The 257,880-nt window shown below is 42.1% G+C and overlaps 3 protein-coding genes across 4 annotated transcripts; 1 reads left to right on the plus strand and 2 right to left on the minus strand.

The window, feature by feature from the left end:
* Positions 1–4,181: 4,181 nt before the first annotated feature.
* Positions 4,182–146,378, plus strand: wwox (WW domain containing oxidoreductase). The gene is made up of 9 exons (XM_004553346.3): positions 4,182–4,410; positions 7,371–7,435; positions 7,708–7,765; positions 7,867–8,036; positions 16,616–16,722; positions 49,476–49,564; positions 53,505–53,690; positions 55,920–56,184; positions 145,561–146,378. Exons 1-9 carry the CDS (start codon positions 4,304–4,306, stop codon positions 145,750–145,752), a joined length of 1,239 nt encoding a protein of 412 aa, XP_004553403.1. The 5' UTR covers positions 4,182–4,303; the 3' UTR covers positions 145,753–146,378.
* Positions 141,009–193,983, minus strand: mafb (MAF bZIP transcription factor b). 2 transcript variants are annotated; one of them, XM_004553348.3, is made up of 3 exons: positions 192,593–193,983; positions 185,707–185,777; positions 141,009–146,870 (listed from the first exon to the last, which is right to left on the minus strand). In XM_004553348.3, the coding sequence occupies exons 1-2, from the start codon at positions 193,567–193,569 to the stop codon at positions 185,750–185,752; spliced, it is 1,005 nt and encodes a 334-aa protein (XP_004553405.1). In that variant the 5' UTR covers positions 193,570–193,983; the 3' UTR covers positions 141,009–146,870; positions 185,707–185,749. The 2 variants fall into 2 exon arrangements, with proteins under 2 accessions (XP_004553405.1, XP_004553404.1); XM_004553347.3 differs by lacking the exons at positions 141,009–146,870; positions 185,707–185,777 and adding an exon at positions 191,154–192,272.
* Positions 193,984–243,603: 49,620 nt separating this feature from the next.
* On the minus strand, positions 243,604–255,122 carry si:dkey-234i14.6 (uncharacterized). The gene is made up of 5 exons (XM_004553344.3): positions 254,462–255,122; positions 251,371–251,547; positions 247,220–247,429; positions 245,540–245,753; positions 243,604–245,053 (listed from the first exon to the last, which is right to left on the minus strand). The coding sequence occupies exons 1-5, from the start codon at positions 254,945–254,947 to the stop codon at positions 244,875–244,877; spliced, it is 1,266 nt and encodes a 421-aa protein (XP_004553401.2). The 5' UTR covers positions 254,948–255,122; the 3' UTR covers positions 243,604–244,874.
* Positions 255,123–257,880: the final 2,758 nt, after the last annotated feature.

Below are 257,880 nucleotides of genomic sequence, written 5' to 3' on the forward strand. Positions count from 1 at the left end.
GGTTTTTTATGTTGTTTATAACAAATTGAAAAATATGCAAAATTTTATTTCTTATTTATGTATAACTATTAAAGGTGGGAATCACCAGATACCCCGTGATTCCATATTATCACAATACTTGATTCTCAGTATGATATTATTGATATTTTTTAACATTCTGTGATGTCCCGAGTGTTGTAATAATACATGTTGCAGTTTATCACCTCTCAAGCATATCAAGCATACTAACACTGTAAGATGAAGACAGGTCAGTCTGACTCTATTTTACAAAGGCTCATTCAGACTGATGGCAACATGTTGGCACGTCTGTCTGTTTTTATCGATTAGATAGTAATTATTTGACAATCTCTAAGAAAGTGATTGCAGTCATTGCTCGTCAGACTGAGACTGTTTGCACAAAGGTTGCCTCCTTGCAATCATAAGGGGTTGTGAGCACCCTTGAGCTTTGGGCAACCATCTAGTCACAAGAAGTTGCAAGAAGTCACAGAATGTAAAATAATTCAATACATAACCAGTCAGCCACTGTTTTTTCATTTTTCATGTTTATGGATAGATTTTTTTGTAGATGCAGTAAGGTTGCATCATATCAATATCAATATTTACTGTCTCTGTATTGATACTGTATCACCAAGCAAAGTATCACAATATTGATTTTACAATACAGTAACATTTATTTTGTGAAGCTCAATAGTCAAAATCAATATTGATATTGCCTCCCCCAATCCTAACAAAATACTGTTGAAAAAGCTAAAAAATATTATTATTAACAGTACTTCATTATAAAAGCTAGCTCAAACAGACTAAAAACTAGGTCATTATAAGGAATATACCTTTTTCTTGCATCATGCAACATTTGTTCAATATCTGAAGTAAAGCATCCAAAGCAATGAACAGCACACAAGCATGGTGAGCATAAGGCAGCAAGCACGATGACGTCAGTGAAGATGAGTGTCAGGAGTGATTTGTGACAGAAAATCGTAGTAAGACTGAAAGGGACAGTTTACAAGATGGTAGTGAGACCTACCATGGTGTATGGTTAGGAGACAGTGGCACTGACAAAAAGATACAAGCCTGAGCTGGAGGTGACAGAGCTTAAGATGTTAAGGTCTTCACTGACTAGAATGGACATAATTAGAAATGAGTACATCAGAGGGACAGCTCAGGTGGAGCAGTTTGGAGACAAAGCTAGAGAATCAAGGCTGACGTGGTTTGGGATGCACAGAGGAGGGATGGGGGCTATGTTGGAGTAGGCAAGGCAGGAGGAAAACCAGAAAACCACAAAGATTCACGAATCTAGTGAAGGAGGACATGCAAGAGGTTAACAGATAGAGGAGAGTGAAAGAGGAGGATGCCAAGGCTAGGGTTAGATGGAGGCAGACAATATGCTGTGGTGACCTTCAAATGAAGCAATCGAAAGAAGACTAAATAACTTTTAATAGTTTCAATGGTTTGAATGGAGAGCACAAAATCTGTTCAAGAGAAAGGTTTCATAAAATTTTTTATTTTTATTTTTATTTTAAGGAGGAGAATGTAATGGAGTAGGTGCGAGAGGGAGTAGGAGTTCTGTCAGGTTTGTATAGTGGATTGTCATTTATGCTTAGAAATATCTACTCATATATGCTTAGAGTTTAATAATCAATGTCATGTTGGTAGAGGTTTGATCCTTAGTAGTCTGTGGAAACTCTGTGTGCCTCCCAGAGCACTCTGGCATGCACACACAACTTAAGGTCAGGAGAGAGGTTATATCTGCTCTTACTGATATATGGTATAGCAAACACACGTATATCTGTCTATGTCTAAGTGCCTTTTGTTTAGATGAACTGCTGGACTTCCAGACCAGCAGGTTCAGGGAAGTCGTTTATGGGGTCACACACTGACACCCCCCCCCCCCCCCCCCCCCCACACACACACACACATACTTACACAACGCACAGGCAAAGGTACTCTTTGTGTGTATGAAGACGTCATATGTTAAAGATCCTATTTATATTTATGTAACCTCAATAAAAGAGCAGTGTTACGGGGGAGCGGACGAGAGCAACTGGGGTCAAGTGAAGGGACGGCGTTTGTCCAGTTCTCTCCCGTGCACGAGAAACATAAAGAACTTTGCCTACTCGTGTCTTGCTTTTGCTGTGTAATTAAATTGTCTTCAACGTTCCAGCGAATAAGTTTAAGCTACAAACCTATCAAGTTCTCTGGGAGGTGGAAGGCGGAAAGCAATGGGGAGTGAATAACCAAGTGGCTGAGTGGAGCAGAGAGTATACAGATAGGAGTGTGGCTGTGTGGATTTATCGGACAAACGATTTTGAATATAGAGCTGCCACGCAGGGGGAAACACATTAGTGAATGATGCTGAAGATGGCAATGACTGGCTGGCAACTAAGATAAGTTGGCCATGGTCGCTACCCCTTCCACTGAGTAGTGGCTGTGGCAGTGCACATCCGACATTGGACAGTGAAGGCAAATTATGAAACAATCAGGTGGAAGGATTTGGAAACAGGGAACAGTGCACTACATGATCTATGTTTTAACTGGGAAACACTGAAAGATGGGTGATGGTCTCTTAAAATGGTCCTGGGAAGTTTCATCTAGATATTATCAGAGAAGTGTGCCTGCACATGTGATGTGACAATAAAAGTGATTTGATTTGATTTGATTTGAGAACAACCACATTTTCTGACCTGAATCTTTGTTAGAGGCAGGCTGCCTGGAACTGTTTTCAAGACATTCTTTGGGTGGTGCAGTCTGGGCTAGGGCAACACAGGCCTCCTTCCAAACTGCAGCGTTTCATGCAATGAGCATACAAAATCTCTCTTTCCCTGCCAATAGCTCCTTATAAATCCTAATTGTTGCTCTTGGTGCTGTTGTTGGAGTGGCACCAGAGCTTGACCAAAACATATTGAAACTTGAAACAGGAATTAAACACCTTGTTCTGAGTCTATATGGCCTAATCCCTATCTCCATATCCACAGACTTTGAGGCACAGTCCCGCTAAATCCTTTAGGGATCAAGTGTTTTAGTGTTTCCTTTTCTTTATCTCCTTTTGTATAAGATGTACTGGATCATCCTTTATGAAATTAGATTACGTCATCCCACAGTTCAGTACATCACTGTGATTATTGTGCTGTTTTACATTTTTATTATCAGTTCAACAGTGCGCTATTCCACAGAAATTTCGCAGCCATTCTATGGAAAACACAGACTCTGCAGATGGACAAGACACATGTAACAAGTGCACAAACTGGTTAACAGACACAACAGGCAGGTCAAGTGGCAGGAATAAGAGAAGCAAGAGACGGCCACAGATTTTGCATACAAAAGAGCTACTGAGCTGATGGGAACAGCTGTACTGGTTAGGTCACATTGGCAGTTGTCGAATTTCAAGGCATGGAAAAAAAACACAGAACACAACTAATTTATTTTAATTTAACTATATCTGAAACCTGTTTATATCTCATTTATTGTTTTTATTTAAACATGTGAACATTTAGAGGCGGAATAGCTCTAACTAATTCGCTTTTGTTAGTTGTTACGTGTCATTCCACTGTGTTGACTAGTTAATGAGGTGGTTTAATGCTACCTTTGTCCCCAATAGGTTTAGGGCTGTCATCTGTTCAGATTTCCTCTGGCCCTCTTGAATAGTCTGTAGGCTACTTTTCTATTACAATAGACAGGAAAGGTAAAACTGGTAAAACATGCCCAACTGCATGGTGACCTCTTTGGTTGATAGATGTCTGAAAAGTGTACAGAAGCGTAGTTATGACAGGAAAGGTGATTAATTAGTGTAGAATAAAAGGATTTGGAGGAGATTAAAAAAAAAATCAGAAAACTTTAGCTGTGTAGATAACTCAGTGGGCCTGAGTTATCTGATTACATAAATCAGCAGCTCTATCTGCCCACTTCCAACATCTCCCAACATTATTCTCCTACTAGCTTTAAAATTTATATACCCAGATCAAAGGCTGAGAGAAAACCCAGCCAGTGTTCTCTAACATAAAGCCTTTAAGCTTATGAAAAAAACAAACCCCAACGATATTAAACTTGAGACAGTAACTCGAAATTTCGACTTAGTTCTGGCTTCTGGCTGCCATCTTTTTTTCGGAAACATTTGAATCACAAAAAGCCGGATCCTTCAGCATATGGTCTACCGCCTCAATGTCCCAAAATGCAGTTCGGCAGTCGTCATCGTGTTGTTGCGGAAGTGCTGGAAGATCGCCGTGTCCGTGTTTCTGCGCTCTCTGACATCTGCATTCATTCTCCAGAGCAGATATTTCTCTCTGATTTTCGTCATTCACTGGAAGCCATGGCAGCTCTGAAGTACGCCGGTATGGACGATACAGATAGTGAGGATGAGTTACCACCTGGATGGGAGGAGAGGTCTACTAAAGATGGTTGGGTCTACTATGCAAAGTAAGTGAGATCTCACCATTAACGCTATCAGCAAGCATGTCTGTGTATGAGTATAAGTATAAGTCCTAACACTTACTGACATCAGGGCCATGCCATTTCTATTAGCACCTGGCTAACACAGCCTGCTAGCTACACTGTAAAGTCTGTGTTATAAAGTGTGCCGTCCTTATTTCACTGTAGGATTTGTGCTAATTGTTGTTAGTCTTTGATAAGTCTGTGAGTTTGTCATCTCGAATTATCCTGCTGTAGTGTCACTATCCACTAGCTGCCATGCTGTAAACTTACGCTGAAATATAAAATCACAACCCTCCTCAGTAATGGGATAATGCATTAGAAATGTACATTTTGGATGTGCAGCTGAAAAATCTATAGCAACTGTCTGATGCTGTGATGCTATCATGACAATATCGACCAGAATCTCCACTCATCTTGGACATAAGGAGTCATGGAGTCAATGTGGGGCTTTTGCTGATTTCTTTGAACTGTTTGAATTTATTTAGGATTTTCTCAAATCCACACAAGGTCAAAAATCTACTTCCTGGTTCAAATATGTTCATTATATAAAACTTAGCAAGTAACAGCTCAATGACATACTTTTGGTAGCTGTCAACAAGATCCTGTCTGGATACTTGACCACTCTTCTTGGCAGAATTGGTAGAGTTCATTTAAATTGGTTAGCTTCCTTGCACAGACCTGGCTTTTAAACATAGTCTACAAATTTTAAGTAGATTAGTGGTCAGGCTTTGGGAATGTCATTCTAGAGCCTTAGTGTTAGCCTGGTTTATCTCTTAAAAAAACACGTTTTGATGTGTTTGGGAGCAATGGCTGGTTTGACATGAAGTTGAAAAATTTGGATTTAGTATTTCTTCATTATTCAGTCCACTTTGTGGTGTGTAAAATAGAATAGAACAATCCTTTAATTGTCCCAAAAGGGGAAATTTTGTTGTAACAGCAGCAAGAAAAACACATATAGGCCCTACACATTTTTTTTTTACATATTTACATCAAGGACAATAGTTGACCAAAAACAGAGTACTGTACAGTTGTTAAAATTAAATTAATGTAATTAATTTAATTACAGATGAGAGGCAAACCCAGGTTGTAGTGTGAATCGGTTGATAAAATAGTGCAAGTTACAGCGCTGATGTAAACTTCTATGTTTGTTGGGAGCAGTTTTGATTGTACAATCTGACAGCTGTAGGGAGGGAGGACCTGCAGAAATGCTCCTTCATGCATCTAGGATGCAGCAGTAGGGCTGTGCGATATGACCAAAATCTCATATCCCGATATAAGAATTCTATAAAAAAATAACGATATAAATCACACAAATGTAACATTTTCTGTAAATTCTGTGAATCTCGGGCAGCTCGTCTTGCGGGAAGTGTTTCCAGCTGCGCGTCATGTAGCTGGAGTCGAGTGTTTTAACCAATGCATGAAACTATACATTTTTAGACATAAGTTGTAACGGCCGCCGTTTTCTTTGTGAGTATTTATTACACGGCGTGCTGCGGGGAAAAGCCTGTTCTAACGTTTTATTCTAAGGTTTATTTTTTAGCACCTGGCGGCTCTTTTTTTAATTCTCATCCGTAAACAATCTGCTCTTTCACGTGATTCAGGTTATTTTGAAAAGTCTCAACAGGATCTTGAGCTTTATTGTGAAAGGTTTATGTGGAACATAAACAAGCGGACGCGCGATGCTGTTACCATGGTTGTTGCTAACGACAACGCATAAAAGCAGGCGCTTGTCCGTCTGAAGTGTGGTTATATAAAATATAAGAGAAAGAGAGAACTTTAAGAAATTAATATAGCCACTACAGTGACCATCAAAACGATGAAAAAATATGTAAACAGTGTATTTTGCGACACCACGAAACAAACGATAGCGTAAAATGAAACATAGATGTTTTTATGCAGCAGTCTGTCACTGAAGGAGCTCTGCAGTTCAGCAACATTTACATGCATGGGGTGGGAGACGCTGACCATCAGAGATGTTATTTTGGCCAGACTCCTTCTGTCTCCCACCACCTGCACTGGGTCCAGGGGACATCGCAGAACCTTCCTGATGAGTTTATCCAACCTCTGTACCAGCACCATTGGCAAAAAAACTGCCCCAGAACATGATACTACCACTACCATGCGTGACAGCTGGTACAGTGCTCTCAGGTTTAAAAGCACCACATTTACTGCTCAAAATATACCTCTGGTCATTGTGATCAAAACGCTCAATCTTTGTCTCTTTTATCCAGAAGGCAATTGGCTTATCGATTCTGGAGCAGTGGCTTCTTTCTTGGTTGGCACCCTCTTGGGCCACGGTGATGTAAAACTCACTTCACTGTGGACAGTGATGCTGGTGTACCAGCAGGTTCCAGTACATGGCATGCTTTAGTCTTTGTGTTTGCATGTGTATACACGTATACATGTATTTTATGTTCACGTATGTGTGCTTGTGTGTGAATGTGTACATTTTTGTATATGTATGTGCATATTTGCATGTACACATATTTTTTACAAACATATATGGATGTCTCACAAGGTTTCTATAATATTTTCATCTTATCTATTTTAATTCTTTTTATTATATTATCCCTCTGTTCAGCACTTTGGCCGACACTTGATGTCTTTTAAATGTGCTATATAAATAAAGATGACTTGACTTGACTTGGTGGTTCCTGGGTTGGTCCTGATTATTCTAACAAATTTTATCTCATTGAGGGTAACAGTTTGGGTCTATTTCCAGACTTTGGCAAAGGATATACATCCTGTATATAAAAAGGCATTAAAGATGCATACTGTATAATTAGTCCACCCTGGAAAAAAAATAGTTCAAAGAAATAATTAAAATCCCTAAATTTCCATGACATTCATGCCCATGATGAGTGTAAATACACTATTGACCACAGCTGTATATTGTAAAGAAAATTATTTTTTTTCATTCACTCTTAATCTGTTTGTGCCAACAGTCATGATGAGATGAAGACACAGTGGGAACACCCCAAGACAGGAAAGAAGAAACGTTGTGCTGGAGGTTTGCTTTACTCACTTGTGTTTTCCCTGGAGAATTGTTCACATGTATGCAAAGCTGAGATTATTTGATATTTCTCTAACTTGGACTTGGTTATTTGGAGTATTGTCAACCACACAACTTTTATGCAGTGGCCAGTAGCTAAGCAGTCAGTTAAAAAATTAATGAAACAGGACATAGAATTCAGTTTTGGCTTGAAATGTATATACACTTTTTTTTTTTTTTTTACAAACTTTTTCTATTAAAGAATAATAAATCTCTGTCTTTTTCTACAGACTTACCATATGGTTGGGAGCAGGAAACTGATGAAAAAGGACAGATAATTTACATTGAGTAAGAAGACTTATGATCAAACCCCTTATATTTGTGGAAATGTTTGACTGCAATAAAACTACGTTGCTGCTTTCATTCCTGCTTTCCTCTGTCATTTTCAGTCACATTAACAAGCGGAGCACATATTTTGATCCACGTCATGCATTTACAGTAGAGGATGTGGTGGTGAAGCCGAAGCGGTACGATGGAAACACTGCTGCTCTCGAGATCCTGCAGGGTCGTGACCTCTCTGACAAGGTTGTCCTCATTACCGGAGGCAATGTGGGCATTGGTGAGCTTAATGTTTATTTATCTTTTTCTTTTGTCTGACAAACGTTCTGAAAAGTTGGAACCATCAATCTGCAGTAATGTGTGTTTCTGTGATGACACCACTAGGTGGTGATATGGTATTATGCTATAACAGAAGGGTGCTTGCCAAGACTGTCTCTACTCCTTGCATGTCCCCATCTCTTCACAACGGGGCATTCATCAACATTAGCCTCCAAAATGATACACTTAGACTCAACAAATCACTCCTTAATACCGAACATGACTGTATTGAAGTTCATTAGCAGGGCTGAATTGGATGTCATTGTTAACTGTAATGAATGGTGTCCATTTGTACCCAGCAAATGCATGGCTCACTATATAATGGTCTGGAAACAAATTTATTTCCTCTTTCCTTTAGTTTAAATTAGCACAAGTCCTGGCCATTTGTTCAGACTCGCTTCTTTGTTCGAGATAGATAATGACAGCATGAGGAAAATCAAATAAACATAAAATCGTTAATTGTCTTTATATTCAAATTCTTTGTCCCAACGAAAGTCCCTGCAATGTAATTGCACTGTGTGTGGGAGTGTGTGACTCTGTGTATCTGTGTATGTGTGTGATATGAGATGTAGCAAGGCAGCACTGTATTACATAGATTTACAGCAGCCTGGGGACCTTCACTGAGGGAAGAAGCTTGTGAACTTAAATGCCTGCCTGACCCTGATGTTCTTCTGTCTTTTATCTTTACACACATTAAGAGAACACAGTTTTTAAAAAGTAACACAAATGAAAATGATTTATTGTTTAGTTTCCTGGGACTGTGCGTCCTCATGTGGACACTGCACTTTATACTTAAAAAGTGTTTTATACGTTTTTTTAAACAATGGTGACTTTATTGTGTTTCTCTGTAATATAAACCCATTGCACCCGTATGAGGGCATACAGTTTTTTTCTTAATTAAAAGAGTTTCTGTTCAAAGATGATGCTTAGTTTTTATACTTACTGGGTCCAGCTAATGCCCCAAATTTAGGGGAAATTAAAAATAGCTCAGGTCTCAAGAGGTTCAGATTCTTGCCACACACAATAGACACTCGTTAGCTGATCAATAGGCAGTTTCAGCACTTAATAATAATAATAATAATAATAATAATTGGCTTGTATCAAATGACCTCTGATGACTGTATTTCCATTAAACCTGTGACCGTCACTAAACCAAGATCTGTTCAACCTATTTTTCTTTTTCTTTGTCTCTGAATTAAAAGACTCACAACAAACATCAATTAAAAATATAACTGACATCCATCAAAACATTATTAGCAAGAAATTATTATTTTTAAATGTTTTGGGTTAGGATTACTTCTACATATAGTTAAAAAAGTAATAATTTTACTATGAAATCTGTCAAAGGAAAATGCACATGAACATGTGAAATGCAGAAAATCTGTACCCAGAACAAGTGTAATGAACTGAAAAACGCCAACATTAAAATGGGAATGCCTATGATTACCAGAACAAAGTGTAGTGTGAGTCAGATACTAAAGGATAATTATCAAAATAAAGAAAACGTGAAGATGTATGGCTGCAGAACGACTGTAGGCATCAGAGGTTAAAAGTGCATAAGCCTCTCATTCCAAATGTATTGCTTTCACTAGACGCGGATAGAGGATTAGTTCTAAAATACATCCGATATTTGGCCTGAGCGATAATTGTATAGGATGAATGGAGAAAATTACTAATAGCTTTCTCCACAAGAGGGCACAGGAGGTCTGTGATGTGCATGCTATTGATATTAAAAAATGTTATCATATTAGCTGTTTTACATGTACTTATTTTTTCCTTAATTAAAAAAAAAAACACTATATAATGAAAAAGATAATCCTCATTCAACATTTGTTGTGATATATTTAATAAAAAAAAATGCTGGAAAAAATGCAGTTTTTCACAAAAGACTGCATCAAGTAGTGGTAATACACTGACACTATATAGTGCATGAACACTTATTAGAACCCATATTAACATAACCTTTGTTTTGCTCATATTAAATATGCAGCAGCTATAATTAACAGTATTCTAATAGTAATTGCTACTTCTCATGTACTCCTTTGACATTCCTTTAGTGAAATGTGGTTATGCCAATTGGTTGGACCCACTTAGCATTTTAATGGCATCAGTAGTGTTTTAATCCAAGTGTCAAGGCTATTTCCAATTCCTGTAGTGCTTAATTCCTCCACAGGAAATGTGACATTTTTATTAGTAATGGTAGGATATTAATTAATTCCAAAAATTTACATTAAAATATTTTAATTTAGTTTCAAATGCACATAAACATGAAAACCACATATATAACATTATTTATGCATGAAATATTACCGCCTCCTGTTTTTGTGACCAGTCTTCAAGCTCCACTGCAATAGTGCTGGGAGGCGAGACAGTGATGCAGTTTGTCTTGCCAGTGTGATCACTGCGCTCGCTTTACAACATTAGTCTTCCTCTCTCTGCTTTCTTTTGTAAATTAAAAACCAGTACCAACCCGAATGGCAATTTTTAATTGTGATAATGGAAATGAATGATTGTAGTTTGTTTCCCCCCCCTCCGCTCGTCTCCGTCTCCCTCCCTCCTCCTTCTTTTTAAAGGTTTTCTTACTCGTATAGACCTGTGGTTGTACACCTGTACCTCTGCATTGATTCCTAAGCGGCTTTGACCCAAGCCTGAGCCTCCTATCCATCCCCATTACACAGTACTGCTCTGGCTCTAATTCGCCCCTATCAACTAACTCTCAGGTTATTTACTGGCCAGGGGTCCATGGAACAGTTGTCCTTAAAGGGCCATTGTCCTGATGTCTCTAGCCCCCACTGGGTTCAGAATGAGGATACTTGCTTTTTAAATATAAAACTGCACAACATTGCACAAAAATGTATTTCTATTTTCCCTCTCAGGACACGTGGTCTTATTTACCCAGTGACAGCTCCTTTGGGAACTGTTTTTATGGACATTTATGTGTCCAAATACCTGGGGAGGGTCATCAGTCTCTCAGGTGACTTGTTGACATATGTTTAATAGTGGTCAGAAATAACATATCCGCCTCCTGTCTTACTCAACTCAAATGGTCCTGCTTTTTTTTAAATTAGTCCAGCTCAGCATGTGTGGTGCACAAAAGAAAGAAAACACTTATTCAAGTGTGGTTTTTACTTATGCAGATCTCTTTATTTTTCAAAAAGTTCTCACAGATTATAATTTTTTATTCAGTAAGTGAAATTATGAGTTTGAAATTAAGTTTTTATTTATTCTGCTTTTCAGTGTTGACGTGTTTCATATCTGAACTTTTTGCACCTTCTGTGGAGAGTCTTGCTGTTGAGCAGTGCATACAGTTGCAAAGCTTTACTCAGTCTAAATGCATGCACTAAATTCCGCGTGGTCTTCTTGTTAAGGCGCAGGGTCAATGTAGGAATAAGAAGCAGAAAAGACTTAGGATGTCCAGACGGGGAATAGCATGGATTTAAAAAAGGAGCGCTTCGTAATGTTTTAGTCTCTCTATGCATTGTCTCTGCAGTGTTTTAGGACTTTCAATGTTATTCTTATTCATGAAAGACTAACAATGTTCCATAGTTGTGTTGATCCCAGTGTTGTGTTGTGAGGATTAAGTGTCAGGCTGGTGCTCTCCTCTCTCTGGATGGAGAGATCCCTAAGCATATTCAGTGAGTCGCAGAGCTGCGGGAGCCTCTGTGTGCAGATTAAACCCATAGCCTAGCTTTGTGGCTGATCATTAGATTGAGGCAGATTTGTTAAGCATAACTGCCATTAAATTGGTTGCAAAGCTCTGGTATTTACTGCACTACTGTTTATGAATAAGGACCTCCTTAAAGACCCGTGCAGCGATGCGTTAAACCCAAGCCTCAGTAAGGAGGGAAATGCATTATTCATAGTGGGAGGAATTAGATGGATAAAAAGATGTTCCTGGTGAGGATGGTGTGTGGCGTCTGTGTGTGTGTGTGTGTGTGTGTGTGTTTTTGTCTCTGAGCATCTCTCAGTGACTACGTGTGGTTTAGATGACATCCAGAGTGCATCTGTGTTTATATTAAGTCTTCATTGTGTGTGTGTGTGTGTGTCCACCGGGTGAATGGCCGGCCAGTGTCCTGCGCTGCCTTCTCCGTATCAACTTGTGAACTGAACCGCCGAGGAAATCAAAGGGAAGTTTTATTTATTTTTTTCATCGGGCATTTCATGTTCTCACTGATGAATGTGTTTATTGGCTACGTAATAAGAAGCAGTTCCGGTTGGTTAGTCAAATTATTCAACTTTATTAACCTTAGATGAAATTTGCTATGCAGACCCAAACTGGTGTAACGTGCAGAGAGTATAATGCTGGAGGCTAGCAGGGTTCAATAATGATTACAGCTCTAATATAATGGAACTGAAGTGGTTAGAGAAAGAGAGGATGGAATACATATATGTGCTTAAAGGCTGTAGGTAAAATAAAATGAAGGGGCATTGGGTTATTGTGTGTAGTCAAGTAGTTTATAGACCTATCGAGTTTACAGTCTGCACATGATGAGGGGGATGAAAGTTACATGACGGGGGAATGCGGGGGGGATTTTGATGACAGTGATGAAAATAGCCCTAATGCTCAGCAGCTATGTGTGCATGAGCAGGCCTCTGGGGTTTGTGTTTATCATTGTACACGTTTGTGATTTGGTGCGCTATGTGTTTATCAGCTGTACTGTCCTCCTTCCTCGCTCTGTGAGGCTGACTGCTGGAGGACCAGGGGTGTCCAGTGTGTTGTGAGGCCATGATGAAAGATTGTGTTGGGAGTTGGAGGTTGACACAGAGGGTCAGAGAAAGAAAAGGGGGGTTGGTGGCTGGGTGGGTGGGTAGGCGGGTGCTAGATAGGGCTGCATGGCTGGTGAGGTGGTAGTGGGGGTGGTGGGGGAGCCAGGAGGGGATAGGGAGGGGTAATAGAACCACTCCAGTGCTCTCACCTGGAACAGCTCAACCTTGGGCTGTAATTACTAACCATACATTCCACTTTTGGGGTGACATCTCCCTCCTCTTGGACTAATGGAGGGGAATTAGAGGGGATCTTAAAAGTCAGAAAGAGCGGGGGAGTTGTCCCCTTCTTCACTTCTTGGGCAAGAAATACACGGTAACCGCAGGAACAGGTGCACTCATCACATCAGAGATGGTCAGGAGTTTGAAGATGTCTCTCAAATCCGGCCACTCTTTGCTTTCTTAGATACACATGCATATATTAACCTCCTAAGACCCGAACTGTTTCACGGCATGCATTTTTAATTTTTCTTTGATATTTGGGCTGATTGAGACCCGATGAATGTAAAAACAAAGAATTACCAGATTTTTTTTTTTCTTTTTACCTAATTTTTGTGTCTGAGAAAAATGAGAGCCACATATGAGGATATTCATTTACAATTTTGATAGAACAAAAGCAGTATAATGTCCTCGTAAGTGGATATCAGGCCCTTGTAGAGCAAAATTGAGTATTTTGGTCTAAATAACCCAAAATGTGATGTCCACGTATGTGGACGCCAGGTTCTAGGAGGTTAAAGATTTGTTTTGGACTAATATTTGGACTAGAGCTCAAATAATTAGTTGACAGTCAAATAATTTTTCTGTTGTTTATCAAATACTACTTTTTCTTTTTTTTTAACTAAGGAATTCACCTCACTGTGAAAAATAGAATAAAATGTGTGAAATATAGAATATGAATATCTGTTTATGTATATCACAGTTATGTTGAAAAGTGAAATAGATGGCGCTTATTAACTTATTGTTTTTAGAAACATACTGCATGTGTTATATAATATCTATAGTAACTGGGATGAGATGGGCACGTGGGATAAAGCCGTGTAACAGTGCAGTGTCGGGTCACATGAAGGTGATTGTGGCAAGTTGTTACAAAATCTACAAATTTCTAAACGCTTTACCAACTAAAATAAATCAAACAGAAGACAGAAATAAACAGCAATAAACATAATAATAAAAACCATACTTATTATGTTTATTAATTGCCTCATAAATAGCCCAAATGCAATTTCAGTTAAAAACACCTTGTAACTCAATGATGAGTTTGGGCGATATGTACTCTGTTCATAATCATGTTTTTTCTCTCTCATGGTCTTTCGAGCAGCTCTGGAAAAGGGGATTGTGGGAACCCGACATGTTTACCCACAGGTCTTGTAATGATCTGAACCGACTTCTGTTTGCCCAATTGTACTGCAGAGCTTATTTTAGTTAAATGCCTCTTTGGATGCAGATCAAGAGAGGGAAGGAGCAGGCGGCTCCGTTTGCCAAATAAACACGTTTACTGACGAGGCTGGTAATGATCTCATTACATTGAGCCAATACACCTGTGTACGAGGGGGATCCAGAGAGGGGCAGTGGGCCAGGGAGGACAAACAAAGCGTGAAATCACTAAATCACACTCATTATTGGGGGATATCAGTAGGGCCAGGATCCTAATGTACCATGAAGAGCATTCACAGCTTAATGGACATTTTACACATTTTTATGCATTTTATACATTACAGTAAAACACATTTTCAACAACAGCTGAGCCATGTAGTGCATTCTTGCTACTTTATAAAGCTTGAGATTGAACATAAACATATTCAAAGAAACTTCCCCCCCCCCATCTACAGACTCTTCTCTGTAAACCTCTGCAGCTACTACATCTGTTTAGACAGAAAAATCTGGGTGAGCATCACATCCAAGCGGGCCTGCCGCGCGCTGTAAAACAGCTTATGGCGTTTGTCGATCCACCAGCGCAAAAGAAACCCCTGTCTGACCTCTTGTCATGTTCTACCATCAGCGTACAATGCTGAAACAGGCTCCCTTTGTTGTACACCTGACCAGGAACTAATTTCGTCGCGGCCCTCTCCACCGGTAACACGGGCAAGAGGGCGGGGAGTCTCTGTTACAGCAACGCCACACTCGTTATTTCACAATTAATGTCAAGCCCTTGTTATTTGTCATTGCAAATACATGGCTTCGGCGCTGCTGCTGTTGTCGCTGCCATATTCTAATTTGTTCCCCATTATGGAAAACACTGGTGTCGATTAATTTCACTTTCATGCTTTGTACACACAACCAGTCGGTGTGAGGTGTTGTTGTTTACCAGAAGCCAGTAGTCTTGTCCAATTTATAAAGACCGGAAAAAATGCCTTTAAATGAAGCTGCGTTTGTGGGGAAAAAAAATCTAAAAATCATTTCGCACACATCCGTATGATTTTTATCAATTTTAAAAGCAGTGTTCAGATTATGCCGAAGTGAAAACGCAGACACTTTGCGTGACACTCAGAAGTTACGCTAACATTTATTTTCTAAAGCCCGCCGCCGCTCATTTGGATTCAAAGCCTATTTTTACCCCACCAGTCACTCTGCTTGTTTTTTCTGTCATGCTGTTTTTATTTTCATTTCCATTTCCTGTGAGTGAAATGATCTCCGCTCACAGTCACAGTCCCCTCCATTACACCTAATAAGGTGTCATATAATTTCATTCCATGCTTCACTTGTCAGAAAGGGCTTCCAATCCCACTCCAATTTTGAGTTTTAATAGATATTAGTCCTTAATGCTCTCCTCACAATTAGGCCTCCCAGTTTTGCTCTTAATGAAAATCAGATTAAGACATATAATCTAATTACAGTCCATATTAATCCACCACCCGATACACTCTGCCTACTGCTCTGCCACTCAGACCCTCTTGCCACAATCAGTTATTGAGCCTTTCACTTTGTCAGTCAGGACTCTCATACTGCATGTGGATAAGTGCTTGTGTGTGTGTGTGTGTGTGTGTGTATATGTATATACATACACACAGGTTTGTATATAGAAGTAGGATTAAAAATATGACATGACTCTGTGCTCTTGAACTTTTCTGTGACACATGAAGGGTAGTAAATGTCAAAGGAAATAAAAATACGGTGAAGGAAAGAAAGTTAATCTCATAAATTAATTCAACCTACGGGATGAAATGACCCATTTAGACTTGTAATTTAGAAATGAACTTCTCTCCCTCTATCTTCAGTTTTTGTCAGTTTTATCGTGACTACATGATTTGGATGGAGCCATGAAGTAGTCTTGGACTGATAAATTCTGCGCATATCGGCGGACCTCGTTTCATGGGAGAAATGTCCTTATCAGAGGCCCTTTGATGTGCCTGAAATATCACGCCAAGGTTCAGTGTGAATGTCATGTCTGTTCGATTGCTCATTTAGTTCAGTTACGACCCGTGTTTTCATAATTACTGCCGTAATTTTTAACGTAATTAACAACAGCCTCCGTTTTTCTGACTCTATGCGAGCGGCGATACCTCATTGAGAGTTGGCGGTCAGATCCAAAACTTTATCTAAGACGAGAGGAAGAAGTCGCGAACCACAATAATTCAATCAGTTTCATCACTTCAGAGAGAAATGATTAACTCCACTAGACTGGGTTACTCAATGAAATAAATTATATGAAAAAATTGATGGGGATCTGAAGTTATCTTTAGAAAAAAAAAACCCTCATCTTTGAGGCATTGCTTGCCTGTAGACTTTTTCTCATGTCTATATCTCCCTGTCTTCCTGTCCGTCTGTCTCCCATCTCAGGCTTTGAGACAGCCAGGTCTTTTGCTCTTCATGGCGCCCATGTGATCCTGGCTTGTCGAAACCTGACCCGTGCCAACAAGGCGGTGAGCCTCATTCAGGAAGAGTGGGTAAGTGACAGTCTAAGTAATCCCCTGTTTTCTTGGAGCTCTAAAAGCTGGAAAGTGTGGTTAAGTTACAACAGCTTTCTCAAACAAAAACAAATCCTATAAAAAGACGCCAACAATAAACCGACTTATAGTAACTTCCTTATTGAGGTTTAGACAGAATAAGCTGTTAAACATCAGTGAGCCACACTCGTGTATTAGTGAGCATACATGGACTGGGATTTCTGTAGTGCTTTTCTGGCCTTACCAATCACTTAAAGCACTTTTTTACCAAATTTAAACCAAATTCTCACCCATTCACACACAAATCGCAGTTGCACTCCCTCCGCAATGGATACAACTTCAGCTTCAGTATCTTGGCCATGTACACTTGATATTTCAGGCTTCCCGGGATGGGGATCAAAACAGTCCGAAGCACACCAAAAAGGGCTTGTCCGTGGAAAAAAAATGGTCCCAAACCAAAAAACCTATTGTTGTTACACCGACACTACATTTTCAGACTGAGCTTAATTTTTATAAAACATTTGATGTGATATAAGCAAAGCAATTTTTTTGGGTCTCGGTATATGCAGAATATGACTAAACAGTAGATAAAACAGTAGAAATAACTAGAACAAATACTAAAATTATTTTTTTTTAAAGTACTAAGATATAGTAAAATATAAATAACTTAATAAATGTACAATTTTGCACAATGTGTGGCAGGGAGCAGCAGGATGATGTTCAATAATACATGTTGTCATTTTCTGTGGAGTTCATACAATAATAACACTGAAACATATTTAAAGAAAATAAAACATTGAAATTTTTCGTTGACTATAAAACTTATTTTGGCTCTTCCCTTATTCTTAAGAGATTGCCTCAGTGGCTGGACCCACATGTTTGATTTGGCACAAATTTTTACCTCTGATGTCCTTCCTGACACAGCCCCACGTATCCCGCGGATATGAGCCGCCTCCCGGTCTTGAACCATGGGTTACTTTTTGCTGTGGTTTGTGGAATGTACTGTTTTTGTGACATAATAGTTTAAAGAGTGTTTGTGTTAACTGGATGTTTTAGATTATAAAGCTCAAACAAATACGGGACAAGCATAACATTTATAATTTAGATTACTGCATAACCTACCTGTTTAGGGCTCTGCTACAAATAGAGGCCTTTTATTTTATAAGAGTGTGCTTTAAAGCAGCGGTCCCCAACCCCCGGGCCTCGGACCGGTACCGGTCCGTGAGTCGTTTGGTACCGGGCCGCGAGAGTTGAGGCTCAGGTGTGAAATGTATGGTTTTCAGGGTTTTTATCGGTTTTCAGCGTTATTTTGTTATTGTTTTTATCGTTAACTCGGTTTTCCTGGGTTTTTTCACGTGTTATGAATAAATCTTCTTTTTTTCGGTACCGGTAATAGTTTTATTTTGTTGTATTTATCCGCGACACCTTAAAGGCCGGTCCGTGAAAATAATGTCGGGCATAAACCGGTCCGTGGCGCAAAAAAGGTTGGGGACCGCTGCTTTAAAGCTTCAAACCCCGCTTCCACATTTCACAGGAGCAGTCAAATAAACTTCTGAATGAGTCTCTCTTTAAAGCAGTAGAGAGAGTGTTAAATGGAGAGAGGGAGAGGGAGAAAAAGTGAGAGGGCATCTGATAATTACCTGAGATTATTGCTCTAATATCGCTGCGCTTGTGACATGTCCCCAGATTTACGAGTGTGGGAAAATAAACAAGTGAAATGTGGGTGCTGGAGCAGAAAGAATAAGCCATTAGCACTGAGTTGATTACAGAGAGCAGGACTTGAAGAAGACGGAGAGTGGGTGCTCAGCGTAGATATGAAGAGAGAAGGAGGAAACGAGGGAGAGAGAGGAAAAGCGAGGGGGAGGGAGACAAATGCCTTTGAGTGGGAGTAGATCTGCAGTGTTTAAACTCACCAAAGTCTCTAATTGAAGTATGCCCCTGGGGCTGTCAGTGCTGCTCCACTCTGTGAAATCCAGTACTTTGACTAAATGAGTGAGGAAAAGCTCTGATCCAAGCACCAGATTTTGTTGTCAAATTGATTTTTTTTTAAAGCTTCACACCTGCCACAGAGTTATCCATGTTAGTAAATTAACAAATGGACGCTGCCCAGGATTGCTTTTAAAGAATAAACAGCTGTGACCTATGTGCCATAAATGCTAATCTTCCTTCTTTTTTGGTTGTACATTGGCATGTAGCATATGCAGATTGTCAGCAAAATTAATGACTGAGTTAATAGGGGTTGGTATAGTTCAAATAGAGCTGGAATGGAGAATTAGCATTCCCTAAGCCCACTCTATATTTCCTTTTCAAGGAATCCCCCTTGTTATAGGCTAATGAATAAAAGTCACAATATCAGAATAAATCTTTGCTGCAAATTCCCCCCTCTGGCGACATTATTAATAGATTCAGGAGAAGAATAGAGAGGAGGATTAATCTTTAAGATGATGGATGGGCTGTGCTTACCTTCCCATGCTCCTATGTTAAGGTCATTTTGATAAGAGGGTATATTTTGGGGTCCTCTGTACAAAAGGTCATCATATCTACTTCCAGGTCCCTCTCAGAGTTCCGCTCTGGCTGCCAGGAGTGGAACTGCTGTCCCGATTGCGCAGCACCTCTGACCTCTAACTACCTGCTTACTATTACGCTGTACTTTCTCTTTCTCTGCGTGTGGGCTCGCGTTGCTGTTCAGGGGTGAGAGTGATGGCTCGCTCGCAGCGCAGGGTGGTGTGGTTCAGCGTGGCGCCGTGTACCGACAGTAGGTATAATAGTGGGGTCGCTGATGGATAATGGGGCAGGTCAGAACAGGCAGGAAGAGCAGGGTCGGAGGGCTCATCCTTCCCAGCCAATCATAATGTATTCTCCCAAGAGTGGCTCCTGAACTTCTGCTTCATATTTAACTCTTCAGTCATTAATGCTTTATGTTGTAGAGCTTGTTTGGCACTTTAGTGATTATATTGCTTGTTTTTTTCCTACTTTCTTTTTATTAGTTTTCTTTCTTTCGTTTCTTTTTTTTTTTAAAACTTTGTTATTGCTCGTTACTGTTTTCCCGATTAGACTTTAGCGGCGTCTCCTATGCAGTCCTAATCCGAGTTGAATGTGCTGTTTTCTCTGCCTCTATTTGAGCTGTGAGGTGAAACCCCTCCAGCAGGCTCATTAGGGGAGTTTAGAGTGGCAGAGAGGGGATAAACATTTACCTTATGATTGTGTTTTACAATAAGCCTGATGCTGGTTGCCTTTATAGGGTTCAAAGGGGGCTGTCTTTACTGTGATGAAGCCACAGTAAAACCAAGGGAATAAGCAGCAGATGGGAGCTGGAGGTAGAACAGAAGGACATGGGAAGGCAGAAGGAGAAAATGCACAAGAGTTAAGCATGATAATAAAGATATGCATCAACAGTTATATTTGTGGTGCCAAAATCGTTTGAGTCATGCACACTAGTGCATGTAGACACTATGATGCCACCCACCCATTCAAACTACTCTTTTGGAGCTTTGAGTCTGGAATCTTGTTGTTGTTGTTGCTGCTTTTAAAACTGGATTTGACATTGTTGCTATAGTGAGCATACGTAATTGACAGTAATATTAAATAGGATGGTAAGTCTGATTAAAAACAAGTTTAAAAAGAATATATTTACAGAATAGACTAAACATCAATCGTCCCTCTAATTTTTAATGTGTCTGAGCGAACACACAAACTCCCTGAGCGATCCCTTGGACCACTGTGAGCAACATCAGACGTGTGCACTGTGGTCACGCCACCATCTAATCCATCCAAGTTACATGGTTTATTAAAATAATCAAATTACAGCATTTACATTTATGTTTATGTTAGACTACTTTTAATTAACTGCTTTAGCCCACTTACAATGAAAATGTAAAAAAATCTAGTCATTGACTTGTGTAGTATGTTAACACTATCCATCCATCCATCTTCATCCGCTTTATCCGAGGCTGGGTCGCGGGGGCAGCAGCCTAAGCAAAGAGGCCCAGACCTCCCTCTCCCCAGCCACCTCCTCCAGCTTATCCGGGGGAATACCAAGGCGTTCCCAGGCCAGCCGAGAGATATAATCTCTCCAGCGTGTCCTGGGTCTGCCCCAGGGCCTCCTCCCGGTGGGACATGCCTGGAACACCTCACCCAGGAGGCGCCCAGGGGGCATCCTTGTCAGATGCCCGAACCACCTCAGCTGGCTCCTTTCGATGTGGAGCAGCAGCGGCTCTACTCTGAGCCCCTCCTGGATGGCCAAACTTCTCACCCTATCTCTAAGGGAGAGGCCAGCCACCCTTCGGAGGAAGCTCATTTCTGCCGCTTGTATCCGCGATCTCGTTCTTTCGGTCACTACCCACAGCTCGTGGCCATAGGTGAGGGTAGGGACGTAGATCGACTGGTAAATTGAGAGCTTCGCTTTTACACTCAGCTCCCTCTTCACCACGACGGACCGGTGCAGCGTCTGCATTACTGCAGCTGCAGCCCCAATCCGTCTGTCGATCTCTGGCTCCCTTCTCCCATCACTCGCGAACAAGACCCCGAGATACTTGAACTCCTCCACTTGGGGCAGGAACTCATCCCCGACCCGGAGTGGGCACTCCACCCTTTTCCGGCTGAGAACCATGGCCTCAGATTTGGAGGTGCTGATTCTCATTCCCGCTGCTTCACACTCGGCTGCGAACCGTTCCAGTGCGAGCTGGAGGCCCTCATCCGATGAAGCCAACAGAACCACATCATCTGCAAAAATCAGAGATGAGATTCTGAAGCCACCAAAGCGAAAGCCCTCCGCCACTTGGCTGCGCCTAGAAATCCTGTCCATAAAAATTATGAACAGAACCGGAGACAAAGGGCAGCCCTGGCGGAGCCCATCACCCACCGGGAACGAGTCCGACTTATTGCCGGCAATGCGAACCAAGCTCTTGCAACGGTTGTATAGGGATCGAATGGCCCGTAGTAATGGGCCAGACACCCCATACTCCCGCAACACCTCCCACAGGACACCCCGAGGGACACGGTCGAATGCCTTCTCCAAGTCCACAAAACACATGTAGACTGGTTGGGCAAACTCCCATGCACCCTCAAGTATCTTTGAGAGGATAAAGAGCTGGTCCAGTGTTCCGCAACCAGGACGAAAACCGCATTGTTCCTCCTGTGTTAACACTATTGGAAGTAAAAATAACTTGAACTTTTTGTCAAGGCTCGGCTGTGTGGCAGGCAGGAGTAGGACCCAAAATGCAGGACTCACAGGCACGAGGGAATAAACTCAAAAGGCAGCTTTATTGCGTAACAGAAGATGATAGGCGATACAAAACTAGACTGGGAAAAACTAACATAAAGCTCACCAGGAAACACGGGGGAATCACACACAGCATGAGGGACGACGTCACGCTGAACAGAGGGAGACGCAGACAGAAATACACAGAGGGTTAACGAGGGAAGTGGGAGCACACGGGGAACACAGGTGACACTGATAATCATAACGAGACAGGGCAGGGTGAACTGAACACTGACGGGAGAGGTGAAACAGGAAGTACAGAGGTTCAGACAGGAGGAGAGAGAGCACGAGTAGGACACCAACGTAACAGGCAGGGGAGACACGGAATAAACACGAAAGGGGACGAGGGCTCGTAAATACATAGAGGGCACACAGGGGGAAGAGAGAGCACGGGGAGAACTTAGACATAATGGGCAGGGGAAGCATGGAATAAAACATAAGGAGAGACGAGGGCTCACAGATACACAGAGGGGCACACAGGGGGTAAGAGCCATGAAGGGAGAACACTTAGGGAACAACACAACAGGGCAACTCAGAAAACATGGCCTAAGCAAGGAACAAAATACAAACATACGAGGAAACTAAGAACACTGGGCCAACATGGCCCAGGACCATGACAGTACCCCCCCCTCAAGGGCTGGCTCCAGACAGCCCAAACACAGAAAAACAAAACCAAACAGAAAACAACCCAGGGCGGGCGGCGGGGGCCCAGGACGGAGGGCCCGGAACAGAAAACAAAAGAAGAGCACAGCAAACACCGGAGCCCAAGAAAATAACCCAAACACAGAGCAGTTCAGGGGGCCGACCATGCGGAAGGCAACGGCGGCGACGTGGAAACAGTTCAGGAGGCCGGCCGTGCGCAAGGCAACGGCGGCGACGTGGAAACAGTTCAGGAGGCCGGCCGTGCGCAAGGCAACGGCGGCGGCGAAGGAGACGACGGAGCAGTTCAGGAGGCCAACCGCGCGGGAGGCGGCGGCGACGATGACAGCGCTGGTCCGGGGGCCGACCGTGCGGAAGGCGACGGCGGCCACCCAGGAGAAGAGGGTCCGGGGGCCGGCCGTGCGGAAGGCGACGGCGGCCACTCAGGCGAAGGCGGTCCGGGGGCCGGCCGTGCGGAAGGCGACGGCGGCCACTCAGGCGATGACGGTCCGGGGGCCGGCCGCGCGGAAGGCAGCGGCGGCGGCTCTCCAGTGTCAGGCGTACTGGCCGAGGCCCGGTGGGCACAGGACCAGTCGAGGCGGGACCAGGCGAAGCACAGGCTGAGGCTGCGGCAGACGAAGGCTCTGAGGAGGCTGCAGCAGACGAAGGCTCTGAGGAGGCTGCAGCAGACGCAGACGAAGGCTCTGAGGCCGGGCCAGGCGAGGACGAAGGCTCTGAGGAGGCTGCAGCAGACGCAGACGAAGGCTCTGAGGCCGGGCCAGACGAGGACGAAGGCTCTGAGGCCGGGCCAGGCGAGGACGCAGAGGCTGAGGCCGGGCCAGGCGAGGACGCAGAGGCTGAGGCCGGGCCAGGCGAGGACGCAGAGGCTGAGGCCGGGCCAGGCGAGGACGCAGAGGCTGAGGCCGGGCCAGGCGAGGACGCAGAGGCTGAGGCCGGGCCAGGCGGAGCTGCAGAGGCTGAGGCCGGGCCAGGCGGAGCTGCAGAGGCTGGCCCAGGCGTAGCAGAAGCACAGGCAGATGTAGCCGGGCCAGGCGATGACGAGGCGGTCGCAGATGGCGGCTGAACAGGCTCCTCGGGCCCTCCAGCTGATGCGGCGTGAGGCTGAACGGGCCCCTCGGACCCTCCAGCGGAGACAGGAGGCTGAACGGGCCCCTCGGACCCTCCAGCGGAGACAGGAGGCTGAACGGGCCCCTCGGACCCTCCAGCGGAGACGGGAGGCTGAACGGGCCCCTCGGACCCTCCAGCGGAGGCCAAAACAACGCCAACAGGCATGAAGTCCTTCGGCCGACATGAGGACAACTGGCGCTGCACTGAGCACTGACTCTGCCCAGGCAATGCGAACATGGTGCAGTTCTTAGGGGGCTGCTTAAACTTCAGGGGTCCAGAATCAGCTGGTGACTGAGACCTAGCCTCTGGGGAAGCCCTGGAGTGGCAAACTGTGCCCACGGCGGCTAAACCATGGAAAGTACCCTGAGTAGAAATCCAGTTACCTCTCTGCATGGAGTGAATGAGCAAAACTGGCAACACAGGAGACTGAGCGGAGAGTGGCTGCTGGGCAGCTAACTGAGTTACTGGAGACACGGGTGAGAGCGGGAGCTGAGCTGCTGGAGACACGGGTGAGAGTGGGAGCTGAGCTACTGACGGTGGTGAAGTAGATAACTGCACGGGAGACTGAACTGAGGGCGTCTGCACTGGCACAGGGGACTGAACTGATGTCTGTTGTAACGGTGGTGGTGAGAGTGGAGTAGGTGGTGACGGTTGTGGTGCTGGTGGTTGAGTGGGTGACTGTGCTAAGGGATGCTGCACTGGGGACACTGGAGACTGCACTGGGGACACTGGAGACTGCACTGGGGACACTGGAGACTGCACTGGGGACTGCAGTGATGGTTGTAGTGGAGGTGCAACGGGTGGAGGAGCGGCTGAAGTGGCTGTGGGTCGGGCGGCTAGTGGCTCAGCTACAGAGTATAGTAACGGCAGGGCTATGGGTTGAATGTCTGACTGAGTAGCAGCCTGAATGGCTGGGTGTAGTGATGGTTGGGGTGGAAGGGAAACAGGTGGTAGTGTGGATGACGGAACTAAGGGCGACTGAGTGGCAGACCGAACTGATGACTGAAGCGATGGTAGAGGTGAAAATGGAGCGTGTGGTGGAGTTAATGGCTGAGCTAGCGGGGACACAGGAGACTGAACTGAGGGGGACACTGGAGACTGAACTGAGGGGGACACTGGAGACTGAACTGAGGGGGACACTGGAGACTGAACTGAGGGGGACACTGGAGACTGAACTGAGGGGGACACTGGAGACTGAACTGAGGGGGACACTGGAGACTGAGCTGAGGGTGGCTGCGAGGGAGCTAACTGAGCTGAGGGTGGCTGCGAGGGAGCTAACTGAGCTGAGGGTGGCTGCGAGGGAGCTAACTGAGCTGAGGGTGGCTGCGAGGGAGCTAACTGAGCTGAGGGTGGCTGCGAGGGAGCTAACGGAGCTGTGAAGGGCTGCGAGGGAGCTAACGGAGCTGTGAAGGGCTGCGAGGGAGCTGACTGAGCTGTGAAGGGCTGTGAGGGAACTGACCGAGCTGGAAGTAGCAGCGAGGGAGCCGACGGAGCTTCTGGTAGCACAGCAGGTGAATTAGAAGGCCGAATGTCCGGCTGTGGGGTGGCGCGTCGGCGGCGTGAATGCCGTTTCTTTTTTGATGATGGCTCTGACGGGCCGAGCGGCTCCACATCCGGCCCTTCAGGCAGGTGGGTAGTAGCAGCTGGGGGATGAAGGTGGAGCTCGTTGCGGATTAAATCCTGTTCGAGTGGGTGGAGCGTACTGAGTAGCCAGGGAAGACCAGAGATTAAACGCTGTAGTTTGGTTTCCACAGCACGGCGAAATTCCTTTCCCTCATGTTCGAGCCACAGATGCAGGAGTCTTTCCACGGAGTAGATAATGTCCAGACGCAGTTCTTCTGGTGGGTTGAGTGCTGCTGGGTCCATATCTGTTGACGTCGTACTGTCAAGGTTCGGCTGTGTGGCAGGCAGGAGTAGGACCCAAAATGCAGGACTCACAGGCACGAGGGAATAAACTCAAAAGGCAGCTTTATTGCGTAACAGAAGATGATAGGCGATACAAAACTAGACTGGGAAAAACTAACATAAAGCTCACCAGGAAACACGGGGGAATCACACACAGCATGAGGGACGACGTCACGCTGAACAGAGGGAGACGCAGACAGAAATACACAGAGGGTTAACGAGGGAAGTGGGAGCACACGGGGAACACAGGTGACACTGATAATCATAACGAGACAGGGCAGGGTGAACTGAACACTGACGGGAGAGGTGAAACAGGAAGTACAGAGGTTCAGACAGGAGGAGAGAGAGCACGAGTAGGACACCAACGTAACAGGCAGGGGAGACACGGAATAAACACGAAAGGGGACGAGGGCTCGTAAATACATAGAGGGCACACAGGGGGAAGAGAGAGCACGGGGAGAACTTAGACATAATGGGCAGGGGAAGCATGGAATAAAACATAAGGAGAGACGAGGGCTCACAGATACACAGAGGGGCACACAGGGGGTAAGAGCCATGAAGGGAGAACACTTAGGGAACAACACAACAGGGCAACTCAGAAAACATGGCCTAAGCAAGGAACAAAATACAAACATACGAGGAAACTAAGAACACTGGGCCAACATGGCCCAGGACCATGACACTTTTTAACTTTATATATATATATATATTAGGGGTGCAACGATACACAAAATTCACGGTTCGGTTCGGTTCGATACTTTGGTGTCACGGTTCGATATTTTTTCGATACAAAAAAATGTTCATGCCTTTTTAATTTGTCATTTATTAAAATTATAAATATATGTTTTAACTCAAAAGTACAGTTTTTAAATTTAACCCTAACCCTTGTGCGTGTTTTTTATTTTGACAGCGAATGCGCACCTGCGGACCACTTATGTGCAGCCCTGGTTATATAGCTCGTCATATTGCAGCCACAGAAATTCTTTTGTCCATGAAACCATAAAGCTGCACTTTCTTTTTGCCTTATAGTCTGATTTGTCATAACTTCTCCGTTTTGTGGTAAGCTTTTCTTTGGCTGTCACTTCTTCACCCTGACCTGTCTTATTTGGCTCAGCAGAACTAAGATATATATCTGTCTGTGAAGGTCATCGTAGTCAAATATATATCCTGCTGCTTTTACACACGCACTCACATAAGCTCGGCGATTCTCTGCGCGATCAACCTCTCACATGTTTAAGCTTGCTGCGGGAGATTTCACTTGTCATGTTTGCATAGTAAGCTACCAATTAATAAGACGATGTCAGAGGAATTGGTGCACAAATTATCATCACTCACAGATCAGTGCTGTCATTGCAAAGTGAAAGCAAAAAAACAAGCGCAAATTCAAACGCGACTTCAATATGTCACATATTAACAGTGGCTCACCGTTGCCAATGACATAATTACCCAGCTACATTTCTGAAAGAATGCAAAAGCATTGACATATATTTTTCCTTCCTACAATAGCCCGACGGGCAGGGCAGAGATAGATTTTGGTAGCCCGACTGAAAAGATCGCTAGCCCCGGGACGTCGGGCTAGCGATATTGCAAGCCCTGTATCTGATTGAGGAATCACTCATCTTTGGAAAAGAGAGTTTATTACAGAGAAATGTCTCTTTCCAAAATAAAAGCTATACTATCCACTTCTTCTGGGCTATATTCTCAGCAGCATATTAAACAGCTGTCTAAATGACTCGGCTAAAGTTAGTAGCATGCTTGCTTGTTTTTTTTCTGCTTCCACTTGTCTTTGCACTAGGATGATGTCGGCGTAAATGTGCAGTCATATTCGTTGTGTTCCCACTAGTGCTTTCAGGTTAATCTCGTTGAAATGACCTTAACGCCACAGCACGGCAAATCTCCGTTAACGAGCTACCGCCGATCGCCCCGTGCATGGGGCTAGACGGCCAACACGTTAACGAGCTAACTGCGCTAACACACTAGCTCCCACCCATGTAATTGAGCATTGCATGGCACATCCAACATACTGTTTTACTTTAGTGCATGACTCGCTTACCTTCAGGGTCATACGTCACATGAAAACCAAAATAATTCCAAACGCCAGATCTGAATGAGGGTGGGGGAGGTCCATGTTGTAAGGAGAGCTTAACTTCTGTCTCGCTAGCTTGCCCTGCGCTCTTCCTTCTGACGATGCTGTCTGTGTTGAGCGCTCAGTGAATCTGCGTTCGACTACTCCGCCTAGGCTGCACTGTCGAGCCTAGGCGGAGTAGTCGAACGCAGATTCACTGAGCGCTCAACACAGACAGCATCGTCAGAAGGAAAGTTGATAAAATAAATTAAAAATGTTGTATTGTTCGATACATATGCGTACTGAACCGAAAGCACTGTATCGAACGGTTCAATATCGATACGAATATCGTTGCACCCCTAATATATATATATATACATATATATATATATATATATATATATATATATATATATATATATATATATATATATATATATATGCATGCTCTGACTTGTAGTATGAGTATGAGTATGTGGTCTTGTAGCTGCAAAGTTTTTTTTAAATGCAGCCAATGCGCTTTTCAACAAACATTTCAAACTATTTACAGAACAATCAGCTGTTCTGCATTAAATTTGATGCCACACAAATTATTTGTGCCACTCGAAAAAATAATTTCTGTCCACTATGAGATAAAGGAGAACAACACAAGCCTGATACCTGCAGGCTTGACAACAGGAGATGTATCACTCCTGTAAAACCTGTAACATTCAGCAGTCGCCTCATTGTTCTGACACACACAAAAAAACTTTTGACTACACTACACACTCACTTCACAAGATTTGCGCTAAACGTCTCAAATCTCTCACATCTCAAAACACCGCCGTCACTCCTAAAACTTTCCCCCGTTTCTTAACAACTAGATGCCACGTTGCCATATCATTGTTTGATTGGTCGACATGGTACTTTTTTCGATCAATAGGAAAGGGTGGGGTTTTTGGTTTCGTTTTTGCTTGCAGGTGGAGAGCGCTTTCAAGTGTTTTCCTTATAAAACGCCGTTTCTACCATTTCTTCCCGCAGTAAACATAAACAACGATAGTATTCAGGAAGAAAACCAAACATTGCATATTTTTTTTATCATAACTCTGGTTTTACGTGGCCTATCAACACAAAATCCAAACTGGTATAAAGTCCGTCAGTTGTTCCGTCTGTCCTGCTCACATCTCCAATGGTTGTACACGTTGTCATTAACGTGGCTTCACTCCACATCAGCTACGCCGCTTTGCTAGCTAAAACACCGGTGTCGGCACATAAGGACGCTGTCGTAGCCTGTCAAGACGTTGATTAGTTGCGAATGTGAATCGCATTATTGGCTGGACAATGGCTAATTACTGGCTAACACTGCAATACAGATTTGTTAAAGTATTAATTTTAATTTCAATTCAGGTTTTTTTTTTTTTTTGTGCGCAATGCAGATTTTGTGTGCGCAGAGACCGTGCCAGCAGTGCGCAATTGCGCACGTGCACAGCTTAGAGGGAACATTGCTAAACATCCACCTACTTAGAGTGTCTTTTACTATAACTGAAGGCTAAGATAACCGTCCATACTTGTCTTTCCAAGCAGAATCTCTCCTAATAATGCCTGGATGTCTGGAATAGAATATAAAATCATAAACTGAATAAACAACAAACCCAACAAAAAAAAACTATAATGTTATCACTATGGAGGAAAATGGCTTCAAACACTGACACACACACACACACACACACACACACACACACATATATATATATATATATATATATATATATATATATATATATATATATATATATATATATATATATATATATATATATATATATATATATATTGTGCCAGGGTTTAAATATGTTTCTTCAGGTGTAAAATTTGAGATTTAATCACTGGGAATTTATTTTCTTTTGCAATTTTTGGCACATCCACATTAATTTCCTAGTATTGTCATCTAAGTTTCTCCAGGGAGCCTCGTTCAAATTTTTAAGCACTGCAGCTCTTGGCCTTTGCCTGACGCTTTAACTATATGCATTCTTTTCAATAGCCTTTTACCTACCCATCTCCTATTCCCCTCACAGTGTAAAGCAGGTTAAGTTGCTGGTTAACAACCAAAGTGTTGTCTGCATACCAGAGATGTATTTTTCCTGATTGCCTTTAAATTTATGCTTATCTTTGATTCCAGCGTCTCCCTCAGAGAGCTGTAATGGACTCCCCTGAGATGTAGACCACTGCTTGGTGGGCCAACCAAGGCCCTCGGCCCCTGAGTAGAATATAACATACACACACGTGCGCCTAGGTCCTTTTTTGTAACTTCTTTCCTTTTTTTTTTAAATCTAAAATGCTCATTTCCCCCATTGCCCCTCTCTACAAAACATGCTAATGAGATGCTTTGTAAGGGCGTTAATTAGCGAGTTAGTCACTGATTGCTGTGCTTGTTTTTGTTGTGTGTGCGCGTCAGGATGGGAGGGGTTGGGGTGGTGGGGTGTTAATATGGCTGTGTGCCGCTGAGGAGAGGTTCTGTCAGGGTCTGCTCTGGAACCAATTAGGCTAAAGCCTAGTGTCCACTGAGGCTGCTGGGAGAAAAAAAAGCCTGCTGCTTGCAATGTCAAACAGCAACATTAACACAGGCCAGAGAGGAAGAGCAAGACAGGCAGAGAGCTGATAAGCAGCGGTCATTTATACAGACAGGCAGACAGCCTAAAACACAGACAGTCCTTCACTGAATATGAAAATCAGGCAGAGAATGCACTCGTACCCCTCTACCCTCTACCATGGAGTGCTATCTTTGCCATTGTTATCAGTCCTTAAGATCTATAGATATATATGTATATATGCCTTTTTTTTTTGCGGGCTGCTGTAGGATAAATTAAGATCCGAATCAATGGCACAGAATGTTCCTTTCCAAGCACCAGCTATTTCAGGTGGAGTAACTGAATTTTTTGTTTTTTTAACAAAGTGGAAATGGAAAATGTTTTAAAAGGCAGACAGGAAGAAGGCAGTCCAACCTTGATGTGAGTACATAATGCTGTGTTCCCATGACTTCCCGATGCACCATCTTACCGAGGCACACTGGCTTCTTCCTGCTGGTGGCTTATGATTTATAAGATAATGCCACATGTTTATGCGTCATGGCCTACATACGGCAGTATGAGGTGGCAAAGTTCTACACGAGTCCCACGTTTGTTCTAGAAATCTTCCCTGCATGACTCTGTGTGTTGGGATACATGCAGGGTTTTCAAACCCTTTGCCGTCACCCCCACTCTACCTTTAACCTGAATCACACCGGTTTGGAAATTTGTGTGCGTGCCTCCGTGTGTCCATTTGCTCAGTGCATAACCTCCTGTGTCAGTCTGACAGGCCCTGTGCCCCGCTGGCCACCATGACATGCCACGCTATAGCCCGGCTTCTCTCTTTGGGCCAACATGAACTGACACTTGTGAAATGCTGACCTGGTCCGTCGCAGACCCTCCAGCGCCTTAGGATGCTGCTCTTTTAGTCAGTGTTCCTCACTTCTCCCCTCACTTCATCATTCCTTTATTTTCCCTTCTTTTAGAAGGGTCTCAAAAGTCCCTTCTCACTCACCTTTCAGACCCCTACCAGTTTTTCCTCCTCTTTTATCTTCCTAAATGATTAAGGAAATTGGAGCCCATTTCCCAGGTCAGTGAGCAGGGCTGGAGCACTCTCTTCTGCTCCCAGAGTAACCAGTATATCATAATTAATCATTTTCAAATCCTCTATCTTGCAGATGCAAGTTCACACTGGTACACTGGTATCCCCACATCAACCTCTTCGGGGAGGATGCCGATTAAAGATGAACATATCAAGCAAAAATACTGCTCATATATATTTTCTTTTTTTTCTGGGGAGCTACAACATGTATAGATGTGTGCACTTTGCTAGTTTTACCTAATTTTGCCAAGTGGACTTTATTTTATTTTATTTTATTTTTTTTACTGAAGGAGTTCTGTGCACCTGTAGTGGTCTTCGCATTTGAAAGTTTATTCAATTTGTAAAAAGCATGAAATCTCACCGCACAACACACGTTTTACTGGTTAGATTGTTAGCAGGGTTATTATTATACTTAGTTTAAGTTAAACTAGATATGAAAAACAAATAAAAAAAACAAACTACAACTTAAAAAAAGATGGAAACTAACTGAAACTAAACTGAATTAAAAATAAAAATTAAATAATATTAATAAGAAATACAAATTTATAACTGTGGTTGTTAACAACACGTCCTTCTACTTTTTTTGTTATTCAAAGGTTAGCTTATAGGTTGTAAAGCAATATGACCACATGTTGATTTAAAAAAAGTAATGCAAAATATTTGAGGAAAAGAAGTATTTGCAAAATATGTTTAAAAAAAAAAAAATTAAAGACAGAAATAGACAATCATGACCTTCCCAACCAGTGCCAGCAGCTGGGAGACCTAATTCCTCCAGCTTGTCCTGTCTGTCCTGGCTCTCCTCCTGCTTTTAGATGCCCAAAAGACCTCACCTGGGAAGCCCTTATGACAGATGCCCCCTCAGCTGGCTCCCTTTGATGTATAAGGCTTTACTCTGAGCTTCTCCTGAAATGCTGAGATCCTCACCGTATCTCTCAGGGTGAGCTCAGACACCTTTGGAGGAAGCTCATATCCACCACTTATTCTATCAGTCTGTATCCACAGCTCATAGCTATTCGTGATGGTAGAAATGTAGATGGACCAGGAAATGAACTTTTCACCACAATCCACAGCATCTGCATCCCTGGAGATGCTGCACCAATCTGTCTGTCATCTCCTGCCCCATTCTTTCAATATGTGTGTGTAACACTGGGAGATACTCATTTTCTTTCTCATCTAGAAATGAGGCAATTTCTTCAGTGTGGGGTTTTGCTTACATATCACTGTTGGAGCTCAGATAAATCCAACGGAGATTGTTGCTGGTGATGTCAAGACTTGTACTTAAATAGCCCCTTAGGTTGTCTCCGGACCACAGCAACATTACACCTGCACCTCCCTCTGCTCATCCAATCGTCTCCTCAGGTGCATCCACTAAATCACCGAGGTAGAGGTGGTTCTCTTTTATTTCTAGGATTGTACAAATCGTTCTGTTTCTTTGCATATTAGCAGCATGAATCTGCCTCTCCAGGGAGAACTTCTCATCTCTCTTTATTTGCTTATTTGCTTGTTTTCTACTTGAGCGCTGCCTGCGAATTAGGATCCCCAGTTCCCTGCCTTTAACTACTTTCTACTCTAGCTTAAGAGCAGAAGGGATGGATTGAATGAAGGTGCACCCATGATATGTAAATTTGATGAGGAGACCCCCCCCCCCCCCCCCCCCCCCCTTTTAACTCAAATGTATTCCCCAGCAAGTGACCACACAGGGCTAAGGAACAGCAATAAGAGTTACTGTAATATACCACTGAGGATTTCTTTGCATTACACAGGTGACGGTTCTAGTTTAGCTTGTGGGAATACTAAAGGAGGCTTTGTGTAGTAGAGACTATTAGTACAACAACCTTAAGAGTTGAATATCTTGAAGTTTTACAGTAGACCAGTGTGTGATTGTGCATCTTTGCAATACGCTCCTCAGGTTCAGTATGTATGTGCCCTCACATGAACAGTGCACACACACACATTTGCATGGTGTGTATTTAAATGCTTAATTATGCATTTTGCATAGCTTTGGGACATGCATCACTCTTCCCAGACTGCTAATAAAGTGACCAGGGAGATGGGGAACCTAAATGAATCCTAAAGTGCCTGGCTTGCATTCCTCACTCTCTCCCTCTCTCTCCCTCAGCGCTCTGCTTAGTTATTCCAGCCCACCGTGAAAAGCTGTGTGCCGCTCAGCTCTGTTCCTCCTTATGTCTGTCTGCCGTAGCCAGGTGCTCTGTCTCCTGAAGAGGTGTGGCCTGCTCCTAATTGCCTGGACCACAGTGAACTATGGGCAAATGCTTTGTGTGAGGGAGCACCATGGAGGAATAATTTTGAATAAATCACGTAGTTAGCCGGTTGATATTTTCTGCTAAATAAGCACTTCAGCGGGCGTCTCACAAGGAGGTGTGAGCGTTAGAATGATGGGTCACTTGCCATAGGTCATGTTGGGGAGGATTTAAATGATTTAAATGATGTCACTGCCACTGAAGGGGACGGGTTCAGGAAGGATGTGTAAGGCAGCACCTCTTTGTTGTTTGAACCTGACAGATTTTCATCCTTCTCTCTTTCACTTTTCCCTCTGAAGGAGGACCCATTGCCCTGGGATGAGGGCTTCTTATGATGAGAGAGGTGAGAGGTTGCCTGGATCTCTTTCCCTCTTTCTCTCTCTCTCTTTTTCTGTCTGCCAGCAGAGAATGTTATTATTGAAGTCTGAGAAGTGCTGACCACAGAGAGACACGTCCAGCACACACTCTGTTTTAAATCAAGAGATGAGCCAATTGTAATAGACTGCAGTCAAATAGACCGAGGCTTAGTTGACGTCTGCCAAACAAGCAAGCATAGTAATGTCGAGTGCAGGAGCCATCTGGCAACGGCCTGTAACATTTATCTGCCATTACCCTGAGCTTTTTTAGCATTTTAGCACAGTTTGAAATTAGCATAGGCTCTCAGATCCCGAGATAAAGTTCATAGGCGATGCAGTAGGCTAATTACATGTAATTCTGTGTTTGATGTCTCTGTGAGATTGAAATTGTCGGATGCTGTCTCTTGTCATCATGAGATGGGAACCTAATGAGTGTATTCTGTGCCCTACAATGTCTGGTTGCATTTCGCATATGAGACAGAGGAGGGGGTGAAAACGGAGAAGAAGGAGATTGTAAATGTTAGTAGCGTGTGTCGGTTGAGAAGGACATTGGGATTTGTTCACTAATGAACAGACAAGTGTGTCATAACACGTCAACTGCTGGGATATCCGACTGTTCTGACGCTGTAAGTTACAAATTTCAAAGTCAGGCTGGTCGTCCATCTCCACTTTCCACAAAGCACTCCGAAATAAAAGGATGACGTTATTACAGCTGGATGAGACTGGAACCTTTTAAAGATGTGCCTTTAAAAAGCAATACATACCTGCAGCTCTGTTATTTAATTTCTCCACAGTCAATATATGCAGTTGGATTTTGATGCTGAACTCTGCGTGTCATCTTTTTTGACTGTGCAAAGTGTTTTCTGCTTATATGGCTGTGTCTCCGAGCCTTTGACTTGTGTTTATAGGGTATATTCTGCAGTCTGGTCTCATGGAATGATACCAGTGAACTGCTTCAGGCATCCGAATAATCCTGCCCCAGGCACAGCTATCATTATTTTCTGGGAAGTTGTTTGTGTGCATGTGTGCATGTGCACATGTAAGTATGTATGTCTGCGTGTTTGTATGTGCTGTGACACGGAGTTAACACTGGTTTACAGCTTAATCAGTCTGTGTAACTGGATGCATATTTATCAGAGAGAAAATTCATGCTCAAAGAATTAGACCTTAGCCCATACATCATTATCAAACACACACCCACCCACACATGCATGCCCTTCAACACATACACAGACACACACACAGATCCACATTTCATTAGAGAGGCAGATTCAGGCAGCAGTAGATTAAAAACAACGTGTGTTTTTACAGGTCCATAAATCAAGCGCGGGACGAGGGGGATTCATTTAGAGAACACCAGAGTTGTGGCGTAGTTGCCCTCACGTGACTAATGCTCAGCTGCGATACTTTGATACACTGCCTTTTTATTAGTTTCATTCTCTCTTGCCCCATATCAACGATTATCTCTCAGCTCACATCTGACTCGTGGTCTACGTTATATGTTGAGTTCATTTTGGTGAGGAAAGAGCCAACATTGTGACGCACGATTATGCCTACATACGTGCGTGTGATTAGGCCTACACTACAGCTTTACCAGATTAATTGTATGGCATTGTTTGTGTGCTGTTCACTGGAAAAAGTCAGGTTATGTCCTTTGCTCTCTGCATCCAATGGGAATGTTAGATGATTAGCATCTAACATTTGGACTGCTCAGACTTACCTCTGTTTAAAAAAAAAAGTTATTAGTGATGCTCTGCAATAAAGGTAACACCCACACATTCACCACCGCTTCATCTGTCATACAGCTATTGTCTCAGCCACGCTGAGGCTTAGCTGTTTGGTCATGTGTGTCTGTGTTTGTGGGTGTGTAGCCCTGATTTTCAGCATGAGTCTGACACACGGGGAGCTAGTGTAATTTCCCCCTGCACTAAAACCCCCAACAAGTGGCACCAGGGGAGAGAGGAGCATATTACAAGTTCAAGCGGCTATGCTTTCCTTTACCTCAGAGAACTACAAGCGCTCCTGACCTGTGACCAGGCATAGCCTGTGTGTGTGTTTGTCTGTCTGTGTGTGTGTGTGTGTGTGTGTGCGTTTGTACGTTGAGGGAGGCTCAAAGGTGTCTGAGCTACCTTGCTGTTCTTTCAAAGTGTAAAGCATTTATTAGGGTCCAGACCTGTTTGGGGGGCCGCAGGGCAATATTATTTCATGTGTTCCAATTGAGGTGTGTGTGTGTGTGAGAAAGAGAGAGTGTGTTTTCTGTGCAACTTTTTAGATAACCAGCTCTATATAGGAGGAGGCTAGAAGGTGAACAGGTTTGGTAAATATATCAAATAACTCTGTAATAAAAACCCGCTGTAAACCAGTGAACACAGTTTGACCTTTGAACTCCAGCTCCCTCGGTCACAGTGCTATATGTAGACCACATGAAGCTCTGCTGATTAATTCTGCTGTGGACCATGAGGAGGAAGTATGTGTCTCAGACTTTGGCTTGAAACTTTTCTGTTCCATCTAATAAAGTGTATTAAGGAAACTGTGAAACCTTTCTCTCAAATAGTGGTGATCCATTTATAACTCAGAGACTACAGTAAAATTAACCACTATGTGTCACGGTAGGTTAATTTAAGTAAATTGAAGAAGACTCAATGAGAATGGCGACCATCTAAAAAGTGGAAATCGGGACATTCCTCTTCTCAAGTCTTTAAACCAGAAGTTTGTCTATGCATGAGTTATGATACAAAAAGAACCCATGAGATTCAGGTTACTGTAGTCTCTAGTGATTGAGGGTGGTGACATATAACCAGAGTCTCCTGACTGAGACTTTTGTGTTTTATTTCAGCCTCTAAAACAAAAACCAGCTCTAAATCTGCTTTGCCGATCTGTAGGGCTGCTGGCACCAGCCACCACTCCAAACCTCCCGAGGAACTTTTTGTTGTTGTTGTTGTTTTATGATGCAGACTTGGTATATTAACAGATTACCTGACAGCACAGCATAATGTGCTCTTAAGTCATTTAACATATTTCTGTGAGATCAGGCTGGTTGGAAAACTAGAAATGTGAAAGTCTGCTTTTGTCTCGCTTCATCTGATGTAACTTTGTGTTAAATCTTTCTTTAGGGTCATTGTGAGCTGCACGTGAGCTGTGCTAGAACAGCTGTAACTTCTGTCTAATTTAGCTTCTCATCTTCTGCTACAGGACATAATGATATGACAGCCCTTTGTCATTCCTACAGGTCTGTTTGTGGGAGCGAACGGTGAGTAGAGATAATTGCTGCCTCTCGTTTATCCTGTGAAGGGCACTTCTACATTTTAACCCAATTGCAACTCAATGGATATATAACTCAAGTGTGAGTGTAGGGGCCATGTGTACTTGGATATTTCCTTGGATCAGTTTGCTCCATTAATTTTTTGGAAACCAAATCTCTATTAGGGCTTGAATGAATGATCAACAAGAGCCAACTAGGGCAGTGTAGAAGACTGGACTTATGTGCAAAGGGAGGGAAAAAGTCATGAAAGTAAAGGGAAGAGAGGAAGATGGGGTGAAGAAAGGGAAGCATGGAGGAGTGAGGTGTGGTTACGTGGGGGTAGGGTGCAAGGATGCTCATCTATTACATCGCACAGGAGCCCAGGGGTCAGCTTCAGCAAGACGGATTCAGAGCTATTGGGTTTGGACTCCATCTCCCATAAATCCTGGCACGTGATGCTGATGGATGTGGGCCATAAAGCCTCCCGCGCTGACATGTGGAGAGCAACATGGGAGAACCATGGGAAAAAGTGAGTGCTCCAGGTTAATGTCAGCGAAGCCTGGGAGTGAAGAGGGGATGATGGAGAGAAAGAAAGACCTGGGCAGCGAGAGATCAGAGGTGTAGAGAGGGAGATTGAGAAGAATGAGCAGAAAAAGCCGAGCGTTTGTGGGAACACTGTAACAGAATTTGCTGTGGCATTTGCAGTAATTCAGCTGTCATCATACGGGTTTAAAGCCACGTTGCTTGGAGTGCAGTGGATCGCTCGACAGTGTTTGTATGAGAGAGGAAAAAACATTCACTACTGTGTGACTATAACAGCATTTAGCAGAAGTAGATTTGTATTATGTGCATTTATTGTTATTATTTGCTTTTATGGTGTCTGACGCTTTACCAAGATGAATATAACTCATTAAAAAAAGCAATAGAATTATAATAGACTCAACTACAGGAACTGCCGACCTGGCTAGACAGGAAATGGAGACATGTATACTTCCTCATTAACAGAACCCCGTTTGGGCCATAAACCACCATCCCAATGTGCTCGAGGAAAATGCCCTGATTAGGCGGGTGGAGGGGCATTGCTGCCCTAATGAAGGCTTCCCCCACAGTCATTTATGATATTGGTATGGGTAGTATGGTGACTAGGCCTATGGGATGAGCTGACTTACAAGAGATATGGATGTAAGTGAGCGGATGCAGTATTTTTGTATGGATGGGAGAGTTGGGCCGGGGGAATGCATATTCACAACTCATTTGGGGGAGTCAGTTTTACTAGGTTGCGGCTAATGGAGATGAGCTTGTGTTAAGAGCCGGGGGAGACGGTAATTTTACATAAAACCAAAAGAGGTTTGAAATGGGTGTGTGTGTGGTCAGGTTGTGTTTACTTTGTTCTGCCATCTTTTTTCGTTATTTGCTTTATCTACTCAGCTGAAAAAGAAGAAGATGTGATTGAGAATGACATTACTTATCATTATCATTTTTCTCTTTTAATTTACATTTTAATGAATTGATTTATGATAAAGAAAAAAAAAACACATCGTATTTGGTTTAATCTTGCGGAGAAAGACTTCAGTGTAGATGTATTGAGATTGAGTTTTGAGGTTAATCTGCATTTTTGTGCCTCACTTGTTAAGAGGGCAAACTTTAATTCCTGCTCTCTGACAAATGCAGGCAAATTACAAAAAAGTTTTCGGCCTTTTTTTCCAAAGGATTTTATGAGCACCACTATAAATTTTTGGGAGAGTTGGAAAACGTTAATAGACACAATGTTTTATTTGCACAGTCTTGTGTAAAAAAGCTATTATGCGGGCTGGATAATAGGATTTACATCGTGTTTATGAGGCTTTATTTTTTGACCAGTGGTATTGTGCGTGCCTTACACTCATTACGATGCTTTGCAAATAGAGTTGCATTCTAATTTAGTCATTTTGGTGATGCTGTTGGTACCGTTTGCCTTATAAACTTTCAGTAAATGCAGTGGGATTTTTCAGATTTTTAAACTAGGTTGTGTTCATTAGGAAAAATAAGTCTTTGAAGGAAAACGAGACACATAAATATAGATTTCAAGGTCTTACAAATGCCTTGAACAAATGTTACAATAAGCTAATCCCTCACCACCATTGTTTCCTCTCCGCTTCCTAATTTCTCGCTTTTTCTTGACTCACCCCTCGTCGCTCCCCCCCCACCATCGCCACAGGAGCTACCTGAGGCCCTTGTGTCCACCTCATTCATCACCAAGGTTTGATTCCTCTGCTTTGAGAGAGATTGGGGGGGAAAAAAGAGTTTAGAAGGAAGAGTAAAGAGTCATAACAAACCCTCCTCTGTTCTCTCCCCTTCTTTTCTACCTCCCTTCCTTCAGCGTGTGAGGGAGAGATGAATGCAGCTAGTGGAATTAATTGCACTCCGTTACTGAAGATCAGCAAGTTTGCACTGTTGGCGTGCTGATCTGCCATATGGCTGCCCACTAGGTGAACACTTTGATTAATGTTGCCCACTCCCCATTTTTTCCCCACTAATATTTGATTCTGATAACTGAAACTCAGCTCCTCATTCTTAGTCTTTCCATCTTCACTCCTTGCACCCCTCCTGTTTGCCTTTTGTTTCCCTCTTTTTTTATTTATTTTTTGCCATGGTCATCCGAGCCATCTGTATTTGCAGATAAAGTTCGGTCTCGCCCCTCTTCGTTATATTTTTGTTTTGCTTACAAAGAGTTTGTGTGATGTGGCATCGGTATCTGTGAGCATCCGTGAGATTAGAGTGAGAAAGAAAGGCCAGAGTGTTTGTTTAAGAGAGAGCTTTGGAGCTGTGGGTATGTGTCCTTCGCACTTGATTAGGCCCCTGGTGTGTTCAGTGGTTCTCTATTAGCCTCCTCAGCCTCTCGTCTTCTACTGTGCAAAGTGACTACTCTCATGCCCAGAGGTCTAAGATGCACACACACACACACAAACCATGCACACAGTCAGATAGGACAGTGTGCTGGGGTCCATGCAGTAACAAGGAGGTGAACAGATGCTGGAGTCACAATATCAATAGGGCTGACTGTAGGTAATAATGCCTTAGCAGGGTCCAGCCATGAGACAGTGCTAACTAGAGAGGCAAGTCTCAAGTGGAGCATTCACTATCTGCAAATCGCACCATGTGGCTGTGTGCGTGTGTGCTTGTTTGTGGGTGCGCATACTCCCATTACACGTTAGAAAGAGCCTGATGTTGCTGCAGGGGTGCAGCGCGGCGATGTCAGTGTCATCATCAGCTCGGAGACAAAATGTTCTCACCTGAGGTCACAAGTTCACATTTGTTTTCTTTTTTTTTTTTCTTTACCCCCCTGCTATAATGAGGCAGCAATTCAGAGCACTATGCAGACATCTATGCGGGAAGATGTATTACGATCACATGGGTGCTTTGTTTTCCTTCTTTTTTTATGGCCTGTTCTTGCTGCTCGTCTATTTTGGTCTTCCTCAGTCTTGTTAAGTGCTGCCATTCTCCGGTGTTTGGATGTGGCCCAGAGGGCCCTTAGCGAAACCAGGGGCTGGGAATGAGCAGCGAGCCCCAGCCAGGGGGTGCCCATGGTAGACTGCCAGTCCCACTAAATCTCGCTGATTACCTGGGGTGGCTGTGGTGTGATGGGGGTGTTACCAAGGTGCTAGGCTCTCCAAAGAGGCTGATTGAGATGCAAATGGAGGCCATAACTCAGAGGTAATGCAGATCTGAGCACCCTTTGCCTTGTCCGTTCTTGCTTACCTCACTCTCTCATCGCTCCCCATTTACCCCAGCATAGGAGGAGGCACTGTTATCGTCTCGGGATAAAGTTAGATATTTATCATAGAAGGAGAGAAATACTTGGCTAGGGCTGAGTATGGGAATTGATCGTGGTTTTGACTCGACAAAAGCTCCACAAACTACCAAGTTAGCTCACACATCCCTGCATTTAGCTACATCAACACAAGTGCAGATGCACCTGAAGAGACCAGAATGTTCTCCTGTTTCTTACACAGAACAGATGGACACTATAAAGTGTGAGGGACTCTAGGCTTGCCGGTATAGAGAGGTGGAATGAACAGGGGAGGAGGAGAGGAGGAGTAATTGCATAGTCCTTTGCCGAATTGTTCTGTGGATGCAAATTTAAATCCCTCCTATTATTTTAATAATCTGCCTTTTACTGCTTGTGCTCGGATCATTTGTTTGCAAACCAGGTTATTTGGAGAGGGAGGCTCGGGGGTAATTTCATGCTTTGGAGCATTTATATCTATAACTTAATGAGGAGAGGGCCTGTTGTTTCCTGGTAATACACTGCTAGAGGGGAGCAAACTTTTTATTCTCCGTTTAGGGTACTGTTAGAGGGCAATAATGTGGGATTACTCTGATGGAATTAAGGAGCAAACTGAGGAGAGAGCTAATGTAGCTTTGGGTGATAGACGAAAGTAATACTGATGGTTTAGACGGGGTTTTTTAGGTTCATGGGTTGTACCATAGGAGGATGGGCTTTCCTGTTTGCCAATCACAATAAGCAGATTTCTTCAGATTTTAGTTCTCCTTTTTTCCATCGCATCCACATCTAAAAGAAGAAACCTCTTCATCAACATGCTCTGGGTGCACCAGTTTATAAAATTCAGATATTGTCACTCATTTAGCGCCAGGGCAGAAAGTCAACCCAGTGGTCCCAGCTCGAACTTAATTTGACACAACCTTAATACATTTAGCTGAGAGACAAAAGGAAGACGCGCCGTCTACAGAAAGCAGCACGCAGTCTTGCGAGATGATCGGGACTCTTAATGCAGTTACTTTTCTTCAGTGGAGCCAAAGACATCGTGGGATGGAGTGATGGAGTGATGGAGGGGAAGGTGTGCGTCCACGTCGTCCTCTTCTTTCCTTCTTGCTCGCTGTCACTCCTTCACTCCTCCGTTCCCCTGTGTAGGATCGCTCCTCCTGCAAATTGAATCAGACTGCATGAATTAAAGCAATAATTCAATTTGTTTACAAGGCATCATTTATTCTCTGTCACGCCAGTGTTCTGTTGACGATCCGTGGCTCGCTGACCCTCGACCTCTGCTGAGGTCACATGACGCACTTATTATATTTTTCAACCAGAGTCTTTTAGGCTATTATCAGGCGACAAGGGGCTAAAGATACATGATGAGAATCCTATTATTCAAATCTGCCAAGCATTTTCACTGAATGCAAAACTACCCTTATCAGCAGACAGGACAGATCATGTAAATCGTGCTTCAGCACCTGCATTTGCGGGTTGCTGATGAACGTGCTCCTGACTTTGGAAATTGAAGTAATGTTAATAGTAAAAACAAACACTCTGATGTCAGATGGTGCCTCCCTTTTATCCCTTTGCTAAAAGGTCACTCTTACATTCCCCGTTTGTTGCACTCGTGGTGATAACAGAGTATCTCTACCGTGTGATTTCATACGAGAAAGGGCAAGATTTTCTATCCCAGAGAGAAAGAGCAAAAGGCACCATCTCCTGTCTTTCCAGACTAAACTATTGTGACAGTGGAAAATGGTAAGCAGTTTAGAATATTGCCGAACAAAAGAGCTTTTAATCAAAGTGCATACCAGACCCTGCGGAGTATAAAACATTCCCTCATCAAAAGGCCTATTATACACTTACTCACATCAAAGGCCTACACGTTCCTTAATTGCAAGATTCTTTTCTTATTCAATTATGTTATGCTTATGTTTTTATAACGCTGATACAAAAAAGGAGGCTCGGATAACCAAATCAAAGGGGCTTAATTTATTATCTCTGAACAGCCGATGTGTGTTCACTACAACAGTATACATTTGTGTAAATGGTTTTGGTGCTTTACCAGGCCTCTGGATACTGAGATGGCACAAAGCACGAGCGTTTCAGGAGAAATTAAACAGAGTAAAACTAGCAGGTTTAGATAAAGCAATCACATTACTGTCGCACTTGAAAAGAACGCATTATTTTGTACTTGAGCGAACGGAGCTTTATTGCTGACACGCCCAAACAGAAAGTTGTATATACAATATAAATGCACAGGGCCTAGGAGTTTTTCTCCATCTCTTTTGTTATCTAACCACAACATAATCAGCAGCTAAGTCTGCGTGCGCTGTTCAGCCAGACACTAAAGTCCCTGTGCAGAATTGCAAAATAAGTTGGGTGTAAATATGTAATTGCCAGTGCTTATTCTGAGATCTGAAATATTAGGGAGCAATATGGAACGCATTAAAATCCTGGTTGTTAGGGGTATCGGTTACATTGAAGACATGCAGGAAAATGTGCACTGTCTGCGAATCTGGCGGAGATAGAGGGGGTAAGATGAGGGGGGGAGATAGGAGCAGGAGAGGGTGAGGAAATGGAGAAGAAGAGACAGAAGAAGAGAAGAGTAAGATGAAAATCTCTTGATGTCTTTCTGAGAACATAGACACATTATTTAAATCTCCATCACTTTTTAATGTAAATCTGATCAGGCTGTGCCCTGGATGAAGGAGGGGAGAAGGGAAGTAGAGGCAGAAATGGAGACACGCACACTGACACAGAAAGCTTTATGATAAAACACCGTTAGGATTGAAAGCTGGATGTTGCTATCTGACTTCACACTTGATTCTTTATGAAACATAAACAAAAACCAAAACGATTTTATATTAACCGTCTTTTTTTTCTTCTTAATGAAACAACACTTCCACTGTGGTGAAATATTTTTAATGTGCATGTTTGTATATATGGGTGCACGTGTCAGCTTGTACGTGCGTGCTTTATGTGTGTGTTTGTGTGCAATCCGATATCTGCCTCAGGCCCCATGGCCCTGGTCTGTCTGCATCCGAAAAGCAAACTCTGCAATTATGATGACCGCCCTGTCCTTTTCATTTCCCATCGCTGTCTCTCTCTCCCTCTCTCGTTGTCTGCTCTTATGCCTTCCCCTCTCTCTGTCTTTATTTTTCCTCTTGTCTGACCTGTCTGTCTCTTTGGAAAGGTAGCCAAAGTCTCAATAGCTATAAAATAACGCCAAGCTCGATCACCTCAAGTTTCAATGCAAAATCATCTCGCTCTTTTTCTGTGTGTGCAGTCCGTTCACCTCACAGATAGCCTCCAAAAAGTTGCTCATCTGTATATTTACATGGCCATTGTTCATGTTTACTAGCAGTAACCCCCCCAAAAAGCCAAACCCCAATAATTCCCTGCATAATTTCTTATATATTGTTGTGTGAATTTGGTTTTATCTGGTTGCACGTTAATTTAGATTTTTGGAATCACTTTCTAAAAATGACAGCATATTCTAAGACAGTTTTTGCTGAATTATATTATGCTGTATTATAATGCATTGTATGCATTACAGAAGCTGTTCTATACTCCCGCTTTACTACATTAGAGGGAAATATTGCACTTTTTACTTCACTAAATTTATTTGACAGTTAAAGTTAAAGATTTTGAAAACCTGTAATGAGCGTATAAAATGTAACGCCTCACTATTCAGTAAAATTAAATTACACCAGCATATAAAGTACTTAAAACTGCTTCACCTCTACCAGCTATACCATTAAAATTCTGCTTACACATTAGTTAATAGGTGTTATAAAAAGTAATTATGTAACGTTGCCTCTGTAATGACTACTTTTGGTTTATTTAAATTACACATTGCTGCTAAAAAAGATTGAATTTAATTATTCGTATATTTTTGTACTGCTGCTTTTACCCATTAAAGTAACTAAATACCTTTTGTTTTACTGTTCATCTTTAAGTTCTTTTAAAGTCATTTTCTGCTCAGCGCGCTTTTCTCCAGCTTTCCGCCTCCATGTGACTTCCTGACAGGTTTGAATGAATGATTAGCTCATTGAAGTGCTTACTAATTCACGCATTTAATTAATTACAGTTATTAGAGCCGCGCTTACTAACATGGCACGGCCGTCGCTGACCAGAAATGTCAACTGAGTACTTAACCGAGGCCTGGCCTTTTTGCTCCCCGCGCGCGTGTCAGGTGCCCCTGATGCCCACGTTACGAGCAGCGGCACGTGGGCGCCTCATTCTTCATGTTTCTCATCTGGAAAATCATCCCATGTCCTTCCTTCACCTTTCCCATATCTGCCCCTGCAATTGCTTGATTTGTAACTTGATTTCAGGAAAGGGAAAACCTGTAGATTATCCAGCTTTCATTAGAGGGGAAAAACCCAGTCCGTGTCAGAGAAAGAAGAAATCAATTTAATACAGACTTAACTGGAGGAAATTGCATATTCTGCCTGTATGTGCTGAACAGGCACTTTCTCTTCCTCACCAGAGACCTGCCTCCCTATTAATTGCAGTGTGCGTGCATGCCAGTGAGTAAGTGGATGTGTGTGCGCGCGCGTGCGGGCGTGCATTTTGTTTGTTTGTGTGTGTTTAGTGTTTGTAATGTGCAGAACGCGTGCTTTCATTTGTGCGTTAGGTGCTCGAATGCATGTCGTTACCTGAGTGTGTATTCAGTCTTTTTGTCTGTGTGTGGAGGTCAGTTCTCAGACCCGTGGTAGGGCACCCAGCCAGATGTGTCCTTTTCTTTATTTGCGATGTGCATGTGCGTTCTCCACACGTGGGGTGTGTGTGTGTGTGTGTGTGCGTCTAATTTCTTTGTCGGTGTATAGCGCATGCATAGGCACAAGTGCATGTGACTTAGCCAGGTGGAGAGGAGATTGGTTGGTATTTATGAACAAACGTCATAATTGTGACAGGATGATATATGACCTGCACATTCCACAGTCCCCCCCCCCCTCCTTCCTTCTCTCTTTTTCTTTTTGCTAAAAATATATATCTATGATATGAGTCTTAAAAGCTGATGGCCAATTTAGTATGGTGTGTTGCGGCCAAGGTCATAGAGATCTGAGTTCCTTGGTGTTCCTCCCTCCGAGGCCTGTTCTAATCTACAGAGCAAGAAGAGGGGCTCAAAGTCATTTCTCTAATTGCTTTTATAAGGTGCCCTTTTCACATGGTGTCTTCCCTGCTCATTCACTTTCATCGCCATTACAACACCTTACCTCTGCACCTGCTGGTTAGGATATGTCCATATTATACTGCTGTTGTTTTATATTAATATTACGAATCTCATATTCAGGAGTGATACTTCAAACCACAGGAATTCGACACTGCGTTGTCTTCCTTTACTCGCTTCTTCTCCTCGTCTGAAGCGTTAACCGGGGTCTGCGGGCTAAGTGTTTTGTGTGTGTATATATAGGGGTTTTTCTGATTCCTTAAGTGTTGCCTCTGCATTGGTGATCTATAAGAGGCGCTGAGGTGGTGAGCAGCACAAGGTGAGGGAAGATGGAAGCAGGGGTTAAAGTATGAGAGTGAAGGCTGAGAAGGATAAGGGGAGAGGGGGATGAGATTGAGTCTAGTGCATTAAGACAGTGTATTATTTGGTGGTTCCACTTGCTTGCGTCCATTAGGGGTGGCTTCTGTGCTATTAAAGGGGTCAGCGAAGTGTGTGCACCTGTGTGTGCCCACACGTGTGTGTGTGTTTTAAGAGTTAGTAAAGTGGTCCAGTATCTTATTGAACAGGATGGGACTCCCCTGCTCTAATACTTCTTCATTTTATTGGATTGGATGGCCCCGGTTATAATTGTATTAGAGCGCTTCCCCATCTATCCTCTCCTCCTTCTCCATCTTTCTTTCAGCAGTGATCACATGTCATTCCTGGGTACGCCGCGGAAAAGAGCAGGATAGAGAAGGAGAACCTCTGCAGTTGCCAACTTTCTGTATTCACCGAGGAAAAGTTTAACTGTTTGCCTCCATCCTTGCTCTTAGTCCTTCCTTCTCTCCTTCCTTATGGTGAAAGTCCTAAAGGTCATTGTCTTGTTACAGATAGCTCGTCTTCTGGGTTTGATGGCAGGTGACAGGTGAGAGGTGTTGGCAGCAGCGGTAGTCTGAGGCATCAGGTGATGTTATCTTCACGGTGACCTTGCCGATTTCTGTCCTGAACACGTGCCTGTTTTGCGAACGCGTAGACACGAGGACGCTCACTTTGCAGCGGTTTCTCATTTTTGGAGCTTATTTACCGCGTTTCTCTCAGAATTAGCCTTTCTGTTTTAGTTGTAGCGATAGGTTGTGTGTAGCTGGGGGGCGGTAAGCACTGTCACCCTGAGCCGAGCTCTGTGGTGTTGCCTACTCAGCGATTGCTCCAGAGTTAACCAGAGAGGCTTCGCTGCCTCTCACTTTTCCTTCGCCCTTGAAGAGACCAGGAGTTGTCAGGGTCCTCATAAAAACCCTGAACGATTGCGTCTATGCGTTCTCCGTCTTTTTCTACTCCTTTTTTTCTTCTTCTCCTTCCAAAACCTGGCCATCTGTCTAATTGTTCACCTCCATCGCTTTAATGCTTTTTACATGCTTTTCCCCCCTCTTTCCAGGCAATAAACTTTATTTTCTTCGCAAGACTTCAATCTGCAGGGGGAGGGTAGGCGGGCGGGCAGGCAGGCTGCTCACCTTCTCCCTGCTGGATTTGCTCCAGTGGCCCCTCTTCAACCCCCCCCTCTATCCTCCCTCTGGTCTCCCATTACTCCATCTCTCCTTTCCTTTCCCTCCATGTCTCTAGAGAAGAGGATATGTGTTCGTCAAGCTGACACCTGCTCTCATCTTCTCTGCTGGTCATACACACATAGAGAGCTATCCTGTTGAGGAGGCCTTATAGTGACCTGTTAATTATCACACTGCTGTCTCTTCTGACCTTGTTCGGAGGTAATGCCTCATTTTTCTCACAGTAAAATGAACAACTGAAGATGATTTCTTTTAAACATATGTGTTACAAATGAGGTTTTCCTACTATATTGTTACTTTGGTGACCAAATATTACTTTTCAATCCACCTGCATTTATGTGCATGTATACCTTGTGAAAGTGGCAAAGAGTATAAATGCACACTGCACATATAAGCAATTAAATCAGACAGTTGTCTCCTCTCACCTGTGATTACTGCTGTGTACAGATCATATAAGCAGGTACCCTATAATCATATCTATAATAGCCATAATCAGCCCTTTAATGCTCTGTAATAGCATCCATATAATGGCATAGAGTGGCATCAAGAGAATAATTCAGGCATAGATAATGGTGTGATAGCGTGGTTTTACCCTTGAGTCACAACATTGAATTTGTTGTGTGCGTGTGCGGGTGTGCGTGTGCCTCTGTATGCATGTATAAACACACCCTGGGGCAGTTAAGGTGTCTGTAAAATGCCTGAAGAATCACATTTCCATCAGAAGATGCTCTTAACCCTTTATTGTTTTCTTTGTGCTCACTGCTCCATGGAGCGTCCTTGCTGTGAGTGTCATGTGTACTTAGCTGTGCTGAGACAGACACGCTGAGGAAAGACGTTCCCATATGACACCCAGAGACAGGAGATCAGATCAGAGGGGATGCAGGGGAGCAACACCAGTGGTGGCGGATGGCGAGCTGAACGCCTTTCCGGGTGTAATCTGAGCTGACAGTGTTCCTCTGGGATGGCGGGTGAGAGGAAGGAGGAATACCTGGTGCTACTGTGCCCAGAGACCAGAGCATGAGGGATGCTCTGGAGTCTGGAATCTACATGCTCCATCTCAATTCATGCGGCACGCACTCGTGCTAACATATGCCAGAGTCCCATGTGAGCTCATATGGGCAGGTAGACCGAATCTGGCTTTTTTGGTCGAGGGCCTCAGCAGATAAAGGGAAGAGTGGGGAGAGACAGAAAGGCATGGAAAGACTGTGAGTTGACAGACTTGATGAACCCCGTTGTATGATTTTATTAAACAGATATGGTCCTTGCATGCATTTTTGCTGAGGCCTTTGCCCTGCAGCACAATGCTACAGTAGGATGGAGGGGATGATGAATATTTAGCCTGTCTTCAGCAGTGTGTAAATGCAGCTATGCATTCACTTCTCAAGTCATTTATCTTTTTCTTCTTCTCTGCTATCTGTCTGCCAACATATGGTGTGAGATGAGCCACACCCAAACATGCAGGGAGAGGACACTGTCACTACTTATGAGTTTCTTAAGAGTCTTTAGACAGGACGGTAACTGGAAACCTGGATTCTCATCAAAGTAAAAGTGGGGAAAACATGGGGACTACAAGCAAAGAGCGATCACTCTTCCAGGACTTGAATCACTGCATTGTCCTGTGAAATAAAACAGAATGCAAACATTCAGCCTCTACTTGTGATCACTATTTCCTTTGACAACAACGATTAAAATGGGCAAAAAACTAAAAAAAAGTCTTTGAAATGTCTTTTAATTTGCTGTTACGTCTGTATTTTTCTGATCATATTGTTTTCTCTTTCTCAACAGCACAAAGCGAGAGTTGAAGCAATGATGTGCAACCTGGCTTCTCTGCGCAGCGTCAGGGAATTTGCTGAATCTTTCAAAGCAATGAAGCTGTAAGTATTAAACACAATGTTGTTCATTTTCATCCCTTCCTTGTTTTGGAAATGCAGGTTGTGTGTTTTTTTAGGATCAAGCAGGCGTGGTGTAATAGATGCCGTTTATAAATTTTGTCTCCTCTTACTCTTGCCTTTGAGCTGGTCACAACTGAATTCAGCTGGCATTGGTCCCACAAAACCACACAGTAAATGGTGATGCTCATGCAGGTGCCCTGCATATGGAAAATTGCCCTGCGTGATGTTGGACCTGGACAATCAAACAACATGGAGAATCTCCAGTGTGGAAAACACAGGAGAAGAGTTTAAAAATGATTTATTAATTAAAGTTATGGCAGAGTGCCCAACTAAAAAAAATCATGGCATTTCCTATTAGTTGCTCAGACTTATTTTTAGTCTAAAAGCAGGAATAAATAAACAGTTAAGTTTAAAACTGTGGGGACTAAATAGCGTCTTTTATTTAGGACTAGCAACTATTTATCTCTTTTATTATGCCATACTGAAAGGACATCTAAAATGTTACTGATGGACACCATATGGGGAAGGCCCCAGGAGTGAGTGTGTCTATTTGTGTCGATTTGCTTGACATTGGTCGAACACACTTTATGGCACTTATTTTGTGGTGGTCAGCTTTTATAGCATGTGTCTTGCGTCCCGTGGCCGCTCGTACGGTTGCTATTTTGGGGTCATAATTTCTATCATCCATACGGCTCATCCACCCGCAGGTCTCTAGGCAGGGGAGTGTGTTTTTGTGTGTGCGCAGGGGGTGTTGGTGTCAAGGGAGCCCCTTGGGGAGAGGCCGGGCAGTCATCGCCCGTAGCAGCCCTGGGGCAGGTTATGGCCATCCAGGACACGTGTCTTGGGTCACAGCCAAACCTCACGGTGGCTTCCCTCACTCTGTGTCCTATAGTTCCCTCCCTGCGCTTACATATATCCCTCCCACCCACACTCAAGTTATGCTGGCCTCCTTTCAACTCCTCAGTCCTCTCACACTTTAGTTTTTTTGCATATCACTGTTTACAAATGTTTTATCTGCCTTAGTTTCTCTTTCTTTCCCGTTCTCTCGTGTCGTCTCTACGTCTGTGTCGTTCTCTCTCCACCTCAGTATTTTGGCAAGGTTGTATTTCTTCATTAGCCGTGCTGTTGGGGGGGGAGTGCGGGACTCCCAGGGGACATCAGAGTACATTAATTCTCATCAGAAGGCGAACAGAGCAGAGTGGAGGCTGGGAGCTCTGAGCTGTGAATGGCACTGGGCAGCTGTCTGAGTCTACCACCACTCTATTACTGCACGTATGTCTTCAGGCATAACATGCACAGGAGCGGCAAACACAGCACGCACAAATATGTGCATACAGACATACGGGGGCACACACACACACACACACACACACTTGTAAACACACAGAGACAAACAGACACAAACACACACACATGCTCATACGCACATGCACAATAATGCTCCTGCAGCATGTCATTGACAGGTGAAATGTAATCAGAGTCTTTTTCTTTTCCTTCTCTCGTTTCTCACTCTCTTGCTTTTAAGTGCTTTAGTCAGTGGCTTTCACGCTGCTTTGTGTTCCATTGACCCCGATTCTGCTTTAATTGCCTGTCCATTGAAATGAAATTACCTGGATATTGATATTGTTGAATGTGGCGCAGTTTCATTGGGATGTAATTGATGGAGGACTGCACTGACAGAAGGCCCTAATATAATTTCTACTGAACGGTCCGTAATTAACACGTGGAATTTGTTTTCACCTCTGATTTGTTTTTACTGAGTTCAGTTTTAATTTCAAGCATTTAAAATGTAATAGGGGATTTTTAAAAACTAAACAAACAAATGAATATAACTAAAAATTATATACAAACCAGACAACCTTCGTCCACAATTCTTCCATTCATTTATACTCTTGTAAGGGTTGGATTATTTTCTTGCTCCCTTATTATGTTGCTTCTGTAGTGCGAGTTTAAATGTGGGTCAAAATGAGTGGCGCTCTCATATCCACTGTATATGTGTTTGGAGCAAAGTGCATCGTTAACGACCAGCAGTACGAGCCAAGCTCACACAGGCAATCTCTTCCTGCTGGCCTACATTATCATAGAGGTCAGGGGTCATACCCAGGGGGGTTATTTAAAGTAAATATATAAACTGATGTCTCCCCGTTCGGTAGTTAACACCCTCGTTTGACCAGCGCTGAGATTGCACGGTGCACACAGTGTTGTGTGAGGTCTTAATGTGGACAGAGGGAATGTGGTGTGCAGCAGTAGGCCTATTAAAGACATTCATTAGACCTGCGCTTATGAGAGAGGGACTAACTGGTGGGCAGTCGAATTAACAGGCCTTTTACATTACAAGCAGACTCACCAGAGGCCCATCTGAGCTGCATGGGAGAAATCGCTGCACTGACCAGAGGAAAGTTGTTTATTTGTGGAGTTTTTTGATCACCAATTTGTGATGCTTTGTTTTTCTTTTGCCTTTACAGGTCATAACATGCAATGCTAAAGAGGTGTAAGTGCCGTAAGCGTTAGTTTAAATCAACAGCTGCAGTGAAAGGTTGAGGAGGTCGGGCTTTGTGTCTGTGATATTACTGCCCCTAGCCACTAAATTAGGGATGGAGCCAAGAGGTTTGCACACTGTTACTGTACTTCACACTCTATTAGACATGTGAACACTGGGGCAAAAACAACCAGTCTTTTTTTTTTTTTTGCCTACTTTTAAGCTTAGAGCGATTTCTGAGCAAATTTCTGAGCATTACAGCAACTTTTACTCTCCTATCTCGTGTTATCAGGATTAAACTCAGGTCGCAGAGGTTGTTTATTTACAAATGTTCTTTTAATTAAGTGAGTCTTCCTCAATTGTTTTATTTTGGGCGAAAATTTAAATATCTCACATTCCTAGTGTGTGCGTTGCCGATAAAGCGCTGAGGTCGGCGTTCTTTAAGTTGACTTGTGCCTAGGTTGGTGCTCTTTAATGAACCTTGTGTGTTCAGAGGCCTGAAGGTGATCGTACAGTACACTACTATGTAATAGCATGGGATGGCTCATTATAGCAAGGCATAACAATTCACACATTAATTTTCCAGCATCCAGTTTTTAATTAATCCAGTAGGCAGTCTTAAACACAGGGTACACAAATTGCCTTCGGCCTCATAATTAATTCTAATGGAAGAAATTAAAAATTGGTGGGGTGTGTTTGGATTGTTCGACTGTGTTACTGTGGTTTTGAGCTCGCTGGAGCGACGCTGTCACCGACAAGGATCTCTCGCTGCCCTGACCAATCCAGCAATCTCCTTCCCTTTCCGTGTGAGCGGGAAGCGTTGCTCAGTCGCCCACACGGATTCTGCAAGAATAAAAATGCTTTGCATGTCTCCGTCTCCTAAAACATATGCTTTCTCACTGGACCTTTTTAATAATGCCAGCTCCTTTTTTATTCCATGACTTAGCGCGTGGTTTTTCTTTGATCTGTTTTCTTCTGCTTGGCCTTTCTGAGTCGATGTGTTGGTAGGTTTGGTTACTCAAAGTGCTTCCACAGAGCCAGTATCAACATCCATTACTTTCACCACCCCTGTGTGTTGAAACTGTTTGAGATTGCTTTTCATTGTGGTGTTGCTCTTGGATCCCAGCCAGCTGTATTCGGTATCTACAGTAGCTGTGTATCCATAGGGAGTTGCACTGGAAACCTCTGTATCATATCAGCATTACTGATGCTCTGTCTCTGGAGACCTCTAAAGTCTACCGCACTTTGGAATAAGAAACCCAGTTTCCTCTCTCTGCTTTCATTTTTCTCTAATTCTCCTCTTTTAAAAAAAAAATCCTCCCTCTGTCTCTCATTACATCTTCTTCATCCTGATATGGTAGGAAATCTTTTTCCTTGGCCGTTTTGTTTTCACTTCACAATCAGTCAAACTTGTTTTGTTTTTCTGTTTTCTTCCTCCCATAGGCCGCTGCACATTCTGGTGTGTAACGCAGCAGTGTGCACTCAGCCCTATATGCTGACTGAAGACAACCTGGAGTCCACCTTCCAGATCTGCCATCTGGGTCACTTCCTGCTAGTGCAATGTCTACAAGACGTGCTGCGTCGTTCAGCCCCAGCACGTGTCGTGGTGGTTTCCTCTGAGTCACATAGGTAAAGAAAAGGAAGATTGACTAGTTTTGTGTTAGTGAGTATAAATATGTTTGATTGTTTGTCGAGAGGTTGCTGTCTGTATCAGTGAGGTCTTTCCATATTAAAGTCACGTTGATAATTGCCCAGAACTAGCCTGTCTAGTCTTCAGGAGTTCATCGCCAGTTGTGCACTTAAAGCCGCTGCACTGGCTAGTTTTCCCGACGAGTTGACAGATAAGACTTTATGCGTATTGTCAAACATGACAGCCTCACTCACTCAAACTCATTCCTTTCCGCATGCTGTCACTGTGAATTAAACGTATCATCAGCATGATGGATGGCCTTATCAGCTAAAATCTACTTTGATCAAGTATCTGCTCTTTTATGTCTGACCCCCCTGACTCAGCCCTTTCCTCCATTTTTTTTTCTCAAGGAACTCCAAAGGCTCAAGTTTTTCTGTTATGCAGCAGACAAGCGCAGAGTCTTGCAGTAATCTGTAAGCCCAGACCCCGAGCCATGTATTTTAGAGCCAGTCCCTGTCTGTGTGCAGCATTGATCGTGGCTTCAGTCAGTCAGACGGCCAAGCAGTGATTGATTGGAGCTCGGCAGAGTGACCTGAGACAACGCGAACATACGCAGAGTTATTCTAGCAGATCAAACAGCAGCACTATTACAGGGGCCCTCATATGAGTTATGTTATACAGGCTGCCATGCATGATTGGGCAGGAGCAGCAGAGGGGATGGTTTGACACTCAGATTCACTTGGGGTCACTTTGCTATTACAAGCTGTAGGAAAAGTCGGAGGAAGACGGAGTAGGAAAAGCTCATGGAAGGAAAGGTTGCCGTGAAGGGAATATTGACATGTGATTGACACAAAACTTGCTAAAGCAGTAAGAAAAGTGGGTACAGGCAAGTTTTGATTGTGTAAAAACTGTCGGGTTAGAATAAGGAAGATGTGTACTATTTTTATGTATTTGCAGTGGTAAGAATGCACAGGTATTCTCCTTACTCTTCACCCTACAGTTTGCTCTCCTTTTCTGCCTCACAAACACTGCCTCTCTCCTTCTGTCCTCAACAATCAGCAGTGGCTTTAACCCCTTCAAAGCAGGCTAAAGCAGAACCAGAGAGAGTCAGTTACACACTAACACAGACTAGAGAGAAGGAATAAAGGAGCAAAAGTAGACAATATCTCATATTGCATCTTCCATTCTGTCCACCTCATTCCAGACCTATTACATCCACTGAAGTCCCTCCCTTTTTTGCTTGTGTTATTTTCACTTTCCGCTGATTTCATGTTTACTTACTTAGCCTCCCCTCACAGGCAGTGGGTGACCCATGACCTGGCAGTATATTGTATTCCCTAAGCCCCTTGTCCGCTTGGTAAAGCAGTGACCTGTAAGGGACAGGAATGGAAAAGATGGACGCAGGAGTAATGGCTGGACACTTTATCAGTTTCCACCACAAGGGGCTTACTGTGGAATTGACCCAATACAGGTTTACTTTACTCTAGTACTACATCAGATCTGGTCAAACGAGAGATCATATCCTTAATGAAATTACCTCTGAAATATCTAAGCTGCAGCTCAGAGACAGTAAACGACATGTTTGAAAACCAAAATCTCGACATTAATATCACTGCGAGACCTCATTCAATTGTAACGAGGCACAGCTTCGGCTTGTCGTGCAAACAAATTTTGATTTACAAAAAAAAAAAAAGGCTTTAGCGTCGAGGCAATTGATTTATTAACCTCTACTTGCTGAAGTAGTTACGAAGTTGCAGCACATGAAATGAAAAGCCTGCAGATGTTGTAATTTAACCAAGCAAGGATGTTGCGGAAGGCGACAGTAAACAAGAGGCAGCGAGCTTGTAAAATCACAACAAGGAAACCAGGTGACATTTTGATTGGTTGTTTTCTAATGACTGGATTAATATGTAGGATGTGTTCCGCTGGTTTGGAGCCTCATCCCGCGCCTCTCACACATACGTACACACACAGACGCATAAATACACAGTGTAGTTTTCGTGTATTGAGATTTTTGTGTGAGCGTGTAATAACACAACGAGTAGTGTAATGTTTAAGGGGCCTTGTCAAACATCTGGATTTTAACAGCTCTGTCGCAGGCAATTAAAGAACATCATGTCACGTCTTTGATTTGTATGCAGAAAGCGCCACACATCTGCCGGCGGAAAGCCTACGCGCAGGCCGAGGCAGACTCACACTAACTACTCTTAATGCAAACTATCTTTCAGGTTCACAGACCTCCTAGACTCATGTGGCAAAGTGGACCTTGTGCTGCTGTCCCCCTCAAAGAAGGACTATTGGTCCATGCTGGCTTACAACCGCGCCAAACTCTGCAACATCCTCTTCAGCAACGAGCTCCACCGGCGGCTTTCGCCTTACGGTGTCACCTCCAACGCATTGCATCCTGGGAACATGATGTACACCTCCATACACCGGAGCTGGTGGCTGATGACCTTTCTCTTCACACTGGCCAGACCTTTCACAAAGTCTATGGTAAGCGAGAAAAGAAGCTTGGAGAAAGTGTTATATTACCTCACGAGTGCGCAGGCTGTAGCTCAGCCTGCCTGAAGGCTCGCTGAAACGCTCGACTGGTTAACATTTGACATTACTTTTCATTGCGCCGGAGTAATTCTGCAGCTAGTTATATTTTTCTAAATGCAAAGCCAGTCTGTGAATTTGTGACTCTCATATAGCGCTTACAGAGCCGGCGTATTTGTCTTGGCACATTTCTGGGAGAGAGGACAGGAACAGGATGGAGAGGGGTAGATCTGCTGAAGGCTCAGGGAAAGAGTCTGGGTTTAATAGATAGAGAGATATTTGTGGTTTGTTTTCCTCTTCTGCATGGCACTGTTTGTTTAACCCTGAAAGACAGTTTTCTATCCTCTCAGTACTCTATTCCAGAGAACCGCGACTATTATAGGCTGCTGTTAATGCCTAATCCCAGCCCTAGCTCCTATGCAGTTAAGTACTAAAATAAAAAAAGTTCTGTGCCTAATACATTTTTACTGAATGTGGCAGCTCTTTGTTGTTGCAGTGATTTAAGTTTCCCCGACCAATCAGTATATTTTGGATGGGTATAGTTTTGTGTGGGGTGCCATTGCAAGGCCACTGCTGTTTTACAGACAGAAGCGCACAGTATAGGAGAACCTCTAGCATCTGTACCTGAGTTGTGGCTGATCTGAGAACTCCTACCCAGTTTTGGAAGGATGGCATTAAGGAAGGATTTTGAGTTTGGCTCAGCACTTTTGTGATACAGTGTCTTTTTTGGGGATTACAGTAATGAAGCTGCCCAGCACTACTTCAGCTATACACACATGCATACAGCATCCGCTGTGGCATCTGGTTGGATCATAAGATATCGGACAACTTACAGCTAAACTCCCGTGAAGGGTTTAACCTTTACAGTGTGGCTCAGACACCAACTGTTGTGAATGTGTAAGCATCTGCATGATTTGTATGTGTGGGAACGTTTTAATAGCACATATGTGTGTGCGCACGAGATGATATAAGGTGCCTGAGGTTAACGTCCTCACACGCTTTAGATATGAACGATAAAATCCAGCACCGTGATTTATTTCAGTCCATATTGTGTCCTGTGCTCTCTAAGACTTTTCAATGGATAGCAGCACTCTACCCTTTAGGCTCCATAGCCTCCTAATATATGCTTTAGTTTGACTATTACATCTTTCCATTAGCTGTTCTTCATACTTTATCAATTTAGTGTTTGCACTGAAGTGAAAATGTGATGTTGAAAGGCAGCGTGGTGGAGTTTTAGTGAAGCGTTGTTCTGATCCATCATGTTTGACAGACGCAAGGCCTCGGGCCGTCATTTGTCTCTCCGCCATTTGACATAGGATGAGAGATGAGAGGAACGGCTCCTCAGCACCTTTTTGCAAAATGCCAGGCTGAATATTTCCTCAGTTTGACTTTTTCTGTCACAAAGCACTCTTTTGCGTCCAGTCTCTTTATTTTAGAATTAATTTTTTAATCACTTCGTCCCGTGTTTCATTCGTAAAAGCCAAAGTTTGTCCAGCATTCCTTCTAATCACATTATTTGGAATGCTACCCTAGTCTGGATGATACTTCTGTGTATTTTTTCATGTATCTTAAGGAATGGGTGCTAACATTTTAGGAGCAAGCACACATAACCAATTAGCAGAGGGTTTTCTTTTTCTTTTTTTAAATTTTATATGTCATTAATTTAATGAAGTGTAGATGTTAGTAAATATTAAAGGACAAAGGTAGAGCTAGTAATTAAATTCTGGTGTGCTGACACAGCGATTAGCTAAAGCTAATGTCTGATAAAGGCCACACGCAGACACACAGCCTTACGCACAGACTCACACAGATACACAGACGCACCCCTAAGCTGAGCATTTGCTCTTATTTAAATCTGGGCTTGATAAGGCCCCTGAAAGTGTATCCTCTTTAAAATCCCACTCCTCACTCCTTCTGCCCCCACATTAAGGGCTTAATAAAACAGTGATATTATTTCAGTTATTGGTTGCAGGGATATGAAGATGCTATCGCTTTAATTGCTTGCGTACGCTTGCGGGATCCATGGAGATTGTTCTGGGATGCAAACATAAGCAGAATGTTGACTCCAAAAAACAATCACAAAGCCCCCATGTGTGTTCTTGCGCAAATAACCAGCCCCTCATTTAAAGCACAGGTTTGATTTATATGAGCACAGGTGGGGTAAAATAGAGCTTTTCAACACGAACAGACACACATGGACAAGCACACGCATGAATTCGCAACACAGAGACGGCTGGAACACCTGGAGCTACATGTGATCCCAAGTCATTAATTGACTGCTATTGTAAAGGTGATCAAATGTCATGTAGGGCTATATGTGCCGTGGTCGGTCATTTAATCACACCCATGTTTTCGCCCCTTATTAATTGTTTCCTGCTCTTTTATGTTATCTTTGAACTTGCACGCTTTTTTTGTCTCTTTTCTTGTTGCCGTACTTTGGTCACGTCTAATCAAAACATGTGTGACTTCCTCGCTTTTGCATTCCTTGTGTTGTGGTTTGAACTTAAGAGAAAGAAACTTCTCTATTAGCAGGGAGCCCCAGCCCACTCTGCTATTGATGCACAGAACTGATTCAATTTTGCTGAGTTGAGAAAGACATCTATAAAGAGCCATGACATTTTAATCAGCCAAACTATCTCTCACTAACATCATGTTCCCCTCCCTGTGCCTTGATCTACTTATCAGAGATTGTGCAACCAGGCCTGTAACTCCTGTTTCTTTAATTCAGCGTGTTTAGTGTGGGAGTTTTGCCTGTGTCCTTTGGTGTGATTATCAGCACCAAATGATCTGGCCTGAAGTTGTGTGTGTGTCTGTGTGTGTATGTGTGTGTGTGACAGAGAGAGAGACCTAAGAGAGAGCGAGAGAGGCAAAAAAACATCTGCTATCAAGTGATTTAGTTAGAGCAATTTAATGCAGAAAAGTTTGATTGATGCAGATCTTGGTCGATTTATTTGATCAAACATTGTAGGATTTGTGGGTCTTTCTAGATTGTAGATGGTTTCCTTTGAATCTGAACTCTGGGCACACTTTTAAACAGCACATAATGAATTTCAGTGACTGTTGCAGTTATTAATTTGGCTGTAACCTTTGTGAAGTTGTCACCGTCCTGTCATGCTGGATCGCTGACCCTGTGACATTTTGTTGACTGACTGATTGCTCCCTCAAGATCGGTATACCCTCAGGCTCTGAGCAGCTGGGCTCAGCCTATACCCATCAAGTATATACCTTAACTATAGGCAGAGACAGTGCTGAGCTGAATGGAGACCAGTGTGTGGGCAGTGGCTCCAGTACATCATCCACTATAATGGGTAAAGAGAGGGGAGGGGTGCTGTGGGCACAGGCCTAAGAGGCTCTACTGGTCCAATCAGACGCCTCGATTCTCCCAGAGGCCGGTTTCATCAGCGCTCACGCCTAGTCCCATGCTTCTTAGCGTTTTTGCATGATTATTTTACCCAAGATCCTGCCTCGGGCACCCAGCCACCTTTTTACATATGCACAAGCTGAACTTTTGACCAGGCACCAGCAGTCAGTGGTTCAGGCACGAGATGTGGGACTGGCGTTGCCTCCTTCTCAGCTGAGCCTTGCCTAATGTGACCAGGAGCTCAATCCTGCAGCTTGGGGGTTAACCCAAGAGACAAATCCTGCAAGAGAGACATCAGCATTACCATTTAGCAGACACACCGTAGAATGGCTGGTTGGTGCTATGTGTGAGTACAGCAGGCACTGTTACTTCGGTATCGGTTTCTCTCCTGCAGCCAGACATAAGGTCAGATGCTCCATCTCCTATCTGGTGTAGCCCAAAGAGGCGGGCAGCTTTGCTGTACACCTAGGAAGCCTGTGTGTATGTGTGTGTGCTGCTCAACCATGTGGAAAGAAAGAGGAGCAGAGGTCCCAATCTCCTCGCCCGCCCCCCCCCCCACCCTTCTTCACTGTGAGGTTAGATGAGCTGCCAGGCCGTTGTAATAGAGTCCTCTTGGATGATTAGGGGCTACACAGGAGGGGGTCAGCTCCAGCCTGACTGGAAACACTGTGTAGGTTTCTCTTTAGTGGGGTAGAAAGAATATTACATATTATGCCAACTGGCATGAGGTTCACACGCTGTCATGATTCAGATTTCCTTTAGAGGCCATGTTTTAGACCATTTTTGAAGAACTAGATATAATCAATGTGATATTCCTGCGAGACGTATCCTGCCGTGCTGCTGCACTACGTTGAGAGAGACATCAGCAGGCAGTGAGAAACAAGATGTGTTGGTGTGGCATGATAAAAGCATACAATCCTATTTGCCTGTATTGACATGTGTGTTCTGCCCAATCCTGTTACTGGGATTATTGGCCATGGAGATACCATTTCATTAAAGAAAACACACAAATGCTCAGGCACACACACACACACACACACAGGCACACACAGGCACACGCACACACACACACACGCACGCCCAGTTGGTGCACAGAGATGGCCTGAGGCCTGGTTATGTGCTCCATTGCACAGGGAAACTGTGTAAATGGTTTATTGTGGATGAGTTGATGTGATGGAAAGCGTGTCTGGATCAATAAAGAACCAATCAAATGCTGACAGTCTGCTGCTGTATGCAGTCAGTCATTCACCCCTCATGCCTGCGTACAGTTATACAACATGAGTGTGAAGGAAGGATGAACAATATCCCTGTTGAAAACAGAAGAAGTTTAAGAAGAAAAGAAGTAATTTTTCAACAATGAAACAAACAAAAAAAAGCTTAAGTCTGCAAAAGATTGTCACTTTTTTTTTTTTTTTGCGTGCATGAGTTCTGCATGTACCTCTTTCTAAGACGTGTTTCTGTGACTGGCTAAGATTTGTTTGTGAAGAAACATCATTTAAAGAATCAACCACATCCTCTGCTCCTCCAGCTCCAGACACCTCAGGGAGACCATTAGGACGGCTCCCCAGCTGGGGTTGTCTGAGTCGGGGCTGAGTCTGAGTTGGGGCTGGGCTAAATTACCCAAGAGCTACAGGTCAGAACCAGCTAGACCCTAACTGCCAAGGGACACTCTCTCTAATAGAAGGGATCAGAACAGGCCAAAGAGCCAGAAAGTGACCTGGCCAGAGAGACATCCTTACTCACTTACCCTCTACTCTTCCACATCGCCTCCTTCACCCTTGGTCTCTCATAGCTTTAGAGCTTCAGAGCTTTTCTCCTGTAACCCTCAGAGAGGAGAGATGTAACCTATCACCTCTTTTTCACTCATCCACTGGTACCGTTTTCCTGTTGCTGACCCTCACAACTTGACACACGCACACACACATGCACGCACCACTCCCTCCCTTCTTTGTTGTCACACAGAGCTGATGGACTATTTTTCAAATTGATTTCAAAAATGTACATAAGCAGCCGATCCCCTAGCCCAGATTACCTATTGATTTTTAATATGAAAAGCTCATTATATAAGCAGGAACTGCAACACAAAAAGCTAGCCAACCTTTGCATAAATCCTTTAATTGAATTTCCAGAGCCCGTGGTTCTACATTTTTTAATTAAATCCATTTCTTTTTTTAAGGGTTGCTGTGTAATTTGCATGCTGTGAAGTGGGTGCTGTCCCAGATAAAGTGCCATTGATCCTTATTAAGGCTCACCTCTGGGCTCGCTGAAAACCAACCGCAGAAATTAAATGTGCTCATGGTGCATACACTTATTGCCCGCATGATAGGATTAGAGGCGGAGAGAGAGAGAGAGAGAAGGAGTGATGGGGCAAGAGGTGGTGCAGGAGGAGGGGGTGGGGGGCGTTATTATTAATAGTTGTTCATATTAATGTAATATTTCACCTGTCCTTCTGTGGGATGAGATTGTGAGGATGCTGTTTGTACTGTAAATACAGCTCTGTTTAGGTTTCATTCTGGTTTCTTTTCAAACGTACTCGGGCCCGGCGGTCTCTGCCTGGGGTCGCTGTGAGTTCACCTGCTCTCCAGATTAAAGCAAAAAAAAAAAAATCTGCTTCTCTTTGTCTAACAAATACACGCATTGCAAACATGCATATTTTGTTTTTATTTATTTTGTTTAAAACAATGAAACGAGGATGTGAGCATGTTTTAATTGAATCAATGATCATATTGCTCATTGATGCTTATTTAGAAGTAGAGGGCGTTCGACTAACTTTATAGGGATTAAATGATGCTTAATTTTCTTGTCTTTACCCCACTTAACATGTGTGCAGAGGTGCAGGTGTGAGATGTTTTTTTTTTTTTGTTTTAAATACTGCATTTGTTCTGTGTGGTAGCTGGTAAGGCAGGCCTCCCCTTTCTTGTCTTCCCGTGCTGCAGACGGTGGAGTAAATCAATAGGGATTAACCTGTGACCTCAGTCACATACTTATAGCCCAGTCCTCGCTGCTCACACATCTCTCATCAGTTTCACTTAAACACTGCACCTCACTCAATAAGGCACCACACGCTAATTCATTTCAAAGATGGAGAGACCTCTCTTTTGTGATAATCGCACACACACACACACACACACACACGCACTCACACTCAAACACATATGCACATACTAAAAAGCTAAAGCACATGACCGAATAAACAAAAAAAAAACAAAAGCTAATCTAACAGGATGCAGCAAAGAAGAGTTTTGGATGACTAATACATCACATTAAAATATATTTTTTGATGTTTTCTATATGTATGCTGCATGTGCAATGAGGTAAAGGCTTCAGTTCATTATTATTTCTTTCATTATTGGGGAATCTGATGATTATCCCTAAATCAACCGCATAGTCATACGGTCTATGAAATGGAAAAATGTAAATAAATAAAAGACTGAGATAAATCTGATGTCTTCAAATGTTTTGTGTTCTCCAGTCATCCGGAAAAAAAAATTGCTATCTGGGAAGAAAGCCATGAAATATTCACGCTGAAGATTGAGCGACTGCTTGCTGTTAACTTAACTGATTTAGATATTTTCTAATTAGTTTTCTGCTATTTTGATTGATCAGCTGGTAAATATTATTTGAAAAAAATCAAAACATGATGTAAAAAAAAAATGGAAAAGGAAAAAAGTTAAGTTCAACTTGATTTGTATTAAAATTTTAAGTTAGAAGCACAACAAGGAATGTGCCTGGAAACAGCTGAGAATTTAAATGAAACTGTTTTATTCAATTTTTGGGTGAACTGACCCTTTAAATACTGGGTCTGCTGTTTTTCCTTAATATATAGACAGCTGTAAGAAAGCTGGACGGGGCTCACAGTGACTTAGTTCACTCTGTTAAATGTCCTTGAACGCAGTGGATATCCGGCATGTCTGACTTTGTTTTTTGTACAGCTACATACCTTCACACTCTTCTTTTCTCCGTCTTCCTCTTGAAACATTGACACCGGCTGACTGATTGGTCTGATGTCTGTCTGTCTGTGACAATGTGCGTGTTTGTGTGGCATGCATGTGTGCGCGTGTTGAGTGGTGCAGTGTCAGCAGTATGTGGTGCGAGTATTGACCCAGACCTGTCCTCTGCTCTGACTGGCTCTTGTCCCTAAGTTGTCATCTCTCTCTCTCTCTCTTGCATTCTCTTTCTTCCTGTCTGCCTTTTTGTTCTTTTCATAGTGGATCCCTTCATGGTTGATCTCCTCATGCATTGATCAGTGTTTTGTCACCTTTTTAGTCACTGCATTCAGTGTACCGACTAGTGTCAAGCAGGCTAATATGCTATAAATGAGAAGTGTGGAAGATTGGGTAAAACACAGAAGGGAGGAGCCTTTCTTCCGTGTCAGTCTTTTAGTTATTTTTTCACTGTTTCTAGTGTGGTCTCATTTTTTTGCCCTCTTTTTCTCTGCAGAGTAGAAACAAACAGTATCTACTCACTCAGGTGTGTGAGGTGCTGGCCAAAAACAGGAGCTCTGATTTCCCCCAGATCATATCATGATCCACTCAGTCAGACTAACACAGCTCGGTTCCTTTTTTGTCCAAAAGGAACCAACCAACCATACATATTTACGCTCGCACACGTATAGAGCACATCCTAAATGCCTGTGGTTGGACGCCCTCCTCTCCCACTGTCGCCACCACCACACACTGAGGTTAGACCACTCTATATGCTATTGATTGCGCTGCTGTTGCATGTTGTGCTCAATCACGAGTTCCATGCGTCTACCGTTGTCCTCTCCCACCTGGCCCATTAGATTAGGCTAATGCATTCAACCATTGATTAATCATTACACTCAGACCTGATCAGCCAATCGCCTACCTGGTTTGACTCTACTTGACCCGTGGACCCTGGCTCTCGTGTCATGTGGCCAGCTCTAACGTGTTAAAAGCACATGCAGCTCACAGCTCCATCTGATATGTATTATGTTAGGGTTATGGGAGGCGCGATTCAGATGGGTTCACTACCTGTATCATATTCAATACTGCCCATTTCCATGCATTTCCTAATCACATGCAACAGAGAGCTATAGATTGTATCATCGAGCACATTACTGTTGGAACACTGATCTCAAAAGTTAACATGAATGAGCTTGAAACAGTGCAAGCAAGTGTGAAAACACTCTTCAGTCCCTCCTTGCACTGGTGATATCATGCTGTTGCTGAGGGAATCACAAGCAGGCTTCCGTAGATTGGGCTTTTCCAGCGCATTGCACAGTGGTGCTGTTGGTTTGGGACCTGGAGAGTTTGGAGGCAGGGTCAATGCCTTGGGCTCTTTGTCGTTTTCCTCGAGCCCTTCCTCAACAGCTTTTGCAGGGCAGGTGTTGTGTTTGGGGAGGCTGCTGCTGTAGTAAGGGAGCACTGCTGCCTCGGGGGGAGGGGGGAAGTGGGGTTGTCGGGTCTGCTATGATGTGTAGTTTGCTGCACTGTGTCAAAGTAAAATCCATATGAATGCTAGAGTCCCGGGATTTCTCATCAAGAACTAGAGGGACAGGTTTACTTGCCGTCACTCGTCAGTGGGTTTAATGTTGTAGCTGCTCAGTATACTCCTCCTTAACCACTGAACATGTGTACTCTTTAGTTCGGTCTTATATTTTACTGTCTGTGGCATGCTGTTTTATACAGCTCTGACAGCTACTAGAGAAGCAAGTTATGCTGAAAATTAAGCTTTTTACACACAAAACAAATGATTAGTAAATAAAATGTGATAAATTGCCAGGATTAAATTGCTCAGCAGCATTCAGGTGGTTAAAGAGTACCCCGCTGATTTAGCATTGTACCTCTACAATATTTAAAGACCCACAGTAAAGACTCCCTTGGTGCCTATATTACCCAAAAAGAGTTTGCTCAGTTATACGGATGTTTTTACTCTCTTTGCTAATGTGGCCATGGGTTGCTAGGTTTAAACACAGATGAAGAGTGTTAGTATCTTTACAAAGCCTACACTTCATTCCCAACTGTTGAAACATCCACTAATATAAAATATAAAATCATAACCCTGACAGGGAAACTTCTGCTGCACGTTGAGCACTTTTGAGACAGTATCGTGAGTAAATCTTTAAATACTTTATTTTCAGTGTTTCAACTCTTACCTTATTTTGTGCACACTTCTCCCACCTCGTTTAGGTGTGACCAAGCCACACTTTGCAAATGCATACACAGTAAACTAAAGTGAGAAATTCTTTCTGTTGGCTCTATGCAGCCATCAGTTATTATTCTTTCACCTTGGCAAGTTGTTTGTAAGTAATCATACACTAAGTCCTCCTCTTTTTTCCACTCCCTTCCTCCTGTTTTGTGCTGTTTTCCTTCTTCCACACCCCTGTCTACAGTATTGAGTCAGTCAGTGAGGAATAGCTGTTTTAGGGACAGCCCTATTGATGTGTGCGTGCGTGCGTGCGTGTCTGTGCGTGTGGGATGTGAAGCACCGGGCTGAGTGATCGGGGATAGATGTCCTTATTGGATATGAGCTGGCTACTCCGTGGTTCTGCATTAAATTTGTATTGAATAGGAAATTAATGAATGGATAACTTTATTGATGTTTTGGTATTGAACATATAAACAAAATGTTCTTTTGAAGCATTGTGTGAGCGCTGCACCCCAGGGGGGAGGGAGTGGTCCCAGTTGTGCTTAAGAAAGAATAAGTCCATGTTAAGTCCATAGTGCATTGGAAAAGAGAGCAGATAGATCAATGGGAGCTTGCTGCTTGAGACACACTTTAATTGTGTTGTTTTCTTTCAGATTTCTGTCCTCCTACATCCATCTCAGTGCAGCGGTGACAGATTTGATATGTATTGCAGTCAGTGTCATGAAGACAGGTATGAATTTATTGAACATTTTCAAAAAGGGATTTGTTCAGCTTTTATTTGTAAACCCATATGGACTAAAAGGGGGATGTAGTTATAGTGGAGTGTTTGACAAACGGACTGTTTCTTTATGTTTTCTGTAACTTTTTTTCTTTTTTGGTAAGTGCTCCGATGCTTTTTGGTGTAGCTTGAATCAATGCTGTGCTGCCGCAATCAAACACGTACAACTTCCTCAAAGTGGAGTCGGACTGATTCTTTTCCAGCGAGTTGGATGGGAACAGATCAAAGAGATGAGAGATGGCGAGTGGAGGAAACTTGTTTAATTAAAATGAAGTGATGAAGGGGGGCGGGGGATAGAGGGATGTTCTTTGATGCGTGCTCTGGATGCACCGTATACGTTATTCAGTTATATTACTCACGATTTTTGTTTAAGAGGTTCCAGCTGAGGGTGGGACGGTAGGAGGTGTTGCAGACGCAGGGAAAGAGGGAAGGAAGGGGCGAGCTTGATGAAGTTTCTGATTATCCAGCCTCCTCTGGCACAGGGAAGAATTACTGAATGCCATTTGGGTCAGTGCTCTTTATGGAACTACATTTATGAAATACATCTCTCCCCCTCTTTCTTTCACTCTTTCCACCTCTCCCTTTTTGTAACTCTCCCTTCCTCCCTCCCTCACTTCTAATTGGCGATGCAATAAAGGTGTGTGGGGTCAGTGGTTCTTCAAGGTGAGACTGCATGTGTGTCTCTCTCTCTTTCTCTGGTGTTCTTCTCCAGACACACAGGCAAGCAGCAGTCGTTCCTGCCGCTCCAATCTCACATTTTCTGCCGTGCTCACAGAAACCAAAGGCCTAAATCCACCGTCTGCACCTTAAATAACTTAACTAATGCCGCGCCATCTTTTCTCTGTAATAAATGGCCCTATCATTGGAGAGCTCCGTGCTTACCGCCCTGCCCTCCTCTCTCAGCTCTGCTCTGCGTCCTTGTGCCAGCCTGGTAAGCCAGAGGGCACGCTGTGGGTGAATCAGAGACAGCTTCTCTGCCAACACACCCAGTGGGAGAGACCCTGCCAAGGGTGCCAAGGCCTCAAGAGAGGGGAAAAAGGGGAAGATGAGAAGGTTTGATTTGGGAGGAGATGATTGAAGCGAATGGGGGAAGAAATGAGGTAAAAAAAAAAAGCAAGAAACAGAACAACTGGTGGTGTGAAGTTTGAAGGAGAATATGCAGGATATGCGTCACAGAGGGATAACATAATAACTTTTTTGTTTTGAGGTCCTCACCATACTTGTGTATTTATTTGCTTTAAAGGTCCCAAACTATTGCAACGCCACAAGTTCCACACAGGCTCTTTGTGAAGATTGCACTGACCCAGTACCATTTTAGGCCAGTAGGGGTCATTGTAGTTCAACTGACTGAGCAGAGAAGTCTGATCAGTGATTGTTGCATCTGCCGGTCATTTGCAAACGCAACTCTGCTGTCATGGGCTCTCATGCACATTTATTAAAAAACACATATATTTATATTGTGCTGCACTTTTTGATAATAATCGGATGCCTTTTACTTGCGGTAATCTTTGCAGGTGATCTGGGGTCAGTACTGTTACTACTGACAGAGAGCTCAGTGCCTGTTTACATGAAAATACCAGAAATGAGGCATGCACCCCAAAAAAACCAAGACACCACCTTCTGCTTCGCATGCCGATGCAGCCTAATTGATTCAGCACTTGAGCTGGTAATTTAATGTCCAGGATGAGGAAGCCTCTGTGAAGTCTTTGCCTGCAGGTATTGTTGGAGACACCAGTGTTGAGAAATAATTGCAGAGTCACTTGTTTTCTTTCACCAGGGCTAAGAGGAAACAAAAATCCTGGTTTCTGTCTGCATGCAAATGAATATTTCTTAAAGTAAATTACACAGTTCTGTCTGCAGATAGTGTCTGAATGTAAAGACAATAGAAGTGACTTGTAATGCTGAAAACTTGAAGGTGTAATAACATATAAACTCTCTTTTTGACCAATCTAAACTCTTGGTATCCACCCTTAATTTATGTATACAAATTAAGCATGCCACTGCTGCCATTGACCTCCAGTAGATGAATATTAGATGAAGCAGCAGCCAATATTTGAATAGCTGAGTTCAGGACGGCAACGATTTTAATGGCAGCAAGCAGCCATTAACAGTATATCTGAAAATAGACAGAGTATTTTTCCATAGATCATTAATGACGGAAAATCTATCTCTCTTTCCTTCCCCCCATCATTCAATATATATCTCTCCTTTCCTCTCTTCGTATTTTTCTACCTTTACTATATTTCATCCATGTCATTCTTTATTTGTGCCGAGCTCGAGCTCATTCCAGTTTCCAACAGCGAGAGAGAGAAAGAGAGGCCTTTCAGAGCTTCCTATTAAAATGCACCAGATATTGGAATAGAGGCTGCTAATGTCTGTTTAGTATATAATCCACGTTCCCTCCTCCCATATTCCTTGTTATTCTAGTTTAGTGCTGTAATCAAGCAGGGCTTGCCAATAAAGTTTATTGTACGGAGCTAAGTGTCAATATCACACACACACCCAGGGCAGAGAGGTCCCTTTAATTAGAAAAGGAGAGAGAAGAGGCTGTGTGTGTGTGTGTCTGTGAATACCTGTGCATGTGTATGCGTGCATTTATTTGTATGTTCAGATTTCTTTGTTGATTTTAGCCATCATAGACTATAAATGCCATTCAGCGTTAACAGCAGGCCCGTTCTTTTAAAATGTATGGAGGAAAAAAACCAAAACCAAAAATATGACGCTGGGAAAAAGAAAGAAAGAAAGAAAATCATAAATGTGACACCAACTTAAAAAATTTCACTGCTTTTATGAACAAATCAATTCTAGCTTTACATGACTATTGAGCCTAGATGTTTTGAATCTATGTCAACGCTGAACAAACAATAATCCCCGCTATATGAAGTATTGATTAGACCTGCTCCCTCTCTGTGTGGCTTTATTAAAGGTACAGTTGTTTAGGTCTTTATGATGATGGTATAACCTGATGGGAGAAAACTTTCACAACTACAGTGGGCTACCTCCAGATGACAAAATAAAAATAAAAGACACTCTTTTTGCAGATGAGCAACTCTCGCTTTAATCGTTTCTCGACTGCGACAATAAAAATGTTGACATTTTCAGCCTGCGTGTAATCCAGAGTAATGTTTTCTCCGATTGGAAGCCTCTTTCATTTTTCTCTCTGGCTTGATTTTTTTTTCTCCACTCGTCTCCTCCTTCTATTAGGCCACTTACAAACAGCATGGTTAATATGTAGAATGATATTACTGATACGAATTCTTTGATAGAAGATAATTTGAGCGAGGGCAAAAATTGAAAACACCTCCCACTCCTAAACACAGTGTCCCGCGGTGGTGAGGGGTGGGCTCGTGGCTTCAATCAAATAATAAAACACAAAACCATTTCCCATTACGCTGCAAAGAGATTAAAGGCAGATTAAACGTACTGTATGGGAGCTGGGGCCTGTGTCAACCGCCGATAGCGGCGCGGTCCTGACAGGGAAAAGGAGAAGATGAGGAGATGATGAGACGAGAGGAAAGAAGAGAAGAGAGGAGGAAGAGGGGAGGAGGAGAGGAAAGAGGAGAGGTGAGGGGGTAAATGCACGACGCAGAGAGGGAGAGCAGATGGAGGAGTAATTTGCGTGGGATGTAGATGGGGGAAACATGGCTGTGTGTCAGTGCTGAGCGATGCTTCCCGTTCTGAAAGAAATCAATTTAGGGCGGGACGGGGACGCCGTGCATACAATAATTGAATATTACTGCGTACTATCTCCTTCACATGCAACTGCTCTGCAGCGACTGTATGGGAAAAGTGAATCAGACGCTAGAGCGAGAAACACAGGGTCAGTGCCCAATATTGAAGCGGTTCAAATATTCCGCGGATATTAAGTTGAGACTCCAAATAATCTCTTCGAGTTAGAACGTGATGGAGAAGAGGAGTAGTGTGCGCTCAAATCGTCGTGACCGTCGCATCCAGCGACCGACCAGCCTTTCTCTCTGTATGTCGGACATATCAGATGTGTCAATTCTGTCTGGACCACATGGTGTGATCGATAATCACAACTGTTAATCAATGAGCTTTTAAATAAGCAATGACCCTCTGTTACGAGGTTAGCCTCATTTATTGGTTTACTTTAGGCTGAGTGACACAATCAACTGGTCATAAGAGCAGTTATGTCTCAAGAAGATCAGAAGAAGTTGTTTTTTTCTCCCACTCTCTGCTTGTAAGTTCACCTTTTAGGGCACAAACACACACATAAAAAATTATACAGGTCAGACAAAAGACCTGTATAATATCTAGTAGTTTTTAACCCGATGCCACTGACTGCATTTTAAAATGAATTAAAAAAATAACTTTTTGGGCTCATCAGTTTGTTCTATATTTAAATAATTAAAAAAAAGTAGCAACATAACTCTTCACCTGTGATTAAATGGCAGAAAGTTTGTTATTATTGCGGCTCACAATTAGTCTTGAATTGATTCAATCTAAGTTAATCCAATATTTAATTTACGCCTTACTTCCACATGGTTCCTCTGTACAAACGCTCATTAATTCTTTGAAATGATATCAGACTCCTCTGTTATACTATCATTTAATCATCTCCGAACATAATAATCATCCATATATCATAACGGGTGATCAGGAAACATTTAATTAGGATAATTACTCATTAATCCACCGAAAGGGCTTTTTTCCCCCTTCTTTTTGCAAGGTGCCTCACAGATTGTTTGTGCGGTTTGTGTGTGGATGGCTGTGTGTAAACCCACGAGTGTGCGTTGTCTGTGTGTGCATTTGTGTGTTCTTATGCACGCAGCGTGGCCCGTGTAATATTCGTCACTGTCTGATTTACTGTAGTGAGGCTGCTGTAGTAGGCCGGGATCCACTGCATTTATCTCCATTTCTTAATGGTATTTCAACAGCTCCTACACCATCGGCTGTTTCTCATTTTAATGACTCGTGTGTGTGTGTGTGTGTATAAGACAGTGTGTGTGTGTGTGTGTGTGTGTGTGTGTGTGTGTGTGTTTATCCACACACACACGCACATTTTTCATTCAGAAGGATGCAAATGTAGGACTGAGCTACCTGGGTTGCCGTCCATAAAGACAAAACAACATATATTTTTGTTTGAGTAGGGGAGTTTCTGATTGATGCGATAGCGACTGGTGGCTATTGAAGTGACTATTGTTACACTGGTTGACGTGATTGAAATTGGGTTTCTCTTCTGCCCTGCTCACACACTAAACCCCCCCACTCACTCCTCAAACACAGAGATGGTTCCTACAAGATCTGACAATTACAAGAGGAGCTTTTAATCAATCTGGAATGCAGCTCGGAGGGGCAAGTGATGGCAGTGGAGGAAGAAAAGGACTGATTACTCCCTCTCAATCTTTATCTCTTGTTCCCTTTCTCTTTGTTCCACTTCTCTCTCTCCCTCCCTCCCTCCTGTTCCTCTCTCGTCCCTTCACTTTTGCTTTTCTACATGGTCCATCCCCTGTGATTTCAGCCACAGAGTATTTAAACAGCCCCTCACTTCACTTCCTCCTATTTCTTCTCCTGCTTTTTTCCCCCTCCCTCACAGCTCTTCATGTTTGACTATTAGCTGACATGCACACAGGGAGCATCGCTCATCTCCCCAATTTCTCCTCCTCTTGCCTTGTGCCTACCCCTCGCCGCCTCCTCCTCCTTCTCACTTCTTTCTCCTGCTCCATGTGTAACTATTAGCAGACATGCTCTCAGGGAGTCTGATGAATATTTTAGCAGCCGCAGGGAGGGGCTCCAGCCCTCTTCCCCAGCATCCAACACAACTAATGGACCAGAGTCAGTGTTTCCCTTTGCACAACTTAGCATTGTACTCTGCGTTTTGTGCACACGGACTCTGGTTTGATTAGGCTACGAGTTTTAAGAGGCTGGAGAAGGTACAAGGTGAGAGTGTACAGCTGAAGTGTAGTAAGTGCTTTCTGTATCAACAGTCTCTAGCTGCACAACTACAAGACACACCTACTACAGGACACGCCTACTTGGTAGTAACATCACACTATAAGCCACACCTACATGATGCTGCGCCTCTGGGTAAATTAATGTTGGAGTTGAGGCAGATTTATGGTGTCCATTTGCGTAGCTGTTTGGCTACACTCTGCTGAATCTGGTGAAGAGCCAAATTAGGACTGAGATTTGCATTAGACTGAGAGAGACCTCTTGTTTCCAGCTCACCTTACTGTCTCCGAACAAATGTGGCACTTTGTCATTTTTTTTAAAAACCATAAAATCATACATCATTGATGCTGTTTAAAAAAAACAAAACAATTTACATTTTTCCTTTAATTTTATTAAGTTGGACAGTTGTTTGTGTGCATTACCACAAGATGAAGCATGTTCTGCTTTTCATTTAATCATTTAATCAGCATTTTTGACTAGACATCTGTACGACTCAGAATGGGAGTCTGTCTACCAAGTTTTAGCTGTACAAGGCACAGTGAATGAAAATTATGTGGATATCAAGTCTTCCTGGTCCTTACTGCTTAAAGCTGAATGTTTTGAGTTTCAAGATGCTAATTGGTTACTGATATGTGACCATGTGTGTGGCTTTGCACCTACCCATATGCTCTGTGTCCTGGACTGAAATGGTTCACTAAAACAAAATCAGTATAATCCTCCTTGCGCCCACCTTAGCATCCACCTTTCACTCATCTTTCTCCCTGCTTCACTTCCCTTTTTTCCCCTCTCGCACCTTCCATGTCTCGTCTCTCTGTGAGGTACAGTACCCGCTGTGTATGCGGGCGCTTTTACAGTATGTGTGTGTGTTTGCGTGCACGCTAATCTTTAGATGAGGGGCTGGTGGTTAAATCATGATGCATAGTCCAGGGCTGCTCTGGCCACTGTCATTAATCAGTACAGGGGCGGGGGACGTATCTGCTTTTTATCCATCTCTTAAATCAGTCACTGCAGCTATCGGCAGCCCTCCCTTCTCTCCCCCCTCCACCACCCCTCCATCTCCTCCCTGTCCCCCAACCCACCTCTCCCCCTCCCCGACGGGCCGCTGATTGAAGTGGCATTGTTTGGGAGACAAGCGGCGCTCAATCAATAGGCAGTCTCACTAAATTACCGTTTGCATGAAGAATGAAGGGCCGCCCAACCTGACTCCATTCAACTGTGGATGTGCTCTGTGTGTGTTTGTGTGTGTGTGTGTGAAGATTGGTGCGACAGATAGAAATGTGTGCATGGGACGTACTGTAGGGAAGAAAACTGTGCGTGTGCGTTTGTCAAGGGACAGAGAAGACAAAGTGGGCCAGTAATAGAAGCAGGATGCGTCTCTCTGCGCTACAGTGTAAAATGTTTGCAAGACCACCTACAGATGCATAGGTATGAAGCAGAAACGAGGCGCTCGGATCGTCCCGGTCACGTATTGATTATCGCTTGTTAAGGACTTCTGCCGTGGACATTTTGACCTTCACCCTTCAACTTTACCTTTCACCCTCACCCCTGATTGACCTGCTGTACAACTCCTTTGTTTATCTACTGTCTAAATTGAACTGTTCCACTGAGTGGAATCTGGATTCAGTAGATCGGTTTTGGTTTTTATGTGTGTGTACATGTAGAGATGTACTATTGAAAAAAGTAAGTGAGTTATTGTGTCCAGGTAGGCTGGAGTGAGGTCTCAGTCTCTCTGCCTTCTTTTTTTTTTTTTTTTGCGCCACCCTGACCTCTGGCTATTAATCATCTCTAGATCTGTGTTTACCCTCAGTTCTGCTCTCCAGCACACAGGCACCTAGAGGGGCAATTAGAGAGGAACCACCACCCCAGCACAGAGGTTTGCCCCCCTCTTTCAGCCTCACTTACACACATGCACACACACGCACACACACCTGAGAAGCTGGACCTTGCCTCCACTAGAGAGACGGCTATAATGTTTTTATTTACTTTAAAAGCATCCTGCTGTTAATACAAGTGCCATATCACAATGCTGCCATAATATTTGTATGGGAGAGAGTTTGCACATCTTTTTGTTCAAGCAGCGTTATGTGTGTGTGAGTGTGTGTACATATGCGCGTGTGTCTCCCACCCCCACAGGGCATACCAGACATGCATTAGTATAAGTTGCGCAGGCTGAGTCTCATCCAGTGTACATATGGTAATGGATGGTGTGTGTGGAACATGTCAGCCACCTCATCATGTAAAAGCCTTCGTGTACAGGGGTGGGGGGAGAGTAGAGGGCTGGCAGGTAAGCATTAGGCAATATAATGGCCTCTATTTTTACACTGTGGAACACAGTTGAAGAGGCGACGCTTATGAAGCTTTCAAAAAAGCAGACACGCAAGTCGGGGGGGCGTTATAAGTGGGTAAGTGAGAGAATAAAGCTGCTTTTCAAATCGCCTGATTGTTGGACCCGTTTGTCTGTGCCAGTGTGTCTGAGAGCAAGTGTGCATATGTGTTTGTGTGTGTGAGTGAGTACACATATTTCTGTCTCTGGTTTTTCTTTTTTTTATTAACAAAGCCAAGAAAAATCAGTATGGCTCTGATGTGTAATCCATTTTGTTTTTATTGCTCAAAGTGATCAATGACGTGGGGAAAAGAGGGCCTTTAATGACCTAATCTCATCTCTCACAGTTTGGATTGTAGTACCTCAAACTGAAATATTCCCTCATCCATTTTAGAGAAAAATCTGCCAAATATTAATAAGTGATTCAGAAGTGAAATATGCGATCTTGTTTCAGTGCGTCACCTTTTTGTCAGTCCTTCAAATGCGGATTAAATGTTTCCTTTAACTTTTCTCTAATTAGTTTCAGCTAAGTCCTTCTAGAAGCAGCTCATGCCACTCTGCAGCCATCTCAGCAATGCCTCCAGGTGCTTTTTTTGGCTAACAAGACCCAGCACCTATCTAAATGACTGGTGGGAGAGCCATAACCTTTATTTCAATGTTCTCTGGAACCTTAAAAAAACAGCATGCATGGAACCTGCAGTTATATTTACTTTACAAAAAAGAAACGTTCAAAGTTTGATGAGGAGTTTAAAAAAAGGAAGAAAGTTAAGGTGATGTGATCAGTGCCTCGGGGAACTTCAGGAAATGTCATGCTAATTCACTTCCGCATCTTTAGTATGAGTTAGATCTGCAGTTTAAATAGTGATAAAGCTCATGCAATATGATTGCTTCACATGGCTCCTTGTTTGGCTGCAGCATGGTGGAGCTACTATCATGTTGTGGAATTTTCTGTTTAATATTCATTTCCTGTCATGTCTCCTCCTTAGACGATCTTGGGGTTCAGTGCCAGTGCACGTTCTCACACACACACGCACACCTTCAAACACATCTGCAGTTGGAGTGAGTGTGCCAGGGTCTTGTGCTGAGTGAATGTAGGCCTGCCCTGGGCCCAGGGAGGTACTTAATCTCTGTGTGTATGACATGTGTGAGCTCAGGGTATTGTACTGTATGTTTCCCTCTCACTCAGCTGTACTTAATGTAGCCCATAAAGGCTACACAACAATAAGCTACGCCTGGCACTCAGGCCACCATTCCGCACTACACTAGCCCGCTGAGCAGGATAAATGACTCCTATAAACCTGTCACACACATACATACACACACAGCGGAGCGTGCACAGACTATAGAAAGTCATCTCTCCGGCTGTGGAGGATCTGCTGGGGTTCTCAGTGTGGTTGTGTGAAGTTTGGTTCTCTGCGTGTAATAAACACAGCGCTGCTCGTAAAAATCTTCAGGTAAAAAAAACAAACAAACTTGGATGTAGGAAGCTTCTCGTTATCTGGAGCAGTCGCTCTCAAAAGATATTAACGGCGGCGAAGCCTTCATGTGATGGTTCCATTATACATTTGTGTATCTGTCCCAGTTGATGCAATCCCTTTCTATTCCTTCACCCTGGCCCAATGTTTAATCAGTAGCTGAAGACAGATTCCACTTCTCTAATGTCCCGGACCTCCCTCTGCATCTCACCCTAGAAGACTGATCTACATTAAGAGGGAATTAAATCGTCTTTCCATGTGATGGCTAGCCACACTGTTCGTAAATGAATGCCATTTAAAATCCATAAAACTGTTATTCTGCATAATACCTTATGAATATATGTGTGCATGAGAAGTAGTTGAGGATTGCTGGGTGTTGTGTGGCCAGCAGTAGATGGCCCTCGGATATGCATGCATGTGTTTGCATCTCCCACTTTGTGTGATATCACATAGCACGAGCACCTGAGATGGAGGGGATTTTATCATTTCTTACAAAAACACCCACTAACCACCATGACTGAGTGCATTTTAGTGGGAGCAGAGAAAGAGCTATTAGTCTATTTATGGATCCTGCGCGGTGTTTATCAGTCACACACCGACTGCGAGACAGACGGCATCATCTGGCCCCTCGTGTTGGTTTTAATGATTTTCCTGTTAAAGATCTCGGTGTCATGTTGCTTTTGTTATTTTCACAGTTGTCCTGGAAACCATGGAGGAAAACGGTGCACGCGGCTTTAGTGGCTCCCAACTTGATTTTGATAAAAATGTAAATGTGATGTAAATCCCAATATTTATTCTTTCACTTTAAGAGAAGAAAATGAAAAAGGGCTAAACACATTATCTCTGTATTTTTATGTTTTGCCTATTTTGGCACCAGCTGTGGTATTCATAAATAAACCACAGAGATAATAGTCGTCGACGAGAAATCCATTTTCATTCTTGATATTTATTCAAGCAGTTCTCTCCCATGTTTATACAATCCGGAGTATTAAAAGATTGATTCAATTTGATGTTTTGAAATAAAATGCAAACAAAAACAGATGCTTGTCTTTTTCTTCCCCCTTCCAAGCTGAGGAGGTATTGTGATTTATGTAAACCGTGGAGCTCTGAGCTCTATTCTGGGCCTGGAGCTTCCCAGAAAGACAGAAAGAGTAGGCAGGGATGCTAAAAGTAGCCTGCTGTGCTGTACAACGAGAACACTGTGTGGGTGAGAGCAGAGGGCTTAAAGATGTTGTCGGTCTAAGGGTTGGTACAGGTACGATAACATGACCCCATTTTAGGTGCTGTAATGGATTTGTGCAGCCACCTAAAGCTTAGCGTATAGGATAGTCTATAAATCTCCAGTCGATTTCCCTACTAAATTTAAAGTAGTTTTACGCCATCGTGGCTCAGTGGCTAACACTGTTGCCTCACAGTGAGGGGTCCTGGGTTCAAACCCAGTATGGTCCTTCTGTGTGGGGTTTGTTCTCCAAGTGTTTGTTCGGATTTTCTTTGGAAATTTCTGATGCTCGATGTATGATCACCCTGGAGTAACACTGGCAAAGACCCGTATAATCTCAAGAATTTGACTTTACTTGGTTAAATAAAGAAATTCCTTTATTATATATATATATATATATATATATATATATATATATATATATATATATATATATATATATATATATATATATATATATCAGGAAGAAGGAACACGAGAAGCTGGAGAAATACCAAGGGCTCAGAGAAGAGCTCGAGAGGATGTGGAGGGTGAAGGTAACGGTGGTCCCCGTGGTAATCGGAGCACTAGGTGCGGTGACTCCCAAGCTAGGCGAGTGGCTCCAGCAGATCCCGGGAATAACATCGGAGATCTCTGTCCAGAAGAGCGCAGTCCTGGGAACAGCTAAGATACTGCGCAGGACCCTCAAGCTCCCAGGCCTCTGGTAGAGGACCCGAGCTTGAAGGATAAACCGCCCGCAGGGGCGTGCTGGGTGTTTTTTATATATATATATATATATATATATATATATATATATTTATTAGGGGTGCAACGATACTCGTGTCGATATTGAACCGTTCGATACAGTGCTTTCGGTTCAGTACCCATATGTATCGAACAATACAAAATACATGTTTAATTTATTTTATCAACTTTCCTTCTGACGATGCTGTCTGTGTTGAGCGCTCAGTGGATCTGCGCTGGACAGTGCAGCCTAGGCGGAGTAGTCGAACGCAGATTCACTGAGCGCAGGGCAAGCTAGCAAGACAGAAGTTAAGCTCTCCTTGCAACATGGCAAATTGAACCTCCCCCACCCTCATTCAGATCTGGCATTTGGAACTATTTTGGTTTTCATGTGATGTATGACCCTGAAGGTAAGCGCGTCATGGACTAAAGTAAAACAGTATGTTGGATGTGCCACGCAATGCTCAATTACATGGGTGGGAGCTAGTGTGTTAGCGGAGTTAGCTCATTAACGTGTTTGCCATCCAGCCCCATGCAGGGCGATCTGCAGTAGCTGGTTAACGGAGATTTGCCGTGTTGTGGCGTTAACGTCACTTCAACGAGATTTACTGACAGCACTAGTGGGAACATAACAAATATGACTGCACATTTACACCGACATCATCCTAGTGCAAAGACAAGTGGAAGCAGACAAAAACAACAAACACGCATGCTACAAACTTTACCCGAGTCATTTAGACAGCCGTTAGCACATGATTCTCCTTATGGGGACCTGATATGTTTAATATGCTGCTGAGAATATAGCCCAGAAGAACCGTATAGTATAGCTTTTATTTTGGAAAGAGCCATTTCTCTGTAATAAACTCTCTTTTCCAAAGATGAGTGATTCCTCAATCAGATACAGGGCTCACAAAATCGCCTGCCCAACGTCCTGGGGCTAGCGATTTTTCCAGTTGGGCTACCAAAATCTATCTCTGCCCTGCCCGTCGGGCTATTGTAGGAAGGAAAAATATATGTCAATGCTTTTGCATTCTTTCGGAAATGTAGCTGGGTAATTATGTCATTGGCATCGGTGAGCCACTGTCAATATGTGACAGCGACAGCACTGATTGGTGAGTGATGATAATTTGCGCACCAATTCCTCTGACATCATCTTATCAATCGGTAGCTTACTATGCAAACATGACAAGTGAAATCTCCAGCAGCAAGCTTAAACATGTGAGAGGTTGATCGCCCAGAGAATCGCTGAGCATTATGTGAGTGTGTGTGTAAAAGCAGCGGGATATATATTGTAGCGGGTCAGGGCTGTTCGGGGTTCTGTTTGTACAGTTATGTTTTGTTTATGTTGCCATAGTGACGGGTGACGCCCTCTCGCTGCGACGGTGTGTCCTTCCGGGGTCAGAGGGCGCCCTGTGTGGTGGTGGTGGTGTTGTTGTTGTTGTTGTTGTTGCTGTGCGGTTGCGGCGCTGAGCAGTTAGCTAGCGGCAGTGTTCTTCTGCAGATGTCAATAAACGGCTGTGCTCCCTGGCTAGCTCACGGGAAGCAAGACCAAACGACACCTCCGTCTCCTCCTTGTCTGAGCTCGCCACATTGGTGTCAGAAGTGGCATGATGGTGGCACCCATGTTCTGACCCGAGTGACTTTTCCCCCGCCGGTCGTGACCGGCCGGTGCGCCAAAAGAAGGCACCTGGACATTTGCAGGACTTTGTGTGGGGTAATGGGGTCATCGGGGACGACTGACCCCTTAGGTGGGGGCTATGTAGCGAGTCAGGGCTGTTCGGGGTTCTGTTTGTACAGTTATGTTTTGTTTATGTTGCCATAGTGACGGGTGACGCCCTCTCGCTGCGACGGTGTGTCTTTCCGGGGTCAGAGGGCGTCCTGTGTGTTGTTGTTGTTGTTGTTGTTGCTGTGCTGTTGCCGCGCTGAGCAGTTAGCTAGCGGCAGTGTTCTTTTGCAGATGTCAATAAACGGCTGTGCTCCCTGGCTAGCTCACGGGAAGCAAGACCAAACGATACCTCCGTCTCCTCCTTGTCTGAGCTCACCACAATATTTTAGTTCTGCTGAGCCAAATAAGACAGGTCAGGGTGAAGAAGTGACAGCCAAAGAAAAGCTTACCACAAAACGGAAAAGTTATGACAAATCAGGCTATAAGGCAAAAAGAAAGTGCAGCTTTATGGTTTCATGGACAAAAGAATTTCTGTGGCTGTAATATGACAAGCTAAATAACCAGGGCTGCACATAAGTGGTCCGCAGGTGCGCATTCGCTGTCAAAATAAAAAAACGGGCACAAGATAAGAAGTTGCAACGCGTGTTTGCGTACATAAGATTTTCAGGAGGAGGACAGACATTTGTTTAGAACTCTTAAAGATGTCGAAGAAGCAAGCTCCTTTAAGCAATTACTGTGATGTTCCTCCACCTCCAAAGAAATGTCAGGAGTCCGAACCACAAAAGAAGCGCGTATTCTCGGAAAAGTAGTTGCAGGAGGTGAGCTGGCTTCAAACAAATGATGGACGCACAGAGATGTGGTGCGGATTGTGCCGTGAAAATTTAATAAATCACAAATTAAAAAGGCATGAACATTTTTTTTGTATCGAAAAAATATCGAACCGTGACACCAAAGTATCGAACCGAACCGTGAATTTTGTGTATTGTTGCACCCCTAATATATATATATAACAACCTGAATCTAAGAACTTAATGTAGATACAAATGCTAAAAGGAACGTTTGGCTGACTTGTTCTATCCGACAGCTGCCACAGCTCCCATTTATCCAGACTTGCACTTGGACTACACCCACTTGGGTTTGTGTCTCCTCCTGTTCTTCACCTGGAGATCTTTCAGGTGTAAGTCAAATGTGTTAAGCACTCCACTATGGAGTCCGATTCACCACAGATTAAAAAGTTAAACCTTTTCAAATTAGAATTGTTGTAGCTGGATTTTTTTTCTAGTGTCGCAGAATTTAAAAGATTCATAAAAAAGATGAGTTAATTTAAAGTGTACGGTAAGGCAGAACGCCGAGCTGACTTACTTGAAGCATCTGCCTAAATACTGTTTAGAAACATGAATTGCATACAGAAAATAATGTCTACATGAAAGTAAACTAATAGACATTATGATAAAGCAAACAGAAAACCTGCAGAGGTTAGAAGCATGAAAAAGAAAAAATCAAAAGAAGAAAGTGCCAACTTTTATAAGCTTAGATTTTTTTGCCATGCATATGTGTAGAGATATGCAGATATGTGATTAGAGAAGTGTGAATGTCCTTTGCTGTGGTGGATTTTTGGTGGGTAGATGGACAATAACTTTGTCATATCTTAAATTATCAGCGTCGCTTTTCTCTCTTAGTCTAAAGGTTGTTTCTTCATTGATAAAAATATCTGTCCTTCAAGCTTCGATCAGTTTTTAGTTAAAAAATCAAAAAACACTGATACTTGGCATTAGTGCAAAGATGATGTACAGCATCACAATGTCAGACCTTTGAAGCACACTCTGTCTATGGTGGGCATCTGCTGCTTGTTTCTCCACGGTACGCTTGCTTTGCTTTACCAAGCTGCCGCACATAATTGAATCCTCTGTTGGCGTCACTCACTTTTAGGTTCCGTCTCACTTGCCCATCAAGGTTTTCATTTTGGCCTTTGGCTAGTACAAAGCCACAGTGGGACACGCCCTTGATGTTGCTGCTACTGCTTTCCACAAATCTGAATTTTCAGATTAATATCTAGGTAGCAGGCTTTATGGGATTTCTTGTGAACTGTATTGTTTGTAAAGTAACTTTTACACTTAAAGAAAGTTTTGTATTTAATGTTTGTATTTAATGGAATTGCACGTGGTCCTGTCTATTTTTTTATATAAAAAATAATTTTTTGATTGTTTGCTCACAAAAATGACCACATACAAAAAAATTCACTTAGTCTTCTACATCGTGACTTTTTGTTCCACCTTATAGTGCAAAGAGATCCACTCTGCACCAAGCACTAATTAAAGGCATATTCTCTCCATCCTGTTTTAGTGAGTGCTCATGTGTGGGACTGAAATGTGGGCGTCCTTACTGACTATATGGGGGAAGGGAGGTAGAGAGGGTGGGTTGATTTTACATGGGCGCAGATATGCAGGGGGATTGGCAGCTAGACAAGGGGGTGTGGAAGCATCCTTCATGTAATTTAAATGCAATTATACATTCCCCCACCCCGTTTCTTCGTGCTGGGGTGAATAACAGGGGCGTATCTTCATCTAGTCCTGCCGGTGAACTAGTGTTTCTGTCTGAGAGCCTGACTCCTGTCTCAGCTGCAGTCACCTGCTCCTCTTATTATTGGACATTATTCCACTGGCAGAGCAGAAAGGAAGAGAGGAGGGGAACTTTAATAGCACACCTGAATGGAGGGTGTCATATAATCAATGCATACAGGCCTGCATTACAGGCTGTCACTGAGACTCCATCACACACTAGCAGAGAGGAGGAGGGAGAATGGGATATTAACTCTTGTGAAAGGAGGGATGGGTATCAGTGGCCTGAAATTAAATGGCTTGCTCTAAAGGAGATGAGGCCAGAAATGAGGCACCTGTTTGGGCTGGAGTTCAGCGTACGTGTTTTGCACAATATTTGCCTCTTTGGATTCTGATCCGCTCCGTCTCTTTCTTTTTGTTACCTCCCTCCTTTGTTTTTCCCGTGTTTTCTCAGTGTTGCGACGTTATGATTGGAGAAATCGGTTGCTGCTCTTTCCAGACATCTAGTTAAAACTTCCTCAAACAGAACTTCCCTTAAGAAGTTTTCTGTTTTTATGCCTGTGTGTGTATTCATCTGCTGTCGTCAGCAGACTGTAATCCCTCTGAGCCATCCCTGCGTGTGTGTGTTTGTGTTAGTCCATTTTTTTTTTCTGGGTTGGAAAATGCCGGACTGCATGTTTGTGTGTGTCTGTGCGTGTGTGTGTGTGAGGGATGTTCAGTGGAATGCCCTTTGATACAGAGAGAGTTTTAGAAATGCAATTTCCTCCCTTTCTGTATATGCGTGTATTCATGTTGGGTTTATTAGAATATGAAAGTGTTGCGCCGCAGTGCCATGGTTAGCCTCTCCCTCCGTCTGCTCTCGCTCCCTCGCTTTTGCTCGTTCTTTGGCCTCCGCGGTCTCTCCGGCTGACTCATGCATTAGAGATGAGGGGCTGGAGAGAAGAGGGAGACCAACGCCAGGGGAGACCAACCGCTTACACCAGGAAACTCGCCATTATAAACAGAGTCAACACGCCTCGCATATCAGACGCTTTCAAGTCTGAGGGTGTATGTGTGTGCGCTCCTGTGTGGGAGGGGATGTGGTAGTTAGGAACAGATGAGTGTGTGTTTTTAAGTTTCTGTATTTCTTTCACAATATTGTCTTTTAACTTCAGGCTTTGAGTCAAAATTTTGAGGAGGCCTTTTTTTTTCTTTTTAGTGCTACAACTTCAAAGTTCAAAAGCGTTAACGTCAAGCGATTTTGGGATTGTAGGATGACGCTGTCAAACTGAAGAGGTGAGGGACAGAAGAGGCTTTACTGCATGTCAAAATCCTGCCCGTCCCTCTTCCTGCGTTCTCTTTACTCTCACAACCCATTCTCTAACTTTTGTGAGCGCTCGTTGTTCAATGAGCTGTTTGATAATGCCAGATGAAGAATTGAGCCTCTGTTCCTTGTAGGTGCTCGAGACAGTGGGCCTACTTGTTCAGGGTCTTCCCCCATGAGAGGTGAGGGGGTAGAGTAGGCACAAAAAGGCGGTCTCACCCCTGGGGCCTTACCTCTGTTCTCCCATCAGCAGACTGGGATGAGGTCAGCTTTGGGGTGATCTGTACGATGGCGCTGCCTGAGTCTGCAGATGCCAAAACCACATCTTCCCTCTTACTGTATCTGGAAAGTTGCCACTCTGTCTTTTCAGTGTAAGACATTTATGATGATTGACTGTGTCTGTATACCTAGACTTTTTGTTTTTACTCAGTCTTGGTGCTTTATTACTACGTACAGATGGGCAGGAGTGTCACAAGCTGATCAGCAAAGTGCATTACAAAGCCAATCAATATCCTTTAAATGATCTTTTAAATGATCACTGATTAAAAAAAAAAGTAAAGTATGCTGCAATTCTAGTTCTCATCGATCAGCGTCTATCACCAAGCTACTTGTCAAAAGCTATAATGCTTCTTTAAATCAGATGAATCTTTTATGGTGTATAGGTGTGAGCAATTTTAAATAACACATCACCACTGAGTGGAAGTGTGCATCAGTGATGGTTTAACAAAAATATGCTGGGGCATTTACTGTCTCACAAAAATCATAGGCAAGGCAAGGCAAGTTTATTTGTATAGCACAATTCAACAACAAGGTGATTCAAAGTGCTTTACAGAGACATTAGAAATGAAAACAAATAAAAAGCATGATTTAAAATTGATTAAAACAAGCAAACAAACAAACAAACTAATAACAAACAAACAAACAAACAAACAAACAAAACAGTATATAAAATCAAAACAGATAAAATCAGAACAGTAGATAAAATCAGTAGTTAAATGTAAGTTTTGAAATTTAAGCTTAAAAGTGTGGATTTGGTGCTTTATTCAAATGCAGCTGAGAATAGGTGAATCTTCAACCTGGATTTAAATAAACTGAGTATAGATAGATAGATAGATAGATAGATAGATAGATAGATCTGAAGTAGATTTTAAGTTATGAATGGAAGTTGAGAAGACAGAACCTAATGAAAGGGATGCAGACTGTTCACCTTATAATATTTTGGATGTATGTGTATCTGTTGCTTGGACTATAAAGCACCTTGAGTGGCCAGTAAGACTAGAAAAGTGCTATATAAGTGCCACATCCAGTCCATAATTTGAATTTGTGGCTACATGTTGTCATCGCACATTGTGCGCAGTCTTTTTGGCTGCTAGCAGATGGACAAGGGCAGATTTACATCACACAGACCCATGTGGACACTTGCAGAATTCAAAACTATAGATGTGGCTTGTTTATTTATATATGTATAACTTTTCACACTTCTCTTTGAACTGAGAATGTGTTTGACTGATAACCAAAAGCTGATCTGCGTTTCTTTTCCCATTTTCCTGCAACGCACTCATGTGACACGGCACACTTGTTTGGTTGTGCATGAAATATGTGATTTTGTTTTTTAATTATCATACATTGCTAATAGTCAAAAAATATTTCTATTCAGCATTTTCCACCATTAGAGACTTTTACTTTTTTCCTAATCGCTGACCTCTCTCAGTCCAGTATGGGGTGGTCCCTCCACGACCCCACCCCACTGACCAGGGGCTAATGTTCAGGAGACCCCCATCCAGACAGGGGCTCTCCTCTAGCCTTTGACCCCAGCCTCCCCCTCCCTCACCTGGGTCAGCCCACAGAGGACAGGGGCCCAGGAGAAGATTAATGGAGCTCCCTGCTGGAGCAGGTGTGTATATGAGTGCGTGTATGTGTTGATGCAGCACATGAGCGAGAAAGAGAGAGGAAATGCAGGAAGGCTTGAGAGTGTAACAGTGAAAAAATAAAGCAAAAGTTACCAATTTTTGGTTACATAGTTTTAATATTCATAAATAATGATACTTATCTAAAGTAAAAAGGCATCAGTTTAATTTCTTTTATAACAGACTTGCACAAGTGGCTTTGGCAGTTCATAAGAAAGCTTATGTATGTTTTTATCGTCTTTTTCTGGTACAAATAAAAGCATTATTTTGTAGGTGATTATGCAGCCCCACGTGGCACAAACTTGTCTCTCTCTTCCTCTCTCTCTCTGTATGTGTGTGTGTGTGTGTGTGTGTGAAGAGTGCTGTTTCAGCAAGGTCTTCTGTTCATTCTCAAGGTGTCCTCCGTGCCGGCTCTTTTCTGAAGGCCCTTTTAATGGATTGGCCTGATATACCTTCCAAATGGAGCACTTTGAGCGTTAATTCGCTTTCTGATAAAGATCCCCCCCCCTTTTTACCTTCCCTTTCTATAAGTCTTCTCCCCGATATGAAGTACACAAGGAAGGGCAGATGAGCACAAAATCCTCTCTCTGTGTCAGGCCGGGTGGGAAAATGGACTAGGGTGAAAAAGAATCAATTGGATACCCATTCATGTGTTAGTGGGGTGGAATGAGGAGAGTGTATTGTGGAGAATGGCTGGAGGTTGTCTCTCTACCCCCCTACTGCCTCCACAGACTGGCCTAGTGTCTGGGAGGGAAATTGGAGCCTTTCTGACAGCTTTGTGGCGACAGCAAGGGTTATCGCCAGGATCTGGCCATTGGCAGGTATAGCTGTCAAAGCTGTCACTACCTCTGAACTCGGGAGCATGGCGACACACATACAGCATGTGCACACGCAGACGGGAGCACATACACGGGCAGCAGCATGCTTAATACACATACAGCACACCTACACAAACAAATGGGGAGCATGCACACACAGATGCGCAAACAGCATCCAAATTATGGAAGTATGCTGTATAAGATAAGCAGTACATTTTTGGTCAACCTATTACTGCTCCAAAGCTCATTCACTCTGTTAACCCTCGGTGTGCCGGAGTCCCACGCTGTATTTCGGCTGCTCACGAAGGAGCACAATGGAGGTGGTTTGACCTGTTTGCCCAGTCAAGTGTGACATTATTGAGCCTGTATATGCAGCTGGACTTGAAAACTTCTTTTGCTCAAACTAAAAATTAAACATCATGTCTTTACACAAGTGCTTACATGGTCAGATTTTTATGAATAACTTCCCACCCGCCTTCATTACCCATCGCTGCGGGAAAGTACGCTATGTCTACTGGCCCTCTGATGCAATGTGGTGTGCTGGAAGCCTCTGACTCTTCAAACGGTTTCTCTTGCGCTCGATTATTTATTTATTTTTCCTGTCATTGACTGAGCGGGAGCAGCGCTCCGAGCGGTTTGTGTTTCTTTGTTCATCACTGGGAATAGAGGGTCAGAGTAAAGTCCCATTTCTTGTCGTCTTGGATTGTAGTTTATTTGTTGGATCAGCCTGCCCTATTGTGTTTTCAGATCGTGTGTGTTTGTGTGTGTGTGTGTGTGAGGAAGAGAGAGAGAGAGGGAGAACTGAGAGCAGCTCTCCCACCCAGAGAGAAAGAGATGGTGAGAGTAAACTCATGTTTACAGTGTTGTCCCAGCGGATGAGGGCTCCCTGCGGTTCAGCCCAATTATGAGCGGAGAAATTAAAGCAGCCCAAAACATATGCACATCTCTGCTCTGGAGAGGGAGGGAGAGAGAGAGGGAGCAGGAAGAGGGTAAAAAGTGCAGAGCACAGGACCCAGTGGGCTCTCACTTGGACCACTCGGCATACACGCTAATTAACAACGCACAAATGCAAACTCACACAGAGACACTGCCACATTTTTCAGTGGGTTGACTTAATTCCAATATTTTCTTTTCCACTCATTTGATTATTAAGTGCACTTTGGCTTCATTATATTTGTTCTGTGTCTAATACAGTAGCGTTAGTCTCATTTGTGAAAGAGTTGATTCAGCCCACCCCCGCCTCCACCCTCATCCCTCCCTGACATGGCCGGGCCCTCCCCTCTCTCCCCTCAGCGAGACAGTGAAAGACAGAGACAGAGAGCTAATCCAACAGCATGTTTGATGCATTTTTAAACAGCTCTGGACTTTTTCAAGTTTCCAGCCAACAGAAGATCTCATCTGCTATAATTTAATCAGCGGCTAGAATCACACTGCATATTTAAGCAACATTAAATATCTCTCGTTCTCCCTCGCTGGCCACTTAACTGGGAACAGAAAAAAAAGGATTTTCTTTTATTTCCCGCGTATTTCCTCCCATTTACACTTTTTCATCTGACTCTTAAAAGAGGCAGTGATTTGTCAAGTAATTACCATCTTTCTTTGGAAAGAGAGAATGCTCAAGTGGCGTTAGGAGATTCGTGGTTTTTCTTTCTGTTTTTTTATTTTTTTTGGCCCACAGTGTGGAAAGCTGTGGGAGGACTTTAAAAGCACCATGTCATCCCAGAGGTCATAATCTGTTTAAAGTAAAACACAGTTGAATCATATTATAAATCTAGTGTAATTTATACTCCATTCAGTGATGATGTAGAATCACATCTGTTATCTGATGGAGGCTTTTGTAAACTCTCAGTGAGTGTGTTCTCATTTCTGGATGCACGTGTGTGTTGCAGAAGGCCTTGTTGGGAAGGCTTTCCTATTTTTGCCCATCACAGCCCTTTTCTGTAACATAACAGAAAAAATTAATATTTATCACCTGTGCAGGAGTGTGTGCTGTGGGGATAGGGAGAGCGAAGAGTAGCTTGTCTGTCCGGATCGGCGAAGCACAAGAAGAATTGATTTTTGACCAAATGTGTTTTGGATTTAATTCAACTGCTGTATTTTTCTCCACTGCATTATTTACATAGAAATCAAGTACAGTATGAGGTGAGTGAACAACCAAGAGGACAACCAAGATGAGTGAAGCTGCAGTTCTTCTTTGTGCATCCAGGATCATGTGTGGTTTTTTTTGTGTGTTTGTTTACAACAAGCCTGGGGAATCCTGGAGTAACTGAAGCTAGGATACTGTCATGACAAGTAACAGCGCTGTCGTGTTATTGTTCTACATTGTAACACATAAATATCTAAAAAACAAAGAATTGCCTTAAAAATAACTGTTACACATCTATTCACCGTGTTGTTGCATCGGCCTCTCGTTATTATTCGGTTTTAAGAATGTGATAATTAATTAGTTTTACCCTGTTTTCTGCCATTTACCTCTGAGTTTCTAAGTCTCCACAGTAAGTTGGTTAACTTCCATTTACTTTCTGATCATTTATTTTGTAAGCACCATCGTGAGGAGGCATGAAGTCGAGCTTCTTGTGAGGAAGATTTAAATCTGTTCAGTGCATTTGCATATTTTGATATTTAATGTTATCATCAAGCAAATTGCAAAAGGAATACATTGAAGTCCATGAATTACATCACTACAGTGGATTTTAAATTAAACAATCAATATGTGATTGTTTAGGGATTATATCCATTTTTATATACTGTGCATTTTCAGAAGCTCAAAATTAACTAGATAATTTACAATTGATAATAAACCCTTTCATGGCCAGGTGAGATCAGTTTCCTCATTATTGTATGGCACATTAAGCAGATAAAAGAGCTGGAGTGGACTCCATTGAAAGTGTTGAGCTCATGGGTAGCTTTTCACTTTAACTCTCATTATGAGGTCCACAGAGAAGATGCAAGTGAAGCAGGCTATCATTAGGCTGCAAACCCAAAACAGAGCTGAGAGATGACAAAAAGTGGTTTCAAATCAACAATCTGGTGCATTCTTAAAGAGAAGGAATGCCCTGACCAGCTCAGAAACCCTAAAAGGCTGGAAAGACCACAGATGAGAATTAAACAGGAAATCAGAGTGATCAGAGAATTCTTTCCTAGGGGATGAAAAACCCTTTACAACATCTGAGTTGAGTGCTCTCGAGGTAGTTAGCGTCTCGTTGTTTAAGTCTACAAAACAGGGGCGCCTTCATAAATGGAAATACAAAGGGTTTATAACAAGGTGTAAACCACTGGCTGCATTGAAAAACAGGAAGACCAGGTTAGACCTTGCCAGAGAAAAATCCTCGAGCCTGCACAGATCTGAAAAACTTTTTGGAGAGATGAAACCAAGATGAACTTGTACCAGAATGATAGGAAGAGAAACGTATGGATAATTAGAGAAACCGCTCACGATCTGAATGCCGCATCATCTGTCAAACATGGTGGAAGCAATGTTACAGCGTGGGCATTTACGGCTGCGGGTGGGACCAGGCCATTTGTGTTTACTGACGATGTGACTGGTGAAAGAAATAAATGCTGAAGTGTGCAGTTCTATACTCTCTGCTCCGATTTAGCCAAATGATGCCAAACTAAGCGGGTAGAACTTAATGGTGCAAAGCATGCTACAAAAGCAACCTAAGAGTTTCCGAAGACTCTAGTTGAGAAGACAGCCAGCTTGCACCCGTCCAAACCTAATGGAGTTTTGGGAAGTGGATGCATAATGTTCACCTTCTGATACTTTGGGTGTAGATGTGTATCTATAGCTTGTACTTTAAATTGCTTTGAGTGGCCAATAAGACAAGTATAAATTGCTATATAAATACCAGTCCATCCAATCCATAATTTAAATTTGTGGGTACATGTTGCCATTGCAGACAGCCTCCAACAGTCCTTTTGGCTGCCAGCATTCAGGCACAGGCAGATTTATGTCACACAGAACCACGTGGAGACTTGAAGAATTATTAATTTCAGACTCTGAAAATGGGGGACTACGTATAAAAATGGCTGTAATCATGTCTGTGCTTCAGTCACATCTTGATTATATGTGTTAAAATGCTGTTGAGCTGTTGTACAGAGACAAAACGACAACACTTGTCGTTGTACAAGATCTTATGCACCCATATTTTGATATTGACCCATATTGATATTGTGTTTATAATGCACGCACATGTCTTTATATTGTTTTTGCATTTGGAAGCACTGTGTATGTGTTTTCTCTTTTTGTGGGCTCTAAGCTGCGCTGCCAATGCGAAGACAGCAGCGCATAACCTAGTGCACTGACTCACACATGCACCTATGCACGCACACGGGCGGATCAGATTCTAAGAACCTTTTTATACTCTCCTCTGAAGGGGAGCATTCTGATCACAGTCAATTGCCCAGACAGCAGAGCTTTGTCAATATTTAGACAGTACTGTAGTGTTGTAAAATGAACCAATACACAACGGATGAAGCTCCTCACTGGATTAATGATGCCTGACTGACTGGCTGGAGACACGAGTGGAGATGAAGATGTTATTTACCCCATTCTCTCTCTCTCTCTCTGTATGTGTGTGTGTCTCACTCACTCCTCTCTCACGCACTCGTTCCTTCATTGGAAGCCGCTCTTGTGTTGTTTCACGTGATCAATAAGTCTATGTTCAGTTAAAGAGGAATTTGATTCCAATAGAATAACACAGAGCTTTGTTCACTTTGCATTTGTGGCTCTCTCGACACTGTCTCAGCTTCACAAGAGCGCCGTTTGCACCTTAAAAACAGTAGAAAGAGTCACTGCTGTTCTGCTTTGGATAGGTAACGGGTGTGAGAGGAAATGTGGATACTGATTCCAAAGTTTTGGAATGCACTCATGTAGTAATTTATTACATAATTCATGTGTGCCTCTGTTTTGTGAGTTCTTCAATGTGGGCATTAGAGCCACCACATTTCCACTAGCTGTAGTGGAACATGATGATTAGTGATGCACAATGGGTCTGACACCTCAGTTTGGACCTGTAGGTGTGGGATACCCTAAATGATACCCGCCTCATTTTGGATGAATGTAAAGACAGGGTTAAGCACATCATTCTTTTCCCCCCAATTTCTCCTGGAAGAGTGCAGAGTGTTAGGGAGCAAAAAATGTGTTTCTAAATGTCAAATGTTTCTGAAAACCAGTGAAATCATTAGCTGTCTTAAAAAGGAAGAAGAGTAAAACCTAGCCTTGAGGGGGACTTCAAAAAATACCCTGAACTGATGGGAACAGTAAAGTGTTTGGATGCATCAGAGAAAGTAAAAGGTTAAAGAGATCTGGTGAAACTTTTTGATGATCCATTTATAAAACTTGGACTGGTAGCTGCATTGTCTCATTGTCCAATAGGTGCAATCAAATGTTCTGCAACTCTGCCTTTTCAAACTTTAGTCCACTTCCATTGCTTTACAAGTCTCCGTCCTGTTGTGAACTTTTGGATCCATGCTCTGTGATTTTATGACATATGCAAGCCACTGTTGTGTGTACAGCTGGCCTTATTTGAATGTCCAAGAAGCAATTTTCAGTCAGATGCTCCATAGCGTCCAAACCAGTCTTAATTTTCAGAGCAAATTTTGATTAAATTTTAAAGATGTCTTTTAATTTTAGTCAACACGTAGTCAAAATATATACATCTAAATTCAGTTAATTGTTTTTAGACTGGAATTGATAAGATAGTAGTAGAATAAATCTAAAGTTAATTCAGTCAGCTGAAATCTAAAGTGTAAATGTTTTTGTGTTTTTACTGGTGAGAATTTTCCTTGACCTCAGATGTGAACTGGGCCCATATTTCTACTCTTCTCTTTTTCCCAAGTCTTGACATTTTTGCGTTTTGTTGAGAAACTGGGAGGATGGGAGGTATTTATATCATTTAAAAAAAAAAAAAAAAAAAAGGAGATCTGCACAAGGAGATTACTTGTGATTGGGTCACTTTCAAACTCGTCGCGACTTTCTACACAACCTGATTAGTTTTGATTGGTCGCCGTCCCTTCTTCATCTTGTTTTTATTCATTGATTCAAGTGCCAATGACATCATGTGTTTTTGTTCTCTTCGTTTATTAGTTTTTATTTCTGCCCGAACAAAAAGGTTGTTGACCATGACGAAAATTATTGGCCAACCAAATTAACACTGGTCCGTACTATCCAAAGTTGTGCATCAAGTCAGGAGCATTGACATTGACGGTAAACTCATCTCCTCTGATTTTCTATTTTAACATCTGACATCATACAGCACAAAGAGACCTCATTTGTGTAATAGTCATGCATATATAACCAGCATATTTAAGTTCAATTTAAGTTAATTAAATTCAATTGAAAATGGTCATCATAAGGCATTCGAATTAGGCAGTTGGCAACAGTGGAATAGTGAACTGTGGAGAATATCAACCAGAGATCAGAACAGGGCACAGATGGATCTAAATTTTAGTATCCACAGTGGAAGTGATCCAGAGGTGCACAAGAAGATAACCTGAAAAGGGAGATTAGGTCAGTTTAAACCAGCTGTGTTTTTTTTTTTTAAATTAGTTTTTTTCCCCCTTTCATTTGTTAATCACGCACAGCATGCACACTTTATGGAACCTGTTTGCAAGAGGGTTGTTTATACTTATGTCACGCGCTTTAGTTGCAAACATATATCTTTACTTCAGTGTTCACTGTTGGCACTCTTTCTAGTGCACTGATGAACAATACTGGTCAAATTTCCTGTTTTGAGTAAGAACTACCCAGCACTTTGAGTGCTGCTGTATCTGGAGGCTCTTTCTGTTTTCACACCGACAATTTCCAACCTGTCTACTTCAAATAAGCAGAATTGAGAACAACTGTAATGTAGCCGGTTTGTGTGCATATCCCAATCTCCCCAGAGTCATGCACTTCTTTGATTGTCACCTTAGCTGGCTCCAGCAGCTCCTGACAGTGGTTGTTAGGCCTTTGCCTCACCGCTATCTCCCACTTCCATAATGCCGCTTCGCTGAAACAGATTAAATGAACACAATGATTCTTTAATCAGATAACCCATGCACCGAATAGATTAACCTTCCTTAACTCAGGTCCTTTTCCCTCTCTCTCCGTCTCCTCTCCTCCTTTCTCCTCAACCGGAGAGTGGAGGTCCACAAACTTTAATCTTCATTACCTGCTTTGATTTCTCTGCTAAAGGAAGAAATGCATAATTTACATCCTTTGAAGTAGCTGCACTATTACTGACAACATGTTACCTTTAATCTTAAGAGCCCTGGAACATTAAATATTTAGTCATTTACCGAACAAAGGAGGACTGAGGCGATGCCTTCTTACCTCTTTGACTTTCACTGTCATGTGCACTCAATGTCCCCAGTAAGAAGCAATTAATTTCGGGGGGGAGAAACAGCTTTTACTGAAGTGCAGGTAACTTTAAGTTGTTTTCACACTTTTACCTTGTTATTTTATCCTGCTGAAAAGAGAGCTTTAAAGTAAAGTGCTATCCTTAGCAGAACTGGGTATTGGTGACCGGAAGGCTAACAAGTTAGTGCCAGTCTGTCTGAATGTATGTCTGACTGATTTGTCACTTTTAGGCCCATCCTATTCAATCTTGTCTATCCTTGCAGCAATGGTGGATTACTGCTAATGCCTCTGATCCCTGATAATTTCCTTTTTCCCATGAAGCGATAGAGAATTCACTATGTTGTAGTGTTGCCTTTAAGAGTACTTGTGTTCACACACCTATATGACATCTATATGAGCTGCTGTACATGCATGGGCGAAGATATCCCCTGGTGCACACACGTGTGTAGGTATATCTGCCCTATTTGGGTCTCTTCCAGGGAGTGTAGTCCTATCCCCGTGTGCTTTGGCTGAGCAGGTAGATGAGTGAGCTCAAGGTTTTGTTATTTTAGTTTTTTTCTTTTTATATCACCGGCAAACAATGACACCCTTCTCCACACCTAGAGACAGCCCAGGGTTGAGCATTTATGCTATTTCAGTGTTCATTGAATCACTAGTAGTGATGCAGAAAAGCAGCAACTTTTTCAACTAGCGTATATTTTTTTAATGTTTGGGACTTTTAGTGAATGGTGAATGCTTCAGCAACCTTCCTCTTTTTTCCAACCTTGGAAAGGAGCACTAGCAGTTTGTTTTTTAATTCCTTGTTGGGCTCTGTGAAGGAAAATTAGACAATTACCCAGACTCATAATGTTGTTCCATCCTCCTCCCCCCCCCCCTCTTTCCTCATCTCCTCCCCCTCTCCGCCTTTTATGATTAATTACTCTGTGAACATCATATGCCGGCTGAACAGAAACATAAGTGTGGGACGACGTAATTGTGTGTCTCTGTTAATGAGTGTTGATACGCACTTGCAGTAGTTGCTCAACACCTTGCTGTTGTTCGCCGTCCCTCTCATACATATATACACAAAACATGTATATGTATATATACACACACACATGCGCGCACCAAGGGTATAGATTACCATAGTAATAGCTGCTGAGTAGCTTAAAGCTGGTGACGGACGGTCTTATGGAGCACCTCTGTCTGCCACTTGGTCAGTGAAATTAATATCCACTCCATGCTAAGCCGGGCTCTGAGCCTGAAGTTGCTGGTAGGAATTGTAAGCTGTAGCCCACGGCTAAGATCTACTCAACTTCCCCTCTGCGCTCTGAGCTGTGAGCTCCAGCTGGCACTGTAGACACCGCTGCTACTGAAGTCGTTAAGATATAGACCCAGCTCTTTCTCTCACTGTCTTTCCTTCTTTGGTTCCCTCCCTCGCTCACACCTTCAAACATGTCCACGAGAGCCTGCAGGAATAGAAATTCTCTATTGATCAGAATGAACAGTGGAATAATCTTTAGTAATCAGCCAGGGCCCTCGCTTTATTAACAATTGATGTGACTGGAGTCGAGATCAAGAGAAATGTGGCCGTGTATCTTTATGTTTGTGGGAACAAGATGTAGGATGGTTTATGTATGCATTTGGTTCTGTTTTTACGTGTGCACAGATCTGTGTGTGTCTTGATATTTCAGTACCTCAGTCCGTCGTTGTCTATAGTATCCTGTCTTAGGGTCTCATAAATTATTAAACACTTACACTCCTGGAGCCTGCCCTGTGCCTTTTGCAATACACAATACACAGAAATACCTATTGTCTAAAGTGTGTGTACAGCACCACTAATAAGCAACTAAAACCAACAAAACTGGACCTGAGTGGGCGTATCTGAAAGCCCCGGCACTCTGCTTTCCCTCTCCTTAACATTGCACTTGAGCTTGACATATCACCGGCTCATTTTTCCAGTATCAAGCCTTTTGTCTTTTTTTTTGCTCATAGAGCATCGCAGTTTGTCTCATTGTTAAGTGTGTATGTGTGTTTTTGTGTGGGCCCGTGTGCAGCCACCCCTGGGCAGAGCATTTTTCTTCTTTCAATACGACATTGATTTCCTGTATGACTTCATCAGACTAATACCCGCTTTTGCCTCCTTCTGTACACACACACACACACACACACACACACACACACACACACACACACACACACACACACACACACACACACACACACACACACACAGATGCCCATAATGCCAGCGTTTCCTCCCAGCAATCAGTCAACGCAGCTTGTCTTTGGATCAATGGCCTCTATGAGCAGACTTCAACACTGGAAATGGAAAATGGTCCATTCAGAGAAGCCGAACATATAACATAATGAGCAGTTAGCCTGTCACTCCAGAGAGAGCATCGTGAAGAAAACTTAGCACATCTGGATTTTCATTTGCATTACATTTATTCTCATGAGACAGTTTTCATGTTGCTCTGCCCTATTTGCAATCCCTCTGCATCATATGAAAAAAAGCACACATAATCTCTGCAGATATTTCACTGGAAAGACCTTTAACAAGACATATTTCCCCCAAAATACTATGTGACAACAAAGAGCTGTGAGTGGACTCACCATAAACCTGTGTGTCTGCAAAGCCAAAACTACAGGGAGCAGTGATCAGATCAAGAATTTTTGGGCTGCTTAAAAGATGTGGATAGTTTTTTCAAAATGTTATTATTACCCTCACAAACACACATCCACATGGCAAGTGTGCACGCATGCACAGACAGCCAGTAATACTTTACACTTTGATAGCACAGCCCATACTCTCTGTGATAATACACTCAGTGATCCTTATCAGCACTACATGAAGTGTTAGACGGAAAAGAAAAAAGGGGGAGTTTGGACAGAGAGAGGAAGCTAGTTATCCTCATACTAACATGCAGATTAGACCCTGCTGGCTTCACTACATGTAATTGAAGTGAGGCACTTATCTGTGAACTCAACGGAGAATATAACTTCCCCTGCATTGCAGGATGTTTCGAATAGAATAGATATCTTAAAAATACGGTTGAAATGCATGAAAACTCACACGCTGGTACATGCAGGAATGTGTGTGTGCGTATGTGTGTTTAAGTGTGCATTGCCAGTTAGTCAAGCTGTGAGAACTCAGGAGCAGACTAAACCTTGTCAGGTGTCAGGAGTTGCGAAAGCAAAGGTTCCCTGGTATTTTTGGCTCCCCCAGGCTCAGAGTGACAGAATACACTGTCACAGTGTTATCACAATATTTGTTTCAAGCCTTCACATTATTCCAGCAAGCATGTAGGGAACATTTGTAGGATTAGACACAAAAGCTCCTTCAGGGATAGTCCTCATTTTTCTGCCCCTCTGATCTGTTTGGACACAGTTATTAAATGTGTTTGCCCCCGCTGTCACAGCACTTTTGTTCCTCTTTATGTCTGTCTTTCCTTTTTTTTTTTTTTTGCTGTCTTATGTCACTCTCGAAAACCCTGCGTCCCGCTCATTAATCAGATGATACAGTGTTGTTACTTCCCTTTTTTGGTACTGGTTAAAAGCAAATAGGGAATGCTAGAAATTCCAGAATAAAGGGGTGTACGCAAGAAGAGACTACCAGCAATGTGGTGAAATTGTGAAATCCAATGTGGTGGAGTTAAACCACTCTCAGCTTTGAAACAGTCGATTAGAGCAACAACCAATGGGAGTGAAGGGTATTGCTGATTGGTGTGTAATGGCATGGAAAATATAGTGTTACCTATATATTTGGAGCCTGGGATGTTTGCAACCATCTAAATGCATCAACTATTTCTTAAATCAATAATATTGCTATTTAAAGATGTGTTTAGCATTTGTTTACGGGTTTTAATCTCATACTTTGGGAAAGAGTCTGACAAGAATTGGAGTTCACTTGTCTTATAGGAAAAAAAATTCTGATTTAACATAAACATCTAAAGTAATCCTTTCAGAATTTGATGTGTTTGCAGCTTTAACAAAAATGTTGGCGACTATGGTAACATTTTGTTCTTGTGTTATAAGATCTTTGTTGTTTTTATGAACGCTGTCAACATAAAGCAGACCCGTTTCTCACAGATATTCCAGAGTTACCGGAGACTCTTTGACCTGGCGGTGCATTTTGAGCAGCGTGTACTTCGGCCCTTTACGACACCGTATTTCCAGCTGTGAGTTCAGGTTGTTAAAGTTTATCCCCTTTATGTACTTTAACATCCTTTAATATCAGCGCATAAACTAGCACCAAACAGGCCATGGAGGCTCTCTCCCTCAGATAGATAACACACTAATGAACGCTCTGCCAATTAAGCGTTGCTCATCTCCAACACTTGACTGCCTTAACTGGGAGGAGTGGGAGGGGCAAGTGTGAGTTTGCGAACACGTGACGCCGTCAGTGTGAGCAGCGGCAAAAAGGACTTTTCCTCTGAGGTAACATAACAGTGTGAATGTGTGTGTTTGTGTCCCAGAGGAGTGTGTTATCTCTGCTGTGTCTGTCTCCTGCCTGGCTCTGACGCAGAGGGAGGATGTGATGGAAATCTCCCTCTATTTAAATCCACCGCTGGCACATCAAAGCCTGCTGCTGCTGGAATAACAGAAATAATTAGACACAAACGTCTCATTTACATAAAAATGTTAATTAATCTCGTCTCTCTTAGCCCAGTCAGGCTGAGATGGCCCTGTTACTGTACATCTGCCATGTGATCAGTGTAGAGACTGATGCGCTTTTCCTTTTTTGGTGACTTGAATGTCATGAGTCATGAATGAGGAATCATGGGTTTGTATGTGTTAACGTTTTGGCAGACTTCATAATAATCCAGAATGAGACCATGTGTGAGAACAGCATTGAACTGCTATTTAATTTAATCAGTTATCCTCTATCAAATGCTGTTCTCTTCTCTGAATAGCTTCATTTTATGCAGACAAGCTTTCTGCTTGATTAAGCTGCAACTTAATGCTCTATTATTAATTCAAGTTCAACTTCATTAGTTACATGTTACTGTTATCAGGTTGGAGCTCCTTTTGCTGTCAGAACTGCTTTAATTGTTCATGTCACAGATTCAGAAAGGTGCTGGAAACGTTCCTTAGAGATATTAGTCTATATTGATATGCCGATTTGTCAGCGGCACATCTATGATTTGAATCTCCTGTTTCACCAATTACCTAAGGTGCTCTGCTGGATTGGGTTCACAGTTCTCCAACGATGGTGCAGGTCACTGGAGTACAGTGAACTTAATGTCATGCTCAAAAAACCAGTTTGAGATGATTTGAGCTTTTTGACATGGTGGATGTAGCCATCAGGTACGCTGTGGCCATAAAGGGATGGAGATGACATGGTCAGCATCAATAATCAGGTAGGCGGTGGTGGTAAAACACTAAATTCTGACCTTACCATCTATAGGTTATAACACAAATTGAGACTCATCAGATCAGGCAGCATCTTTCTAGTTTTCTGTTATACAATTTTATTGATCTGGTGTTAATTATAGCCTTGATTTCCTGTTCTTAGTTGACCAGAATGAAATCTGGTGTGGTCTTCTGCTTCGAGGTTCAACCAAGATTCTCTTGCTTGTGACGAGTGGTTATTTGAGTTACCGTTGTCTACTTGCCTAAATGCATCGATTTGCTGCCATGTGATTGGCTAATTAGATATTTGCATTAACCAGCTGCTGAACAAGTGCACCTAATGAAGGTAGCTGTGGGGAAATACATACGTACTTGCAACTTTTCATTTATTTGATGCTGTTTTCCTAAACTGATTAACCTCCACATTAACTGCCTAACAATGTGTCGGCCCTCGTCTTGTTGCCAGAAAAGCTCTGACCTGTCAGGTTATGGATACCAAACATCTCGGGGTGTCCTGTGATGTCTCTGTGTTGGCCATGATTCTTTCTGGATTCCTTTGTGTTACAAGTTGGGGCCTGTGGATTGGGCTTGTTTCATTATATCCCATTGATGCTTGATCAGATTCGAATCTGGGGAGCTTCATGGCTGCAGCGGTACCTTAAGAAGTTCTCTGTCAAGTTGTTTGACCCTTTCTGCAAAGTATTTTTTAGCAGTCTGGCAGAAGATGCTGTTTGTGTTTCTGTGGTTCTTCAGTCTTTCATTGTAAACCATTTTGTTGTCTTCTTAAACCAGAAAAGTGCAAAAACCCTTTACCTAGTTGGTTAAACGCATTAAATTTAAGATAAACAGGATTTTACATGGTTGTCACAGTGAAACATGCGTCTGTATGTTCTGTCTATGCAGTACTTAATATTCTAGATTACAGTCTGTCTGTAGAGGTGACCTCCGCCTCCTCCTTTCATCTCTGTCTGCTTAACCTGAGACAACGCTCTCTGACTGGAGAGTACAGGCACACCAAGTTGATCCTGATTATAACGAGCACTTAAATCTACTTCTTCACACCCCCTAACACTAAGGTTTTATTGGAACAAGCATTTACATCAGCCTCTACATCGGCTTTATTGGATCTAAGAGCTCTTACATCATGCGAAATACGTGCTCATCCGCCAGTTTTCTTTTGCTCATGCTTTACTGACCACTTTTTGTTTCGTTTGATTAACCGTTTCTTCAGACAAGACTATAAAAAATTTACAAAGGGGAAAAATCAGGTCACTTTGGGTAATGTTTCTCATTTTTGTAAATAATTAGATGACGAGTCTCCCAAACCCTCAAATTTCTTTAAAATCTAAATCCTGCATTTAAAACAATTAAGACTATATAAAACTATATACACTATACTATAAATAATATAAATATTTATATGAAGTCTTTGGCGAATAGCTGAAATCCGCAAAAACTTCAGACCCCTCTAAAAACGCTTATAGCTGCCTGTTTTAATAGTTCAAACACCAAGTGTACCTTAAATTATCATCCCAATGAAAATAATTAGCCAATATTGTAGATATGCTCTATAAAAAAAATATGCAAATAGTCAAGTAATGATTTGGAGTTACGTTCCTCAGAAAAATCGGCGAACACTGAACCGTGACTAGGCGGGGGTCGACTGTATACTGAAACTTTTTTGGACTTCATCGCCCTGTTTCTCTGTTTTCTGTTTTATCATTAACTGTATTGTTTTTTATTGTAGCCTCAGGGTTTATATTTTTAAGATAATGTTTGGTAGAGTAATAAAATCAGATTCTGTTAGAGAGCAAGCCCGTCGCTCATAAACGGTACTCCTAATAAATTAAAGCGGCAGCATTTCTTTTTTACCTTTTTCATCCTTTTTCTTTTTAAACGTAACAGCTGCTCTATCAGTCCTGCTAGTAAGTTACTAATACCAGTGGGTTTTGTGTATGTGTGTGAGTGTGTGTGAGAAACAGCCCTCACTTATTCCTAAAGCTGTGTCTCAGTATGACTCTCCAGTAGCTCTATTGACTGGCTCTCTGCTCCTCTGGTCCAGTCTCAGTTGCTCCTTTCATTTACACAGCCAGCGCACAGCGGCCCTGCTCCGGGGAGAGCCGCTGAAACAAGACTTCATCAATTCCAGATGAAACACCAACATTTCCTCCCATTACACCAAAGCACCGCTCCTGTTCACTCTCCACGATCTCTCACTGCTCTGCTCTCGCTGTGTGTAATGAGGAATGGGACCGCGTGTGCGCATGTGTGAGTGTGTGTGCATTTATGTGTTTTGTGTGTGTTTGTGTGTAATGAGGAATGGGAGCATGTGAGTGTACGGCGGAGGCAGGGAAAGTTGGGGCAGTGCTGAGGGGATTGGTCTGGGGAGCAGGTGTGTTTGTTTGATGTCTTCCTGTGGAGAGAGAAAAGAGAAGGGAGGGAGAGAGATTTTCAGCAAAGACTTTCTCCCCTCAAACCCCATCTCTCTCTTTCTCCCCTCTTGCCTCCTACACATGAGTGCAATAAGGCAGAACTCCTTTTCTCTCTCTCAAGGAATTCAACAATTCAAAGTCTGACCCAGAGCCCAAATTTTAATTCACATTTGCTCTATTGTTAAAACCAACAATTCGGTGCATGTTTTACAGCGCTTACATTTTCATATATAAAGTACTCTGCACTCTTACACAAGCTTCTCATTTTCTTTACCTAGTCTTCAGGAACAGTTCTCCAGGTTTCTTGAAGCGCTTCTTTGGATATTAGCTGCCGTTTGTTCCCTTCTCGATCATCATATTTCCACACTGCTTCAATAATGTAGAGGCCCGGACTCTGGGGAGCCTAATCTATGACTGATAGTGATCCATTGTGTGTTTTTCTATCCAGTTATGCTTTTACTGCACTGGCAGTGTGTCTGGAATTATTGTCATACTGAAAAATGAAGCCATTGTCAGTCAGATGCTTTCCAGATGGTATTGCGTGTTGGATCAAAATCCGACAGTACTTCTGCGTTCATGATTCAGTCAGTTTTAACAAGATCCCAAACCCCACTGGCTGAACTGCAACGTCTATGCTGTGCCTCACCGTACTTCTCTTCTCGCCAACTTGAACCCAAAACTTCAAATTTGGATTCATCACTCTGTAAGACCTGTTGCCACTGATTTTCACTCCAGGCCTTGTGTAATTTGTCATACCTCAACATTTTCTGTTTCCCTTTCTTAAGAAAGGCTTCTTGACAGCCACCCTTCCACTTGACCATTTTGGATGAGGCTTCTGGAAACAGGAGGAGCCGATGCAGAAAAAAGTATCCAAAAAACCCCCTATAGAAACTCTGGAGAATTACTGCTTAAGACCACCTAGGAATTACAAGAAGCTCTGGCAAAAAAAACGCAAAATATGAAGGAATGAGCTTACACCTCTATTTAGTCACACACTCCATTTAGGATATATTTATATATTTAGGGATGTCTGTGGTGAAAAAGTAAGCTTTAATTAGTACTCCAGCTAGTTCAACAGTCTCCAGAAGTAAGTCCTTAATTCAGTAATGCTTTTAGAAAATAAGCATTGGTACATTGTCATGATCCTCTGCGTTCTCATGTCAGAATATTGCCTGTTTTAGTTTTTGTCTATTTGCATGAAGTTCTTGTTGATCTGAAACACTGCAAATCATGGTACACTATAACTGAAGAAAAATCCAAATGTTGACCAGTGATAAGCTGTAATTTAATCCTAATTTAAATTGAGAACCATTAAAGAAAGATTTTATCTTTTATTTTAACTTTTAAACATACTTTTTGCCACGGTTGCACTGCGGGCAGTATAACAGTTATATTAACAGTTGTTTCCATTTACAGTGATGACTTTTATAAATGAGCGAGCTGTAGCCGCTCAGTCTGTGCTCACTTAATGTCTTTCTCAGTTTCTGTTTGTTCACAGTGCTCAAAATATCTGCTCCTTGCTATTGTCGGGATGGGGCCACGTAGCCTTTAAGACAGCAGATGGAGACAGCTAGTCTGTCCCTCTCCCTCTCACAATCATAGCTGTTGTGCTGCTGAAAATGCCTTTAACATGTTTTTAAGAAATTCTTCCAAAATGAAGTCACTGCTGTTTCAAAAGCAGAGCAAATGAAGGAAGCAGGAGCTCTCCCCCCTCTCTCCCTACCTAACCGATTTACTGGTATGGACCTGCACTGCCCTGGAACAAATAGTGTCAGACATACTGGCCTCACTGAGCCTCAATGTAGTGGAAAAGTGAAGCAACAAGCCTGGCCACAAGGGGAGGATGTGCTATAGGAGGGCAGCGGCTGATACGGAGGGAGAAATGGGCAGCTGGGGGAAGAGGGAAGAGTAGGGCTTCTTGTTTGTTTAATATCTTTATCTTAATCTCTGCCCTCGGGACACAAAGGCGAATTCATCCGGAAAACTGGATTATCTCACTTAGATGACTCAAACACACATAGTCCTGCACTCTATGTGGGTGTGTTTGTCAGTGTGTGTAAGTAAGCGTGGGAGAGGGAAAGAGGTGCATGTGGGTGAGTGCTTATTTATTTAGGGGTTACGTGTCCTGTTTTCTTTAAGTCACCGGGTTTTCACACTCGGGGTTATTCCTCTAACAGCTTTTCGAGCCGTCGATTTGGCTGCACCTTGTGTTTTCTAACAATCTGACTGCTCTGTGAAACTTGGTGTCGAAAGTTCAGATCATATCCGAGTTGGACTTACAGATAGTACAAAATCATCTTTAAAGCCACTACCGGAAGAAAGCCAAGACTTTAAAACTAGGCACGATTATCATTTGTTTAGAGTCACTCCACTGATTAAAGTTCAGCTATTAATCTCAAGGAGTACTGCTGACCCTAAGAAAGCAGTTGGTCAATGTCTTCTTGATGGAGCTTTCTAAAGTCTGAGAAAATATCCTTGATATCATCAGTTAGTATCAGCTGGATTTGGGCCTTAGGGCTAAGCACAAAGCCTGCATTATAAATTGGAGGCAAGGCAAATACGCTTGAGCACTCTCTAAACAAATCGGCATCATGAGTCTTTCAGGCATGCAGTCTGTTCTGCTGTTGTGATGGCATTTGAATGTCATCACTTCGGTTATTAGCAAAGTTAATAATGAGAGATATTAGATATTATAAAGTAAGATGACTGCGTAATTGTTTGGCAGATTTCTCTAACCTATATATAGTTTTGTCAAATTCAATATTAAGCTTCTTAATGTTTCATGGAAACCATGCATTGTGTAGAGTCCACAAACTTATTGAGGAGCTCGGGTAGCTGGTATAATGTGGCAGCTGAGAGCACATTATATGCTGTATTTAGTCAAAGCATGCATGCCAGAAAACCTCTGTGGAAAGTAGACAGACTGATCAATCTTCTGATTGCTTACTTTTAGTGGAAAACATTTGTGAGACGGTAAAAAGCTTGCTAATTGAAGTTTTGTTTTGAATCTAGCAGCCATTAGAGGAGCTCCATCTTAAACTCTTGTCCAAGTCATTTAATCCAGGTAATTGGAAATCTAGCTCAGTTGCTAAAGATGGTGAGATTCCTCTCTCGTCCTTAATCTAATAAAATGGTTCCTATCTTGATTATGAAATTCTCATAATATGTAAACTCCTATAAGTGTGTGATAGGAAGGCTGCAGAGCTCATGGTGTTCATACGGGAGGCTTAAAGATAGTTTCATGTAGGCTGCTTCTTCATTATTGTTTAGTTATTATCTTGAGTTAATGTCTGAGATAATAAGTAGCCCAAATAGGATAACACTGAGCTTGACACTATATTTAAAGCATTTTTGCTTTTACGTACATACTGCATGTATCTCCCCATGTGTGTTTAACAGCTAAATTATTCATACTTCCCTTTGCTTTTGATTTAATTGGCCCTCTTTCCATATTTGCCATGATGCCACCTGCTACCCTTGTCCTTCCTCTGGCTCCTTTTCCCCCGCTCACCACCTGACTTTGCTCCCAACTTGACCCTAATTGATTGTAATGAGTATAAGCTCTTATACTTTTCTCCCACCATCTCATCGTCTCTGCCTTCTTCCTGTTTCATTTATTATTTGTGCGTAGCGGTGTGGGAGACATGGATTCCTTCTGTTTCCATGTGAGTAGCAAGCACTTGCAGAAGCCCATATTAGTGGGGACATGCCCAGCAGGTTGTGAAAGGCCCCAAGTGTTGTACGACTAATACTGTGCCACTTTTGAAAAAGACTCACAGTGTCTACTTGATTATATTTCCTTGGTTAGAATCCAATGACAGGATTAGGGATGGGTTATTTTCTCAAACACTTTCCAATTCCTTGTGCCTCTTTTCATTTCCAGAACCGCTGTTAATGAATGACCCTACATGAAGTCACTGCTAATTCAAAGCAACTGCCATTTTTCTTTGCTTTGGAATGCCAATATGATTGAACACCATGTCAAGACCAACTATCAATCTGCACCTTCATAATCAGCACTAAAGGGATTGAGCAATATATACTATAACACACGCAAACACATAGCGCATACATGCACAGCACATGCAAGCCCACGCTCATGTACATATTAGTGTGCTGCAGCATTTGCATCGGGTGTTAGAGTTATGGGGGTCTTTTAACATTGTAACGAATGAGCTTTGACACCCCAGAGATGACAAAGTGCAGGGTTGTTTATAGTAGAAGGCCCTTGCACTCTGTTGATACCATACCATTTACATGCATGACAATGTACCAACGTGTGAGAGCCATATCCGTGCCGTACTATATGTTATGCATGTTATAGCTCTTGTATAAAGTCCAAGTCCTTGCGCCTGCAAACCAAGCAGCCACTAAAACAAAGGTCAAAATAATAATAACCTTCATCTCCATCCGTGGCAGAAGATTCCCCCTCCTTTAATGTACGTGGATAGACACCATATATGTAAATTGTTAGTTTGACTGATGTTAAGGTGGCATTTACATTAAAGTCCAAGTGATCATTGGGGTTTTAAATGACAGGTCGATATAGCTGAGAGCTTTCAGCCTTAGTTTCAACCCAACATTGATCCATTGACTTATGGATTCATGGGAACACTGATGATAGCCCACAGAGAATGTGGTAATGACAAATAGTCCAAACGCACACACAGACACACGCACGCACGCACGCACACTCACACACACACACACACACACACAAAGCGGCAGTTTTAGGTGACCTCTGAGCATCATCAAGGTCAGCCCATCAGGTCAGACAGGACATCTGGGGTGAGATGTTGTGGTGTCAGGCACTATGACATTGACTTGTCTGTCAGATGTCTAATCCCCATCATGTTATCTGTTCCCACAATATGCTGAGCACTTGTTGGCTGTTTTTCCTTCCTTCTGCTGTCCGCTTCATCCCAGAACAGGATGCGGAGGCCATATCTGGCAAGTAGAGTAGTTAACGGGTAACTGTTGTATTTATGTGAGGAATAAATTCACAATGCAAAACAATTCACACACATCCTCCTGGCTAAGCCCCTGACTCTGTGTACTCTCTGCATAATTTGAAGGTCTGTGGTGAAACTACAAATGCTTTTTTGCAAGAGATCAGACTGGGACTTTTACATTTTCTTTTGTGTGTAGAATGGTAATATACATGCAAAAGCTTCTAAAATAAGCTATTTAAAAAATCCTGTCTAGCTTTATGATGTGAGTCTTTGAAATTGTATTATTTTTGCAGCTTTCTTTGCCTCAGAGTTGAACCAGTGGTCAGTAGAGAACCAGAATTGTGGGTGATGGCAGGTTGATGTCAGGGTCCTGCTCTCAACACTCATATTTACAGCAACACACTTGTCTGTACCCATATATAGGTTACAGCATTGGCCCTTGTGAGAGGGGGTGAGATCGATAAATCTGAACGAGATGCGTGCATTTATACCCTCCCCTATTACAAACACACACGCACGTACATTACCTTATGCATTGAGATACACACACACACATCGGCACTCACAGTCAGTCACCCACCCTTCCCCCTGTCTTCACCTGTCTGTGGAGGTAAACACATGCATTTAAATCAGTTGTGGGGTGCCGTGGTAACAAAGACAAATGATGTTGTATGTAATATTTTTCTATTAACATAAAGTAATATAAAGTGAAGGGCAGTGGTGTATGGAGGGAGTTAGGGGCTAATGTCCCGTATCAGATGTGGACAATGTCAGGGCTGCATACTGAGCAGTCTGTGTCCTTCTCTCCTGCTGTGTGTGTGTGTGTGTGTGTGTGTGTGTGTGTGTGTGTGTGTGTGTGTGTGTCCGTCCTGCTCTTTCAGAGGGCTAGAAGCCGGTGACACACCACACTGTATTATTCCCACTGTCTTATTAACCCCTCTGCCCTCACCCCTCTTTCCTCACTCTGTTTTTTTCACACTCTCAGATGAACTGGATGTATATCTAAAACAAACTTGAGCTCTTGAGCTTCACCTCTCCTCTCCTGTCATGGCCACACGCCTCACATTTGTCTAGGAATAAGACATCAGAGTTTCTCTTCCGTTTGCTTACTTGCAGAAACAAAAATAAATTTGTAACAATTACCTAAAATCTTGAAAGCTGCCTTTCATTTCTTGTTCTTGTCAGGATAAAGGTGTGACACACGAGGCCGGTGAAGCTGAGGAAAAAAAAAGGGTAACAGGCAGCTGAGTAAGAAAAGTCAGACCAAAAGAAAAAAAAAAAAAAGTAATTGATTTTACTTGTACTTTTAAATACTTTAACTAAAAAATAAAAAAATGCACAAATTAAGCAACTGACAAACCAAATCACAACTTTTCCCCTGTAACTCATAATGCATGCTTGACCACAACAGCTGATCTTTATATTACTGCCAGTAGTGAACAGCCTTCTGTAGGAATGCAATTCATGTCTTTGTAATGTGAGGAAGAGAGGTGTGCGACATCTTTATGCGTGTGAGATGAAGGATTCTACCTCCACGTACCGGTGATGAATGCAGTACACATTTAGACTGACAGCCACAACACTGACAACTGATCTAATATTCATCTGCCGCTACACACTGCCACAGCATTGCTCCAACGCTACTTGTTAGCGAGTTCACCCTATATTGGCATCCTTATTTTGGAGCATCCGCGCCTGTATTTGTGGTGTGCGTTTTTTCCGCGTTATTATCCGTCTCATGCTGTGGGATAGACGGGAATAGAGAGCTGGTCCAGTTGAGCCTAGCTGGCGTATGGATTGGATCCACTGTAATCTACTGTAAGACACTGCTATCTCTGAGAGACTCGCAGAACGCCAACTCAGCCCTTATTCTCACACACACAAACACACACTCGTGCACATGTTCCCCTAATGCAGGGGGATTTCAGGGGAAGTAAGTGAATAGTTTCAGGTCACCAGCTAGATTCCAGTATCAGGATGCTGCGTCAGCGGGGAAACAGCAGTGAGGATGTGATCAGAGCAGCCTACACTGTCCTTAACTCTGCAGACTGTCCCCGCACTGATTCCCACACACAAAAACATGCACAGAGGAACACCAGATGCCATGAAGCATAATGTGTTTCCCACATATACCTGCGTTTATCATTACTGATACCATCATCATACACACAGTACACACAGATGTTAGGTAATTATTGGCCTGATCTCCACTCATCAGTAGGGAGCCTCTCTGAGTGGGTTGCTACATCAAAAGTAGAGCGATATCTGTTTCAGGGTTTTCCCAGCCTTTGTTGAGCAGCAGTGTCTGGATCAAACATGAATATTCATTCATCAGACTGAGGAGATGTTGGCACAGGGAAGGAAAAATGTCTAGAGGGCTCATTCTTTATCGTTCTCTTTCTGTATCGCAGACTCTCTCTCTTGCTTCTCTCCTCACATCTAATACTTCAAGGACGGCAGTTAATTTAAGATCTATTATAAATGATTAATTCAATATTTATGAATATTTTAAAATCCCTATTAAATTACTTTGTATCTGTTTAGCATTACATCTTTCCGGATTTTTTTGTGCGTGTATATTCTCTCAAAGAGACAAAACTGTTACTATTACTATACTCTTTCATCCTCTGAGATGCCTCATGCGAGATGTATTTTGCCTTTGATGTGCTTCACGATTAAACCAATGTTATTTCTACCATCATCCTGCAGTGGATACATGGTTTGTGTATGTGTGTGCGCGCACACAGGGATGCCTCTGTGACTGCCTGTGTGTGAGTTTGCTCCACCGACTGTTGGTGTTAAGAGATAAGAGTGGAGGAAAGTCTCCTTTCTTCCTCTTTCAGGACCATTACCTTTCATTCCAATCACAGAGGAGAGCCCAGGGGAAAAGGAGGGGGAGATGGCTGGGATGTATATAAAACTGCGTCGTGCATGATGCATATGAGAAAAGTAAGATTGGTAACTGGTTCCACCCTGTTCTACCGGTTGCCGTTTTTAAAATAGGTACAGTAATGACCTTTTATTTAATATCTTTCACTTGTTTCAGTTAAAATTATACTACAGGTTAGCGTGGAGTTTAGAAAGCAAACTGCAAATAGCTAATTTGATTGGTCACGATTTATTGATTTTTACGTCCATTATCATTTTATAAAAATTGGAATTGCTTGTCATTTGCTGGCTTTTTAATGCTTGTACATGTTTTCCAAGTTTTTGTTCATCTGGTGAAATTAACATATATTCATGCGCAGCTAAATACTTTAAGAATGAGCTTATAAAATTATATATTTGATCTTTTAGGATAGTTTAATGTGTTTAAACAGCTCGCACATCTTTACCTCTCACATTAGAAACACAGATACAGAGTGTGTTTTAAAGGAAATATGAAAATGTAAAAAAATATATATATATAGGAAAATAGGAAAGATAATGCCCAAAAAAATTGAATTTTCTCTCTGGTCCAAAATGGTTGAGGAGTTATGGTAACGGCAAAGCAGATTTTTCTGTTTGTGTTCTGACAGCAGTACCTCATGAATAGTTTGATCTACCATAATACACCAAATATGCCCATAAAGCTCGTCTTCTCTTCTTTCTCAGACTGTTTCAATTTTCTCTCTATCACGATTTACGGTCTCTTTTAAAGAGCCCCTGATCAAAAAGGGTTAACGTCCCACTTTGAACACATTCAAGACCAGAACCAGTCTCAGATATACGCACACGTTAATCCTAAAATATTCTTAACTGCACAAATTCTTCAAGTTCATGTATATTTTCCACAGTAACAGTAATATGCCGAAGAGAAAGACCAGGATTCACTTGCCACACTGGTGATGGTGTAATGACAGATGATGTCATAAAGCAGCAAGAGGAAGTCATTATTACTCCTTCCTCACCTTACCTCTCTTCAAACTGCACTACCATCAAAACAGGAAGTGCGGTTGATCTCAGAGAGGTTGATCAGAATGAGAAATCGATCAGAAGGCTGTAGATCTTGTGGGAGGTTTCGTATTGATCCCTCTACCTCCTCCCACCTTTGTGATTATCTGCAGCATGGATAGTTTACTGATGTCTGGGGGGACACTTGCAGAGGTTTTGTTATCCCAGGTTAAAGCTCAAAATAATCCCTAAATTGTTGTGTTTCATTTATTAACTTTTCAGTTTATTTGATTATTTTTTTTTTAAGCTAAAACAAAAAAGGGTTTTGGGTGATTACTTGGTTTTTACACAGATATGAGCAGGAAAACTGTGAGTACAGTAGACCATCCAGGTGGTGTTTTTATTCATAGCTTCTGGTGCTGACTCCACCTTCTGTTACGGTTAAGTGGAAAGTATTAACAAACCCAGAAATACATTTTTAAGTGTAAATGATCGGCTGCTGTTCTCTTTTCTCCTAACGTTCATGTTTTTTTCTGTGGTTTTTCACTTGGTCACTTAGGTTCATCTGCCATCATGTCATTCGCTTAAGTAAGGGTCTGATCTGAATCTGGGATTTGTGTCTGCGGGTGTGGGTGGTGGGGGTTGGGGTTTTGACATCATGTAAGGGTGACATCTGTCATGTGTGACCGTAGGTTGGCCAGGTGACAAAAGTGAAGGCTGATTTACTAAAAGGACAGGAGCATCAGAGTAGAACCTGACCACACATCCTTCACTCTGTCAGAGAGATAAAGCCCCCTCTCTCCATCTCTGAAAGTGAGTGAGGGACAGAGGGTAAGAGAGAGCAGGAAAAAGACACTGAGGCCTTCACCTGTCGACTTTCAGGACAAGTCTAAGCTGTCTCGGTCTGTCTCTATCTTTTTATATCAACATGTACTTTTTTAACCATGTCGTCGTCTCTCTTCTTCTTCAGTTTCTCTTTGCAAAAAACACGCACACAGGGATTTATGTGCTTCGTAGATGCTCAGATGTTTGCTTTTAGATGGATTTCAGTTCCTTCCTTTCTTGATCCTCGAGCTCATCTTGAATGTAAGGCTGTGCGCACGTATATGCTATCAATATGCCCTTGTGCTCTAAATATTGTAATCAATAACCATATGATTATCTGTATAGGGAAGGTATAAATGATTTCAAACAGGGTGAGGGTGACTGATGTTTGCTTTTCACAATGAAGTTACTGTCAATAATTAATGCATGTGATTAATCTGTAAACAACTTCACAAGTGAGCAAGAATGAAAAGGGCGTCGTGCTGGTATTGTGTGTGTGGGTGTGTGCTTGAATATGTGCGACCTTGACCCCTTGATTCTCTGTAAGAGAAAAAGCTTTGGAACTTTATTACAGCACTTACATGTTAGCTGGTACACGTGTTGTACCAGCTAACATGGAAATGCATTCAAAAACAATGTCACATGTGTGGCTGGGAGTCAAATTAATATCTTCACAAAGGTACGCAAACTAGAAGAATGAATTACGAGGATTTCCTCCTTAATAAAAGGAAGGAAATTGAAAAGATTTTGAGTATTGGAATATTTCCTGTCGTGTCAGTTGTCATTTGTGTGCTCATGTGTGTTCATTTGCACCTGACAGTAAAACAGGTCAGCGTTTCTCCCATGTGGTCATTAATGGGCTTTGAAATGATCCAGTTTAAAATCTTTTTAAGTAGTTGTTTGGTAGAGAGTGAATGTGCCACTCTATTGTTTTGATTTGCTTGAAGTGGTAACAAATTGTAACTGTGTGTAAGAAAAAGTGTAACTGAAAGGTTGATGCTTTTTATCAGTTATCACGGGATTGTCACACTAATTAACCCTGTCATGTGAAGGAAAACAGCTGCTGAGAATGAGGGAAACACAGTATAGTAAAACCATATATATCCATGGTACATCAGCTGGTTACTATGTAGCGCTTTTCTACTCTACTGGAGTACTCAGAGTGCTTTATAGCAGCGGTCCCCAACCTTTTTTTGCACCACGGACCGGTTTATGTCCGACAATATTTTCACAGAGCAGCCTTTAAGGTGCCTTGGATAAATACAACAACAACAAAAAAAAAAAACAGTACCGGTACCAAAAAAAAGAAGATTCATTCATAACACAGGAAAAAACCCAGGGAAAACGAGTTAACAATAAAAACGCTAAAAAAAAAAATGCTAAAAACCAATAAAAACACCGAAAACCATGAATTTCACACCCGAGCTTCAACTCTCGACCACCTGGATTATCTACTCGCGACCCGGTACCAAACGACTCGCGGACCGGTACCGGTCCGTGGCCCGGGGGTTGGCGACCGCTGCTTTCTAGAGCCCCTACAACAATTCACGGCTATTCTTACAAGCACTTTTTTTCTAGGCCTAAGTGCTTTCTAAGATTCACACAAATTCATACTCCAATGAATGCATCAGAGAGCAACTTGGTGTTCAGTATCCTGCCAATGTTTTGGCATAGAGCCACCTCCATCCATCCATGCACTCATCCATCCAACCATCTTCTTCCTCTGAGCTAATTCAGGGTCATCGGGGTGCTGGATTCTATTCCAGCTGCCGTTGGGTGAGAGGTGAGGTACACCCTGGACAGGTCGGCAGTGTGTCTGTGTGTGCCAACACAGGGAGACAGACATCCATTCGCACTCACATTCACACCTATGGGCAATTTAGATTCACTAGTTAAACTAACCCCAATTAAGGTAATGTACGCAGACACAGGGCAAACCTGCAATTCGACACAGAAAGGACACAAGCCAGATGGTGGATTCAAACCCTTCTTGCTGTATTATTCAGAATATCAGTTAAATAACTTGCTGATATTTGACGTTCACTGTTTTCTAAACAGAATTTTGCAGACTGACGTCAAGCACTCATGCGCTTACATAAACCTCCTAGGACCTGGCGTCCACATGTGTGGACATCACATTTTTGGTTGTTTAGACCAAAATACTAAATATTTAGTATTTAGTATTTTAGTATTTATTTATTTATTGTCATTGTCAAGAACAATGAAATTGCGTTTGGGGCTTCCATACAACCCAAAAAAAAAGAAGAAAATAATAAATACCCCTTAAAACCCAAGTGTACATATTTAACCCAGTGTGACTCCAATGCAATAAGACAATCCTTAGCAATAATGTTCGTAGAAATTCAGACAAAGACCTGAGAAACATGACAAAATACAACAATGCAACCCATTCAATATTATTGTACTGTGAGATATGATATCAGATATGATAGTTATCTATTTAAGAAAGAGGGGGGGGCAGGAGGGGGAAGAGAATAAAGATATGATGCACCAATGCAGACCAGTTCATTGCTATTAAGAAGTTGGATATGGTTATTGTCCGTGAGAGGGGGGCAGAGAGTTCAGGAGCCTCACAGCCTGTGGATACAGGCTGTTGGCCAGTCTGGATGTTCTGGCCTGTATAGACCTGTACCTTCTCCCTGAGGGCAGCAGATGGAAAAGGTGGCGCGCAGGGTGATGTTGGTCCCGCAGGATACTGTGCACCCTCCTCAGACAGCGAGTGGGGAAGATATTACTGATCTCTGGCAGACTTGTTCCAATAATTCTGCCAGCTTCTTTCACCACCCGCTGGAGTGCTTGCTGATCGGCCTTGGTGCAGCTGGGGAACCACACTAGAAATCCATACGTCAGAACGCTGCTGATGGCACAGTTGTAGAAGTTCAACATCAGAGATCTGGGAATGTGTGCGCTCCGCAGTCTCCTCAGGTAGTAGAGGCGCTGTTGGGCCTTCCGTACAACTGAGGTGATATGGTTGCCCCAGGACAGGTCCTCGGTCACAGTTACCCCCAAGAATTTAAAACTGCTCACCCTCTCCACCGCCTCACTGCCAATGAAGAGAGGCAGATGGTTGTTATGACCCCTCTTCCGGAAATCTACAATGATCTCCTTGGTCTTTTTGGTGTTTAAGACCAAGTTATTGTCGTGGCACCATGACTCTAGTTGTTGCACCTCTTTCCTATAGTTTGTCTCATCATTGTTGGATATAAGTCCGAGCACTGTAGTGTCATCTGCAAACTTAACAATGAGATTGGACGCGCAGGAGGAAATACAGTCATGGGTGAAGAGAGTGTATAGCAGAGGGCTCAGAACACACCCCTGAGGGGCACCGGTGTTGACCACAAAGGTGGAAGAGGTGTTCTTACCCACTCTGACCTCTTCCACCCTTGTGGTCAACACCGGTGCCCCTCAGGGGTGTGTTCTGAGCCCTCTGCTATACACTCTCTTCACCCATGAAGAACCTGATATCCACTTACAAGGACATTGTATTGCCACTGTTCTATCAAAATGTAAAACGAATGTCCTCATATGTGGCTCTAATTTTTCTCAGAAACAAAAATCAAGTAAAAAAAGAAAAATCTGGTAATTCTTTGTTTTTACATTCATCAGGTCCCAATCAGCCCAAATAGCAAAGAGAAATTAAAAATTCATGCCATGAAAGAGTTCGGGTCTTAGGAGGTTAATGTTATAGATGATTGTTAAATTTTGAACTCATTGATATTAACTTCAAATTTTCTGTTTTTTTTGTTTTGACGACTTTGGAGCATTTCAGGCGACTTACTTAGTTTGTCTTCAACAGCGTCACTCAGGTGTCACATTCTTGTGTAAATCATCATCTATAGCACCAGTGATGAAAGGGGAAGAGCCTTAATAGACAACACGAATTCAAGGTTCAAGCAAGGGATTCACTGGCCATGAAGCTTAACAAATCTGGGTGGCAGCTCCCATGTGGAACTGCTTTTGGAACTCTAGTAATGTTACTGGTGTTCAGAAACTCTTTGAAATTAAATGCCACCATTGTCACGGACCGTTTGGACTTTTAAACTGTCATACCAACAGAAGAAGGGGAAGTGATGGTATACTGCCCGAGATGCTGGGCTCAAAGCGAGTGTGATTGAAGCAAACTTTTCTAAAGACATGACATGCTGGGTGAGAAGCAGGCATGTGCTATTACAGGTTGACACATCAAACACGGGCTGTTTTGTGTTGGTACCAAAATACCAGTGTTGTAACGACACTAGCAAAAACATTTAAACAATACCCAGAATCTTCATCCTTGAGTACACACCTTTCTTACTTTCTGCAACTTAGCAAAGTCAAAGAGTAAAATGGGAAAAAGGTTTAGCCATTGAAGGATCCTATGCCCCCCGTGCTTCTCTCTACTCCTTACACACACTCTTTTTCTTCGACTGTGTGTATGTGTGTGTACATGAAGGAGAAGCCTATCTTGCCTGCTATCATTTCCTGAATGACCTCTGCTTTCAGCCTATGATGGATTGTATTGCGCTCATAGACATTAATTTTCCTGAACCAGGCAAAAAAAAAAAAAAAAGAGCTTTACTCACAGGAAGAGCATGTTAGTACAAGGGTAATTCTATAAAACAACAGCTAAGATACAGCAGAGAGTCAGGCATTATCAACAGCAAGCCTTGGAGACTCTACACATTTCCCTCCTTCATCTCACTAACTCTCACTTTGAGTCTTTGTCTCGCTCAGGCGTTATCAAGTGTATTTGCTTGTGTCAGTAGTTAGTAGCAGGTATTAACATGCACTCTCCTGTGAGCGTGTGTCTGCAGCGTTCAGGTAAGTTGCAGCTGCTGTCTCTGTGGTGCTGTCTTCTCATTAAGGCAGGTAATGAGCTCAGTCACATCCACCTCTGCAGGTCACCCCACGAGAGAGAGAAAGGGAGGGAGAGAGGATTAGAAACAACAGAGGAAGTGTTGCAGGAAAGAGGTACTCTGTGTGCGCATGAGGGAGAAAAGGGATGTCTTAATTATTTCACCTGCCTGCTGTTCCACTCGACTGCAGCACCTTTGGGTTACTCCCTGTTTACACTACTGTGCAAGCCTCTGTGCTCCGTGCGCTCCAGGAATTGGATGATGGGAAAGCAGAAGACGAGCTGAGATAATTCAGGATGTAGTCGAAAGGGTTGTGGACGGGGGCGGGGTGGGGACAGAGACAGAATGAGGTTGTTGAAAGCAACACAGGAAAAGGGTTAAAAACAAGCAGGAGAAGGAGAGGGAAGGAGAAGGGAGTGTTAAAGAAGAAAGCAAAGGAGTGGAGGAGTGGGGAATAGAGGGAGTGTGTCTTCCCAGGAGTGAGCAGGCTGTCTTGTCGAGTAGTTCATCATTGTGTCCCCGGTGACTGTGTCTGTGGCCTGGCCCCGCTGTAGCTATAATAAGACATAAATAAGGAACAAGACTGCCTTATCTACTCTGTGGCCCCCATCTCGCTCTCTCTCTTCTTTCCTCTCCTCCTCTTTCTTCTTCTTCTTCTCACACATTTCTGCTGCAGCAGATGTAGAGTGGTGCATTTAAGTAGTGTTTCCCCCAATGTTTACCATTGCTGCTGTCTGATGACCCACAGGCACTCACAACCCTGTGCCCACATATAGATGGACAGGTTTTAGTCTTAACTGTCTTAAATTCTCTAATACAAACAAATTACCCATTAATACTGGTGTCAGACTCAAGCTGCACACCAAAATAAAAACTATCTAAGTAGTTTGGTCATTATTTATAATACACTAAGTGCTCATTCTTAAAAAGGCACCAGAAATATGTAGACAAACGTATGTGGATTTACATAGAGAGGAACAATACATGTCTTGGATACTCTGTCTGATGTTGCTTTCTTTTTGCTAGTTAGTCTGATTATTACTTTATTTCTCTGTGTATTTAGTAGATTTTGTGATTTTGTGAAATGAGTAAAAACATGATGAATTTGGCTGTTCGAGAATGGAAAAAAAAAACACAAGTATACCTTTATTGCTTCCATAGGAAGATAGTAAGTAGCAGCTAGGTGCTGCTAATCAAATGCACTTGATTAACTGATCATCAGTAAGTGTGATCAAGTCTATAAAGGTTCAAGTTAAAATGATTATTCACAAGTGAAAAACATTCAAGACAGCTGCCGGTCTTTTTAGGAGGGGACATTCCAGAAATTTCACCCCAATGAATGATTCCTAGAAAAAAGAGCTACATCTCAGACTCCATATCTCAGTTTGCATGTTTTATTTCATGACAGTAAAGTCAGAAAAAGACTGGGCAAGTATGGCATGTTTGAAAGGGTAGCCAGGAGAAAGCCACTTCTCTCTAAAAAGAATATGGGAGCACAGATTTGGTGTCCAAAGTTACTACAAACTACAAGACTTCTGGAACGATGTCATTTGGAAGGATAAACAAAGTGGAGACGTTTAGCCGAAACACAAAGCACCATGTCTGGGAAAAACCAAACACAGCACACAATCACCTCATATCAAGTATCAAGCACAGCGGTGAAGGGTCCTTTGATTTTACAGTCAAGAAATCAAGGTTTTGCAATGTGCCAGTCAGGACCATATCTCAACCTGATTGAAACACTGTGGTGAGATCTTAAGAGACCTGTGCAAAAACAAATGCCTACAAACCTCAAAGAGTGGGGCAAAATCCCTCCACAACCATAATGGGAGCTGATAAAGCTGCATAGAGTCCTGTGAAAACTTTCTTTGACTGTCACTGTAAACCTAGCTTTGGAACATATCCTCGAGAATAGGTTGAGTGAGTAAGGTTAGTTAGGCCTGATTTAGACTTCTGCGAGAATCTTTGTAGAACTTACGATGTAACTTAGTTAAGTGGCCGACACTGTTGCCGGCATTTATGCTTTTGCTGGTGCATTATGTGTTAATTGCCATGTGATTATGTCCCACTATTTATATGTGGAACATAAATAAATAAAAATGATGGGGCTTTTAACTTCCTGGGTCCCTGCTCTTTGTTATGGTCATTTTTAATTCAGGCACAGACATATTTTTCTCTCCAGTTTTTCCACTTCTTTTCACATTCCCTCATGTCCATTCTGATAGTTTCAGCAGTCTCCCTCCAGGAATTTGCTGCTGACATTTGTGAGTCCTTTTATTGATGTTATGAATATTATTCCTTATACTGAGATGATGATTGTTTCTCTCACTGATAAAAAGCAAGAACGAGCCAAACCGAATATGCGTCAGGTTATGCTGTAACTTGCAGCGTAGGGTTTCAAAGAGGTTTGCAGGTACAACATAGCCACAGTGTAGATTTCTCGCTGAAGCACAAATCCCCAGTAACATCTCTGACATATTATTCATTACCCACGCCAAGAAAACTCTGTTTTTGGTAACATGTGTGTGTCATTATTATGTCTGCAAACACAGTAGCTCAAAAGGTTTTGTTCATAATCTGTCTTGAAGGTCAACTTAAAGATTTATTGGTTAAATATTAACAGAAAACAGTCTTATATCTTAGAAAGTAGGTTTCTTTGAAATGTGGTGTTTATTGTCAACATATAACAGAATTATATAAAGATTTAAAACATCATGCCACAGTTGACCTTTGACCTCTCCTTCACAGTCAATTGATTGATCTAAAGGTTAAGGTGATAATGTTTTTTTACTTCTATTGTTTGTGTTGATAACATATAAAGAAAACGATGGGATGGAATGATGAAGTATGTTAAATTACAGTAACAGGTTATGACCATTTAAACACGTAATCATTTGAATATGTGTACAGTGTCTCTGAAGAAGTATAATATTTTTGAAAAACAAAATAAACATGTGATCGAAAACGTTTTTCACTTGATATTTACTACTAAAAATCTTAACAAATTTACTAAACAATGAAATGAATAAATTAAAAAATTAAAGAAATAATTTAAGTATACTAAAATGGATTTACACAGGGTAAAAAAAAAACAAAAACATACTTTACACTTGTTTTTACCATGTGACAAACTTCTTAAAGTATGTTTAAGAATACATAGAAAAAAACTATATGATTCCCTAAAATGTAAATACTGCCCAGAAAGACGGAGAAGATGTTTGCATTCTCTAAATGCTTTTTATGCCAGTAACACCATTTCCCACAAGTTAAATGCAAGCACGAATTATAAGTGAACAGTTCATTTAAAGGGGTAAAAAAACATTCTTACACACTAAAAACTATGACATTTTTAAACAAAACTTAGACCTGGGAGGATTAACACACACCACTTCACTTTCTGTGTGTTCACATGTTTCGTATTTCCCACACATAAAACCCCTTTATTGTTTTCTTAACTTCTTAACCATTCCTGTCTTTTTTGCGTGTGTGTGTGTGTGTGTGTGTGTGTGTGTGTGTGTGTGTGATCAAGGTGCTATATGAAGTCAAGTTATTAATGTTTGTGTTTACTAGATTTGCAGCTTCACTGGGGAGTTGGATCTCAGTGATGTCTCACTTTTGTTTACACAACTTAACGCTGCTTGGCTCTGTGGTAGGCATACCCGCATGTGTGTGTGGATGCGTGAGTGTGTGTGGGAGTCAGAAAGCAAAGAGAGAGAGAGTAAGGTCAGAGCCCGAGCGAGAGGCAGAGAGGGAGACCCCAGGAGAACAGGGTTTTTGCAGGGGCTTTGGTTGTTCCTGCATCATTACCCCGACTGCAGACAAAGCCTACTTATGTCTCTCTTTCCCCTCCCTATCCATACAATCACTTGTACACACATACAATCACACACATACACTATACTGTATGTGTCAACAAAGACCGAGGGAGTCCTGCACAGGGGAGAAAAGAGGAAATATGAGAGACGAGGCAAAGGAGGGGATGCAGAGAGAGGAGAATGGAGAATAGATTTATGAAATAAAGCATTCCAAACAGCACGATCTGCCTGCTGTGAGAAACACCTTTCATAAATCACCACACAACGGCAGAAAATAGAGCATTTGGTGGCGTTCTCATCTGTGTGTGTGCGCAGGCGTGTGCGTTTGTAGTTGGAGGGACAAGGGGGAAAGAGTGAGAGAGTCTTTTATTATTGTCACCAGTCTAAGTGAAAAGTGTGGTGCAAAGTAGTGTTACAAGTGATGCATATACTGCATGTGTCCAAGCAAGTGTTTGTGTGTGAGTGCTCACTCGTATACATGTCAGTGTGTACAGTCAGAGTGTGCGGTTGTGTTTGTTGCATACTGCCCTCCCACAGGGTATCTTTACAGAGAGCATGATATAAAAAGAGACAGATAGGGTTAGAGAACGAAAAACCGAGAAAGAAAGGGGAGAGGGAGAGCTGAGTACAGTAGCTTGGGGGGATCTCTGTCTGGGTCAGAGACAGAAGAGTCAGAGAGAGAAGGCGAGAAAGAACGAAGGAGGAGAAAGGCAGAAAGAGAAAAGGGCGACGTGCCGAGAGGGGAGTTTTTCCTCAGGTGAGTTGTTCTGTAAGTGAGCACTGATCTACCCCGATCCTGTCACTGAGAAGAATGCGAGGTCGACTGCATCGAGAATACAAACAGCGCCTTACTACACGCGCACACCTACACACAAACATACATTCGGGAGTGTGCTCTCTGTGCAGCATCTTTCAGAGCTATTCAAATTCAACTGTGAAGCCAGTGAACTATTCACCTAGCTGTTGAACACATTGAGAGCTTATTAAGTGCCTTTGCCAACCATAGAAAGGCCAAGGATGTAATTTGCCATTCACACACTGGTTTTACAGTCCGTCTCTTTAACACATCTAGCGCTCATCTAGCATCCTTAAGTCCTCAGAATGAGACAATTAGCGCTCAGAGACAAGGCCAGTGCACTCAATGGACGAGGAATGGCAATGCGGTGAGAGACAATTTAGCCGAGGAATACATTGTGAGGAAGAAAGAGAGAAAAATGAAGGAGAGACAGCCAGATAGTCGAGGAATGGTCTTTTCAAATTTGTAGCAAGCCAGATGAGATACGGGAGGAGGAGAGGGAGACTTTTATGGGTCTGACAATGAAAGGCAATCAGATAGGAGTAATATGAAATAAGAAACATGGAGCATGTGTTCAACAGCAGACTAATTTCATGAACCTCCTTCACTGATTGCATGTGGAAGACTGAAGTGAAGAAGCTTTGGAAGAAAACTGATTGATGGGTAACACGCTCATATGTGTAGTAGGAAACATCAGCAATGATTAGTCATTTAAACTTGGCTGACTTTTTCTGAAAATGAGCAGAATAGTCTTCTGGCACTGTTGTAGACTGGCAAAACACAGAAAGCACCACCTACAGAACTACTACTGCAGCTTAAACTGGATGCGGGATTTGTTGTGCTTCACACTTTTGCATCAGATTTAATAAAGTCACTGATTCATGGTTTTATTTTTTGTCAACATGTGATGGTCCTTTTTCAAAATGCACTCTAGACCAGGGGTAGGCAACTCCAGGCCTCGAGGGCCGGTGTCCTGCAGGTTTTAGATCGCACCCTGGGTTAACACACCTGAATCAAATGATTAGTTCATTACCAGGCCTCTGGAGAACTTCAGAAATGCTGAGGAGTCATTTAGCTCTTTAAATCAGCTGTGATGGATCATGGACACATCTAAAACCTGCAGGACACCAGCACTCGAGGCCTGGAGTTGCTCTAGACTGATAATAATCAAAAGGATTTCAGATAGCTGTTCTCTCACACCCACAGAACCAAACGTTGTTCACTTTGACTTTACAGTTTTGCAGCTGTTACTCACTAAATATGTGGATTTGCGATCACCCCTTCAGACAAGGTGCCTTCTGCTTTGCAGTGCATACAAAGAGTCTTTGTAAAGTCATTGCCCATCATGTTTCTCATGTCCTCTCCTCTATTTGCTGCTGCTATCAAACATATTTAAAAAAGAAAAAATTCAGATTCATATGAATTACAAGGGAAAAAAAGACTTTGAAGCTCAAAATGACATGTTAATATTGACAATTTGTGCAGCGTAGTTTATTGTGTAACTTTACCCAGTTGTATGACTGGTCTACAGGGTTTTGGACAGAGGGCGGTAATGTAGCATGCAGCTGAATTAAAGGGGTTGGTATTTAATTGCAGCCCACAGATGGCCTCATACATCTTTGGATCATTTAAAGGGGCGGTGGGCTGAGTAATGTGTGTGTGACACGGCGCTGTGTTTTATAAGAGAGCTGCTATTACACAGACTGCTCTATAAAGGGACACAGTCAGCGGGGGAGAGGTGTGGTTAAAAGCCTGGTTTGTAATTGGAGCGTGACACCCTCTGTTTAAATTCTCTTAATCCAATGCCAGTTTTGTTTACATATAGATTTAATAAAGATCTCAAAATGATTTTTTTTAACCTGGAAAAGATGTCAGCAAGGACTTGTTTGTTAATGTTATTCTTGAAGAGTTTTTCTTACATTATTGAAGGCATACAACACCATTCTGCTGCATTTCACTGGCTTTACACACAGTTTTACACAAAGACAAAGAAGTCTTCTAAATAATAATAGGCTGCTTGTGAGACACAAATAGATACAAAGAGGGAAAAAAATGAAAAATATAAGACCAGTGACGGAGGAGATTCAAAATTAAATGGATAGGAGAAGAAGCGGGAGGAAAAGATGAGTCTGGGGAAGGAGGGATATGGAGATGGTTAAGAAGAAATGAAGTGGGATATGTTAAGAAGTGTGTGTTCGTGGTTGAGCCCCAGCTGTTCTCTCCCTGGGGGTTCAAACAGCTGTCATGCACTCCAATAACACACACGTACACTTACGTTGTTTTCTTTTCAATATCTGTACACCCCCTTTTATCCTCAGCTTTGTGAAATTTCCTTATTTTCTGTCTTTTAACCCTGTCTTCAGTTCAGCCTCCTCTGCACATGTTCATTTTTCTGTCCGCATCCCCCCCCCCCCCCCCTCCTCTTTCTACATCCTTCACTTTCTAAACGAAACAGGAAAAAAGCGAGTAGGAATGATGGTAAGGAAGGTTTAAGGAAAGAGAAAAGAGGCACGGGAAGCAGGAAGGCTAGTCTTTCATGTGGCCGTATCCTCTGGTCTGCATAGTCCAGATTACATTCCTTCTCTTTGGTTAGACAGCTTTTCCAATTTCTCCCAGGCAGAAGGAAGACAGGTTGAGAAGACGTTGCTGGTTAACTGCATTAGCTTATTTTGGCATCCTCAATGCATCCGGTGCCCTAATCCCTGTCTGTTGACATGGCAGGATGAGGGAGTGTGGCACTGGTTGATAGGGAGGTCCTCCTGCCGCTCTGGTAGACACATGCCCTCCCATCTTCCTCTCATCATGTACCCCTCTATTCTTTCCTCAACGTTAAGCAGCTCCAGCTCACAAAATTCCTACAGACAAATTGGAAATTTTGTCTTTAACTGCAGCTTGGCTCTTTAGCTCATGCACTACACGCAGTGAGACAAGAGGGGAAATTGGATTGGTCTTATGAAGGAGAGGCAGCTTGTGACAAGAGGACAGAAAGGAGTGACAAGAGGGTGAGGTTGGTGGAATGGGTCAGCTTGGATAGAGGCAGGTAGAGGTTGGATATATGTGTACATGCACCGCCATGTACACTTTGGTTGGGGGATGGAAGGCATTGTTGTAGGGGTGGATACAGGGGAGATCTGGAGGGATAGAGGGAGATCAGCAAAGAAAAAGGAGGAGGGGGTAAGAGAAGAGTGATTATGGTGGGTCTTGGCTGCCAGGCCTGATAAATGACTAATCAGGAGAACAGGGCCTTAGGTCCCTCACAGGACCACTACTACCACAGGCTTATCACATGCACAGGCTGCAGACGCACACACACATACACTCTTTGCCTCTCGCAAACACGCTTCACACATGCAGCCTTGTACACTTGGACACAAAAGGAGAGGGTAAGAGAAAAGAGAGGGATGGGTTGAATCCATAGCTGCCTCTCCTGGAGCAGCACTCAGTTTGGAGAGCTGTTATAGATCCACCTCTGCCTCCTACTCTCACCTGTCTCACCTCTCTGACTCCTTGCTCCAGGCCTAATAGTCTGCCAAGACTGGGACAAAGAGCAGGTCACATAACTGACAAACTGGGGTTTTGTTAACTGATAATATTGCCTCTGTTTTTAAAATGATGGCTCAGGATACATTATGTTCATCTATTTATTTTTTACTTTTGAGTTTCATGAGCTTTTGCTCAGGATAGAAACAGTCGCTCTCTCTGGTTAAATCCAATCTGGCTGTATTCCAAGGTAATGATCAGGAAGGGATGGGAAAGGGCGGGAGAAAGAATTATTAGGAGAAGGGAGTAGGAGGAAGCGGTGGCGATGGGATGTCTTTGTGTGTCATGCTCCATTGACTCAGCCTCCATACCTCAGCAGCCATGTGATCCTAGTATGATGCTGCTAATAGTGACACTAGTGGGGTCGAGAGCACGCGTGAGGGTGAGACAATAGAGGTTAGGTGCCTGGGAGTGCACTGCAAGAAGTGGGAAGGGAGGAAGGAACAAGAGAGGAGGAGGGCAGAGATGAGGGGAGAGCTGGAAGAACAAAAAAATTACTGGGAGCAGAAATGCAGGAGAAGGAGAGACGGATGAGACTCGGGTCTCTGTGGGATAGTGAGCAAGGACGGCCAAGTTGGTTTCTCCATCCCCTTGTACCTTTGTGTCCCCCGCCATGTGTCTCTGGATGCAAAGTCACTGCCTTAGCTCAGATCACCTCTGTAGCTTGTAATACTGAATGAGCAAGCTGTGTTTTTACTCCTGTGGCTGCAGTTGTACTGACGATACAGCTCTGTGTATATATGTGTTGAAAGTTAGACATTAACCTACACAAGCAAGGTTTTTCTGCCTCCCTGGGGCATGAAGGGTATAGAACAGTTCTTATACCCATTCATTTGTTCTATATTGGGCCTTTTGTGTGTTTTCAAGGTGCCTTCTTTTTCAAATAATTCATCTGAACTTTTTTTTTTCTAATTATTTAACTTTAGTTTATTGTTGTTTTGCTATTGAACCTGAAATATACTCATAAAGGTTTGTTGCAATATGTTTTTTTTGGCATTTATCTACCATATTAAACACATAGTTTCCACGCTATATGCTCCACAGTAGATAAAGATGAAATTGTACCAGTCTAATTTGTATTTCACACCCAATATGCATCTCTGCCGTTCCTGTGGCAGCCGTTATAACATGGGAAATGCTTAAGCCTTTCCCGCTCTCCGACTGTCACTCCCTACTAACTTCGAGCCGTGCTGAAGCCGTGTGATGCCTACTTCCCCCTGACTCTCTGTCTCCACCAGTCGTAACCAGCAGCTCCGTGATGCCCTGTGATGTTGTTTCTGCAGATGCTGGTGTCTGTGGCGATAAGGCCTCACAGTTGGGCAATCTGATTGGATTAGGGGGCTCTTTGAACAAGCCCTGACTGGCTGTTTGCCGGGGGGATGCAAATGAGCTCCTTAAGAGGAAAGCAGGGACTTGACCCTTATTGGGCCTGGCAGTATGGACAGTGGCACGGAGGGAGGAAGGAGGGGTGAGAGTCCACCATCTGAAAGCTGAATTGTGGAAAGTGAATGGGTGAAAGTGTATCACTGGCAGACTCTATCTCTTCCTCTCTTTCTCTCTCAGTCTGGATAAGTGTCTTCATGATGCGGCTGTCTTGCCTAGCCGGTCGGCCTTCTGGCTTTCTGGCTTAGCTCATTTGTGTCAGAGCCACTCGCTGCTGTGTTTCACCCACTGTGACAGCCACTTAACCTCCAGGTCTGGAAGTATCCACAATTAAGGTTCTTGACCCAATGAACTGAAGCTCAGCTTAATCAGCACCACTGTTGTAGCCAAGATTCGATCATTTTGAATCCAGACAGAGATCCAAAACAACAAAGGCGAGACTATCTGAACTATTTTAACTGCCTACTGCTTTAAAGTTGTTGGTCTGCAGATGTATGGGGCCTCCATGCAGCACAGCTATAGCTCATGTACCATAAGTGCAGCAGCACAATGTACAAAAGGGCTCAGTGAAGTTAAATATAAAGTCACATCATCGGATCTGAAACGGCTCTGCCAATCATGGTGAAGCATGACGACAGCTGCTCAACAGACAGAAATATTTGCTTGTTGTTGTCTGGATGGTGCAGTTCAAGCATTTTCCAGTCATTGCTGTGGTATTCATTTCCTGTTGTTGACAAAAATCACTAAAGTGGGTGGCAGCAGATTGACGTGTTAGAAACAGATGTATTTTGAGGCCTCTATCTGCCGAAGACACTCGTTTCACCAAAATAGGAACAACTGTGCTGCAGGTTGATTAAACTTCCCACCTGTGTACATTTGGCAACATACCACAGAGCAGAAAGCCAGTTTCAAGGTCAGGAAATTACCAAACTGCTGGAGTGCTGCTAGTGCTGGTTGTTGCACAAGCGATACACAAACATTCGTTATAGTCAATGAAAAAAGAAGTTCCAGACCAAGCGAAAGACAACGCCATCCCCCTGGTCTACTGAACCTTGTGTGCAACATGTTAACGTTGTGTTAATGTTGTGGTCTCGTGCCATTTAGGTGCAGCACTGTGTGGATTCGATGTTTGAGAATCTGCTGTGGGGGCTTATGCTGTTTTATGTGAACACACAGACACACTCACACATGCTAAATGACCTCTTACTGCCGGCAGAGGAAGAAAGTCAGGTAGGGGCTGTAAGTCATGCTAGATAAATCCTGCTTTTGTACCAGAGAGACAAGGTTGTTTTGGGTGCAGATGGAGAGAGGATTGGATGAATGGAGTGGTGCCTATACAGTTTTAAGAGCACATCCCGCTGTTAAAGGCTTTGTAGGCAGCGTGGCCCTTCGCTCACCCCCTCCTCTCCCCTGGGGGGGTTTTATCTGCCCATTTCCTCCTCTCGTGCTGGGCCCTCGGGATGCCTTAATGGTGCCATGTTCCCTGTCAGTCAGATATTTAAATGGAAACCGACCATGAAAGTATGGCCGCTCAGGGCTGGCTTGCCTGTGCCACGTCCTTGCTCTCAGCAGCTAGTCAAATTCAGAGACCCAAACTCCAGCCCCGAGCTCCAGACAAGCCTGGGGAGGGCGAGTCAGGCTCAATCTGCAAGTTTAATTTCCCCCATCAGGTTTTAAACCTGTTTACCTTGCAGATTTGATCAAGGATACTGATGCAAATGGAGGCAAAGGCTCCTTGCTCTGGAAACCTTATGTCCAGAGGTTCATTGATTCATGCTAAATGGGTTCAGGCATCATTATTAATCACTCACTTTATTTAATTGATATTGTCCTAAACCCAGAAGAATATTAGTTCCTCTGCACGAGCTGCACTTGTTGTGTGTTTGTGTAACTGATGTTGCTTCACTATTTTCTTTCCCCACAGTTATAATAATCACTGTGACAACTGACAGCTGCAGGTGGTCTTACCAACCCTCACCAGACAACCTAATTTAACCCAGTAATAAATCTCTGTGCCCAGTTGGCCATTTTAGCTGTTTGGCACGGGGCACTGTAAATTCACCCTAATTAGATCCTCCCTCTTCTCCTCCCACTCTCTTCCTCCATCTCCCCCCCCCAATCTCCTCCCCTGCTCATTGGTACATATGCTCATACACCTGGTCTGCATCGTTACCTGTTTACAAATGACCAGGCTGGTTCTGCTGGCTTCAGCATCCACTTCACCACACAGCAATGAACGTCTCCCTCTCTCGCACTCTAACCTCCCCTGTGTCATAATTAGACCTCAGAGCTCATGTTTGCTTAATATTATAATCTAGTACACCTGCATTTCTCTCTCCATAGTGCATCGGTGTACCATCAGCTGCAACAACACCCCCAGTCCCCCCCCTTGACCTCATGCTGATAGAGATTTGGAGTTTATGTTAACAGAAACTGTTAGCGAGCGTCTGTATTTTGTTTTCTCCACCAACACAGTGACACTGAGAGGTTTTTGTAGCTCCTCTAAAAGGTACCGCATAAGTTTTGCTCCTGCGTGTGTGTGTGAGTATCAGGGGTATCAGTGTCATGGCTAATGGTTTCTAGCAGGGGTGCCTGCCTGAAGATTTATGCCACAAATTAGTCAAATGTGATCAAACAGCCACCCAGTTAATCATGCAGGACCTACGTTTATTCCTACTTTATCTACAGGCATAATTATAGACACCCATTCCTCTGACAGGCCAACGCCAGGCCCCTGCGGAGTGATATTGGGAGGCCGCCATGCAGCGTTGTCACTGTGATGAATGTGTTAGTGGTGCGGGGAGTGTTTTAAACATGTATATACTTTACACCCTCTTGTGATTGCTGTAAGTGAAGGCATGGCCCCTGCAGAACCGGTGTAACTCTTACATGCGGACCCTCTTCCTAAATGAGTATTTGTGTGAATGAGTCTAGTCCCTCGTCCCTCTCCAGCTTCACAATTTAAGCACTTCAGGTATTAACAAATCCAATTCATCATATGACTCCCAATTCATTATGTGTTAAGTGTTGACTGGTTAAAGCCAGCTCTATCACTCACCGACTCACACTCCAGCTGCCTCCGCTGTAGCCTCACACGACTTGGAAAAGTGGGAATGGGAATCATCCAGCAGTATTCTGTTATTCCAGGCCATTACCATGTGCCAGGCTGGGAAAGAGATCCAGTGATGTGTGCTGCAGTTTGTGATTGGAGTGGATCCTCTCTCTCTCCCCCTCTGACAGCCATTTTAAACACTCGTTTATGCAGCGCTTTTAATATCAATAAGAGAAGCAGGCAGGCAGGCGGACAGGCAGCAGTTTCTTACACACACACACACACACACACACACTCTCACACATACACACAGAGTGACACACACGGCCTGGCTGGAAATCAGCAGCCTCCATCTCCCTGGTATGACAGGGTGTGGTAATTATGTCTCTGTGAGAGTGTGTGCTGTTTGCTGGGTGAAAAATGATAATGGGGTGATTTTTAAGTGCCATATCTCCCGCACGGGTAATGAAAAGTACTTTTAATCCAGTCGGAGGAACGGAGGGGTGGAGGAGAGGAGTGGTTGGGGAGAGGAAGCAGAAGGGTCTGTTGTGATGGGAGGAGAGGAGGAGGAGTGGAGGAATAAGAGAGTGCTCTGAGGGTGGAGGAATGCTGATAGAGGGAGCTGAGGAAACGAGAGAGATGGGTGAGTTCTGTATGGAGATGAGGGGGAGAGGACAAAATGAGGAGCGAGGAGAGGTTTCAAGGCAATCCGGTGGCTGAATCATGCGTGTGTGTGTGTGTGTGTGTCTGTGTGTGTTGACGTGCATGTGCGATAGGGGGGCTTCTGTTGTTGTGCCAGGGGAATGCCTAAGTCTTGGCATGATGCTTGAGCTCAGCAATTAGAATAATTAAGAGGGACTGACAAGCTTTTAGAGTCTCTCCCCCTTCCTCTCTCTTTCTCTTCCTCTCTCATTCATGTTCCAGCTGTAAATGTGGAGTATGTCAGACAACACTATGTCAGTTATGTCAGCTTAACACACACACGTGTTTGTTAGAACCCTGCGACTGTCAGGTGCACGAGTGCCAGCTACACGAGAGAAACCCTGCAAACTGCGTCGGCTCTTATTTCTCTCACCCACACATTCCACCTAATTTGTGCACACAATAAAGCTTGTTTTAACACAAACGTGTGTGATACATTCGTGCCGTGGAAATCTGTTTTTGAGAGGCCGCGCAGTAAAAGTGCAGTTCGCTAATATTACCCAGGAGTCGGGATTGCTTAACAGGCTTATTACACCTCACAAGTGTAGACTGAAAGAACAGATCTGTTGTTATGAACATGCAAGGTTTTTTTGTGCGTGTGAGAGAGAGAGTTCACTAATGACTTCACACCCCATTAGCGCCTTTGCTTGATATGTCACACTTCATTATGTACTTAAATCATTGGTGCATAAACTTGGAAAGTGTTCGTGCATGTATGAAGCATATTTTCACTAGGGAGTGTGTGGCTATAACAACTTTTGGCTGCAACTCTCTCCTTGCATATGAGACCGATGGGCATTACTGTTTTCTTTTGGGATGTTTTCAGTGAACCAAAACTGTATTGATACCTAATAAAACTATATGGCACACTGACAGGCTGTGTTCTATGCCTTAATATGGAAAGAGACTGCACTAATAAGTGCTCGATAGCAGAGACATATTCATTTGTTCAGCTTTGTGACCAATTTTATTCTTTCTCCGTCTCAAGCTTGGCAATGAACTCAGGGTGATTGTTACCGGGTTAGGCTGCATAATCTGTATGCAGGACACCTCGGAGCCACAAATAAATGCCCTTGTCTAAGCAGATACATTTCTGTTTAAATCTGCTTAAGAATTTATAATAGGAGTTTGATATATGGAGAGTTTATTTGTATTCATAATTTACAAGATCTCTTGTGTGTGATTCATAGGTCAATTACTCAAAGAGCCACCACTGTCCAAACATTTATTCTACTGTTTAAGCATGCCTTTGTGTATAAATCCATCATCAAATCCTAAGTGTGAACCATGAGTGTGTTTGCATGCATGAAGGTAGGTTCAGTGTATCAGTGTTTATGTGCACACGCCTGCATGCGTGCATGTGCACGCAGCGCATGTGATATGTTTTAATTCATGGTAAGCAGACAGCAGTGCAGCCAGGCAGGTTGGTTTTATCAGAGTGTGTTTATCTTAATTCCCCTCAGTCTCTTTCAGTCCGACCATCCATTACCCATCTGAGGAGGCAGTGTGCTCTCTTGTGCCTTGCACACAAACACACAAATACACACACACACACACACACTCGCCATGCGCTTAAAATATGATGATATGACTGTGAGAGTATTACTCACCTTGTGTGACTGTCTGTGTCATTGTCAGTTTCTTATGCATTGTTGCCTTGGCTTATATAGAAGATGATGTTTTCATAGCGGTCCATTGTGACCTTGGCTGTGTAAACAGGTTTGTAAAGTAACCATAAGTGAAGGAGAGGAGCAATACTGACAAGGACCCATAAACAGGCTAAGCAGGCCATGCAAACATGACACATATCGCACGTCACGTCACAGCGTATGTCACAGCGTATGTCACAGACGGCGCTTTAAGGACAGGTGTGTGTGTCTACAAAGAGAGAGGGCATCAACATGTAAACAGCGGAGATCCACATTTTCATGCACACAGTTTATGTATGCTCACGCTACATCACCCCCTGCGTGGAGAATGACAAGCTCTTTCGAGGGTATGACCCTCTCCCCACGCTGTTTGTCTTTAGGGTCACGTCCTGGCCTCTAACTCTTGACCCCTGACCTTTAACCTTAGTTTGTCAAGCACCAGACACCAGGACTGCGCTGACAGCTCCCAAAGCCCACTGACCCCAACAACAGAGAGAGAGAGAGAAAGCCGCAGACAGAGGTAGACAGATTTGACTGTCGACCTCTCTTGGAAGGGAACAGCACACACTCAGCATGAGTTGAACAGTTTACCTGTTCAAATAAGTCAGCGGTGCTTTTATATTATATGAGTAGTGGCTTGGGCAAAAAGAAAGGGAGGTGAAGATTAAGGAGAGGGAGAGAGGGGGAGGAAGTGAGAAATGAGATGGGAGGACAAACATGGGTGAACCTGGCTAGTGGAGGTCATACTCTGCCTGAGGAGACAGGTGCCTTAAGATTAGCCTCCACATTAATAGCCTTTACTTGCTCACACACACAAACGCTCTCTCTCTCTCTCTCTCTCTCTCACACACACACACACACACACACACACACACACACACACACACACACACACACACACACACACACACACACACACACACACACACATGCATACATGCTGCAAGCCAGTCCTACAGAACTCTTATACCACAGGGACGCAAAACTAGTGAGAACACAGCTCTGACTCTCATATCCTATTTATACATCCTTTCCTGTACATTACAATCCTATTTAGCTCGCCCTGCTTCCTACACAATCCTATTTATGGACTCAGTCCCACCCCACCCCACTGCCGCTGCACACCCCCATACCACTTTCGAATCCTATTTGTGTGCCCCCTCCTCCTGTATGCAGGTACCATCCATCCAAAAGGCTGAGTGTGTAAGCTGTGATTCAGATGAGTGTTTGTGTGTGTGCTTGTGTGTGTTCACCAGTGATTTGTGCGGTAATGTAACACTGAAATTGGAGTAGTCCATGCAGGAATAAGAGAAGCACTGTTCTTGGACTCCTTTTGTTTGCCAACATTAGTCAGTTGTATTGTGACTAACCAACAAGCTTTCTTTTTTCTTCTCTAAAGGCAAAAAACTTGAATTTTGTTTTGGAAATTCAGACTGTCTTCTAAAAGTGAAATGAACCCAAAGTAAGGTGAGACCAGAGGTGTTTGCCCTCTACCTCATCCTCTGTGATCTGATGTAACACACTGCACATCCCCTTCACTGCATTTACAAATCATCCTTTAGACAAGTGTCTGTGTCTTCTGTCCCATCCTATCTCCACCCGTCTCTATGACAGGCCTCTTATCCTCCATTAGTGTATTTAAACAGGACAAAGTGCCTGTCCATATCACGGGCCTGTCTCCACCTGACTCCCCTACCTGTCACTCAAACAGTGATATGAAAGCTTGCTCATTCTGTTTGAAGATGGCAGATGAAAGGAGAATGGCAGTCCCGGACCTGGTCGGCCTGACAGACTAGATTATAGTTGCCGATCCCGGAGAAGGAGGAGTGTCGGAGGGGAGAGGGCGAGGATGTTCCTGCCTAACTGGATTAGGAGAGGGGGTGAGGGAAAGGTGTATGTAGAGCAAGGGTCTCTGCCTGTCTTTATTAGGAGAAACAGGTGTAGCAAAGTGGGCGTGGAGAGCCGTATGCCCGTTCATATTAGAGAGACAGGTGCAGGTCGGTTTCCCATTTGGGCTTCGGTTTGAGCTGAAGAGCCTGTGTCTCACAGACAGACGTAACGATGATCCAGCAACAGGAAACTTTGCATGCCGAAACAACGTCTCGTACTGATGAAACCGAGAGGGAGACAGACAGACCACCAGAGCACAAGGAGCAGTCACTGTACTGCTGGGGTCAAACTTGTTTGAGTTATATTTATGCTTCGTACAAGTCAAGATAAAGGGATGAGTATGAGCCCATTTTATGATGCTGTGTATGTTTATACTCTTATTAGATAAATGTGTGTCATACAAATACATCACAAATGAAAAAGGATGTAGAGCAGAGGTGTAAAAGGTTATATTTCTGGGACCCTTTCCCCAACAGTATGCTGACGGGGGTCACTGAGGTTTGGACTTCGGAAATTTTCCTTCTAAACAATACCGTAAAAATTGGCATGAATCAGTGTGATGCTCTAGTAGTAACCAACCTTTTCACCTTGTGATATTTGTATTTCAAGTGAGGGAATAATTCTGTGTACTATTTTGCTATTTTTTCATATTTCACAGTTTTGTAGTGTAGTGGTTTACACATTCGGCTAACCAGTGAAAGCTGGATTGCAGCAGATCATTGAAGTGCAGGTGTTAGACCTTAAATATGATACTGGACCTCACTAATTTCCAAATCCTTCTTACAGCCGTGCACAACAGGCTTTAATCTGACCACCAAGAGCCACCAAACTTTACTCTGAACGTCACACGTGTAAATCGCGGTGAATCGTTTTGCACGGTTGTAAAGAAAGTCTCCTTTCAAAGCACAAAACCATCTTTGTCATAGGTCCTTCCACAGTGTGCCTCCAGGACCAGGCAAAGAAACAAAAAAGCACACAGACGCTAAAGGTGAAAACAATGCCAGCCTTGCTGCTGCTGCTGGTAATGACTCGTCCCATTTGGCAGACATTTTTATCCAAAGCAAACACCCGAGTGAAATGTGTGACTGAGCTGAATTTATTAATCATTCAATTAACTAAATGTTCCTTCTTGGTGCGGTTCAGATGAATAGACCGTCAGTATTTAATGCAATCTCATTCTCAGCACACCTCAAGAGAGAAAGCTGAGAACTTAACTGCTCTGCAACTCTTTAATTCCCCCGCGCCCCCGCCCGTCGACGCCTTTTATCCGCATTACTCATTCCCCGGTATGCTTTTGTCATGCTCATTTTTACTTTTTTATTTCTCTGCAGGGTAAATCCTGATTTCTTCTTCTTGTAGCAACAGTTCAAGTCACCCCGCAGTCTGCCGTCTTCATTTCTTTCCCTCTGTGTCTCTCTCTTACCTGCGCTTAGATAGAGGCTTCTTCTGTGTCTTTGGGGCTGGCTGGTAACGACAGTCAGGGCATTCGATCGTATCAGACTATCAGGCCAGTTCAACCATAAATTACCTGCAGCTAACAAAGCGTGATGCTGTAACTATTAAACAGGCAGTCAAAGTCACCCCGGCCCACACTGCTAGGTTACACCATCTCACACAGTGTATGAAAGTGCAGGGAGAGTGTTTGTGTGAACGTGGCCAGTCTCTCACTGAAGTGTCAATATTCTCATACAACGTCAAACAGAGATGGTAAAAGCTAATAATACAGAGCGTGGCAGCAAAACTATATTCACCTTATCTCTTTGCTACTATAAAATTAAACTGACACAATTATTATTGTTACTGGTCTTTGTACACAGCTTAAACATAAATGTGTGTACGTTAATAACCTTTCGAATTAATATCATTGTAGAAGAAGAACAACTCAGCAAATGATGATTTTGAAATATGAGGATGAAATAACAATCTACAATGAAAACCAAATTATATTATGATAATTAATATATAGTTACAGCCTCAGAGGATATCTGTGAATTTCTCCAGCACTGAATTTCAAAATGCGTCCACTTCTTTTGTACTGCAAATGGTGCATCATCGTCTTCTCTCATAAGCTAAGAGAAAACAGATCATACTCAGACTATTATGTTAATGATAAAATGGCGTTTGAGGTAATTAGAAATATGTTTAATTTATGTGGGTTCTCGATGGGCTGCTGTTGTAGCTGTGTCCACTGTTTCTGTATGTTTAACTATTTCTTGTGTCAAGACAAAGCTGTGCCTCCCTCTCTCCTGGCTGTATGTGCAAGTCTGTGTTGTTGGCTAATTGAGAGCGTGTTCTGTGCTGCCCTGGAGGTTAGTGTTGGCACACACACACCGTAACAGGACAAATGAGAATACACCCCGCCATCTGCCCAAGAGAGACACTCCCTTGCCCTCTCCTTGTCCCTCTACCCTTGTCCCTTCTCTCCTTTTATTCCTTTCATCTCATTTTTATTCCTTCACGCTCCCACCTACTCATTTCAGCCTACAACCCTCCCTCTGTGTTCCTTGTATTTTCTATATGACATTACTACACTTTGATCCTCCTCTTTGTCTCTTCTGCGCTTCTTGTTTCCTCTTTCTTATTCTCTGCTTCCTGTCTTTCTCTGCCCTGAGCGATTCAGTGAGAGGTGTGTTTGTGTTGTGATGCTGGGGCCACGAGTGTGAAGGTGTTACTGTACTCCGGCCTGAGACTTTCAGAATGCGATCCATAGGGAATGACACCGAAGGTGACCCCGGGTTGGTAACCTTGGAGACCAACTTTATTAAAATGAATTTGAGTAGAGGGGCCATCCTGACAGCAGCATAATTACATCGCAGAGCATCAGCACTAATTTATGCAGCCTGCATTCAACCGGTCAGGAGTGCCGAGATGGGGTCAGCGTGGACACGCAGAAGGCACCCACACACACATACACACACTCTCTGTCTCTCTCTCAAGAACATATTGGCATGCACACATGCACACTCTCACCCTGCCTTACAAACACACACCCATGCACATGGATCAACATACCAGTAAAAATAGGTAAATATGATTCTTTTAAGTAGCACAATGCACACACAATCCCTCTGTAGTGTGTTTGCTGCTTTAAGGGTCACTGCGTGTTTGAGTGTATGCAGGCATGTGTGCCTGACCTGTGTGTTCCAGACACTCTGTGGTTGTGTGTGTGTGCAAAAAAGTGTGTGTGAGAGAGAGAGTATATTTAGCGGTGTTATCGAGACAGGTGCTGGACAGGTCTGCTTAGCTGCTGCAGAATGATTGTAGGCTTGCGCTGCTATAAAAGCATAAATACTCACCAACCACTTCATTAGGTACACCTTGCCAGCACTGAATTGAACCCCTTTTAGCTTCAGAACTGCTTTAATTCTTTGTGGCGTGGATTCAACAACGTGCTGCAAATATTCAAACATGTTGAAATGGCAGCTTCACACAGTTGCTGCATATTTGTCAGCTGCACATCTGCAAATTGACTCTCCAGTTCCACCACATCGCAAAGGTGCTCCATTGAATTGAGATCTGTTGACCGAGGTGGTCACTTGAGTACAGTGACCTGACTGTAACATTAATGAAACACGTCTGAAATGATTTGAGCTCTGTTTCAGAGGAGGGATACACTGTGGTCAGAAAGTGATGGACGTGGTCCACGAGAATACACAGGTAGGCTATAGTGTTCGCAGTGTTCCAGAAGAAATCAGGAGTCATTAGACCAGGTGAAGTTTTCAGAGTCTCTCTTTTTGTAAACCCTGGAGATGATTGTGGAAAAATCTCAGTAGATCCGCAATTTCTGAAATACTCATAGCAGTCTGTCTGGCAGCAACAACTCTACCACATTTAAAGTCAAAATCACTTTTCTCCCCCCTTGAAGAGCTGTACTAATAAAGTATCCAGTGAATGCATGTAGAGTATTCACAGATAAAACTTCCACATATTTTGTTTTTTGAATAAAAGCCCATCAAATGAGGAGAAGATGAATACTATCAGTAATAATTGCCATGTAATAATAATAAAGTATTTGAATGTAATATTGTAGATTGTGATAGCTTCTCATTCACTAAATGGCTAACACTTCAAGATACCCAGCAATGTAATTCGCACGCTGATTAGTAAGCTCCTCTGTAGTCACGAGGCTTCCTTAAAAATGATGCCTTTTTAAATTTTGCTGTGTGTCCCTATTTCTCAGCCTGGTTACAATACAAACAACACTGCCATCCTTTTCCAAGAAAAGTGCAGCTTCTCTGTGTTTGCTTCTGGGTACCAGACGCTTTCCAGTTTCTGTTTATACTCTGATTCTAGTCCGTCTTCTACTGACCGATAAGACAGTAAAAGCATGATTACATTAAAAAAAAAAAAACAGCCTTGAAACCATCAGCTAGCATCAACTTTTTAATTTAATTTAATTTTTATTTTGCCAACAATGACCAATAGACTGAACAGGAAGTATTGCAGGGGATATCAGGTATCATGGCTACCAGAAGCCCCCCCCAAAAGTGACCTTTGTCCTCAAAAGCCAATTCATCAGACAGGCTGATGGGTCGAGAGAGTGGCACACTGCTAACACTTAAAGATTGCCATCCCTCTGTGCTCATTATGCTCAATTAGCAAAATCATTAATGCAATAAGACAATTTTGATAATATCTCATGCTTTTCAGTCAGGTTGCAACACAAACACCTCTGCCATTCTTCCCTAGACACTGCAGCCTTTGTGTTTGACAAGTTTCCGCTAGGCGGTCATGAACTCCATGAACCTCGTGAACCCGGGAATGCAAAGTAGGCCGAGTAAAATGTGAAGCTGAGAGAGGAAAAAGAGGAGGAAGTAGAAGAAGAAGAACGGGAACGGGAAGGATGAAAAAGAAGAAGACAAGGAAGAAAAAAAGAAGATGAAGAAGTCATCAGTGGATGAGAAAATGAGGAAAGTGTAAGAGTAAAGAGGGTGCATGGAGTCGATGGGGGACATGGATATAAGTCACAGCTCCAGTTGCTCAATTGTAGCCGTTGTGACCAAGGGCACGCTAATCTATCCCATTAGCAGATCTCTCTGACTCTCTCATAATGTTACTGCTAGCTGCTCTCCTGTGACATGTTCTTGGTTTGTGTGTGTGTGTGTGTGTGTGTGTGTGTGTGTGTGTGTGTGTGTGTGTGTGTGTGTGTGTGTGTGTGTGAGACACACAGGAGGAGTTTGTGCACGTGTGTGTGTGTGTGTGTGTGTGTGTGCAGACACAGTGTGAATGAGACAATGCTTTCCCTGTGTGTGTGTGTGTGTGTGTGTGTGTGTGTGTGTGTGTATAATGACAGTTCAGCTAGTTGCTCTCCTGTGAAAATGACACGTTCCTGCCAAATTAATATCATTACTATCAGAGTTTAATGGGCCAGTGCTGCCTTCTTATTTAAAACAGAACATCCCTCTCTCTCTACCTCCACCACAAGGGAAGGGGGTGGTTGGAGAATCGGTTAGAGGAAATGACTAACTGAACAAGACAGACAATAGGTCCAGATGATTTTTCTTTAAGCCACAGTCGAAGGAGATTTAAGGTTAATTCGAGTTTGACAGCAAGATAACATAATATTTGGACTCAGAATCAGGGAATATTCAAGTATTCTAATTCTCATTTTGATTCGAAGGATAAACAAACACGACAACACAGAACACTGTTACAGTAAGATTTGGGATTTCTGTGTTGTCGTACTGGATTTTAGGGATGACTGGAAAATTAGCTGCTGCTACTGGCTTGCATTGTCTTTTATGTGTTAGAGGGCAGTTGCCTTCTTTTTGTTGAGGAGTATCTTGACTTGTATGTTTTACCGTATAGTGTTGTAGTCTGTGGTTTTCATTTTCTTTTGCTGTACTTTTAAGCAGGAGAGCGTACATTATAAGCAGTATCTGCTCAGGTGTCATTCTTCACTCAGTCAGCACTGTGATAATGAGTTGATGTGGAGGTCCACTCTGCAGGCTGCCTGTGAATGTAGACACATGCATAGTTGTGTTCACACACATGTGCGCATTTGCACAGTCAGTTCACACGTGAGTATGACTATTGCAAGCTACATTGCGTGTATGTGTGCGTGCGTTGGAGTGTGTGAATATGTCAGGTTGCCGCAGGAGACCAATTAGCTGGTGCATCAGTGGGAAGGTGAGCATACACACACCTGTGTGTGGCCCTGTTACACCAGCTCATCACACAATCACATACGGACAGACAGCATTGCTCTGCTCATAATAGAAACATACTGACACTTACAGTACGTTGACCATATGGAATTATGGCTTCACTGTGTCAAACTGTCAGACGTGACTCACTAGCATGCGTTATGCCAACTAACTTATTACCAACTTAACAAACTTGTGTGAATTACAGCTTATCTGGCTGGTTGTCTTTAGCTATATGTACTTTATTTCTGCGCAGTTCCTCACATTAAAGTGCATCTGCATGCCTTGTCGCACTCATGTGCAGTAGGCGAAATCACAGAGGGATTGAGTCCAGAGTTGCAGGTATCATGCACTGATGCAATTAGGTGAGAGTGAAAAGGAAGATCACAGCCAATAAAGCGGCCAGGCCTCTTCATGTATAATTCAGATTTTTTTATGGTGGGCAATGCACCCATATGGACATGCTAAAGGAAGACTAAGGCTATTTCGAGCCAGAGAAAAACCCTGTTAAAAGCTAATCCCTGCGCCAGAGTCCTACACCTTTTACTGCTCCTTTTTAATGAATAGGTGTCCAATAAGGCCTTTTATTGTCTTAGCATATGTTGCTTTTATTAGGGGAAAATAATTAGGTTGTGCGGATCACTTTGGAAGTCCTCTCACAAGATAAAAATGAGATAGTTTCACAGTCGCTGCGCAAGTCCTTCTGACTCCCCGTCGTTTTCCCCTTGGATGCATTGTGTCCTAGCTCCTTCATCTCCTCCTCCTGCTTCGTTTCCTACTCATACCGGTCTCTCCTTACTTCTTTATGCCCTCCCCTCCCCTCCTTGTCCTTTGCATTCCCTGCACTTCGTTTCTTACCTCCTCTTCTATTGTTCCCTTGAACATGGGAGCATTAAATGTATGCAGCGATGTCGCGTTGGACTGCACATTTACACAAGCATATAACAGTTGAACAATCACTGTGTGACAGGAGGCTGTTGATGACTGACACTTGGTTGATCTTATCTGGCGCAAAAGGGGTAAAGGGAGGGCCGTGGAGAAAAAGGAGAGAGAAATAGTGCAGAGGCATTGGGGGTTTTGCTGCGCTTTGTGTTGTGTTCTGTCACTCCTGCAGTTTACCCCTCTGCTCCTTTTTCTGTTTGCCTTCACATGCTTCACTGTATTACAGAAAGAAAGACCGTTGACAGTGCTCATCTGTGATTCAGGGCTCCAGGGAAAGAGATCCTTTTACCTCCAAGAGGTCCTACTATGACCATTTACCCGTGAGGCCTCAGTTACAGTGGGTCTGTACGCCCACTTCAGTGAGTTATGGGGATGGAGGAGGATGAAGTTGCAGGGGAATAAGGATCTACACACGGTTGATGGAGAAGATAGGGCTGAGAAAGAAGCAGGGGGTAAGGCAGATAGACACAGAGAATGAGGAGGTAGGATAAAGGAAGGGAATGTGAAGCAGGGAGGGGGGAAGCCGGTCCCTCCATCCAATCCTTAATGCCCCTCAGGGGAGCACGATGCCTGTAGGTGAGTATTAGCCATCAGCCTGTGCGCTAATCGACATTATGAAATAGCGTTTAGTGCATACAGATGACCAGAAGTACACTAGTCACTGGAACGAACCATGATGCGAAGATCTGATCTTCTCTGGGGATCTAACCAGGCTCTCAGTTTATACATAATAGAGTTTTCTTTATGTTTTTTTTTTTTAAAGAACAGAGCACTTTTGACTTTTGGTTATCTAACGTTACCTCAGTCAGGGTGACGGAGGCCACCTCGGATTCATGGTTGTGAGTGTCAGGGTGCTTTCTGAAGTGTGCACTGGGGTGTTTTAGGTGCTAATCTCTTCTCATCTTGGTTGAGTGCTCAAGCTGAATAGAAGGGCAGCTTGTTTATCTGTGGGGACCGCATTACCCAGGATTCCCTCTACAGCTGGGCCGGGCACGCTCAGCTGAGCTGTCAGCTCGCAGAGGTTACTACAGCTGAGGGCAAAGATGGCTCTGAACGCACACCGTCGTACACACATAAACTGCACAAAAACCAAGCTTTGATTTCAATGGTTATTTATTAAATGTAAAATATCTTTAGCACAGATTAAAAATCAGACACCTCCATCTATTTTAAACATCACAGGTTCAGGGTGGAAAAAAAAGAAAAACATTCCTGGAACAGAATCACAATCAGTTTGGAGTCCCACTTTTCAGGATAGTTACTCCACGAGGCGTGGCAGAGGGCTGAGGCAAAAACTGCACTCCTCCTCTTTACTAAGACTACAAGCCAGGAAATACTTTTCCAATTGAGTGCCGTAGCCTTATGACACTGGATGGTTAAAAACGACTTTTCTCAAAGTACTTGTCTTTAGAATCCAGATGTTTTACTAGTTACAAATGAGGACAGAAAACATGTCAGTTTTCCTAAAATGCGACTGTCTAAAATGGGCTAAAAATAGTAGGTTCTCCAGATTATTAAACTTAGGAAAAAAAAATTTGTACCTTTGCACATATATAGAGGGCCTTCACACTGCAAACACTGATTTACAGTATGCTGTACAGTATGTGTGCTTCGGGCCAGGCACAAACTTTTTAAATTGTGTCCCAGGTGCAAAGCGCTTTGCCAAAACTTAGCACTGCTGCTGAATTGGAGTGCCATCACAGAGGTCAGCTGGTGGACACTCCTCCTCTCTTCTATTCTCTGCCTCAACCCTCGCTGCTGTACAAATGCCAACTGACAACAACTGACACAGATGGTGAGCAGAAACACAGGACAGGCAAAGGGAGAGAACCACCCACAGGAGTAAGAAAACAGGAAGACTCTACACACACTGTCCAAGAGAGGATATTGCCTGACAATATTACCAACGCATTTATTTTAAACTTTTTTTTATTTGAATCTTTTACTTTTTCTACTTTTTTATATTATTTTTTATAGCACATGCCATATGAGAATTTGGGGATTATAAAAGTACCTGAAAGAATTGCTAGGTGTTCAGCATGCATAGCCATTAGTATTTACAGGTTTGTATGTACAGGGATGGGCCAAAAACAGACTGCTCTACAGTACTGGGTTATTTACATCCAGGTCAGAGGGAGAGGTCAATGACGTAACTACAGATGTGGGGGTCAAAGGGTCACATGCACAGGGTCAGAGAAAGCTTATACAACTCGGACGATGAAGACACAAAACAGAACACGGCAAAGTAACAATACTGTTAATTCAACATCACATCTCCCCCACGTACCCTTTTTGCTTTTGATACGCTCAGTAAGATGTTCTCAACAACGGGTTATTGCGTAACACTATACAAGGACATTTCTATTGCAAGTCCATGAGGTCCTTGGGTATTGAGTCAATGCTGAGATTGGAAGACTTGGATCTGGTCCCAGAGCAGTTCCAGAACCGTAGTGTTGAATCCCAGGCTAAGTACAGGCTTATTGCCACTTATCAGCAGTCAGCTTATTGCAGGGTGTTTTGTAAGTCTTTCCTCAGTGTTTATGTTTATTTTTATTACCCACAAAGGAAGATCTACACACACGTAATCTATAAAACCTGCTTCTGCACTTGGCATTGGTTTATCATATTGCTGAGATCTTTGCATTTTATTTTTAGCATAGAGAAAAATTTTCGGTTTGGAGATGTTTTGGTTGGTTTGGATCCTCCTTGTCTGTCCCCTTCCTCTCTCCCTCCCTCCCTCCCTCCTAGAATCAGTGTGGTGGTAACAGAGCTAGTTTTGTTTTGGGGAATGTGAAAGTGAAGTCTGAAGTCATCCAAAGAAGTCATGCTTAAGTCTAAAGTGGAATTGCAAGATGGTCGTCTAAAGGATTTAAAGAGTTTCCCTCTCAAAGCATTTAAAGTTAGATTTGTAACTGCATTCCTATACTTGTCTCACTTTTTATTTTTTGGACTAAAATGCCTGAAGAGGCCAATTCCGAAAGAGTATCCAAGGACAAGTCTTATTTTTTGGAGCTTAAGTCAGTGTCAAGTCAGCTTCTCTGGGCAGACGTCGTAGCTCTGGGTACCATAGATGTCTCTGATAATAAAACTACTGTAGTCAAGGTAATGCTTCACATTAAGGTGCACAGTATAGAAAGACACACACCCATCATTTTGTAGACAGCTTAATTTACAGACTTAATCTACAGTTTAACTCGGATTAGAAATCATCTTTGGACGGCACAGATGTGTTCGATGCACACTGGTTTAGTGACATTACCTTCCGTGCGGGTTGTTCATATGTGTATCTGTTCGTGCTTGTGCGCAGATACGCTCTTGTGTTCAGGCAGCGTGTAACTGTAAGTGTAGCGAAATCCTTGCCCGCCACCTACTTGCCTGGTATCTGCAAACACACACACGCGCACACACACAGTGATAAATGGCTGTGGTGGGTGGTTGAGCATGTTAATGCCTAATCTCATCAGCCTTATCTTTTACAGAGGTCACAAGGTCAAGTGGCGAGGGGGATGAGCTAAACACCAATAAGATAGCACATTGCTGGGCACACCGCACAAACAGCCCATGTACTGCTCCGTTTGTCACTAACTGCATGCGTGGCAGCCAGCAGAGAAGCTTTTTCTAAAGAATAGAAATACCTTTCAGATTTCAGCCACATAAATCTGGATTCTGAACATGAAAGTTGTTTTTTTTTATATCAATATTTAAACCCAACTGTCTGGTAATTGGACGCAAACAAACTTGTCTGAAAGTCAGCCAAGTTCAAGGTGGTGTCAGGGAGTCAGAGCCGGCGGCGCTGAAATCTTCAGTGAAGTTTAAAAGGCATTTGGCTTTCAGGCGAGCTAAATCAGATGCCCTAAGTGAGAGAGATGAGTTGAACTGAGTGCGTGTGAACCTGCAACTCAGAGACACTGCTTGGCATTTGTCGGTCTTTGATATGGCGACATGTGATGTGGATGAAGTTATCGCCTCACTGGCAGGTGAGACAGACAGCGGCACACAGAGAGATGCTGCCTTTTTCATCTGCTGTTTACGAGCTCTCTCATCACGGAGCACTTCAAACACGCTCAATCTGCTTCTGCGACGTTACACACCAGGGCTCCTCCTGGTGGAACTTTACTCAGAGCTTAGAGGGAGTTGTGTGTGGGTGCCCGTTTTGGTTTGCGTGTGTCGATGAGAGAAACATTTCCTGGAATCTGCTTTATGCGTGTGTGTTTTTGTGTTCGTAGCATTTGCATTTTGGTGCATATTTTTGTACTAGGCTGTGAAAGCTTTAGATGACATAGGATCTTGCCACTTTTAGTGTGCTGGCCTGTGCTTTGGGAATCTGTTCAAACAGTTGGCCTGTAATGTGCCTCTATTACGCATGTGTGTACGTTTGTGTGTGTTGCCCGCGTTTGACTACTGCATATACGTGGTTGTCTCAGTGTGTGCCAGTGCTCTGTGCTAAACACTAGCCTTCAGTCATCACATCAGTGTTCCCTCTCATTCTTTCTGCCCCCACCCCCGTCTCACTCTCGCTCCCTCACATCAGGAGATAAAGAGGCGAGCCATTTCATGTGGCCGCATAGAAGTCGTCTCCAGCCCTGGAGTTTGCAGGGAAGCTGTCACAGCAGCTTTTAGCCGGAGCTGCAGCATGAAAGATCCCTCTTTGAGCGGTCGGGTTATGTGTGTAATTCTCTCTGACGTGTTTATTCTGCCGCAGTTTCAGCTTTCATTTTCAAATGTCACAGAAATCTCTCTCCGTGAATATCCTTGCTAATTACTGACTGATGGGATGGGGTGTATTAGAGAACTTAGCAGGTTGCGTAAAAATACTGTTTCACTTTTACAGCGCGTCTCGGCTTGAGACGACGTGTAACAGAGTGAGTTTTCCGGGCTGAGTGATCTTCAGGTTTAAACTTGCCTTGAGAGAATTACTGAGAAAGAACTGGAGGGAAAACCGTGCGACGTGTTTGTGTGTTGTACGCAACAACCAAAAAACTTTTGATTTAAATACTTAGTTGTACTTGTATTTTCCAGCACTTGAATATTAATAAACATCACGTGAAAAATATACATATTGATAATCATGGCATTGAAACCTGCTGTTCACACATCGCACATCAGAGCTGTAGTTTCCCTGGTGACTCCCATCCAGACAGGAGCTGGTGTAATATTTTTGTTCCCGCCTTATCCTCTGTGAGTCTATACATCTGTAGCATTCACACGGTCCCACATAGCGAGATGTCCTATACACACCTGGCTGAGAAATAAATAAATAAATATATGTATATAAATATATATACAGTAAGGAGTTATATGACCCAGTCATCGGGATGCAGGGAGAGGGGAGAGACGGTGTGTGCACGAGTCTTTTTTCCCCCCCTGTAGACACAGTCCTGCTGTCTCTTTTTGTCTGTGTGTGTATGCGTGTGTCTGTCTATGTGTGTGTGGGTCTCACAGAGGACAAAGGAATGTGGTCAGAGTCTGCTTTATGTCCTCTGTCTTTTCCTCCATACAGCACACATCCTAAAGTCTGCGTGTCGTTAGACGAGTTCTCCATATTTTGTCTGCTCCTGCAGGCCGACGCCGCCTTGCTGTCTCAGCGTCGTGATTCGTCCACTGATTCTTCTTCTTCTTTTTTTATTTTTTTTTTGTCTGTCCACAGCAACAAGGGGCGGCCACCACAGTGTACTGTGCGGTAGCACCGGAGCTGGAAGGGCTGGGTGGCATGTACTTCAACAACTGCTTCCGCTGCCAGACATCCGCCCAGGCCCAGGATCCGAGCAGTGCTACGAGCCTGTGGGAGCTGAGCGAGCGCCTGGTCGCAGAGAGGTCAGTGGGCATACAGGCCCTCTAATGGACAGAAGACGAAGAGGAAGAGGAGGGCAACTAGCCAAAGAGGAATCAGAAAGGAAACAGCTGATGTTTCGTTAGGTGTGGACTAACTGTAAGAGCTGCCAAACCATGGAAGCCCATCTGGATATGTCACATCACTACAGCGTCTAAAACACTAAATATACAGCACAGGAGGGGATTTCATATACAATCTATTGAATTAGTTAAAGTTTAAGTGAAGTTAAGCTCTGCTGTAGTATTTTAAAACCGGGAGTGGGGGGAAAGGTGAAGATCTGAGCCGAACCTGTCACAGTTTGTTCTTTGTCTGTTTCTCTCTGTAATCTTTTTAAGCTCTAAAGTCCTTTTTTTCTCAAACGTCTACTTAAATTAGATGTAAACAAAATGCAAATGACCTGTTTTGATAACAATACAAGGTTTAACTAGTAAGCATACACTCTACGGCATATGCATCTGATTCCAGCAATAGTGGGCTATCAGCAAATATAATGTCTTCCCAATTAAGTTCAATATCCTCTTGTCTAGTTCTATGTTGGTGTTTATGTTTCCTATTCTGATACAGAGCGCTTGCTAATCGTTGTGCTAAATCTTTTTGGGCAAGAAGAAATAAATAGTAATGGGCATGTGAAACTTATTGAATTACAAACCCAGTAGAGGTGTGATTCTAATGGCTATGTACACAATTTTGCAATACTTATATTTCTTATCAACGTCCCTATTTGTTTTCTGTACAGTATTTACAACATCCTGATTTCTGGCCATGTGCTAAAGGGGGGTGGACATCATATTTTTTTCTGCTATTTTACTCAACCTAAGTATTGACAATCTATGCTCTGGTAAGTTACAATTTGGAGATATTTACGGGTTAATCTTTGTCCATTTGAATGACAAATACAGAAGGTGGAGAATTTTATTTACAGAGTCCAGGATCTTTAATTTCTTCAGTTCTCCCTTTTTTTTTTTGTTTAAATCATCCGCTTTAGTATTGAACTCCGGCTTTGGATTTGCTGTGGATTGGTTGCCCTGAAGCCACAGGGGGTGGGACGCTTTTGAGACATTGTGCTTTATGGCAGTCCGGATGCCGTAGGTTGGTCTTGAAACAGCATTCCAGTGTCATGATATCTGCAAAAAACACACACAAAGAGAAACAAGTCAATAAAAATCTGTTGTACAGAAATATGTGAATTCCTTCTATAGAAGTCTGAAGACCATTAGGTGGGATATTTGTGTGGGGAGCTGAGAAGTACGCAACAAGTCTAAGTACGACAGTTTCCAGTTTTCCAGAGTGTACTAACCAGGTATGAACATCACAGAGTTAAAAGCTGTTTTTACAGTATTTTTTCCCCTCTGACAGAACAGGAAATGCACTCATCATGTATTCAAAGAACAGATCAATCAATGCAATCGTACGTTTGACCAGCACCCTCACACATGAATCCTCATTGTGTTTCCTTCTGTAGAGAATCATCAGAATGACACAGCACCACAGTTATACTTAATATAATTTACTCTCACACATTGTTCACGTATTGTTTCTTTTCTTCCCTTCCTGGCAGACATACTGAAGAGAAGAAAAAAAAAAAAAGCACAGGAACAGACAGAACATTCAGAAACATGCTGTGCCCTGCACAGAAACTGATACTGCTGTTATAATCTGTTCTGTACCCAGAGTACAGGTGTCTTATCGCTGTCCTTTCACAGCACTGCACACACCTGGAACAGAGATGCAGTACAAACACTCACATGCACACACACACACAGAGCAGGAACAGTCAGCAACCCGCATGCACAGTACAGCAAGCAAAACAACATTTTATTAAACTGTCCAGAATCTTTTTGCCTCTTTATTTTGCATCAGATTGAACAAACGGTATAAATAACGTGTGTTTAAAAATTGTTTGTGTCTGAAAAAACTAAAAATACAGAAATCTGTCATAAACAGACGAGGAGTTGAACACTAATAAAGGATGTTCCCAGCTGCTGTCCATGGTGCTGATAAGGCTCAGGCCCTTTCATGGTCATACTTTGGCAAACATGAGAATTCGCCTACTTGCCAATCAGTTACAGAGCATTTTGTGTATGTGCTGACATGAGCCTCTGTGAGAGACGTTTTCCCTTCCCGAGTGTGTGACTGATCAAGTCGTGAGCAGACGTACTCGCCAGTGTGTTAAGCACGTCAGCTGTTTAGTTTCCCTCTGTTTTATTTTGATTTAGTTTGTCTGTCCTGATGTTTTCCGTTGTTTTGTCTTTGTTGACTTCATATGTGGTTTATTAAAATTGTTTGGGTTTTTTTTTTTGCTCTATTGGGTCTCTAAAAATTAGGTCTCACTTCTTGTTCTCACACTTCACCACTACTGAAATATAATCTTATTCAAAGGGATTCTGACTTGTTCAAATAGTTATGTTATTGTAGGCTCTTATAGCCTCCTGAAATGATCTTAAAGAGTGTAATTCTACACCTGGGACTTCTGTAATGTTAGCTCGCTTTCCCCAACCTCTCTGCTGGAGGAGAAACTCAGAATAAAATAAAACCATAATGCTGTTTATGACTATATATCAAGAAACTGGTACTAATGATGAAGGCTGTATGCTGGAAACACATCAGTTTGACTGATACATCTCAGAAGTGCTGCAAATTTTATATTATCACAGTCTGACACCAGCTAAAGCACTTTATACACGTGCGATCATGTAACATAGACCATTTGTGGCCTACAGATATCGCCGCTCTCGACTAAAAGTGCAGGCTTAGTCTATCAGTCGCAATTCTATGTAAGCTGAGCATATAAGAAAGCCTTTGACAGAAGGGCCAGATTCAGAACTCAAAGGAGAATCTTCAGGAGAATTACAAACAACTAGACTTGTATGCGGGTGTGCACTGCAGTGGCAGATCAGTGGGTGTGTGCCTGAGTGAAGTGGGAGGGTCCTGCCTGGCTTTCATGCAAAGTCTTATCGATCGGGCCCTATCGGAATCATCTGATAGCTAATCAATATGCTACACTTCCTCTCAGCGAGCAGAGAAGAAGGAGAAGCACGACTCTCGCAAGAGGAGGACCTTGATCCTTTGACCCAACAGTTAAGGCTCGACACACACAGACGCGCACACACACACAGTCACAGTCTGTTTCCCTTCATTTCTTTTTCTCTTTATTCCAATTCTTAGAATAACGACACCCAACAATGTAATAACTGAAAGCCCGTGTAAAGCAAATAACCGATATACATTAGAATGTTATTTTAATTAGTCGGATTTACAGTTGAGTTTTTTCCCCCTTCACTGAGTTCATTTCAATTTGGGCAGTAATTGTTTACGACTGATCATTTCATTTTCCATTATTGTTTTTATTTCTTCTTGTGATTAATTTCACCTCTCAAAGAATAATTATGAGAGGATTGATTTGATTATGCCTTTGTTCTGCTCCTATTGGCTCCATCGACCGAAGGAATGCCATGTTGCCATTTCGAGCGGATATATTTAATGATCACAATCAATGTTAAAGCTCTCTCTAGACTCAACTAACCCAATAAATATCTGCCAGGAGGAAATTTACCATCTAACTACAGCAGGCAATAAAGTCTTACTCTGTGTTATCCTCCCTCCCCACTGCTCTCTTTTAATCTCTCTCTTTTGAGGATGGCATTAGGATGAAAACTGATGATCAGTTTTCATAAAGTACCACAGCAGAGTCAATGGAAATATGATTTTCTTTCAATATCTCACGATTTGGATTGCTTGCAGGCTGCTTTTTTGATAGAGTCTTAAATTATATATATTTTAAAATTAAAAGATTATTTCCCCAGGCTCCTTTCCACTTAATTAGCCCACTTTAATATAAAAATTTGCCTGTCAAAATGTTTTTTATGTCTTGTTTGCAGATTCTTAAAGAAATACTTTAATTCTGTTGCAGTATTACAAAAACAGACATTTTTTCCCCCAGTCTCTTCATGCCATTACTGTACCATTGATTTCTGAGATGAAATGAATAAAAAGCAGTAAAAAAAAGAGTTATTTTTTGGGCACATTATTATTATTATTAAAATAATGCATTGTAAAGATCATGCAGCTGCCACATATGGCAGGAAGTGGAGCATTTTAAGGTGAGTTCTCTTTTAAATGATTAAAAAAATATGTGTAACATGCATGCAAAAGTAGATGTTTTTAATCCATGGCAATGCTTCAGTTCATCATTTATTCTTCCATGAAGACTCATAGTCATGGTAACATTTGAATCCAAGTTTACTGAGCTTGTTCACTATCAAATGCACTTATTTCCCCCTGTAGATCTGCTCGTGCAATCTATAACTTTCTGTTTTTTATTGAAGTCTCAACACGGCACCTTTGAGGAAATCCTTCCACTCCCAAATCCCCAGCGAGTCCTCACCGCTAGACAGCATGACCTTGTAAACCCTGAGTTATTTTACTCACCCATTGTGTGAGGATAGGAAGAAAAGGGAAAGAGAAAGGGGGAGACAAGGGACAGGGGGGTGGAGGGAAAAAAAAAAAAAAAAAGGAGCTCCTGCCTGTCACAGCTTTCAAACACAAAGAAAAATGAGCACTTGGGCTGAAGTACAATTATTAGCCCCTGTCTACAGATTCATCACACTATAGAGAGCCAGGGAGTGGGAAGGAGATAGAGGGAGGAGCAGAGCAAGAGGTGGAGTGGAGAAAGGTAGAAAAAGAAATGTGTAGCTTTCAGCAGAGCCGTGCGGAAGACGGAAAGACAATGAGGAGAAAAGAGGGAGGAAATAGAAAATAGGGCTGTTATGCTGTGAGGGAAAACTTGCGAGGGAGCCAGGAGAGGTGCAAGGTGAAGCATGCAAAGCTAGCGTATGCAGGGCTGGAAGGAAAGAGAGGGAGGAGGTTTTAGGTGAAATAAAAGAGTGAGAGGAAAAGAACAAGGCAGAGGTAGAGGAAGGTAAAATGAAATAAGAGGATTTGTCAGGCCAGTGGTTGGTGGCAGTAATAAAGCCTGCTAATCTGAGGGAGAACGCTTGACTGCTCACACACTGACTCTCTTGACGCCCCACTTTACCACCGGGCCAAGCCAAGGTCACACTCACACACACACACACACACACACACACACACACACACACACACACACACACACACACACACACACACACACACACACACACACACACACACACACACGAACGATCATGCCATTGCAAACACACACACACACTTGCAGAGACACTGTGCATGTTTCTTAGAGCTTTCTTTTTGTGAATCAAATTTGTGAGCGCTTTCCACCTGAGCGTCTTCCTCTGAAGGTTTCGCTGGCACGACTTTCCTCGCTTTACTTTTGACATGATTTTTTTCTCTCTCACTCATGTCACTCATCTTCTTGTTTAGCTATCATCTCCACCAAACACCCCCCTCAGCCATGTTGATTTTAAAATCTCATTTTTCTCGCTTTCTTAACTGGCTCCGCCGTGTGGATCAATACCTATCAAAACCATTACATAAATACATCTGTCACGAGCAGATAGTTGAGTGGGGATGTAATGTGTCTGGTTAAGGCCGCCATGGGGTGAAAAAAGATATGCTTAGTGTGTGTGTCTGTGAGCATTCTCAAAGGACAGCATGTGTCATTTTGTGTGACCAGGTGTGTCGGGCAGAGAGAAAGGTTGTTATTGAGCCGCGGTAAATGACGCATAACCTGGTGTACTGCTTACTTAGCCCCAGACCCCTGCTTTATGTCACTTTTTTCTCACTTGCTGTGTGTGTGTTTGTATGTGTGAGTGCCTGTTGTTGGTGTACAGTCATGGGAATATGACTGAAGCAGCTCAACAGTGCAAAATATTTTTGGAAACCCAAATGGGTAAGAAAAATACATTAGGTTTGTTCAAGTTGCTGGGAGCCGGTTAACTATTCTTACAACTTTTAGTTTATTTAACAAAAAAGGAAAAGGAAAAAAAAGATGTTGTTTTATTATAACGTTTTCTTTAGCAGTCTTCTAAATGGTAACATTTCTCACACATGCCGAGAAACTATGTGATCCAAGGACTAATAAAACAATATTACAGACTTCCACCAATAATACCTTCATATCTCCTTGTAGCTAAATACATGTAATGCACTATAGTGGTGGGCATGAGAACCCTGAAAGCTGAGCTCAACAACAGTCAAAAAAACCAAAAGCACCAAAATACAAAAAGACAAAAAGTGTGACAGTCTGTATATAAAAGATGGTCACAGTCACTGTGATGTCACTCATTGATTTGTGAACAGCCGAGCTTATATTTTTTTTCCTCATGTGGTCAATCTTAGAGGAGCCCCACCCTAAAGCATACCCCACTTCAATATAATGTGTTTTACTCAACGTATGACCATAATTTGCAAAATGAACATCATACTGTAATCAACAAACTTTAAAACTAATAATTAGTCTATACAACTTTTGGAAGTTACTGATTTTTTTTTTGTATTATTCATTGCTGTTAGGAATGGTTTATTATTATTATTATTAGCTCGTTTACTATTGCATATTTAACTGTGGAACAGGCTTTTACTTTTTTAGCTACTCTTAGGAACCGCATAATTTACTTGATTTGTTTACTAGTTACCTATTAAATAAGCACAGGGGTCATTTAAAAATATCATATCTTTAAATGGCTCTTATTTTTTTTTTTTTTTTTTTTTTTTTTTTTTTTTCTAAATGACATCAGAAACAGCAGTATGCGACATTACGTGATGGCAGAGCTTCAGTTCATCCTTTGTCATTTTTTTTTTTTTTTTTTTTTAATAAATAGGACGGGGGAATGAATGAGAGAGAGAGGGGGAGAGAAAGAAAGAAAACCAAAGGGGAGAAGAGACGGTGAGAAGGGGGGGGAAGAGAGACAAAAAAAAAAACTCCTGGGTCACCTGTATGGAGAAAAAAAACAAACAAACAAACAAACAAAAACAAACAGAGGAGACAGCAAACAACAAAGAGCAACATAATAATAGAGAAAACAAAGCACCATACCATCACAATAAACTAGCTAGTCATAGATATCAGTATTTACTAAGTAATAAACGATATTGTGCAGCACGCAAGATAGACAGCGCACAGTGTGCTTTGAGGCAGCAGCCAAGAAAGCTTTAGTCCGCTCTCTGTGAATACCCATGTGTGCATACCTGTGTGGATCAGCATGCTTGCATTCCAAAGGTTTCTCCATGTAATGATCTGCTAGGGAGTGTGGGGGGGCCACAGCCCCGTCCTCCAGGGTGTGAAGCAGGTATGGAGGAGATCAAAACTCCAGACATCCAGAGGCCCCCAGAACACAAGAGATCATGGAAGACCAACAGAGGGGCAGCCGCGCCACTGTCCCAGTAAGAGCTGAGGAGAGTCCCAGATGAGGGCTCGCCCAGCAGCCGCGGAGCAGAAGTCAGGGGGAGTTGCAGTGACGCGCCCGTGAGCTCCGCCGGCCCCCAGCTGCGCCTGAGTGACCGAGCCCTAGGCCGAGAGGCCGGGGGCACCCCACCTCCAAAGGGGCCCGAGCGAGCCCCAGGCCCCAGGCCCCGACAAGCGGCCGCCAAGGAGTGAGCCGGTGTGTACCCGGACGCCCACCCCCAGATACAAAGAACCACCAACACACCGACACCTGAGGGAGTCCGCCACCGGCAGGGGAAGTGGTGGTGGGTGGAGATAGGCCTCCAAACCTTGGAGGGCCTGAGGTGTCCCCAGAGAGGTGGCGTCTGATACCCAACCTGACATATAGACACAGACATACAGGCACACACAGACACAAACATCCATTCCCACCCTCATGCTCTCATATGCACTCACTCCACACTCAACCAACGTGGAGACAGACATAAAGAGACGCTGTACACACAATCACACTCCCCAAGCGTACTCTACAAACCGGGTCTAGGTACCCTTGCCCCTGGAGGGGGGAATTGCACCCAGACCCAGGTGGTGTTACCCTTTTCCCTGCGGTGGGGAGAGGCAGACCACCCCGACTCCGCAGCAGCAGGGAGGCCCCACACCCCAGACCGCAGTCGGACGGCCAACTCCTCCTACTAGCCCTCCCGCTCCAGCAGGCCGCAGAGAATGGGGGTGGGAGAAGACTCCAAACCTCCCTCCACCCGCTCATTGTAGTGTTGATGCATATGTGTTCTAAGGTGCAATTAAAACCCAGGAGGGCATGGAGCTACCTGCCAAGGAGCAGCAGGTAAGCGCATAGTCCCTCCTGCTAACCCTCAATGACTAAGTGTATTTAAAATTGAGAGGTGGGCAACGACGTCAGGGGTGAGGTATACACCCTGATGGTGATTTGGACTCCGTGATTGTGCCCACCCCCAAGATCCTATATGTATGTGTAATGAGAGTGTGAATAATGTGAATGTCTAAGTTGTGGGATAAAATTGAGGCAGAGGCAGCCAGAAGGGGACAGGGGGGGGTAGCCTCCTCTGCACCCTGGTGACATACCCCCACTCCAAGGCCCTGCATGTGTGGGTGGTTGTGGAGGAGCGGGAAGAGGGAGGCAGCTGGAGATGGGGAGGGAAGGAAGGGAGGGGCAGGTAACCCCTCCCTGGGGCCAGCTCCCCCGCTGACCCCAGTAGGCACTCCCACCCTCCGCGACCCGCCAGGGAAGGGTTAAATGGCTCTTAAAGACAAGCGAGACAATCGGGCAGTGCAAACTGCTTTAGGCTGTGGTATACTGCCTGGTTCATGTAACAGACTTGTCCCTATAAAAAAACTACTTAAACTAAACCAATATATGAATCATGCCATTAAAGCTAAGAAAAACAAATATGTACATAACCTCAACACCACCAAAACAGCCATAGTAACAAGCATGTCTCAGCTATTGTTATATCATTTGTTTGTTGCCCCCTTGAAGCATTGCCATCACAGCTGGTCGGTGTGTTTCTGTATTTCGTAGCGTTTTTTTTTTTTGCATGCATTTTTACAAGTTACATTGTGATGTACTAATAAATGGCCAACAGAAGGACAAAGACACTGGAACCCAGTTTGTATCCAGTATAGAAAACTCTTGTCTTTCTTTGAAACATAAAAATGAATTCGTTTTTGAGCACTAGTCATTCAGATTTTTCCATCTTCATCCTTTGGGGTTGTCATTGTCATTTTCACACATCACTCTGCTGACAGCCGGCTCTGTGATTGATGGAACGATGCAGATTTACATGTCATGCTGAAATAGCACAATAACCTGCACGCAGATAATCACCTCATTGAGAATCACTCTGGCCTCTCTCCACTCACAATTACTATTGTGTATTTGATCATATAACCACTCTCCAACAATGCACTTAATGGGCTTATTGGCAGCAGACCAGCAGTTGCTTGTAAATAATCTTGATGGTGTTTGATTCTAATAAATTAGGCTCATATATGCAAACACGGTAAAATCATAACAATATCCAAATGTGTGTAGGCAGAGGTGGGGTGGTGACAGGGGGAGATTTATGCTGCTAGCAATTGGCTGGCTTCATCACTCACTCAGCTATCTTCAACTTTTTTTATTTGTTTAATTTCCAAATGCGATTGCTCCACCACTCCCACTCCTGCTGATGAATGCAAAGGATCATGGGTAGAGATGAGAGCAAGATTAATACAGTTAATTTTTTAACTGTATAATCTCCTCCCAAGAAATGAAAAAAGAGAGAGGGACAGGACTGTGAGGGCTATTTCTGCAGGGACACGATGAAGGCGAGCGCTACAAGGTAAATAAATGATAACATGATGCTTTTCTCTCTTTCAATCACTGCACGATGTGATATCACCTTATTGGTGTTATCACGACAATCTACAACGGAAAACTCAACACAACAGTTCAACTTTTGACTTACTTTAGGTTTCAAAACAACTGCAACCTCGTGTTTGAACTATTCATGTTCATCCTTATACTGCCTCGTGGGGTATTGTAAATTATTTTCCCTCTAAATCCTAAAGCTTTGCATCACAACAACTTGATATACAAACTGCAAAGATACTTTGTGTGAAAGCAGCAGCACAGCAATATCAGATACGTGATTGAAAAGTATTTTAACCAAAAAAAACAAAGACAGCATTTCTGGAAACCTTCTATTCAGACATATCCGACTCCTTTAATTACATATAAAATGTCTTATTATGTTTTTTTTTCAGCATTTATTACACAGTGAGAGGTATACACTATTTTGAAAACACTAGAAAAAGAAAGTGCATAGGTTTTAAGTTACTAAACAATTAGAAAAGTAACAAATCATACCAAACCCTGTGTCAAGTATCAAAATATGTCAGCTCACTGATTGAATAGGTTTTATTGGCCATAAATATATTTAAGAACAATATAATCAATAATAACAACAACTCTAATAAGCAGATAATAGAATTTTTGTGTTGTAGCCTTAAGGAAGACTTGTCTGTACCTCTGTGTGTGTGTGTGTGTGTGTGTGTGTGTGTGTGTGTGTGTGTGTGTGTGTGTGTGTGTGTGTGTGTGTGTGTGTAAATTATAAATGGAAGGGAGAAGAGTCACCTCTCAAAAACACACTCACATATCTACGAGATTAATTACAAGTACCGTGAATCACTGTGCAATTAATTAACTCATCCTTAGTAATGAGTGTGTGTGTTGTGTGTGTGAACTGAGCGCACTGCGTGTCACACAGACAGCCTCTCCATCTCTCCACCTCTCGGCCTGTCCCCTCTCTAATTGCTTCCCTCTCTATTAAAATGCAGTCTGCTGTGACATCACTCAACCCTCTGTTAGAGCAGGCCAGGGTGCTGTGCAAACCGCACACACACACACACACACACACACACACACACACACACACACACACACACACACACACACACACACACACACACACGTATACAAAGATTTAATTTTAGAGAGCATGGTTTGTGTTGATTTTAATGAGGATTCGAGATACTGAGCGAAAACTGATTTTGTCTCCATGAAAGAGCCAGAGCGAGGGGAGAAAGGAAACAATGGTGGCCCTAATGATGCATTAAATCTGTTGCATCGACAGCAGAAGGCTACTGCACTACTTTCTACCTTTATTTGTGTTTTATGTGTTTATTTGTGTACTTAAAACTGAAAAGACCTACAACTAAAATTTTAAAATTCCAAACTGAAGTTTCATGTGTCTCTTTTATGCCTGAATGATGGATTTATCATTTATTTATCAGTTTGCAACATTGTAAAAATATGTTTTGTTTCACAAAGTTAAAAGTGAAACACTATTCAATAAAACAAACCAAGAAATTTTATTTTAGCTTTTAAAAATTGTATTTTAACTTTGACCATCATTTAGACTCCTTTATTTACACTTACTTTTTCCCGTGTATGTCATTTTGCACTCATTATTACCATTTCTGTAAAATCTTTTTGAGCTTCTTTCACCTGAATGTCCACCATAAACCTAGAGCACTTAAAAAGTTATGAAACAATTATCTGTTATGGACCCTTTAAGATATTATTAAGCAAAAGTTCTCCGGTTTGATTCCAAGTTGAATCAGGCTGGCCTTCCTGCATAAAAAGATCGGCAAATCACACATGTGGAGCTACCTCTTACGAATAAGGGATCAGCTGAATGTAGCTTCTTCTAAGTCATTTAATTTTACATCTGGATATAGATATATTTTATGAACAATAAACCTACTGATTTAATTTCCCCCCCAATTCAGCTGGGTCGTTACTCAGCACAAAAGCATAAATACTTTCCTCCAGGCACAATACCTCGTCTTTACTGTATCCATCTGTATTGAGCAAAAAATTAACACAGTGATGAATGCACAGCAATGCGAGCAGAAGAATAAAAATGTATTAATGAATTGATTTTTAGCTGTTCAAAGTCTGTATTCGGCCAAATACCCAACGAAAATCACTATAAACCAGAAAGTCGCCAAATATCTAATGTCCCACTCCCTTTCTCGCACTGTCTCGCCCTCTCTCTCAGAGCTAATCTGATTGGTGCATAAATCATGCTGGCATCAGCAGGGATTGAAGTTGGACTACTCCTGCACACACACACACACACAAGCTGAAGGCTCCTCAGCGAGGTGAGAACAGCGGCGTGCTCCGTGGTGATCATGAGGACATGGATAACAGATCTCTCTTTTATCATTCCCTGACTTTCCCTGACATTTAAAAAGCCATTAACACCACTGAGATTCACCCTCGTGTACATTTCATATGGAAGCACCCCCAACACACATACATGCTTGCTTGCTTGCCATTCACTCACAGGGCTTCCGCGCTCCTGTGCGTGTGGGAATGATCTCAGTGATAATACAAGGCCCAAATGACACAGACAGAGCAGTGAATTATACCTTAACAAGCTTTTCACAGCTGCCCCCTGTTCTGTAAGATTACAAAAAAAAAAAAAAGAGATCCGGTGTACTGCTGGTGTATCATAACAGTCGTAAGGCTCAGCTTGTGATGCACTTATCAGTCCCTTGTTGAAATCAGTGACATTTAGGGGCACTGTCCCAGCAAATGGACAGTAAGTGTCTGCTGTGTTGGAAGGACTGCCTCTGTGAATAGTGATTATCCACCGATTCAGTTACATATACATGGGTATGCTGTAAACACTAACAGCATAATAGTATTTACTGCTGAGCACTGTATTAATTTATGGCCCATTATTGTGAAGCCCATCGTTACAATGCGAGGGAGCATTTATTGTAATCAGAGGACTGATAGAGACTGGAAATGTTGCTAATGTATGTAATGTACTTGCAAGCAGTCTCCCTGACAAAACTGTACAGTGGCTAATGCAGCAAATGACATATGGCTTCACTCTCTGTTGTTAGCATTTATTAGCAACATGCAGAGGCCTGAGTGCAAAGCAGCTATCGACTAATTATATTCCATTGTGTCTGCATGGAAAACAAGAAGAGAACATGCTGCGCAGCGATGGAGTGGCCACCCCACCACTTAATCTGAAGGATATTAACGTGAAACTGAAACCAAGCGTGTGGCTCGGCTCGGCCCGCAGTATATGAGTCATGACGGGCAGTGATATACGGGAGATACAGATATGGATGTCGGTCATTTAAATGCTTGCTATTGTAATTCTGCAGAAGGCAGAGGTACTTTTGGTGATTATGGATCGGACCTTTTTCAACTCCTCTGAAAATGGCTTTAAATCTTACGCGCCCCGAGGGTGTACAGACACGTTTAGAAGACGGGGAGACACGCTTGAATTTTGAAAATCATGAGAAGGAAAAGAGAAGAGAGACAAAGTCAGAGAGGGCTTTGGGGAAAGAATGACTTCTGGTTTAAGGGAGTAGGGGTCACGGGTGTGAAATAACTGGCATATTCAAAGATAAAAAGGGAGCGAAATGACAAACGGGAAGCAAGGGTCGTTAAAATATTCAGGGGGGATCTAATATCGCGGAGAGCGTCAAAAAAATGCTGGACTTTTAAAGAGTGAGAAGGGTTCGATGGAGCGTCTGTAATATGCAGTCCTGGAGCAGTGCATTCTTTATACTGGATATGTGTATGTTGCAGGAGGTGTTGCAGAATGAATGTGTTTTGTTTCTTAACTTTAGGGCAGCTAAGGCTCGGAGGATGTGTTGGAAACAACAGCTGGATTTGGGATAAACGCCGAGGGAAAGAAAAGGAGGAGGAGGAGGTGGTGAAGGAGGAAAGGATATAAACAAAGAAAGTCCCATTCTCTCTATCATCTCCTACAAAGGTCTGCTCAGCACAAGATATGATGCTGACAGTTTGACTCTCTTAGCTGCACTTTTAATGCTGCAGGCCAAACAGCCTGCAACTCAAGATAGTAGGTGTTCTTTCTCACATCTGTTTTCATCATGCGTGTGAAAGTTTGGCATTAATACTCATCTCTGTTATTAGAGTTTCTTCTCGCGCTGCGTTTATCTTGGCTCATTAACATAATGAGCTCAAAGACCTAAGATCCCACCACCCTTCTTCCCCTCAGAGTGACGAGTTGTTTATCACTCCTTCACTACTTGAGTTCAGTTTTTGTCTATCATCCTCCTGTGTGCGTCGTTCTGTATTCAGCACAGTATTATACAGTAGTGTCTGGTCTCTGTTGTGCTTTGCTGCAGAGGAGCGTAATGCACTGGGTCTCGGCTCATGTCCATCACTCAGCTTGCTGTAAGTCAGGCAGGCAGCCAGACAACCTCCCACAGGAGAGAAAGAGATGAATGGCGGGATTTGGAGGAAGTGCACAACAAGAGTCTTTTCAGATCTTCAGCGGATATGAAAATTTCGTCGAGACGAGCGAGAGCAAAGAAAAGAGAAAGAGGAGCCAAGTGGTACAAAGATATAACTATGAATGGCTATGAGGGAGCAGTGAGCGAGCAGGTTAGAAATGAAGAGAAACCCAGTGACTTATGGGAAAGGCAGAGCGAGAGGGAGGAAGAGAGCGACGAGACAGACAGGATGAGTTACAGACCTGAGGGGGGACAGAGAGAGAGAGAGAGAGAGAGAGAGCTTTCACACATTGAGACAGCCCGGTGATTTAGGGCTAAAGGACACTGAGACGAGCTCTGCTGCGAAAGGTGATAGACCTAGAGGTGTAACAGATCCACTGCAACACTACAGCGCCGACTGTGTCAGCATCTGCACCTCCTCTCTTATCTTATCTACGCAAGCATTCATGCACCACATGTTATGAAGACAAGTGCATCACGAGAGCACTCCACTGTTAAGGAGAGAGAGAGCGCGAGAGAGGCGCTTTCAAGTAAAAGCAGTAAGCACGTGCTTATCTTGTGCATCAGAATGAAATGATAACACACACACACACACACATACACACACACACACAAATGAAAGCATTTAAGCATTTATGTATATAACTGGGTGACCGTGGCTCAGGGGGTTGGGAATCGCATCTGTAACCGGAAGGTCGCCGGTTCGATCCCTGGGCTCTCTGTCCTGGTCGTTGTGTCCTTGGGCAAGACACTTTACCCTACTTGCCTACTGGTGTTGGCCAGAGGGGCCGATGGCGCGATATGGCAGCCTCGCTTCTGTCAGTCTGCCCCAGGGCAGCTGTGGCTACAACTGTAGCTGCCTCCACCAGTGTGTGAATGTGAGAGTGAATGAATAGTGGTATTGTAAAGCGCTTTGGGTGCCTTGAAAAGCGCTATATAAATCCAATCCATTATTATAACTAAAAATACCACTAAGTTTTTTTTTAAATTGTGGAACAAAACCTGTTTCCGGTCAAATGGGCTAGAAAAATAATAGTTTGTATCTTCCAGTGCAAAAATGTTCAAATAGTTTAGCTGGGAAAACTTGTGCCATGGTTAAAGAACCACCTGACTGCTGGGCAAATAGAAGCAGCAAAGATCCAGTTTTACGCAAACGTTATAAACCGCGACTATAAGAATTCCTATGATACAATGCACATTTAGCATTAATGTGACATAGTAAGGGATGCTGATTGTGACATGTAATGTTAGAAATGTTCAGTATTACAAACAAACTTTGCAGAAGACTTCTTGCACTTCTTGATGCCTGTTCCAAGCTGCACTGCCACATGGTGTCATTGCTAAATAAATATCTAAATAGTTTGTTTAAGGATCACTGTTTTTCTGGTGAAACACAGTGACCTAGAAAAAAACAAACAAAATAAACCCCCAAACACTTACAGTTGCCAAGACTACATCCGCACTAACGCTGTCTACTTATAAACACAGTTGAGTAAACCAGTCAGATTTATATCAGTATGTGTGTCTGGGACCGTGTTGGTACAGGCACGATGCTTTAATAGCTGCAGGTATTTGTATGGCAGCACGGTTGTGTCTATATTTGGCCGGTGTGAGGCGGTCACTAATCCATCTGACCTTCTGGCTCATTTGCATGCGCCGGCCCCCCCGACTGAGAGATGCCATGACCTTTATTAGCTAATTAAGAAACATAACAGAAATAAACCTGACAGAGTGGGAATGGACACACACACACACACACACAAAGACATATACACACACTCTCAGCGTGGCTGCTGACAGAATGGGGATGGGGAGAAAAGACAGCAGACAGGGGCCAGACCGGAAAAAAGACACGAGCAGAGAGAAATTTGGCATTCATCAAATGGAAACAATCACAGCAGCCACAAATGCAGCTGTTTGCAGATTCCCACTAATATTCAGCCTCTTGGAGGAAATGTTACCACACACACACACACACACACACACACACTCTTAATCATTACATTCGCCAGCAGACATTCAAGCATTTTTGTATTATAGAAGTAGTTTCTCTTAATCACATACTGAGCTCCTTTAAATCTTTGTGTGCTGGAATAAGAGAAGTAAATCTCCCTGTCTGTGCTCTGTGCTGCCACTTAAGTGTAGTCGGCCTCTTGTTCTCTCTTCACTCTCCCACTAAGGACTCATAATAAGCTGCTAGACCCCTCAGGCTATAGGAGGAGGTGTGTGAGCGTGTGTGTGTGTTCCCTCACACCACAGACAGACAGGAGCAGCGATACAAACACACGTGCACATACACACACACACAAACAGCTATAGTAGCGCACAAAACATATTGACACATTTCAGAATAAATTTTCAATGACACATATTGAGACACTGAGGAAACACTGAGATGTAGAAATTGGGGTTGTTTCCTCTGACACCCTCCCAGTGTTCATCCTGTGTTAATCTGAGCAGTAATCTGCAGTGTGGGCAGATCCTCATCTGAGCAGCACCATTTTGATGTTTGTAAGATTACGCAATCAGCTCCCCTCCCACAGTAAATCACACTGCTTGACATACAATGGAAACACACACAAACTCACGCACATGCATTTAATGCTGACGCCAGTATAGCATCTGGGGCTGACACACTTTACGCGCAGTTTCTTTGTGCACTTTTCTAAGATTTTCAGAATTTTTTTTCTGTCTTTTATAAAAGTGCAACACTTAGTTTCACAAAACGTTTCATAACGTGGAACAAAAAAAATGAAACAGAACTAGTTACAGATCACTTTGATTTGAATTAAGCGTAGGATGAGTACGATACGAACGGAGACGGCATGAAATAAGTTTTTTAGTATAACCACATCAGTTAGAGCAGGAAGTAATGAAAAACAAACATTACTAATTTCACAACACCCACAGTTTGTTTCCATCGCAGCTTCCGAGACAAAGCGGGGAAGGCGAGAGACTGTTGGACGCTGCACGAGAAGACCAGAGAAACATGAATGGATGGGTATAAAAAGAGAAAACTGGAGGGCTGCAGCCTCTCTCTGCCCCTCTGTGTCAGCCTGTCTCTGTCATCATGACAGGCCTCCAACAGCGGGGAACCCTAAAGAGCTTCATCCACCCTGCTGCACACAGGGGCTTCACCCGCTGACAGACAGAGCCAAGGGCTGTCCTGTCCACAGCATATCACAGCCTGCACACTGAGTGCCAGTTTAGCTCCAACAGGCCACCTCCCTCTTTCATCACCTACTGTATATGCACACAGAAACCAACTGGATGTAGAATAAGTGTTGGCGTATCAGCCTGAGCTGTCGTGGAGAATTTTGCATGTCTATAATTGTCACGAAACATAAAACATGAAATTTCCAGAAGATGTTTATAATGAGTGTCAATGATGAGTCAATCTGAGTGAATATGGATGGAATAATCCTACATTTCTTATATTTGAAAGTAAGTACAGTTGTCCTGGTTAAAATAAACATCTTTTCCATCTTCTATTTATATTTTATAATGCATGTTTGTCACATATATTCTCCCAGTGTCTTCTAGATGCACCTATTTGAAAGCACTGTGACTGTCACAGCATTTTTTTTATCTGCATAGAAGAACTTGAAGATAACAAACACTGTTGACCTGGTAAATGGGAAAAAGATCAAAGAAGATGATGAAAGGTAAGCTGTGGTTTGTTAGTCACAAATATAAGGTTTCTTTTATGCTTCTGCTGACATTTATGGTTCTTTTGTGTTGCTGAAATAACTGTCCTTTCATTTAGACTCAACAATCAGCACAGATCGTTGACTGAAATCAGACGGCCCCCCTCATTGCTGTTGTGGCTGGCATTCGGCATCACCTTTTGACCTCTGGAGTTCTACGAATTCACTATTTCGCAAACGCACTAATAACACAACGGGGTAACTTACAGTACAGCAACTGGCCCACTGATGCTTCTGGCGGGGCCACGGATCAAAATGCTCCACCACCTGATAAAGTCATAGGTTGTAATTCTCCAGCTATAGATACTTGCTGTGAACAACGAGGCCTTTAAATCTAATTTATTTGCAAATGGTTCAATTTCAGGAAAGCATGATTCATATATTATTTGAAGACGGATATATTTACCGGTAATAGCTTTCTGAACTAATGGTTTAAAGAAAAGTGCTCTAAATTTCTTTAATCACAGAACAGAAGCAGGATGCTTGCAGCGACACGTGCTGCAAGTGCGCCGTATGTTGCATCTTTTCTCCTGCGCTCCCCTTTATCTGTCTGTGTGGGCTTCCTCTGCCTCTCTGTTTGTTTGTATTTGCCACTCTGCCTCTGTAGTGTGATGTCTAGGGTTGTGATTTTTATCCTCCCAACATTCTAGTAAATACTCAGACAAAATCCAGCGTGCTCCGAGGAGCCTCGGGCCACTGCAATCAATCAAGGAGAAAACAACACAAAGATGTGGCTGTTTCTGCTCCATAAAACAACCTTCAGAATAGCAGCAGCCATTCAGCGTCTGGGATGTAGAATTAATACGCTCTCGCTTTGTCCCTCTTTATTTCTCAGCCATCCTGTTTTTGAATCACTAGATCAAAAAAGAAAAAAAAGCTGTCACAAATCCAGCAGTGAGAGCTATAAACTGTATTTGTGACTGTCACTGTGTAATTTACCCAGTGGGTCCTCAGCATAACCAGCCAAGGGTCCCCGAAGAAAACCTGGTGGTGGATGAAAGCCAAAGTGAATCTGTAACGGCTCCAAACCAAGGCCGGAGCTTGAATACCGAACATATGTAATGCTACAGAAAGTCAGCAGAGTGTTTGCTGTACTTACAGCCTATAGGATCGTGGATAATGTTGTATAAATATTTGATGGTTTCCTAGCAGGGTCCTATATGGCAAGGGAGTGCAGCATTAAGGCTGACGATCAGGGAAAACTTCAAGGCATGCTTTCACACATGCAGACACATTAACGGCAATGCGCGCACACACATATATGCGATCCAGACTTCTCTGTCTGTCTGCGTCTGCATTGGGTTTCACTTTCGGCGTGTGCTTGGCTTACAGATGTTGCTCATGTCTTGCTGAGCTTGCAGTGAAAAGAGAGATTCTTTACATCTTTGAGACCACGGCCAGTTGCGCACTGCAACTTGTTATTGTTTGACAGAAACTGTAGAAAATGCTTTGATTGTATGCAGAGGCTGCAAGCATTAGAAAGCCTCTGCAAAGTTTTGATAATGCAATACAAGAAAAGTAGTTTCCTTTAGCTCTTAGTCTGCCAAAAATGGTTGTTAGGAACAGTGTTAACAAATGAGTTAACAATGACTTTTTCTTGGACAATACGTGGCATTAAACTGCAGAACTGCGATGGCTGCCCTCTCCACAGCCCTACAAGAAACTGTGTGAAATGTCAACCGGCATATAATCCTAGAGTGATCAACCCTACAAGCAGAGAGACAAAGAGTGTTTTTCTCCCTCGGAGCTGTATGCAGATGGCAGTTGATATATGATATTAACCTTTGCTATTGTAAGTCCTGTCTATACCACCCCCCACTCACACACTTAGACTCACACATACATGCGTGGCATACTAATCATATTGATCCACCTCTAGAGACACTGTGTTGTTTTTCTCCCTCTTGGTCAAAATGTGCATGTGAGTTGTCAGGAAATGATGCAAAATTGTCTCATATTTTATTTAGGAAGTCAAGATATATTACAGTTGTCAGATCACTTTTTTTTCCCCTCCACGAGCATCCCAAAGTAAGTAAACCTGCCATAGGTGCAGTATATTTTACACAAATTAATTTGATAAATGTGTAAGTCCTCAAGTATTTTCCTTGGTTTAGATTGCTTGTCAGTGCAACATTTTTAGACAAATGGGCTCCTCGGTTTTAGCGTCACTCCTCTCTTTGTCTACTGAATTGTCAGTTTTAGCGAGGAGGAAAAAAAAAAGAGAGAGGGAGAAGCAGGAGGATGAGAGAGGAGGCAAAGTATAAAAACAAATTGGCACAGAGGGATAAAGTGAGATATCAAAAGAGTGGATGGTGAGGGATGAATGAAATAGAGTTTCAGACGTGCTGTGGTCTCTGAGGTCAGGGCGTATATCACTCTGCTTCTGAAACAACAACCACCACAAGAAGCATCGGGGAGCCAACCAATCTGGGCTACGGCATTGTTCACTATCTGCTGAAGGAAAAAAAAACCCAGCTTGGTCTCTCGCTCTCTCTCTCTTTCTTACACACAAACACACACACACACAATCACTCCTCACTGTTCATATCTGGAGAGAGAGAATGGAGCGTGTTCCTTATTGTCCCCTTAGTGGTGATGTGGGGGTGTGTGTTAGGGCTTGATTGTTACTGGTTTACATAAGGGTATTAAACTCTAGCATAGCACTATCTATCTGAGCCAGGCAGATATATTTGTGTTGTGGCTCCTTTATGCATTTGTTATTTCCAAAGAGGATTGGGATGCACAGTGGAAGAGAGGATAGATAGCCTGCTGATATTACCCTCTTCCTCTCTCCCTCGTTTCCTCCTTTTTCCTCTAAAAACCAAACTCTTGCCTCTTTCTGAGTGTCTGTGCATGTGTGTGCATGTGTGTGTGTTTGTGTATTGCCTCCAGAAACAAAAGCGGGTAATTAATTAAAGAGAAGTGCACTTTGGCGCCATTGTCCTGTTCAACAACTCTAACAGTGTTCAGCATAGCAGCACTCAGTGATATTACTCCTAATTATTAGCTGTTGTTTCAGTCTGAAATGGTCTCAAATTGCGGATATTTAAGCACTGTGCAGAAGCATTTAGCCGAGCCAACACGTGCAGAGAAACATACATACTTACAAGCATAGTGTACAGTATATATGTGCAAGTTACAAAACACGTTTACACCAGACTTGTACAAGCTAATTTGCTCAAGAGCACTTGCTTCAGTTACTTTCTGCTTCTCTAGTCCCCCAGCACGTTTTTCAACAAAAAACTTTATGGCTTTTCTACTACCACAGCAAATGAGCGAATGCCTTCTGGAAGGTTTTCATCCCTGCAGTACAGACTTGCTGCACTGGCTGTTTGACAGTGTCCACTTTGTGTTGGTTTTCCTTCAACTTGAAACCAGTCTGTATTAGCCTATTTCCAGGGGTTTAAAATGGGATTTGGCAGATGAGATCAGCTGTAGCAGTGCAGCATGGGAAAAATAATTGCTTAAAAAGAGAGAGAATGGAGCGTGTTCCTTATTTAATTGCTCATTAACTGGAGGTGCCCATTCTGGCCCATTTTAACCCCTGCTTGTCGCTACCCTGACCTGGATGTACTGTAATATAGTGTTTTCTATTTTTACAACATAACAACGGAGGCTTTGGAGTTGTTAAACATCAACCTAACAAAAGTAATGAAACAGATATTTCAAGGATTTTGTTTCACTGCAAAGCAATAAAACAGGTAACTGAGTCTATATTTGAAGTGACTTCCCCATCGCTATAAATAATATAACTTCTGAAATGGTGACATCCTAAACACTTTCTGAATGACTAAGTAAACATAATGTAATTGTAAGTAAATATAAACATTTATTTATGCATTTGTCAACAAAGTAAAATGTTATAAATTAAAAGAATTTGCACAATAAAGCATTGCCACTTTTGATTATTAGCTACAAACGTGTATACTTGTAAATTTTTCAAAGCAGTGTCTTGATTTCTACACTGTGGTATAGCCACTTTCATCAAAGTAAAAAGGATCTGAAGCCAGTAGTATATTCTGAATGGCATCTTTAACATGCTCATCTCTTAGAAGGCAGCTGGTATTCTGAGAATTCCCAAATCTGCATGTGTCTGCGAGCTTCTGAGGATCAGGCAGGAGAGGTTAAATCAAAGTGGAGTCAATAACTTCATCCCTCCCTCCTGGTTTGCTGCGCCGTGCTACTGGGAACGCCTGCTGCTCACTCTCGGGCTCAGGAAAGAGGAGGACAGGATGGGGTTCATCACTTTCACAAACACTAAAGGAGGGAAGAGTCGTGCCGCTAATACAGAGGATGATCTAAGTCTCGTGCACACACACAGACACAGACATTCATCTGCACACAATCACCGACAGAAGGCTTCCTCACTATGTCTGAGAATGTTAATGAGCTAAATTCTCTCTTCTTTCCAACCTGAGAGCCCGAGTCCAGTCATGGCCATAGCCCCGGCTAAATCAATATCATCATCCATAATCTTTATTGTGGGATGAAACACAGCATAAATCAGCACAAAGTCTTTCACACATCGCTCTCCTTAGCAGCCTCCAATTGCATGCAGCACTCTCTTGGGCCGTTGAAGGCTTTCTTTTCAGTGCAGACAGGTTGTCTCCCAGTGTCTCGAGCCTCTGCAGCACTTGCTCATACATGCACGACACATTAGTTTGGTGGTTTTGACTCTGTTTTATCTACAGCAGATGTGAAAGGTGAGTTTAGAAAGCAATGCAGGTGTATTTTTGAAAAAAAGAAATCCTCCTCTACCTGGAGGCAACAGAGAGCAGGCCGTGGTTTAAACTGTTAAAGCTTCAATAGAAAAGCGTGAATTTAAGTAGGAAAGAAACCTCTGTGTGTACATGTCTTTGTGAGTGGTGTGTGTGTCTCTGTGTGTGTCTTCCAGTTCTGCTCTCTTTGAGTGTGAGTAATGAGGTTTAGAAAAGAAAGCTTAGCCAAATCCTCTCATCAGTCTTCACTCCTTCAATACAAAATCAGCAGGCTAATTCAATACCCAATCACAGGGCTAATAGCATCCAGCCAAGAGTAGAACCAATGAGAACTCTGCTAATGGACCTTTGGGAATAACTAGCTGGACAAAAAGTTAGTGCAAAAAAAAAAAGAAAAAAAAAAAAAGGGAGATGTTTTTTTTTCCTCTAAAGAAAATGTACCGTCTAACGATCTTGTCTGGTTTGCAATCGCCTGCCACCGGAGCTGAAAAGCAGAGGAAAAAAATCTCTCTTTAAACTGTTTCAGACATTTGTGTCTACTCGAGTGTGTCAGAGGGATGGATATTATGTTCCATTCAAATCAGAAACTTAAATGAAATAAGAGATATTTCTGTCATTTTCCACAGCATCTGACTTTAGTGCTTGTTTTATTTTAGAAATACAGCCTTGTTTCAGCGTCGCACAGCGCACGGTTCTACAGCATTTAACATGCAAACAGATTCACATATCCTTCCCTCATTTTTCCCACTGGAGTTGTGAATGGAGGGTGCATAAGTGCATAAGGCTGCAGGAGTGTTCCAACCATTGTAGTGTCACAAATCCCCGCATCCTGACATGCACTGAATAAACTGTCACAGGCATTATATAGTGTCTCCATAAAGCCTACCATCAAACAGTTACTACCTCCATAGCTTCAGTCCACTGCACCAACAACAGAAACAAATCACTCGGTGGTGCGTCCCAGTGTTTTCTGGTTTGTGTGTGTGACACGGTGTAAAGTGGGGTGCATACATAACTGTGTTTTCTGATATGATCATACACCATATAACCTTCTATATCTTGCTCAGCTGCAAATCCATACTGACCTCCCTTTCCCCACCTCCGTCGCTAAAAGCTTTCCAGTGTGTTTCACGGAGCATATTCAGTTTCCTGCTCCTCTGCTTTCTGTCACTGCACAGTTTTGTGCTTGGTCATTAAAAGCACACATCAGCATTCATCACATTTATTTTGGTGGTGTGATTCCAAGTCTGATTTAATGTAAGCGCTACTATCCATCACAAAGATAGATTGTCTTTATATCATAAAAACAAAAATGTTTTTATGAATGAGAAAGCTACTGGGATGAAATGTTAGTGGTGTATTTCTACTGAATACCCCATGTTGAAAAAAACAACTTTCAACCCTTTGCCATTTCTCACTGGGAAGAGGTGCAATCATAAAGTTTCAAAACTCTGCCTATTAACAAAAAACCGAATCACATCCACTTTAAATTCCACCTTCAAGGTTCTCTCACTGGTCAGCGCTGGATCTCTTCCAGCTGCGCTTTCAAGAATGGGCAGTGTTGGTCAAGTTACTTGAAAAAAGTAATCAGTATCTAATTACTGATTACTTCCCGAAAGGTAATCCTGTTACTTTACTGATTACTTATTTTCAGTAGTAATTAGTTACTTAGTTACTTTTTAAAAACATTATTTACAACCCAATTCTACTTTTTCTACATAATCCATCATACAAAATGTAATCAAATGGAAAAGTCTCTTTTTAAAACTTGTTTTATCAGTTTTAATCTTTTAACTTTATGCATCAAGCAAAAATTTAATTATATGCAACATTCTCTGACCGGAAGAAATTTGTTTAATATTTAAACCTATTTTCTGCACATTCCAGCACATAAAATATTTTTTTTTGTGTTTACACTCACTCTTTCAAATAGATGCAAGTAAAACACAGCAGAAAATAAATAAAGTCAAAGACTCAGCGGTCCTTTTGCTCTATTTTCACCAGTAAAGCAGGAGTAGGCTAGGCGGAGGTTTACCCTGGTGCAGGTGAAGAATCCGCGAGTTTCTCTGTGAATTTCCCATTACGTCGTAGCGCACTCGGCGCTTGCTTGGAAGTTTAGGGGGTTTTTTTCACTGTAAAAAGAAGTTTTCTTCCAAAGCACAACGGATGCTAATGTTTTTGTCACTTTTTATGGAATCAAACTTAAAATAAGGTCAGTACTTCCACGCTTTAAACGCTGCACGCTCATACTCTCTCCCGCACTCGATATATTATCCATTGTTGATCTGCACACAGCTGTTGTCACCAACGTTGCACTTGCTTACGTCACTGTCATGAGACATCATCAAAAAATCACGGTTTTAGTAACGCAGTAACGCAGAGTGCTGGGAAAGTAACAGTAATCTAATTACCTTTTTTGCAATAGTAATCTCTTACTTTACTTGTTACTTGAAAAAAGTAATTGGATTACATTACTGCCCATCTCTGAGAATGACCCACAGACTTGCATAACCCCCATAAGTGGTGGAGCTCCTATGGGGTGTGCAAATATTCTAAGGTTCTAACTGCAAGTTGACAGTCAGATAGATAAATACACAATGTACAACACAGTGACTGCTTAAAAAAACACAACACTCCTCACCTTATGAGCTGGCTTCGGGCTTGGCACTATAAAACTCTTCACTAAACTCTGCTTTTTGGTCTCGGATCATAGATAGAAACCCAACTCCAACCAGCGGTAATCCTTGACAAGAAAGGAGAGGTTTCATCTGCAAGTTTGAAGTCTACGGTGAATTTAAAAACAAGAAGGCAAGTGGTCAGAGCTTCCACTGAGCAGTGTAAAAATAAGAGTTGCACTGAAAGTAGCACTTTAATCTTTCATATTGTTATTATCAGTGATGGGAATAACAGCGTTACAAATGGCGTTACTTTTTTCAGTAACGACTAATCTAACTAATTACTATTCCAATCGTTACAACGCCGTTACCGTTACTAACAAGAAAATGCTGTGTGGTCGCGTTACTATTTTTCAACAAACAGACGGTTGAAGCTGTGTTCATATCAGTTGCACGGAAGTAGCTGTAAGTAATCTGGGCGCTACAGCTTTAAGCAGCTGCGCGCGCTCCCGTGTGCGGCAATCACTTTCTGCCCGACGATCACTTTCGAGCACAGGGGCAAAACAATCACATGAGTGCTGCTGTTTGACTGAGGAAGAATAAAGTAGTCGTGGTAAGCCAATCACATGACCACTTCAAGATGACAAAGCAACAAGGTGATATAAACCAGTTTTTAAATTGTGTTGATAGGCCACGTAAAACCAGAGTCATGATAAACAATATATGCATGTTTTTCCTGAATACTTTTGTCACGTTTACTGTCTAAGGACAGTGCTAGCAAGCACTCTCTGCTTATGAGCAAAAAACCCCCAGCCCTGTCATGTTGGTGGAAAAATGTACCATGTCGATCAATCAAAACAATGATATGGCAACATGACATTTGGTTGTTTAGAAAGAGGGGGAAGTTTTAGGAGTGATGGTGAGAGAGAGAGAGCAGAAAAAAAAGAGAGCGAGTTTTGAGATGTGAGAGATTTGTGAAGTTTAGCGTGTTTGGAGTGTGTAGTTAATGTGTTGTCTTGTGTAGTTAGTGTGTAGTGTTGTGGATAGTTTTGTGTTGTGTGTCAGAACAATGAGGCGACTGCTGTCTCCAGGTAGAAAAAGGAGTGATACACCTGCTGCAGTGATCGACCTGCAGGTATCAGGCTGTGATGTTCTCCTTTATAGTGGTCAGAAATTATTTTTTTGGAGTGGCACAAATAATTTGTGTGGCATCTTATTGAATGCAGAACAGCTGGTTGTTCTGTAAATAGTTTGAAATGGTTACTTAAAAAAGGGTAAAAGGTGGCTGCAAATAACTTTGTTTGCAAAACTTGTGCATATGATTTGGCAATTTATATTTGCATTTAAAGTTATGAAATATGATTCATTAAATGTGTTTGTGGTTGTTACAGTAAAAAAACTTTTCTACTTGGAATTTATGGGTTTTTTTTTTGATTTTAGAACAATTTTGTTAATACAGTATGTCAAAATAAAAACATAACTGTAAATTCAGACACGCGAGGTTGTGCTGAAAAGGATGATACCAAACAAGGCAAAGTAAATAGTTTTTAACAGTGAAATGTAGAGGTAAAATCAAAAGTAGTGAAAAATGGCCAATTATACCCTGGACCCCAGAGGGTTACATTTTTTTAAAAAAAAGTAACGCAATAGTTACTTTTCCAGTAATTAATTACTTTTAGAATCCTGTAACTTTTTTGAAGAAGTAACTAGTAACTATAAATTAATCACTTTTTCAAAATAACTTGCCCAACACTGGTTATTATATACATTCTTTAAATTGGGCCCCCAGGCCCCGGAGAAGTCCTGTGTTGAAACATCTTCTTAACGATGCTCAAAAGACCAAAGTGCAATCGAGCAACATTTGCATTTTGACTTGCAACACGTTTTGGCTGTAGAGTAGCACTCTGGGTTATGTAAAAGATCACTTACTATTTGAGGAGGCCAGGCTATTTTAGAGAATCTGTACCATGAAAAATAATTTCCGCACTTCAGAGAAAAACCATAACAACCTTGAAGCACTAAACATCACACGCTAATGATATACTGTACAACGGCGTGAGGGTATGTGAAGAGGAAATTCCCTTTAATCTTCTTCACGGCTACATCATCTTTTATTGGTGGACAAAGTGAATCTCAGCCTCCAGCCCCAGTCCCATAGAAATGACAATTGATTTGCAGGTTATTTCCTGCTTCCTGTGAGCTAATTGAAATAAAGTGGGACGGTAAGCTCAGGCTCTGCAGCATATATCAATACTGCAGTTGTACAGCAGAGAGAGTCTCATGCCTACTGCTGTGCCTTAACCAGTCCCTCAGAATACTTGTTTCCTTATTTAGTCCTTCAGCATCTGCTTACTTCTTTTGCATTAGCCTCCTATTTAAAATCTGTGGTTAAGCAAGCAAGATGAACCAGAATGAACACTTAGATAAGCAAATGGTGTCAATATCTATATATTTTTTTGTTATTATACTGTTTACTTTGTGAAAATGGTCACACAAGTGTCACACTGTCTCAGTGTAATATCATGAATATTATTTAGTAATTAATACAATACATTTGATATTTGTTATATTAAAGTTCAAGATTACGTATATATAATAGTGAATGCATTTGATTACATCCCATAGAAGAGAATTATGAGTATTTGTGCCGATCACAGAGTCAGATATATTCCTTTACACACACACACACACACACACACACACACACACACACACACACACTAGTAACGCCTTTTCCCATCAATTTAATTATGGTGAGCCCACTATAGATAAATATAAAGTATCCAGCAGTGCACATCTGTCCAGGCGTATGTACAGCAGGAGAAGGGAAAAGAAACAACTCGTTGCGCATGTCTGGAAGGCAACCGAGGAATAAGTGTTGACGTGTGTGCATGCCTGTATGTGCAAGCTCAGGAGCCACGTTTTATTTAGTTATAATGTCCCAGCTGTCGTGAGCATCTGGATGTTACACAGATTAAACTGGTAAGTGTATGAAATCAGATGTACAGTAGCCTTCAGTGTCTTTGCTGTCAGATAAACAACCAGAGGAATTTATCCCAGACAACAATTTAGACAAAACAAAACAAAAACCATGCACAGCTTCACAGCCTGAAATTTTACATGATCCAAGTCTTATTTTTTCTTTTACAGACTGTATTCATTTTGAAACTGCTTTTTGTTTTTAAAGGCATTTAGATATAAACTGCTTTTTTGTTGCTTTCTGACACACGCTGTATTTAAGCATGGATTTCCCTAAATCACATTACAGAATATCTTTGAGAAATCTGCCTTTCAGACTACTTTAATTCCATTTACATTTAAATGCCTTTTAACAACAGTTCCTTTTCTTCCACTGCTTTTCCCTCCAACCACAGTAATGATTTCAGCCAACGTCTTCCAATGGTCTAATCTAACTCTCGTTAGACTGCAAGATACACTGAATCATCATTAAACCAATCTGCATATTACCTGTGCTGCTACACTTAGCTATGAATCTCATTTGAATCTTATTTAAATTCCTCCTATGAATCTCAATTAAACAGAGATTCAAACAAACAAGCGCAGCATCTAAAATAACACAGACACACACAGACACACAAACACTGCACCTGCTGTTATCATTGCTGTTGTTTTAAATGTGTTCAGTTTAATTAATTTGTTTTGATACTCAAGACAAATCCTTTACAAATCCTCATGTGGTAATTAACAATTATCGCACATTTAATAAGCATACTGAGATAATGAAACAATTAGAGAAACAAGCCGTTTAAAGGCTGGAGCTGCGCTTTGAACTAGTGTATATGCTTTAATTGTCGTTCGGTGCCTTCCGACTTCAGTAAGCTAGCAGATCTTAAATGTACTCAGAGCTTACAAATCAAACACCCTTCAAAGCAGAATAACAAACCAACAATGTATTACTTGTAGAAAATGTGAGCTTTCAGCACTGCTGTAATATGAAAACGTCTCCACACACACTTTACCTTTGTCTCTGGTGTTATCACAGGGGCCAATTAGTGGGCCCCAGCTTTCTGCTCAGGCATGTGTCAGGGGACCTATAGGGAGCCCGCGAGGCTGCAAGAGGCCTCAGGGTAGCAGAGGAATTATCACTCTTTTCATCTCTCCGTCTCTCACACATCCTTGCATACAGACTTATCTGCTGTTTGTTTGGTGCGAGCGTGTTCCCTTTCATTCTTTCCTTTCCTCTGTCGTTTTCTTGCTGCACAAGCTCCCAGAACAGCGAACAAAGGACGATCCTGAATAATATAGAGCACACGAAGCTAATTTACTCGACTAAGGTGGCCGAACTGGACGAGGTTCAATAAACATATGCATAACCTCGACATACGTGCGCACCAGTCGATGCATACTCATAACCTTTGATCCCTCTGAACTATAGACTGTTTGTAGGCCAACTTTGTGTCTGTGTGCGCATTTTTAGGCAACAGAAAGGCAAAGTCATCACAATACATGCTGATTAAAATCCATGTTGCACTCTGTATCGTGACTATTAGTGATGGAGTGCTCAGGGAGACCTAACAGATTGCTGGAGCACGTGCTGAGCTGTGTGTGTGTGTGTGTGTCTCTCTCTCTCTGTTTGTTACCATGTGTTTGTTCTTGCTGAGAGTTTTATCCTTATCACACTCTTTCCCACCCCCTCATCTTTCTTTCTATCCTCAGCCCTATGTGGCCCCCTACTGAGTGGCTGGTAGGTGGCTTACACACACACACACACACACACACACACACACACACACACACACACACACACAAAGACAAAAACAGACAGTAAGCCCTCCACAGGCTGCAAATAGCTGTAGATCCCTCTCTCTACTCCACACCACGGGGAAGAGAGAAGAAGGGAGTGACAGGAAAAGAAGAAGAGGAAGAGTGTGTGTGTGTGTGTGTGTGTGTGTGTGTGTGTGTGTGTGTGTGTGTGTGTGTGTGTGTTGGAGTGGGGTTTCCACTCATTGTGCAGAACAGAATGAGTGGACACCTGTCCTCTGTCAAGCCTCCATCTACCTGTCTGCCACACTGTGGGCTGTAAATCTTTCTTTCTGGCATGCGGGTGAAAACTGAGTCAGTGCAACCAGCTGAATGCTGCTGAACAAGAGTGAAACTTCCATCTCAGAGGAATAATTAAGATGCTTCATAAAATATTAAAAATTGTTCAAAGTGCATTTAAAATTTTTTGGCTGTTTTATTTTTTGCCCACTCGATGTTATTTTTTTCTTTGTGTGTGCCTATTTTTGTGTGTGACACTGGCAGGGAAAGAGACAGCAGAGTGGAGGCAGTAGATAAGATAAGCGTTCTTTATTTCTGACAGAGTCATTTAGCTGTGGATGAAGAGAAGAGAGGAGGAGAAGACGGCGAGGAGAGAGTTATAGTTATGGAGCTGTCGGAGGTTCGGGAGTGTTGAATGAAATGAGGTCCGGAGGAGCAGAGGGAAACAAAGGTGGAGAGAGAGAAATCGGGAGGCTCCTACATGACCTTGCAGTGAGAGAAACAAACTGAAGAGGAGAACCGGTTTCCTCTAAATCATGTGTTGTGCTGTGTTTTCCCCTCTTACTGTTACTCAATTAACATGTCAGCCTACATGCCAGTTGCTGAATCTCCCTTCTCCTCGGCCCACATCCCTGAATCACTTTCCCTTTCTCTTTTATTTCAGTGACTAAGGGGTGCACCTGTGTTTTAGTGCTCAACTGCATCACACTCACACAGTGTGTCACACACACTCATACACACTTCTGGAAAATGTTTCTTTGTCATATATTTGCTTGTACTGAGGCATCAAACTGTCAGAGGCCTCCTGTCATTTCAGCTATTTGCTTCTTTCCCCTCCTGTTACTCATATGAAGAAAAGTATTTATTTTCATTTATCAAAGCCTTTTACCCCAGAGAGAGAAAAAACTGCAGCATCTGCAATACTGTGTGTGTGTGTGTGTGTGTGTGTGTATGTGCACATGTGCATGTGTGTCAGGGGGTTGTGGAGCAATGCTGGAGGTTATTATGAAGAGACTGAAATGCGACAGGAGATTCCTCTGATTGGGAATAAAACACCATCATATCTATTTAAATAAACCCCACTGCGACCTCATTTGCACACACTCACACACACTAAAAATAAAGGGGCATATACGGAACGACACAGGAACGTAAAGGCATCCACTGAAGCATACACAAACGCGCACAAAAGTGCAGAAGCTGGCAAATCTATGCATGTAAACAAACACAAGAGCAAATTCACAAAGGGATTTGTAGTAATTAAATTGCAATGATCGCCCTATTTTAGCTTTCACTTTGAAGATGAAAATATAGTGTTCGAGCAGAGACGTGAAGAAAAACAGTCCTAATAGAACATGAAACGAACATCTAATTATTCAAAGGAGATTAGTTACTGTAGGAATAACACAACAAAAATAAGATAAACAAATAAAAAGGTTTAATGCAAACACTCTGCAGAATAACGCAGAAGAGTGCTTCAGAGCTCCGCGAATGAACCTAAAGTTTGACCATTTGTGAGCTAGGCTCTGACGTGAACCTGCTGACCTTTGACCTCTGGCTGACGAGAGGCACAGAACATGCATTTAACTTGTGACAGTGTAGGTTCTTTAATAAACAGCATGCATCGCTGCAGAAATGGGCAACTGCATGTGTATGTCACCAAAACACGAGTCATCTGAAAGGAGAGCTGTGTGCATGTGCGCACGTGTGTGTGTGCGCGTGTGTGTGTGTGTGTGTGTGTGTGCGTGCACATATTTGACAGTGAATATGGAGAGGAGGAACAGTGATGTATGTTGGGTCTGCCGTTTGAGACTGCAGATGTTTACCCCAGGTGGTCTGACGCTAATAACGTTCCACTCTTTACAAGCCCTTTAATTCACTCGAGATAAAACCACATAAAATATACAGTATAGGATACACTGCTGCACCTATCCGGATCAGGGAAACACGGTCAGAGATGCAAGTTTGAACTTCCCTTACATTCATTTATTTCTTTATTACGCACTGATTATGAATAAAGCGCCTCTAAGACTTCACACGGAGGTATATAAGAGGTAAATAACCTCTGAGAAGACAAAGAGGTCACTAGCACTTTCACATAGTAGCGTTTGAATGTAAAAAGAGGGCAGTGGAGAGGTGGTGGTTTATATAGGTAGGACAATATGTTCAAACGTGCCAAAAGTGAGCGTGCTTGTGCCTCTCTAGCCCGTTGGCTCCTCCTTCCCTTGCGTCTCCTCCCCTTTTTGTACTCAAATGTGTCTCAACCTTGAACCAGAGCAGATGAGGAAGACGAAGAGAGTGAGAAAGCGGTCAGCACTCTTCCTATGTCACACGAGTATGCTCGAGTGTGTGCGCGTGCGTGTGTGGATTTATATGTATATGATGTGAAATGTGGAGGATGTTGGTGTTTAAAGCACAAGAAATCCCCTGCACATGCTAATCCTTCCACCTACGTTCAGTCATTTTATTAATATATATTTGAAAAAACACACACACACACACACACACACACACACACACACACACACACACACACACACACACACACACACACACACACACACACACACACATTATGGTATAAAACCACGGTAATATAAACATATTAAAAGGCATTTCTGCCAAAACTAGAAAACAAGTCAAAGAGAATGAAGCGACTCACATATCTGTCCTCTGCTTTGGAAGATTTTAGTATGCTTCACAGTCTTTGGCAATACTTTACTTACTGCACAAGTACAAACACACGCACACCCCCAAACACACACTCAGTGTTGACTTTGTATTCTGGTACAGTTAATGTGTACACAGATTATTTTTCTCCCCAGAAGAGCTACTTTTGTCGCAGGAACCAGCTTTCAGAATCACTCTACTGGTAAAGCCACAGACAGCAGGGCCCTCCCTGCCTCTGTTGAATGCAGCGTTAACACATACACACAAACGCACACTATACCATAGAGGTCTTTCTGCACAGTACACAAACAGGCAGTTGATTTGAAAAAGTTGTAACTCTTTAAACAACAAAAACATAGTCACACACTCACACACAGCAACTGCTGAATCCTAATCTTCTGCTGCAACACTCACTCTGTAGCAGGAAACCTGACAGACTCAACTGACTCTCAATGGTCACATTGTAAAGACTTTAGCCAATTAGCGATTGCTGTCTTTAATGAATGAGAGCTCCGACTGTCGGCAGAGAAACCACAGCTTGTCTCCTCTCTTCTTCTCCTCTCCTATCTTCAGCCCATTAAAAGAGGGCTGTTTCTTCTTTTATTTTGTTTTGTCATGAATCTTTAATCAGCCTTTTCAAGTGAGTGCGCAGGCTGACTGTCAGCATAGCGCTGACCCTTGCTGCTGAAACACACTTTCTGATGTAACTTATACAGATGCTACGCAGCTTAGAGCACATTCACATCCAGGAACAGACCTAAGCTTGAGCTTATGTGCACAATTTCTATAAGGTGAGGTCACAAAGATGTAAAAATCAAAGCATGCCAAAGTTTTAACTATAAGAGAATTTCCACTTATGCGCTGACAACAATAAAGCATGCTGTAGTATAGTTTGGTACCTGGAGTAGCTAGTCTCCTGCTTAGGCTGGGAAGAAATCAATCAGCAGTGAACGAAATGGGTGAACTGACAGTTCTGCGTTCGTGCTCTCTGAATCTCTTTCTCTGTCATGACACTATTGCATTTGCTCGTGCAGGCATGCACACAGCTGCACACATGAACACAAATAAATAAAGCAGTGCAGTCAGGTCAGAATTACAGTAAACCCCACAAACAACTACCATCTGCCTCTTTGTCTCTGCCTGTATGAGTCAATGAGCCTCACTGGCAAGAGTTTATACAACGCCCGAACACAAAAACATTCAATGCTGTTAAAGAAATGAAAGAGGAAAATCTCTGTGAAGTGGTACAGGCGATCCATTATTCCTCTGCCTCTCTCTTATCACTCGCTTGTTTCCGCTTTACCCAACTCTGTCCCTCCTTCGCTCGCTGTAAATGAGTGATTTATCAGCCTTAATTGCTGGCAGTGGTTCGTGTGGTCATGTGACCACAACATGACAGCATGTGATAAATACACCCTTAAGATTAGGCCCTGCGTTGCAAACAGAAACATGCACTGCTTGCATTGCATCTAGAGAGGGACAGAGTGTGTTTTGATAGTGACAAAAATAGAAATGGTCTAATAAAAGCACCACTTAACAATAAATAAATAAATATATTTAAAAAAAACCTAAATCTTTGCTCCTCTTTTGCTTTAAAATGCCATAATAAAAGACATTTATCAAAGTGATACAAAGGGCAAAAGGGAAATTTGTGCAATCAGCATTGACAGCCCACACATCTTTATTGTTTTAAAGTGTTTCATTGTGGCCACCCATCAACACTAGGTGAACACACACACACACACAGCCTAGAGTTGAATCTGTCACTCCAGTTTGCATGTGTGTCATCCTCACAGCGCTCAGCTGCAAGATGCTGACTGAAGGGTCTGCAGCGCTCTGTCCATGCATCTTATTGTTACATGAAGCTAGTTCCCAACCACTGACCTTTTTATTCACTGCACTATACATTGTTAAAATAATGTATGAGGTGTCTAAGCCACAGCCACTTCATGGTGTGTGCATGTGTGTATGTGTGTGTGTGCTCAGCTTAAACCGATTTTGGGGGGGAAAAAAACCTCCTAGTAAAACATTTAAGATAAACATATAATACATGCGAATAATTTTGCACGTTAAAGCTTTTCTGGCTCATGTGTTTGGTTGATGTCTCTTTGCTTTTTGTTTATAAATCAGGTGTAAAACACCTTTATGCCATGCCTGTGTTGTGTGTTTTTCCAAAAGTGAAGTTTTGCATCATAAATTGCAAAACTGGAAATGTAATGCTAAAAATAATTATAAAGAATAAAGGACGGCAAAAAAAAGAAGAAAAAATGGACAGGCATCAGGATAAAAGTAAAACATGACTAGATTCATCTTTAACCTTTTATTCTAACCTTCTCAGGAGCAAACCAGGTATAGCTAACAAAGGTTCAACTGACACTGAGGTGTATAGCTGTATGTCAAGAGAACAATCATGAAAACAAACAGTACAGATCAATCCATTAATAATGGGAATTGAGAGAGCAAGAGGGGATATAAAAAGATACAGTTTAAAACTCATCGGTACCAACTACTAAAGCTAGAAACCATTTTTGGGGGTCTTTTCTAAAAAAGAAAATTAAAAAAAATTACTACTTAATTATTCTGCTTTGTTGTCTCTGAATACACATAAATACAGTTTAATCCAGATCATTGTGCTCCAGATGGAGCTTTCCCACCATATTGCAAAAAAAATCAGTAACACTGAAAGAGAAAATAAGAAATGCAAATAATAAATAGAGATGAATGAAGCCAATCTTCCTTACTGATTGACTGACCAACTATCTGCTTCCAATATGTCAAACATTTGACTTTGCCGGAGCTGTGCTTATAACAGGACAAGCTGATTTTACAGTTTGGGCAACAACAGAGGCGCCTATTGAGAAACCGAGTGTGTGCGCTTGCTTGACTTTGCACCATTTGTGTGTATGGTATATTTTTGCAGGTTTGCATATTGCGTCTATGAATGCCTGTGTGTAAACAGGTAAAGGGGGGGAAGGGAGGGACAGCACTGACTCCAGCACCTCTGCACCTTCCCTCCCACCTCCTTATTTATTTGTCTGTATTAGTTAGCTCCTTCTCAGCACTTAAAATTAATGTCATCCAGCAGAAAATAGAGGCTGAAAGCTAAAATTCAGCACTTTCGCAGCAGCCTGGTTATTTATCAAGCTAACAAGGAGAAGATGCATCCCGTTTCAGCCGGGCCCAGGAAATATGTGCCATTAAAGCCCAGAGCTAATGTTTGAGAGCCAGGGAATAACAGTGAAGGTGTCAGGGAGAGGGGATGGACGGCATCGCCAGCAATATGGATGCAGAAAGACCAGCAGACACATTTATATAAGCGACAATGGATACACTCAAGTGGAAGCATGAGAAGCAGGAGGAGACGCACACACAAGTGTACCAGCGGCGTATCCACAAGACATATTCTGCATGTTCTCGATGTGTGTATATGAAGTGCTGATTTGCTGATGGCTATAAAAATGATCCTTTAGGGGATACAGAAGACACAGTTTGGAGCTTTGAATAAATCATGTGTTGCCAAAATGAGCTTAGCACTAATTTTCTCATTAAAAGAAGAGTGTTGAACACGTCCTGAGGATTGTTAGTATTGTGCTGTGTTAACATAGCATCAGGAGCTAACGCCTAAGCGTTGGAATTCAATTAGACACTGCGTGCAGTGCTAAGCAGCTAACACTGGGTAGTCACCGCAGGGAAGAAAGGGAGAGGACGGTGATGCGAGGGGAGTGTGGAAGGTGTGTGTGTAAGGAAAAGGAGGCTGCGGGCAAGAGGAAGGCCCTGGGCTGCTGGCTGCGGTGATTCAGGGGAATACATTATATCACACTAACCTCCGGCTCATCGCAAGTTCCACTCTCAATCATGCTGTGAACACACAGTAACAACCAGAGGACAACAGTGGCTCTGAGGCTCAAACACAAACACACACATGCGTGCAGCAGTAACAGCTTTACAACTAATTATGTTTGAATAAAACAACACAAATCAGGCTTAAACAGCTGAAACAAAGGAGAAAAAATTCATATATTAATGTTAGTTGAAAAGAAAAGTGGCTTGATGTTCAGAGGTTTGGCTCGGGGGTGAAACTTTATCCTGATCAAGTAGCATCTAATCTGTGGCTTAGAAATAAAAACACGCTTTAGAAAAAACAATCCGAATCTAAAACACGGCTATTCTGTGTTCGTCTTGTGTGTCTTTACAACTGCACGGAGTGAAATTTCTCGTCTTTTTGTTATTTCTAACACCGACCCAGTTCCACTTGGTCCCTTCTCTTTTCAGACCAGGCCTAATAATGAGCATACATCCTGTTCATATCCTCACTGTCATTTGGATTTTCTGGATGGAGCGATGACGTCTGTGTCACTACCGAAACTCTAACACTGTAATGAGTCTCACTATAGGCAGCTAGTAGTTATATATATCCAAGGCAGTGAAGGATAGTGAAGTGTGTCAAACTGTGGATGGAAAAAAAAAATCCCGTTTGCTGCTGATGACAAATGAGTGCAACACAACTTCAGTGTTTCATAAATGACACTTCAGTGTTGGGGCATACAGTGAACTGCACTGTTAATCACCTGAACTTTAAATTAAGTTGTGCTTAATCTAAATTTAAAATTCAATACAGATTTCCTCCAGAATGTTTTCTGAGAAGCTGAAAAAGGTGATTTGATTTCAGGTTTTACTATATGTGCTGCAAAATATTGAATTGTTATCAGGAGATACAACATATCACTTTTTGTGCCCATGTACCGATTTAATTTTTCTCATAAACAGCCAACCTTATTTTATAACCTTACTGGTAATATCCACCATCTTTTGCAAAAGCTTTTCGGGTTTTTACGTATGCACCCCATATGTCCATTTAAAGATGTGCTCACTACCTCACCGTAAACTCGCACCTTAAAGCTTCCGCGTGCACACGTGTCCTTCCTCCTCTGCCATGTCTACAAAAACCTGACCTGCCTGCTGTCAGCCACAGAGGCACCTTGCCCCTATGCGGCCCCTCCCCCCCGAGTGGCTGACTCACCCCGTCACCATGAGGAGAAGGCGAGCCGGAGTGAGCGGGAAGAGGAGAGGAGGAGGGATGACGGGGAGAGGGGATAACAGGGGGAAGAAGGAGGAAAAGTGAGGGTTGAAGTGGTGGGAGGGAAGAAACGGCAGAGGCGTGGTGTGTGGGTGGGGGCTCTGAAGCTTACTCTAATGTGCCCTCTCCACTCCCTCTGCCTGTGACCTCAGAGCTCCCGACAGCCAGAAAGTGCTGAAGCACGCAGGTGTCCTCGCGCTGCAGCCACACACACATGCGCAAACGCAAACACGTGCTCCGCTCACACCAACAGATGCACGAGTCCTGCCTTAGCAGGCTGCATTCTGTCAGCTTTTAACTCTTTCCCCGCCTGCATCCACGCTACGGCCATGCTTTCACATTTAAAAATGTTCACATCGGCCGTTATCAGTCAAGAGCAAAATAACAGGCGGTGATGGAGAGTGTGTCAAAAGCAAAGCTGGTGTGCGCTTCACAATGCTGAGCACATGAAGAAAGTAGAGTGTGCTGCCTGCTGCATGGTAAAATTAGCTGATGCTGATGCGGTAGTTTCCTCTGTCCAGCCTCCTGATTGTACAGGGTAAAACCTGAGGTGTCCAGAGAGTGTCCCGTCCTGTGCGTGTGTGTGTGTGTGTGTGTGTGTGTGTGTGTGTGTGTGTGTGTGTGTGTGTGTGTGTGTGTGTGTGAGAGAGAGTGGGAGGGGGGGTTAGCATTAGAGAGTTGTATTACAGTGGTGATGAGTCGCCTGGCTGCGAGGCTGATACCTCAGCAGCACCCAGCATTGACCAGGCCTTTAAATAAAGCCTTCGATCCTCCAGCAGCAGAGAAGGTCACCGCCTTCCTCTGGTTTCCCTGCCTGTCTGTCTGCATCCACGACCAGGAGCCCTCCCGCCATGCGTTCCTCCCTTACCTCGCCTCCTAACCTCCTTCTGTCCTCTCGTCCCGGCGTGTGTGTCTGCATTCAAAAGCAGGCGCCACACTTTCCACAGTTTCTTACCTTCAGTCTTAAGTTTTTCTCAGTTCCTTTCATCTATCCTTCCTTTTTTTTTTGCTTTTATAGCCTCTGTTTTCCTACTACAAGTGTCACAGTATAAAATCTAGTCTTCGCTATCCCTCACTCACTCCATCAATCCCACATCCCTCCATCTGTGTATCTGCCAGAAATAAAACAAAACAAAACAAAAATACTGTATAGTGTCTGTCTCTGCAGAGTGAGCAGAGGGGGACACAGGAAGTCAGGGGGTCAAGACAGAGGTGAAAGGTTTTGGTCTCATCCCATGAGTTCGGTGCATGTCACCCCTCCGTCATTCAAGCAGCACTGTCAGAGCCCCAACACAGTGATGCCAAACATCGCATGCAATGGATGCTGTGAGAGAGTGATGAGTTTGGTTGTGAAGTGAGAAATAATGATAATCAGCAGGTGTCTGCTTTCCTTGTTAAAGCAAATCATTTTACCTAATATCTGATGCAAAGATGAACCTTTTAGATGAACTGAAATATTGATTATCAAAATACTGATCAGATCTAAAGATTTGAAGTTTCAATAGTTTTTATCAGGAGATCCTGTCTGTATTTAAAGTGCTTCAATTAAGAGCACAAAGCAGGTAACAGAAATATTATAGTAGCTTTCAACTTTTCTACTTCTCTACAATAATGTAATAAAACATAAAGAGCTTTCAGGAGTTAAAACAATGCATAAGCAGCTCTCTAGTATGGTTATTGTTTATAATTAATGTTTTACTTGATGCATTTCTTTTCATTTTAAATCTATTTTGTTTTGTGCTGAAACCTGTGAGTAAAGGAGATTAATCCTGAGACCTTTTTGTATAACTCTAGAATTTGGACAATAACTAATTATTGCTGCGGATATTTAATGGCTACTGAAAGCTGTATCATTAAAATCTTAGTAAGAACATGGTCTGTATTTAGTTTATATCTGCAGGAGGATTTAGTCTCCAGTGCCACCAATCATTAAAATTTAAATTTAAATTTTATTTTCACCTTGCATCAAAAACAGCAAAAAATGTTTTAAAGATGTTGTTTTTGTTGAAAGTGTCAAAGATGAGCATCAAGTTACCTCAGACTCCAGGGTGGCGGGGCCGAGAGGGCACAGCTCTCTATCACAGATGGAGGAATTTTCTTGACGTCCTGCAAAAAACAAAACAGGACGAAACATTAACACACTTTTTTGATGAAACAGAAGTGCACACTGATGTAAACACAACATATTTCCGACATTAAGTAATGGCTATCTGGTTCCCAAAACTGGCAATGACTGTAAAAGTCAGGGGTAATTTCAGTCGGCTTAGAAAACCGGTAATGCTGTGACTGAATAATGAATATGAGGTGCTCGTACAGTTCCCCAAAACCAACCTGTTATGTTACTAAAATAATATCAAGTGATTCTGAGCTAATTTTTATTCATATTAGTTTTTTTATTTGTATTTAATGTGTTAAATGCAGGGATATTTTGATCAGTTAAACATCAGGAGTAGATTTGAATAAAAGGTTTAAATTGAAGCAGTTTTTATCCAGCTCGTTTACTAAACCATGGATACAGACCGATGCATTCAAATATGCTGACAATGAGACGTAACTTAATTATTTTAATAACATATACAAAAAAAAACTGTATGCACAGAACAGTTTAATACAAAAAGGAAATCACTGCAGTTCACATTGTTATAATATTTTTCAAACTATTTTGTAATCTCCTATAATTTAATTTCTACTCCATTCTTCATAAAACTATCCAAATTTAGGCTTCTTTTTTTGCAAATAATTTCATTAGAATATAATTAGATGTATCATAAACGATAAAATCCTACATTAGGTCATGCTTACATTCATCAGTGTTTATAGGTGTCCCACAGCAGGGTATTTGCATATTTTTGCAAACATATGCATGCATGATCTGCACACCTGTGGACATTATATGAAGACACGGCAGCGATGAGGGTGAATAAAGGAAACCTGAGTAATGAATCACACTAAAAAAAAAACTAAAAAAAACCTTTTTGCTTCTGAGAGTGAGAAATGAGGCAAAAGAAGGATGTTTAATGCCCCTCAATCCATCTTTAAGCAACAATGAAAGCCATTCATTTCCCTGTAATCCGATTCACACTGGCACCAAATGAACTCTGACGCGTTCGGGTATGAAGCAGCTCCCAGTTATAGACCTGCAGCACAGAGAAGACCTTAAAAAGCACCAAAGTATGGAGAGACTCCCAGATGTACAGCAGTTTAAATAAACTGCTGTACATCTGGGTGAATCTGCAAAGAACTGCATGCACCTGTTCATGAAAGTAAACACAGAGCTGGTTAGGCACAGGGTCAGAAACACGTAGACACATAGCGTCGACATGCACGTCCACTTTCCAACTCAAACAGACACGCACTGACACACACATGCAAACAGGGCTTTGTACAAGGGAGGTCCATGTGCAGAAGGCAACACACATAGCGGCAACGTGTGGGGTCAAGGCCTTTCCCAGGTACAAATGAAAGGGAAAGCAGAGAGTTTGGAAGAGCTGAAAACACTGTCGGTCACCTTGCTTGGCAAAGAGATCAATGTCTGCTGGACTGACAGGGAGAGAGAGACAGACAGAGAAGTGGCTGCAGCAGAAGGGTAAATCACCTCTTGCTTCATTGAGATGCAGGTAAAACACACAGGGGTCGGGCTCGGCTCCAGCTCCACCCTGCATAAAACAAACTCATGCATAGCCAGACCTAAACATGCACACAGACAGCTTCTCACACACCCACCCACACAGTCGCATAATGCACTCACTTGTCAAACACCCCCCCTCCCCGAAACCACGTTCGCCGCGGTCCAAAACACACCACTTCACTGACTCTGTGCCCTGAAACTCAACTCACTGTTGAAAACATCAACACAGCCTCAGTTATGTTTATCTGCAAGTCAGAATATTGTGATCCCCTATAATTAAATCATAATTAGCTTTCATCTATTGCCCTTTAGTTATGCATTCTGAGGACAGCTTCCTCCATAAGCAAATGCAAATCTACTCCAGTGTCTATAAGCACATTCTTTTGCATCTCTGCATTTAAAGCTGTCTCAATTTAACGCGCAACACTGTAGATTTGGATCCACACAATCACATTTCAGTCACTCTGCCCATGATTGTATTTGGCCTGTGGAAAAAAATACAAGCATGCAAAGCCAATCAGAAACATTCACAGGAAACACCACCAACGTTTTACAGCCGTTGCTTTTTTACCACATGCATAGCTGTGACAGGACGGACAAGTTAAATTATTAAGCTTTTTAAATAAATGACATAACTCAGGACACTGCGAGAGGGTGAGAGAGGAAGAGAAGCTCGGGCACTGCGGGTCTAGATGATGGACGGACCACAGAGGAGCATAAAGGCAGCCGATTTAAATCACTTTAAATGTAAATGTTTATCGTGTGGAGTGATGCAGATGCGGAATGAGTAGGAGAGATTGAAATTGTTTCCTCTTGTGAATGCGAAAATGTTTTTAACCCTTTTCAGGGGTTTGCCACGCTTGGGAAGGAAGCGTTCGCAGGGGAATGACAGAGAATGAACGTGCACACGTAAAAACTGCCGTGTTGCTGTGCTGAATGAATGAGACATGCAGAGACATGCAATCCTAACATTATTTTAGTAAAAGAGCAGCTTTTTTGTTTGTTTTAAGTCAGTGGTTGGTGATAGCTCTGAATGAAATGATAACATATATTTTTACATTATGAAAAACAAACACAGGTACAACTGTAAAGATCTACTGCAAGGGCTTGAACTTTAACTGTGTTGTTCTTAAATTAATTGCAATTTTATTTTACTACAAAAAAAGATTAAATGCATAGCTTCTTATTTTTAGCATTACACAATGAAGACTACAAATATCTGAATTTCATGACACAACGACTCATTCTTACAGATTTACCACCCTCCCTTAAAGCATACATACACGCTTCCGCAACAAGGTCACATAAAAGACAATGCAGGCAGGTTATTGAGCACTCACACGAACAGACACTAACCACTGTGCATATCCTTTTGTCCTATTAATTCTGAGACATTAAAGCAAAGTACATGATGATGATTTAAATGTCAATACTGATAAATTTCAGAGTGATTTCCCATAGTTGACCTGAAAGAGAGTCCAATATTGTGACAGCAGACAACTACATTATCTTTAATAACCTAATCATTGGACAGACTGCAAATGATCACAGTGAAGAAGTCAATATGCTGGGCCAGAGAACAGAATTACAGTTCATACTGATAAGATTAATAACGTGGAGTGTCTATATGGTGCGTGTACACACTTTTTCATGCTGTGCAAATAACAGAGGAAGCAAAACACAGCGAAAGAAGCAGTGATTACGGCTGCTGAGAAGTGAGAAGGAAGCCCTGAATTGTTGTTTCCTGTGCATTCTGTCCTCCTCCAAAACAGGAAGTGAATCAGTACTACTAAATCCCGCAGCCCCTCGGTGTGTCTAGAGGTCAAAACACACCCACAAACAACCGGCATCCCACACAATTTCCACAGCCCTACAACGATCAGCAATTTTCCGTTTTATCCTTCTTACGCATTGATGCCGGAGCACAAACCCTAGAAGCCTGCGAACCGTGACACAAAAGCGGCCCTCGATCTGCTACTTAACAAATTCACAAAACTGTTGTTGTACAAACAGGTAGAGCCGTCCTGAGCAAAGTCCAGAGGAAACCTCGCTAATCCTATCAGGCTCACATAAGAAAGGGGTGACATGAAAGAAGTATAGTATCTCCAGTTCTAGGTTATAACACAAATGTAATTAAATAGCACACTATATTGACCTAATCAGATAGGAGGGCCATAAATTAGTGGACACATGCTCACTAAAAGGCCGTCTCCTCTCAGCTAGGATGCATCTCTGATCGTTTATCATCTGAAAGGAGCAGGAAGGCAGCCAGCATATCTCTCTCTCTCTCTCTCCTCCCTCTCCTCTGTATTGCTCTCTCTCTCTCTCTCTCTCTCCTCCTTGGGCCCCATCCCTGTCTCTCACTCTCTTTTAATCACAGAGAAAATCCTTCCTTCAGGCATGAGTGGATCATGCTTTGCCATCTTGTCCCTCACTCCAGGCTTTCATGGAATCCATATGAGCCAGGTGACAGTGTCACTGTTGTACAAGTGAGACTTAGAACCAAATACACAGTCCACAGTCTTTGTTTTCAGCCCGACACTGAAACATTCACCACTGTGGTGCATTTTAAGGTTTCCACGAGATGGACACTTTTCCTAGTCTGCACACACTCTGTCAAAAGGTCCCTCAGAGGGACAACCCAGTAGCACTTCTCTACATACACCCATGCGCAAACACACACACACACATGCACACACACACAACCACAAAGATTTCCAGCAGCATGCATTGTAGTGACCTTGTATGGGAGCCTGAACCAGACCCCATGCAGCTTTTATAGCAGCCATACTCCTCTTAGGGATGCACCGACTTCATCGGGAAGGAAAGGCGTCCCAGGCCACATTTGCCGGCAGGTTGGAGGGCTACAAGACCTGTCACTCGCTAGCAAATCAAATTACCCCCCGGGTGTCTCCTGTGCCTTTAATTCAATCTTTTCAGCATTTTTATGTCATAAGTCGAAGGATTTTTTTTTTCAGAGAAATGAAAGTGAGGCATTTCAAAAAAAATTTGTTTGGTTAAAAATATGAGGCGTGATTTGATTTCCAAAAAGAAAAGAAAAAATATGCAAAACTGCGGAATTATTGTGGACTGGCAAATGACACGTCAGAGAAAAAAATTGCGACATGTTTGTGTTCAATCGCACATTTGCCTGCACACACGACTAAATGCATCACGTTTGCCACGCAGCGCTTTATCTGCGGTCGATCTGAATTAAAACCCTTCCACAGGCAATGTTCAACAAGTGCACATGTACCGAGTGAAAAGTGCAAGTTTACTCTAAAATCAATCATTAACTGAGCGTTTGCAGGTGACCTGCAGCACAGATATCAGGCCACAGGGCGAAAAACGAAAAATTATATAAGAAAAACTGAGCGCTATTTTTTCATTTTCACACACGCTTAAAAAGAACAAGAAGATTTTGTCTTTAAATACGCAACAGGTGAAGGCCGTCATTTTTTTCTAAAAAAGAAGAAGAAAAAAAGCAAAGAAAAAAAGCAAAAAAAAAAAAAGCAAAAGCCATTAAAAGAAACCCCTTAAAATTATTTGCCAAGATAATTTAAAAATAATAAAAATTAAAAAAAGATAAAACCGCATTTAGAGGAAAACACATGGATAAACTGAACCAGATCACAAAGTTGGAATATACGCAGTCTACTTGATGTTTGGGAGCTGCGATAATTACACGGCTTCCAAGCAAACAACACGTTTATGAAAGAGATGCTTTTGTTATTGCAATCCCGCAGAGGAAATTCGGATTCGTTACAAGCCTCAGTGTGTGGCGTCGCCTCAAAGACACAGAGACAAACAAGCAGTAAAACTGAACAGAAGAAAAACGAACATCATCAGGAAGGTGCATTTGTTTCCATTCATGGAGGTTTATTGACGAATGGTAACATTAGATTCAGCTTTTTAAAGTGAACAGGGCGTGTGCCTTTTACCTGTCCTGTTCAGTTTCTAACAGAACAGATAATCAGGGCGTCACAAAAAGACGAATGGCTGCTTGATGCTTTTCCTTAAATATTCTGCAACACCGGGGGAACCTTAAACTTCAATTTCCAAACAGTTCACAGTGTGTTTATCAGAAAATAAAGAGGAAAAAAGACCCATAGGGCTCCGAGTGAACTTAATCAGCCTCCTTAAATGAAAGGAAAACACATGAACAGTGAACTTCTACAAGACAAAGATCATTTGTTGCATAAAGTAGCTCGTCCTCCACATATTTTCAGGAAATCTGCTTTGTTTTTATCTTCAGCTCCACTTGTTGATCGCAATAATTTTAGTGCTAGTGTTGGAAATGTTATAATTATTGTTTATAATAAATATGCAGATGCTGCTCATCTTGATGCCATATTGCCTAACAGAAAAAATCAATACTGAGCACATTGTTGCTTTACATGAAGTCCCCTTTCACTCCCCCCCCCCACACACAAGGCTCCAAAAGAAGCCAATAAAATGTTGAAAGGGTCGAAAACGCGGTGAACTTTCATTAAAGAAAAGAGGCGCATAAATAGCCCTGTTCACTTGTTTTACATATTAAAAAAAATCAAAATGATAGTGAAACTGAGCAATGCAGTCACGGTATAATACAATTATACACAAGTTCACAAAAAGGTAGAATAAAAAAACAAAAAAACAAAAACAGAAAAAGAAGAAAAAACAAACAAACAATCCGTACATGACCAGCATGCATGGCTTCATTTAACTCACACAAGTCTCTCCAAACTTTGGCGCAGTTTGGATATTTTTCACCAGACAGGATGAATGACATGAAATGAAGTAAAGCATATTAAAACAGAGTGACTTTAAACAACCAAACAAAATCAAAATCACATCAAATAAAGCTGTTGAGTCTGAAAAGTTCTTTGTTTTAATTCACAAAACAAATATGGGTTTAAAGGGAACAGGATGGATGAGGCGCAGGAGGAAGGCTATGCGATGGGTCGCAGCAGGATGGTAAGTTTATGCAGTGTCTATAAAGGCAAACATCACAAAGTGGAGAAAAATCCTTTTAAAAAATGTATGGGTACTGTATTTTTAACCAGAGTCCTTTCCTAATTTGTATTCTTTAGAAAGTAAAAAACAAACAAAACAAAACAAATCTGGGTTTCTGAAACAATATACTTTTAAAATGACACAAATTGGGAAAAACTGGTTTAGTCTTTAACTAAAAGCAGCTTCAACACAATCACACAAAACCTATTTTAGCTGCGCGCAAACTCTTTTTCTTTTCTTTTTTTTTTTTTTTTTTGGTGAGGTTCGCTTATTAAAACTTTTCAGCGCCGGGACTCACATGAAAAACTCCGGGGAAGAAGGGTTGTTGTCGCTGCTGGATCCTCCGTTTTCTCTGAAGCCGGTGCTGATCAGCTTCTCGTATTTCTCCTTGTAGGCGTCCCTCTCCCTGGCCAGCCGGGAGATCTCCTGCTTGAGGTGGTCCACCTGCTGCATGAGTTGCGTCTTCTCTCCCTCCAGAACGTGCCGCTGCTGGACCCGCTTGTACCGACAGGACTGGGCATAGCCTCTGTTCTTTAGCGTCCTCCTCTTCTGTTTCAGACGGATCACCTCTTCCTTGCTGACCCCCCGCAGCTGCCGGTTCAGTTCCCGCACCGACATGGTCACCAGCTGCTCGTCCGTGAACCGGTCTTCCAAGCGCAGGTGTTGGTGGTTTCCCCCCGGGCCGCCGCTGGACTGAGACCCGGAGGAGGGGTGGTGTGCCCCTGTGTGGTGGTGGTGGTGATGATGGTGGTGGTGGTGGGGAGCCCCGTTCTGAGCTGCGGCTGCAGCGATAACCGCGGACACCACTGCGGCCGCTGATCCCATCTCCTCCCCGGCCATTGCGCCCCCCGCGCCGGCTGCGCCGCCGAACTGCTGCCCTCTGGCATAGCCATCGAAGGTCTGGAGCTGATGACTGCTGCTGATCAGCGCCTCTACGGCGTCCTCCGGGCTAAAACCCAGAGCTTCGGGGTTCAACTGCTGTTGGTACCCGGTCATCCAGTAGAAATCCTCCAAGTGCGCCTTCTGTTCGCTCCCTGATCCCGGACTGGGCGCCGAGAAGCTTGGAGAAGGGGGAACCGAGCTGCAAGGCGTGCTCATCGGGGTGGAAGATAGGGATCCCCCGGCGACCAGGCGGCTGCACTGGTTGATGCTGCGATCGGGCTCCACCGGCTCCTTTTTCACTTCAAACTTCATCAGATCGAAGTCATTAACATATTCCATGGCCAGGGGACTGGTGGGCAGGTCGGAGTTGCTCATTGCCAGCTCTGATGCCATCCTCTTGCTGTTGACAGTCCTCCAAAGGGGGTGAGGAGCACCTGTCAAAGTGGGCTGCTGAGACACGCACTGAGCCAGCTTGATTTCTTTATTTATTTTCTTCAAAACCGGAGGAAAAAGTGAATTTTCTCGCACTAATTGCGCAGCGCAGGTTCAGGTTTTGTGAGTCGATAAGTTTTTTTTTTTCTCTCTCTCTTCAGTCTGTGTTGCACAGACGCATTGGAGCAGCGCTGTTTCCTCCCTCTCTCCCAGCGTGCGGGTATCTGAGCGCCGCTCTCTCCGTTTCTACCGTTTAACACTTCATGGCTCCTTTTAGGATTAGTGCGCCAATTTGAGGAGGTTCACGTTCGTGTCCCGGGCAAATAGTTGCCTTGTGGAGACGGGGGAAAAAACTCCACCCAAGGATTGATAGATTTTTTTTTTCTAAGGGATCAGTCAGCCGACGAGTTAAAAAGCATTGCTTAGTTTTATAGGCGCCCTGACGTCAGGACTGAAATATGAAATTGACTGAGACTCAGCCAATGAGCAGCGCGATCCCGGGACGTAATTAGCATAATAGTAAAGAAACGAAGTTTTCGGACCGTCCAAGTCCATACACAAATTTACACACGAAACCTGATATTCATTTAAATGTTTTTTTCTAGCATGCGTATGAAAATAAAGCAAGCAAAAGAAAACAAATTACGCTTAAGAGTTTAACGATAAATTAAACTGGTCTGTAGCGCATTTTTGACATTTAAGTTATTTTTTCATTTTTTCACTTAACCAACTTAAATATTTCAAGTCGAATTATGTCAGATTTATTACAGCCTCTCTTCTTAAACACTAATTAGACAAACCTTCTTGACCCTGGCCGCATGTAAAACCTTGTATAGACTTTTGAATTAGTTATTTATCCCATTTATTTCACAGGTTTCTTGTTAATAAGCGAATAAATCTCCAACTCTTCTTACACACTACCTACCGTTTTAACTCTCAGCTCAAACACAAAGTAATTGTATGGAAAAAAAAAACATTTGCAAAATGAGCGTCACGTTAATTGTTCACACTCTTTTCTTAGTCTAATCGCAGAAATAGATGACACGAATCGGGAGGTTGAGTAAGAAGGCGAAACAGTTTGAAAAGAGCACGGCACGGGTCTGGCTCGTCTACACTGTTTGGAAACCCAATGTCGCCACCATTCGGTGCAAAAAGATACTGCAGGCGACTCTTATCAGGCGGTGTAAACCCATTTTCTTATACATGTCAAGCGATAAAGCATTTACACTAAATGCAAGTCAATATCAAATCCTTTTCTTGTGAAACAGTCTGCAATGACAACATCTTCATCTGTGTCCTCCCATGTAATGATCACAGCATTAGCGGGCCTTTCTCTATCTCCTTGTACGCCTCTTTCTCTCCTGAAGCGCAGTCCTCAGGAGTGGTGGCACATAAGAACAAACAATGAGCAGGGCTATACACACAGGACCGGAGAGTAAATAAGAGCACTCTCCCTGGAACATGTCACACGGGGAAACTTCAGAAAACTACAAAGCCGCCAGCAGATAATCCAACTCCCCGGTGTCCCAACACAAGTAAATATTCTCTTGGTCCCCGTGACTGTTCATGGGGACTTAACGTTAAACAGGAAGGATAAACATCGTGTTTTATTCATTACAGCACACATCAGGGGCCCTTCTGATGCTTTTGAATAAATATTAGCTAGATGAGATGTCCCATCTGATGCTGCTACATGCTTTTGCTGCTTGAGTGTAAATTTCAGACTGGCAGGACCATACAGGAAGCAAACATTAAATTAACAACAATGAATATTTGCTTTTATGTTTAAGGTGAAGCCATTTTTAGGTCTTTGAACCACTGTAATGGCATTACACCCTCTCAGTGTCCTATAGAATAGTAGCTATGTAGAAAACGATCTTACAATCAAGGGTTGTAAGAAAGTTCAAAATGAGGCAGTGAATAAAAATTAGAATTTTGCATTTAAGATAAGCTTGAATGCTCAAAATATGTGTGGTTACAGAGAGCTGCTCCAGTCATATACGAGTCTGGGCAGATCTGTAGTTGATGCAACAGTAGACACAAGTTGCTGCGTGAGCTCTGGGTTTGCCAGATCTCTTAAACCAGGATTTATCTGCCTGGAGTCTCAAGGGTTAATAAGAAGACTAGAGCCAATGCATCAACTGCATTACTGAGGGCTAATAGTCCTGTGTGCATCACTTTCTGCCTCCCTTTGGAGTTTCATACACACGAAGTTTACTGCCGTCTTTGTTACATCACACACACACACAATACAGGGGGTCCACATAAGTGTATATCATAAAAGATTGCTTTGCACACAGTGTAAGTGGAGAGGAAAGTTAAGAGCACATGAATTTAAACGTTATACCGTAATCCCATGTTTGACTATAGAATAATAAAAACACACTACAGGATTGGCTCCTACTAGTTTCTCCAAATGAATTAAGTGCAGATAAAATGAACACAAGTGTCTCCTTCCAGTCAAAGTTTAAGTGTCCCACTGAGAGCATGAAATGCTTAAACCTCATCAATAGCTTTAAATACATTAAAGAATGAAACATTGAACTCTCGGAGGCTTTTACAAAACATTTTTGTGTGTGTTACAAATGCCATTGTCGCAGCCTAACGTTTACAACCCAGCTTCGTGTTAATTGTCCGTCGCCTACATTTGGAAGCTACAGAAACTGTAAATGAGACAACGTCTGACCTTTCAGAGTTTAACCCCAGGAGAACACTGAGGCATTCTGGGTAACTGATAGCCAGTGCTCCAGGACTTCCTTATGATTTACTGGTACAGTGACTTTACTAATTGTTACATCTATTTAAAACATCCTCATTACAGTATGACTTATGTGCATGTTGCAATAGACCTCACTTTTTATTTTCAGCACGTTAACCTTTTGTTTGCCTCTGAGGTTCCTTCCCGTTCTGCATTTACAGATAATGTTCATGTGGTTGTTTCGTGCTTTGCTACAGTAGAAATGGTTTGCTTATATGCTTGCTCAGCTGTACCTATTTGGAGAAGACGAGGCTAGTTGTGTCTCCAAAATATCATGCAAAAACATCATTTTCACACAACACATAGAAAAACCATGTACAAAACCCCTGCAGTATATTCATTTAAATGAGAAATTTGGGGGGGAGAAACTCATTACATGCACTCTATGCATTTTCAAAATATGAATTTTATAACCTCAGTGTTGAAATTTTAACTGTGCCAAAAATAGCCAAAGTCATTACCACATTTAAAAGACAGTAACTTAAATAAAATGACAGAAACTAAAGGATTTCTGTATTACTAAGATTATGTCTTCTAATCATCCATTACATTCCCAATGGGAGGTAGGCTTCATTTTCATCCTCAATCCCTGTTTAATGCCATATATTAAACTCTGGTGGCACTCCAAATGGAGGACAACCCGACAAGTGGGCTCAGTGGGCTCATCTGAGACACATTTAATTAGAGGGAAAGAAAATGAAATGTTTCGTGGGGTCTTAACTAACCGTTGTATCTTTTGTAATAGAATGAGGAGCCGTGAGAAGCTATTACAAGGAGAAGCAAGAAGAGCTCCACGCTTCCCTTTGCCAGTGTTTTATAGGGGGAAATAAAAGAATGCTTAATAAGATAATAAGCTTCCACATCACAGAAACACGGTGGCATATTTGCAAAGAGGAACATCTGACAGAACGGTCTCGGTCGCCATTTCCCCATCCACTATCTGACTACCCAGCTCCCCAGCCCTGAGTTAATCAGACTTTTACAACCCTTTCAATTCACTTACCTGCTCAGGAAGCAGATAGCTGCTATAACTGTTGGTTAGTGCGGGGATTTGATAAGCTAAAAAAATATTCCAGGTTGATCGTGAAGAAGCAGGCCCTCAACAAGTGAGTTTGTTATATCAAGACAGACAGGGCATCCTGATATAAGTGAGGTTGCTTTGTTGTTTTTCTTCAGTCTATTTCTGCTGTTTGAACTCAGATGGCGGTGAAGATTTTTGAGAATCCAGCACAAGTAAACACGAGTTTCGGCTTCACCCGGGTGGATGAATTTGATTAGGGGGGGGGAAAAAAGCAGCGTGTACTGTAGCACCCTTTCTGTGTGGCTCTGTGGCTGACAGAAAGATGCTTCAGCCTGGTAATTAGCCACAATGAGCAGACTTGCATGTGTCAAACTCTCCTCTTCACATCTGGTTATTGTCTCTCACAGCAGGTGGACATCACAGGCGTCGTCTAAGCGGTCTCATCAGCTCTCTGGCTCTGTGCAACATGGGATACACTTCTATCATATATGTTAAAAAAAAACAGCAAAATGTCAAGTGCAGTTTGAGTAGGATATCGGTAGTGTGCCGACAGCGCAGTCTGTGCGCTGATGATTTTTAAAGGCTTTTTCAGCACACAAATACGTGACGCCGGACGTAGCAGGTTTTCTGTGAAGTAGTTAATTGTGGATTCAACAGTCCTGGTTCAGGAATGTAATAATGTTTACACACAGATACACAAAAATTAAATGTGAATTGTATGGAACCTGGGCTCATCTTCTCTCATTAGGCACACACTGCTACATTATTGGCCTCATTAACTAGCCCCACCGTGCATCACCCAGCATGTGGAGAAGCAGGTAAATAACAAAAACAATACAGTGTGCATGAGCTATTCATTTCCCCTTAAAGCTAATGGTTTCTAATAGTCTGCTGAACTGAGAGAGACACACTGGGACAATTTTAGCCTTTTGCGGCAAATGACTGTGATTTTCTATTTTTAGGTGTTTACATGAACACAGGGTTTGCCTGTGTGACTTCCAGTGTCCACATGGCATGATGATTCATGTTCTAGTTGGAGATTATGAGTTATTATTGATGTGGCTGTTCTAGTATATGTACTGCGCTATATGCTCTCTGCAACTGTACACTGTTATTAATGTCCACACTGTCCACTCCGTGTTGTTATTAATGTGACTCATATACATAAAGAGTTTCCCCATTAGTCAGAGTGCAACTGTGCCATCATACATAGATGAGTTGCAAAGAGTCCTCCTTCCCCCCCCCCCTCATCTTCACACACATGCACACTTTGAGTGTGCATGTGTGTGTAGAAAGAATTGAAAGAAAAATAATTAAAAAAACATTTTTAAATAAATAATCATTTCTTTAAGTTCATTATTAAGCAGCAGAGCCCAGAACGGTCACTGACGACGCCTGAAATGTGAGGATTTTCTGTGTTTTACATCAGTGTAAATTAAATATATATTTATTTTTGTCAGACAAAAGTGCTGTAATGATGTTACCATGGTGCTGATAGACTGTTTAAAGATTAAGCTGGTTGGCAATGTAAACATAAATAATTTAAACTAATTAAAATTCTGTAAAATGTTGCACTTGTTCCATGCATATACTGTATATCCCTGATATTAAAGCACAGTTTGTTCTGCTTCTCCAATTCAGGATCAAGGGGGTAGGGCGGGGTGCTGGAGCCTATCCTAGCTATCACAACGTGAAAGGTGGGGTACGCCCTGGACAGGCCAATCTGTTGCAGGACCAAAACATAGAGAAAAACAAGTATTCACTCACACGTGGTCAACTTAGAATCACCAGTTGCCCTAACCTCCTGCACATCTTTGGACTGTGGGGGGAAGCCCGCACAGAACCCACATACGCAAACTGCACACACAAAGACCCCCAGATTGGATTTGAACCCATCTTGCTCTGTGGTGCCAGTGCTAGCCACTGTGCCACCCTGAGTTAGATTATATAAAAGAATAGTGTAAAGTTAGAAAAAAGAAATTAAGTGCTGATATATAAGGACCAGAATGTGGAAGTAAACTCTCCAGCGAGTAGTGCGGTGCTCTGAACGGATAATTGGAGGTGAGCTTCCCTCCCTCCAAGACATCTACAGGAAGCGGTGCCTGAGGAAAGCGGGGAGGATCATCAAGGACTCCAGTCACCCCAGCCATAAACTGTTCAGACTGCTTCCATCAGGAAGGAGGTTCTGCAGCATCCGGTCCCGTACCAGCAGACTGAGAGACAGCTTTTTCCATCAGGCCATCAGACTGCTGAACACGTCATAGACACCTCAGCTTCACTACTGGAACTTCAACATTATGCACTTCACACTGTATATAAATGCCACTTGTTTTGCACATATTCAACTCTGTATATTTTATTATTATTATTATTATTATTATTATTATTTTATTTTATTTTTTTACTATTTAATTTGTAAAAATGTGTATACACACACACACACACACACACACACACACACACACACACACACACACACACGTAGGAAAATATTTAGTATACACATCCAGAAATGCATACACTATTATATATTGTACATATATTTATTAGTTTCAGGTTGGCCATTCTTGTATTTTGCTCGTTTGTGTTGTTGTGTTTGCACATCTCTGTTGCTTGTGGGGCTCGCACACAAGAATTTCACTCGCATGTGCTGTGCCAGTGTGCCTGCACATGTGATGTGACAATAAAAAGTGATTTGATTTGATTTGATTTGATTTAAACACTATGTGCCATGGTAACTATGGTAAATCTAACTGGAAAAAAACAAAACAAAAGCTTAGTCACAAATATAAAGAAAAGAAAGAAGATGACTACAGGCTGCAGTGGTACTCTCAGTCTTGCACGCACACACATACAGACAGCTTCCAAGAGGCTGATGTACACAGACCTCTGTGTACATCAGGGAGCAGCCATAACAGACAGATGTGAAGTACATTACAGATACAACAGATCACATGACCCAAGTCTTCCCACACAAACCTCTTTTCTCCAGAGAGACTCTTCTAGAGAGTATTTAAAGATTCAGACAAAAAAAGAGAGATGAGAATATAAACACCTCTGCGTACAGTGTGATTTAAGATTATTGCAGATGAATGCAAATATTAATTTTAAATTCGCTGTGATAATCCCCTCATCCGTCCCCCAGAAATTGAAGAATAATTTGGAGCGGAGGAGTGTGTGTGAGTATGCAGGCAAACTAAACTCACATCCTTCTGCGTTATTCTGCACTCTGTCACAGAGGAAGCTGCAGAGACAATACAGCCCACAGTGCACCATGGCCTCATACAGCAATCCTTTACATCTCCACTAGATTAATGCCACGAGACAAATGCACTTCCACTGGGATATTCTCTTCTCTGGGGGAGGGCAGGGATGGGGAAGGGGAACGGAGGGGGGAAAAGGGTTGACCGTTACTGGACTGAGGGCGAGTGAGGCGAGATGATGAACAAGCCTCATGTAATAGGTGGGCTTTTGATTATGGCAATATTGACTGTGGAAATGAGATGTTTATCAGATGTGGTTTTGAGGAAGAGACGGGAGGAGCGAGGGAGCAGGGGGAGGGCAGTGATAAGCTTTAATCTCCCTGCTAAATGGAGGGTTTGACATGTTGTGTCTGTCTGGAGAACCCAGTGGAACAGGTGCTCTGTAAACTCTGATGACGCTCACAAACACTCACAATTAACACTTCAGGGAAATGACTGGAAAATGTGGGAGCATGTGGCGAGTAATACATACACTTAACACTCAAACAGAAAGAGATCCTAAGAGCGACAGATGATTTATTTACTTATTTTTAGAGAGGGAAAAAGGAGGTTATGACAGCTAGAAGAAGCGAGATGAAGAAGAGAGGAAAGTATCTTTAAGCTTTCCCTAAAAACGCACAAACAGACTTAGTCAGAGTTAGTCATGGTTCTTTGCACACTCACAGTAGATTTGGATGCTTACACAGGAGCAGAGACACCCTTCCTGTTGCTTATCCGCTTCCTGAGCCTCAATTTGTATTGAAATCCCTCACAGGCAATTATCCATATGCGAATGGTGTACTTACTCTGAGCTTATATAAGTTTCTTTCTCAGTAAGCCGCACCATTTTCATTTTAAAACTCTGATTACAGTTTCAGAGTTTATTCCTATGAGAAAATGGCAAAAATGGGTGCTCATAGTTAACACAGAGCATAAAATCCTGCTGGACCTCTTGCTGGCTGTACAATTTGAAAGATTGAATAATCTTTCCCTGGCATGATGTTGAAAATCCCTTCGCAAGAAGAGAAGTGGGCTGCAATTGGCATCTACGCGGTCAAGAAGGCATTTTGTTGAGTAAAGTGTTGGCAGGCAGGCAGGAGGAAACCCTCGCCACTGCTCACCCCCTGCCTCCTCACCCACCTCTCAGGCTGTCAGGAGTGTCATATATCTAGGGGATATCTGAGGGCGAGAGAGATCGCAGCCCAAGTACGGGCTGATAACTAATCAATAGGTCGCTTATTCCTACAGCAGGAAGTAAAGGAATGGGCCCCTGGGACACATAGTTCAGATTACTCTCCTCTCAACGTGGGACAGCCTAATGATGAAACAGAAAAAGAAGTGGCGAGAGGCAGACGGAGGAAAGAATATATATTTAAAAAAAAAAAACAGCCAGGAGAGAAGCTGCAATTTGGCAAAAGACAGTCATGTTATGAGGGGAGAAAGACATAAAGACAAATAGAAAATGGAGTGACAGCACATTCAAAGGACAGTTTGTTGTGCCAAATAGATAATGTGCAATATGCACAAACTGACGCTTTATCAAATTACTAATTATTAATTCAAGAGTCCAGCAAACATTGTTCAGACAGTGACACAAAAAAGGTCATGGTCAGAACACTAAAACTCTAATGGAGGGCCCACCTTTTCATGTCCAGCGGTCCAGGTAGATCATTACTTACAAACCAGGAAATGTGGTCTGACAGAAGCAAATAAATGTATCGTTTTTGGGGAGGGGGCAAAAATGATCAAATTTGACTAAGAGCTGATTAATATTGGCATAGAACATTCACATGTACACCAGGCATCCGTCTTTCAGACACATTTATATATGACATGTACATTTAAATATTCCTGTTTCATTGTTTCATTCCGAGTTCTTTTTTTATCTTCTGTACTTGGTCAAATCTTTCTTTATTTGACATAAAAATCGATCCATCCAACTAGGGCTGGGCCATGTCATACCGTTCACGGTAATACCGGTATAATGTTGGGCAATGATAAGAAAATCAAATATCGCGATAGAATATGGGTAAAACGCGCATGCGCAGTGCCTTTGTAGTCATACCCACATGGCGAAAAAAGCATGGCGGCGACGCAGAATGAGAAAGGCGAAAGCGGATTGTTGAATGAAACAGATGAACCAGAATTGGTTTGTAAAAATGCTGCAACTTCAGAGGTGTGGAACTGGTTTGCCTTTCATTTATTTTTTGCACTAATAAAGTTGTGGAGTTGTAAAGTATTTTATCTCGCGTCAGTTGTATCATTATCGCAAATTTTCAAATATATATTTTTGGCCGGCAGACCCTGGACAGGTTGTCAATTTGACGCAGGGCTGATATATTTTTTATCCACTTTATTTTTATCCACTTTACACCAAAGGCATATTCAGTTTAACTCTGTTTATCATTGAAGATTGTTCAGAGTTAATGGGTCACCATTTCTGACAGAAGATCAGGCTGAATTAGATGTTTCAGTATTTAGAGGACCACTTTATCTTAGGTGATGGAGAATAATCTGAAAGATGAATGTCCTGTCGGTCCTGTACACTTACACATGCATACAGAAAACCCACACGGGCATGTAGAAAACACACAAACGCCACACAAACAGGGCCTGTCAGGGTTGGAGCATAGGACCCTTTTTTTATAAACCAAATGTTAACAACCACGTTGCCCTTTTCAGAGCATATTTTGACTTTTTTTTTTTTAAATAATAGATAAAGTGTTGATGTTTTTGCTGCTGCTGCTACTGTACCCCAGCACCAAAAGTAATGGATACTTGTGCACATCTCCGAGACACCAGAGGCTTCAGAAACAGGAGCAATAGATGTTGGCCAAACATAAGAAAGTTCAGCCATCATAAGTTTCATATTTGCACTTGTTTTCCGACTCTGGTGCCGAGATATCATCCATGTAATTTGACTAAAAAAAACTTCTAAACGTTTAATTCACTGCTAAAGGCCTCATCACTGTTGAGCATTACTATAGTAAGACTCAGGATTCAAAATAGCCAGCAGTTATGCTAGTTGTAGTCTGGGTTCTGGTTTCTGCCTCCAAACAAACCAGCCCTTGATGCTTGAAGGGTCTTCTTACTATGTAGTGCAAGAACTATTTGTTCTCATTTCTTTTGACAGGCCATTCGTTTTGTCGCTCCTCTGTCACTGTCGCCTTCATGAAGAAATATGGCAGCAGCTTCTGCCCCTGTTCCCCACACCCTCTGCCCTTAGCTGACAACCTGCCCAGACCCCTCGGTGGTCCCCCCTGTTTCCTACAGCCCCTCATCCAATGCTGCTATCAGCCGTACCGCGATAATCTCTGAGCTGGGGGTGGAGGACCCTCATCTGATAAGTGTTTATGTGTTATAACGTTTAAGAATGATTTGACATAACTTAAATAAATTTTAATGTTCACAATCATCCTACAGAAGAAGAAAAAACACACAAGCATGACTGAGACTCGTGCCTGTCTTACTCTTTCAGTAGAGCCATCTAATCAGTAGAATGGCGTTTTTGGCTGTCAGGTACAAAGCGTCAGTGAAAGACAAAAGACTAAACCTTCGCCATTAATACTGATCAGGTTTCTCCCAATCTGCTTGTTTATCCTCCTTTCTCCTTAGAACAGTACAAAGCTACTTTACAGCCTCTTAAACCAAACACGTTTCTCCTTGGCAATACAGTGGAACCACAAAACAGTTCTTAGTGACTTCAGTGATTAAACAGAAACAGTAGCTTTGGATGAAATGAGACAGAAGAGTGCAATAGAGAGAGAGTGAGAGAGCCACAACTTCATCTTCAAATCAGCTGCATTTGGCATCAGCACAATGGCCAGATCCAAAGTTTTCCACTCATAAGAACACACCACGCTCTTTCCAAATCGATTGGTAATACGTCTCATCCCATTGATGCCATCTCTAATCCATTCTGGGCTTCTCTGCAACATGGAGATGAAGGGACAGAGGAAGAGGTATGGCAAGGCGTGCGGAGAGAGAGAAAGTGTAAATACTGACTGAGCAGCCATGTATTCTGAGGAATTTGTGTTGTGTTGTTTTTTTTTCTCTCTCTCTCTTTCCCTCTACTGCGATGGGGCTGTGTTGTTAAGCTCTTTAGTCCGCGTGGCTAATGGAATAGGGTTGGCAGGATTACACAGGGCTAAAGCACTGTGCCTGGTGAGCCTTGGAGAAACCGCTGTAGCTCCGCCAAGTAAAAGGGAGGGAAGGATGGAAAAGGACGAGGGGTTTATAGAGCAGAAGAGGGCAAAGAAAGGGTTGGGGGTGGGGAAGGAGAGGGTAGGTTAATTGTAGAGGCGAAAACTCCTGGCAATTCAAGGACCATTATCACAACTGTCAGGTCTCATTCTGGATAGTTTTTTAGATTTCTGTTGCAGTGAACCAGAGGTGGTTGGCCTCTGTTGAACCCTCCGCTCCCTACAGGCTCTTAATTTTTAGGGTCACCAAATGCTGGTGGGGAGAAAAAAACAGAGTGGAGTAGAAGATAGCTCACACTTAGCTTCTAATAGCCATAAAAGCAGCAGAAGGTTTTTAACTAGTCGTAAAATCAGTGGCAGGAACAGGAGGATATTAATTGGATTAGCGCATTCATGGTCCCGTGATCACCTCTTCTGCTTCGATGACCATTTCTGAGCGATGGAATTAGATCAGTTCATCATGCGATAAACCGTGTTTTAGTTGGTCCTAAAGCGATACTGACAAAAACATTTCACGTATCACACATATCAATATTAGTAGGCTACACGACAGCAATGACAGGATCAGTGTCTGCTGGCTTTATTTTTAAAGGGCCATTCCTCAGAATTTGAAGACTTAAAGTGAATCTATACCACGGTTGTACAGAAACAGCTGTAAACCACTGAAGATGATGCTTTTTAAAAAGAAAAGAAACTTTTATTTTGGTAAGCTGTTTTAAAAGTCTTATATAGCTGCCTCAGATCCTTCATTTTGGTGATTCCCTCAAGTTTAAGAATGTGCAATACTCAATAGCATACTACGCCCTTAAAGCATCATTTACTCTACGTCTGTTTATCCCAGAGAGTCATCTCTCTGCCCTTTCCCTCTCTTCTCTTCTTCCTTTCTCTCCTCCTCTTTTTACTTTGCAGGAATAAATCTGTTTCAAACATAATGGAGCCCTCCGTGGGGGAGGGGCCTCAGTTTAGTATACCTCTCCCTGATTGGCTCCTAGCCTTGATGTCGTATATGATGATAAATCTGGCCCAGGTGTCACCTCCTCGGCAGCAGGTGAGGATTGATGGGATACAGGAGGACTATCCATCATCCTGGGCAGGTGGCACGCTATCGGAATTTGGGAAATCTGTTCCCAATCAGGGTCCCGCAGTGCTCGGCGGGGTTCGCAACGCAGTTTGGGAGGCGTTACTGGAAATCAATGGCAACCACTCAAGGTCAATGTACTGTTAGAAAACTCCTTAAGCTCTGACAGATAGACCCCTCTACTCCTTCTCTGCCTTTCTTTCACTTTCTCCACAGTTGAATACGAGGAGACACTGACATCTTCTATCCTCTGCCGCCCTAGCCGCCCTGTTAAAGGAAAGGTGGTTTTTAGGTGGATGTCATTGTGGCTGTCTGGAGTAATTTGCGACGTAGCCCTTCTCTAGGTGGAGCCAGCAAGTGCCAATCTGGGGCCGAGCCTGGGACTGGGGTTGGGGCCGGGGAGTATTGGAGATCTAATAAAAGCCCAGGGCGCCTGCCTGGCTCCTTATTCTTATAGATTACCTGTAAGTCACCTTGTCCCTGCTACTGTAAAGGTTGGGAGTTAAGCTGCATAAAGGCAGACATTCACCCTCACCTCCTTGGCTGGCTGAAAGTCAATTCAAACTGCAGATCAGAGAAGGGGGGAAACTTTGTTACAGACTTGCTGCAAGTCAGTGATTCAGCATCTAGTCTAATTGTGGTTTCAGTTGCAACCTAAAATGGATGGGAACCCAGTAAGTAGAGTTTAATCATAGCTTGTCAAATCAATATTGTACAGCACAACATGTGTTGTCTTCTTTTCTTCGTTTCAATTTAGCTCCCAGAGACAGACAACTATTTTTTTTGTTTTGCTTAGCAAAGCAACAGGAAAAAGAGAGACGATGTATTTAAAGGCCTTAAAACAACTTTGGCTTACTGCAGAATTACACCTAACTTCAAAAAGAGTCAAGTCATCTTTACTTCAGAGCATCTACAATCAATGAAAAAGGAAAGACTACTTTTTTTAGAAGCTTCAACATCTAGTGGCCAACACAGAATGGTACCATGTGCAGAAATGCGCTGTACTATGAAGCAAGTTCAACATACCGAGGATAGATTTTCTTTACCTGGGTTTACATCGGCAGTGAGGCTAAACGGTTACATGAACATTCATTATCAAGTCTATAAGTAAATCCGGGGTTTTCCAATCTGGCTGCAAGTGCCTTAATATGAAAGGCATCCTTGCTGGAAGCATCTGGCCAATCACAAACAGAAACACATCTACTGGCAGCAGAGCGACTATAAAAAGAAAGAGCTTATAAAGAAGATGAAACTAGCTGTTTCACGCTACGTTGATGAAGAGAATCCACTTTTTGGGATCTACTTACCTAGATGACTGAGCATGCATCAAGACAAGATCAAACTATAATATTAGAAAAATATAAATACAACTTTAAACACAATACTGCAACAAAGCTATGCCAGAAAAATTTGCAGTCTGTGAGTGTGTTTGTGTGATAGGAAAAGTGTTGTACATAAAATTTGCCCCACATCTCGGGCTGCTTATATGTGTTTATGCTTTGGGTGCTTTGGGCAAGTAACACTAAAAAAGACCTAGTATATTAATAACTGTGAGCTGGGGTCCTGACTATGAAGAAAGTTCAATACACTGAGGACATCTTTTCTTTTTTTTTTTCTTTATCTAGGTTGCTGGCTTTCCTTTCTGGACAATCTGGAGCCAGAATGGAAATCTGGTAACTGAATGTGTAAGTCAATAGTTTTGTCAGGATCTAACCTCTATCATTAAGACATACCATACTACAGATATGTACTCTATTATTCATCTGTTTGCATGTGTTTCAGGATTATTATTTTTTTGCTGATCCTTGTTTGAGAGTAAAGAATTTAAAAAAAATGCATTAAAATATAGTTTTAGTCTACTTAGAAATTTGATACAAGATCCACAAGCACAAATAGGTGTCCGATTGCATAACCATATTGGTTCTTTTAGAACTTTCAAACTTGGAAACTGAAATTGTTTGTAGCCAACGGAAAAAAAAGGAAAGGATAAAGTTGTTTAGAAGTTGCCAAGAATCTGCAGTATATTCTTACTGATGCTCATTAAGCATGAATAAGAAAGAATCTTCCAGGAATAGAGATGCTATTTTCCAGAGAACAAATTGGTGTTTCATTAGTTTCATGGCTCCAGACCTGACTTGGTCAGCGCCAAAACTATGGAGATGTAAACCTGTAAAACGTGGCTGCCTTCCTACTTTCTACTGCAGGCCTCCATCTTTGCTGTTCCTCTGACCTTGTCTGAAAGGTTAAGTGTCTTTCAGCATTTTGTTTTGGACCACAAATGAACTCTGAACTTGGACTCCTTTCATCAGTGTGGTTTTAAGCTGCAGTGACACAAAGTGCGTTCAACTATTTTTAGACTTAAAATGGTGATGCTGACCTGACTTTACTCATGGAACCTATAGCAGCTCCTTTTTGCGCCCAAAGCGTTTTCTGTAGCTGCGGTCGTGTACAAGTAAAACAAGAGCAAACGTACTTCACTGGCCACGAGTTCCCCAGACCACCAGAGATACATCACTGCCGCTATAAAGTCATAAAAACCAACAGTCAGACATACCTTACTGCAGTTACTGAAAATCACTCTTTGTCACATTGTTGGAATCCCAGATGTAAAATTCTTATTTAGTCTTGGTTTTCCAGGTGATTGTGGTATGTCACTACAAAATAACTAAAGTAGCACAACTAGATTATTAAGGCTCCAAACACAGCTGTGTAGCCTACCTTGGTTTAATAAGGTACTGTGGTTGTCGAGGATTTCACGTTAGATCACCGAGGAAAGTTTGGCTGATGTAGCGCCAAAGGGTGCAATGTGGAAGAGTAATGTTAGGGACCGTCTCAAAATAGTTCGACGAAACGAACTAACAGAAATTATGAAAAAAAAAGTAAGTTTTCAGCAATATATCAATTTTCATGTTAGCATTAGCATACAGACACTACTAAGCTAAGGTCATCTTCATCAGATCCACATAAACAATCAGCAGTTTAACACATGAAATATTTGCACAATGTGCAACATACTCAAAAAAAAAAACAAACCCTAACGACCAAATTAATATCAACAGCCATCTGATTCTTAAATTAAATTTGTTATTATACAAACATTACTCTTCCACATTGCACCCTTTGTGTATGTAACTCTATGTAACAACATGCCAACAACTAAATGCATGATATCAGTTAGTGAGAATCTGTGTATCTGTGCATAGAATGGTGACAGCTCTATGTTTTTGTTATTGCTACTAAGTGAGGCTAATAATATTGTAGGTTTACATAAAACTTTAGGTTCTAGACTTACAAAGATCAACTTTTGAAACTTGTTTTGAACATATGGGAACAAGTTGGGCTGTTGATAAGTAAGAAAGCACTAACAAGTGTGCATTTACAGCCGTTCACCCTCACCTTCATCCCTCCTGACACATAGCAGCTATCTGTCTCCTTATGTTGACCTCATTACCTATCTGGGGGGTCAGCTGCAGGGAAGGTCAGAGACCTAACAAACTCTGGCTCTGTTCCTCTGCACTGTTAACTCATATCTCCTCCTTTTACCTTTTACCTTCCATGCTCTTTCTTCTTTTATCAAAATTCAGCTGTTCAGAACATTTCATATGTCAGTCTTGTATGTCTAAGTCCATCTTAACTTTACCTCTACTAGTCTCCCCCGTACACATTTGCCACCCTGCCCCTCTATCCCAAGGTGACCCTGCCTCACAATCCCCACTATCGGTCAGGCTCGGGCCCCTATTAATCCTACTTCATTTGTCCTGCCTCTCCCCTTCACTTTGGGAGGAATTTATGACAGTACCTTAAATGCTAATGGAGTCTAATCTGTGGAGAGCTTCGCTCTTTTCTAAAGACTCCTATCACTCTTTGTGCCACATGCATACAATGAGTCCACACATATAGGGACAGAGCCAGACTGGTATTAAGAGAACGTTCCCTCAGTGAATAGACAGCACATGTCCATTCAAGTACATTTCCACCCAGGAAATCATGTTCTCTTTGTGGACTGGTGCAAATAATATTTTTTGTCAAAATGCCTCAAGTTCAAAAGATGAATCCTCTATCAAAGTTCAATGGCTCAGAGTAAGAGTCACTTTAGTGAACTGGAGACATTAATTTTGACCCATGGTACTTTACTGTGACTAAATGTATGTCTGTCCTGGTGTCTGTCAGTCTGTCACAGTGAATATTAGTATGAAAACTCCTGAAGAATGTTTAGCCTCACTCAAGGATAAAACCTGTCAAAAATAAATGCCTCCTTCGAAAAATGCGTGTTTATAAGAGAGAGGATAAAACTGGACAATTTTCTGCCTCACTAGTTTATTCAGTACAGGGGTAAAATAATGCACATTTTAAATGGATGTAATTACTAGTTATCATTGGCAGTTACTCCGAGTCACTTTGTGCTAGAATAGAGTAAAGGCACCAGTGGTTTTTCACTTCTCACTGGAAGCTATATACCAAACACACAATGGCTCAGTGAGGAGAACCATTACGACACTTTATGTCAGCACAGAGATCCACTTCATGCACTCAGTGAAAACTGTGAAGGACAATACTCGTGGACAACAAAGACGGAAAACCTGTGAAGGATCTGTGCGAGTAGATGGAGCGAAATGACTGTATATACATGCAGATCACACACACGTGCACACATGCTCACGCTTACCATCACAGACCACAAACTGTGATCTCAGTGCATTAATCAGTGAGACATTTGTCTGTCTTGCACACCTTAATATTCTAATCAGTTTGAATTCAAATGGTCTGATACTGAAGTTCTGATCCCACTTATTTTGAGTAAATGTCACATAACTAAAGCAGCAGTTTAGACGTGCGCACACGCAAGCTCCATAATTACACTAATATTTAGCATGAATACAGTCCTGTGATGAATCTGAAATCAATTACCTTTGTTGTCCGCTCATTTTCATTTTAAGATTTTACATAAAATATAAAGAAAAAAGACGATATACTGGTACTAACTTAAGAAAGGTAAAATTCCCAAACCACCGTAAACATTTTATTAATTAATGACAACTAAAATAATTAAACACAAAAACAGAAGTTTGAACTGTGGCTGAAACTGATCGTCGCTTCCTAAACAATACTGTATAGTCCACAGACAAATCTCTTTTAATAATCAACACAGCATAATTACATCCGTAATATCAATGGAAGAACATCATATTGGAATCCAGTGAGGCGTGTGTGTGTGCAATTGTGTATGCGCCGGGGTGAGTGCGTATGTGTGTGTGAGTGCATGTCCACGCACATGTAAATTCTGTGCTGGTCACTGGAGGAAGCTACGCAAGAGAAGGCAAAGCTGTGATTGCGTTGAGCACTGTGCTGCGACCGACAGACTTAATACCAGCCCCACTGGGCCGAGATCAGCTATTAAGATAAACCGGGCCAACTTAGTTTAATTCCTGGGCAGAATTACGCTGAAACCTGGCCTGCATTTGCATTCATGGAAATTTCATTAAAAGCCTAATTTTTGCAAAGATTTAGGTTCTCCTGTTATTTCTTAAAGCAGACCATTGCCATTTGAATGAATGCATTATGCATGAGAAGCACTGTGACATAAAGCAGTTTAGGGAGAGACACACCTTTTATTTCAAGCCCTTGATTTATATGAGAGAAAAGAGCGCGTGTATGATCCAGCATCATGCGCAGGCCCCATGTACAGCTGTGCTCTCTTTGTGGTCATGACCTCTTTGAAGATGCCTGTGTGTGGTACAATTGTTGGTCCATTTATCTGAATATAAATTGAAGCAGGTCACCGACTGATCCAGCAGTTCAGCCACGCAATCAGATTAACCACGTCTGCTGTGACTTCAGTGAGGCTTCAATAAAGCAAACTGTAACAAACCTGGTCACCCTACGGTTAAAACACAGCCTGACAGTGAGCTATTGGTTCCTGGAACTGTGGCTACCCATAAGGCAGTTCTATTCTCATAATCACCACACATAATGGATGATATGGGTCAACGTGGAGGTGGGGTATTTTTCATGCTCACTTTTAGCCAGCCAGCCTATTCTTTTTTAGAACCTCTTCATGAGCAAGTTGGAACATCGCTGAATCTCACGCTGCATTTCTTCCTGTTTTAACCTTGGTTTGACTTGTTTACCTCGGTACGTCAAGAGGAGGTCACGCTCGAGCCCCTCAGAAGACAAAAAAAAAAAACCTCTAAAAACTAAAAACAGCATGTTGTGACGGGGCAACAAGTTTTACAAAATTATTTTCACTCTGTATACAGTAGACTAACACGATTCTCTAAAATGAATTTACACCAAAAGAAACATTTATTGAGAAATAGCTCTGAAAACCATTTTTGATCAATGTGTAATATGCACACACGTCTGTCAGATGTGTTATATTTTCATATATGTTTTTATATTCAGCCATGTATTTATTGCTGTGTCCTGAATATAAAACACAATAAACCATATGGCGTTTTTATTTGTTTTCTGGCGCAGGTTTACGGTGACAAATAAAAGTAAATCTAAAGGTGTTTTATGACAAAGGAAATGGCACGAGGCTCGCTGCACCCTGATGACTGAGGACAGTAAATATGACCATCAGCAGCCAAGACTGTAACCTCTGAACATGACTTTTGCTCACCGCATCTATTCATTTGTATTACAAGACATGCACGCTGTTGACGGTGGCCCCCGGTTTGCCAGCGTGCTTATATTCCTCTGCTTGTCATGCTAAGACTTTTTACAATCAGGATCATGCAAGAAATAAATGCATTAATCATGTCCAGTGTCTTATCCTCACATACTGTATGCACACACACACACACACACATACACACACACAGAACAGCTACAGCCTTGTGCACTTTTGCCTCCCACTACCTAAATCCACACTGTAACACTGTCAGGGGTTTTTTAGTGAACATGTTTACAGTGCTGTGCGGACAGTGATCATGAAGTAGCCTCTTTTCCCCCCAGCTCCATCTCAACCGCCTTAAACTTTAATAGTGGACAGTTAAATATTAATAACTGATATCAGTGGGGGCTGCTTTACTGTTTTTGGCAGCGGTACAACATTTGGCCGCTTGAGCTCCATAACTACTGCACTGGTCCTGCTCCAAAGAATGCTTACACACACACACACACACACACACACACACACACACACACACACACACACACACACACACACACTGCAGAGACACAAAGGCTATTTTACAGAGAAATAGTGTATTACTCTGTTAGGCGTACTGTTACAAGTATTGTTTATTTAAAAAAACAAAGAGAAAGATCATTCCTGAAGGTAAATAATCTGAAGTTACATAACACAAAAGAATTCAAGGTAAAATAATTCGGGAAAACTAAAAGTAGGCCAGAGAGTGCTGGTGTTTTTTGCTTGTTTGTTTTTCTCTATGTGAAAAGGTTTCATTCTTTTTTGTTAACTGAAAATAAAATATGACTAAGATAGATTTTTATTCTGAATGTAGATTCCTGTTTCTATGCTTGTACTATGCACTACAAAACATCTGATCTTAAGTTATTTATTTATTTTATTGTACTACCGAATATGGAAACAGTAATCACGTTTGAATAATACACTTCAACCAACATGCTCTAAAATACAGGCAGTTTTGTACAGTAATGTACTTTTGTGCAAATATAGCTCAATACTGTAAAGGTTGATGACTTTGTGGACAAATTTATTAAGACACACAAGTATAATGTTATATATATATATGAAAATGTAAAAATGCTTTTTACTTTACTTGAAGGCTCTTTACTGGAATATGAAATCTTTAACTTCCAGTCGCTGCATTAGAAGCATTGTTAATTTGAATTCAGTTCTTTATTTCTTTAAATGCAGATTGTTGTGAATGTGTGATGCTTCTCAGTCTATGTGTGACAGAGAAAAGCCTTATGATATAGCATAAAAAAGACCACCATTACTATCATGCAGCGATTCCTCTTCAGGATAGTTGTTAAAAAGGTATCCAGGTGGGTCGAAGTGTAGTGCATTTACAACAAAGCTGATATCTTGTCACAAGTGAAGCGCACACACACACACACACACACACACACACACACACACACACACACACACACACACACACACACACACACACACACACACACAGAATGAAACAGTGCCAGTAAACAAAGAAGTGACATCACTTTATGCAGGTTTTTAGCTCACATTCTGACTGTTGTTGTGGATTACAGGTACTTCCATGAAAAACAGTTTAATGCTGGTAGAGCTAGCTGGTTATTTATTCAAATTCCAGTGAAAATTCCTTAAAATGTAAGGCACACCATTTGAACATTAAAAGGAAAAACACACATAACTGTACATGGGTACAAATGGAAGACAGAGAAAAAAAGGAAAGGCTGACATTGTAGTTCAAAGACACATCATCAGTTTGGAGGTAATATAAAAATTAAGCATGATGCTTATTTTTATTGTTTATTTTTTGCTATACAATAGTAACTAGCAGTATATCTGCTGTCTTATCTGTACAGTATGAGATCTTATTTCAAACAGCATCCATGTGCTCTGCTTCTTCATGTTTCCCTCTCAGGTACGCCAGCTTGTTGACAGAGATGTCTCAGTTTGTCTTTCCGCATCTTTATTGTCCACAGGTCATCTGAGATTCCATTCTCTGTCTCCTGGTGGTGGAGGGTCTCAGGCTTGACCTGGTACCTCCACCAACCTCCACCAACTATCAGCTTAGCGCTGCAAAAACACAACCTTTTCTGCCTCAAGGCTACAGTAAAACAGGCCACACTTCAATCACAATTACCTTAATTAGAAGAGAGAAACTAAAACTCAGCATTTGCACGAGCGACAGAAAATGCTGGAGACAGTCAACAGAGGTTTAAATCAAAATATAAGCTGTGTGCTTGAACTTGTGGTGGAAGATTTCATCAGCAAAACTAAACTAGTTAACAAGCCCTTGACTTGAGCCTTGCATTATTATCTTCAAGCTTCAAATATGGTCAACTCCTTTAAATTATTCTGGAGCATATGAATGTATAAATAAGCGAAAACGTGGGATCAAATTGTTTGGGGGTACTTCACAAATTTCAAAGTAAAAGTAAACAAAAACATAAATAAATATTTCTCAACTAAACACATATTCCCAACGAGAATTTGCCTATTTATGTTTTATCTGAGGAAAAGACTCATCCAGCCGGCACAGAAGAGCGGGCGTCAGCAGTTTTGGTCCGTTCTCTCTTTTCTTGTTTTCACTGTTTCTCTCCGTCTCTCTCATCCTCTTGCCTTATGTTGTGCTTTGCATTTCCCAGATGAATCAGATGGGTTAAGAAGTGAAGTGAGCACATACGCAGTAATCCTTTATTTGCTTGACGAACATATTTGTTTACTCCAGGGTCCTCGCTCTTGGAGGTAATTACATCCCCCCATATCTCAACCTCTAATTACAGGTTTTGTAGTACAATCAAGGTCCTCAAAGTCACTTGCAATGAAACACCTTTTTATGAGCTTTATTTAATATAATTTGCTGTTAATCATGTTCCATAACCTAACATTTTGTACAAACCTCTTTGCACACTTTGAGAACAGCTCTCTTTAAAATTTTTTTAGGTAAACTCCTAAATGTCCTGTCTTTCACCCTCCCATCTCTTGTGAAAGTCTCCCTATAACCGTTCATCTGGTGAAACTTTGTTGACTACCAGTCGCTGCGATGAAGCTTCAGGCGTACAGCTTGTAAGCCTGTTCTCATCCAGAGGTCATTGTGGAGGAGAGCTCAACGGGCCGGCACCGGTCCCCACTGCGCTGCCAAGACGAGAGCAGGAGCGCACTAATCTGAGAATTGGGGGGGATTAGGCTGCACTGTTATTGTCTGTTTGATGAGGGATTAAATTTGGTTAATCCAGACCTTCATATGGGATTCCTCATTTAAGATAGCAACCCAGTTCCATCACACAGCTGTACCAAGCCTCTCTCACCCACTCTCTCTGTCTCTGCCTCATCTTTCTCATACCAATCAATATTTCCTCACACTTTCTCTCTCGCTCTGTCTCTCTCTCTTCCTGTATCTACACCTTCGCTCTTTATTTACTCTGATTGTGATCTTTTGGTCACGTCTGAGCACGATTTGAAAATACTTCTACCTTGGTCTCAGCGTAAAGAGAAAAAAAATGTGTAGCAACTGCAATATGTCTTAAAAAACAAACTCAAAATTAATATGTGGTGTTTGTAACAAAGAATATCGTAATATTTCACAGGTGAATACTGAAGAGCGGTATTATGAAAAAAACATTAATGAGCTTCATACATTGATCCATCATCCTTCAGCCAACAAGTAATTTATTTACTATAATTTTGATTTATTTAGACAAGGTCAGATGTTCCATACGTCACCTGCTGGAGATAAAAATTATATTTTTCTATACATACATACATACATATACATATATGTATATATATATGTATATATATATATATATATATATATATATATATATATATATATATATATATATATATATATATATATATATATTATATATATATATATATATATATATATATATATACACATATATATATACATATATATACATATATATATATATATATACATATATATACATATATATATATATATATATATATATGTATGTATCTGAAAATAAAAAAAATCTGAGAACAATGCAGTTCACTTTCAAGTGTGTTATTTTGCTTTTTTTGCTTGTTTTTTGTCCTTAAACGTGCAGATTCAGCTTTGACAGACGGTACCATCTATCTTAGCATAATTTTTCAAAGATGAAATATTGACATCATTTCTTCTGTTCATAACACTGATTGATGAAAGTGAATAAATTATTTCTCAACTTCAAATATTCATGATTCAAATGTAATTTTCTATATATTTCTGTAGATGCAGCGAGTCTCCGGAGAACACATAAAAAGACAATAACAATTTTCTAAGTACCATTTTGCTGCATCATCAATGTCCCTGCTGATGTATTCAGTTTTATTGTGCTTTTCATTCAGTCGATACAAAAAAGGAAGTGGCTTCTAGATAGCTCGCCACTTGCCAATACAAAGGCACAACCATAAAAGTATATGATCTAATTGATTCGTAGTGAAAATATATTCCGGAGTTTTATGCATCCGAGTACAGCTTGCACAGAAAACAGATGTAGATATATTTCATAATCTCCCAAAATATGCTTACTAGTGACAGGCAAATAAAGCCACATATGTACATTTAAACAGTTAATAAAACAAAGGCTGTTTAACAATCAGAGCGTGTGGGAGGGCAGGAGAGAGAGATGGGTAGAAGTCGGTATATCATCCATTTATATCTGCACAGCAGCTTGTAAAATCCCAAGCATTGTCCTTGCCACACGTGCACTGCTTCCTTCTCGCTGACATCTCCCTCCTCCTCCTCCTCCTTCTCCTGCGTTCACTCAGCTCCGACACCATTTAGAACAGTTGGCATCATTAATGGGAGGGATTGCCTCTAAATTGGCAACAATGAAAAGACAAATTATGAGTGGCAGAGTGCTGGAAAGAGAGAGAGGGTGGGTGGGAGGAAGAAGGGAAGAATTAGAGTATTTGAATAATTTAGCCCCCTGTGGCTGGGATGACAGGAGTGTTATTCTGAAGGAAGGCCCCGCTGCTTGAGAAATGAGAGGCTGTAATGAAACGTAAGCGTGCACGTGTCTCCGTGTGAGTGTGTACGTGTGGGTGAAATGCGCTGCTGTTCCTCAGTGTGTTTTTCCTTTTTGTCAGAAACAGAGAGGCAGTTTGGCATGTCAGCAGCGAGGTTTTTGTTTTGTAAGCTCTGTGCACACTTTCTCCAAGTCATTACTCTATTTACCCCTGAAACTATCCTGTATGTACAGCACACCAGAGCTTCTACAACTTTAGTGTAACTTTTCTTAAACAATATTGAAAAAAGGAGCTAGTTCCCAAATGTGGTGCAATCCGTGAAGCATTTGTACTGGACCAGTCAAACAGTCCCTGTCTTTTAAATGTATGTGAATGTGGGCCCAGTGACAGCTCCGTCCCTCACCTGTCCCCCACAGCGCTATCTAGGGACCTCCTCCCAGGCCTTCTCTGTAGGGAAGAGGGGAGACACCCCAGACACCTCCCCACACTCAACTCCACTTCTGCCTTTGAACACTTCCACTACTTCAATGAGAACTTGTATAAAAAAGCTCCTGCACTCCATTCCTCACACAGCCACTTATAAGAAAGAATTCTCTCTTTCTCTCCTCTCCCACCAGTTCTCCTTCTCCCTGCCTTCTCTCTCTTTCTCTGCTGGCACTTGTAATTATCTTATGCCTGGGAGACAGGTTTTAAGCAGAGGTGTCAGGCCAGGTGCTTCCTGACAGCTGGGGATGATTAGGAGACTTCTGGAGTTCTGTCACTGGTCTCCATGGTGCTCCCCACGGCGGCCGGGATGCCTTGTTGTCACAGCAACAATAGCAACTCTTAATTTGTTGACGGGGAGAAATTCATCAAGGCCTAGGTGGCTCTGCAGCCCTAAACAACAGGCCCTCTGGGGGGTAGAAAGGCGCACCAAGGGACTAGGAACTGGACTACTGATGGAGAGACAAAACTTCTGCAGCTACTCCTCACTTTGCTCAAAGATTATACACACTTCAACTTCTCACGTTTTATCCATTGCCTTCTCTCACTTTCTGTCTCCTGATGCTCCCTCTGCAAAACTCTCCATTCCACAAATTGACCTCGGCCCATTTATTTCTGTCCCTATCCACACACACAAAGACAGGTATACAACGACGCACGGACTGATTAGTTCGTTAGAGTCCAGCTCACTGTTCTTGCTATCCCCGCAGTGTCTGTGTGTGCATCTGTCTGGGGTTTTTTGTGTTTTTTTAAGTGCATGTTGTAAAGCAGGTCTGGCAAATGTGCTTTCAAGAGCACTAACAGCCATGTGTGTAACTCTTCCCGTGTTATAACCTGTGTTTTGAGACTACAAGAGGCCAGAGAGTTGCACACAGACACACAGACCTCATAAATGTTGGATTGGAGTCCCTCTGCTGTGCTACAGACACTCTCACTCAGCCTAACAATTGAACCAGAGTGCTGCTGGGATACATTACAGCCCCAAATCACACATGCACAGCTTGCGCAAGTACAGAATGAAACCTGCAATGTCTCACAACAGAACAGTTTGAATTTAAGCGTGTTAATATGTATATAAATATATATAAACTATGAAGGAATATTATGGAAATGTATTAATTTTTATTGGACGATGTGGATACATCGACCTGATGCAGGTCTGACAGTGTAAGTCTAAAACTGCATGTAAGCACAATAATGTTGAAAAAAGCAATGCAAAACATGTTTAATATTTACATGAATCTGAGAAAAACTGTAGGTGGCAGAAACATAAGAGGTTACGATGTCTTGATGCATGCGCAATCATCCAGGTAAGGAATGGAGACTGAGACTGAAGAAGTCACTTGGATGAGTGACGAAGCATTTCTCGCACCGAAAACGCTACGCCCATAAGGGGTTAAGATTATCTGCAGTGGCACTAAAAAATTAAGGAATACGAAAAGATGGAAACATCTTTTTAAAAAAACTGGCTAGTCTGAAAGTTAGAAACATCTGACACCATGTGTTTCTTGCCCTTTCTGAATCAGTTGACTTTGTGACTGTAATGTGTAAATTAATAACCAAACAAAACAGATCAAGTGACCCCTTCGTCTCTGGTGCTGGACTATTCAGGCAAAGGATCCAGAAGAACAGTTTGATAGTACTGTACCCTCCTTAAGGATACTACTTACTGAGTACTTAATGTATACTTAGGCATCTGTTAACATCCTTTCTTTTTACAGTATGCAAAAAAGCCCCAAACCTGCAAGCCAATTTGTAATTTGGGAGTTTTGTATTGTGCATACTGTCTCCTCTTTGTCTGTCATCTCCAACAGGATTTTTTGCAGCTCTATACACACAAAGGCAGTAGCTATCCTCTTCTATAGCCTGCTATTCTTTGTTTCAATTTTATGCAGGTTGTTAACCTGCATTAAGATCCAAATGAACGTAGCTTCCTGGACTTAAAAGTGAAGCCAATGTGGAAATGGTTGAAACCTGCATTCTTTCTAAAAGCCAGGAGGGGGTGATTCCTCTAGTCAAATCAGACCTTAGCCTCAGTAAGCACCGTCCTCATTATTTCATGGTCTCAGTTGCTAGTTTCAAGCTGTAATGAATGCAACATGATACTTTTTTTAAACTTATGGTCAATATTATAGTAAAAAAAGACAATAAAGCAGGGTATGCTTTTGTGCAGGCCTATGTTGTGATTAATGAGTCACAAGCCTGCAGTGACCCCAGGAATCAGATCCACCCCACACTTACCAAATCTTGTTAGCAACGGCAAAAACACTCAGCTGCAGTCTTCAAGATGGAACTTTACTCATCAGTAGGTGGTGGTTATGTCCATTTTTTGCATTTGGTTTATAATGTTATGGTTAGGATATTATTATGTGTGTGTCATCAACTTGATATGAATACTTAATCGTTTTTCTCTGTTTGTTTGTTTTGTTTTTAAAAAAGGCCTAAATGCAGCAGGGCTGAACTCAACATTTGTTGGTTGTGCTACTGCTGCTACTGCGCCATGCAAGCAAATCCCTCTAAAGCTATGTATTGCTATTTGTGGGGCACACACACACACACGCACACACACACGCACGCACACACACGCACACACACACACACACAGTGAGAGGAAGAGAGAGAGAGAAAAAGTTGGCCTGTCCAATTATGTCTAAGTGATCAGTGAGAGAGATTTTCAGCGGAAACACTCTTCAGTTGTCTGTATGATGAACTCAGCGGGGTGAAAAGCACATAGAAACACACACACACACACACACACACACACACACACACACACACACACACACACACACACACACACACACTGGCTCTGTGGAGGCCCACGGTGGCAAAGCGAGAAGGTCTAATTGAGGGGAGATAATGAGTGAGTTTGGGCCTCCCCGCTGGCACCACCATGGTTGCTCTCTCACCTCTCATCACATCTCCATTCACTGGCAGAGACAAGGTGCTCAACATGCAAAGGAGCCTCTTAGTGATGCCGCTATTGATTTGCCTTCATGAAAGGCCTGAAATTAATATTGATTTAGAAACATCCACATGATAAATTTATTATGCACTTGGTATATTTGATACATCTTAAAGGCAAAGAGAATGAGTAGGATGCGATGGACTGAGTAAAGAATAACTTTTTTTTTTGCTGTTCCTACCCGTGATGACATTTTCAGGGAGTGGGGGTACACTTTGAGAAGTAAAGAGAGAAAAAAAACAAGTTAAGAGGGAAAGTTAAGTAAAATGCTGATATCGGCAGAAGAGCGTTCGTTGTGAGCATTGTTCGTACGCTTTCTTGCAAATACAGAAAAGAGGAATACTAGAGGGGAATAGGAGCTAATTAAAACCAAGATCAAAGCTTCCCTCTAAGTGTTTTTCCTCGACACATCCGGGGAAAACTCAAAACACTGCTTTTATTTTTCTGCCACCTCAGATATTTCATTTTGGGGAAAAAAAAGACAAATACAGTGAACTTTCTTTGAGTACATATCGTTAACTAATCATCCCATTCAATTTGCTAACATGACCTGGAAACAAAAACACTGTGTCAGTCACAGTTTGTGTGTTGTGATAACCAGCACTTGTTTATGACCCCCCTGCACATGCCTGGAACCTTTTTACAACCAAGATTGCCTGGATCCTGATTTAATGTCTCTTCATAAACGATCTTGTCCTAATCCAGCACCAAGCAATTAAGAATTGAGTCTTCATCTCCATTAACATTTCAATTAATTTTGCAGTGTGTGTGTGTCTGTGTCTGTGTGCATGTGTGTGTGTTTGTGTGTGTGTCTGTGTGCATATGTGTGTGTGTCTGTGTGTGTGTCTGTGTGCATATGTGTGTGTGTCTGGGGCCCAGGGTACTGATAGATCCCCTGTAGCTCTGCGAGGATTACACCCCTAATCTACACTGTCACTCTGAATGAGCCCATAGACACACACTGCACTGAGGGGTGTGGGAGCTGTCAAAGCTCGTTATTGCGGATGGTATAGCCTCACACATACACATACACATGTGCACGTACACATAGGCCCCTCACCCACAATAGATTCTGACACAGTATACATACTGTATGTATGGCTGATATAAGGTTCCCTGTCCACAGAGAGTTTTTACCTCATCAGTAACTTCTGGTTTCTGTCCCAGAATTGTGGGCTTTGTAATTTGTCTTGCTAACAGCATTAGGTAAGAAAATCTAGGCATGAGTACATGCTCTGTCTCTTTTGAAATCATCAATCTCTGTGAATGACAAAAGTGACATTTTTCAGAACGGATGCACTCCATCCTAGTGATCTTATATAGGTTTAAAGTAACTGAAAAGTGCTTCTGTTAGATTCAACACAATTTTAGCTCTGCAAAAGCAAAATACCAGCATTTTCTAAGTACATTTTACAATAAACTAAAGTGCACATCATTTTTAACACGTATTTTTCATTATCAGCTAACTATGGTGTAGTGATAGCACCTTTTTGCAACAGAGTAAGAAAGTTCATTGTTTGAGCTGGCCAGCTGTGGGGCTTCGGTGTGAAGTTTGCGTGCTTTCTCTGCACATACCTAAGTTTTCCATGGATGATCCTGTTTTCACTGTTTGCAGTTGTGCTTAAAAATAGAACCTAAAGTGAGAAAAGTAGAACCCCTGATTCAGTAGCCCTCTTTGTAATATTAATTGATTTATTTAAGCCTCTTAAGGTCCCACTACAGCATTTCAGACATGTTGATTTCTGGACTAAGTGTCCAGACTCAGGTGCCCAGGTCATCACCAGCTCCTGTGCTTGATAGCTGTAATAAGGTGTTTGTGCTGATCTTCTAAGTTTGGTTTTCTTTAAAAGTGGTGCTGTGTTTTCTGGTCAAACATATCAACTTTGGTTTCATCAGTGCAAAGGATATTATTCCAGAAACATGTGGTTTGTCCAGCTGTGCAGCCATGTCCTTCTAAACAATCCATATTTGTTCAAACTGCTTAGCAGCGTCGAGCTGCTATTTACCAATGAAAGGAGCAACAGTGTATATTCTTTTGCACATAACTGTAGATGTGCAAGTGTAGTTAGTTGTATCTATATTGCAATGATGAACAGCCTCCCTCTCAGTATCCAGTTACCCCTGTTACCCCAGTTTGTTCAGCAGATAACAAAAAAGACAAAATTTTAACCCTGATGCTTGTTTTGTTTGAGAAATATCCATAATTTCTTCAATGTAACTGAGATCTTAGAAACTAGACAATGGAACACACAGAGCTGAGACGTGATAGATGCAGTGCTTAGACTTTTAGCATTTTTTTCATAGAGCATGTCTGACTCCAGCATCTAAGGCTCAATAGTAATCAGCTTCTAGTTTAACGTCACCATTTCTAAGACCAGTAAATCCACAAACTTGAACATAAATTCCACAGTGTCCTGTCCAGTATGATGTGATGGAGGACGAGTCATGTTTGGTTGCTTCAGCCTGGAATATAAGCAGCATCTTTTTCAGGTGGTCAAGTGTCATGCAGGGTTTCATCAGAGTATTTCACTTTGTTTATATTTGACAACAGTTAGTCAGTAACACAGCTGAAAATCTCAGGAGCTGCAACCCAGGATTTCATTAGCACTGCTGTTTATGGAGAACTAACTTTGGGCATCTGTCCATGCTGCCTGATGTTTTGGACATCTTCAGTAGCTTCCTCATAACTGTCCTACAAATGCAGTCCCATAGCCCTATAGTACAATCCATGTAATGCTCAACCATTTACTATGGTGCTCCATGCACCAGATAAATTGATGTTGCCACTCATCACTTAATGAACTTTGGAGTGGATTTTACAGATGGGTTTCGCCCAGAAATCATCTGCAGTGAAAACATCAGCTTTGTGCATACGCTGCATGAGACCTGATGATGATCATAATGATAAAATTGAGGGAAAGCCAGGAAACACACACACACACACACACACACACACACACACACACACACACACACACACACACACACACACACACACACACACACACACACACACACACACACACACACACAAAACTGCATTAAGTGTCCAGGAACTGGCCCACTGGCTCCTATTTCCCTTTATAAGATGAGCAGCCCTGCCTTATAAAACCTTACATTTTTAAAAATTTAATAAAATTTAATATCGCAAGTTTTTATGCAGGGTTCCAGTTAAAAGTTTCATTGTGAACTATTTTTCAGGCAAATCGTCACTCTCTGCAGTTATTTAACTTCTTAAAATCATTATTTAATTACTTCCTAGATAAGTTCATGTTGATGAACTAAATATTTTGTTAATACTTAGAGTAAAATGGAATTACATTTTCATTTAAAAATATAATATAGAAATTAACTTTTGATCCTTTGATCTATGTTGAACTGATTTTATAGCAATAACAAAATATAACACAATCTCCTGATTTGATCATGTCAAATTTCTACTACAAAAACATTGCTTCTGTGTTATGCCCCTATTTCCATAATTGCAAAATGCTTCTTGGAACAGATTCAGAATAACTGAGGCGATCCACTGACATTTGGTATCTACAAGTATCTGAGTCCCAATATGAAGGGAAACATTAAAGTAGATTTATACCCAGTTGAAGCTGTGACATCACCATCACTCCATAGGTTTGTAGAGGTCAGAGTCATCTTGTGATGCTCTCTGGTCCAATAGGAAGTGACATTATTACCTGGTCCACTCAGAAATGTAAGTGATTGAGTTGTGCTGTAATGTGACACTGTATTGAGTTAGACCCAGACAGGTCATGCCAACCCTTCTTTCCTCATTAGCATCACCAAGCTTTAAAAATGGCCCGCTCACACCGATCAATGACCCTAATATACATACATTTGCATACTAACCTAATGGATCTCTGGCTTGATCAGACCTGACCGACACATGGACATTTGACTGTGTGTCAAGCACTTATTTGCACTAACATCAGGTGTCCAAACATGTCATGAAATAAGGTTTACTGTGGTTTCAGCGCAAAATTATCAAGCTTGAGTTCTTGATTTGGACACACCAACCAGGTTGGCAGTCGTTCCAGCTTTGTGGCTCTCCAGCATTTGGTGTTATTAGCATTGAAACTGATTGGCCATTTTAGTTTTAATCAGTATCAATACTGTAGTGCTGTATATCTGTAAGATTAAAGGGATTCGTTTAAGGACAAAAATTGACTGTGATAATAATACAGTTTCACTGTGCCATAGTGTTAGTACCAGTGTTGGGTAAGTTACTTTAATTTAGTAACTTAGTTACATCACTAGTTACTTCTATCAAAAGTAACTCAGTTACTTCAAGTTACTTGTTACTTTCAGAGTAACTAGTTACTAGGGATGTAACTTTGGTTTTACTCAGAATTCTCTTGTTAATGTGTTGCTTCCGTAACTGGATACCCAGCAAGATTGCCAGTCTTCTAGCTTGCTTACTTGCCACAAGTGCAGTGTGCCACCTACCAATAGAAAGGAAAAAATAATCTGCATATTTCCACGAGAGAAATCCCACGCCTGGACTGTCGTTGACTGCCACCATGATTCTAGCCTACGTCACAGTGTCACGTGCACTATTTTACATCCAACACGAAAACTGCAGTCGTGGTGCTTTTGATTGTACTCGGAACTCGGAAATTCTGCCTTCCGAGTAGGAAGATATAGGTAACACCAAACTGCAGATGAGCTGCATACAGGGCTGGACTGGGAATATATATATATATATCTTTTGATGTTATGAACCTTTCAGTTCCCATTTTGTAATCTAGTATCTCATTTTCCTTTCAAAGACCTTTCCAAAGACCTGTGACACATGGCTGTTCAGGCTGGAGGACTTGTTGTTCTACTCCATGGGTCCATATGTAGTATCTGTTGTTTTGCAGCTCCTTCAAAAAGCTAATGTGCTCTGAGATTGTTTTCACATATATCCAACATTTATCGATATTTCTGTGTCTGTCTGCCTTTCTCAATATCTATCAATACGCGACTCTCTCTGATCTCTAACAAAATCACTATCACAAGAGAAAGAAAGAGTGAGAAAGAAAGCTGACTGTGTAAACTCCTGCCAAGTATCCTCCTCGGGGCAGGCTTAGACGAGTCTGTGGCAGTCCATTTATTTATCAGTGAGTAAATTCAATAAAAATGCCCATTTATGAAAGAGGGGAAATAGGAGTGCTGTCTGACCAGAGGATATATCACAGCTGGGAAACTCACTGCTGCTCTTATCTGTCCAACACTGTTCAGATTTTTCAGCGCTGATGACGTCCAGCACTCCCTATGTGCTTTTACAGTGGCAGCGTGGGAGATACCTTTGCTGGGGGAGATACCATTGATCCTTTATAACGTGTAGAAGACAATGACACACACCAGCTTGTGATATAATAACAACAATGAATAAAACAGCCACAATGTACATTTTTAGTGTCAGTTGCTGATCACTCATTTAATGCAAGTTTTTGCCCTTCTCTAAAACCGTTGCTTAAATAGATATATGCAGATTATTAATTAAGTAATTTCCAGATTTATAAAATCTCAAAGCAAAACAAGACTTTTGGTATCGAAAGCTTTCTGGTTTCCATTTGTACTCCCCTTGTGCTGACTAGTACTGACCATTCATGCTTCATTTTGGTTGCTTTGAAGTCCGTGTGGAGAACAAAAGAGGGAATTCAACAGCTGAACTGCAATCTCAAAGCCATTGGCTACCTTCAGGTGATGATTTAGATTTTCATTAGCTTCTTTTTAATTGATCTGAAAAACGACAGGCACACAGAACCAAAAATATTGACTGGGGTGTCCCCAAAGGCAAATTTGCCAAACAGTAACCAATGGGAGCTTTGGCAGGAAAACCATGCGCACACAAAAGCACACATCCCACACAGCCAAACATCCCGTAAACACTCAAAGTTGTAGCACAATGACCTGAACTCAGAGCCATTACAGCATTATTAAGTTGAACAGTGGCAAACACATACACACACCCTCTCTGAGTGCACATCCTGAGATGTTTACAGCTAACAATGTAGGAAACCTCGTTGGACACTTGGTGATTAAATGAGCAGGACAGGGCAACAGCACAGTCCCCTGTCACTCAGCTGATGGCAGATTAGTTGTCTGAGTGGCAGCCATCAACTGCCATTCTGGACACACGCATACACAGAAACACACACACTTGCAGGTGTCAGCAGGCCTATCTCTGTTGACAGGTCTGGCCACATGTTTGCCTGTTCCACTGCCTGTCCAGCCCTGTCTCACCACCTATCTGTCTTTAGGTCTTACATTAACCACGTTACCTGAATCCTTTTTTGCCGTATTGCAGTTGGTGAAATGCATACACACCCTTTTCTGCTCCTAACCGAAAAACAGACCAGGCAAGCGCCTGAATGACAATTGGACAGATCCATGCAGGTCCCCAAGGGCAACTGCAGTGAGTGTGATTAGGCCCACTCATGGGTCATTGCAGCAATTTACACACACACAAGCACACACAAATTGACCTGACATAATATTCTCAGGAACCATGGCACTTGCTATTGAAAGGTGAATAGATGTGTGTCAGTAACCTCGCACACATCTATTCAGGATTTTTTAAAACCCTCTTCATTAGTGGCTGTTGATCTGTGGTAGATCAAATGAGGGGATGGGATGGAGTAGTCTGGAAATTCATTTTGGTATGAATAATTCACAGTTTGGGTTAGTTCATGCTCGTATTATTAATCCAACAGGCTTAAAGATCAGATATAAGAGTGGTATTTTAGTTCATAGTTCACCAACATGCAACCAAACAGGGTTACCAGTTTTCTTCTTTAAATATGTGGATTTCTTTTAAATTTTAGGTTCTGTGAAAATGGTTTATAAAATTTTGCCTTCATACACTTTTTTACACTTTCTTTCTACACTTAGCATTTTTTTTATTCACAGTTTTATGTCACATAGACATCGAAAGAACTACTTGGCATTATCCATGAAAACCTGCTTTAATATAAAACCAGGGTGCAGTTTAAAATGGAAATTTGCACGTCAGTTTGTGCTAAAACACCACAATCACCCCTTTTCAAAGCATTATTTTATTTTTTATTTTTCACCAGCATACACGGTGCTCACACAAAATGTACTGTCAATTAAAATTAATTAGTTTTAAATGTCACCTGCCATGAAATGTAGAACAAGCTGTATCCATGTACACAAACAATACATTTTGCTTCAGTTTTGGCACTTTTAATGTGGAATGGCCAGTACTGCACTGATTTACTTTGTACGGCAATAGAAAGTGCAGTGTAGCCAGTGTCAGTATCATATTTCTATTTTTACTGTAAACTTGCAGTTTAATAACTGCTAACAAAATAGTGGAAAAATCTGAAAGAGGGTTTGCTTCATATTCTCTCCTTTTGGGTAAATTGTAAATTTTCAGATTTCGAGAAAGCGTTTGTAAAATCTGTGATATAGCTGGAGTATGGAATGAATGAATGTGGTCGGGGTTGTCCATACACTTTCGAGGACAGTCGTTCTTACATCAATCAAGCTCTACAACTTAATTTTCCACCACTCAAAGAAAGAGAACTTCCTCTTTCTCCATGGCTGCATTCCCATGGCAGTTTGCACAAACCCCTCTGGCAAAGCTTTATCCCACAGCTAACATGCTGGAAAGCCTCTGAGTACCCCAATGATCAAAGTCGCCCATTTGTTTGAACACTCTGAGACAGAGTCATTAGAAATGCATATTACACGACAGCTATTGCATATTAACACAGTCAGGCAGCCAATTAATCATTAGCTCATCAATATCTCATTTGCATGAAATTATTCTCTTTTAAGAGCCCGTGTCTGAGGTGACGGGGTGAGCTCATCGATAATGCTAATGTCCCTGCGGGCCTGAGAGAGGAAAGGGAAGAGAAGGGGGGTGGGATGGAGAAGGGGAGACCTTGTTCAAGTGTTTGACTCCCACTTTAAATACCATATGAAGAGAATTAGCATGTACATCAGCTAGAAGAGTTTTATATCAAAGAGGTAAGGGGGAGTAAGTGCACGAGAAATGAATGTATGCAGGTGAGACGTGCTTAACACATATACAAATATACGCACATGCACACAGACACACCTCCACTTATGCTATTGGCAAGGCCAGCGTGAGTGGAGTGTCTCAAGGTCGCCTAAGGCTCAGGGCTCTTATAGATTGCAGCTATGCTGTGTGTGTGCCCTGACCACACCTCACTGTGTGTCAGCGTGTGTTCGAGGGCTGGTAGATGGAAATGGCAGCGCTGGGACTGATTCTGTCACCCTTCCCTAAAGAGGAAGGTGAGATGTGCCATGCTTGTTATCCATCAAGACATCGATTCCTCAGGAATATAGAAAAAAGGGGGAGAAGCGGAAATCCAACAAGGAAAGACATTAGAATTACTTGTTAGCCAATTTGTATAATGATGAAGGAGACAGGAACGCGAATGAAACATGTTTACCTGAAGCTCTATGATAAACTGCATCTGAGCAATTTTCCAAATAAGCTTGAAAATTGATTCATAAATTCCAATTAACTCAAAAATTAGCAAGTAAATTTACATCAAATTTACATCAAACTTTGAAACTTACATGTCAAGAACAGTAGTTTTAATGGTAAGAGCAGCTGTGCAAACTCCATCTGCTGATGAGGAAAGTGGGATGGGTTGAAAACTCCAATAAAAGGTGTTGAGTGAGTTCGAGTTCATGCGTTTACAGTCTGTGCAGTCTGTGATTATAACGGTTCCAGTTACAGATAGATGTGAACAAAATCTCTTTACTATACCAAATGCAGATGTGTGCATATGAGCGTGCGCAATTTTCAGGCAAAGAGCAAGTTTTTGGCACCAAACATTTTCTCGGCTAATCATATTTGAGCTGGTTTTGTTTGCATGCAGGTAGACAGTCTGTGCAAAAAGCAAAAGATGGATATTCTGGTTAAATCAGAAGTTCCTGGTTTCCAAAGTTGCTCTCAAAGTTGTCTTTATCATATTTGGCATTCTTTACATAATTGAACCTGCATTTGTGGATGGCACAGTAAACTGTTTTCACAGACAGTGATGTCTTGAAGTGTTCTGAGCTCGTGCAGTGATTTCCATATATATTTTAAATGCAGTGTGGCCTGAAAATCATTGGTATCCAGTATAGATTTTCAGCCTTGTCCCTTGCACACAGAGATTTCTCCAGATTCACAAAAGCTAGTCATCATACAATGTGCTGTAAATGATGTGTCAAATTGAAAATGACTGCATTTTTTCTTGAAATAGGTGCGTTAGCACTGTTGCCGCACCGCAAGAAGGTGCTGAGTTCAATTCCACCATTAGGCCAGGGTCTTTCTGTGTGGAGTTTGCATGTTTTCCCTGTGTTTGCGTGGGTTCCCTCCAGGTACTCTGGCTTCCTCCCACCGTCCAAAGACATGCAGGGTGTACCATGCCTCTCGCCCTATGACAGCTGGGATAGGCTCCAGTGCCCCTCGTGACATGAAAAGGATAAGCGGGAGCGAATGGATGGATGGATTAAAATTGTACAATGTCTCACTTTAGACTGCTATTTTGCATTTTATTCTAATGTTCGATTATGAATGCTATAAATGTTTAAAACATAAACATAAGAACACCATAAAACAAAAAGTTTATGTTTTATGCAGGATTTTGACTTTTTTGCAATTGGGGTCATATTTTAATGATTGACCCCGAGGATTATTACACAAAGCTGAAATCCATCTTGTCCTCTTTCAGCAGGCTTCTTTCTCCTTCGTGTCCTCGTCCCCATTCTAGCTCGACAGGGTCACACAGGCCCTCTTAGCTGATTACCAAACATGAAAAGGGTTTCCTAAGTTCAAGACTTTTCATTGATTACTGATGTTCTCCTCTTTCTTCTCACTCTCTGTCTTTCCTCTCCTCATTGTCAGTCCTCCCACTTCTCCCCCACCTTTACATCTTTCTTGGTCCCTTCCTCTCTTTACTAGCACCAGACCCTGCACATGTCGCCCACGTTAAGTATGGTCAACATAAAGCAACGCTGCCAATTGCTGTAACTGTGCATGTGTGCATGCACACATCTGTGTGTCTTTCTGTTCAAGTATTTGTGTTTGAGGATACACTCGAGGCCTAATTAGAACTGTTATAGCTGCAAAGGGAGTGGTATAATGGCACATAATGAAAAATGCCAAATTTCCTGTCCAATAAATGGGAAATTGATTAATGAAAAGCACTTTGATATAGAAGAGGTAAAGCGTTGTTGGATATAAAAGATGATGTATTAATCCTCCGCTGTTACAGATGGTTCAACCCTCCTGACAACTGCTATTCTGTCGAGACACTGTTAGCATGCATAATTATGCTAATTAAGACCTAATTAAGTGCTAATTCTTTAGAGAGTCTCTTTCTTTGGTTCTAATTTAACACGACTCAGCATTTAACACTTCTTAAAGAATTTCACACCCCCTGTGATCCTGTGATTCATTTGTAGTCCTCGTTTCATTTGTTATAAATTGTAGACACATGCAGGCCTCCGTACTGGTCAAACAATGATGTAAAAAAAGGCCACGGTTGAGAGAGGAAAGGGCCTGGAGCAAGAGAGAAAAAGAAAGCGAATTCAGTGCACTGCAATGGTCATACACATAATTACATGAAATTAAATTATGATAGGTTGGCTTATATTAGATACTGTCAGCCATTCAGCAAAATTTGGACATGGCTAATTAGTGAATAATTGCATCACTTTATTGATTTTTATTTTTTTTAAAATAGAGTTTGACAGGAGATCACTATTTACTGGTTGGTGTTTTCACTGTCCATTAATGATAACAATGTGCAGTGGTCACATGCTTTGCATTTTTACTGTGTTTGTGCTTTTACTTGTTCACATGGAATTAGTTTTCCAGCAGGGCGACAGGACATTGTTATTTTGAGTGACACACAGCTCAGAAGTTGTTACAGTATATTGCATCAGAGAAAAGTGTGACAGCAATCCAGTACATGTTCAACAGTGACCCCCGCGTATATACAAGCAGTGACTCACTCCGTCATTAAAACAAAGCCATTACAAACTTGACATGACATCTGTCACCCCAGCCATCATCAGGGGTCAGGACTCTTGACCCCTCCCTGTCGTGGTGCATGTAGTGATCAGACATAACGCAACTCACTGATTGGCTGCGGAGCCCAGGAGCAAAAGCTGTTTCATAATGCTGCCCACTATACATTGTTTGAGTTATTCACCGTCCTGTCATTGTGTCAGTTAGGACTTTTTTCAGATGCTGCAAATGACGCGGCATGTTTTCTTGGATATACGATGTTTAATGGTTCCCAGTAATCTGCATTTCACTGAACGTCACAAAAAAAGCCCTTACCGAATGTTTTATCTGATGACATGTTTTTTAATAGTGCGTGGGAGTATATCCACAAGTTTAAGAGGCTGAATAAATTCCAGATTGTATCTTTAAATTAAAATCACTGAAACCTGAAGTTACATCAACCACAGACAGAAAAATGTTTCAGGAAACGAAACAGATGCAGTGCAGCGAGGGGATTTTCTATGTTACCTTAAATCACAGATAGGCCTGTAGCTTTGGAGCCGGGTGTGTGCACATAATGAAGTGTGCCACTAAGTAACTGTGGAGTCCCTGCCAAAGCTTAATTAGAGATTCATCCACTGGTATATATCACTGTTAGTGTGTGTCAACAGGGTGCCATGCATCAGCCACTGGCAGAAAGGGGTTTATGGCTCAAACTGTTTGTGTGTGTGAATGTGGGGGTGTGTGTTACAGCCACATCTAGGACTGTGAAATTAAAGGCCAGTAATTAATGAGAGGTGGGAAGTTCAGCACCTGTTTCGCTCTATTGTTAATGGGGATCTTGCAGGAAATCCACTGCGTAGGGCCAGTGGGTGACTTAAAGATAAACAAGGTGTTTATGTCTGTTGTTCTTTTTAAATAAGCACCCATGTAGTCCGGCTCTGCATTGTTTCCCAATAAGCTTCATTAAAATAGTAATGTAAAGATTTTATAAGAAGTGAAAATATAATAATGGAAGTAGAGGATAAAATAGATTGAGTGGTAAATCTAAGAACCTCTGGTTTAGTTCAAGTAGCTAAAATGTAAAAAGTAACTAAAAACCACAGCTTAAAACAAAATCTTCCAGTTAAGAACATCACATTAAAAAAAACTAAACCTTATAAATAACATAAAAAAATCGAATTCACTGCCTTTTTAATAAAATGCAGCCGCAGAGCCAGTCGGTATTACTGAACACAAGGAGGCATTTTGCAATTCATATGTGACCTGTCAGTTTAGCCTGTAAAGTGATGTGGTGTTCTTTTGTGCCAAACAAATCAATGCACTATTTAAATGTTTGTTTTGTGAGCAGAAGTTGTGAAAAAAAGCTTTAAACCTTTTCTAAAGGTAATCTAAATCAACAAGAAAAAGAAGCATAATTAACCAGGTGTGTGTAAAATATCCTAAATATTTAATTTAAAGATGATTAAAATATACATGAAACAACTGTATTAGTTATTGCTCCTTTTTGCACAGTTGATCTAATTCACAGAAATATTGCACATACAGTTTGCGGACGATTTGTGCCACAAACAACCGATGATTACTTCTATCATTCTACATCATTTATAGTCTTTTTTCATTTCTGAAACTGCACACTAATGACTAATGAAGTTCTAAAAAATAATTAATAGCACACAGTCCATCTTTGTCCATGTGTTTTTTCTCCTTCATGCTTAGAGTAAAGGCAGACCTACAGTGTGGACATATTGGTGCCCTGGGACAGATGTTCCACCTAAACATCTGGATTTATATCTGATTGGCTAATAAATATGCTACTTGATATTCAAATTGTAAATAGCTGTCTATCACAGTCTATTTTATAAAGGACTATATAAACATAATAATTATGGACACAATACACTAAAACATTTTGTTTTAGCAGTGATTAATATAAATATTTTTTAAAGAGTAAAGTGTGCATAGGACATCAGTAGTAGACTTTTGAAAGGAGACACTGTAATTCATACTAATCCCAAATATCTCTTTGTCTTCTTTGGCTCACTTACAGCTGGCGGTGCCTTGCTCACCTACTCCCAAAGACTTGTTGGCCTGAAAATGTCCTTGCAGACGTACATATATGCAAATGGATGCTGGCACATATCAGCCCCCACAGGATGGTTTGTGTGTGTATGTATGTGTCTTTTAGTTTGTACTTCAGGTAAAGGCCCCAAAGGAATTGATTACGAGCAGGTGACCATAGTACCCAGAATATTTGGAGGAGGAAGCAGCACACAGTCTCTGGTCCAGTGACACATTAATGCAGCCCCTGGGACTTGAGCTTATACAGGCTCTGTGATGTTGCTGGCTGAAGTTGGAGTGACACACACGCACGCACGCACGCACACACGCACGCACGCACGCGCACGCACACACGCACGCACACACACACACACACACACACACACACACACACACACACACGGTATAATGAAAAGGTCCCCCTGCAGACAGCACAGTATTCAGACAACACTGAAGGTTTGTAAGTGGCTGGCAGCAAAGGGCTTCACCACATCACGGCCTGTGAACTTTTATTTCACTAACTGACCACTCAAAGTGCCAATACAGTGCTTTATTTCATACACATTACCTGCCCCACATCCATGGCCAATTTAGAACCCACAGGTAACTTAACACGCATGTCTTGTGATGCATAACTGTGGGAGGAAGCCAGAGTACCTGTAGGAAGCCCACACAACTTCAGAAAGACCATGCAAAATCCAAACAGAAAGGTACCAGGTGGGATTTGAACCAGGACCACACTTTTCTGGTTCCATTCCACTATAGCGTTTATGAGATGCACACAGTCTGCTTATTCCATTCAAGGCAAATTTCAGTTTAACAATATGACAGTGTACAAACTAGAAGCCAGTAAGCACTGTTAAGTGTGAAACCAGTCTACATTCTCAATAAACAAGCACTGTTTCTAATGCTATAACAGAAAAGCATCCTGGAGAAGACAAGAAAGACTCTGAGGTCATGAACCATCAAAACAAACACAGAGGCAGCTACAACTGAGGCAGAAAGCAAAAGATGGCAGGTTGTCACCCTTCTCATGGTGAGAGTAATGACTAAATGTCATGTTGTCCCCCAAATCACAGATAGGAAGAGTTCACACCATTACTGTTCAACCACTCATGGAAGGATTACCTGTCCTGACATGATGATCATCAAAAAGAATCAGCAACAGTTCTTCTGTGGGAGCTTGCTGGAAACCATAATTTATTACAAGACTTCATAATTCATCTTCTAGTCATTGCAATCTCAGACCAGACACCTCATTGGTGGTTTGTGCTGGCAGTAATCATTTAAATGATTCAGTTTTTATTTCACCTGCAAGTGAAAGAGCATACAACAATATCCTTAGTGTTACTCAGGAAGCTCAGAAATTTGCTAAACAATGATAATTTTCTGTAGCTTTATGTCATGTTCATCATCATCATGCGTCATGCTGCACAGAGGAGCAACTTTCAGATACAGGGTAGAAAGATGGATAACAAATAAGAATAATAAAGATTTTTTTTTCATTATGACTGAACTCAAATCTGAGATATTTGTAGTCATATTATTAATAAAAGATCATAAAAGGAAATGTTGTATTTCATTTCAGTTTCTTTTGCATGTGCAAAAAGCAGAAAAACAGGTTGTGAGGTAAGCAGTCAGAGAGTGAGAAAGAAGACTGAGGGAAGGGGAGAGAATGAATGAGTGAGTCGTGAGACAGAGACTGACTGTACAGCTTCACATCATTGTATTAGCAACATGTTTCTTAGCTGTGTCATTTAATCTGGCTAATTGAATGCTCCAATAATTCTAAAGAGATTATAGTCCGACAAAGCGTCACACGGGGGTCAGAGGTAAAGCAGGCCATGATCTATTTGTCAAATACATCAGGCTTTCCTCTAATTTGCTTTGATTGAAATTGATCATTTTGTAAATGCACTGTCCAGATGGCTGATGAGATTTATTCCCTTTGTGTTGTGGGATGTTGAGCTAATATTATGTAAAGGAAGTGCGGATAACTCTGGATTAACTGAAGATCCGCGTGGAGAAAGCTGGTTTAAAGGCTCCGTCTGCAACAAGCTGGGGATTTCATGCAACGCTATCATGGTTTATTTAAACATCATGTTGTCTATGGGTCAGTTTGACCCTTTTTTAATGTTTTATATAGGAAATAGTTTTTTTTTCCTGTTGCTGTCAGAAAAACACTAATAATTTCATACAAAGCACACTGCAATAAAGTTAACGATTACTACTCTCACTTAATTGTTTAATAAAAATTACCCCCACAGCATATACTTACTCAACTTACTCATGTTGGTTACATCAGCATTTAAATCAGCATGATCTTAGTTAGTTAATTTTTAAAGAAATTTATTCCAGCCATTGATGGGTTCACTTTTGACATAAAATAAATGAGCACTAATGTTTCTTGCACAATTTAGCTTTGTGATAATTTCACACTGACAAATTTGAAACTTTGGAGAAACAGAGATCAGATTTTGAAACAGAGAAATCTATTTCTATACCGTCTCCTTTTACATTCCTCTGCTCGGCTTTATTAACTGTGCTTCAGTTTACTCAAAAGTAAAACATTTCAAAACTGCGAGTGGACAGCAACTGGTTCTACGTGTATGCAAAACACCCTTCTTCCTACGTCAGTCGGGTTTTTTACAAAAACGTTTTCTCAGATGCTTTTAAGGTTTATTAAAAATATGAGAACAAAATTGATGAGTAAACAACACAACACAGCAAAAACACAAAGAATTCTGCGACATTGGTGCTAGCATTTTTCCAACATGTTAGCTTGTTTGTATTTTACTTACCAATAACAGGAATTAGCAGCTAGCTCTGCAAGTTAGGAAGGGAAACATACTGCTACAACCAACTGCAGATAATTCATTACAACTGGTGCACAAAGGTAAATGGCCCACATTTAGCATCTTCTAATCTATTATCAACAAAGTGCTTTACAATACATTTCTCTTTCACTCAATGGAGCTGTAATGGCATCTGTAACAACTTGTGGTTCAGTGTTTTTTTTTCAATGATACTTCAAGATGTGAAGAGGCTGGGGATCATACCACAAGCCCTGCAATTAGTGGACAGCCTGGTTAGCCACCACCAGACAAATACAAGTATTAAAGGGAATACAAATACAAAGAAACAATATCTCCACCCTGATTTTATGAGGAATTCTAAACCAGTCATCTAACCATCTATACAAAAGCATTTTATACACTGTTCCCTAACTGTTCCCTATCTGAAGTCCTTCAACCATTTGAAAGAACCAAAATGATTCTGGTTGATGTTGCACAATCCTCAGCTTGAAGAAACACAGTGTTGTAGAAAAGTGATCCAGCGAGACAGAGATGGAAAGAAAGAGTAAGAGAGATGACATTTTGAACCGCAGACAATTTGATATTGACCTGTCATTTCAGATGGTTTGGGTTTGACTCTATAGTGCAGCTACGAACTGCTGAAGTGCATTTCTCTCCTAACATTCCACAATATGAGAAGAGGCCAGATTATTCCAAAGTCATTCCAAGTTTACCAAAGCAGGTTGTTTCTCCCCTAAAAAGTCACAGTCTATGTTACTCAACGTGATCCCAGCTCAGCATTTCGGAGAGTTTTCTGTCAGCCTTGCAAAATAAACAGGTCTCTCTGATGCCCCCTTTCGCCCCCTCCCCTCTTCCGTTTCTGTCTCCCTCTGTCTTTCCCTCTCTCCCTGTCAAAGCTGCTCATTCGCAGGTTGATGGGAGGCATCAGAAGGGATGAGTAAGAGGCATTTGAGACAAGTGTGTGAGAGGCACGGCGTGATATCGGTGGAGAGCGACGTCTCTCTGAGAGCTTGTCTCTGGTCATATCAACAACCGGGAGACAACGAATGATGCAGAAGAAAGGATAACCGGGGCAAACACCCAGGGGCAGCATGGCAATGTGGAAAGGTTACCATAGAGCAAGAGTACACGGGGGCAGAGGGGTCATCAGGGTGAGTGTGAGCTGGCTCTCCAACTCACGTCCTATCATTTAAACTCTGTTTTTGTCTGCCTGATGCCCCCTCCCTCCACTCGCCATTCTCTTCCTGCCCAATCATTCCCTACATGTAGAGCCGCGTCAACCAGATCCGCACTGACAGGCCCGAGCTGCATGCGTATACTCTGACCGACTGCTCTTTTTGACTTTGCGTATGTGTTTGTGTGTGCATGTTTGAGTGTACATTTATGTGCAAAGAGAGGTGGGGGAGTAAATCTCGTTTCCTGGCCTCTGAAGGATTTTATTTTTGTGGCAGGGCTGTCAGATCTCTGTTGCCTCCACGCCAGACCAGTGCCAGCACCAAGTAAGTGGCAGCGCCTGATGAGAGTCACCAGCCTCTCTGACGGGTGCCCATCGTGACAGGGAATATGTTCTTCCAAATAGCAAGCTGGTAGCAACAGAGTGACGCGCACACAGTGGCACTATTGAGGGAAATTCGTTCCTTCACCGCAAAGAGTTTTTGTTGTTGTTGTTGTTGTTGGCAAACTGCAGACTGCAGGTACTTAGGCCTTCAGCAGGTTGCCATGTTTCTGGATTTTCCAACACATATGTGAACCATGAGCTTCTGGGATGCTAATTAAATTATAAATATATAAATGAAATGATCCTAACTTATCCTATTTATCCATCCTTATACAGGATATACATACATATATATATACCACAAGAGACTATAGATAAGAAAAAAAAGGTATTCAGGAGCTAATCATTTTTGACAAATTGCAGTTACACGTGTTGGTTGACTTCAGAGCCGTATTTCAGTAACGGTGAATATGCTTCTTCCCAAAATGCCAGTGGTGATTAAAATATGCAGTGTGATATTTATTATGTGACATACTATGAGAGAAGCAGGTCAGTTGAAAGTCTTTTAGATGATGGATTTGACTAATATGTAGCACGCTGCTTTTGCAAAAGGTGACCGATTACTAAAGCCTCATAAAACGGATTAAAAACCCCTCATCACACAAGCCCACAGGATGGCACATTAACAAATATTTCAGTTCAATTTTCATTCTTTTTTTGTGTCTAACTTGAGGATATGACTGGATGCTGAATGTAGCCCAATATGACGGAAAGACCACAGTGCAATAAATTTTACTGAGCACATTCTTTATCAAAACCCAGATGCGAAAGACAAGATAAAGGGACCGCAACAGAGGAAGGCATTTAATACACGGCACCAAAGCCATAACGCTAAGTAGATGCTGCCCACTTAAATCTTTACATTCTTCATTCACTTTAGCTCACCAAACACGACAGTCCCCATAGGCGAGTAATGAATAATCATTAGCAAAAGGTCCACAAATTATTGATGTAAAATAAGCAATGATTCTTTTTTTTTGTTTCGCAATTTATTGCCATTAACAAGTAACTTGCAATCCAATAAATGTCAGCATGGCTTTCAGTTAATTAAAGGGAAAGATATTATACAGTAATGCAGGGTGGCGTTTATATCTCGATTTCCACAGACTGCAATTTACTGCTGAGCCTTTATTTGAAGGGAACCACAAATAATGGCTATTAAGCCGTCAGAGGATGGACAGGGGATCACATTAATGAAATTAGATAAGGTGGAATGGTGATCTACACAGCTTGGACTCTGGAGGCGCACAAACCCATACAGACAAGCTGCATGCAAGCATGACACATTAGAATTGGGGGCTGTTTAGGTCCCTTTTCCACTTCTTCTTATTCCCCTGACCTGCTTGGCCCGTGTTTTCGTTTTCTTCTTCACCTTTTCTACACTTTGTCCAAGCGCCAGCCAGAGCCCAGCAAGGTGTTCAACATGAGGGCCTGTCAGCTCATCAGGGAAAGTTTCCCTGTTTGTCCTGAGCTCTGTAGGCAGCCAGTCAGTCCATCAACCCCACCATCAACACTACCAACACACACACACACACACACAGACACACGTGTCCACATCTCCCCCACTAACAGGGAGGTGTCACTCGGGGAGGCAGCTGCAGTCGCTGGTGTGACGGCTCTCCTCAAATCAGAGACCCTCGTCCCTGTCAACAGCAACCTGGCCCTGAGGCTACCACTGTCACACAGCGTACACCCCTTCCAACACGCACGCACACACACAACCACACGCACAAACCCAGAACGAGGAGCTGAACGAAGAGCAGATGGAAGAGGTGGCTGTGTTCTATCTGGAGAGCTGAAACTTACTGCGTTAGGCGAGCGGGGTGATCGAGAAGAAGAATAAGAGCAGTAGAGCAAGGGGGAAAAGGGGAGAGGTAAGGATTGAGGGAGGGGTGAAGGATGAGTGTTTTAGTGAGAACAGTGGGCCTGATTTCCTTCCTGACAGAGAGGCCCAATTATTAGCTGTGACAGTTTAGGGAAATTGGCCGTGAGTGAGATGGGACAGATAGGAGCCGAACAGATAGAGGACCTGAAATTCTTCAACAGATACTTAAGTCGGGTAGAAATCCAGCTGCGTAACTGTGTTTGTACAAATGCTACAAAGAACACTTGTGATCCGACAATAAGAGGGCACTTAAAGCACGTGACGAAACACTCAACATGTCCTTTTTTGCCTTTGTTCTGATCTCCTCAGTCTTCTCATCGCTCTTTGGACGTGGATGTGCGCATGTATGAATGACTTGGCCTGCATTTGTGCTGGCAGCAAACATAAGAGGCCCTCTGTGCAATTGGACAAGGTGCCGATATCTCAGTCATGTGACAGTGACTTCCTGTCTGTATGTCAGACAGCAACTGAAGGCTTGTCAATACAAGCTCGTGCTCACATCCTTTCCCATCTCCTCAAATACAAACGCACACAAGCAGCGCAGACGTGAAAAACTGCATTTTTCTATTGTCCCTTCCTACAGTAATCTAAAACTTTAGACTATGACTAACTATGACCGTGATTAATTTGTCTATAATCTTTACTATATTTTGTTATATTTTTTTTCTATAGCTGTTCAGTTGGGATTAATATATTAATATTACTCAGGTCAGATGGTAAATTAGTCTCTACATTGAACTAGTAGCATTATGTTTAATAGATTATTCAGTAAGAAAATGCAAAATTATCTATTTATACAAAAATAATTAAAATAATTTTAAGGAGTTTTGTTTTGTCCACATTTTCCGTTTTTGTCTGAAGACTATGAGCTAAAATCGCTGTGAGCCTGGAAGGTATTCCAAAGCCCAACACTGCCCTCCTATGTCTGTATGATGCTATTAACTAGGTCATCCATGCTGCCTTTACTATCTGCTGTGTTACAACTCAGGATGTTTGACTGACTCGAAAATGTACAAAATGAACCTCATAACCTAATCTGTGCATATTTTTAGTACCGTGTACCTTTAATTAATGGAAATGAAAAAAGACTCAATGCAAAATGCACACAAGGAAAAATCCCAGTCTGTTCCACCACTATCATATATGTGTATTTGGACAGATAGTTGCTTCGTGCTGTTACTACATCCCATCTAGTCTATCCTTAACATTTGTCATTGATTGCAGCCAAGCCCACATTGACAGTTTTAATTCATTTACGAACTTGTCATTCCACATCATTGATTTAGTTGTCCTTCATCCCAGCTTTAATTATATGCAAAGATAAAAGATTTTCTCATTATTGTGTTTAATCTAATGAAAGGCCTTGTGCTACAGCAGGGGCCAGTTCAGAGGTCCAGACTATTGACCTTGGAGGGCATAGCTTGCGGATGAATGTTTTTAATTAGAGAGAGCAAACGGCTTTGGGAAAGAGAGTCTTGAGTTGTCTGTAATGCTGGCGTGTGGGACAGGTTGGCACAAAGCAGTTTAATAGATCTCAACAGGTCACACTTTCTGACCTCTACTGACTACAGCTCAGACCTTATCAACGTTTAGCACACTGCAAAAATATTCATCTGAAAGAGAATATAGTTTAGCATTTGTAACATTTTACTGCTAATCCAGTAATCAGTTATACAATTCTTTTTTGTACAGGAAACACTCTTTAAAATTGCTAAACATCTTGTCAAGATGAGTTTTTATTTCAGAAATAATCTTTGCTAGCTTGAAGTTTACAAAACTGGACAGACTGTAAGTATAGGTGGTTTTATCATTAACAGCTGAAATGCATTTGTTGTATTTTGTACTGTAACAGAAAGAACAGACTAAAGAAAGCAGACATGCAATTCATAGTATTCATCTGTAAACCAGCTTTTCTTTTAATATTCATTAACAATAGATGTTTTCATTCAACTCCCATTATTGTTTCCATTACACCTAATTCGTTCCATAAGTGGAAAACCATCAGAGATGGGAAATTCATGATTGCTTAAACCAAGGTTTAAGTTGAGGCAGAAGAAAGTGAACAAATATTTTTGTATAATTTTTTCAAAACAACCATCACGTCTGCCTGTTTGACTTTAAAGAAAGAAAGAAAGAAAGAAAGAAAGAAAGAGTAAATATTTTTTCAGATTTGCTTCAAATTGTGAATTTTTCAAGAGATGATAAAGTTTTTGTGTTACTTTGAAGCGCTATTATAGTATAGTTCTTTGAAAGGTTACAATGGGAAAGTTCCTAAAAATCTAAATTTCCTTTCACACATACACTGGCCACTTCATTAGGTACGTTCTTACTAATACCAGGGTGGACCCACTTGCCTTCAGAATGTGCTTAATTCTCCATGCTGGCTACATTTTATTTGTTCCATGTTGACATGACAGGAACACAACTGCTGCAGATTTGCTGGGTGCACATCTGTGATGGGAATCTTCTGTTCCATCACATCTATTGGATTGAGATCTGGAGACTGTGGAGGCCATTTGAGAACAGTGAACTCATTGTTATGTTCAAAGAAAGTCTGAGATGATCTGAGCTTTATGACATTGTGCGCTATCTTACTGGAAGCAGCCATCAGAAGACGGTACACTGCGGTAGGCTGTGGTGTTTGTACTAATGGACCCAAAGTTTGCCAAGAAAACACTTCGGACATCATTACACCATCACCAGACTGAAATGATACATGTCAGGATGGATCTATGGTTTCATGCGTTTTATGCCAAATTCTGATTCTACCATCTGAATGGTGCAGCACACCAGACTCATCAGACCATATTTTCATCTTCTATTGTTCAGTCTATGTAAATTGTTGCCTTAATTTCCTTTTAACTGACAGGAGTGATGCAGAGTGTTATCTTCTGCTGCTGTAGCCCATTTGCTTCAAGGTTTGATGTGTTGTGATTTGCTTTTCTCTTTACCTTACTTGTAATGAGATATTTGAGTTACTGTCGCCTTCCTGTCAGCTCAAAACAATCTGGCCATTCTCTTCTGACCTCCGGCATTAACAAGGCATTTTCACCCAGAGAGCGGCTGGTCACTGGATATTTTCTATTTTCCGGGTCATACTCTGCAAATCCTAGATATCAGCAGTTTCTGAAATATGCAGACCAGTCTGTTTGGCATGAACAACCATGCCATATTCAAAGTCAAACAAATTCTCTTTTTTCTCCCTTCAGTTTGAATATGAGTTGGTGATCTTGACCATGTCTATATGTCTAAATTGAAATGGCTGCTATGAGCTGCTGCCATGCAGTTGGCTAAAATAGTACTTTAGTACATAAAAATTTTTAAAAATATTGCACTGTCTTGAATAAAAACATGACTCGTGACTTTTAAAATTTGAGACTGCACAGATGCAACAAACAGGACATACCACTAGGTGGAAGTGCTACTTCATATGGAGTTTTGCTGACAGTGCACACTCATATTTTATTTCAGTTTACTCTGAAAACAGTTTGACATCCAGTTTATTTACAACAAGTAATCAACAAGACACTATTGGTGCATATAATAACACACAGATGATGATGATTTGTATATTTGCTTGTATAACTTTGGGATATTTTAGACCTTGACTGATATACTCTACATTTGTGGTTGTTTTTATTGCATTTTAAACTGCATTTAATTAAAAAAAAAATTAAAAAGAAAGGTTTTATGCAAACATCATCAATTTCAAAAATTACTTTGTCACAGTCTTTATTAGCACTTTAACAGGTTCATGTCACTGAAATGCTTTAAATTACCTGAATCAAAATATTAAGAAAAGAATAGAAAACTCCAGTTAGATATTCAAAATATGCCAAAAAATCTCATTTACAAGGCAGCACACAAAAATGGGCCACTCTAGGAAACACTTAATACCATCACCATAATTACCACCACATCATTAGACAAAAATACACGCAGAAAAAAGATAAGAACACTTTAGAGCAGCTGTTCTGCATGTGTACTAGACATCAGTTCGAGCTCATGATGCTGAAGCTCTGTCTGCTTTTCTCTAGGAACACATGGTGTGTCACAGAATGCAATCAGCTAGATTTAGGACAGCAAGTCAGATGTTTACCTAATTAAAGAAAGTGGATTATTAGTCTAGTTATGCAAATGTTTTCAGGTTCTGTGTTTCCCAGCATGAATAGATTCATTCACTCCACATAACAATACAGCTAAATTTGGTACTTTACCAATAGCAGTATTATTTATTTTTTTGGTTTTCTTTTCTTGTCAAAGATTACATCAGAAAGAAAGACATTAAAGCAAATGGAAAATACTAAGAAAGAGAACAAGGACATGAAAATCAGTAAAGATATGTCCAGCCAGGAATCAAACCCCACACTCACTGCTCAGGAAATTTGAACCGGTGTGGTATGTATCCTCAGTCACTTGGCCATAGAGGCACCCCAGTGGTCCTTTTTTTGTTTTGTTTATTTATTTACTTATTTTTTTGCATGATTTGCATGATTCATTGCAAACACTCACTAAACAATCCACCACCACTTTCCACTAGATGGCAATATGCATTCGTTAAGTCATTCTGCTATTTCATTCATACATTGACTCAGCCAGACCTGTCTGCTTGAAGGTTTCAGCCACCTGTCTAGAGTGCAGCATCTTAGCTGACAGTGCCTCAAGAATATCAGTCTGGTCCACAGCTGTAGCTGTCCGGTAAATGAAGGTCCCCATAGACTCCAGGCCTCGCATGCCTAGATTCACTCCACAACCTGCAAAGGAAAGAAAATTGGAGAAAGGAAAGGAAAGGAAAGGAAAGTAAAGGAAAGGAAAGGGGGAGAGATAAACCACACACAGCATAAATCCATTAAATAAAATCTATCTGTTAAGGTATAACACATATTTAAGAAGTCCACATTTTGCACACAAATATCAGCCTATAAAACCTTGAAGTTAATCTTATGGTCTAAATGAAAACAACACGGTGACACATTAATAAATATTCAGCAGCATTAAGGCAAAAGCAGATAAGCGTCGGCTGAAAGGCCACTGAGTGCAGTAATGACTCACACACCCATCAACATGTGCTATACTGCATGCATAAAAGGGATTTATCCTCTCCTCGCATCTCTCTTTCCTCCTATCCTACTCTTTTTAATTTTCTCATCGGTTCAAAGCTTTTTTTTCCCTGCTGAATGTGAGGAAAAACACTGTCTTTTTCATGGCAGTGCAATAACTGATGTTTTATAGACACCTACCTGTGTCAAAATTAAGGACACGTGCCGCCTCACCCTCCACAGTGACCGCCACATTGTCCCCTTCTATGTAGGCAGCACTGATGCGTCTGTGCGACAGCTGAATCTCAAAGAGACGACGGCTGCACTGCATGTGATGGAGGGTCACATCGTTGAGACGAGGCTCTATGTCGGTCTTATAAGCATTGAAAGATTGATGGAAAATGTTCTTCATGATCTGGGAAAAACAAACAAAAACGGCAAAGTTTCCAGCATGATTAAAGGCCACTGATGTTTGAGGTGAATGATGTTTACACATGTATCAAGGCTACAGTACGGACTACTCTTAATCATGCTCCTGCCACAGAGGTACAACAAGAAGGTTTTAATTTTCTTAATACAATGAAGCCTTGATAAAAACAACAACAAAATTCCAAAAAACAAAAACGGAAAACTATTTGGCCCCTGAATAGAGAGGATTTGGGGTTGTAAATATAATCATATGTTCTAATTATTATTTACAACTGTGTTAATGTGCCTGGCTGTGCAAAATATATGTTACCAAAATAAAAATCTGCAAAAATCCATCGCAAGTTCATAAAGATCTAAGCTTTGCTGATAAAAGCTTTTTTAATGAATGTTTATATGAGCCAAAGCAGATTCAAACTTTAATCAAAAGATTTGCTTGAACAAATTAATTCGCAACTATTGCAACTGTAACTATAGCCATATACAACTATAGTCAAGCAAAACTAACCTTATCAAATATAAAACGCTTGTCTTTGTCATATATCATATGAATAAAAGATTATTCGGTTTTGCTCTGTTAACTCAATAGAAAACCCAGGCTTCATCTTGGAACTCTGAGACATGTGTGTGTTTGTAGATTACACAGTTATTTGATTATCCACTAAAATACTCAGGAAATTATTTCGTAATGAAACGAGAGACTTTATAGCCTGTTTTGCTCTGCACATACGCAAACTGTTCCTTTTATCATCAGAACTGACTCGTGAAAAATCATGTCAGTGCACGAAAACTGAAGAAGAAATGTGCCCACTGATGGCTGACAACCATAACTTGAGCATACTGAGTGGCAAGCCTCTTCTTTCACTCTCCCTGCTTAACTCTGCTCTTCTTCGACCCTTACTTGCACAGTCAACTGTTACCAAGTAACAGTGTATTTGAATGGCCACCCACATAGCAACAAGAGCTCCAAAGATGGCCTTGTTAAGTACCTGTGTATACTACACTACATGCTGTGGCTACAGGCTACATATGATCAAGATGTTACTTGACATGAAAACCTGAAGACTTCAAATAAAACTCCAAGAACGTGCTCTACAAGAAGCACAGGGGGGTGATGACTACACAGATAACTACAGACAGCCTTTCTCTACACACAGAGACACACAGAGGGGTGTACTTCATCTTTCTCCATTTCTTCATCTTGGGTTCTTTTTGGCTTTTACAAAAAACACACACGGGCCAACACACATAGCTACAGGCAGACACTAACAGGCCATTTGCTGAATGAAAAGTGATGAATAGGCAGATTAAGAAAGAAGTGAAAGCCAGTGGTAATATCATCTGCCTCTCTACTACATTAACAGCTAAATATAGCCATAGAAATGTATCATCTGGAGTCCCTGTCAATAACGTATACAAAAACAAAACAAAAACGGAGCCAACAAAGAGTCTTACAGAGGAGTGTGCAGTTTGCCTGAGAAAGCGAACCATCTTGGTGTCAGAGGCAGGGCAGACAAGGGCCATGTAGCGGTTTCTGAAAGTGCCATAGATCTTCAAGTGAAAGCCAGGCTTGGTTGTTTGGTTTCTGTGCTCTCTGAAGGCCTCCACTCCATAGGCAGACAGGTCAAAGTAAAGGCTGTGAGCGCGGATCTCTGGAGTGGGCACCTAAAGTTTAAAAAGAGAGGGAAGAGATCAAATTCTAGATGAAATTATATCAGAGTGAATAAAATGTGCAAAAACCAGCAATGAAATAGTGTCATGTTACATATCATCACTAGGCCATTAACATGTAAGGAAATCTAGCTCTATGCATATATACATACAGAGAGTGTTTAAGATGTGCATCAGGAAAAATCAACAGGCATTACTATTCACACCATATCTGCCTGTAGAGCTGTGCTCACATGAGTGGAGCTTTAGAATAGCTTAATATTTATTTAATGCTTAAATCTAGCAGTTACTTCTCATTTTCCTTCAAGCTGTTATTGATTCATTTTCGTTTCAGTGACATAAACCAGAGGGATCAAACAGCATTTAGTGCTGCCAAGGGAGACAGTGACAGAACAGGGCAGCCACTGGGAGGCTATAGAAAGGACAGTAGGGACGGCCAGGCCATATCCTGGGAGGTAAATTCAATCACTACAGGAAACAGCCAGAGAGAAAAGTGGCCAATAAAAGGCAGCCACACCGCCACTACAGAGAACGTGATATGAATTGTTATGGTGGCATACAGGGAGACCATGCTTGTGTTCAGATATTAGTCAGATATTAGCCTGGAAGCTTTTCACCTGACGATGTTTATTTATCTTCCTCCAAATTAACCCTACGCGTTGTCAGTGTAGATAATCTATGCTCTAATACAACAACCTTTCATCCACATGAATCATGCAATAACCAGCAAGAGCTACTACCTGTATGGTCTGGACAGGATCAGGAGCACTGATGTAAATGTAATTTGTCAGCATTTTGAATATCTCTGCCTCAAAAGATTGGCAGGAATGTGATTTTGGACTCTAACATTTCAATGGACATCTCATATTTGTGATTTTATTAATGGTTTCTATCTTAAATTTGTATGGCTGGCATTGTCCACATAGGATTCTCCCTCTCTCTAAAGCAGCTGCATAGTGTAATGGTAACACTACAGCAGTTCAGAACAGCAGGTTGGGGGTTTGGGTCCCAAGTAGGGCGTGCATCCACTAATGGGGGGGAGCTCTGCTGGACACCTAGTTTGAGAGTCACTGCCCCCAAGTGTTCTGGCGACCCCTGCCTAGCTCTTCTCTCAGCCCCAGGTCATTTTCATATTCCTTTTTCCTGATGTTGTATCATTTGGCATATCTGTATAAATATACATCTAAGCTATATTTGGTATATCACTAAAGTTGTCTTTCTCTGCTTATCCACCATGACCAACTCTTGTTGGTTAGGAAACACCAGTTTATCAGTCACCATCTGGAAGTCCCATAGACATGTATGTAGTTGGCATTATCCATAAAAGGATTCTCTGAGGCACAGAGTCGTAGGCTTTCTTGTAGTCAATCCAGGCGGTGCACAAGTTGGTCAGTTTGGTCTTACAGTCTTGGGTGACTGCTCTATCTACCAGTAGCTGGTGTGTTTCCCCTCTGGTGTTTCTGCCAGGATATTAGCTTGCTCATTCTCAGTCACCTTTGGGGTTGTATTCCATTTTGACCTTAGGTTTCCAGGCCATACTTGGCACAGATGTTCCTGTATACCAGGGGTGGGGAACTTCAGGTCTCAAGGGCCAGTGTCCAGCAGGTTTTAGATCTCACCCTGGATCAAAACACCTTGAATCAAATAATTAGTTCATTGCCAGGCGTCTGGAGAACTTCAAGACATGTTGATGAGGTAATTTAGCCATTTAAATCAGCTGTGTTGGATTAAGGACACATATAAAGCCTGCAGGACACCGGCCCTTGAGGCCTGGTGTTCCCCACCCCTGTTGTATACTATGCCGGTCTGCATGCTAGCATCTTTGGTGGTTGCACCTTTCCTAGCTGTCTCTTTGTGGTTCCCATATACGCATGAGATTCCAAAGTACTTATAGTTATCCTCAGTGTCTGCAATGTTGCCTTCTGGCAGTGCAACCCCTCAGATCTGATCTTCCCTCTCTTTGTTACCATCTGACTTCACTTCTCCAGTCCACATTGACATTCCATTGTCATTGCTGTGAATCCTAGTGGTGTGGATCAATGATCAGTTACTTCTTGGCATACAGCTTGGTGTTATCCATGTAGAGGAGATGGCTTATGTTTGCTCTATTCCGCAGTTTGTATTCATAGTCAGTCTTGTTAAAGATCTGGCTGAGGGGGTTCAGGCCTATAAAGGGCAGCAGCAGGGATACAGAGCATCTCCTTTGTAAATCCCGCACTTGTGCAATTGGCTCAAAGTTGGCCTCTTGTGTTGCTTTCCACTTCCTCACCGAATTTCTTCATCTTCATAAGATCTATGATAACACAGTTTGACAGGCATAAAATAGCATTTCTCTGTCAAGAAGTTAGAGTTATTACCTGAAATCATGGTGTCCTTAAATATTTGAGGAAACGGGATAAGCAGAGGACAAAACAAGAAGCTGCAGGCCTATGAAACTATCTTCAGCAGATAAACATGGCTTTTCAAATGATCCATCTATTGTTCTCTGGAGGTTCATCAGAAATGATCTCAGTGGAAAATAAGTATTGAACACATCACAAATTTTCCAAGTAAATCTATTTCTAAAGGCGTTATTAACATGAAATTCTCACCAGATGTCGGTAACAACGTATCCAATCTACACATGGAAACAAATGTGTAATAATGAGAAATGACACAGAAAAAAAAGTATTGAACACATGAAGAAAGGGAGGTGCAAAAAGGCGTGGAAAGTCACGACACCAGCTGAAATGTATCAGTAATTATAAAACAATCTTGCCATTTAGTGCAAATTAATATCAGCTGGTTCAGTCCCAACTGATGGCCCATAAAAAAGGAGTCTCATTAACAATGTTTTGCAACCTTATAGCTGCAAAACATACCGATGGGATTGGTTACAAAAGAATTTCGAAACTACTGAAGGTTCCAATTTCACCATAAAACTGCTACAACCAGGTGGAAGGAACTATGAGAAGAGCTGTCCAAGAGCCCAAAAGAATAAGCACTGCATTGCTGTGGCTTGTATGAACGCTCGCCACGCAAGAGTTCATTGCTGAAGAAAAAGCATATTAACGTGTGTTTAAGGTTTGCTGAACAACATTTAGACAATCCTGTAAAATACTAGGAGAATAAAGTCTGGTAGGATGTTTAGATGTCAAAAGGCCACAAAAAATAAAGGTGTTAAATATTGACTTTCAATCCTGTTGGACTGTACAAACTCTTTTTTTTTGCCTCATATACTATATTTTTTAAGCATTTTTGCTGATGTTTCAATAAATCATTGCAGCTATTTGCTGTTTTTGTAGCAAAATATAAAGAAATGAGGGGTTGGGTTAATACTTTTACACAGTGCTGTAATTCTCTTGGTCAGTCACGTATGTGATGCAAACTAACCTTTAGAACATAGTGTGTAAAAAAAAAACCCTCACAGCTGATGTTCTGATACCTTAATTCATATTCACCGAGCCAGGAGCAGATTATGAGTCTGTCGAGGGGAGTGTAATAAATCCAAAGCTTTATCATTGCCTTCACCTGCTCCATCAGAGCAGCAGCTGCTTTTTTCAAATTCTATGAGTAAAATCAAAATAGAGCTACTGTTGATGCTGATGAGATTCAACAGTCTTCCGAAATCTGGCTATTCATATGACTCATATATTGTGTGAGGCTGTTATCGGCTGGTCTACATCAGTTTCTCCCCAGATTAGCTTTATGGGAGTCCAAATAAAATCATCCACAGTGGGACATCCCTTCACTGTGTTTATTCTTTACACAACTGACAACCTGTTGACTGTTTTGTGCTCACATGCTTTCTTTAGTCTTTGCATAATGCTCATTCATGCATCAGATCATTGTGTGTGTGTGTGTGTGTGTGTGTGTGTGTGTGTGTGTGTGTGTGTGTGTGTGTGTGTGTGTGTGTGTGTGTGTGTGTGTGTGTGTGTGTGTGTGCATTTCCTAACCTGTCTCTGGTCTAATCTCTCTATAGTTGCATTAGCTCCATATGCATGGCAGGACTCCACAGTGTAGTCAGAGCTGATCCCCAACACAGAGCAGGAGTCGCCACAAGATCCATCAGCTACCACAATCACACGTGGCCAATTATTGTGTGGAATCTGTCGCAGGTAATCCTCAGTGAACTAAAACAAAAAGGAATAATAAATTAGTTAACAGCCAGTTATCAAAGAAGTGAAGATAACAAAGCTTGTAAAGGAGTTCTGGCTGTAACTATTAAGCAACCCGTAAATTACAGGCTAGTTTACCTGCAAAACAGGTAAAATGTTACAAATTGTATAGAGGTTAACATGGCTGCAACTACAATCCTTCTTCCAAGTAGAGGTGAGATGCTGTGTAAACTTTAAACCTTGTACATTTAAAAAATTAATAATCCAAGAATTGTTTCTTGAAATATATGCAATCAAAAAAGGTGTGTGAAAAAAGAGGGTGAAGGAAGGTTGACTGGGGAGGTTCACCAGCTTGTAAAATAAAGCACGGGCAGGTAGCTAAACTTTTCTTGTGAATCATTTAAAGATTCAGAGAATCTTCATAAAACTGAAATCAAATCAAAATTTATTTATATAACACATTTAAAAGCAACAATGTCGATCAAACTGCTTCACAAATTAGGAGCGAGTGAAATAATTTACCAACAGCAAGACAATAGCAACACAAGACAAACATTGAAACCAGCCAAATGATAGTCAGCTAACTTAAGTCAAAGCCAAAGTAAAAAGATGAGTCTTTAAGAGAGATTTAAAAGACTGAATAGACTCAGAAGTACGAAGGGCAATAGGGAGATTGTTCCATAGTCTAGGTACTGCGATAGCAAAGGCACGATCGCGTCTGGTTTTCAGCCTAGACCTAGGTTGCATTAAGAGCATCTGGTTAGAAGATCTTAGTGCTTTTTTTGGGTTACAAATGGAGAAGTTCTGTTAAACAGCTCGGCGCCATATTATTTAAAATTTTATAAATGAGTAAAAGAATTTTAAAATCAATAGAAATTTCACAGGAAGCCAATGTAAGTTAGCTAAAACTTTCACTGAATGAAAGGGCAAAACTGGTTATTTTCTTACCCAAAATATTGAAACCTCTACTTTTTAAAATTACGTTTTACATTTACTGCTATTTTCATCTTTGCTTTTTCTGCATTTGGCATTTTTGCATCTGCTCCTTGACCAGCTGGCTGACCTGTTCTTCCTCTACTTACTAATCTAAGTGGCAGATGGGTTGTAAATATACCAATAGCCTCCAAAGGCTATGTTTCTCTCAGCAGCTGCACATCTTTTAGACCTTTATTACAGTCATGTTGTATGCATGACGGCCTCAAAGTTAAACAATACCTCCTACCCTGTGGATAGGAGGAGAAGGATCAGACCAAGTTGGGTACACAGTAACAGGCTTAAAGGGACAATAAAAGGGTTATACAGAGGGTATAAGAGCTCATAGCCTAATAGATCTGTATTTAATCCATTTAGTCTATACAGTGAAGAGATGATTTAAAAGACACCTTTTCTATTCTCAGATCTTTGAAGCTTTGATGGGCTAGGAGATTAAAAAAAAAAAACCTGTCATCACACCCACTGCCCTTTCTAATAAAGAAGAAATTGTGAACTTGGCAGTGATTCTAAACATAATTGAAGTCAGATGTGCTTGTTGACCTCGTCTTCCACCTTCCAAAGGTTAGTGAGTCACTGAAGAGCAGAGGAAAGATGAGCGGCTCCTAGCCAGAGCCAAAAAAGCAGCATCAGCTATGATACGGTCTGACAGATTAAATAATGCTTTCATTCTGTTTGATGAGTAGTTAGAAGGGAAACATCAAAGTGTACTAAAAACATCATAAAACACCCACATTCATAAAATCTAGGCTTTATTTTCCAGTCATGCCACAAATATTCACTGAACACTTAACCATTGTTTGCCCACTCTGAGCAATGACAGCTTCACTCTGGGCAACCATTCTGAGGTCTTTGTGTTAGTAGGTTAATTCTTTGTCATGAGCTGAAGTCTAGCTGCAGGAGGACCGGAGCTGCTGGTGAGTAAATGCTATGAAAACTATGAAAAACAAGCTCACAACAGGTATATCAGTCATTATTTCATCATCAAGGCTGTGTCATGGCATCAGGTGCAGGAATACAGAGTTATTATGAATTTGGGGTGGGAATCCCTTTTAAAAAATCACTGTGGAAATCTATAAAAAATAGAATGGATTTTAAAAAGTATTACAATGTGAAATCAGTTTTATTTTTGTGCTATAATGTGTTTAGGTTGGGATGTGTTTACTGTAATTCTGCCATTTGTAGAAAGGATTCTCTTCGGGTCTGAGGTCAGCTTACATAACATGTTATTTCAACTGGCGGTTTCACTCTGACCTTTTACAGTATTTTGTGAGGACCTAGGAAAATGGTTCAGTAGTAACTTTATATTGTGACTAGAGTGAATGATCAAACTGATCTACAGAAAATGAAATGTAAGGCTGAAGGCTCACTCTTTGCTGCCAATATATAAAATAAAATGTACCTCGTGTTTCAGTGGGGAGTTCAGTGTCGTGCTGAGAGATATACAAAAAGAAGAATAAGATTCTTAAATGCAAAAAAAAAGAAGAAAAGAAAAGAAAAACGAATAAGTGAGATGCAGCATCAGAAATGGTTCACTGGGAGCCTGAGATTGAGCCTTCGAGTAGACACAGGGACATACATCTATGTCACCATCACTGATGGCTATCAGACCCCTGCTGGAGTGGAGGCACACACCAGAGTCTTTTGGAGAATCGGGTTTTGACAGTCAGTCATTGCAAAATGAGGTAGCGTGGGAATTCCGCCTTTTTTCTGGACTGACTCATCGCACATTTTCTCCTCAGCTCACTGGCGTCTGTGTTGAATGAATTGAACGAAATGAAGTTGTGTATCCTTTTTCAGTGAGCACAGTGAGGATTATTTTGAGAATTAAGTTATCTATAACACAGAAAACACCGAGGAGATTCAAGACATGTTGCATACAGAGACCGTGCGATTATCAACTCATTGAGCTAACTTAAAATCGGGGAAGAGGGCATACCTTGGTTCCCAGCTGCACCTTGACGTCCACCCTCTGTTTCTTCTGCTCCAGGATGCTCAGCAGGTACTCCTGAAACACGCCTATTCTGGTGAAAAAATGATCGTTATGCCAGCAGCCCTCCATGTTATCAAAGTCCACCCCGAGTCCCAGCAGAAACTTCACACTGCGGGGATCCAGAGCGATCTGCTGGGGCCGGGAGAGCAGGGCGGTCCGGTACCTCTCGTCCAGCACGGTCAATTTCAGCACCTTCCCGGAGCGGACAGCAACCAGCGCGGCCGTCAGTCCCACGGGTCCCGAACCCACGACGAGCACGGAGATCTTGGCCCGCCACTGTCTGAAGCCGTCCAGGCTCACTTTTATCACGACATACAGGGCCACTGCCACCAAAGTGCTCAGAGCAGTGTCATAGGCGAGTGCGCGATACTTTTCCTCCGCGTCTTCCGCGATGCCACCAACTCCAGCATTTTGTGACTGTAACCCGTCCATACCGCGAGAGCAGTTCGGGCTTTTTAACGTGTGGAGCGTTATCCCCTCTTGTTTTAATCAGCTTGCCGTTCTCTCGTACACGGTAAAATAGAAGCAGGTTTCATGCACAGAGCCTGATCAGCTGCGACCGGCCTCATGTGTCCTCTCCTCGCTCCTTCAGCTGCAAGTTGCCTCGCCGCTGCAAGCTCCACTCTCTCTCTCTCTCTCTCTCTCTCTCTCTCTCCCTCTCTCTCTCTCTCTCTCTCTCCCCCCCCCCCTCTCTGTCTCGCCTAGAGTACACTTAGGTGTGTGTCCTGAGTGTCAGCAGAAAGCGAGCAGTCTGACACAGGCAGTATACGCACACACTTATGAAAGCACCAAGACTTCATAAAAAGAAGCAGTTCCCCATTCCTCTTTCCTGGATCCTGATGGATGCCTGACAGAAAAGCGCGCAGACTGTTTGGTTTAAATTATTGATTTACCTTTTCTAAAACAAGAAACGTCGATACTCTATTTCTCTCCGTCACACACTCTCACACACACAGTGGCACAAGGTTCGTGCCACTGTAAACCGACTGCGCCAAAGCAGGACTTCAAGCAGTGTACCAACATTTGACCAACATTAGTGTTGCATTCCCACATTCATAACAGTAGAAAGAAAGAGTTAACAAATCTGACTGATCGACTGTTTGGGGGGGAAAGCAAAAAGAGAGGAGGTATTGGAGACTGTACTGCAAATCACATCCGCCTGTAGGAAAGCTTCACATCCTTTCTAATCTCTCATGTATCCAACTGTGTTATGTAGTTAATGCAGTCAAAGGACCATGTGTGCTGCCATCTGTATTTAATGTAGTATGCCTGCACTTCTGTCTATTCTTTCCCTTTCTGATTCATTTCTATTTCATTTCCTCCGTGAACTAAAGAAGGCAGTCGCTCGGAAGATGCTTCACCATGGTGATGGCTCCTCTGAGGACAATTCATATGAAAAGATGCATTTCTGTGGTGCTGCTGCTCTTTGAAAATTGATTTCTTGGCAAATTGAAAGCAGCAGTTGAGGATGCAAAAGCAATGTTCTTTTTAGTCCTGTTTTATACATGTTATGTCTTCGCAATAACAAACAAGAGGCCCATCCACACAATTCCTTTCACATTTTTATGAAAAAAACAATCAAAAAGGTTAAAGACACACGTCACCAGAATCCTCCATCACTTCTGATTTCTCTGCTGTTACCACAGAATTATTACAATGCATCTCATTCATCATACTTAGCATTTTAACAGATTCTCTGACCTTTAAGCCCCATTGGAGCCCTGCTTATAAACACTTTATAGGTGACAGTGACATCAATTTATGTAAGTGGCTCCAGATGAGACAAAGCCTTTAGGTAGTCTGAAAAGGATGGCTATTTTGCTATATTTGTTTCTGATTATGTAGGAACAATCTGCATATTTATCAACCCATTTATCGTGCCAAAGATTTGAAAGAGAGAATAAAGGAGAGGAAAAAAAAAACAAAAGATAGAGGGAAAGCGAGAACACGACATATTGGTGTGACACGCTATACCTTCACTGGTAATTGGTTTCCACCTCTACTAAGGTGCCTGGCAACGATCATACAGTCCAGCCAGTTCAGATGAAAAGAGGAATGAAGCTCTAATTACAGTTCAAACCTACAAAGTGGCATTACACAGAAGGGGCTTTTCCAGGAAAATGAATGGTCACCCAAAATAAAGTGCTGAGCTGAAATCATCTTTAATGACTGATGACCACTTTCTGGAACTAACTCAATGCAAAAAACAAATCTTGCCAAATCTAAGAATAACCTTTAGCTATTTTTGGCACCGTTTAGCTTGAAATAATAAATTGGAAAACAACCAAGCATCAGAGCAACATTCAGCTTTAATTTCTACATTCTGTAGCTGGAGATAATCCTTTCACAAATCCTAGAATTTGTAATGTGTTTTGATTGTCTCTTTCATGGGTCCCACAGCAGTCTTTCGCCTGAGCAAAAAGGAGCACAGAGAGCAAATTTTCATCAGGTTTTCCCACATCTTACAGCCAGCAAAGGGCCTGCCCGTGGATCTGCAGGTCATTAGACAGAAAACAAGTTACACCCTCACATAATGAATACAAACCCTCATTATTATCTGGGAGTTCAGGCACTATTAAATCAGCGCCTCTCTTCAGGCTCACTGCCAAGAGAATGGGATGGGGCCAGCTATTACTTTGTAGTCTTCTTTCACATTTCAATGTTTTGGACAAGTTGGAGTGAAATGAAGAGGATGATCAAGAGACAGAGACAATGACTTAACATGGAACGGATGTTTGTGTTTTAATTAGACAAAGAGCCTTTTGCAGAGCGTGTCAAAGAAACAGTTATTCTGATGTATAATTCATCAGTGTTGGGAAAAACAAGTTGTGGCTATAAACCTAGCGTGTTTTCTGTCATTGGTTAAACAATTTAGTGATTATTTCAGCTGAGAGTGAGCTAATATATATAAATACAGTTGTTCAATTCAAATATCCTCTGCCTTGCTGCACAGTTTCCCCCATAGTGATGGTGTTTCTTAGCCATGTTGCCCTTGTTGCCCACTGTGCTAGGATCTGCTTTGGACTTATCAATTTGACATTTGCCTGAGTAAGGCCATCTGATCATTACCGCACAGCGTGGCCTGCTGTTGGTCGCATGTAGTTAGCATTCCGGTCCAAACCTGAGTAATTAACAACCTGGCTTTATTTAATTTTGAATATTCATTTTATTTTTCCAATCAACACCTAACAGAAACCCTCGGGTATTATAGGATACAATGATGTTTCTTTGTTTTGTTTTTTACACTGAATTAAATACTTTCCTCCTGACCATCATTCACCATTACAAGGCCCTGGCAAACATCTCTGCTGACAGTGATGTACTGGGAAAAAAGCCAAAATATTTAGCCTAACTTCGTCCCAAGG

Source organism: Maylandia zebra, linkage group LG7, assembly GCF_041146795.1.
Source record: "Maylandia zebra isolate NMK-2024a linkage group LG7, Mzebra_GT3a, whole genome shotgun sequence".
Classification (NCBI taxonomy): Eukaryota; Metazoa; Chordata; class Actinopteri; order Cichliformes; family Cichlidae; genus Maylandia; species Maylandia zebra.

Bases quoted from the DNA above. Each gene is read 5' to 3' on its own strand.
- mafb (XM_004553347.3), bottom strand. From the start codon at position 193,569: ATGGCATCAGAGCTGGCAATGAGCAACTCCGACCTGCCCACCAGTCCC. The intron at 192,273-192,592 runs GTGAGTCCCGGC...TTGCCTTTATAG, and splicing joins TCTTCCCCGGAGTTTTTCAT to ACACTGCATAAACTTACCAT.
- wwox (XM_004553346.3), top strand. From the start codon at position 4,304: ATGGCAGCTCTGAAGTACGCCGGTATGGACGATACAGATAGTGAGGAT. The intron at 53,691-55,919 runs GTAAAGAAAAGG...ACTATCTTTCAG, and splicing joins GTTTCCTCTGAGTCACATAG to GTTCACAGACCTCCTAGACT. The intron at 56,185-145,560 runs GTAAGCGAGAAA...GTCTGTCCACAG, and splicing joins GACCTTTCACAAAGTCTATG to CAACAAGGGGCGGCCACCAC.
- si:dkey-234i14.6 (XM_004553344.3), bottom strand. From the start codon at position 254,947: ATGGACGGGTTACAGTCACAAAATGCTGGAGTTGGTGGCATCGCGGAA. The intron at 247,430-251,370 runs GTTAGGAAATGC...TTTAAACTTTAG, and splicing joins AGAGATTAGACCAGAGACAG to GTGCCCACTCCAGAGATCCG. The intron at 245,754-247,219 runs GTAAGACTCTTT...TGTTTTTCCCAG, and splicing joins GGCAAACTGCACACTCCTCT to ATCATGAAGAACATTTTCCA.